Below are 288,358 nucleotides of genomic sequence, written 5' to 3'. Positions count from 1 at the left end.
TAGCAACATTTTGGTTTTGCAATATTGCAGTAACAAAATTAAATTGATTCAGAATTTCGTACCAGATACAAATCGAGACTAGAAATTTGTAGTTTTTTATTTCTTTAGCCAATGATAATGATGCAGCTTCACTTCTGAACCTTGAATCATTTCCTGTTTCTGAAACTTCAATCAGTGCATCATAGATTTCTCCAATCTGAAACCTGATAGCTTTAACACCATCTATTCGGCTCTCCCATCTGGTCTCACATAATGGTTTAACCGTTAAGTGTCTGACATGTTTCCTGAAAACTTCCCATCGTTGAATAGAATCTGAAAACAACACGTACAACTGTTGTATAATCCCAAAAAACGTGACACTGAAGTTCGCGGACTTTGCCATGTCACTCAATACCAAGTTCCAATTATGACAGCCACAAGGAACAAAAAAAGCTCTAGGGTTTATTTTCAGAATTCTGGCTTGAACGCCTTTCTTATTTCCGCGCATGTTGGCTCCATTATCATATCCTTGTCCCCTACAGTCATCTATGTTGAGTCCAAGCTCTCGAAGCTTTTCTAAAACAGTTCCACAAAGATTTTCACCGGAAGTGTCTTCAACTTTCAAGAACCCAAGAAAAGCCTCGTTGATTATGTTCGTTTCTGAATGAATGTCCACATAACGAAGAATAAGTGACATTTGCTCCTGGTGGCTGACATCAGGCGTGCAGTCCAACATAATTGAGAAATATTTTGCTTTTTTTATCTTTCCAGTGATTGCATTTATTACCTTTTTTGCTATTAAATCTATGAATTCGTTTTGAATTTTGTAACTGAAATAGTGATCACTGATTTCTTTTTTTCCCATTCGACGTAAATGCTCTTGTAAAATCGGGTCAAAGTTGGCTATGAGCTCAACAATGCCTAAAAAGTTTCCATTTTTCGGACTTTGCAAAATGTCTTCAGAGCCTCTAAATGGCAAATTTCTGTGCGCTAGAAATTTTATTATACAAATAAGTCTTTCTAAGACCAATCTCCAGTGCTTCTTTTCTTCCCGATACAAATGTTGGTTTGCACTGTCGATGGTTTTATTATTAGAGAGACGATTTTCCAACTCAATCCATTCGTTATAACATATCATGTGATCGGCAGAAACTTCGTGCTCTGACAATTTGTTTGACAAGTTTTGCCAATTGCTGACACCGCCATCACTAAATCGGGTATCTTTGGCTGAAAAAAGTTTGCAGCAAAAACAGAATACTGCGTCAGTTGATTTAGCATACACAAGCCATCTCCTATCAATGGCTTCACCATTAGGCATCAGTCGTTCGTAATAAAAAGGTGAAAAATGTCTACGATTTTTATCCAGTGGGAAATTGTAATCTTGCACTGTAATGGGACCCTTTTCAACGATTAATGCCTTCGTTTGAGTGTTTTTCATTTTTGGCCATTTACTAATGTCATCGAAGTCAACAAATTCTTCATTTTTTTCTAATTCTCCTATAGTCTGAGGGATATTTTGTAATGAAGTGGATGTTTGTGCAGGAGTGTAAAGTAGAGTTTCATTTGCTTTGGGAGTTGAGTTCGATTTAATGTTTGAAGGGTGAAAATGTTTGAAAATGGAACCTTGCATTGATAGGGTATTTGTTTGTTCTTCAGCTTTTCTCTTGCGTTTAAGAGCTCCAGAATCATTTTTTGATCCAACGCTGTTCTACCCATGGATTTACGTAAAGTGAGAGGAATCTAGAGACCCTTAATAAAAAATGTAGATTGTAGGATGCTTGTATATAACAATAAAAATAAGTTTAAAAATAAAATGAATAATTTTTTTTCTCCGACAGCTGAAACTTGAAGAAAATGATTCCCGAACGGTCTGCCATTGCACCTTAAGCAGATCAACTGGGAGGGGGGTGGGGTTTCTCACAAGATAATTTTATGTCAGCGTATATAGGAAAGGGTAAAATAAGGCAGTAGGGCTTGCCTTCGCAACCAGAAATTTCCTTCTTTCTGGGGGAGAGATGAATTATAAACTTGCTCATGCGATTCCACTCATAAATTCATTAGTCTGTATGATGTGTATGTGCATTAGTGTATGACTTGGCCTTCCTTTTAATAAAAAAGACGTCAACCGAGCCACAGGCTTGCAAAGGTTGAGAACCACTTCTTCAAGGAGTTACTAAAGCACTACATCGAGAAACGAATGCTATAGGAGTAATTAATTTAAATCGAATCTCATTTACAGAGGATTCCACGATCCCATGAGCAAAGAATTGAAATATTGCGAAAATCTTACGGGAAAACTTTAACCATTATTTATTAAACTCCATTTTATAACACTTATTTTAGTTATTTCAGGATACTTTGTATGCGAGTATGGAAATTCGGGTCCAATATTTTCACTAAATTAAAGTATTACTATACATGCATGGTATATAGGAGAGCTGGACAAATCTCAAAAACTTTACATGCCCGTTAGGCATGAAACGAAGTAATATATGCCGGAATCAGTGTTTTATATACTCTTTTTTTAGCATTTTACATGCCAGCGTCGGGCATATAGTTGGGAAAAGAAATGTCTGATCAAAATATTTACGTTCCGGGTAAGACAAGCAATAAATTTCTTCAGCTCTGGTGTATAGATTCTCCTGAAATTAGTATATGAAAATTGAAAAATAGAATGTGATGGTGCCAATAAGCATAATCGGAGGACGTTCGAACGGTGGGGATGGATCACCGTGTGTACATCAAATCGATTATCTACCTCCACGCTCTGGCCTATGCTAATATTACAATTTTTTTAGTGAACAGGGTGATCATTCTTTTTCATCTACCCAAACCAATGGATCAGCTAGGATTAGGCTGTCAAGCCATGTCATTGAAGTTTGAATTAGCTTCAACAAACATCAATGCAATTTACCATCACCGAGTAAATTAATTGCACCCAGGTGATTTGCAGAAGATAAGCAAACGCTGCTTCAAAAAAAAAAAAATACGCTTTCAACTTGCTTCCCACCTCACGTTCATTTATTAAAAACTAAAAATAACTCTGGTATTTCTTTAATGAATTTTCAAGTTTTCAAACGAAACTTTACACTTAAAAAAACAAAAAAAAAAACAATTGTTTTGGTCCTTTTTAATATTTTGAGAAACTAGTGTGCGCAATGGATTAAGGTGTTTGAAGCCCTAAACCACTTGTTTATGTCCAGGGCCGCAACTAGGGGGAAGCAGGTGAGTCTCGTGCCCCGAGCGCAGGACCCAAGGGGGCACAAATTTCATTCTCGTCAAAATGCGCGCTTGTCCCGGGTGACCAAGCATCTATAAGTTTGCGGTCCTGTTTATGTCCCCTCACTCACTCCGTCAACCTCTGATGTGGGTCGCAGATAGCAAAATTACACAGCTCGATTTGCTTTGAAAAGTTCAACACTTCATCAGTACACACACATACATATCTATTGTTTTTTTTCCCATAAATCCGAAGGGTATTTTTTTACATATGTGTGAGAGAGTTCTTATATAGTCAAAATTTAAGCATTCATATAAAAATTTGTTTAACTACTTTACCATATAGCGCTATTTTTTTGTTACAGTATGTGTAAAAATGTCAACGGTACAAGATTGGTAATAATTTTTAGTTAAGCAGAGGTGCCGCTGTCAAATACCCGTAATTTTGGAAAAAGAAGCATAAAAATTTAGTTCACGCGCCCACAAAACGCGTTCCTTCCTATAAAAAAAAATAGTTCACAGAAGAAAATGTACTAAGAAAAACCTCTCCACACCGTTTTTCTTTTTCCCCCTTTCTACCATCTATCACATTCTTGTGATCTTGAAAAGTAATTTTACTATGAAGTAGAAATGAAGCAATTCACTGTATTGTATTTATATAAGCCTTGGTTGTTGAAGAATAAGATGACGAGACATCTAGTTGCGTCGCTGAATGAAGGAGACCTTATACCGAATTTTCCAATTTCGGAGTCCGCCCCCTCAAGGGCGTAGCGAAGGGGGGGGAGGGGACTTGGGGGTCTGCCCCCCCCCGAAATGTGAGAAAATGACCGAAAAAAGGGAAAAAGATGGGCAAATCTATTGTTCTGTCACTTTGGTCCCCCCCCCCCGAAATGAAAGTGGTCCCCCCCCCGAACGAAATTTCTGGCTACGCCCCTGCGCCCCCTCCCCCGAGTGGGGTATATACCGGAAATTGTGGTACTTTAGTGGCCAGGGCCGAATAAACCATTGAGCAAAATAAGTACGTGCTTAAAAAAAGGGCACCACAAAAATAATCAAAGGGTACATTGGTTTTAAATGTACAATTTTTTCCCCGGCATCAACCATCCATTTATGAAATCTTAATATTTTAAGAGCACTTGATTGTACAGTTGAAGATTTTTATCCAAAGCTTGACTAAAGCCGCAACTAAGAGATGGCAAAGGGCGGGAGGTCTGCCGGGCGCTGCACCAGCAAAGTCGTCGAGTTTATTCTTTTTCCGTTAAGTTACGGGGGGGGGGGGTTGCCAAAATATACATAAATGTAATAAAATAATAATGTTGGTACAGACCCTCAAGCGACAGTAAATTTTTGTTTTTAGTTGCGGCCCTAATGAATTTTATTCATCAACTAATCAATTAAATTTTGTTGCCTCGAAAGTGTGTGTCCACTTTATGCATGTACTAACAACGCCGATTCAGAAAAGATGTCAACAACAACATAAATTTGGTGGCGCCTGATGATAACCCCTCTAAAATATTTTTTCTTGGTCCACAGAGTAACGCTATATCGAAGTTTCACTGTATTTATTCGCCCCAAAAATTCTATTTTTTTAAAATGATGAATAAAATTTAGTTGGTTGTTTCACCCTGTAAAGTAATTTCTCGCACAACACTTTTTTATACTACACAGAAAATAGCTTCACGGCAACATAAGATAAAATAAGATAGTTTTGTTTAATCAGTTAAAACACCGACACACAGGGGGGCCGATAGGAAGAAAACATGGGGGGATGAAAGTGGTTGTTCCAAGATAGTTTGAATTGATAGTTTTTAAATTCGCCAAGTACTTAAGGTGTCAGCTCTATTGACAACCAGGGCCGCAACTAGATAGTTTTTCAGCCGGGGCAAGAACGCATTTTAGCGCCCACATGTAATGTAGAAAAAGCAGTTAAAGGGTGCATTCGGCGCCCCTTTCCGCCGGGGGCCCGAGGCACAAGACCCGCCTGCTTCCTACCTAGTTGCGGCCCTGTTGACAACTGTGCATATAGAAACCGAGGTACAACCATACGCCATACTCAGTGCCGTCTTAAGGCATGGGCCCAACCGGGCACGGCCCGGGGGCCTCAAGGAAAAAGAGGCCTCACAAAAATGAGATTTGGTTGAAATTTCCGAGAATTTGCCTGGTAGGGCCTCAGAAAGACCACTTGGCCCGGGGGCCCATGATGCTCTTAAGACGGCCCTGGCCATACTATGGTATTTTAGGACACAGAAATCATTCAAAGTATCAGAACCAAATGGTATATAAACTTAGTTTTACCTACATTTAATTTAAATTTATTATTTTTAAACCAGAAATTTTTATTGAGCTGAGATCGTTCTGCATGATAATCCTCAAGTAAACTGAAGAGTAATAAAGAGTTAAATCGTCAACTTCATTACCGCTTCAGAATGTGATTTTGAGTGAAATATAGAAAATATTCTCAGAAATATATATATATATTTATTTGTTTATTTATTTATTATTTTTTTATTTATTTATTTTTTATTTTCTGGATGTTATGCCGCAACTAATATTTTGAAAGAAAGGTGATTTGATTCCCGGAGAAGACAAATCACTTTTTGTTCCAAACATTAGTTTCGGCATAACATCCAGAAAATTCAATTTCTCGGTATATTTCGGGCCGAAAAAATACCCCATCTCTTCATACAAAACACCAATTCGGGCGAAAATTGCTGTAGTTAAGTGAGGCTGCCGTCTCTCATTCAGCGCTTCACGCTACTAATGCGTGTTATAAGGAATTGAAAAGCGTGTCTCTGGTATATTGGTTAGCGCACTTGCCCGACCCGGAGGAGGCAAATAACTTTTCTTCCCAAATATTAGTTTAGGTATTACATCCAGAAAATTCAATTTCTCCGTATATATATTTCAGGCCGAAAAAATACTATCTCTTAATAAAAAAATATTGTCGGAGAGCTGTTTCGAAATATCCTAAAAAATATCGTTATAGAGGGGATTTATCATAGTAAAGTATACAAGGGCTATAAACTAGATGCTTGGTCAGAGCTGAGGCAAACACGCATTTCGGCGCCCCCCGTAATGTTGAATTGGAGGAGGTTTAAAAGGGTAAACTTTGCGCCCCTTAGGTACGGCGCCCGTGGCACCATACTTGCCTGGTCCCTCGATGTTTAGTACAGGGCACAAGCACTATAGACAATTCCAAACAAGATTCGAGAAAATATCGTTGTAGGGGATTTATCGTTATATCGAGTATCGCTGTAGCGAGGTTTCACTGTATTTGTTTTGAATGAGGAATGTTTATTTTTTATTTTATTGTTGCTTCGCGCAGGAAAAATTTGGTAATTAGTAACTTTGTAGTAAAGAATTTCAAACGGTAGCAGAACCTTTATTATCCGGGGTAATGATGAGGAAGAATAATGTGAATAAACGAAAGCCACGGTTAAACCACCAGGCATAAGGGGCCATTCAAGTATTACGTAACCAGATTTTCAGACATTTTTGACCCCCCCCCCTTTTTGCGTCAATGTGCTTTCCACTGGCAGACCTGTCATCAAGCGTGTCGTAAATCACTCAGGCATGACTCAAACTTGTTGAAAGGCGGCCATTTTTTAAGAGGCATTCCTTTTCCTTCTGCTCCACCAGGTTTGGATTTTCGTTCAATTTCCCTTTCCTTTTCGTGAAGATTCAGTGTTGTTTTCATAAGTTTTTCTTGATTTTTATGATGTTAACAAAAAAAAACTGATACTTTTGAAGACTTCAGGTCACGTAGTGCATTACGTGATATTATTGAAAGTAAATTTAAATTAACGGTAATTATAATTGTAAAATTATAAATTAAATGATTGTCTTGAAAATGATTTTTTTGGTAGAATTTCATATTAAAATGCTGGTCGATTTATTTTTCATGTTTTTGCAAAGAGCTCGCGTTACGGAGGTTTGCTGTGTAATTATAAAATAATTCACGAGCTCTTCGCGGGGCCACCTCAATGCATGGGGCAATCCAGACACGGCGTGAGAACTTTAACCAGATGTGTTGGAGGGCTATTTATGATAATAAGATCTAATGGTATGATTTTTCAAAGTATATGAAATTGGTACACCCTCCGAATATCACTTTCATCGGAGGTCCACCGTGCAGTTGAAACTCTTGATTCCACATTTTTCTAAACATTTCATGGAGGCACACGAATAATACTTAGTCAACTGTTGGAGGATCACCCTTACCGGATGCAAGACCCCTTTACCAGTGCCTGTTTCTTGCATGGGCAAACAGGGGCAAGTGCCCTTCGCCCTTGCAATTTTAGGAGGCCCACAAATTTGGATTTCCTTTCCTTTATTTTTTTTAACCTTCCTTTCCGTAGAATATTTCCAAACGTGGAATTTAATTTGAGAGTAATTATGTAAACTTTTTACATAATTGTAATCTGTAGCAGACATATTCAATCTGCTGCTCGCGGGCACTGCGGTGCTTTCAAAGTGCTTGATGCTCGTGTCCGATTTCATTTTTGCGAGTACTTGATTAACGTCCCAATTTGAACACTTTGTACAAATTACATTCAACGATTAAAATCATCCTGATTTCAAGCAATCGTATGCCAAACTTGATAAGGGTGCATCCTTTTTGATGATGGGAACAAGCATTGTGCTTGTGACTGGAAAAAAGTTGCCTCAAAGTTATATAAAAGGGGGGTGGGGAGGGAAAAAGTTCATGTTTGCACAGAGCCCGAATTTATGAGGAACAGGCTGTGCCCTTCAACGCAATAGTAATCTTTGCTATTTTCTCAAAAACTGTACAGTTTTATGCAGATTTTATTTTCATTAATATTATTAGAGCTGCAACCAGAAGTGTACGCAGGATCAACCTTTCGAGTAGCACGCCGAGTTTAGGGATGAGCGCACAAGAAATTCGACAGTCTGTAACAGAAAATTTCTCTAGACCAGAAAGTACGGTATTTCAAGTTTAAAAATTGATTGAAACAACATATTAAATTATTTTCTTTTGATATTCGGATTTGTGTGCGAAAATGTTTTAAATCTGATCATCTTGGGCATGTATTATCATATGTATATTATCATATTCTGCTACTTTTTATTATGAAAAATTATTTAATTTGGAAATTTCAAGTTTTTCACTTCTATTACCACGGATTTAGTGCTTTGGTGTATGAATAAACACTTGAGAAAAAGCACTCTCACTCAGCTTTTGGCCACTCACTTGTCATCTCTTACACCTTTCCCTATGTTTATATGTAATCAAGTATTGGTGTGTATAACTAAGATATTTTTTTTTTTGAAGCCGAGCACAACTCAGGTCTATCACCATGGGCAATTTACTACCTAGTGAGTTGTGCCGGAAGTGTAAGTATGTGTACCTAACAGTCTGAGTGCATATTTTGTGTTGTGTATGTTTTTTTTTAGTGCTGCCATCTATATCTCAGAAGTGAAGTGAGTGTAGTGTAATGACTGAATATTTGTACTGTTTGTAGGACTGTTGCTCTCTGTGGCGAGACTTTTTAACGAGAAGATCGGCTCACATTTGCGCCTTGAAGTTGGGAAAAAAAAAACAGAAAACCAACTTCAGCCGACCACCACTGTGGTGATGGTGGGGCTCGAACCCGGGTCCCCGCGATGCGAGTCCGTCATTATGACCACTCGACCACCACAGCAGCAACTAAGATATTGCTGTACGTGTGTGCATGTTATTGATTTCTTTCCAGTTTTTCTTTCCAGTGAATCCTCGTCAGGGCCGGGCTTAGGAATTTCGCGGCCCCTCCAAAAAAATTTTATACAGTCTTTCTTCGACTAATAAACTTTCCGAGTTACGAACATAAATCTTGAAGAGGGGAAAAAATCTGTTCAGGAAGAACTCTTTTTTTTTTTCTTTTTTTTTTTCGCGTTGATAGTTGGGATCGTAATCAAACGAGCCCGAAAGTTTAGGCACTAAGAATGGCCGAAATAGGCATGCAAATAGGCACTAAAAGAGGCATTTATAATTTAAGGGGTGTTAAGGGTCCAAAAACTAGCTGAAAAATTGGTTGCACTTAATCTGTCCACCGTTTTAATTATGGTTTATAACAAATGCATTATTATCCAGGTGAAATTGATTTCGAATCCAAAATAAAGTATTTGAGGTCCCTCAGATCACTTCCAGGCCCACCATTACCCGACACGAAGCCCGAAGAGAAAACGATCTGTAGGGCTCCTTCGAATTGTGAATAATTCTCCTTTATCTGATGTATTATTTGGAATAATCACTAATGTTTCTATAGTTGAAACATAACTACCTTGTTGTATTATAGTAAAAAAAACCCTTTTTTTTATATTCCCACATATGCGGGACTCCTCCAAGTGCGGAGTCCTGTGTCGCCGCAGCTGTCGCACACCCTAGACGGGAGGGTGACTGGTCAGTTTAATGGAATACCAAAAAATATGTATGTAAAATAAATAGCCATGGTTTTTTGCAGTGCATTTGTGGTGTAAAAACAAAATCAAAACAATTGGGTCCACGGAGCTGTTTTCTTCTACTCCGCCTTGGGTGAGTCATGACGTTAACTGTTGACCTCTGGGAGTAGTCATCGGTCAGCTATGCATATACAATATAGTCCAATGCCTGAGCGAGTCATATGATGTGAACCATGTAGAGTAGCAAAAAAAAATTCAAATTTTCCTCTGCTTTTCTAGCACGGGTTACATCCATTTGAAACACCACGACTAACAGCCATGGACCCCACACGGGTGGGGCTGACAGGACTCCAGCCGGGGGGGACCCGATAACTATTTTTTTTCTTTTTTGGGGCCCGTGAAGCATGTGACAAGGAGGCCTGCCAAAGATCCTAGCCTGGGGGCCCAGACCATTTGTTTGAGCATGCGTATGAGGAATTTGTTGTTTCCTTGGTTTCCATAAATACTTGTGTAAAATAATAATAATAATTACAGATTATTTGTCTCTAAAAATGTTAATTAAGTAAAACTTATGCAAAAAACTTCAGTGCTTAATTGATTTGAGTTGCTTTGTATTATTTTTAAAATTCAACTTACTTATTTACGTTCTACATAATAAAAAGAATGATTTTTTTTTCCCTAGACTCAAATTCTGCTACAACGATTTTTTTTTGCGCATGTTAAAAATTGGAAATTCCTTTATAACGAAATTCTGTTATAACGAAGTGATTTCTTTGGTCTCCTGGAGTTCGCTATAACAGGATTCGACTGTATAACTTATTTAATAGTAGCCAAACACATTGTCTCCTCAGAGAATGAACTATCGGGCTGCAGGAAGAAGGAAAAATATCAGGGAGGCCCCGCTGCAAGCAACGTAGCCTACATACTGAATTTTCTGACCTTCGTGCTCTTTTGTTTCTATGCACGAACTCTCTATTCATGAAACAAAATATCTCTTATGTTGGTACTGTACTAGGTAATAATAAAATTGAGAAAAAAAATCAGAGAGAGAAACGTCTTACCTTTTTTTCGGAAGTACTGTAATAAAAATTGTCAAAATTTATAATTTACACATTATATATCCGTCTTCCAGAATGTATGAGAGAATGATTCAGATGGTAGTGTTCATGACTGAAACTAGGAAGTTCTCAAGCCTCCCTAGAGAAACATCACACTTCAGAGGTTCCCAAGAAAGCACGCAATTAACACTCTGGAGGACAGTCGAAGTTGCCTCGCTCCGGGACAGTCATCATCTAGAGATGTCCATGCTACAGACCAGATAGTAACTCTAACGAGAGGGGAGGTTTCCAAGGAGAAAAAATTACTAGATTTCTTTTGTGGTGCTCCTTTTCGCTTGCTGCCCTAAGCATTTTTTTTTCTTGGTTAATTCTGTTATTCTTTAATGGCAGAAAGAAAGGCCAGACTTTTTTTTCAGGGGTAAAGAATGCAACCACCTGCGTGCACTCTTTTCCTCTTTGAAATAAGCCAAATAATAAGCCCTGCCTGATAATACTAAAAATGATGTTACTGTGTAGGGGCTTTAAACTGAAAGCCTCCTTTCACACAATCAATAATAGTTTAATGGGAAAAAAATTAAATTTTAATCAAAAATTTCCAAAACATCTGCTGAAAAAGGAAAGGGTTTTGTTTGGAAAAATTGCGGCCCCTGAAATTTTGCGGCCCGGTGCGACCGCACCTTTCGCACCCCCGTAAGTCCGGCCCTGATCCTCGTTCTTTGTCAACATTGAAGTTATATCATTGAAGATATGTGCTTGTGCATACTGCTCCTTGTTGAAGGTGAAGTGTTCATTTTTTTTTTGGTTTTCATGTGAAAAGTAATTCTAGTGTTGATGTCATATTATGAAGCTTATTTCTTTTAGGCTGGAAGTTTAGATTCTTGGCGCCAGATGCTGAAGTTTTGTTATCATGGTTTTGATTTTTTTTAAGTTGTTGTGATGTTGAATTGTGATTCATTTTTTTGTAAAAAAAAAAAGAGAAATGTCAAATGGTTTTTTTTTCTATGGAGCAGAGGATATATACAGAGATGGACATTCCTAATATTGATTATATCTTCATTGGAAACTAATAATAATAACGTGATCCTCACATATTCCCAAGGGATCAGCATGATCCGTCCAGGGAATTTGCTAGTGTTAGTGCCGCTGTGGTGGTCGAGTGGTTATAGTGCCGGACTCGTGATGCGAGGATCCGGGTTCGAACCCCACAGTGGTGGTCGGCTGAAGTTGGTTTTCTGTGGTTCCCAACTTCAAGGCGCAAATGCGAGCCGATCTCCCCGTTAAAAAGTCTCGCCACAGAGAGCAACAGTCCTACAACGGTAAATCATTCAACCATAACACTTCACTCATAGTTAGAAAAACTGGGGGCAGATGACAGCACTACACATAACAAGCATTACACAGAAACAAACTTTACGTCAGGTTGCACTACACGTACACGCACATTCCCGCATGTACCGATTCGTTGGCGGGGGGGGGGGTGCATGTGTGGTGTAGCAGTAGTAGGTAGGGCTTCCAAAAAATGGCTCGGGGATCCATGATGTTCTTAAGTCAGTCACCTCGTTGGGCAATTTGCCTGTTGTGGCGTTGTATTTGTATTAGTAAACATCCATGCCCGAACCGGGATTCGAACCCAGACCTGCACAGTGAGAAGCTAGTTCCCTAACCACTCGACTGCCAGGCGGCAACTGGGCACAAGTTTGTCTTAAATTTTTCTTTATATATTTTATTTGGTATAACACTGTTTATTATGTACAACACGTACTAACCAACCACCATTTTTGTGTAGCATTGTTATTTGATTCATATAGTATCACACTTGACTTTGCTAACATGAAATCTTTTTTACTCGACCTATGTTACTATTGCCATGTGTAACGTGCATACATATACATGCACATACCAGTTTAAGCTGGATAAAAAATTCCTTTCGCAAAAAAGCAAAAATTGGGGGGGGGGGAGCTTTAGCAAAATGTTACAATTCTAATGTAATGATTGATGGTTGGGTGTCTACTTGTTTCTTACCTCCTGTACACATTTTTGCAAAAGTGGCTATTTTTTTTGCATTCTATGATTTTCTTTCGCATTTTGTAAAAAATGTGACTGTAGCTTAAACCCTGGCACATACACCATGTTTTTTTATTGAACTGTTTGTTGCATAACATTTCATGTCTTGTTGTTGTTTGGTGGTACACCACTTTATGCTTGCCATGTTTACATTATAGTTGTCATGCAAGTGATTCACTCTCACCTTTTCTCTCGTGCCATATGTAATGGTCTCTCACCCATCTCGTATTTGAAAATGGTTCGCACATCCTTACAAACTCCTTAAAAAGTCCTAACTTTTCATTTCCTTCTGGAAAAGCTCTTATAACTCCTTACTTTTTGCAGCCACTCCTGAAAAAGTCTATTTTTTCTCTGAAGGGATGATCTTTCTTAGAATAGGCATTCCCCATGATGATGAGTAGAATTGCCTAGAAAAATAAGAGGAAGCTTCCCCAAATATAAAGATGGAGAAAAGGGAAAAAAACCTCCTTTGTGTGTAATAGGAAACGTGAATGCACAGGGGATGGGATTGAAACATCCAATTGTTGTGCATACCTGCCTATGGTATGATTTTTTTTATTGTATTTAGTATGATTTTAGCAAATTAATACGATTATATGCTTTTGATTTTAAAAATAAAATTTTTTACAGAATTGCTAATATTGACGTTTTCCTGCCAATGTCGCAAACTGGTCAGCATTAAAAATGGATGGTCCATTGAACGACATTTGTTATATAACATCACTCTGCAGAACCAGTAGCCGAAAATTCTTCCAAACCCAGTGGCGAGAAAGAGTTTAACACCGGTGGGAGTATAAATTCTTGTAACACACATATTGTTCTCTCATATTCACAATAGAGGTTCTTGGGGGGGTAGGGATAGTGGGGTGGTCTCTCTTCGCGGGGGGTGTTGGGGCGCCTCTGACCTCACCGGCGGGGCCTTGTCGCTGGTGTCGCATTCACGGCGCTGCCCTAACTTTGTCGAGCAGTGGTGTGCTCGGAGTTTGGGTGTTGGACCGAACCGGGTGTGCTTTCCCGACTGGCTTGAGTTTTCTCTGGCATGCCCACAATCTCACGATCAATGAGCTTATATCGCAAAAGCGACAGAGCCTGGATGTGCTCGGTTCTAAACTAAATTAAACCGCTGGGAGTTTTTTTACTGCGGTGGTGAAACGATGCCTCTAGTCGCCTGTATTACACAGTATACTGAGTGGCGCCTCAATCCTTTAGCATCCGTTTGATGGATCAATATTTTTCCGAAAGTTGCATGCCATCCTAACCCTTTATGCTTCCCATGAATTACATTTCATTTTTTTTAATCCAGGCCGAATTTTCTAAATGAACTTGTGCCTAAAATCGAGTTTATGATTCACGCATTTTTGATAGATTTTACAATAATAGACAATTATTTTCCGCTATTTGAGTATCGTCAATTTTTTCATGTCTGAAATTTATAAAATTACTTTTTGGATTACTTTGGATTTTCAGAAATTTTCGACAAAAAATAATATTGCTCTTGATATAGTTCTATTCATTCAGGTAACTAGAATGTCTAATTTTGAGCTATGAATATTAGTTCATTTTCAACCCTTTAGCGTTCATCTAATTTTGGAATTAGAATTTTTATGTTTTCACGTGAGTGGGGACTGTGTCCCAGTGAGCGAAATCATATTTCATATTAGATAAAACATTACGTAGAAAAAAAGAGACAAGCAAACAATTTTTTTGTTTTATTTTTTAAAATTAAACCATACCTTCTTTTCTCATGCAGCAATTACTTTTTCTAATTGTAATTATATAACTTCCTAATCCATTTTTAGTATGGTGTCCCAACTCGTCTCTTTTTTTCCGTGAATTTGAAAATGGGCTGTGTTACGCTTTTTATGAATACAGTAGGATTTTTTCCTTGAGAGTTTGGCAGGTCTGATTGTGTGTGTGGGAGGGTCGTTAACAATCCAATCATTTCCAGGAGGGCTGGATGAATCTCATTGTTTTTTTTGTTACATAACGTAAAATTTGCAACAATGGAAGCCCGAGATATATCCAGTCAGGGGGCCTTGGAATTTATTTGTTGTGAAATTAGTACAAGTGAAAAATTTTCGTGACCCTCATGGTAGGCAGAGGAAGTCGATATGGCTCCAGTTTGGGGTCCCTGATGGGTAAGTTGAGAGGTTTAATTTCGGGGGCTCTGGATGAATTCTCAATTTTTTTTTGTTGGTTAACATTGTAAAATTTGCAACACCGGAAACCCGAGATAAATCCAGTCTGGGGCCTCCACTAAAAATCTGCTAATTGTGTCCCCGGTCCTCGGTTGGGCGCCCTGGATTTTATTCCTTGGATAAATGAATACAAATGAAATTTTTTTTGGCCTCACGGGGAGAAGTCTTACAAGTGTCGTGGTGCAAGATTGTTGAGTACTATTTAAGTTGACAGTACTCCAAGAAAGAAAACTTTTGGCCTGGTGATCATATTAGTGGGGTACCATTTCTGAGTTGTTACCGTGTCCGCAACAGCCCTTTGTGTGTCGGTGAGTAATTCTCCTGAATAAATATGTACTAGAGCATTTTAACCGAAACAATTAAGTCACAAAGAAAAAAAAAATATGTCAACACACAGAGGTCTAAATTACTTTAAGTTCTTTAATTCTTAATTCATATTACCAAAAACAAAATACCAAAAAGAAAAAAAACAACGATGCTGAAATACCTTACTTTACTTATTGAAAAATTAAAATTTAAATATCGCTGCAGTTTGGTTTTTCCTGACCACTCAACAAAATTTGAAAGAGAAAATTTACTCACTATCTCCCATATTAAGGTCACTTCATTCTTGACAACCGGATTTCGATGAACAGTTCCCTTTAACTTGAACACTCAGTACGGACAGTTCGTTATCTCATAAGTCATCCTTTGACTGGCGAATCTGCTTGGCAAATTGAACGATTAATGTCCTCTGTATCTGTTGAAGCGACAGTCCGTGCACATGCTTAACGATGTCAGAGCATCAAAGTTCTCCATCTGTACTACCACTCGGGGTAGTGTGGTCGAAGTACCATCCTTGGACTGGACTGCAAGAGACAGCTGCTGGGCTTCATCTTTCCGGCATGACAGTAAACCTTCCTTTCTGGATCAGTTTGGAGCAACTGATATGACGAGACGATGCTTCATACTGTTTTTCTCAAGCTTACATCTTCAAGTAAAATGTTACGACTTTTTGGCAGTTCAGAACTACATAGGGGTTTTGAGTGACTTGACTTGGGATTTGAGTTTCAGGGGCTCTTCAAGTTACGTGGGTGGGGGGGATTCTTCTACGGCGGGACCACGCTTTCTCGTGCAACTGGTCCTGATGAACTGCACGCCTTCAAAGTTTTTCAGTGATATGTAAATTGAGTGATGGGCGGGGCTTAAGAAAGCGCACCCTCTAATTCGTCGCGCAACCTGCGTCATCCAAAATTTTATCCAATTGTATCCCGAGGCGCGAACACAAGCATGAAACCAAAAGAAAAACATCTTCTCTCAATACGGGGTCGATTTAAGAAAATGAACGGCTTTCAGCAAAGTTTATAATTACAACAATAATTTTCAGTATAAGATTTCCGGATTAAATGCAGAAATATTCATCAAAATCAAAAAACATTAACATCATTGTATGGAGAAAAAAATTAGCTTTCCAACGATATGCGACGTCATATATAAATATTCTTGTTTCGCGACATGCCGAAAAATTTAAATCCAAACAAAGGAAATTCTTAAAAAAAATTCAAATTCAACACTTTCTCGATGACAGAGAATAATTTCAAGCATATAACATTATTTCAAAAGTTTCTCTCCCTCAAAATATTTTACAACACAAGCCTTTTTTTTTTTTCCTTCAAAGCATTTGAAAACAGTGGAGAGAAAAAGAAAAAAATATATATAAATTTTAAAATTGAAAAACTCACACGGTCTCAAAATTAAACTCTTGATTAACAAAAATGTTTGTTTCCCTTATTAAAAAAAAAAACCATCGACTCAGAATATGCAAAAGGCGAAAAATCGGCTTTTCAAGTATAAAAAAAAATATACAACAGATTACGAACAAGTGAGAGAGAAAAAAGGAATCTTATCTTCCTTTTACATGTACGGGAGGCATTCGCGTTCCTGCGGGAACAAGAAAAACTGACTCATCAAGATGGCGATAATATCTTTGATTATCAGTGGATCATTAGGTGTGTCTCTCTCACAAAAGAAAGAATATATTATTCAAAAGAACACGCATTTTCTTGTTCAATTTAACTCGGAATTTCTCAAAATTTCACAGGAAGAATCAGAAAAATTCAAGGAATTTGTTGTTGAGCTCAAATGATTGAGATGTCAAAGCAAAGCATTTAATATTTAGAATTTTCCGACAAACACATACAGTGTGATGCATAAAGAGTGTGTGTCCACTCTATACAAACGATCTGTGGTTCAGATCTCGGGCATTTTATGAATATCAGACGGAATGATAACACAAGAGGGAAAGGAACTAGACAACCACGAGATTCGGTTCAGCCTTCCACATTAAAATGAAGACAGAAGCTCAAATATTTTCCACGCGACAAACACAATTATATTTACATTTAGCAAATTTCACTTATTTGACATGACAATTATGGATTAAAATTATATCAGGCTTATTTGTCAAGGGGGGGAAAGTGTCCTACTTTTCCCACCGTGACATCACCGACGGTTTCGGAAAAAAAATTTTACCGCAGGGAAAATTTTTAGAGAAAACACTCCACAAAAAACAACAGATGTCAAGATCTACTCTCAATGATGTTACACAGTACTTGATGAAAAGAAAGAAAATGATTGAGTGATTTAGTTGCCTGGCTGTTCATAGTGTTTCAAAAGAAAGAACAATCGCAAAAGTTACCATGACTCATTTGACATTTGGGGACAAGGAATGAAGACAATGTCTACACAGACGAACAAAATACAAAGTGTGTCACCTGAGTTATTCCAATGTGTTACCTCTATACTGCTTCTCATACCATCGAAACATGACTTTGATTCAACGAATTTGTCCATGCTTCGGACTCTGCATCATGAAAACGAAACCAACACACCATGAAAATGAAACTAACGTAAAAGAAAGGACATCATCAATGAAAACGAAACTACTACTTCTCAACGTACAAATACTTAAATCATCAATACACAACAGTGATCTGGTGTTTCACAGATACAACAAACAAGATCTGGTGTTTCACAGATACAACAAAAGGGATCTGGTGTTTCACAGATACAACAAAAGGGATCTGGTGTTTCACAGATACAACAAAAGGGATCTGGTGTTTCACAGATACAACAAAAGGGATCTGGTGTTTCACAGATACAACAAAAGGGATCTGGTGTTTCACAGATACAACAAAAGGGATCTGGTGTTTCACAGATACAACAAAAGGGATCTGGTGTTTCACAGATACAACAAAAGGGATCTGGTGTTTCACAGATACAACAAAAGGGATCTGGTGTTTCACAGATACAACAAAAGGGATCTGGTGTTTCACAGATACAACAACTGAAGAAACTTTAAATCTACAAGCCAACTTCTTCTGAGATTCTTTTGATTGTCCTCAATCATACTCGACATACTTGCTTATGTTTAAGTGTCATCACAAAATTCTCTTTTTTTCCTGGAATACTCAAGCAACAACACATATGATTAATATTCGATTGCTGACATTATAAACAAATGATATTTGTTATACAAACAAAATAAACATGTTTTGCAATGTTACATTGTGACAAATTATACATTTGTGAGTCAATTTCCCCTTCGATTTTGTCTCAGTGGTCAGGCAAATGCAAATTGTTACATTGACAATTTTATATGATACACACAGAATGTAAAAAAATTTTTTTTTTCCAATGTCAGTCTTTAGGGGATGCTGTGACTCGGTGAACTGGTTGGAATTGATTATGGTTACCATGGTCGCAGCATCAGCTTATGATACAACAGAGCAAATTAGAGTTGTGACAAACATTTCATTCTTATACAACACTTCAATGATTTGTATTCTCATTACGACATTTGTCATGTCTAGACATGCCGTTTCATGATATACAAACGATCAATGAATGTTCATGTTACATGAAAGTTTGTACTAGAGAGTGAGAGTTCGGATTGACCACACGTCCATTTGACAGGACAAGGGAAAAAAAATTTTACTTCGTCTATCCTTATGAAGGATTTGACTCGAATTTTTTTTTTTCATTTTATACACAGACTTTATGGTCTTTTTCCATTTTGAAAAAGGATTTTTAGGCAACTTATCAATCAATATTTCCCAAAGAGACACAGCACTTACATTGCTTTTTGTGTATGAAAGAAAAAGAATACTGAGCGAATATTCATGAGATCAACCCTGAGCATACATTGGCAAATTCTGTTTTTCGATTATACACACACACAAAAGAAAAAAAAAATTGCATGGAATTCTTACAATCACACATCATGCCTAGTGTGAACATGAAAACTACGGAGAACATAGAGGTGTTCACTCTTCTGGTAACAGATTTTTTTTTTTTTGCGAAGCCACCTTCCCTGCACACTTCTGTAGTACAATGTTTTTTCTGTGGTGCATTCCACCCTGCCAATTGCAGTTGCATGGCCAATGCAACGAAATAACTCACGAGCTGAAGGTTCAGCTGTACCTGGAAATATGGGCAAATTGTTATATGCACCCATCAAAATAGGCCACAGGGTTTGTGGATCCTGTGCTTGTGCCATAGTCACTGTGTGTGTATGTCTGTTTACCAAAGGAAAAATAACTAGCAGTAGAACCAAAACAATTATTTGTGCATCAAATGAGAGGTCACCCCTAAAGAATTCGATCAACATAACCTGTACATATGTATATATACACCACTATATACTTAAATTGCATCCTCCTTATACCAACATGAAATTTTTCAACTATAGGCACACCAAATAATCATATATACTTCATAGCTAACCTCCAAAATAAAATTTGTGTGTGTGTGACATTTAATTAGTATTTTACTTGACAAGAGAGCAGAATATTTTTTATTTTCATACAACACAAATGCATTTCTTAGAATAGCTTCAGGAGAATAGATAATTACTCAGATTCGAGTTTGTCACGGCATCAATGTGATAATTACGTCACAAAGAAAAAAGGAATATGTCAACACACAGAGGTCTAAATTACTTTAAGTTCTTTAATTCTTAATTCATATTACCAAAAACAAAATACCAAAAAGAAAAAAAACAACGATGCTGAAATACCTTACTTTACTTATTGAAAAATTAAAATTTAAATATCGCTGCAGTTTGGTTTTTCCTGACCACTCAACAAAATTTGAAAGAGAAAATTTACTCACTATCTCCCATATTAAGGTCACTTCATTCTTGACAACCGGATTTCGATGAACAGTTCCCTTTAACTTGAACACTCAGTACGGACAGTTCGTTATCTCATAAGTCATCCTTTGACTGGCGAATCTGCTTGGCAAATTGAACGATTAATGTCCTCTGTATCTGTTGAAGCGACAGTCCGTGCACATGCTTAACGATGTCAGAGCATCAAAGTTCTCCATCTGTACTACCACTCGGGGTAGTGTGGTCGAAGTACCATCCTTGGACTGGACTGCAAGAGACAGCTGCTGGGCTTCATCTTTCCGGCATGACAGTAAACCTTCCTTTCTGGATCAGTTTGGAGCAACTGATATGACGAGACGATGCTTCATACTGTTTTTCTCAAGCTTACATCTTCAAGTAAAATGTTACGACTTTTTGGCAGTTCAGAACTACATAGGGGTTTTGAGTGACTTGACTTGGGATTTGAGTTTCAGGGGCTCTTCAAGTTACGTGGGTGGGGGGGATTCTTCTACGGCGGGACCGTTCTTCCTCGTGCAACTGGTCCAGATGAACTGCACGCCTTCAAAGTTTTTCAGTGATAATATGTAAATTGAGTGATGGGCGGGGCTTGAGAAAGCGCACCCTCTAATTCGTCGCGCAAACTGCGTCATCCAAAATTTTATCCAATTGTATCCCGAGGCGCGAACACAAGCATGAAACCAAAAGAAAAACATCTTCTCTCAATACGGGGTCGATTTAAGAAAATGAACGGCTTTCAGCAAAGTTTATAATTACAACAATAATTTTCAGTATAAGATTTCCGGATTAAATGCAGAAATATTCATCAAAATCAAAAAACATTAACATCATTGTGTGGAGAAAAAAATTAGCTTTCCAACGATATGCGACATCATATATAAATATTCTTGTTTCGCGACATGCCGAAAAATTTAAATCCAAACAAAGGAAATTCTTAAAAAAAATTCAAATTCAACACTTTCTCGATGACAGAGAATAATTTCAAGCATATAACATTATTTCAAAAGTTTCTCTCCCTCAAAATATTTTACAACACAAGCCTTTTTTTTTTTTCCTTCAAAGCATTTGAAAACAGTGGAGAGAAAAAGAAAAAAATATATATAAATTTTAAAATTGAAAAACTCACACGGTCTCAAAATTAAACTCTTGATTAACAAAAATGTTTGTTTCCCTTATTAAAAAAAAAAACCATCGACTCAGAATATGCAAAAGGCGAAAAATCGGCTTTTCAAGTATAAAAAAAAATATACAACAGATTACGAACAAGTGAGAGAGAAAAAAGGAATCTTATCTTCCTTTTACATGTACGGGAGACATTCGCGTTCCTGCGGGAACAAGAAAAACTGACTCATCAAGATGGCGATAATATCTTTGATTATCAGTGGATCATTAGGTGTGTCTCTCTCACAAAAGAAAGAATATATTATTCAAAAGAACACGCATTTTCTTGTTCAATTTAACTCGGAATTTCTCAAAATTTCACAGGAAGAATCAGAAAAATTCAAGGAATTTGTTGTTGAGCTCAAATGATTGAGATGTCAAAGCAAAGCATTTAATATTTAGAATTTTCCGACAAACACATACAGTGTGATGCATAAAGAGTGTGTGTCCACTCTATACAAACGATCTGTGGTTCAGATCTCGGGCATTTTATGAATATCAGACGGAATGATAACACAAGAGGGAAAGGAACTAGACAACCACGAGATTCGGTTCAGCCTTCCACATTAAAATGAAGACAGAAGCTCAAATATTTTCCACGCGACAAACACAATTATATTTACATTTAGCAAATTTCACTTATTTGACATGACAATTATGGATTAAAATTATATCAGGCTTATTTGTCAAGGGGGGGAAAGTGTCCTACTTTTCCCACCGTGACATCACCGACGGTTTCGGAAAAAAAATTTTACCGCAGGGAAAATTTTTAGAGAAAACACTCCACAAAAAACAACAGATGTCAAGATCTACTCTCAATGATGTTACACAGTACTTGATGAAAAGAAAGAAAATGATTGAGTGATTTAGTTGCCTGGCTGTTCATAGTGTTTCAAAAGAAAGAACAATCGCAAAAGTTACCATGACTCATTTGACATTTGGGGACAAGGAATGAAGACAATGTCTACACAGACGAACAAAATACAAAGTGTGTCACCTGAGTTATTCCAATGTGTTACCTCTATACTGCTTCTCATACCATCGAAACATGACTTTGATTCAACGAATTTGTCCATGCTTCGGACTCTGCATCATGAAAACGAAACCAACACACCATGAAAATGAAACTAACGTAAAAGAAAGGACATCATCAATGAAAACGAAACTACTACTTCTCAACGTACAAATACTTAAATCATCAATACACAACAGTGATCTGGTGTTTCACAGATACAACAAAAGGGATCTGGTGTTTCACAGATACAACAAAAGGGATCTGGTGTTTCACAGATACAACAAAAGGGATCTGGTGTTTCACAGATACAACAAAAGGGATCTGGTGTTTCACAGATACAACAAAAGGGATCTGGTGTTTCACAGATACAACAAAAGGGATCTGGTGTTTCACAGATACAACAAAAGGGATCTGGTGTTTCACAGATACAACAAAAGGGATCTGGTGTTTCACAGATACAACAAAAGGGATCTGGTGTTTCACAGATACAACAAAAGGGATCTGGTGTTTCACAGATACAACAAAAGGGATCTGGTGTTTCACAGATACAACAACTGAACAAACTTTAAATCTACAAGCCAACTTCTTCTGAGATTCTTTTGATTGTCCTCAATCATACTCGACATACTTGCTTATGTTTAAGTGTCATCACAAAATTCTCTTTTTTTCCTGGAATACTCAAGCAACAACACATATGATTAATATTCGATTGCTGACATTATAAACAAATGATATTTGTTATACAAACAAAATAAACATGTTTTGCAATGTTACATTGTGACAAATTATACATTTGTGAGTCAATTTCCCCTTCGATTTTGTCTCAGTGGTCAGGCAAATGCAAATTGTTACATTGACAATTTTATATGATACACACAGAATGTAAAAAAATTTTTTTTTTCCAATGTCAGTCTTTAGGGGATGCTGTGACTCGGTGAACTGGTTGGAATTGATTATGGTTACCATGGTCGCAGCATCAGCTTATGATACAACAGAGCAAATTAGAGTTGTGACAAACATTTCATTCTTATACAACACTTCAATGATTTGTATTCTCATTACGACATTTGTCATGTCTAGACATGCCGTTTCATGATATACAAACGATCAATGAATGTTCATGTTACATGAAAGTTTGTACTAGAGAGTGAGAGTTCGGATTGACCACACGTCCATTTGACAGGACAAGGGAAAAAAAATTTTACTTCGTCTATCCTTATGAAGGATTTGACTCGAATTTTTTTTTTTCATTTTATACACAGACTTTATGGTCTTTTTCCATTTTGAAAAAGGATTTTTAGGCAACTTATCAATCAATATTTCCCAAAGAGACACAGCACTTACATTGCTTTTTGTGTATGAAAGAAAAAGAATACTGAGCGAATATTCATGAGATCAACCCTGAGCATACATTGGCAAATTCTGTTTTTCGATTATACACACACACAAAAGAGAAAAAAAATTGCATGGAATTCTTACAATCACACATCATGCCTAGTGTGAACATGAAAACTACGGAGAACATAGAGGTGTTCACTCTTCTGGTAACAGATTTTTTTTTTTTTTTGCGAAGCCACCTTCCCTGCACACTTCTGTAGTACAATGTTTTTTCTGTGGTGCATTCCACCCTGCCAATTGCAGTTGCATGGCCAATGCAACGAAATAACTCACGAGCTGAAGGTTCAGCTGTACCTGAAAATATGGGCAAATTGTTATACGCACCCATCAAAATAGGCCACAGGGTTTGTGGATCCTGTGCTTGTGCCATAGTCACTGTGTGTGTATGTCTGTTTACCAAAGGAAAAATAACTAGCAGTAGAACCAAAACAATTATTTGTGCATCAAATGAGAGGTCACCTCTAAAGAATTCGATCAACATAACCTGTACATATGTATATATACACCACTATATACTTAAATTGCATCCTCCTTATACCAACATGAAATTTTTCAACTATAGGCACACCAAATAATCATATATACTTCATAGCTAACCTCCAAAATAAAATTTGTGTGTGTGTGACATTTAATTAGTATTTTACTTGACAAGAGAGCAGAATATTTTTTATTTTCATACAACACAAATGCATTTCTTAGAATAGCTTCAGGAGAATAGATAATTACTCAGATTCGAGTTTGTCACGGCATCAATGTGATAATTACGTCACAAAGAAAAAAGGAATATGTCAACACACAGAGGTCTAAATTACTTTAAGTTCTTTAATTCTTAATTCATATTACCAAAAACAAAATACCAAAAAGAAAAAAAACAACGATGCTGAAATACCTTACTTTACTTATTGAAAAATTAAAATTTAAATATCGCTGCAGTTTGGTTTTTCCTGACCACTCAACAAAATTTGAAAGAGAAAATTTACTCACTATCTCCCATATTAAGGTCACTTCATTCTTGACAACCGGATTTCGATGAACAGTTCCCTTTAACTTGAACACTCAGTACGGACAGTTCGTTATCTCATAAGTCATCCTTTGACTGGCGAATCTGCTTGGCAAATTGAACGATTAATGTCCTCTGTATCTGTTGAAGCGACAGTCCGTGCACATGCTTAACGATGTCAGAGCATCAAAGTTCTCCATCTGTACTACCACTCGGGGTAGTGTGGTCGAAGTACCATCCTTGGACTGGACTGCAAGAGACAGCTGCTGGGCTTCATCTTTCCGGCATGACAGTAAACCTTCCTTTCTGGATCAGTTTGGAGCAACTGATATGACGAGACGATGCTTCATACTGTTTTTCTCAAGCTTACATCTTCAAGTAAAATGTTACGACTTTTTGGCAGTTCAGAACTACATAGGGGTTTTGAGTGACTTGACTTGGGATTTGAGTTTCAGGGGCTCTTCAAGTTACGTGGGTGGGGGGGATTCTTCTACGGCGGGACCGTTCTTCCTCGTGCAACTGGTCCAGATGAACTGCACGCCTTCAAAGTTTTTCAGTGATAATATGTAAATTGAGTGATGGGCGGGGCTTGAGAAAGCGCACCCTCTAATTCGTCGCGCAAACTGCGTCATCCAAAATTTTATCCAATTGTATCCCGAGGCGCGAACACAAGCATGAAACCAAAAGAAAAACATCTTCTCTCAATACGGGGTCGATTTAAGAAAATGAACGGCTTTCAGCAAAGTTTATAATTACAACAATAATTTTCAGTATAAGATTTCCGGATTAAATGCAGAAATATTCATCAAAATCAAAAAACATTAACATCATTGTGTGGAGAAAAAAATTAGCTTTCCAACGATATGCGACATCATATATAAATATTCTTGTTTCGCGACATGCCGAAAAATTTAAATCCAAACAAAGGAAATTCTTAAAAAAAATTCAAATTCAACACTTTCTCGATGACAGAGAATAATTTCAAGCATATAACATTATTTCAAAAGTTTCTCTCCCTCAAAATATTTTACAACACAAGCCTTTTTTTTTTTTCCTTCAAAGCATTTGAAAACAGTGGAGAGAAAAAGAAAAAAATATATATAAATTTTAAAATTGAAAAACTCACACGGTCTCAAAATTAAACTCTTGATTAACAAAAATGTTTGTTTCCCTTATTAAAAAAAAAAACCATCGACTCAGAATATGCAAAAGGCGAAAAATCGGCTTTTCAAGTATAAAAAAAAATATACAACAGATTACGAACAAGTGAGAGAGAAAAAAGGAATCTTATCTTCCTTTTACATGTACGGGAGGCATTCGCGTTCCTGCGGGAACAAGAAAAACTGACTCATCAAGATGGCGATAATATCTTTGATTATCAGTGGATCATTAGGTGTGTCTCTCTCACAAAAGAAAGAATATATTATTCAAAAGAACACGCATTTTCTTGTTCAATTTAACTCGGAATTTCTCAAAATTTCACAGGAAGAATCAGAAAAATTCAAGGAATTTGTTGTTGAGCTCAAATGATTGAGATGTCAAAGCAAAGCATTTAATATTTAGAATTTTCCGACAAACACATACAGTGTGATGCATAAAGAGTGTGTGTCCACTCTATACAAACGATCTGTGGTTCAGATCTCGGGCATTTTATGAATATCAGACGGAATGATAACACAAGAGGGAAAGGAACTAGACAACCACGAGATTCGGTTCAGCCTTCCACATTAAAATGAAGACAGAAGCTCAAATATTTTCCACGCGACAAACACAATTATATTTACATTTAGCAAATTTCACTTATTTGACATGACAATTATGGATTAAAATTATATCAGGCTTATTTGTCAAGGGGGGGAAAGTGTCCTACTTTTCCCACCGTGACATCACCGACGGTTTCGGAAAAAAAATTTTACCGCAGGGAAAATTTTTAGAGAAAACACTCCACAAAAAACAACAGATGTCAAGATCTACTCTCAATGATGTTACACAGTACTTGATGAAAAGAAAGAAAATGATTGAGTGATTTAGTTGCCTGGCTGTTCATAGTGTTTCAAAAGAAAGAACAATCGCAAAAGTTACCATGACTCATTTGACATTTGGGGACAAGGAATGAAGACAATGTCTACACAGACGAACAAAATACAAAGTGTGTCACCTGAGTTATTCCAATGTGTTACCTCTATACTGCTTCTCATACCATCGAAACATGACTTTGATTCAACGAATTTGTCCATGCTTCGGACTCTGCATCATGAAAACGAAACCAACACACCATGAAAATGAAACTAACGTAAAAGAAAGGACATCATCAATGAAAACGAAACTACTACTTCTCAACGTACAAATACTTAAATCATCAATACACAACAGTGATCTGGTGTTTCACAGATACAACAAACAAGATCTGGTGTTTCACAGATACAACAAAAGGGATCTGGTGTTTCACAGATACAACAAAAGGGATCTGGTGTTTCACAGATACAACAAAAGGGATCTGGTGTTTCACAGATACAACAAAAGGGATCTGGTGTTTCACAGATACAACAAAAGGGATCTGGTGTTTCACAGATACAACAAAAGGGATCTGGTGTTTCACAGATACAACAAAAGGGATCTGGTGTTTCACAGATACAACAAAAGGGATCTGGTGTTTCACAGATACAACAAAAGGGATCTGGTGTTTCACAGATACAACAACTGAACAAACTTTAAATCTACAAGCCAACTTCTTCTGAGATTCTTTTGATTGTCCTCAATCATACTCGACATACTTGCTTATGTTTAAGTGTCATCACAAAATTCTCTTTTTTTCCTGGAATACTCAAGCAACAACACATATGATTAATATTCGATTGCTGACATTATAAACAAATGATATTTGTTATACAAACAAAATAAACATGTTTTGCAATGTTACATTGTGACAAATTATACATTTGTGAGTCAATTTCCCCTTCGATTTTGTCTCAGTGGTCAGGCAAATGCAAATTGTTACATTGACAATTTTATATGATACACACAGAATGTAAAAAAATTTTTTTTTTCCAATGTCAGTCTTTAGGGGATGCTGTGACTCGGTGAACTGGTTGGAATTGATTATGGTTACCATGGTCGCAGCATCAGCTTATGATACAACAGAGCAAATTAGAGTTGTGACAAACATTTCATTCTTATACAACACTTCAATGATTTGTATTCTCATTACGACATTTGTCATGTCTAGACATGCCGTTTCATGATATACAAACGATCAATGAATGTTCATGTTACATGAAAGTTTGTACTAGAGAGTGAGAGTTCGGATTGACCACACGTCCATTTGACAGGACAAGGGAAAAAAAATTTTACTTCGTCTATCCTTATGAAGGATTTGACTCGAATTTTTTTTTTTCATTTTATACACAGACTTTATGGTCTTTTTCCATTTTGAAAAAGGATTTTTAGGCAACTTATCAATCAATATTTCCCAAAGAGACACAGCACTTACATTGCTTTTTGTGTATGAAAGAAAAAGAATACTGAGCGAATATTCATGAGATCAACCCTGAGCATACATTGGCAAATTCTGTTTTTCGATTATACACACACACAAAAGAAAAAAAAAATTGCATGGAATTCTTACAATCACACATCATGCCTAGTGTGAACATGAAAACTACGGAGAACATAGAGGTGTTCACTCTTCTGGTAACAGATTTTTTTTTTTTTGCGAAGCCACCTTCCCTGCACACTTCTGTAGTACAATGTTTTTTCTGTGGTGCATTCCACCCTGCCAATTGCAGTTGCATGGCCAATGCAACGAAATAACTCACGAGCTGAAGGTTCAGCTGTACCTGGAAATATGGGCAAATTGTTATATGCACCCATCAAAATAGGCCACAGGGTTTGTGGATCCTGTGCTTGTGCCATAGTCACTGTGTGTGTATGTCTGTTTACCAAAGGAAAAATAACTAGCAGTAGAACCAAAACAATTATTTGTGCATCAAATGAGAGGTCACCCCTAAAGAATTCGATCAACATAACCTGTACATATGTATATATACACCACTATATACTTAAATTGCATCCTCCTTATACCAACATGAAATTTTTCAACTATAGGCACACCAAATAATCATATATACTTCATAGCTAACCTCCAAAATAAAATTTGTGTGTGTGTGACATTTAATTAGTATTTTACTTGACAAGAGAGCAGAATATTTTTTATTTTCATACAACACAAATGCATTTCTTAGAATAGCTTCAGGAGAATAGATAATTACTCAGATTCGAGTTTGTCACGGCATCAATGTGATAATTACGTCACAAAGAAAAAAGGAATATGTCAACACACAGAGGTCTAAATTACTTTAAGTTCTTTAATTCTTAATTCATATTACCAAAAACAAAATACCAAAAAGAAAAAAAACAACGATGCTGAAATACCTTACTTTACTTATTGAAAAATTAAAATTTAAATATCGCTGCAGTTTGGTTTTTCCTGACCACTCAACAAAATTTGAAAGAGAAAATTTACTCACTATCTCCCATATTAAGGTCACTTCATTCTTGACAACCGGATTTCGATGAACAGTTCCCTTTAACTTGAACACTCAGTACGGACAGTTCGTTATCTCATAAGTCATCCTTTGACTGGCGAATCTGCTTGGCAAATTGAACGATTAATGTCCTCTGTATCTGTTGAAGCGACAGTCCGTGCACATGCTTAACGATGTCAGAGCATCAAAGTTCTCCATCTGTACTACCACTCGGGGTAGTGTGGTCGAAGTACCATCCTTGGACTGGACTGCAAGAGACAGCTGCTGGGCTTCATCTTTCCGGCATGACAGTAAACCTTCCTTTCTGGATCAGTTTGGAGCAACTGATATGACGAGACGATGCTTCATACTGTTTTTCTCAAGCTTACATCTTCAAGTAAAATGTTACGACTTTTTGGCAGTTCAGAACTACATAGGGGTTTTGAGTGACTTGACTTGGGATTTGAGTTTCAGGGGCTCTTCAAGTTACGTGGGTGGGGGGGGGATTCTTCTACGGCGGGACCACGCTTTCTCGTGCAACTGGTCCTGATGAACTGCACGCCTTCAAAGTTTTTCAGTGATAATATGTAAATTGAGTGATGGGCGGGGCTTAAGAAAGCGCACCCTCTAATTCGTCGCGCAAACTGCGTCATCCAAAATTTTATCCAATTGTATCCCGAGGCGCGAACACAAGCATGAAACCAAAAGAAAAACATCTTCTCTCAATACGGGGTCGATTTAAGAAAATGAACGGCTTTCAGCAAAGTTTATAATTACAACAATAATTTTCAGTATAAGATTTCCGGATTAAATGCAGAAATATTCATCAAAATCAAAAAACATTAACATCATTGTGTGGAGAAAAAAAATTAGCTTTCCAACGATATGCGACATCATATATAAATATTCTTGTTTCGCGACATGCCGAAAAATTTAAATCCAAACAAAGGAAATTCTTAAAAAAAATTCAAATTCAACACTTTCTCGATGACAGAGAATAATTTCAAGCATATAACATTATTTCAAAAGTTTCTCTCCCTCAAAATATTTTACAACACAAGCCTTTTTTTTTTTCCTTCAAAGCATTTGAAAACAGTGGAGAGAAAAAGAAAAAAATATATATAAATTTTAAAATTGAAAAACTCACACGGTCTCAAAATTAAACTCTTGATTAACAAAAATGTTTGTTTCCCTTATTAAAAAAAAAAACCATCGACTCAGAATATGCAAAAGGCGAAAAATCGGCTTTTCAAGTATAAAAAAAAATATACAACAGATTACGAACAAGTGAGAGAGAAAAAAGGAATCTTATCTTCCTTTTACATGTACGGGAGGCATTCGCGTTCCTGCGGGAACAAGAAAAACTGACTCATCAAGATGGCGATAATATCTTTGATTATCAGTGGATCATTAGGTGTGTCTCTGTCACAAAAGAAAGAATATATTATTCAAAAGAACACGCATTTTCTTGTTCAATTTAACTCGGAATTTCTCAAAATTTCACAGGAAGAATCAGAAAAATTCAAGGAATTTGTTGTTGAGCTCAAATGATTGAGATGTCAAAGCAAAGCATTTAATATTTAGAATTTTCCGACAAACACATACAGTGTGATGCATAAAGAGTGTGTGTCCACTCTATACAAACGATCTGTGGTTCAGATCTCGGGCATTTTATGAATATCAGACGGAATGATAACACAAGAGGGAAAGGAACTAGACAACCACGAGATTCGGTTCAGCCTTCCACATTAAAATGAAGACAGAAGCTCAAATATTTTCCACGCGACAAACACAATTATATTTACATTTAGCAAATTTCACTTATTTGACATGACAATTATGGATTAAAATTATATCAGGCTTATTTGTCAAGGGGGGGAAAGTGTCCTACTTTTCCCACCGTGACATCACCGACGGTTTCGGAAAAAAAATTTTACCGCAGGGAAAATTTTTAGAGAAAACACTCCACAAAAAACAACAGATGTCAAGATCTACTCTCAATGATGTTACACAGTACTTGATGAAAAGAAAGAAAATGATTGAGTGATTTAGTTGCCTGGCTGTTCATAGTGTTTCAAAAGAAAGAACAATCGCAAAAGTTACCATGACTCATTTGACATTTGGGGACAAGGAATGAAGACAATGTCTACACAGACGAACAAAATACAAAGTGTGTCACCTGAGTTATTCCAATGTGTTACCTCTATACTGCTTCTCATACCATCGAAACATGACTTTGATTCAACGAATTTGTCCATGCTTCGGACTCTGCATCATGAAAACGAAACCAACACACCATGAAAATGAAACTAACGTAAAAGAAAGGACATCATCAATGAAAACGAAACTACTACTTCTCAACGTACAAATACTTAAATCATCAATACACAACAGTGATCTGGTGTTTCACAGATACAACAAAAGGGATCTGGTGTTTCACAGATACAACAAAAGGGATCTGGTGTTTCACAGATACAACAAAAGGGATCTGGTGTTTCACAGATACAACAAAAGGGATCTGGTGTTTCACAGATACAACAAAAGGGATCTGGTGTTTCACAGATACAACAAAAGGGATCTGGTGTTTCACAGATACAACAAAAGGGATCTGGTGTTTCACAGATACAACAAAAGGGATCTGGTGTTTCACAGATACAACAAAAGGGATCTGGTGTTTCACAGATACAACAAAAGGGATCTGGTGTTTCACAGATACAACAAAAGGGATCTGGTGTTTCACAGATACAACAACTGAACAAACTTTAAATCTACAAGCCAACTTCTTCTGAGATTCTTTTGATTGTCCTCAATCATACTCGACATACTTGCTTATGTTTAAGTGTCATCACAAAATTCTCTTTTTTTCCTGGAATACTCAAGCAACAACACATATGATTAATATTCGATTGCTGACATTATAAACAAATGATATTTGTTATACAAACAAAATAAACATGTTTTGCAATGTTACATTGTGACAAATTATACATTTGTGAGTCAATTTCCCCTTCGATTTTGTCTCAGTGGTCAGGCAAATGCAAATTGTTACATTGACAATTTTATATGATACACACAGAATGTAAAAAAATTTTTTTTTTCCAATGTCAGTCTTTAGGGGATGCTGTGACTCGGTGAACTGGTTGGAATTGATTATGGTTACCATGGTCGCAGCATCAGCTTATGATACAACAGAGCAAATTAGAGTTGTGACAAACATTTCATTCTTATACAACACTTCAATGATTTGTATTCTCATTACGACATTTGTCATGTCTAGACATGCCGTTTCATGATATACAAACGATCAATGAATGTTCATGTTACATGAAAGTTTGTACTAGAGAGTGAGAGTTCGGATTGACCACACGTCCATTTGACAGGACAAGGGAAAAAAAATTTTACTTCGTCTATCCTTATGAAGGATTTGACTCGAATTTTTTTTTTTCATTTTATACACAGACTTTATGGTCTTTTTCCATTTTGAAAAAGGATTTTTAGGCAACTTATCAATCAATATTTCCCAAAGAGACACAGCACTTACATTGCTTTTTGTGTATGAAAGAAAAAGAATACTGAGCGAATATTCATGAGATCAACCCTGAGCATACATTGGCAAATTCTGTTTTTCGATTATACACACACACAAAAGAAAAAAAAAATTGCATGGAATTCTTACAATCACACATCATGCCTAGTGTGAACATGAAAACTACGGAGAACATAGAGGTGTTCACTCTTCTGGTAACAGATTTTTTTTTTTTTGCGAAGCCACCTTCCCTGCACACTTCTGTAGTACAATGTTTTTTCTGTGGTGCATTCCACCCTGCCAATTGCAGTTGCATGGCCAATGCAACGAAATAACTCACGAGCTGAAGGTTCAGCTGTACCTGGAAATATGGGCAAATTGTTATATGCACCCATCAAAATAGGCCACAGGGTTTGTGGATCCTGTGCTTGTGCCATAGTCACTGTGTGTGTATGTCTGTTTACCAAAGGAAAAATAACTAGCAGTAGAACCAAAACAATTATTTGTGCATCAAATGAGAGGTCACCCCTAAAGAATTCGATCAACATAACCTGTACATATGTATATATACACCACTATATACTTAAATTGCATCCTCCTTATACCAACATGAAATTTTTCAACTATAGGCACACCAAATAATCATATATACTTCATAGCTAACCTCCAAAATAAAATTTGTGTGTGTGTGACATTTAATTAGTATTTTACTTGACAAGAGAGCAGAATATTTTTTATTTTCATACAACACAAATGCATTTCTTAGAATAGCTTCAGGAGAATAGATAATTACTCAGATTCGAGTTTGTCACGGCATCAATGTGATAATTACGTCACAAAGAAAAAAGGAATATGTCAACACACAGAGGTCTAAATTACTTTAAGTTCTTTAATTCTTAATTCATATTACCAAAAACAAAATACCAAAAAGAAAAAAAACAACGATGCTGAAATACCTTACTTTACTTATTGAAAAATTAAAATTTAAATATCGCTGCAGTTTGGTTTTTCCTGACCACTCAACAAAATTTGAAAGAGAAAATTTACTCACTATCTCCCATATTAAGGTCACTTCATTCTTGACAACCGGATTTCGATGAACAGTTCCCTTTAACTTGAACACTCAGTACGGACAGTTCGTTATCTCATAAGTCATCCTTTGACTGGCGAATCTGCTTGGCAAATTGAACGATTAATGTCCTCTGTATCTGTTGAAGCGACAGTCCGTGCACATGCTTAACGATGTCAGAGCATCAAAGTTCTCCATCTGTACTACCACTCGGGGTAGTGTGGTCGAAGTACCATCCTTGGACTGGACTGCAAGAGACAGCTGCTGGGCTTCATCTTTCCGGCATGACAGTAAACCTTCCTTTCTGGATCAGTTTGGAGCAACTGATATGACGAGACGATGCTTCATACTGTTTTTCTCAAGCTTACATCTTCAAGTAAAATGTTACGACTTTTTGGCAGTTCAGAACTACATAGGGGTTTTGAGTGACTTGACTTGGGATTTGAGTTTCAGGGGCTCTTCAAGTTACGTGGGTGGGGGGGATTCTTCTACGGCGGGACCACGCTTTCTCGTGCAACTGGTCCTGATGAACTGCACGCCTTCAAAGTTTTTCAGTGATATGTAAATTGAGTGATGGGCGGGGCTTAAGAAAGCGCACCCTCTAATTCGTCGCGCAACCTGCGTCATCCAAAATTTTATCCAATTGTATCCCGAGGCGCGAACACAAGCATGAAACCAAAAGAAAAACATCTTCTCTCAATACGGGGTCGATTTAAGAAAATGAACGGCTTTCAGCAAAGTTTATAATTACAACAATAATTTTCAGTATAAGATTTCCGGATTAAATGCAGAAATATTCATCAAAATCAAAAAACATTAACATCATTGTATGGAGAAAAAAATTAGCTTTCCAACGATATGCGACGTCATATATAAATATTCTTGTTTCGCGACATGCCGAAAAATTTAAATCCAAACAAAGGAAATTCTTAAAAAAAATTCAAATTCAACACTTTCTCGATGACAGAGAATAATTTCAAGCATATAACATTATTTCAAAAGTTTCTCTCCCTCAAAATATTTTACAACACAAGCCTTTTTTTTTTTTCCTTCAAAGCATTTGAAAACAGTGGAGAGAAAAAGAAAAAAATATATATAAATTTTAAAATTGAAAAACTCACACGGTCTCAAAATTAAACTCTTGATTAACAAAAATGTTTGTTTCCCTTATTAAAAAAAAAAACCATCGACTCAGAATATGCAAAAGGCGAAAAATCGGATTTTCAAGTATAAAAAAAAATATACAACAGATTACGAACAAGTGAGAGAGAAAAAAGGAATCTTATCTTCCTTTTACATGTACGGGAGGCATTCGCGTTCCTGCGGGAACAAGAAAAACTGACTCATCAAGATGGCGATAATATCTTTGATTATCAGTGGATCATTAGGTGTGTCTCTCTCACAAAAGAAAGAATATATTATTCAAAAGAACACGCATTTTCTTGTTCAATTTAACTCGGAATTTCTCAAAATTTCACAGGAAGAATCAGAAAAATTCAAGGAATTTGTTGTTGAGCTCAAATGATTGAGATGTCAAAGCAAAGCATTTAATATTTAGAATTTTCCGACAAACACATACAGTGTGATGCATAAAGAGTGTGTGTCCACTCTATACAAACGATCTGTGGTTCAGATCTCGGGCATTTTATGAATATCAGACGGAATGATAACACAAGAGGGAAAGGAACTAGACAACCACGAGATTCGGTTCAGCCTTCCACATTAAAATGAAGACAGAAGCTCAAATATTTTCCACGCGACAAACACAATTATATTTACATTTAGCAAATTTCACTTATTTGACATGACAATTATGGATTAAAATTATATCAGGCTTATTTGTCAAGGGGGGGAAAGTGTCCTACTTTTCCCACCGTGACATCACCGACGGTTTCGGAAAAAAAATTTTACCGCAGGGAAAATTTTTAGAGAAAACACTCCACAAAAAACAACAGATGTCAAGATCTACTCTCAATGATGTTACACAGTACTTGATGAAAAGAAAGAAAATGATTGAGTGATTTAGTTGCCTGGCTGTTCATAGTGTTTCAAAAGAAAGAACAATCGCAAAAGTTACCATGACTCATTTGACATTTGGGGACAAGGAATGAAGACAATGTCTACACAGACGAACAAAATACAAAGTGTGTCACCTGAGTTATTCCAATGTGTTACCTCTATACTGCTTCTCATACCATCGAAACATGACTTTGATTCAACGAATTTGTCCATGCTTCGGACTCTGCATCATGAAAACGAAACCAACACACCATGAAAATGAAACTAACGTAAAAGAAAGGACATCATCAATGAAAACGAAACTACTACTTCTCAACGTACAAATACTTAAATCATCAATACACAACAGTGATCTGGTGTTTCACAGATACAACAAAAGGGATCTGGTGTTTCACAGATACAACAAAAGGGATCTGGTGTTTCACAGATACAACAAAAGGGATCTGGTGTTTCACAGATACAACAAAAGGGATCTGGTGTTTCACAGATACAACAAAAGGGATCTGGTGTTTCACAGATACAACAACTGAACAAACTTTAAATCTACAAGCCAACTTCTTCTGAGATTCTTTTGATTGTCCTCAATCATACTCGACATACTTGCTTATGTTTAAGTGTCATCACAAAATTCTCTTTTTTTCCTGGAATACTCAAGCAACAACACATATGATTAATATTCGATTGCTGACATTATAAACAAATGATATTTGTTATACAAACAAAATAAACATGTTTTGCAATGTTACATTGTGACAAATTATACATTTGTGAGTCAATTTCCCCTTCGATTTTGTCTCAGTGGTCAGGCAAATGCAAATTGTTACATTGACAATTTTATGATATGATACACACAGAATGTAAAAATTTTTTTTTTTTCCAATGTCAGTCTTTAGGGGATGCTGTGACTCGGTGAACTGGTTGGAATTGATTATGGTTACCATGGTCGCAGCATCAGCTTATGATACAACAGAGCAAATTAGAGTTGTGACAAACATTTCATTCTTATACAACACTTCAATGGTTTGTATTCTCATTACGACATTTGTCATGTCTAGACATGCCGTTTCATGATATACAAACGATCAATGAATGTTCATGTTACATGAAAGTTTGTACTAGAGAGTGAGAGTTCGGATTGACCACACGTCCATTTGACAGGACAAGGGAAAAAAAATTTTACTTCGTCTATCCTTATGAAGGATTTGACTCGAATTTTTTTTTTTCATTTTATACACAGACCTTATGGTCTTTTTCCATTTTGAAAAAGGATTTTTAGGCAACTTATCAATCAATATTTCCCAAAGAGACACAGCACTTACATTGCTTTTTGTGTATGAAAGAAAAAGAATACTGAGCGAATATTCATGAGATCAACCCTGAGCATACATTGGCAAATTCTGTTTTTCGATTATACACACACACAAAAGAGAAAAAAAATTGCATGGAATTCTTACAATCACACATCATGCCTAGTGTGAACATGAAAACTACGGAGAACATAGAGGTGTTCACTCTTCTGGTAACAGATTTTTTTTTTTTTGCGAAGCCACCTTCCCTGCACACTTCTGTAGTACAATGTTTTTTCTGTGGTGTATTCCACCCTGCCAATTGCAGTTGCATGGCCAATGCAACGAAATAACTCACGAGCTGAAGGTTCAGCTGTACCTGAAAATATGGGCAAATTGTTATATGCACCCATCAAAATAGGCCACAGGGTTTGTGGATCCTGTGCTTGTGCCATAGTCACTGTGTGTGTATGTCTGTTTACCAAAGGAAAAATAACTAGCAGTAGAACCAAAACAATTATTTGTGCATCAAATGAGAGGTCACCCCTAAAGAATTCGATCAACATAACCTGTACATATGTATATATACACCACTATATACTTAAATTGCATCCTCCTTATACCAACATGAAATTTTTCAACTATAGGCACACCAAATAATCATATATGCTTCATAGCTAACCTCCAAAATAAAATTTGTGTGTGTGTGACATTTAATTAGTATTTTACTTGACAAGAGAGCAGAATATTTTTTATTTTCATACAACACAAATGCATTTCTTAGAATAGCTTCAGGAGAATAGATAATTACTCAGATTCGAGTTTGTCACGGCATCAATGTGATAATTACGTCACAAAGAAAAAAGGAATATGTCAACACACAGAGGTCTAAATTACTTTAAGTTCTTTAATTCTTAATTCATATTACCAAAAACAAAATACCAAAAAGAAAAAAAACAACGATGCTGAAATACCTTACTTTACTTATTGAAAAATTAAAATTTAAATATCGCTGCAGTTTGGTTTTTCCTGACCACTCAACAAAATTTGAAAGAGAAAATTTACTCACTATCTCCCATATTAAGGTCACTTCATTCTTGACAACCGGATTTCGATGAACAGTTCCCTTTAACTTGAACACTCAGTACGGACAGTTCGTTATCTCATAAGTCATCCTTTGACTGGCGAATCTGCTTGGCAAATTGAACGATTAATGTCCTCTGTATCTGTTGAAGCGACAGTCCGTGCACATGCTTAACGATGTCAGAGCATCAAAGTTCTCCATCTGTACTACCACTCGGGGTAGTGTGGTCGAAGTACCATCCTTGGACTGGACTGCAAGAGACAGCTGCTGGGCTTCATCTTTCCGGCATGACAGTAAACCTTCCTTTCTGGATCAGTTTGGAGCAACTGATATGACGAGACGATGCTTCATACTGTTTTTCTCAAGCTTACATCTTCAAGTAAAATGTTACGACTTTTTGGCAGTTCAGAACTACATAGGGGTTTTGAGTGACTTGACTTGGGATTTGAGTTTCAGGGGCTCTTCAAGTTACGTGGGTGGGGGGGATTCTTCTACGGCGGGACCACGCTTTCTCGTGCAACTGGTCCTGATGAACTGCACGCCTTCAAAGTTTTTCAGTGATAATATGTAAATTGAGTGATGGGCGGGGCTTAAGAAAGCGCACCCTCTAATTCGTCGCGCAAACTGCGTCATCCAAAATTTTATCCAATTGTATCCCGAGGCGCGAACACAAGCATGAAACCAAAAGAAAAACATCTTCTCTCAATACGGGGTCGATTTAAGAAAATGAACGGCTTTCAGCAAAGTTTATAATTACAACAATAATTTTCAGTATAAGATTTCCGGATTAAATGCAGAAATATTCATCAAAATCAAAAAACATTAACATCATTGTGTGGAGAAAAAAAATTAGCTTTCCAACGATATGCGACATCATATATAAATATTCTTGTTTCGCGACATGCCGAAAAATTTAAATCCAAACAAAGGAAATTCTTAAAAAAAATTCAAATTCAACACTTTCTCGATGACAGAGAATAATTTCAAGCATATAACATTATTTCAAAAGTTTCTCTCCCTCAAAATATTTTACAACACAAGCCTTTTTTTTTTTTCCTTCAAAGCATTTGAAAACAGTGGAGAGAAAAAGAAAAAAATATATATAAATTTTAAAATTGAAAAACTCACACGGTCTCAAAATTAAACTCTTGATTAACAAAAATGTTTGTTTCCCTTATTAAAAAAAAAAACCATCGACTCAGAATATGCAAAAGGCGAAAAATCGGCTTTTCAAGTATAAAAAAAAATATACAACAGATTACGAACAAGTGAGAGAGAAAAAAGGAATCTTATCTTCCTTTTACATGTACGGGAGACATTCGCGTTCCTGCGGGAACAAGAAAAACTGACTCATCAAGATGGCGATAATATCTTTGATTATCAGTGGATCATTAGGTGTGTCTCTCTCACAAAAGAAAGAATATATTATTCAAAAGAACACGCATTTTATTGTTCAATTTAACTCGGAATTTCTCAAAATTTCACAGGAAGAATCAGAAAAATTCAAGGAATTTGTTGTTGAGCTCAAATGATTGAGATGTCAAAGCAAAGCATTTAATATTTAGAATTTTCCGACAAACACATACAGTGTGATGCATAAAGAGTGTGTGTCCACTCTATACAAACGATCTGTGGTTCAGATCTCGGGCATTTTATGAATATCAGACGGAATGATAACACAAGAGGGAAAGGAACTAGACAACCACGAGATTCGGTTCAGCCTTCCACATTAAAATGAAGACAGAAGCTCAAATATTTTCCACGCGACAAACACAATTATATTTACATTTAGCAAATTTCACTTATTTGACATGACAATTATGGATTAAAATTATATCAGGCTTATTTGTCAAGGGGGGGAAAGTGTCCTACTTTTCCCACCGTGACATCACCGACGGTTTCGGAAAAAAAATTTTACCGCAGGGAAAATTTTTAGAGAAAACACTCCACAAAAAACAACAGATGTCAAGATCTACTCTCAATGATGTTACACAGTACTTGAAGAAAAGAAAGAAAATGATTGAGTGATTTAGTTGCCTGGCTGTTCATAGTGTTTCAAAAGAAAGAACAATCGCAAAAGTTACCATGACTCATTTGACATTTGGGGACAAGGAATGAAGACAATGTCTACACAGACGAACAAAATACAAAGTGTGTCACCTGAGTTATTCCAATGTGTTACCTCTATACTGCTTCTCATACCATCGAAACATGACTTTGATTCAACGAATTTGTCCATGCTTCGGACTCTGCATCATGAAAACGAAACCAACACACCATGAAAATGAAACTAACGTAAAAGAAAGGACATCATCAATGAAAACGAAACTACTACTTCTCAACGTACAAATACTTAAATCATCAATACACAACAGTGATCTGGTGTTTCACAGATACAACAAAAGGGATCTGGTGTTTCACAGATACAACAAAAGGGATCTGGTGTTTCACAGATACAACAAAAGGGATCTGGTGTTTCACAGATACAACAAAAGGGATCTGGTGTTTCACAGATACAACAAAAGGGATCTGGTGTTTCACAGATACAACAAAAGGGATCTGGTGTTTCACAGATACAACAAAAGGGATCTGGTGTTTCACAGATACAACAAAAGGGATCTGGTGTTTCACAGATACAACAAAAGGGATCTGGTGTTTCACAGATACAACAAAAGGGATCTGGTGTTTCACAGATACAACAACTGAACAAACTTTAAATCTACAAGCCAACTTCTTCTGAGATTCTTTTGATTGTCCTCAATCATACTCGACATACTTGCTTATGTTTAAGTGTCATCACAAAATTCTCTTTTTTTCCTGGAATACTCAAGCAACAACACATATGATTAATATTCGATTGCTGACATTATAAACAAATGATATTTGTTATACAAACAAAATAAACATGTTTTGCAATGTTACATTGTGACAAATTATACATTTGTGAGTCAATTTCCCCTTCGATTTTGTCTCAGTGGTCAGGCAAATGCAAATTGTTACATTGACAATTTTATGATATGATACACACAGAATGTAAAAATTTTTTTTTTTTCCAATGTCAGTCTTTAGGGGATGCTGTGACTCGGTGAACTGGTTGGAATTGATTATGGTTACCATGGTCGCAGCATCAGCTTATGATACAACAGAGCAAATTAGAGTTGTGACAAACATTTCATTCTTATACAACACTTCAATGGTTTGTATTCTCATTACGACATTTGTCATGTCTAGACATGCCGTTTCATGATATACAAACGATCAATGAATGTTCATGTTACATGAAAGTTTGTACTAGAGAGTGAGAGTTCGGATTGACCACACGTCCATTTGACAGGACAAGGGAAAAAAAATTTTACTTCGTCTATCCTTATGAAGGATTTGACTCGAATTTTTTTTTTTCATTTTATACACAGACCTTATGGTCTTTTTCCATTTTGAAAAAGGATTTTTAGGCAACTTATCAATCAATATTTCCCAAAGAGACACAGCACTTACATTGCTTTTTGTGTATGAAAGAAAAAGAATACTGAGCGAATATTCATGAGATCAACCCTGAGCATACATTGGCAAATTCTGTTTTTCGATTATACACACACACAAAAGAGAAAAAAAATTGCATGGAATTCTTACAATCACACATCATGCCTAGTGTGAACATGAAAACTACGGAGAACATAGAGGTGTTCACTCTTCTGGTAACAGATTTTTTTTTTTTTGCGAAGCCACCTTCCCTGCACACTTCTGTAGTACAATGTTTTTTCTGTGGTGTATTCCACCCTGCCAATTGCAGTTGCATGGCCAATGCAACGAAATAACTCACGAGCTGAAGGTTCAGCTGTACCTGAAAATATGGGCAAATTGTTATATGCACCCATCAAAATAGGCCACAGGGTTTGTGGATCCTGTGCTTGTGCCATAGTCACTGTGTGTGTATGTCTGTTTACCAAAGGAAAAATAACTAGCAGTAGAACCAAAACAATTATTTGTGCATCAAATGAGAGGTCACCCCTAAAGAATTCGATCAACATAACCTGTACATATGTATATATACACCACTATATACTTAAATTGCATCCTCCTTATACCAACATGAAATTTTTCAACTATAGGCACACCAAATAATCATATATACTTCATAGCTAACCTCCAAAATAAAATTTGTGTGTGTGTGACATTTAATTAGTATTTTACTTGACAAGAGAGCAGAATATTTTTTATTTTCATACAACACAAATGCATTTCTTAGAATAGCTTCAGGAGAATAGATAATTACTCAGATTCGAGTTTGTCACGGCATCAATGTGATAATTACGTCACAAAGGAAAAAGGAATATGTCAACACACAGAGGTCTAAATTACTTTAAGTTCTTTAATTCTTAATTCATATTACCAAAAACAAAATACCAAAAAGAAAAAAAACAACGATGCTGAAATACCTTACTTTACTTATTGAAAAATTAAAATTTAAATATCGCTGCAGTTTGGTTTTTCCTGACCACTCAACAAAATTTGAAAGAGAAAATTTACTCACTATCTCCCATATTAAGGTCACTTCATTCTTGACAACCGGATTTCGATGAACAGTTCCCTTTAACTTGAACACTCAGTACGGACAGTTCGTTATCTCATAAGTCATCCTTTGACTGGCGAATCTGCTTGGCAAATTGAACGATTAATGTCCTCTGTATCTGTTGAAGCGACAGTCCGTGCACATGCTTAACGATGTCAGAGCATCAAAGTTCTCCATCTGTACTACCACTCGGGGTAGTGTGGTCGAAGTACCATCCTTGGACTGGACTGCAAGAGACAGCTGCTGGGCTTCATCTTTCCGGCATGACAGTAAACCTTCCTTTCTGGATCAGTTTGGAGCAACTGATATGACGAGACGATGCTTCATACTGTTTTTCTCAAGCTTACATCTTCAAGTAAAATGTTACGACTTTTTGGCAGTTCAGAACTACATAGGGGTTTTGAGTGACTTGACTTGGGATTTGAGTTTCAGGGGCTCTTCAAGTTACGTGGGTGGGGGGGGGATTCTTCTACGGCGGGACCACGCTTTCTCGTGCAACTGGTCCTGATGAACTGCACGCCTTCAAAGTTTTTCAGTGATAATATGTAAATTGAGTGATGGGCGGGGCTTAAGAAAGCGCACCCTCTAATTCGTCGCGCAAACTGCGTCATCCAAAATTTTATCCAATTGTATCCCGAGGCGCGAACACAAGCATGAAACCAAAAGAAAAACATCTTCTCTCAATACGGGGTCGATTTAAGAAAATGAACGGCTTTCAGCAAAGTTTATAATTACAACAATAATTTTCAGTATAAGATTTCCGGATTAAATGCAGAAATATTCATCAAAATCAAAAAACATTAACATCATTGTGTGGAGAAAAAAATTAGCTTTCCAACGATATGCGACATCATATATAAATATTCTTGTTTCGCGACATGCCGAAAAATTTAAATCCAAACAAAGGAAATTCTTAAAAAAAATTCAAATTCAACACTTTCTCGATGACAGAGAATAATTTCAAGCATATAACATTATTTCAAAAGTTTCTCTCCCTCAAAATATTTTACAACACAAGCCTTTTTTTTTTTTCCTTCAAAGCATTTGAAAACAGTGGAGAGAAAAAGAAAAAAATATATATAAATTTTAAAATTGAAAAACTCACACGGTCTCAAAATTAAACTCTTGATTAACAAAAATGTTTGTTTCCCTTATTAAAAAAAAAAACCATCGACTCAGAATATGCAAAAGGCGAAAAATCGGCTTTTCAAGTATAAAAAAAAATATACAACAGATTACGAACAAGTGAGAGAGAAAAAAGGAATCTTATCTTCCTTTTACATGTACGGGAGACATTCGCGTTCCTGCGGGAACAAGAAAAACTGACTCATCAAGATGGCGATAATATCTTTGATTATCAGTGGATCATTAGGTGTGTCTCTGTCACAAAAGAAAGAATATATTATTCAAAAGAACACGCATTTTCTTGTTCAATTTAACTCGGAATTTCTCAAAATTTCACAGGAAGAATCAGAAAAATTCAAGGAATTTGTTGTTGAGCTCAAATGATTGAGATGTCAAAGCAAAGCATTTAATATTTAGAATTTTCCGACAAACACATACAGTGTGATGCATAAAGAGTGTGTGTCCACTCTATACAAACGATCTGTGGTTCAGATCTCGGGCATTTTATGAATATCAGACGGAATGATAACACAAGAGGGAAAGGAACTAGACAACCACGAGATTCGGTTCAGCCTTCCACATTAAAATGAAGACAGAAGCTCAAATATTTTCCACGCGACAAACACAATTATATTTACATTTAGCAAATTTCACTTATTTGACATGACAATTATGGATTAAAATTATATCAGGCTTATTTGTCAAGGGGGGGAAAGTGTCCTACTTTTCCCACTAGCTTATGAGCATATTTTCATAAACAGTTTGCTGTGATTTAACTCTTATTTGGTTAACATCCGTTATCTCTCTTGCAGAAGTGGCCATGGCTGAAGCAAGATTAATAAGAACAAAATTTATTTTACACTCACTTGTACATCACTTCCGATTTCTTTAAATCATTTTAATACTACTATCGCAACTCTCACTCTCTTCTTTCTTACTACACTTCTCAATACCTAATCCTGATCATCATGCTCTGTTACTGTTCGAATTTGTGTTCTCAAACAGTCTCTCCTCCTCATCGAGAAACCACAAAACACACATTAATACATTGGAAGCAGAGTTGCCAGGTCCTTAAAAAATTTCCAGCCAAAATCCTCTTCAAAAGTAGCCAAAAAATAGCCCAAAATATTTGACCTTGTGGTGCCATCTATGAAGCAACATGCGAGCTACAGTTTGACGATATTCTAGTCTGCAAAGGTGTGGTTTATAGCTTTTCTTGTTATAGTCCCCCAATTTTCCGTAAAAATATGGGTTTTTTTTCACCGAATAAATTGATTTCTTTGAAAAGTTGCGAAAGTCAGGGCCATGGCCCCCACAAGGGGTGGGCTGACAAGGCTCCAGCCCTGGGGCACGGGACGGTTTTCACCATTTTTTTTTTGCTTTTTCACGCTATAAATTCACCATAAAGGGGCCCGTGAAAGTGGGGTCGGGGGGGGGCCACAGAAGATCTCAGCCTAGGGGCCCTGCTCTAGGATGTGGGGGCCATGGTCAGGGCTACGCATTCTCTCTCCTGGAAAAACGGCCCAGAGATGGCCTGGAGTGGAGGACGTCTTAAAAGCATCATGGGCCCCCGGGCAAATTGATTTTGCTCAGCCCTCCATCCAGACTGCAAATGCCTACTTACCAATTCCCATGCTTAATCTCGCAAATCTTAACCATATCTCATTTCCCCCCCTCCCACCGCTGTTCATTCAAGGCCTCCGTGACGTGCCCGGGTTGGCCAATGCGTCAAGACGACACTGCCTCAAATTGTGCATAGGTGGCTATGAAATTTGGTACAATGATTTTAAAAATTAGGTATGGGCTTTAAATCCCAGACCAGATTTTTCACGGTCTAGTAAACAAAAAATTTAAGAAGAGGGTTCTCTTCTTGTCTACTTTTCTGGGTTCGTTTTAAGAGCCCGAGAGCCAAGTGATTTTTCTGATTCCCTACATGGAAAATCCCCGAAAAATACAACCACCTCTCGTTTTTCTGAGGCCCATGCATTAAGACAAAACTGGTTCCTGAGCTTGAGCCCTGTCAGCTCCACGCTTGTTGAGGCTACGGTTTCTTTCACAGGCTTCTGTGGTCTAGATACCGTGTTGCCCAACCGTCGGGTCAGAGCAACACCTTCTATAGCAGAAGGCCTCCGTGCGAAGCTCGTGACGTCACTGAAGTCTCCCATTTCCCTTAAGGCGACTGCCCTATTGTAGTGGCTATAATATCTCTTATAGTCATTGGATATACAACATACTACTTCCCTTATACTACATTGGATATATGATAACCGACCGGCCGCGGTGTCATAAAGGTTGAAAACCACTATCTAGAGCCTAGGACAGTTCCCAAGTTTTTGTTTTACGGTCCCTTCAATTATTGGGTGGCAAAGGCATTGTGGTTGAAAGTTCTGGCTTTCCATAGTTGGGTGAGATGCCTCCCCCCCCATCCCTTCTGCCTTGTCAGGAAGAAAACACAATATGAGGTGGGGACTGAAGTGAAACAGAAAAACTGCTTTGCTCGCAAGCAAAGAAAAATAGGGAGAAATTCGCCATGAACACAATTCTGGAAAAACCGCCCAAAAAACCGCCACCCGCCAGAGCCAAAAATTTCCCGCCGAACCGTTTTCAAACCAGCCCAATTTGGCGGGAAAACCGCCAATCTGGCAACTCTGATTGGAAGCAACACGTGGGTTCACCTTTCCCTCGCAAGGGAATTTCATGACGCACTTGAGTACCGAATATGTACTTAGGCTATATTTCCGTAATCGGGTTTCGTGCCAACTTGGCGAATTTTTTTTCTCGCCAATGTGTGATACTTGCTTATATGTGGTAGCTGTGTTAGAACAGCTCTATGTGGCGTCATAGCATCTTGTGACGTCACGAATATGCAGAAAAGGTCGATTTTACAATTAAATGAGAACTAATGAATTGAAATTGATTTATTATGTCAGATAATTAATAATAATTTATATTTATTATAAATGTTATTATTAACAATTGTAATTAATAATTTATACTGTAATAATAAGAAATACAAATTAATATAATAAAACTAAGTAATATTATTATAATAATTATTATTTTGATGTATATAACCTATGTTATATTTATAGTCAGTAATTATAAGTTATTATTGTTATTAATTACTTCATTGGACTGTCGGTACATTCCTTTCGTCGGGTTTTATCCTTACTGGATTACAGATCTCGTGGTGCTGTTGGAACAAAGTCAATAGTTACCCAGGGCGACCGAGCGTAGCGAGGGAGCTGTGCCCCGCGACCCCCACGCCCGAAGGGCGGGTCGCCGCAGCCTGCTGCGGCGAGGGAGCGAGCGTAGCGAGCGGGAAGCGGATATATCCGCGGCGCAAGCGAAGCGCGCCGCGTTACTTGTTGGTCGATTTTCTTGCTTGATTGGTTCAAGCAAGATGGTCATTCATGGTCATTCTTGATAAAATGACCATGATACCTGTGGAAAACCCCTGTAGCAAGAAAATCGACCAACAAGTAACGCGGCGCGCTTCGCTTGCGCCGCGGATATATCCGCTTCCCGCTCGCTCGAAATTTTTAAATTTCATAGGTTTGTGAGCACCACTTTTCCGATGGCCAAATTGTTCATGAAAAAGTCGTCTGCAATTCTGCAACAGGAGAAGACCAAAAGAAGGAGGAGTGCCTTCCATTTTTGAGGGTTGCCCTTCATACATGACAAAGAAAGGGATATGTCGTCTAAGCCGGCCCGAGAACATAGAGACAATGTGTTACTGAATAGAGTCATTCAGGAAAGTCTGGAAACTAAAGCGGCATATGATGAGAGACATTCGTTCAATTCCTTGATTGAACTAAAGCAGATATTAGATGAAACAGTGATTGATTCAGCATGGACAATCAAGTATGAATCTAATAACATTTATTTTCTTAGTCTTTTTACATCCATATCCAAAAATTAATTCATCTGTTACAGTAGATATGAATTTGACTGTCACTGCATGTGTGAAAGGTGTTGAAATTAAAAATGTCCTAAAACACAAATTGCTCATGACATTGCATGATGTAAATATTTTATTTGAAATCCTGGAAAGTGTCATGCAATTTAATATGATAACAATATGTCTTGTGAATCAAAAATTATGCTGCTCACAGACTTGTTGATCAGCCTCAAAGAATATGTGTCCGAGGATAAAATATCAAATTAAAATTCAAATTTCCTTTATTTAAGATTTTTAAACACAGTTACAAAACATTTAGGGGCTAAGCAAGCTTGTGAGCCCACAAAACAATATCTGATACATATCTGTCGGCATAAATAATAACGAGAGAAAAAAAGAAAGAAAAAAACACACATATATATATAACACCAAGAAATAAGTGGCAACAGGAATGGAATTGATAAACAAAAAAATTTGGCATTTAGCAGCGTATGCAAGATAAAAGAAGATCACACATTACAATATCAAACAGATAATTTAAATCTTCTTGAGTTAACAACCAAGATTTTAAATTGACAAAAAAAGATGTACATGAAGATCGTTCTTTTATTAACTGAGGAAGTAAATTAAATATTTTGGGAGCTAAATAGAGGAAAAATTTTTGGAAACGAGTTTTATTTGGCCTTGGTACCTGTATAGTATGACGTCTAAACTGCATTCCAGACTTGTGTAATTTCAGATTGAGATGGCCACTTCTTTTATAAAACATTTTTAAACTTTTATAAACGTACAGATGTTGCAGAGGGAGTAGTTTTAATTGATTAAAAAGTGAAAATGTATGCGTGAGTCTATTTTTACTCAGAATGATACGGATGAAGGACTTCTGTGTGACAAAAAGTGAAGAAAGATTGCTGAAGTATGTCCCACCCCAACATGTAATGCCGTAACTCAATCTAGATTCTACTAACGCAAAATAAAGAAGTTTTAAAATGGATTGGGAACATTTATTCCTGATAAAATAAAATTTCCTAATGTTCCGATTTAATTCTACACTCAAATAATGAATATGTGTTTTCCAGGATAGTTTTGAATCTAAAAAAATCCCTAAATACTTAAAGGTGTCTACTCTATTTACAACTGTGCACATACAATCCGAGATACAGCCATCTGTCACACTATGATATTTTAGGACACCAAAATCATCGAAAGTACCAGAACCAAATAACATATATTTAGTTTTAGCTGTATTTAATTTTAAATTATTATTTCTAAACCAGATATTTATTGAGTTAAGATCATTTTGCATGTTATTCCTCAAGTTGATTGAAGAGCTTTCAGAGTAACAAAGAGCTAAATCATCAGCAAAAGCAGTGATTTTTCCTTTCAAATTAAAGTTACACAGGTCATTTATATATATTAGGAATAAAATAGGTCCAAGTACTGATCCTTGAGGTACACCAGATGTAATTTGTCTTTTAGAACTCAAAACGGAATTTACTTTCACACTTTGAACTCTGTTAGTAAGATATGTTTTGAAAAATTTAAGTGGCAAACCCCGAATTCCTGCATATTCTAGTTTGGTTAGAAGAATACTGTGATTCACGGTATCAAAAGCTTTGCTGATATCTAAAAATAATGACGCAACTTTACAATTATTGTTATCTGCTATATACACATTTGAGAGAAAATTAACAAGAGCGTCCTCTGTACTTTTTGCCTTTCTGAATCCAAATTGGTTCTCACTAAAAAAATTAATGCTGTCAAGAAATTTAATTATTCTGGATTTAATTACTTTTTCTATGACCTTTGAGAAGACAGATAGTAAAGAAATCGGTCTGTAATTATTAACATTCTTTTTGTCCCCTTTCTTGTGTATTGGAGAAACAATTGCAAGTTTCAGGCACTCTGGAAATTCGCCAGTGATAAAACTTAAATTAAAAATAAACGATAAGACATCACTTACATATGGTGCAATGCACTTCAATGTTATGGAATTAATTTTGTCAAATCCTGACGATTTTTTGGAGTGTAAAGAATTTATTATACTGAATACTTCATGACTATCCGTAGGGTATATAAAAAAGGATTTCTCAAAAAAATTTAAATTTGAACAATTTAATGAATTACAATTATTAGGAAGATTATTGTTACAAAAATTAGAAAAAAAGTCATTAAAACATTCAGCAATATCAATTGGATTCGTTATTTCACCAGTTGTTTCAGTGAAAAACGTGTCAATGCTGCTATATTTATCCTCACCAATTAATTTGTTAATTAAATTCCATTGAGATTTTGAACCACCGTTTGCTTGAATAAATGCTGAAGTATAATAGTCATTCTTATTTAGTTTTATCTCATTGTTTAACATATTTCTAAATGTCTTGAAATTATATCACAGCTCAATATCAAACGGTTTATTTTTAATTTCTTTCAATAATCTATGTTTAATTTTAATCTTTTCATAAATATTTTTCGTAATCCAGGGTTTTCTTATCCTTTTATTATACTTTACTCTAGTAGAAGCATCAACACAATTCTTAATTAAATCCAAGAAAGTATTCATTGCCGAGTTTGCAGATTCACAACTGTAAACAGTATCCCAAGTAACCATTTTTACAAGATCAATCAATTGATTTTTATCAAGATAGGTAAAGCACTTTGTTTCACAATTTGAGTCATTGCTCTCATGATCTGTTTCTAAATAAAATAAAGCCATTTTATGATCAGTTATGCACAAATCGAGAAGTACAGCTTTTTTTTTAATTTAAATTCCTGGATCTACAAAAAATATGATCTATGCAAGTTGACGTTTCATCGGTTTCTCTAGTTGGAGAATTAATTAACGATTCAAATCCAGATCTTGACATCAAATTCACATAAGAAAAAATATTTAAGTCTTCAGATCTTAAAATATCAATATTTAAGTCACTGATCAAATACATATCTTTATCTCGTTTATAATCAAGCAAATAATTAATTTCGTTTATGAATGTGTCAATAGAATACATGTGATACCTATAAATGCTTAATAAAATAAATTTGTATTTCCCGTAAGTGCAATCAACCAACAGCGAATCAACACGTCATCTCATTTAAATGCAACTTATTAAAAATTATACTTTCAGAAAAAAATAGTGCTATACCACCAGAGCGATTTATGTTTTCACATTTAAATAAACTTCTGTACCCATGTATCTTGTAAAACGAAGTTTCGCATTCAGAGATCCAGATTTCACTGAGTATTATTATTGAGGGTTTTATATCAAGCTGATCTAAATATGCTACAAAGATGTCAAAATTTGCACGTAAACTACGTATATTTAAATGGACCATGGTAAGATTATTTATATTGTCATAACAAAATATGTTGAAATCATCAACTGTAGAAAATGTCAAATTCTGATCCATTTAAAAAAAACAAGCAAAATCAATCACATACCTGAGTTACAAATTTTTCAATATATCTAAATTCACTACGCGAAATGATCGATCACCTGATTGCTTTCTCATTAGAATCGTACCATCTTTGACCCACACGAAAGTAAAACCCTTCTGTTTCGCAACTTCCTTGGCCTCCTTGAGAAGTAGTTTATTCTGCTGCGTGAGGTGCTCGTTGATGAACACCCGCTGTTGCTCTGAGAAGGCGCCATGGATGTCTTTCGCCGTCAAACACATTTTTCGTGATGCGGTAATGTAGGCATCTGTGATAGAGTTCTTTTGATAGAGCAAATATCAATGTTGTTGAAAAAAAATTTACTTAGATACAGTCCCCAATTATTAATCTTTTCAAGTTTACTGCATTCTGTTTCCCCCCCCCCCATGCATATAAATTTTTGAGGAATTCGAACCAACTAATCTTACCTCATCCATCTAGATAGAAAGACTGTGTTCGAGCTTAGATTTAAATCCACATTGTGAGCAATTCAAGGAAAATTTCCTATCTTGTGCTAAAAAGTGGTTTTCGACTTTGTCAGCAAATGAAACACAAATATCGCTTATGATGGATGAGATACATCTCAAAGAATATATTGATTTCAAAGGAGGTAATATTGTTGGCCAATCCTGTAATGACCTTTCTGCAGCAACAGCAGCCTATGTGTTTATGATGCAAGGTGTTTTTTCTTCTTTTAATGATGTTGCTCACATATTACCTGTGCATAAAATTAATGCAGAATATTTACATGATTACATCAAAAAAATAGTTACTGGGCTGGAAAATAGCCCATAGGATTTTGTATGGTATGCATCATGTCTGATAATAATTCTTTAAATGGAAAGGCTATGTCTTTGTTTGTCTCTCCTCCATGCTTAAGTATTGTGTATCCATACCCTGTAAATCCATGTAGGCCCTTGTTTTTTATTTTGGACTCTGTACACATTTTAAAATGTAGGAGCAATTGGTTGAACAAAAAAAATGATGGGTCAGTGTATGTATTTTTTGGACTTTAATAACCACAGTATTACAAGAACAACTTCATTTAAAACCATAAATATATATATATTCATTAGAAAATGACCAAATTATAAATTGTGCATATGGGATTAGTTTGAAAGCTCTTTCTCCTTCAAGCTTAGAGCGGCAAAATGTAAAACTTTTTTTACAAATTTTCAATGATTATGTAGTAGAGAGAGAGAGAGAGGGCTTGAAAGCTTTATCTGAACAATGTAATGAATGTTATTGTGTGGATACCACTGAATATATTTCCATTATAAGTAAATGATGGAGAATAATGAATGTGAAATCGAAGTTCAAAGGTATCCATACAAAAGATGAATTTCAGGAACCCTTGACTTCAAATGACAGATTGTAAAGTAATTTCTTTGAATGATTTTTTGGTTTGGCTTGATGCCGGGAAACTGAAGGACTATTAATCAGGATTTCTAACAAAATAAACTTTCTACGTATTGTATCATACAACACATGCTGTCCTTGAATTTCGCTCATATTGCTGCAATGATAATGAACTAAAAGCTGATTACCTGTTAACTGGTAAAGTTCAAACTGACGTCATTGAACTTCGCTTTGGAAAATTTAGACAATTACGTGGCTCCCAATATAATGTAACATTAGGACAAGTATTTGAACATGAAAGTTAACTGCGTCTACAGAGCATTGGCTCCTTCCAAGCTTAAATCTTTTCATTTTGCTGAACTTGGTGTCTCGTTTCCAGATTGTTATGAGCCAAGTACAACTATAGACAAATCTAATTTGTTAAATTATTACATTAGTGTTGAGGATGATGATTTAATTCCTCTAGTTTGTAAGTTGCCAGTATTGACATATGTTGCTGGATATTGTTGCCATACATTTGTAAAGGTAGAATGATGCAATATTTGCCAGATGTCTTTAATTTTAGATAAGGAATTTCGTGGTACTAAAAATGAAAATCGTGTTCTTATTTTGCAATAATCTGAGATCTCTTGCCATGAAATTGATAATTAATATTTTGGAACAAAATGAACTTTTGATTCCTTGCGGTGGCTGTTCGAATCATTCATCCAGCTTCATTACTCAGTTTATTGTGAAGTGTTCAATAAACACTTTCCTCAAAAATTATTGCAAAAAAAAAAACAATGAATGTATCTCAAAGAGGCAAATGAAATGTAAAAAAGTGTCTGAAAAAAAAGAGAAAGTTGGAAACATTGTCAAAATTACATAATTTTGTAAATTTTTGTTCATGCTCATATAGATGTAAATAAAATCTTGATCAAAATTCACTACATTTCTTTTTTTATAGTGTCTGAAAATTTCAAGTAAAAATTGTTTGTGTATTAATGTTTGTTCAAAATTTAAGAACATCACAATATAACTTTTAATTGAAATTTTTTACAAATATTATATTTCTGCATACTCATATTTAGTATAAACAATAATTAAAATAATAATAATAAAAATGCTTGAATAAACATAATGATTGAAATGAAAATATCGTAAAGTGTTTTTCCCCCCATTTTAAGTGAATAGTTGGTATATTGAAATTAATTTTGAACTAATTTCTTAATTAGGTTTGTCTTTCAGCAGAAGTCTGACCCCTTCCCCACCTTGTCAGCAAAATTTCGTCATCAGCTCTTCCCCTCTGAATCTTAACGCATATTTGTGCGATCAGAGACGTACAAGGGCGGGGGGCTCCTGCCCCCCTCCCACGATCAAAAAAAATTTTTTTTTTAATGCAAAAAAAATAATTTTTTATTGAAATTTTGGAAGAAAATACCCTTATATGTTGTTATAATCAATTTCTATTAATTTCAATGCTATTTAAAAAGGGCATGAAATCAAAATTTATCTTTAATTAATTCATTGCGACCCATCCTCTAAGCTATATAATGATAAATCGCATAACAGCCCTGGGACCGCGGACCAAATATGGGGGGGGGGGGTTATCTGATGCGTCCTGCCCTCCTCAAATCTAATGTTGTGGAAAAATGAACTAAGCGGCACATTTACAGATCGCTTAAGTGTCCTGTGGTACAATTCCAGAACATTTATTAGTGTTAATGGTAGAAACTGCACTTTATTCAAATATTATAAAATTGCACTGAGAACTTTCACAATGAATATGAACGAGTCAACCTTGGATTTCAAGGAATTCACAATAAAGAGCAGAATAAGAAACAGCGATTAGCTATAACTATAATGCTGGCGTCACACTTTAAAACGAAGAAACGTCGGTTCAAAACGATATTTTTTCGAAATCAATAAAAAGAATTGAAATATTCTGTATAAATGATCATAAAACTACGATTTATGGGAACTTTATTTTGCGGCGAAGGAATACACTCTCTACCTTTCTCTCCACTGCAAAGTTAACCTGAAACGAACTATAGTATTCTCATATATAGATGTAATTATCATAAAATAATTTAAGAGTTGAAAAATAATGTCAATCTTTGACTTCAGTAAAGAATAAAAATTCAACTAGGCTTCGTGTAAAATACGGGAAAAACAGGAACACTTTTGCCAAAAAGTCGGGACTGTGCGGGAAATACGGGACGTATGGTCACCCGAGAGCTATAAGTAAACTTAATTCAAACGTTTATTTAAAGCTCAGTGGCGCACGATGACGTTCAAAAAAAGTGTAAAGAGAAAGTTTTGCACCGATAGTCCAGTCAGTTATTTCTGGAACAGACTGTAATCGGTAGGCTGACCATATTTTTCCGAGAGAAATACGGGACATCGCCAATTATTGCCAAAACCAAACAAAGTTACCAAATATTGTTGAAATTACTAAAAATCACAATGGCGGGAAATGATACATTACAAATGTATTCCATGGGAAAAAAACGTTCACCATGGCGAAGGTGGGAGATTAATATTCTCATTTATAGTTGTAATTATCATAATATAATTTATGAGTTGAAAAATAATGTCAATCTTTGACTTCAATAAAGAATAAAAATTCAAGTAGGCTTCGTGTAAAATACGGGAAAAACCCGGACACTTTTTCCAAAAAGTCGGGACGGCCAAAAAAACAAACTGTCTCGGGAAATACGGGACGTATGGTCACCTTAGTAATCGGCAATATCCTATATTTCCAAGCCGTATGTTTTTTGATAAAATATGGTCAGCTTTTTCACAACTGTCCTTGGCAACAGGGGATGGCCGAAGGCATAAAGAACCCTGTATAATTGAAGAAGAAGAGCGAAGTGCCTGGGCGTAATGTTGCAAAAAAATGGGGCTCCTCGCTCATCTCTTACTAAGATTAATACTATTTATCACTCAGCTTTGCGTTCTATTTTAGGTCTACCTATATCTACTAGAATTGATAAAATGAGAATGATTTTGGCATTACCGACTCTTACTGAACTTCGTTCATCTCGATGTCGCTCTGCTTGTATTCGGTCAACAGCTTCACCCTCCTAGGGCCTTTGTAAACTGTGGGCCTCTGGATTCAAACGTTTAGCTCTTCCTCTGAAGAAGAAAATAGAAAACTCTCTTTTCTCTCTTTCTCCGTCTCTCCTTCTCTCTCCCTCCTTCTCTCTCTCCTTCTCTCTCTCTTTCTCCGTCTCTCCTTCTCTCTCCCTCCTTCTCTCTCTCCTTCTCTCTCTCTTTCTCCGTCTCTCCTTCTCTCTCTCTCTCTCTCTCTCCTTCTCTTTCTCCGTCTCTCCTTCTCTCTCTCTCTCTCTCTCTACCTCTGTGTTTACTGGGGTCGAATCTCTTGCAATCATTCTTGGCGTCCGATTTTTTATTCCTGGCTCTCAGCAACCCATTGTCATAATCTCAGACTCCAAATCCGTTGTTTCTGCAGCACGAGCTTTCTCATTCCATTCTCCTACAGTTATTTTTCTTCTTTATTACCAGCTTGTTTTCACAAGCTCTTTCTAGTCACATTTCTATTATTTGGGTCCCTGGTCACTCTGGCATTACTTTTAATGAGATTATTGATCGTCATGTTCATCATCACATTCATGATCGTACTGCGGCTTCTCAGAGTGTAACCCCTACCAGCCTCCATCCAGAAGTCCTGATTACAATTTTTAAATCCCGATATAAAAAGTATTTCTCTCAATCACTTAAAAATACACTACCTGATTTCCGTCCATTTTCTGACTGTTGCAAATTGTACTCATCGTCTTTTTCGTCCGTAAAATTTGAAAATGTTTTTTACAAACTCCTCTGGGGGGGGGGGGGGCGGCGGCTCCTCTTTATGAGTATTTTCATCGCATTAATAGGGCGGAAATCATTGTAATATAATTTGGAAACTGCTTCTCATTTTCTTTGTAGTCATTATGATTCTATTCGTAATTCTACTTTTCGCAGTCTTCATTTTCCGGTCTCTTGTTGGCGGGATTTTGCGTCGACTCCTCCTAATAATATTATTCCTCTCTTTGAACGCTTCGTCACTCGTAGTTCTGGTTTTGTTTGGCTGTCGGTCTTCAGATGCATCCTATCGATGCTAACACATCACCTTGGTACTCAAGGGCGTAGCGGGGGTGGTGGGGTGGGGTGGGACTTGGGGATCTGGTCCCCACTCGAAATGTGAGAAAATGACCGAAAAAAGGGAAAAAGATGGCCAAATCCATTGTTCTGTCACTTTGGTTCCCCCTCCCCCAAGAACGAAATTTCTGGCTACGCCCCTGTTGGGACTCCACCTCCTTTTTCATCAAAGTGGTCTAGAGTGTCTCCTAGACCTGAAGAGTCCTGTTGTTTGTAAAAACCCCCTCATATGTCATTTGCTTTTTCATTTATAGATATTATTTTTTTATTTTTTGTGCAGTACTTTGCTTACAGCTCAGAAATTTTGCGTTACTGCTTTCACTTCAGTTATTGTAATTGGCTTTGACAATTTTTTTTTCTTGTATTACAGTGTTTGACTTTGATTCATTCAATACTTTTGTCATTATTTGTATACAGGATTCATTGAAAGACTGGTTAATTGTGGAGATGAAGATTACAAAGAAGAAAATTCATCACTGCCCCCACGGGGACTCGAACCCTGGTCTCTCGCTTGCCGGACGAGTGCTCTACCATCTAAGCTGTAGAAACAGATAGAATATTTCAACCTTGGAGTGTATATATATGTAGAAAGGCTCCGTACAGGGACGGCGGCAGCAATCGGTAGCGAGAGACCGGGGTTCGAGTCCCCGTGGGGGAGTGATGAATTTTCTTCCTTGTAATCTTCATCTCTACAATTAACCAGTCTTTCAATGAATCCTGTATTGACAAGTGGAGACGGCATTTCTATATGCATTATCTGTATATATGATTCCCTTTATGCTTTTGTTGTTGCCATCATTTGTGACAATGTGTTTTCATGATTTTTGTTGTCATTTATCTTTGACATAATCTTTTTTTTGCTATGTTTATTGTTATTGATTGTTTATGTATAATTAATTGGCTTCTATTTTTTATTCTAATTTCCTTGATGTTTCTGCTTTTGTCATGACCTTGGCATCTCCCTTTTTCTGTCAATTTTTTTAATGATCAGGGGATGGTCATAGTAGCCAAAAGCCCTGTATAATTATTATTGTATTGTAAATGGGGCTCCCCGGCCATTTCAAGGAAAATATCCGTAATGATCTTTTCTTATCTATTCCTGAGTTTAGCTCCTTCTATAACTGCTGCCAGAACTTCTCCCCTTTTTTTTCGAATAGAAGGTTGGAATACTTGTTTTACAAACTCATTTGCAATAGTTAATCCCTTGAATGATTACCTCCATCGTATTAGGAAAATGGCTAACCCTCTTTGTCTACAATGCAATGTACCTGAAACTTCCTCTCACTTTTTATTTTCTTGTATTAGGTTCTCGCAGGTTCGTTTCTCAACTTTTACGCCCGTATTCACCAACACAGTTTCAACTGCAATCGCAGGTGAAAGGATTGAAGATCGAAACGGATTGGTTAAATTAAGGATTTTAACCAATCCGTGTCGATCGCTGATCGTTTAACCTGCGATTGCAGTTGAAACTGTGTTGGTGAATACGGCCGTAAGTTCTCTTTCCCCACCAGTTATTTGTTGGTCCGATTTCTGTTCAGGCAAGCCTGAGAGTATTATCTGTAGCTTTGAGAAGTTTGTTACCCTCAGTCAACGTTTCTCGTGAGTTGGTTTCTTTTTCTCCTTCTTTTTCTTTCTCCCGTTTGGTTTTTGTGTCTTTTTCTGCCTTGGTTGTTTGGCTCATTTTTGTTTCCACACACTCATCCAGGGACTCCATGTCATAATATCATTTTAAAGCGGCTTAGGATTGTCCTCTAAGCCTGAAGACTTCTTCTCCATCTCATATAACCTCTCCATCTGCGTTTGTTCGTCTGGTTAGTGGTTTTTTTTCTCCATACCCTTCTGAAGAAGAGAGAAGAATGGAAAATGATGGAATTCCTGTGTGTTATGTGTTTATGGTAACTTTTTCATTAGTATATTTTTTATGACATGTTCTATGCTCTTATGTAGGGTAACCATATTTCCTCGAGAGAAATACGGGAAATTGGGATTCCAAATACGGGACATTGCCAATTATCGCCAAAATGACGCCAAAACCGAACTAAGTTACTAAATATTGTTGAAATAACGGAAAAATCACAATGGCGGAAAATGCAGCATTGCTGCTAATTGCAGTGGATTAAAATGAGTTCCACGAAAAAAAAAACGTTCGCTAAGACAAATGTGGGAGATTAATATTCTCATTTATAGTTGTGATTATCATAATGTAATTGATAAGTTGAAAATAATTTCAATCTTTGACTTCAATAAAGAATAAAAATTCGAGTAGGCTTCGTGCAAAATACGGGAAAAACCGGGACACTTTTGTCAAAAAGTCGGGACAGCCAAAAACACAGAAAAAACCGGGACTGTCCCAGGAAATACGGGACGTATGGTCACTTTACTCTTACGGAATATTTTTCTCTAACAGGGGATGGCCCGAAGGCAAAAAACCCTGTATAATTAAAGACGAAAAAGGGGCTTCCCGCCGATCCACCTCATCTTTGACCTAACCATTAACATGTTTTTGTAATATGTTGTAAATTTATCAGAAAATTTTATGACGGATACATGTAATTTTTAAACCTTCCTCCCGTGTTCTTGCTGTTCCCCTCCCCCGTGCTCTATTTTGTTTATAAACAACAGTAACGCGTGTGTTTACGCTGAAAAAATGGGGATTTTAGAGGATTCGCGACTTTGGTTCGGAACAGATAACTTTTATGACATATTTCGCATTCAAAAGGAGTCCGAGCCGATAAGTAGTGAGTTTTTCTTTTCCCATCTTTTTTTTTAATAATATATCTGATATATTATAAATAGGGATACGTAAATTTCGTATTTACGAGATAACCGCGATAAATGCGAAATTCACGAAATAAATGCGATATTTGCCAATTTAAACGAATAAATGCAAAAAATTGAATTTTTACTACCTTTCTGCGAAATCTCGATAGTTAAATTATATCGTTAATTCTTCCGTGTGTTTCCAAGCTGTAATCGACACCTTAAAAGAATACGAAAATAAAGGATCTAGTATCAGACTGCGTGCTCCAAATTATTAAATACACATAAAGTGAATCTTGTGGGTGACGCATTCATAGAAGAATTTAATTCTGTTGTTGCCAAGACAAAGACAATTTTTTTGCGCTCAAGAAAAATGATCAGTACATATTTAAGCTACCAAAAAGGAAAAAAAAAGTATCACTGTTCAAGTAGGCTATCACTGGCAGCAAAATTCTTCCTGACGCCTGTAGTAACCAAGCAGAATTTGTGGTTCAAAGGTGTCCTATCATTTGAGCAAATATCATATTGTTTCTTTTCTCAATAAATACGAAGATCATTACTCCAGCATAAGTTTTTTAAAAATAAGTTTCGACAAATGAAATTCTAGCTCCTAAAATACGGGTTCAGTTGACTTTCTTTTCCGTTCTGTAGGAAAATTATGCTAATCGACAATTTGAAAGGATCAAACTTTCCATTCTCACATGTTTCGTGGAGTAAGTTAGTGGATTTGAGATCCTTTTGGGATCAAAAGCATTTTTACAAAAAAAAAATTGACAAATGAGTACAGTAGAGTCTCGCTTATCTGACATAAACGGGCTGGCAGAACGTCAGATAATATAGAGGTGTTAAGGAAAAGCCTATAAAACATCAAACTATGTTATAGGCTTAATTTTGTTACGAACCTAATAATCATGTTTACAGAAAAAAAAACTGGAAAAAATTAAGTGAGAATAAACTTAGTTACAGAATATTTTGGAATTAAATACAGTACTTGTTATCTTCAGTCCTGTGATGATTAAAATTTTTTTTTTTATCATAGTCTACTTTCCTGACAAGTGCTGTTACTTCGCTGTCAAATCTCGCCATCTTTGCATCATCATTATTTTGATTCCTGTAACAAATACCCTTCTTGTTGCTCAATGTATTTAATTGCAGTTTCTAGAGCCTTAGCTCCATCGTTATATGAAATTCTGAAAGCTCAACAGTTGGTGTTTGATCTTTTTTTTGCAGTGAGATGTCGGATAATATGAAAGGTCGGATAAACTAGACTGTACTGTATGTTGGAATAGATGAACGGCATAGTATTCTGCAGCAGCAGAAAAGAGTTAAAATAAATTGACTTCACACATGACATCCAGCCAGTGCCGTCTTAATGCATGGGTCCGACCGAGCACAGCTCAGAAACCTCAAGTGCAGAGGGGCCTTGTGAAACTGATATCTGGTTCAAATTATCGAGAGTAAGCATTTCTAGCAATTTAAGGGGAGGGGGGGCCTCAGAAAAATCATTTTAGCCAAGGGCCTATGATATTCAATTTTTTATTTTTTTTGTGAATAAATGCAAAATTTATGATTTAAAAATTTTTTTTGCGAAATTTCAGATTTTTTTGTTGAATTTACGTATCCCTAATTATAAAATATATCAAAACTGCTTTGATTAAAATCGAAGCAGTTATCGATTAAGTATGTTTTAAACTTTAGTATTGTGCAGACACAATACAAACCCGTAACAGGTCACACTGCTCTTCTGAAAAATGTATGTTACTGCTCAAACTTGAAATGGTCACATGGTATCGGAATAAAAATGATATTTTCCCCTGTAGCAAAACAATGTTTTGTACAAGAATTTAACATATAGAGGATAATAAAAATTGAGCATCGACTTATTGCACCAATTCGATTATCATAAATGTAATATTAATGGCCCAGTTGAAAATTCTATGCTTTGAGAATTTTACACTCTGTGTGGAACTAAATGTGAATCAAGTCAGATTTAATTACAGTAAGGAGTGTAGAAGCAGAGTTCGTTTTTCAACGTTTTTAAGGACATGCATAACTCAAAAATGTAGTTTTCTAAATTGTCTTTTTCTCTTTTCTTTGGACTGGACCAGCAATGTAAAGTACCATTTTTTTTTGTTACTTTTTTTAAATACTTGCTTTTCTGGATGTTCAGAGATTGTAGAAATATGTTGTTCCTTTTGTATAACAATATAATGCTGGGTTGGGTTTTTGACGTGACAAGTGTCAAAAACTGGTTTAAACCGTCAAAAACCTAAATGAATGCTTTGGGATGTTTCGAATAGAATAGGTATATAACTTAATGATGGGGCACTTTGATATTACAATGTTTCATTTTCAAACACTAATTTATTAAAATTGAAACAGAATATTAATTATAATTTGAGATTTTGAATTTGAGGTACAAAATGTCTAGATTAGATATATAATTAATAGTATGGTTCATTTTTACTACGTAGAATCCGATAACATGTAACTAATTTTGCGCATTTTTCTACACCTAAACGATTTCTAAGTTTTGAATGGACAAATCCAAAGTTAGAAAATACTCTTTCAATGGAGGCTGAGCTGGCGGGACTGGACAGCAAAAGCATTGCTAGTTTTATGAGTTCAGATGCAGGCTCAGCTGAAAAAGCATTACATTTAGAGAGTCCTTTCCACCAAATCACAGGGTTTGTCATTCTTCCTGCTGCACTGAAATAAGAAGGTGGGAAAGGAGTTTCTTCCGCTTCATATGAAATTAGCAATGGCAGACAACCGTTAATTTTCTCTGTTGCCCATGTGCGAGCCAAATCACTTTGCACATCAGTCAGTCCTTCACCTTTATATTTTGGGTGCAAATTATATGCCAAATAATGAAATGGTCTCAGAATCTGGTTCATCCTGTTTTGTATCTTTACAATGTGAGGCTGAAGAGCACTTTCTTTGAGAAGGCTTAGCCAAACACGGCATGAGTCAGCTATTGTAGCTGTATCTGTTTGAAGAATATCCAATGTAACACTTATTGGCTTGAGTTGGAATGAAGGATCTTTACACTGTTTGTATAAATTATAATTGTTGATTAAAATAACAATTCCTTTGTCAATGTCATTTGATGCTATATGATCACAATTTGTACGATTATTTATTCCAGATTATTTATTGTATATATGTATATCATTGTTATTTTCACATAAATTAATAAATTTCCGGATACACCTATTCCCCGGGAAAGCTTCGATATCTCTCTGAGATGGGAAGCGGGGTGTGTCCGGTCCTTCAATGTTCAATGTCAATGTCATTTTCGTGATCTTCTACTATTTTCTGAAAAAATGGCCTATTGTGTAAAAATGTTTCAAGACAAGTAAGTGTACTCTTCCATCGAGTATCACCAGGTAATTGGGGTTTTATTGACCCCATATGTTCATTAAGCCATCCCGAAGGCAAATGATGGTTTCTAATGTATTTTTGTATTTTAACCACCTGTTTGAGCACAGCTTCAGGTGTTAGATCTTGTCCGAGTAAGTTGAGCCAATGAGAAGAGCACCCATATTCTATTAAATTTTGGTCAATCTCATTAAGCAAAAGTTGCCTGGCTTTCTCCATTACTTTCGCATTATCAGTTACAACTGCCTTTACTTCACAAGAATATTTATCGTGGGCCAAACGTATGGAATTATCAATTATTTGCTTGTGGTAATCTGCATTTTTCATAATAGCACCACACTCAACAGCTTCAAGAAAATAGGATTTACCTTCAGAATGTATACATGTAGCTATGACTGGATCATTATGAATATTGCTCCATCCATCTTCAATTAAAGTTACAGCTTTTCCACTGAGATTGTCTTTTGCAGTTTTCTCAACCTCTCTTGTAACTTCATCAAGCAATGACTGAGCCAAAGGTTTTCTACTTGGGGTATTATAACCAGGTCGCAAAGCAGAAACTAGATCTTTGAAACTTGAATGTTCAACAACACTGAATGGGATATTATTGGCATAAAAAAACTTTGCCACTAATAAATCAATTTTTTTAGTTGTAGCAGAATTTGATTTCACAATGAAGCCATCAATTTTTTGCTTCTTTTTTTGAGTGAAAATTTCAGGTTCTGTTGATTCCAACAAAATTGTAGGCTGTGAAGCAGTGGACTCTGTAGATGTTGATGCAGTTGCTTTTTGTACATCAGGTATTTGTTCAACATCATTGCCCCTTCCAATACACTGAGCTATATGGCTCTTCATCCTGTCCACAGGATTACATTACATCGCATAACTCCACAATTAATGCATTTTGTATATATCTTTCCATTTTTCTCTACTTTATCAAAATTTTGCCAGGCTATATGCTGTGGCCTTCCACCACGATTCATTATATTTTAAACTAATAATAGACTAAATATTTATGATTTCTTAGAAATTGGTTTCACTAAACATAAAAAAAATATCAAATGAAATTTCTGAAATTGGTTTCCATATTAATCCTCACTACTTTACAATTCAAACAATAAATAGCAAAGTTGGACTTTTCTCTAGTACACTGGTCTTTGTCCTCTAAGGGCAGCTGGTGTCTTTATTGGATTATAAGACCATCTGCCCCTAGCATGATAATGCAGTCACTACTGTTGCTGCTTCTTGGTGAAGGAAAAAGAAAAACAAAACCCTGTGAGATAATATACCACTACATTTAGATCTGTGATGCAATCCCCATTCATGAATTTTCTAAAAATAGAACGTCAGAATGCATAGCCCAAGGTTAGAAAACGTAAGAATTAGCAATTTTGATATTGTAATATAAAAAAATATGTATATTCAGGCTACTTTTATAAGGTCTTTTTGAAGGGAAAAAAACACTTATCATTTAAAAATATACCACCAAATGTAACCCAAGAATAGAAACTGTGGTAACAATGAAAAATTTAGACTAATAATGAACTAATTAATTTTTCAGGGGAAAAATTATTTTAGGGTAATTTAGTATTTTGATTGCTGGATATATATATTCTAATGTTATGTACAATAAGAATATTGTTTTAAATATCTGGGATTGTCTAGATAATATAATAACAGAAATCAACATTATACATAGCAAGCATGAAAGAACTTTGTATTTGTTGTAAAAAAAAAAGTAGAGCAGATGTTGATATGCAAATATATATATATTCATATATAAACAGTTGAAGAAATTTTAGAAGGTTGAAACTATCTTGAATACATTACATATCCTTCCATAGTTTTATGCTATGCTCTACTCAAATTCTATATTTTACAAGTATATATACATGTATATAATTGTCCAAAATAATTATGTGGGGGGGGGGGAAGATTATTTTAAAATCACACATTATGTATTGCAGCATAGTCACTTTAAGCATTACATGCAATCAATGTGCATATTTTCAATGGGAATTTATATGTTGAAAAGCAGTATTTGAGGTTTTTGACGGAGGGTTTTTGACGTGACAGTTTAAACCGTCAAAAACTGACATGCGTCAAAAACCTGCCAACCCTGATATAATGTCCTTATTATAAGTGTCATTATTTTTTTCACTGGTTATTTCAGTTTCACGCTCATGATAAAGGAATAAAGAAATACTTCACAGTTTATTTTTCATTTAACTCATGTAATCTGCGTGAATAAAACATGCTTAGCATATGGGTTACTACCATTGAGCTTATATTACTGGAGGGAGCTGAAAGTGATCATTTCAGTTCCAAATTAATGAAAGTGATAATTTCAGTTCCAAATTAATGAAAGAGATAATTTCAGCTGCAAATAAATGAAAGTGATAATTCCAGCATTAATGAAAGATAATTCGGAATTAATGAAAGATGAGTCCAGAATAAATGAAAGAAAAATTCATTTTAATGAAACAGATAATTTCATTTCTAAAATAAATGAAAGCGATAATTTCAGCATTAATAATGAAAGAAATAATTCCAGAATTAAGAAAAAGGGATAATTCCAAAATCAATGAAAGAAGTAATTTCAGCATTAATGAAGTGATAATTCCAAAATTAATTAAAGCGGTAATACCAAAATTAAAGTAAAAGATAGTTCCAAAATTAATGAAAGAAAAATTCTAGAATTAATGAAAGAAATAATTCCAGCATTAATGAAAAAGTGATACTTCCAAAATTAATGAAAGAAATAATGCCAGAATTAATGAGATATAATTTCAGAATCAATGAAAGAAATAATATCAGCGTTAATGAAATATAGTTTCAGAAATAATGAAAGAAATTAATCCAGAATTGATTAAAGCAATTACTCCAGAAGTAATGAAAGAAATAATAATTTATAAAGAAATAATTCCATTATTTCAAAACATCCTAAACTATACGGATTGATGCAATTGGATAATATAAGACAATACGGAGACATTAATTTTCATTTTCGTGCTTGAGATATAAATAAAAAGCTGAAATTAATGTCATTGCATGGATATCAACCTCAAAAGTGGGTCTGGCTAATTAATTTATATTTAATTTTCTGGGCTTCGTATCTCTAAGTGAACTCAATATTTCGAAAATCGAGAATTCAATTTTTAAAATTATTGATGCGGCAGAAAACCTTACTAAATTTCCGCAATTCTATGTTAAAATCAGCAATTTTAACATTAATCTCTATGGGAGATCGTGTTTGTTTTCACCGGATCACGTGGTCTTCCGACGAAAGATGTTGGTTGGACACCTTTCTCAGCACTGCCAAGGCGGAGACCGCTGACGTCATGCTCCCTCCAGTAATATAAGCCTGATGGTTACTACCAAAAAAAGTGTACAAACTGTTTCCACGACTGTAATGTTTTTTACAAAATTTCAGAGCACTCTGGTGTTAAAGATTTAAAGATGCGAGGTAAGAATATTCTCCTGGATGTAAAAATTGGAGAATAATCGAGAATATTCATTTTTCTTTTAAAATAATTTAAATATTTTTATTAATTTTGTTTATATTGTGAAATACAAATCAGTTTTCATTGTCTGAAACATTTACAACAAGACAATTTTTTGTATAATCATCCCCAATGACAACTTTTAGGTCGAGGTCATGATTAGAGGTTTTAAAATTTTGGTTATGAAGATTTTAGAAACCTTTAGATTGAAACCTTAAAAAGTTATTTTAAAATTAGATAATTTTTCAGAAATAAGTTCACAACAAAAGAAATTAAACCAAAGTTGATTATATAAGAATAGCTTTCTTTATCAATCACCTTCATTCTAAGATACAAAACTTTGTTTTCTTCAATGCACATACACATAAATTCTGTATCACTCACATTTCTTTGCAAGTTAGGCATTTCAGCTTTGTTGGTTTAATTTTCTTGTTTCAAAACTTTAATGTTTGTAGTCTACAAACTTCAATATTCCCATCTTCTTGACGGGAAGAGAGATGGGGACAGAGAATATTCTTGAGAATATAGCTACTATTATAAATTACTAGGGAATATTCTTATCGAAAATAATTATTCTCAAGTTATTTATCAAGATTATTTATTATAATAGGCCTACATGTTATTACATATATTCTTGATAATACTCTCTGGAAAGATTTCGGTAACTGAAAAATATTCTCATTAAGAACTTCTAAGAATATTCTCAAGTTATTTCTAATAGTAGTCCTACCATAGAATATTCTCGAATATTCTTCAAAAGATTATTCTCGAGAATTTTTACATCTCTATCTGGTCGTAATTTTAATTTTTTTCTAGTTTTTTATTTAATTCTCTGTCATGCATTAATTTGTTTCAAATGGTATCTAATTTTTTTTAAAACCATTGTTTGTAGCAACACATCGATATTTGGCTGTCCCAGCTTCAAAAAAGTGTTAAACAAACAGACTTTGTGCAAACCTGAAGTTTTTTTTGTCAGAAAACTTGGGATCACATTTTATATATGTGCCATAGATGAATAAAACTGAAAATGAAATTTTGTGAATTTTTTTTTTCTTATGAAAAACTTTTTTTTGTTTGTGTCCCGAAATTTTTCCCACTTTAAAATGTCCACTCTGTCATTTAGGAAATATATTTTTATACCAGATTATATATAAATCTCAGAACACTTTTGAGCTCATTGAAAGTTTTACTTTTAATACTTGATCAACAATTTTGGATTTTGCAAAATGACTTAATACTCATTTTATGTCTTCAATACCAGATTTTTTTGTCAGATTTCCACTCTGTTATGTCATTATCATAAATAACTAAGATTTTTTTTTTCATCTATATCAGCATCTAGTGATAGCACATGGATATATGCTTCAAAATATAATTAAAGTTTTCACAAATCATTTAGGCTAATTTGTCCACTCTGTTACATCTTCCAAAGACTCAACCAATACAACAGAATGGAAACTGATTTAAAGTTTTCTTAGTTAAGAGATGTTGAAGTTTTAAGTTAACTTTAATAAGTTATCTATTCAATTTAAACCCTTTACCACATTCTCCCCATCATGTTATTTTTTCAGTTAAATACGAAAGTTAGATAGTACAGATCGTCAAAATCACTGCCAGGCACAGATCCAGGGAGATGTGGCATAAGGCCCCAAAGCAGAATATTTTGCATTGTTCTGCAACGAGCTCTCGGCTGACTGGAAATATTCTGCAGTTCCCATAATAGTGTTTTCTGCATTTTTCTTAAAATTCTTCCAGATTGTTCTGCATTAGCACTGATTGTTTTGCGGTGTACTTTGCAGATTTCGGCATATTCTGCTTTGGGGGCATTTTAGTATGAATAAAGGTCGTTATATGACAATACATTTTGTATTTTATGGGACAGAACAATTATTTCCCTATAAAATTATTTTTGTTTCCTGGCTCTATCCCCCCTCCCGAAGTCTCACTGGATATATTCTGGATGACTGTGAGAGACAAATTCAAGATTAATACCAACATCAAATTACCATTCAATTTCAACAAAAAATTTTGAAGTAAAAGAAAAATCGTCCTGATGATATAATATACAGTTGAGCAAGACCATTGTCCACTCTGACCAGATTTTAAACATTTTATCAGACCAAAATTCAAACTACGGGGGGGGGGGGGGGCATGGGTTTTTAGAATTTGCTAATGGGGTGAATGTTTTTCAAAGGTTATAAAGGAGTCTGGGTCACCTCTATCGCATTTCACCCCGTTACGTCGGGATCCGGAACTTTCACCCCCAACAGTTTGTTCCCGACATCTTGCCCCTGGAACGTTTCGTCCCCATTACATTTGACCCCTGGAAATTTCGCCCCTGACATTTCGCCCTTGGCACGTTTGGCCCCGAAAAATTCACACCTGACATTTCACTTGCCCTGAACGTATGAGTGACCGTATGAGTATTGACTGTGTGTGTGACCGTGTGAGTGATCGAGTGACTGTATGAGTGACCAAGTGAGTGTGAAATGGACTTTAGGAGTGTGTTAGTGACCGTACAAATGACTCACCATGTGAGTGACCGTATCAACTAGTGTGTAATTGACTTTATGAGTGAATGACCGTATGAGTGACCACGTGACTGACCGAATGGCCGTATGAGTGACCAAATGAATGACCTCATGAGCGACCAAGGGATTGACCGTGTGAGTGATCAAGTGAGTGATCGAGGGATTGACCGTGTGAGTGACCAAGGGAGTTACCGAGCGATGAAACGTTTGAGTGAATGAGTGACTGATTAAATCTTATGTAATTTTCCAAGTGAGTGACTGAGTGATTGAGCATATGAGTGACCAAAGGAGAGACTGAGTAATTAACCGTAGGACTGACCGAGTGACTGACCGAATGGACGTATGAGTGACCAAGTGAATGACTGTATGAGTGATCAAGTGAGTGATCGAGGGATTGACCGTGTCAGTGATAAAGGGAGTTACTGAGTGATGAAACGTTTGAGTGAAGGAGTGCCCAAGAGTGAGTGACCGAGTGGTTAACTTCATGAGTGACCAAGTGAGTGACTGTATATGTGACCAGGTGAGTGACGGTACGAGTGTTCAAGTGAGTGATCAAGGGACTGACCGTGTGAGTGACCAAGGGAGTTACTGAGTGATGGAACGCATAAGTGAATGTGTGACCAAGTGAGTGACTGCATGAGTGACTGAAAGATTGATAAAGTGAATGACTGCATGAGTGACCGAAAGATTGATAAAGTGAATGACCGTATGATTGACCCAGTGAGCGATTGAGTGATTGACAAAGTGAGCGATTGAGTGATTGACAGAGTGAGCGATTGAGTGATTGGCAAAGTGCGAGGGTGGAGTGTCTGCAAAGATGATCTTCCTCATCAACTCCCTTTTTATAAGTGGTTACGTAGCACTGAGTGACCAAGTGACTCACACTTTAATGGATTCTAAGAATTTGGAATTTTCAGTTTAAGCATAAAATATTTTTCCCAAATTTACGTCTCACACCGGTTTGGTCACTCACACTATCATTCATACATTCACTCATATGGTCACGCGTATGGTCAAGGTAGGCAAAATGACAGGGGGTCAATTTCCGATTCACTTGATTACTCACTGAGTAACTCATATGATCACTCACTGGGTCACTCATATGGTCAGGGCAGGTGAAATGTCCGGGGATAAATTTTCAATTCACTCGATCACTCATGTATTCATTCACTTGGTCACTCATGCGATCAGGGGAAGCAAAATGTCACGAGTAAATGTCCAACTCACTTGATCACTCATGTGGTCACTCACTTGGTGACTTGTACCATCATTCATATGTTCACTCATACAGTCACGCGTACGATAAGGGCTGGCGATATATCCGAGATAAATTTCCGATTTACTTGATTACTTACTGAGTCACTCATGTGGTCACTCACTGGGTCACTGATATGGTCAGGGCTAAATGTACCGGGGTGAGATGTCAGGGGCGAAATTTCCGGGGGCCAAATGTACTGGGGACGAAACGTGCCAGGGGCGAGATGTCGGGGACGAAATGTTGGAGGCGAAATATCGGGGGCAAAGGTTCTGTGAACCGTTACGTCTTTAGTACCAGATTTTTCAAGTATGTCTTTACACCTGTGTGCTATATGTTGTGGAATGTGAGATTTATTTATTCCCATCTCAACAGGCGAAGATTGCCTAATTACAGAGATGGACAAGAGAAGAGAAATACAAAAACACAAATACAACAAACTACAAAAAAAAAACAAAAGTGAGTGGGGAAAATATTAGAAATACATATGGAAAAGCATAATAACATGAATATACACTCATTGCCATAAAAATTTGCGCACCCAGAAGAAGTCGTCAAAATGAAATGAAATTTTACACATGTAAGTACTACGTTGATATAAGTAAGTGATTAGAAAATCTAAGAAAAAGGATCATTTATAGCAGAAAAAAGTACAGATGAACAGAAGTTTTAGTACTCTATTGGAACCCCCTCTAGCGCGAATGCACGATGCGATACGAGCGGGCATTGAGGCATACAAGTTCCGTATGATGTCCTGAGACATCTCGTTCCACAGTTGCTGTAAATGCTCCTCTAGTTCGACCAACCTCGTAGGGTGTCTAACTTGCTGTCCCAAATGATCCCAGATATGCTCGATTGGTGACAAATCTGGGGATAGAGCAGGCCAGGGAAGGGTGGTAATGTGGCGGAGGCAGTCTTGTGACATCCTTGCTGTGTGTGGCCTAGCATTGTCTTGTTGAAAAATGGCTCCTGGGAGCCCTGCCATGAGTGGCAACACATGTGGCTGAAGGATGTTATGGACGTACCGCTGGGCTGTCATTGTGCCATGGATCAATATTAGGGGTGACCGTGTATCGTAAGCAATGGCACCCCATACCATGACACCAGCTGTGGGAGCGGTGTGTCGCTGTAAAGAGAAGGCAGGATTGAAGCGTTCACCACGGGGCCTCCACACACGAACACGATTGTCATCACTGCTCAAGTTGAATCTCGATTCGTTGCTGAAGACGACCTGGGGTGAACTATCTCTGCAGTCCTTAGTAACTACTAGTCCTAATGAACTACTGGTCGGAGGACTGCAGCTAAGGACCGCTTCAACTACTAGTAGTTAAGAGGTACTATGAACTACCAGTCCTTAAGGTCACGTGATGTGAAACAGTAGTTAGAGGGAGCGAAAATTTTTGGTTTCGAGAGTAACAGATCGCTAACCAATCGGGATGCCGTTTGAAGCCTACAACTACTACTAATTATTTAACAACCGTTTTTCCGCAGTGGGTGGTGGCAGTGATTTCATGTTTACAACTGATTGTAAACAAACTTTTTTTTCCGAGGGACTCGCCACACATTTTTGTCACCCGTGTTTTGCAATTTTTTTTACTCTAACATCGCCAGCTAGTTTAATTATTTTGTAAATGTATATGAGACGTTGCATTTTTCATCTTGCGACTTTTTTAAGAATAAGATTCGGTATTTTTCTTGTCCGAGCTCATGGATCCCACTTTTGGTTACTTGAAGAAGCGAGTATCTGGGACCCCAGCTGCATATAAGCGGGTCGCATACTGATGAAATCAAAATTTGGAAAAAAGAAAATTCTTACAACAAAATGCAAAATTTTAAATTACGGTTACCGGCACTAGTTGAGCCTATGGTCGTAGTGTGCCTTTCCGGGGCAGACTTTCCCTTTTTTTTTGGGGGGGGGGGCTCTTCTTGAAAGGGTTATTATGCAAAATAATTGTAGATTTTTGGGCCCCCTATGGGTTTCTCCTCAGTATTAAAAAATATCAGAACACGATTTTCTATGAATGAGCACTTACATGTTAATGGAAGTGAATACTTCAATATTTAAAATATATATACGTCTATATTAAAAATCTTTCATCAATTTATCTGTTTCATATTTAGCTTCCAACAAATAATTTCACCTGATAACTTTCATTTTGACAATATATTTCATTTGAGTTGATTAGAAGATGAATGATTGATTGAAACATGAATTAAATAACAACTTGCACATATGATTTGTCATACAAAAACATTTTATTTCAAACATATGTTCATAGAGAGTTATCATAATCACAATTTATTGGTTGTACTTTTCTTAGAAATCGCATCTTTCAAGAATATAATTTTTTGAGATTCATAAATTTTCATCTGCATCTTCAAATGTTGATTTACCTGAAATTAAAAAGAAGAAGGAAAAAAAACACTTTTATTATGCTATGAATATTTAAATGTACTGTATATTTTATTTCAAATTATAACACAGTCTTTAGTTGTATAAGTAGAGATAATTCGTGCACAATAGCACTTAGTAGACTCGCTACCATTTTATCACAGTAGGATCCAAAATGTATAAACTGTGTTTTGCAAGGGAGGCCTGGCGTTCCACATAGATGCACATGTTCATGTCTAGATGTATTTACCTAGGGCTTGGCAAATCTTAAGAGCCAACATTGCAAAAAAAAAATTCATACTGACACCTAAAATTTTCTATGCAGATCATAAAATATTTGGAGTTTATGTCTGAATCTTCCAACATGTGAAGATCATCACTAAGTGCTGAAAAAGTTGAATATAATTTTTTTTACTTCGGATTATTTCTTCTAAAAATATGCTTGGCTGCCAAAAAATTTGGCCCACGCCTTTTTCAATTTTTCGAGCCATGTTTCTACCCTAAAATTTTGGTCAGACAGATGAAGTGCAAAAACCTATTGGCACGCATCTTACTATATATTTTCACTCTACTCTTTCAGCTTTGCTCTAAAACACATCCTTAGCAACCTCTTGTGGATCGGGGAACCCCTATTTAAATTAACATAGAAATTTTGCAGTGTTGTATGGTCTCACTAGTTAAAAAGTATGATATTATTTGTTGTCAAGTATATTGTTTTAATATTTCCATTCACAAAATTTGCTCATCAGTAAATATAACACGTTTTTCAAAGAATTAATATTGCTTTTCAGTTAGTAAAGCTTCTCAAAGTTTTTTTTTAATGTCCTCCCTCTCATTTATATAGCCAAGACAAGTTTTTCAACAGTACATGTTTTTACTTGCACTGGTCAAATTTTGAGTGGTATAGGTAGCCATTAAGAAATAGTCTATCTTAATTTCCTCAATTCAATTAAAAATTATTATAGAGATAATTAATCATAGCAAGATATTTCTCGAGAGAAACCAATATGGTATGGACTAAAAACAATGCCACCTTTCCCCGTTGCTTATTTTGTTTTTGCACATATAAAATGTGTCGCTGAAATTACAATAATTTCAGAGGGAAGTATGTTTCTGTTGAGTTTTATATTGAGAAATATTCAAGTGATTGTACAGTTTACAATTTTTATGAATTTTTTCAACTTAAAATTGAATGTGTATAAATAGGTTATTTTATTCATGGTGCAATATAAATAAGACACTGAAATACAACATTTCTTAATAAACATGTGAATTTATGTAATACAGCCTCTCCGAAACGCTATTATGATTATGATCTGATACAACGTCAAAATTCTGTGGATGGGATGGTGGTGTTAAATCGGATTCGACTGTATTTGTTCCACTAGGGTTGTTGATACAAATAAAATCAGTGAAAATGATGATTGTTAAAATTTATGTCATTAAATCATGCATGGAAATATTTCATTTTACATGGAAATAATAATGGAAACTGTTGCTCAAAGTCAAATACAAAGAATTAAAATTACCTTTGTTTGCTCTGGGAGAATTGTTTGGTAACCTTGAAAACCTTCACATTACTTCGTAGCTACCTACAGCCAAGTTCCTGGTAAACAAAATTTTTCGGAGTAAGAAAAGTCTCACAAATGTATATACACTAATATATATATAATCTCTCAGCTGTTTACTAACAACATTGTTAAAAAATAAATGCTTGTTAAAAGTTTCACTTCCATAACATCTCAAAATGTTATATTTTAAAGTTCTTAAATATTCGACATGGAAATTTGTTTTCTGTGTTTACCCATACACACAAAATCAAAAACAATTTTTGGCAAAAAATTAAATTTGAACACACACAGCAAGGCCATAACCCAAATACTGAAGTAGTAATACGTTTCGAACACTAATCTGCTTCCTCTAGTTATAATGTATATACCTCAATAAAAACTGTGCCTGAAATTCCAACTCTATTTTTTAGTCCCATTGTACAAATTTCATTTTTCATATCAACAAAACAATATAATGATTCCTTATTAAATATTCCTCATCTCAGAGCGAGTTACAGAGTGCAATTTTTCAAGAAGTGGCACATGATTTTTTTCTCAAAATTTAACTTCCACTAAGTATTACAATATTGTTCATTTGAACAGTTCAAAATATCAAATCTATATTTTAATCCTTTAGCGCACGAGTTTTACAAAAATTAATATTTAACATTACTGTCAATTTTTACCATGCTTTATTTCAATTTCACCATTACTCATCATAAAAAAATAATTAAATTTTTTGTCATTTAGGTGCTGTAATTTATTATCAATGAATTGTAGCTTATTAGTTACTTTGTGCATTGAAGGGAGGTTGATCTAAAACACAAATTTTCAATTTCCTTATTTATAGGCGATTATTCATAGCATAGTCATCCAAGCACAATTTTTATTGTGCCAACAATATTCAAATTATTTATTTACACACATGCTCAATTTATTTAGACATAATTTTTCATTGAAAAAAATTAATACGGCAAAAAACATAGAATGTAAAATTTCAATCTGATATTATCGTAATTGCAGATTTATGTTTCATTTGCCATGTAAATATTTTCAATACAATCCAAAGTATACATGGGCTATTTGATATTTTTCAGCATTACCAAGTGGGATCCACTGCCCTATTGATTGCGTGACATTGTCCATTTATATTTTTAAATAACGCATTTACCGAGCAAAAAAATATTAAGAATATTTCTAAACACTCTTCTTATATAGTTCGACAGCAATAAAATAATTCTTACCTCAGTAATGAACATGCTAGCACTTCGTCGTGGCTTCGATCGCCGATGTCAACATCTGGTTTTGCAGGATATAACGATGAATTACTTCAACTTTGATGACATCGAAGATATAATCTAAGTTATATCTGTCGTTATTATCGTAAAAAATTGTTTAATTCGAAAAAAAAAACAGCATTTCATCACTAAATATCACAGCGAGAATTCGCGGCCAGAGACGAAATTTCCTCTTTTCCAAGATGGCCACCGTGAACTACTTTTCTGGCTGCTTTAGGACTGGTGCTAGGCAGTCCTTAGCAGCGGTCCTAAGTAACTACTAAAAAAAAGTCCTTAGCTTAGATATAGTACCAAAAAGTCGAACTACTGGCCATCTAAGGACAAATCGGGGCTTAACTACTTTTTTTCGGCTAAGGACCGCAGAGATAGTTCACCCCCTGGTTCCATTCCGCTGCAGTCCAATCCTGTCGTGCTCGACACCACTCCGAACGGAGGCGTTGGTGGGTGGGTGTCATTGGCAGCACACGTAATGGGCGCCGCAATACCAGATGTCCTTCAGCCAGGTGCCTTGTGATGGTTCGGGAAGACACAGGGGCCCGTAGTGAAGCTGCTGGCTGTGTCTGGATAACGGCCAATGAGGCAGTTGGCTCTACGCGTGCGTTTCGGATGATGTGACGGTCTTCTCGACGACTGGTCTGTTGAGGGCGTCCTGAACCTGGTCGCCGTGTAAATGACGTCTCTTCTGTCCACTGGTCCCAACACCTCCTCACAGTAAAATCAGAACGGCCTAGTTGACGAGCTACTCGCCGAGCTGACCACCTAGCTTCCATCATCTCGATGATTCTTTCCCTATCGAACTCTGACAACTGCTCATATGGTCTTCGACGACGGCGTAACCGCATGTCTACCTCAGTATTTCCTTTGCAAACGATTAAATACATCCCAGCAAGCTCTACTTCCACGAAATAGTACTGGGTTCCCAGCGACCTGGAAATCAGGGAGAATTAGGGAAAGTCCGCGAATTGGAAAACGGTCAGGAAAATATGAAATATTTATCAAAAGTCAGGGAAAATTCTAAATACCGTATATACTCATGTATAAGCTGACCCCTCCCCATTTCAGGACCATGAAAATCTCAATAATTTGAAAACCAGTGTATAAGCCGACCCAAAAAAATCCATGTATTTCAGAGAAAAAGTTCTTATATTTTCATGCAAAATGAATAGCTTACGGAAATTTACAATAGAAAATGATTCAAACATTTTAATCTGTTTCTTCTGGTTCTCCCTCACCGTAATCCATCAATCATCACAGGGTGCAGCATCTTCGTTTTTATCTTAATCTGGACTGTCTCATCGCCATTGTCACTTTCAAAGAGGATATCATATTCAGTTCCGTCCATCGCATTGCTGATGCAACACTTTTTGAAGGATCTGGGATGATAATTTCGGTGGAAACAGAATTCCACGCCTCATGTAACCATTGGCACACTAGGCCAATGTCAGGTTTCTTGTAAGCACCACATTTTGTAGTTTCTTTATCATCAGAATTCATCCATTTGATCCTCAAATTCTTCAAGTAGTCTTTGAGAGGCTTGTTGATGCTCGCATCTAAAGGCTGTACAATCGACGTTAGCCCACCTGGTATCAAAGCCAATGATGTTTTCAATTTCTTTGCCTCTGCTTTGACATTATCAGTTAGTTCTGTAGGGTTTGAACATATTGCATACCAATAATCCAATAATGCCGATTTCTCGAACACTGCTACAAAAATGACTACTGATTGTGGGGGTCGATATTTTCTCATCAAAATCTGACCCGAGTATAAGCTGGCACCCCCCCCCCCCCCGCCCCCACTACTTGAGGAACAAATTTTTCCACCAAAAAACTTGGCTTATACATGAGTATATACGGTACTTGGAAAAAGTCAGGGGTAATCTGAAGGGGAAACAATCAAAGAGGAAAAGTCAACATTCAAATGGTTTACCTTCACTTTTTTTCAATGGAAGATTATTTTTCAGATCCCCAGGAAGAGGAAAAAAAAAAAAAAAAAAATCCTTATCAGCATTTTCCTCCAGATCCCCTACTGAGAGAAATGTCTTTTCTGTTGAAGGGTGGAGTTTTACATACTGGAAAACAATGTTAGCAAGGAACAATCTGCCCTCTTGAGTAAATAGATGAAGGGATCGAAAGTGGAGAGACCTTCCTTTCCATTGTTGAAAAAGAAAGCCAATACCAGCTTTTAACTTCTTTTCTATCTCTTCTGAAAAAACATTTTATCCTCTTGCTTTTTTTTCCTGCATGTGGGTAGAGAACCTTTATATGTTGAAGAATGATTTAAATTCAATTATCTCTGTGTGAGATTTCCAAGGAAACTGGTATTGTGTGTGAGATCGTATACACAATTTGATTTTGTAAGGGGTTTTGGTGGCAAAATAATAACATTCTGTCTGTAATATACTTTTCAATGTTATATTACCGCAAAATGATATGCAGTTGTCCCCCCTGTATTTGCGGTTTTTTTCCCTCATTGAAATTTTTTTTTCAGCAACACTCAGCAATCGTCATTCACGTGTTTTGTTTACAAAATTTGAGTTGTGTGTGTTTAGGATGGCTCATTTGTCTAGTGCTACCGATGATGCTCTAAAAAAACAAAAATAGTGAAAACTTTACAAGAAAATATTGGATATGTAAGTCAATTGTTGCTGTGACTCTCTGTTACGGAATCAACGAATCTACGTTGAGGTATATCAAGAAAAAGGAATCTGAAATTCGAACAGCTGTAGCTGCACCTGTGGCAGTGAAAACTTTGCATTGCTTATGGAATCCATGTGTTTCTCATACCGAAAATGCAGGGTTTTTTTTTGTGAGTACAAGACTGCTACAAAGAAGGTAGTCCAATTGATTGTAATATTATAATGGGAAAGAGCGAAAAGATTAATTTACTCTTCTATAAAAGGAAGGGCAAGTAAAACGTCTATTTCATCGAAATTTTATGCAAGTAAAAGTTGATTTCATAGGTTTAAGAAACGATTTATATTACACAATGTGAAAATCACTGGTGATCAGAAGGTGGCTACCAAATTTCCAAAGACTCTGCCGAAAATTATTGAAGAGAAGGGATATTCACCTCAGCAAGTGTTTAACACTAACGAAGCTTCACTACTTTTTAAGAAAATGCTGTATAGAACATTTATCACCCGAGAAGAAAAGTGAGCCCCCGGTTTTAAGGCAAGTTAAGGTAGACTTACTATATTGTTTGTGCAAATGCTTATAAGTACATGATAAGCCCCACTGTCATTTTCAAATCTATGAATCCGTGAGCATTGAAGGGAAAGGATAAGTCAAAGCTCCCACACAGTATTTTGGATGAACAATACAATAGAAAAGCTTGGACTATGAAAACACTTTTCCTGGATTGGTTTAAACAATGTTTCATTCAAAAAGTCAGGAAGTACCTTGAGAGTGAAGACATGCCATTCAAAGTTCTTTTGATACTGAATAAAACTCTTTGACACCCATATGTCAATGAGTTCAAAGCTTATGGTGTGGAAGTCCATTATATCAGGGTTGGGTTTTTGACATCATAAACGTTAAACACTTATCTGTGTTATAAAAAGAATACAACAGAGAGAGACGGTTTATATCAGTGATTCCTAACGTGGGCGTTAACACCCCCGGGGGGCGATGGAATGTTCCAGGGGGGCAGTAGAGGCTACAGATATAACATAGGATCCTATGGGTTAGATCGCATTGGGGGCGATAGGAGAAAAAATTTGAGAAGAAGGCGTGTTGGGATAAAAAAGGTTGGGAAACTATTTTTTATATCAATCCACTTGTAAAAGCAGTTGAAGAAATTTCAGAAGGTCAAGAATGATCTTGAATCAGAGAATGGCAAATCATCCCATAGTTTCCCCTTCAGTGTTTATGCCATGCTTTATTCAAATTGTATATTTTATGAGAAAAAACTATATATATTTTGTCCAAAATAATTCTGTAGAGAGTAGAAAATTATTTTATAATCATATCAAGTATTTATTCTTTGTATAACATTTTCACTTCAAATATTACATGCAATTAACGTGTATATTTCCAATGGAAATTTTTATATTGAAAAGCAATATGTGAGATTTTTGACGTGACGGTTTAAACCGTCAAAAACTGCCATGTGTCGAAAACCTACCAACCCTGTGTTATGTGTCTCCTAATACAACATCTATCATTCATAGATGATCATGGAGTAATGTGAGCATTCAAGGCTCACTATACATGCCACTCAATGAAGATGATTGTGCATGCAAATGCAGAAAATATCTTGAAGGTATGAAAGAATTACACTTATAAATAAAGAAGTGAAAGACAAGTTCACCATGAGTAACATAGGGAAAGGGCTTCTCAAGTTCAAATCAGCAATAGATTATTTTCATGATATAGATCCCTCTATGGTACTTCACTATGGTTCTTTATGGTATCTTCACATGTAGAACAATTGGTAGAGGAAATCTTGTCAACATACTCGATGATATGAAGAAGATACGGCACACTGAAATCACAATGTTTTTTCAGAAAACATCGCCAACAATCACTGCACCCTTTTTTACATTCCCTTATACTTTTAGTCACTGTGCTCTTCTCATGATGTTCAAGTATTTAGTAAACGAGATAAACAAAAAAAAAACTATATGGTTTCGGTTATTCGCAGATTTCCCGTATTTTCCCCCACCCCAGAATGTAACTCCCATGAATACAGGGGGGGGGGGGGGTTCTATAATTTAGAATATATTGGATGGTTTAGAATTATATATGTGCGTGACAGTGTACATGCTTTTGGTCAGGAAAATGGTCAGGCAGATTTTAATGGGAACCCTGTAACAACCCTTGAATTAGGACGATTCTCGCTAATGTAACTCAAATTAAGTTGATTCACCATCACATCCAAATTTGATGAATTCAAATCCATCGGGCTGAACCCCATTTTCTCCGTGGGCTCTTCACAGAGAAATGAACATCAATTTCCTAATCATTTATTACGCGTACAAACATATAAAAAAATAGACATGAAAAAAAGTGATTTTTCCTGCAATCTTGCCTGACAACTACTCATTACCATTCTTCTATATCTCAATCTTATTCATTTTCATGCATAACGCAATGCCCTCTACTGATCAAAAGACAAAACTAAAGCTAGAAATCCCACATATCGTAATTTGTATTTTGATTTAATATTGTAATTTTTAAAAAATTAGTTTTTGATTGTGTAATTTTATACAAACAGTGGAAATCATGTATAGTGGTACCCTCTAGTATGATAATCAGCAGTATTCCCAGTCCCTTGAGCATGATTATATGAGTTTCTCTGAAAAAATTTATTATCCATTATTTATCTGGTTGATCATTAGCATTTAAAAATCGTATTTCAAAGTGAAGTATCACAGCAGACACTTGATTTCTCTTCTATTATTCCCCCTTTTTTTTCGATGCTTTGTATTTAGTAGAGCTTTTCTTGGTAAATCTTGTCTGAATGAAACGATTTTTGAAAATATTTTTTTATTCCTATTTTAGTCACAGAAGCATATAGGCGAATATCGTCTATTCATCATCCTGTGCTATCAAGATTTTCGGACAGGGAAAATGCCACAAAGAGGTTTGAATTATTGGGGAAGATGTATACTGTACTTGTAGATAAAGAAAAAAGAGATTTATACACAAATACAGGTATGTGAACTTTCATGTCAAACATTGTTTTGTTTGTATGTTATTAATCATGTTTCTAGACCCAACAAACTATGCCTTAAATATTAAGACGACCCTGACTTATCCCTACATGCATCTTATGAACATGAATATTCCTCTGAAGAATTTGTAATGTATTGGTATATATATATATGCTGAAACATGGGTTGTAGTGTATGTGCGCAGGGTTAGGTTTTCAGCAAGACATGGTAAAAACTAGGTATTTACTGATAAATGCTGTGATTAAAAACAGCAAAAACCTGATAAATATAATTAGCCTTTATGTATTGATGATAATAAATACATTAAAAAACTTTTTAATTTACAAAAAATATTAATATTTATGTAATTAATAATTAATAGTGTATTTTACAATATATGCATTCAGTTTGATCTCAAGTTAGCGACCAGGAAATAGGATAAACAGTGAACAAATTATTCATAGTACAGATAACTTTTTTTTAAAATATTTATGTTCTATTTATAAGTAGAAGAAAATATGGATAAAATCGCTAGACTTTTTATTGTTAGTCACAAATTTTCAAATTGAATGTAAACAATGCTTCCCAAGGTTTTTTTGTGCTTACCTGTCTGTATAAAATCATATAGAAAGCATCATAGTTGGTTTTCGCAGGAAAGTTTCGACTGGTAAATATTACCAGATGAAAATACTTCACACACTACTTATAATGACCCCACATTATAGCGATCATTTCATTACAACAACCTGTATGAAAAGTCCCTAATGCTTTCATATAACAACGATCCTACATTTTTTCTTTTGATACAATGACCACACGTCGTCCAGAACGTTTGGGGTCGTTATAAAATTATATATACAAGTTTTTTGTATAAATTTTTCTCAAATATGTGCGTAATACCAGGCATAAATAAATGTGGGAAGTATCAGTTTGTTTTACATCGCAAAAATCTATTGCTGTCAGGACGTTTTTAATCTAGTTTTTTTTCCAGCTATGGCAAAAAGTTACCAACCCTAAAAATTATTGACTATCAAAACCAAAATTTGAGTTCAAAACTATGTCATTTGCATAGGCCTAATGAATATAAAAATAAATGCATAACAATGCCTCGCAGGCATAGTTGAGGAAAGAAACTATTTTTGTCAGGACAGTTTTACCCTGGTTTTTTCTACTTATGACAAAAACTTGCCAACCCTGCAGGCCTGTCATTTGGGGGGCAGATGGGGCCGTTGCCCCCCCTCGGCTTTTGAAAATACACTACAAATGGTATATACAAATATATATATGCGTACCTTTTGTACATGCTTTTTGCCCCCCCCTCCCCGGAAAAAGTTGAAATGACGGCCCCGTCACTGATACAGTGAAATTTTGATATAATGATGCTATGTTGCAGAGAGATTTATTGTTATATCGAGCATCATTGTAGTTAGGTTTCTCTGTACTTAATTGTCTATTTTAGAAAGAATTGCTTTCATTGCAAACACAATTGTGTGAACAGTAGAGTATTAGATATTTTAAACACTTTGTAAAATTGTTATGCTCATTCTCTTTGATAAAATTAATAAGCAGGTACACTGAAGAGACAAAAAAAACTGGTACACCTGCCTAATATCGTGTAGGGCCCCCCGCAAGCCCTCAGAATTGCCGCAACACGACGTGGTATGGACTCGACTAATGTCTGAAGTAGTGCTTGAGGTAACTGACACCATGAATCCTGCAGGGCTGTCCATAAATCCGTAGGAGTAAGAGGGGGTGGAGATCTCTTCTGAACAGCAAGGCATCCCAGATATGTTCAATAATGTTCATGTCTGGGGAGTTAGGTGGCCAGCGGAAGTGTCTAAAGTCAGAAGAGTGTTCCTGGAGCCACTTTGTAGCAATTCTGGATGTGTAGGGTGTCGCATTGTCCTGCTGACATTGTCCAAGTCCGGCGCAATGCACAATGGACATGAATGGGTGCAGGTGATCAGACAGGATGCTTACGTACCTGTCACCTGTCAGAATCGTATCTAGACGTATCAGGGGTCCCATATCACGCCAACTGCACACGCCCCATACCATCACAGAGCCTCCACCAGCCCTGTTGACATGTAGGGTCCATGGATTCATGAGGTTGTCTCCATACCCGTACACGTCCATCAGCTCGAAGCAATTGGAACTGAGACTCGTCAGACCAGGCAACGTGTTTCCAGTCCTCAGCAGTCCAATGTCGGTGTTGTCGAGCTCAGGCGAGGCGTAAAGCTTTGTGTCGTGCAGTTATCAAGGGTACACGAGTGGGCCTTCGGCTCCAAAAGCCCATATCGATGATGTTTCGTTGAATGGTTCGCACGCTGACACTTGTTGATGGCCCAGCATTGAAATCTGCTGCAATTTGCGGAAGGGTTGCAGAATAAATGATGTAGTAAATCCACCCATACCTCACTTTTGGTGAATGCAATGGAACCGCTAAGGTAGTGTTTATTTTCTGGTTCCTAAATTCGGCAGTTGTGAGTATTGACTGCACCATCCAAGTGAAAATGCGCTTCGTCTGTCCAGAGGATATTTCAAGGCCATTCTGAGTCTACTTTAACGCAAGCTAGAAACTGCAGTTGAGGTCATAATCATGTGGAAGCAACCGCTGGAAGTTTGTACGGATAATATCGGAGGATATTCCACATGGTCTTATGGACAGTTGAACATGGCCTATCCAACGTCTGTGCTACATGCCTGACACGAGAATTTGAAGCTCTGTCTTCTTCCACCTGAAGCAAAACCTCTTATTCTTTGTCTGTAGAAATTCTTTTTCTTCCTTTTCCAAGACGAACAGCCAATGATCCTATGGTTTCAAATTCCGTTATCATACTCCGAAGGTTTGAACATTTATTGGACTTTTTTGAATCCTCTTCCAAGTCCAATATTTCCGTAGAGCAGTTACTGAGGACTTGCTGTTTTAGTAAAACAAATTAGACCAAAAAAGTGTGATCTTGTAAACTTATCGTCACTGTGAGCAGCAAACACATTGAGAAAACAAGATCTCGATGTTCAAAAAAAGTAAACGATGTTAAATGTTTTGAGTTTGCTTAGACAAAAAAACATTTCAAAAACTTAATTATCACAGAATGTTACTTTTTTTTGTTTAGTCTTATTAGTGCTAAAAGTTCAAACAGAATGATTCGTTCTCATCGGTATAGTCCATCGTGGCACCTTTTACATCTTCAGGAGGCCCACAACTTTCTGTTCTGAATGTTTAGTCGAAGCATCTCCCAGCAATGCGACTGCAGCAGGTAACCAGAATCGATGAGTCCAGTGATGACGTTGACCAGGGCTGCAAGAGCTGTGCCAAACTGCGCCGAAACGGTTCTCTTGCTACATGGTACGCCAAGGCGCTGAATCCCTGCACATTTGCACCAATTCTTGTCCGTGGTTCGCGGAGGTACTGCTAATGCACTGTAGTGCATCAAATACCCGGAATTTAGGAAAAAGAGGCATGAAAAGTTTGTTCACTGGACGCTTTCTTTCTGAAACAAGGAAAAATATACGGGGGGGGGGGGGGGAGACTTCAATTTTTTTCACTTATCTACCAAAATTGTGTGATTGTGTGACCTCGGAAAGTAGTTCTACTACCTTGCAGTACAATGTCCTGTACTGTTATTGGTATAACATGTGAGCTGTCGAAGTCCCTGAATTAATATGCCGCATTTTCCGATTTGGGTGAGTTTTTTCTCGTGTGGGTTATATACTGAAAATAACAGTAATTTCGCGGCTACCAACCTGCGTTCAAAGACAACATATCTACGCCGCAAATTCACGTTATTTTGAAAAAGTGCACCTCCCACCGAGAAAGTCATATGCATTACTGCCCCTACTTTACAGTCACTGATGGATTAAAAAAGAAGTGAGGGTGACCCCCCCCCCCCCCGAGATCAGGAAAAGTGAAATATTCCCTGGAGGATATCCCCAATCCCCAGGCCCCCTCCTTGGCTTCCTGCATCTTCTAACAAACCTCTCCACCCACTCCCAAAATTGCATTAATCTGTCACTGCTTCCTGTGCCATGGCATACTGTTTGGGAATCTACTACAGTATAACTGTTTTAACGAACTCATTATTCAAAGCAAATTCACTATATCTGTATTGTCAGTATAACTCTTTATGTTCTTACCAATATTGATTCCACCAATATTGGACATCGCATAAGCACACTCATTGTTACATCAAACTCCACTGATATTAGGCATTGCATTAACTGTTTACCTACCAGAGGGGTGAAAATCTATGGACCCTAGAATTTCGGAGAGCTTCTTCGAGACAAATTTCTTTCCCTCCCCCCCATATTTATTTTGTCTATTCTTCTACTGCACATTGTAGAACCTTTCGCAACAATAACTGGATTACTCGTAGAAAGCAAAGTATTTCAACGCTCTCTTCTCCGACCAAACAAAGCAAACGGGTATGGAAAGAAGATTCGTCTTTCTTCACACAGTAAATTTCCTGTGATGCAAAGTTTTGGCTACTTATGCTATTTGCCATAACCAACTTCGCCAATTGTCCTCATCAATGACATTTTGTGATAGCAGAAATCATATTAAACTTATTAATCGATAAAGATTTAAGAGGCTGAGTGACAAAATATTTTACGACCTACTGTTTTAAACAGAATATGTATCAAGACAAGATGATGAAAACTAGAGAAATGTAAAGCTTAAAAATAATCCCTAAACTAATCACATTACAGAATTGTGTGGACCATTGGTGTACGCAAAAGGGGGGGGGGGGGAGTTGAGTCAAGATAATAGTGCAGGATATTTTGCAGGAAAAAAAGTAAAAACCCTTCCCCAGAAGATAAAAATCTGAAAACTCCCTCGAGAAAATTCTGCGTACGCCTATGTTGTGGACATTATTGTTTATAACTAGTAGCATGTCTGTTAGTAGAAGACATAGTTTAGACTATATAAAAGTCCCACAAATTTTTAATCCTTATTTATCACACAATGGAACCCAATACCAGACGCATTGTTGGTCAAAAAAAGGTGCCCTGGTAAATACACGAGAATGAAGGGTGATTTTCTCTAATACACCTTTGCATTTCCCAACAAAGTACTTATTGAGATCTCTAAATGACACGCCACTTGGGATCAGCTAGCTTTTCAGTCCAAGGAGCCCTAAAGCTGTCTTTCACAATAGCTCGAAACTTATTCACGAGACAAAAAGTTTTTCTTTTTTTTGCTAGTAAACTACACTGTATTATTCTTTTCTTAGTTTTACTGAAGAACCATGTGTACATACCCACAGAGCTGTAGTTCTCCACTCCCAATCTATGAATCGATAAAAAAATCTTCTTTTTTGAAAAGAATTTTAAATGTCGTGTTTCCAGATAAGTAAGGACCTCCCGAATTCCAATCGCAGTAGGAAATCATTCAAATCATTTTGAAGCCCCTAATCTTTTCACCGTAAGTCTTTCTGTTTTCAAGAAGTTTTTCTTTTGCAGTATCCTGCCCATGGGCGAATATTTTCCTTAATCCAGCCATTGTTTTGATACAAACAGAACGAGAGCTAAAAATGAAAAGAGATGTCCAAACACCAAAAAGCATCAGGGATAACAAACAGCACAACAAACTGATGGTGAGAGCCACAACCCAAATTCTGCTATTGTTACAAGCATATATGTATTGAGTATAGGCCAGGCCAATTTTTCTTGGAACTCGCCTGTATAACAGCCCTTACTTATCTTCTCATACATCTATTGTCCACTTTGCGATAGTGAATTCTTCAAGCATCTCAACCTTCTGTCAAGTGGATTAGAAGCTGAAAATGTTGGAGACAAGGAGTGGTGTTTAACAAAATCTATTCTAGTTTTGTTATCACCAATTTTAAGCTGGCAGGGCAGTGTTTCTCAAAGTGTGCATTGTGGCTCCTAGGGGTGTTCCCACTTTTTTGTGAGGGGCGTCACGACGAGCTGGAAATACTGATGCGTATGTGTGTGCCTATGCTTTGAAGTGGTTCTTTTATGGATGTACAATATCTATACTAAATTATTTTGCCACAGATGAACTATGAACAAGGCAAGGGAGGCACGAGCATGACCAACACCCACTAGAAAATATTAATTTAAAAAAAACTTCCACTTTCTGTTGATTTTTTTTCTCTGTAGGTGTGTGATATGAAACTTGATTGAGAAAAATTTCATTTCAGTTATAAATTTATTTTCCTAAAACCATTTTCAAGGAGAAAAAGGATAATTTTTTTCTGTGGCTCATATTTTCAATGGTTCTATGAACCTATACAAGTACAGGGAATTTTTTGTATTTTTGTCTGAACTGAAAAATGAGGGGGGGGGGTGAGTAAAATAAAAAAATATAAATATATATAATCTAAATTCATCTAGTAAAACGTTAAGGCAGAAATATTTCATAGCACCAATTTTACTCGCGGAATAATAAATGAGTACGGTACATATATCAAGCCGATTCCATAGTGCGTAGCGCAAGCAGTCGCCTAAGTTTAGTGACGTCATGAGCTCGTGTTGCGGCCTTGAAAATTCTCTAGTAGGTGTTGGCATGACCCCCACAAGGGTAGAGCTGACAGGGAACCAACCCCGGGGTCCGGGATGATTCTTAATTTCCTCCCTCCCGCATAAGAAGGCCCGTGATGCAGGAGATCCGAGCCAATTGGATTCAATATATGGGGGGGGGGGGGTGGTGCAGCATGGCCACGAGTGACGAAAGGTTGAGAACCACTGCAGTTGGATGTGGAGGATGGAATTCGCACTAAATCCAAAACAAATAAAAAATAAAAATTTCCCTTTCAGTTTTACCGATATTTAATTACTTTTTTGACGGAAGCATCTTATTTTCTTGGTGTACGTATGTTTTGCTAGAAAAACACAAACAGCTAGAAAAAATAGGGAAAGATCGAACTTCGGTAATCTTAGTTCTAGAAATCATTTGAAATTGTACATAAATTAATTAACAATAACGACAGTGATGTGCAAATACCATAATATTTAGTTGTCTTTTTCGACATTGATTCCTTCAAAATTTAATGGGTCCGATGTACAGTGCATCTGAACTTTTTGAGTGTTTCATAAAAAATGTCCCAAAATAAAATTTTTGTAAGTTTTTAATTACAAAAAGAAATTAAGATATTCTGATATATTAAAATTAATGGGTTTTTTTTCTATTGTATTACGGAAAAAATTCTTCGATTACTAATTAAACCTATAGCTAGCTGGCGGATCTTTTACTAGTTTCAAAGAAAACGAAATAAACTTTCAATGAAAATCAAAATGTTGGCGAAATTTCAGGGTTGGTAAAAAAAACGTTTTTTTGGTTTAAACCAGGTTTTTTTGGTTTTAAATAGTATTAACATTAAAAACATGAAATTTCTAAAAAATCATTCAAACTTCCAATAATTAACTAAAATAAAATGTTTATTAATGTAAATAACACTATTCCCATACTAATTAATCAATAAATATTTCTTACATTTTAACAAAAACCACCTTTTTAAATTTAATTATTTTTTGCTTTAACTTAATGGATTACTGTGTGTTTGAAAATTCTTTTAATGTTATTATTAATCATATAATATATAAAGGTTTTTCTCCAGTTACTTTCAGTATACTTAATTAGGAAGCTATTGTGCAAAAAGTAATAAAAATTAGGTGAATATAATGTATTTAATGAAGCATAAATAATGCAGATTAATTAGCAATGATTTACGATATATAGGGTGATTACAACTAAGGTTCTGATTTCAAAACACTGTAAAAAAAGAACGATTGTCAGAATGACTTGAAAATTGACATGAATATTCCTGAAAAAATTCAATTTTATTTGATAAAGGGGAAAAAATACTTAAAAATGTAAAATTAATGACATCATCCAACATGTGGGAAATTTGCTCGCAGAATGGAAACGATAGCCAGTCATGGCAGAATGATAGCCTAATTATAGCATTTCACGATTTCATAATTCATGGAAACATCACAAAAAACGAATTAATTGAACAAATAACTACAACTTAAGAAATTTTAAATATGTTGTCCACCGCGTGTTCTGGCTATGAGGTTGAAAGCACAAAAATTCTTGTTCAACAACAGAATCGGAGTATGCCATGGTCATAATGTGGATGTGCTTGCAATTCAGCTTTATTAAACCAAACATGCCCCCCCCCCCTAATATTCCTGAGGAAGGAGATAACTCTGTGCTGGAGATTGCAATTCACCAAAGTTTGCAATCTGACCACTATTTATAACATTTTGAGGTACCCCCACTGCCAGAAATTGCAAGGGTTGTGCATTATGTCAAAATGGGTCTTCAGCAGCTGCTTTGCTGGTATTGCAATGTGCATCTTGATAGAAGTTCCATCCACACACTGATGCTGTGGAAGTGCCGAAATGATGTGGTTGCACAAAATAGATTATACTGCTGGCCAAGTACAGCATCATCTACTTGCACATTTTGCACGTTTTTTTTGCGAAAGAAGCTTTCATTGCTTCAGGAGTATCCATGCAAATTTTCAAGTCATTCTGATCAGTACTTATTGTATAGTTTTGGAATCAAAACTTAAATTATAATCACCCTGTATATAGCTGATTATTTTTCATAAATCTGTTACTACTATACAGTAGAATCTTGATTAACTGGGCTTAACAGTGTGTGTGTGAAAGTATAAAAAAAAAAAAATTGAATATTAAGACTGGGAGATATACAGTAGGAGATGTGCTACTACTTATGGGAAAGTAGTCTACTACTCTATACAGTAGAACCTGATTAACTGGGCCTAACAGTGAAAGTATTAAAAAAAAAAAAAAACTATTGAAGATTAAGACTGAAAGATATACTACTTCTTATGGGAAAGAAAATTGAAATGTCTGTGAGGTAATGTAACTACTAGTACACTAGTCTTTGTCCTTCAAGGACAGCTGGTGTCTTTATTGGATGATAGGACCACCTGCCCCTAGCATGATGGTGCCACTACTGTAGCTGCTTCTTTGTGAAGGGAAAAAGAAACCCTGTGAGATAATACACCACTACATTTAGATGTGTGATGCAATCCTTATTCATGAATTTGCTAAAATAGAGCATCATAATGTAGCCAAAGGTTAGAAAATGTTGTAAGAATGAGAAATTTTGGCTTCACATACAACTTTATATAACTAAGATACTTCATATGAAAAATATATATATATATTCTGGCCACGTTTATGAGACTTTTTGAAAAAAACCACTCATAAAATCTTATGGCATTTAAAGATATACCATCAGAATGTACCCCAAGGATATAAAATGTGGTAAAAATGAAACATTTTGGCTAATAATGAACTGATATAATATTTTTCAAGGGAAAAAAATTATATTTAGGCACCTTTTATTTGATTTTTTGAAAAAAACCACTTGGTTAAAACCAAGGTTTAAACCAAACAACCCTACGAAATTTCAAAAAATAGTAACCACGCGTCTTTCTCAAAGCTCATCCGAGGTATTGTCATTGTCAATAGTCATTCTTTCATAGGCAACTAGCTGTAAAATAATCCTCTTTCTCCGACAAGAACCCCACTCAGCAGCCGTCAACAATTCGTCACTGCGTCCCACCCATGGAATAAAAGAATGTGAAATGCCTATCCCCCCCCCCCACCTCGGCCGGCTGGGCCAAATCTGGTAGTCTGCATGACGGGCCGGATCGGCCGGATATAGTAGGGAAAGAGTTAACTATATCGCTATCGGCATTTCAACTCTGATGTTGTTACATCAGATTCCACTGATATCAAACATTGGAATTATACATTGCAGTGTTCAAAATCGGGATACCGATGTGGACCTTACATCTGTGATTTATTATAAATCGATACATCACCTCTTACTAGTATGTATATACATGATTCTAATGTATTCATGTTGTTAGAGTTATGTTTGTTTCGTGTTCTTGCTAGTGCTGCTATACAGTAAAATGTGCGCTGACTGGTGGACAGAATTGTAGCAAAGTGATTCGAATTGATTGAATCATATTCAAGTTATGCAAGCCCTACAATGAAAAATTATATAACGAGCTTAGAAAGACTCCATATTTGGCTACTTTATTGTTTAATTGCCACACTGAATTCACCTATAAAATATGAGAGTTGATAGCCATTAAATACCTGAATGACATGTGGCAAAACCCAAACTGATGATTTGTAGATGGAGGTGTGTGATGTATGATTGTGTCACAGTTTGGAATTCAATACACATATTGTTGTTTTGTGTTTTTCCAGGGGAAGTCTTTGAGCCAGGAGATGAAACATTAAACAAAGATTGGTTAGTGTATTTTAGGACAGTTTTTCCATCGATAACAAGGAAAGACCTCAACAAATGTCTAGAGGCTTACAAAGGTCAGTGGTAAAGTTATATACATTTAATACACAATTAATTTCAGGAAAAGTTATTATTCACTGTTTGTGGCAGTGTGCCATCAGATAGAATCGTGAGAGATGTTTCTCAGCCCATTAGATGAAAGATAGACGAAATTTTTTACACTACCAAACCATACATGTACCTCGTCCATATGCCTCTACGGAACTTCGAAGGAATTGGTAAAGGTTGGAATGTGCTTGTCCATGTCATGAACCTAACATGAAGTTTGTTTCAGTGTAATGCTTGTTGTCGTGCTGCTGTCTAAGACAATTCTTACTGGATATCGTGCTGAACTTGGAAACTAAAGTCGACTTGCCTCAGCCAGGAATCGAACCCAGTTCTCTTGCAGACCAGGCTAGCGCACTATCCATATACACCACTGGAGATACAACCATTTCCTCCTTATTCACATATTTTGACATAAGGAGCTGAAGCAAAGGTATAAAAGTATTGGTGGGAGGGGAAGAGTACCATGATGCATGTATAATCATAAAGCCTGTCTTGGTCTATTCTGTAAGTATCATAGTCAAAGCAGACATTGATTTTTTTCCCCCCATGCTGCAGGTTCGAACGATGAAAAAGAAGATCTGAAGAAATGGTATCTCAAGTTTCAAGGCGATATGAACTCGGTTTCAGAATATTTGATTGGTTACGAGTTCACTGATGAAGAGAGATATTCCAAGTTGATAAACGAAATGATTGAGAAGAATGAAATACCAGAATTCAAGATTTTCACTGAGGAAAGTGCATATAAGAAGAAGGCTAGGCAAAAGAAGGTATGAATGTGTATTTATTAGTTATGGCTCGTTTTATGATTCGTATGTTGCTATTAGTGGATTTTCTGACCTATCGCTGGTCTAAATCCTGATTGTGTAGTAATGTTTGCAGGTTTTGATGCTTCATAGAAACAGTCATGAGCATCCGTAACTAATAATAATTTTATTAAATGGGGAAGATGCAGTGTATGTTACTTATTAGAATCATGGGTATTGTTTCCACTTTAGCACAGTAAAGGGCCAGATATATACAAATGCACAACTGCATAGTGCAGGAACTGTAAGAAACTGGGGGTATTTTTGAGTGCCTACCACCGATCATTTTTAACAAATTCATGACTTCAATTTTTATCAAAACAATAGGATGTCCAAAAAAAAAAAGGTCAAGACTGTCCAGTCAGAAGCAGGACGCATTGCATTTGTATATTTTTCAAATAATGTAGTTGAGTCACATTAATGTCACCACCATTTTATGTCAAGTAAAACGATGTTGTTCAGTCTGAAGCTGCAGCAAAATTAGTTTTGCTGCAGTTATGCCATACAAAGTTTTTGTAAGGCACTAGAGGGGGGTGTTACCAGGGCTGGACAAATCTCTAAAACTTTACATGGCTTGTCAAATGTGACTAAAAATAATACATGCTTAAATCAATATTTTACATGCCTGAAAAATATGACTAAATATTAATAGATTTACTTATTTAAGTGTAAAAATTATTTTATATTGTTAAAAAGAAAACACAAAATAGCCTCATAATAATTATAAATAAGCCTCTTAATAATTATCATAATAATTATTCACATAATTCTATTCTATTCAAAAATATTCATGATTTTTTAAATATAAACCATCACCTGAATCTGCATTATCACTACTGTGACTGTAGATACTGTGAAAACCAGCACAGAGTTTTCCAATCTTATTTGTCTCACCTCTCTTTGTCAGAATTTTTTCTCCCCCTCCCTTTCCTATTAAAACATGCCATTAGATTCCAATTTATCAATTTTTGGACTATCAGTACTGATCCTCATGAAATAATGCAGTTACTCATTGAAAATCTTAGATCAGTCAATTATAGTTTTCCACGTGTTGCTGTCTGAAAAGAAGTCAGTAAGTTATTGTCTCCCACGTGGTCTAGTGGTTAGGATATCTGGCTCTCACCCAGGAGGCCTGGGTTCGATTCCCGGCATGGGAAGTGTTCCAGTCAGGTAAAGGGCTTATATCCCTCAAGGGACAGAGTCCGGGTCTTGTCTGGTACATCAGAGTAAGTTATTGTTCACTTCATTCATAAAATAACAGCCAATTTAGTTCCAGGACCAGGCAGCAGCATCAGGCCACAGAATATTAAGGGTCATATAAATAAAATTGATTAAAATGCATTGACTGCATAGTCACCACAACTGCCTAACAAAGTTCTAGCTAGAAATTAAATAATACAATCAGTGCTTGTTATAATGACTCCACCTCCTGCAGCTACCATTCCATTATAACGACTGAGAGAACTCAAATGTTTTCGTTTCCAAATGTCTATCCTATAGAGTTTTTCTTTGAATGTAATGACCAACTAATATAATATCCATTTCTGCCAGAGTGAGGAGTGTGGCGTATACACACATGTTAATGAGATGGCATGTAGATGGCACTACAAGTGCAATAATTGATCGAGAGTCGCTGATAAAAGAGCTGTATTTTTGTGTTCACTTGCTTACAATTCATTTAACGTCCGATGTAAATAGTTGTTTTGTTCGTTTAAGTTTGATTAAATAATTTAATAACCTGGTTTATAGAGTTAGCGCCTCGCCATAGGGGAGAGGGAGTTGTTATAGTGAGATTCAGTTGTAACAAATAGCAGCTCCTAAATAACAATTAGTGTAGTTCTTTCTAATAAAATGAATGCCATATATAATAGGCACATAATTTGAATGCCTTTTCTAATTGAAGTATGTTTCAACAAGCAATTGTGTGTTGAGAAGGCCTGTGTAATGACTTTCTTGACATGCTGTATATATAATATATATATATGCTATAAAAAACCAATATTTGCCTTATTATGCACCCATACAGTTATTTGCAGTTTCAAATTGACTGATTTTGGTCTTATGGTAATTTCAGTAACATAAAAAAAAAAAAAATTAGTTTTTTAATTCCTTTATTTCAAACCAGTTATAATACCTGGCACTTCCCTGGTTTTCCCCATGTACTGGCAGCGTTAAAGAAAAGACAAACCATTATATAAGCATGTGCATGTTGGAAACACATTGTTAAGAAACCACAGTAACCATTTCAAAACTCAAAACTCATTGTTGAGGCTCAAGAACCATTGTTTCCTGACAGTTTTTTTACCCAGCTCTGACAGATTTTATCCATATAGTATCCGATATTGTTCAGGTGGAGCCCTGTTTGGTATATATACAAAATTTGTTGACGATCGGTCTAAAGTTATAGATTTGTATAGAGAATATATATATACACACACACACACAAACAGGAAATCAATTTTATACCATCAAATCCAGTTATAACGAACTCCAAGAGACTGGAAAAATCACTTTGTTATAATGAAATTTTGTTATGAAGGAATTTTCGATTTTTAACATGCGCAAAAAAAATCATTGTAGTAAAATTTTATTCTAAGAGGAAAAATACTTCTTTATGTTCTAGATAATAAAAAGAATGAAGTTGAATTTTAAAAATAACACAAAGCAACTCAAATCAATTAGGCATTGAAGTTTTTTGCATACGTTTTACTTAATTAACATCTTAGAGGTAAATAATCCGTAATCATTATATTTTTTTACGCCAGTATTGCAGAAGCAGAGGAAAACAAATTCCTCCAAAGTATACCCATGCTCAAACAAATGGTCCGGAAGAATCTGATGAATATCGTATTAGAGTTCAAAACTAGCTAAGGCTTCAGTTGCTGTAGGCACTAAAGGATACTCTAGTGAAAGCTGTTCGCCACTGCTGTCCGCAAGTGATTGTTCATTGTTTTCTTGCATCATACAAATGATATTGTTGACAGTTGATGGTTCTGAAGTGAAGACATCATCGTCAGAGAAAAGAAATCGTCCAGCATCCATTCGGAACAAACGTTTCTTTTGCGATGTATTAACGGCTGCAAATTGGTGGATGTAATTTCAGCAGCTTTATTAACAGTGTTTCACAGGATTCTGCTGCGATTAAATTTGCTTTCTTCTACCCATTACAAATGCCTTTTTGAGCGATATCCGTCCAGGCTCTAGCTATCATATCCATAGCTTGCTTGACGTCAGACCTCACTATGATTTCTTTATTATCAAGCTGGTGAATACATCTCAACAGTTGCATACGGTTCTTTCCTTTCGCCACCTTAATTATGCATCAGTCAAATGGTTGTAAAACAGACGTGCAGTTAGAAGGCATGTATTCGAATCAAATGCGCTCTAATTTTGAAGATTCAATGTGTGCCGTGCAATTGGCAATAAGAAGCAGGATCGCTTTCTATTTTTTCGCTTCATTTTCCCATAAAACTTTACAAGAATTTTTAATGAGGGGCTAGTGGTCATCCAAGCCTTGATTTGTAATTACAAGGCAGTGATTTCACTTTCTTCAGGCACCATGGATTCACAAATTTTCCAATCACCATAACCTTTCTTTTTTCGATTCCATTCATGTTGCAAGCAAAACAAAGCAGTTAAAGATTGCTTGGAGTTTTTGCCACCAATGCACTTATCTTTTTTAAATGTCAAGGTTTTGTTAGGTAGCAGCTGGAAAAAGATTCAGACTTTGTCTGCATTGAATACATCGGAAAGATCACCACTTCATCACTTTGCTATTTCACCAGCTTTCCATTCATTCACATTTTCCATGTTAGCTGAATTTGCTTCCCCACAAATCTGTTTTGCTACCATACCATTCTTTGAAACGATTCAGCCAGTCGACACTTGCTTGAAATTTTTCGCATCCAAAAGCATGTACTGATTCCAAAACCTTTTCTCCTATGAGTGTACTGGTAACTGGCACATTTCGGGAACGAATGTCCTGAAACCAGGTAAAGACAGCTGCATCCACATCTTGTAAATTCGAAACTTAGATCTTTTTCCTAGGAGATCATATAGTTACTGTTTGAATTTGTGATTTCAGTTTTGGCAGATTTTTTCAAAAACATTGAAAGAGTAGATGGAGATTGATTCTTTTGTTTTTTGGACACGTGTTTTCGAGTTCGTTGTAACAGATTTTGCATTTCATTATAACGAATTTTTCATTTCGTTATACCGGAATTGCACAATATATTATTACTATGTAAATTGATTGGAAGGATGGAAAGTTTTCGTTGCAACGAGATTTTCACTATAACGGTATTCGTTATAATGGTATCCGACTATATATAATAGCTATAATACCCGGCGCTGCCCAGGTGTTCTGTAATGACACTTTTTGGATAACATGATATTTCCATTTTTCTTTGAGAGACATACAAACCATGTTCAAGTTAACTAATATGGAGACTTCCTTCGTGTCTCGTGAAAGAAACATAGAATGAATAGGTTTTTTTTCTTTTTGATGGGTGGCTAGGTATTTCGATTTCCACCCCCCCCCCCCCCCCCCCGAACTTCAAGTTATCCATCTGCTTGTTTCTGCTTCAAAAAATTCTTAGTTAAAGCTGTGAAATTTGTTCTATGTACTTTACAAGCCCATAATTAATTTTAAAACATCCTAAACTATATGAATTTATGCAGTTGAATATTAAAAGATGATATGGAGACATTAAATTTCATGCTTGAGAAGATATAAATATAACAGTTGAAATCAATGTTATTGTAAATCAATTATTCCGGATGCAACTAGGATCACCGATTTGGGAATTCTCATTGATGAGCGGCTTAGGTTTTCGGAACATTCTTCAGCAGTGGTCGAAAAAAAGCAAATAGAATGCTTCGTCTCATTTTCAAAAGGTCTCTTTGCGTTCTAAAGTCATTCTTCCGCGGCTTAGTTTGTCGTGGACTGGAGTATGTTGTAAGGTTTTGGAGACCATACCTACAGAGGAATATAGACTTGTTGAATGGGTGCAGAAAAGAGCTACGAGTGTCCTTATTGGCACACGGGGCTTGAGTTATGAAGAGAGACTTCTTTTTTGAATATGTTTACATTGGATGAACGCAGGTGTCAGAGAGATATGATCGAAGTGTGACAATTGAACTTATCGAAAATTTAAAAATCAATGTGACGGTTGAAGTTTTTATGGATTTTTTTATGGCACCAGTGTGATGATGGTTGTTTTTCACGGCACCAATTATGTTGTGGTGCAAAATTGTTGAGTACTATTTAAGTTGACAATACTCCAAGAAAGAAAACTTTTGGCCTGGTGATCATATTAGTGGGGGTACCATTTTTGAGTTGTTACCGTGACCGCAACAACCCTTTGTGTGTCGGTGAGTAATTCTCCTGAATAAATATGTACTACAGCATTTTAACCGAAACAATTAAGTCACAAAGAAAAAGGAATATGTCAACACACAGAGGTCTAAATGCACATTAGGTTCTTTAATTCTTAATTCATATAGCCAAAAACAAAATATATAAATAAAAAAACAACGATGCTGAAATACCTTACTTTACTTATCGAAAAATTAAAAAATTTAAATATCGCTGCAGTTTGGTTTTTCCTGACCACTCAACAAAATTTGAAAGAGAAAATTTACTCACTATCTCCCATATTAAGGTCACTTCATTCTTGACAACCGGATTTCGATGAACAGTTCCCTTTAACTTGAACACTCAGTACGGACAGTTCATTATTTCATGTCATCCTTATACGGGCGAATCTGCTTGGCGAATTGAACGATTAATGTCTTCTGTATCTGCTGAAGCGACAGTCCGTGCACATACTTTACGATGTCGGAGCATCAAAGTTCTCCATCTGTACTACCACTCGGGGTAGTGTGGTCGAAGTACCATCCTTGGACTGGACTGCAAGAGACAGCTGCTGGGCTTCATCTTTCTGGCATGACAGTAAACCTTCCTTCCTGGATCAGTTGGGAGCAACTGATATGACGAGACGATGCTTCATACTGTTATTTTTATAGCTGTTTTTCTTGAACTTACATCTTCAAGTAAAATGTTACGACTTTTGGCAGTTCAGAACTACATAGGGGTTTGAGTGACTTGACTTTCAGGGGCTCTTCAAGTTACGTGGGGGGGGGGGGATTCTTCAACGGCGGGACCGTTCTTCCTCGTGCAACTGGTCCAGATGAACTGCACGCCTCCAAAGTTTTTCAGTGATAATATGTAAATTGAGTGATGGGCGGGGCTTGAGAAAACGCACCCTCTAATTCGTCGCGCAAACTGCGTCATCCAAAATTTTATCCAATTGTATCACGAGGCGCGAACACAAACATGAAACCAAAAGAAAAACATCTTCTCTCAATACGGGGTCGATTTAAGAAAATGAACGGCTTTCAGCAAAGTTTATAATGACAACAATAATTTTCAATATAAGATTTCCGGATTAAATGCATAAATATTCATCAAAATCAAAAAACATTAACATCATTGTGTGGGGAAAAAAATTAGCTTTCCAACGATATGCGACATCATATATAAATATTCTTATTTCGCGACATGCCGAAAAATTTAAATCCAAACAAAGGAAATTCTTAAAAAAATTCAAATTCAACACTTTCTCGATGACAGAGAATAATTTCAAGCATATATATAACATTATTTCAAAAGTTTCTCTTCCTCACAATATTTTACAACACAATTTTTTTTTCCTTCTAAAGCATCGGAAACAGTGGAGAGAAAAAGGGGGAAAAAATATAAATTTTTAAAATTGAAATACTCACACGGTCTCAAAATTATTTAACTCTGGATTAACAAAAATGTTTGTTTCCCTTATTTAAAAAAAAACATCGATTCAGAATATGCAAAAGGCGAAAAATTGGCTTTTCAAGTATAAAAAAAAATATACAATAGATTACGAACAGTGAGAGAGAAAAAAAATAACAAGGAATCTTATCTTCCTTTTACATGTACGGGAAGCATTCGCGTTCGTGCGGGAACAAGAAAACTGACTCATCAAGATGGCGATAATATCTTTGATTATCAGTGGATCATTAGGTGTGTCTCTCTCACAAAAGAAAGAATATATTATTCAAAAGAACACACATTTTCTCGTTCAATTTAACTCTGAATTTCTCAAAATTTCACAGGAAGAATCAGAAAAATTCAAGGAATTTGTTGTTGAGCTCAAATGATTGAGATGTCAAAGCAAAGCATTTAATATTTAGGATTTTCCGACAAACACATACAGTGTGATGCATAAAGAGTGTGTGTCCACTCTACACAAACGATCTGTGGTTCAGATCTTGGGCATTTTATGAATATCAGACGGAATGATAACACAAGAGGAAAGGAACTAGACAACCACGAGATTCGGTTCAGCTTTCCACAATAATATAAAGACAGAAGCTCAAATATTTTCCACGCTACAAACACAATTATATTTACATTTAGCAAATTTCACTTATTTGACATGACAATTCTGGGTTGAAAATATGTCAGGCTTCTTTGTCAAAGGGGGGGAAAGTGTCCTACTTTTCCCACCGTGACATCACCGACGGTTTCGGAAAAAAAAATTTTACTGTAGGGAAAATTTTTAGAGAAAACACTCCACAAAAACAACAGATGTCAGGAATTTATCAACATATGATGAAAAGAAAGAAAATGATTGAGTGATTTAGTTGCCTGGCAGTTCAAAGTGTTTCAAAAGAAGAACAATCGCAACAGTTACCATGACTCATTTGATAGTCGGGGACAAGGAATTGAAGACAATGTCTACACAGACGAACAAAATACAAAGTGTGTCACCTGAGTTATTCCAATGTGTTACCTCTATACTGCTTCTCATACCATCGAAATATGACTTCGATTCAACGAATTTGTCCATGCTTCGGACTCTACACACGCATCATGAAAACGAAACCAACACACCATGACAATGAAACTAACGTAAAAGAAAGGACAACATCAATGAAAACGAAACTACTACTTCTCAAGGTACAAATATTGAAATCGTCAATACACAACAGTGATCTGGTGTTTCACAGATACAACAAAGAGATCTGGTGTTTCACAGATACAACAAAAGGGATCTGGTGTTTCACAGATACAACAAAAAAGATCTGGTATTTCACAGATACAATAAAAAAGATCTGGTGTTTCACAGATACAACAAACGAACAAAATCTTTAAATCTACAAACCGACTTCTTCTGAGATTCATTTGATTGTCCTCAATCATACTCGACATACTTGCTTATGTTTACGAGTCATCACAAAATTCTCTTTTTTCCTGGAATACTCAAGCAACAACACATATGATTAATATTCGATTGTTGACATTATAAACAAATGATATTTGTTATGCAAACAAAATAAACATGTTTTTCAATGTTACATTGTGACAAATTATACATTTGTGAGTCAATTTCCCCTTCGATTTTGTCTCAGTGGTCAGGCAAATGCAAATTGTTACATTGACAATTTTATGATATGATACACACAGAATGTAGAAAAAAAAATTTTACAATGTCAGTCTTTAGGGGATGCTGTGATTCGGTGAACTGGTTGGAATCCATTATGAGTTGTAAACCGGGATTTGGGGGAGTTGCAATAGCCTGACCTCTGGTTCCCAATCCTTGCTCCACAGCCAAAGACCCTACCTTCAACTGTAGAACGAAGCGGATTATTGCCGGACAAAAACGAACATGGCGAATTTGCCCAAACAAACTGGCCCGAACCGGATTGCCAGGGGTTTACCTCGGGTGGTTTCCGGTAACTGCAAACCCTAGGGTCTAAAGAAACTTGCGAAGTTACAGTGAAAAAAACATGGTATAAGGGATTCCTGTTCACCAAACGTCACAACACCAGCTTACAACATAACAAAGCAAATCTTTAAGAGTTGTGACAAACATTTCAAGGAAGTGTATAACAATATTTCAATGATTTGTGTATTCTCATATGACATTTCATCATCTAGACATGTTGTTTCATGATATACAAATGATCAATGAATGTTAAAGTCTCAAGAAAGTTTGCACTGGTGAGAGCTTGGTTAGTTTGACCATACGTCCATTTTGACAGGACAAAAAAATTGTTGCTTCGTTTATCCTTATGAAGGATTTGACTCGATTTTTTTTTTTTTTGTTTTATACACAGACTTTATGGTCACATTCCATTTTGAAAAAGGATTTTTAGGCAACTTATCAATCAATATTTCCCAAAGAGACACAGCACTTACATTGCTTTTTGTATATGAAAGAAAAAGAATGCTGAGCAAATATTCATGAGAGCAACCCTGAGCATACGTTGACAAATTCTATGTTTCGATCATAGACACAGAAAAAAAAAAAATGGATTTCTTTCAATAACACATCTCGCTTAGTGTGAACATGACCACTACGAAGACAAAAAAAACTTTTCATGTGCGAGACAATATATTTTTGGCACAACAAAATACTCAAAGAAAATTGCAACTTTAACACTTATGTACATACATATTAACTCAAATGACAACGATATTAGTCTCTGAACCTTGCAGGTCGGACTACACTTGGACGAAGATTATGAAATCTGTTGTGTCTTTGGACAACAGAAACATTATGTCTAGGAACAATAGGCACATTAATTTTCGTAAACAAAGGCATATCTCTAAAAGTTAACAAAGAATTATCACCATTTGTATGCTGTGTCTCAGGGTTCGATTCCGAGTTTAGTGTTACAGAGGACCGATTCTCATTTTCATTAGAGTCCAGGAAAACTTGTTGGGTTTTACGAAGTGGTCTAGGTAATCTGTCCACATGGACAACCTGGGTATCCTGCTCATTTCCAACTTTCTGGATACGAAAGCTAACTGGTGAAAGTTTTTCCAACACTTTATATGGCCCTGTATTTTCCTTAAAAAACTTCGACAAATGAGGTGGGACTTTAGGAGTGAAAAGATACACGAGGTCTCCAACCTGTATGTTTTTGTCAACTGACTTTGCTGAACGATTAGACTCTTGGGTTTCTGCTGCACTTCGTAGATTCTCTTGAACTACATCACATGATTTTGAAAAACTTGATACATGAAATACTTGGACAAGTGGACGTTTTCTGTCAACTACCAAAAGATTTGAGGACACACGAGGTTTGACAACAATGGGAATAAAAATCTCAGAGTGTGGAGGAATTCTGACTTGTGTCTTCGACCTACCATATGCAATTTTGTGTTCTGTTGACCACTCTTGTTTAGAGTCTGGGAATGTCAAAATCATTCCCTTAGAAGAAAATGAAAAGTTAGCCTTGTGTTTTGTGAAGAAGTCAACTCCTAAGAGAGCTTCATACCTTTGTGACGAGCTAGCAGGAATTACAAAAAATGTCTGCTCCACAGTTTTGTCCAAAATTTGGAAAGAAAGAGTAATAGTGTTTTGAATTTTAAGTGTCTCTCCTGACACACCTTTAATGACAACAGGCGTTATTTTTGTGTACCTGTGAGTCATTCGGTTGTTTTGGCACCAAACATGTGAAATCAGAGTGAGCGAAGCACCTGAATCTACGAGACATGGAAGTTGAAGACCATCAACAGTGACATCAACTACTGGTAGTGATTTATCTGACTCAGCACAGTTAGTAGTCTCTTCATTTGTTTGCACATTGTCTGTGAATCTGACTTTCGGAGAAGTCGAGCGTGCATTGTTTTCATTGTTGGAATATGGCGAGGTAGACCTTGTTTTGTTTTGTGTACCCTCATTTTGTGTGTTTTGACCTCTGCCATTACGATTCTGGTTTGGACGTGGAAAATGTGGACGTGGAGACGACTGGTTACGAGAAGTGTTTCCACGAGAGTAAGTGTTTGTTTGTCTAGAGGACTGGTCTCTAATGCGTTTGCGGCAGTCTCTGACAACATGGCCACGATATCCACTGTAAAAGCATGTTACTGTATGCCTCCAAGATTCACCATAGGGTATGTTTTGTGTTTGGTAAGTGTGTGGTCGAGCACTTTGAGTACTCGAAAGAAAATTTGGTGAACGTGGACGAGTGTTTGGTACACTAGCCTGGTTTGAGAGTGACAACTCTTTAAGTGATTTTTCCAGTGACTGTACTTTGTCCATGAGTGACATTAACATGGTATCTGAATTTACAGCATGTGACACTGGGGAACACACCTGTGACTGTATCTGTGCAAGAGACGTTTGAGGTGCAATTTGTGAGGCTGTTCCAGCCCAAGCTGTGGAATTTGTCACGTTTGAGACCGTCTCAATTCTGTGAGCTATCTGTACAGCAGCTTCAAATGTTGTGGGACCTTGTGTAGCCATCAACTGTCTAAGTGCGGGATTTACACCATGAGTAAATCTAGAAAGGAGGAGTGAATTCCTCAAAGTCGTGACCGATTCATCCTCATCTTCTGTGATAGGAACTGCTTTACGAGACAGTGCTTCCAATCTGTCTGCAAAATCTTTCACCTTTTCAGTGTCATGTTGCACTGAACTAGTTAGCTGAGCTAACATGTATTCGGGAGTGACATGAGTATCAAAACGTTCGATCAAATAGTTTTTTAACTGGTCATAGGTCATCTGAGCTACACGGTACTCATTTTCACGCAGATGCGAAGCTACTTTTCCGGCACACTTCTGCAATACTAGCTGCTTTTTCTGTGGTGCATTCCACCCTGCCAATGCAGCAGCATTGTCAATGCAATGAAATAACTCACGCGCTGAGGGTTCAGCTGTACCTGAAAATATGGGCAAATTGTTATATGCACCCATCAAAATAGGCCACAGGGTTTGTGGATCCTGTGCTTGTGCCATAGTCACTGTGTGTGTATGTCTGTTTACCAAAGGAAAAATAACTAGCAGTAGAACCAAAACAATTATTTGTGCATCAAATGAGAGGTCACCCCTAAAGAATTCGATCAACATAACCTGTACATATGTGTATATACACCACTATATACTTAAATTGTATACACTCTATACCAACATGAAATTTCTCAATTATAGGCACACCAAATATTCACATATTTCATAGCTAACCTCCAAAATAAAATTTCTGTGTGTGTGACATTTAATTAGTATTTTACTTGACAAGAGAGCAGAATATTTTCTATTTTCATGCAACACAAATGCATTTCTTAGAATAGCTTCAGAAGAAGAGAAAATTACTCAGATTCGAGTTTGTCACGGCACCAATGTGACAATTGAACTTATCGAAAATTTAAAAATCAATGTGACGGTTGAAGTTTTTATGGATTTTTTTTATGGCACCAGTGTGATGATGGTTGTTTTTCACGGCACCAATTATGTTGTGGTGCAAAATTGTTGAGTACTATTTAAGTTGACAATACTCCAAGAAAGAAAACTTTTGGCCTGGTGATCATATTAGTGGGGGTACCATTTTTGAGTTGTTACCGTGACCGCAACAACCCTTTGTGTGTCGGTGAGTAATTCTCCTGAATAAATATGTACTACAGCATTTTAACCGAAACAATTAAGTCACAAAGAAAAAGGAATATGTCAACACACAGAGGTCTAAATGCACATTAGGTTCTTTAATTCTTAATTCATATAGCCAAAAACAAAATATATAAATAAAAAAACAACGATGCTGAAATACCTTACTTTACTTATCGAAAAATTAAAAAAATTAAATATCGCTGCAGTTTGGTTTTTCCTGACCACTCAACAAAATTTGAAAGAGAAAATTTACTCACTATCTCCCATATTAAGGTCACTTCATTCTTGACAACCGGATTTCGATGAACAGTTCCCTTTAACTTGAACACTCAGTACGGACAGTTCATTATTTCATGTCATCCTTATACGGGCGAATCTGCTTGGCGAATTGAACAATTAATGTCCTCTGTATCTGCTGAAGCGACAGTCCGTGCACATACTTTACGATGTCGGAGCATCAAAGTTCTCCATCTGTACTACCACTCGGGGTAGTGTGGTCGAAGTACCATCCTTGGACTGGACTGCAAGAGACAGCTGCTGGGCTTCATCTTTCTGGCATGACAGTAAACCTTCCTTCCTGGATCAGTTGGGAGCAACTGATATGACGAGACGATGCTTCATACTGTTATTTTTATAGCTGTTTTTCTTGAACTTACATCTTCAAGTAAAATGTTACGACTTTTGGCAGTTCAGAACTACATAGGGGTTTGAGTGACTTGACTTTCAAGGGCTCTTCAAGTTACGTGGGGGGGGGGGGATTCTTCAACGGCGGGACCGCTCTTCCTCGTGCAACTGGTCCCGATGAACTGCACGCCTCCAAAGTTTTTCAGTGATAATATGTAAATTGAGTGATGGGCGGGGCTTGAGAAAACGCACCCTCTAATTCGTCGCGCAAACTGCGTCATCCAAAATTTTCTCCAATTGTATCACGAGGCGCGAACACAAACATGAAACCAAAAGAAAAACATCTTCTCTCAATACGGGGTCGATTTAAGAAAATGAACGGCTTTCAGCAAAGTTTATAATGACAACAATAATTTTCAATATAAGATTTCCGGATTAAATGCATAAATATTCATCAAAATCAAAAAACATTAACATCATTGTGTGGGGAAAAAAATTAGCTTCCAACGATATGCGACATCATATATAAATATTCTTATTTCGCGACATGCCGAAAAATTTAAATCCAAACAAAGGAAATTCTTAAAAAAAATTCAAATTCAACACTTTCTCGATGACAGAGAATAATTTCAAGCATATATATAACATTATTTCAAAAGTTTCTCTTCCTCACAATATTTTACAACACAATGTTTTTTCCTTCTAAAGCATCGGAAACAGTGGAGAGAAAAAGGGGGAAAAAATATAAATTTTTAAAATTGAAATACTCACACGGTCTCAAAATTATTTAACTCTGGATTAACAAAAATGTTTGTTTCCCTTATTTAAAAAAAAACATCGACTCAGAATATGCAAAAGGCGAAAAATCGGCTTTTCAAGTATAAAAAAGAATATACAATAGATTACGAACAGTGAGAGAGAAAAAAAATAAAAAGGAATCTTATCTTCCTTTTACATGTACGGGAAGCATTCGCGTTCGTGCGGGAACAAGAAAACTGACTCATCAAGGTGGCGATAATATCTTTGATTATCAGTGGATCATTAGGTGTGTCTCTCTCACAAAAGAAAGAATATATTATTCAAAAGAACACACATTTTCTCGTTCAATTTAACTCTGAATTTCTCAAAATTTCACAGGAAGAATCAGAAAAATTCAAGGAATTTGTTGTTGAGCTCAAATGATTGAGATGTCAAAGCAAAGCATTTAATATTTAGGATTTTCCGACAAACACATACAGTGTGATGCATAAAGAGTGTGTGTCCACTCTACACAAACGATCTGTGGTTCAGATCTTGGGCATTTTATGAATATCAGACGGAATGATAACACAAGAGGAAAGGAACTAGACAACCACGAGATTCGGTTCAGCTTTCCACAATAATATAAAGACAGAAGCTCAAATATTTTCCACGTTACAAACACAATTATATTTACATTTAGCAAATTTCACTTATTTGACATGACAATTCTGGGTTGAAAATATGTCAGGCTTCTTTGTCAAAGGGGGGGAAAGTGTCCTACTTTTCCCACCGTGACAGAAGTATTCAAAATTTTAAGCGGAGTGGATAGGATGGACCATGAATTATTAGTACACCGTCAATCGACTGCTTTTGCAAGCGGACACCAGTATCGATTGGTAAGGGACAATACAAGGTTATGGTGTTGCAGGGAATTATTCTCTAATAGGGTTGTTAATAAATGGAATAGCTTACTCCGGAGGTAGTAAATTGTAGTGCAATTGACACGTTTAAAAAGAGATGCAATAAACATGTTAGGGTAAATCAAGAATAAGATAACCGTAAGTGTTCTTACTCATTGTATGTAGTATTTTATCACATTTATATATGTATATTGCATTTTTAATTGGGTTGCTGTATTTTTGAAATATATGACATCCATATTTATTATGGGCCTCTTTTTCTCGGTCACCTCGTTGGGCATTTTGCCTGTTGTGGCATTGTATTTGTAATATTTGTACGGATATCCAAGCAACTCAAAAATAGGTCTGGCTAATTATTTTATATTTAACTAGCTATAATACCCGGCACTGCCCAGGTTTTCTTTAATGAGGCTATTTGAATCACGTGATATCCCCCCTCTTTCTTTGAGGGACATGCAAAACCATGTCTAAGTTAACCAATATGGTGATTTCCTGCACGGCAACTTTGAGTTATCCATTTGCCTTTTTCAGCTTCCAAAAATGCTTAATTAAAGCTGTGGAATGTCTTTGATGTACGTTACTGGCCCATAATTAATTTTAAAATATCCTAACCCACATGAATTTATGCAGTTGAATATCAAAAAACAATACAGAAACATTAATTTTCATGCTTGAGAAGATATAAATAAGTTGAAATCAATGTTATTACACGAATATCCAACTCAAAAGTAGGTCCAGCTAATTACTTCATATTTAATCTCCCGGACTTCGTATATCTCTAGGCGAACTCAATTTTTCAAAAATCGAGAATTCTATGCGATTTTTAAAATTATTGATGTGACAGAAAACTTCATCAGATTTCCGCATTTCTACAGTAAAATCTGCAATTTTAACTCTGATTTCTACGAGAGAATTTTCCTGACCCTCAAAGCAATGCTGATGATGATTATGGCGTCTATTCAAAAAGCCTCATTACTGGGAGTACTGAAAATATAGCAAACCATTATAAAGCCATAGACTTATTATACATATACTAACAGGATTAGAGAAGTGACAAGCCATTGTAAAGGCATATACACTTCTGAAACGCATTGCTAGGGAACCACGGTAACCAAGGTAAACATTCGGAAAGTGATTGTTAAGGCCCAAAATCCATTGTTGCCCGACAGTTTTTTGCCCATTTGGGGCATTTGTCCTGCTCTGACAAAATTGTAAAGTAGCCTATCGTTCACGTCGGGTCCTATTTGGTACATATGTAAAATTTGGCGACGATCAATCTAAAATTATAGATTTGCATAGGGAACACACACACAGACATACAGGAAATCAATTTTATATATATAGATTTTGTGGGTCTCGTATATATATCTGTAACTCAATATTTCAAAAATGGATTCCACATCAAAAATTTTTAAATTATTGATGTGGCGGAAAGCCTTACTAAATTTCTGCATTTCTACTGTAAAATCAGCAATTTTAACACTGATTTCTATGGGGATCATCCATTGCTTGTTCCTCAGTAATGCTGATGATGATTATGATGTCTATTCCAAAGCCTCATAACTGGGAGAATAGAATAAGTGACGAAAACCATTTTAAAGGCATAAGCTGGCATACATTATACTGGTAGCATTAAACGAGTGACAAACCATTGTAAAGGCATATACATGTCTGAAACGCATTGCTAGTGAACCACATTAATTAAATAAACATTCCAAAAGTGAGTTGAGGGGAATGGCGAAATGCAATTGCCCTCCCAAGAGCGTCACAGACATGTTCTATAGGGTTAAGGTCAGGAGATCTGGCTGGCCAATTTATATGCAAAATATCCTCGCTTTCCAGATAATTGGCCAGGTGAGTCGATATGAACGAGCGTTGTTGCCCATGAACAGGAACCGAGGGCCAACTATGCCCCTGAAAAGTCACATAGGGCTCTTAGATCTCTATACATTTTAGCAGTCACGAACCCTTTGCCAAACACATGGAGGGATGTGCTGCCGTCCAACATAATTCCTGCCCAGACCATGAGACCTCCACCACAATAGTGGTCCATATCCCTGACATGGGAGGGATGGTATCGGGTACCAGGTTCTGTCCAGATGAGTGTACATCGAGAATCAGTGTCCAGGCTGAATCTTGACTCATCTGTGAAGAGCATGATGCTCCATTGAAGGTCCAAGGCTGATGTTATCTGCAACATGCTAAACACACTCTCTTGTGTGCTGCAGTTAGCAGGAGGGTCTTCTGGCATAAAGCCCTCTCATGAAGCCTTCAGGCAAGAGTAAACCGTGAAACTCAAGTTCCAGTGGCAGCATGCAGCTCACGTGAGAGCTGTGATGCTGTAGCAGCACTGTGGTGCCACGCTTGAAGTGCCAAATAACGATTACTTAACCTTAACTTTAAAATGAACTTAACCTTAACACAGAGTGCTCCCCCGGGAGAAGACCCATTTGAGTCACAGGATTTTCATTGATATACTGTTTGTGTAATGATATATATACAAATTGTATGAAATGTATTTAATATTTCTCTACCTTGTCTCAAGACGGGCGGAGATACCCGTGGGCGTCTGTTCCGTCATCACGATTCCACAATCTCAAATTGCCATAGCCTTGTCAATAATGGGAGAAGCCTGATCAACTTCTTCCATCTTGTTGAGCCTGTTGCCACCCATAGAAAAATAATAGTGTTCGATAATTACAAGCCACGTCTCAATATGCAAATCCATCGAGTGACGCCATAGTTTTCTCCATGAGCCGAAGGTCAACAGTATGCTGATTGGTCCATTGAAAAACCTGTTCTCCACCGCTATATATTCTCCTGGTTGAAGCTTCAGCATTGCATTCAGTCTTCTGTTCATCTAGCTTCGTCAGCAAGCAGTTCCTCATAAGGGTACGTCCATAGTGCACCGCTTCCCGCTTCTCACTTTATTGCTTAAACCGCGGCAGTTGTAGAAGGCGGGATGATCCCGCGCGATTCTAGCCGGTGGTGGTTATAGTGCACCGCTCGCGGGAGCGTCTGCCTGCATGGGCAGTTGGCATCATGGAGCTATCACGTGGGGATCTATTGTGTGTTTTTGTTGACAACAAAAAATATTTATTATAAACTTAAACATGAAAGAATGACGAATGTACATGAAATGAATAGGACTCGCCTTGAAGTTGCAATGGGTTTAGTGTAATCACTAATTATAGTTAATTAATTAATTGATGATAAATCAGCGATTTCGCTTTTAGTGCCACAACAAATTTTCGATTAGAAAAACGAAAATTAATCGTTACAAAATTCCGTTTGATTTAGTTTTATCGTTAATTAGTTTACATTAATAATAAAACTAAATCATGATCGATAATTAACTAATCAACTAATAACGATAAAACTGAACTGGCCGATTAACTATGGCCGATGAACTGACTAATTAACGGCAAAATCCGTTGGATTTCGTTTTATCATTAATTAGTTTATTAACGATAAAACTAAATCATGATCAATAATTAGTAACGATAAAACGAAATCCAACGGTATTTTGATTAATTAACGATATCGTTTTCATTACGTCAACTAATTAACGATTAGTATTAACAATAATTAGGCGTCATAAAAACTCCGCTGGATTTAGTATGATAATTAATGATCCTTAATTAATTAACGATTTCGCTTATTATGTCATAACTAATTAACGATTAGTATTAGCAACAATTATCCATCACAAAAACTCCGTTGGATTCAGTATAATCGTTAATTAACCTTAATTAATGACTAACCAACGATATTGCTTTTATTATGTCATCTAGTTAACGATTAGTATTAATAATTAATCGTCACAAAAACTCCAATTGGATTCACTATAATTGGTAATTTTCTTTAATTACTTAATGATTAACGATTTCGCTTTTATTATGTCATAACTAATCAACGATTAGTAATAACGATAATTGATCGTTACAAAAACTCCGTCGATTTACTATTCCATTATAAAACGAACACTTAGAGGAAAGTATCCGTTCAAAACTGCAAGCGGTGAGCCGGTCAAGCGAGAAAAAGAAATAATAATTCATTCTGGTTAAAGCGGGTAAAAGCAGTTTGAGCCGGTAAAAGCAGGTAGGCGGGCGCACTATGGCCGCCCCAATGAGTTTTCACGATCTTTTTTCAGCCGCGATAAAGCGAGTAGCGAGAAGCGGTTCACTATGGACGTACCCTAAGAGTGTAGAGCAGGAAGCTCTCACCCTAAACAATTAACATCATGTGAGCGTTCTCTAACCATGTTCAACTAATATTTTCAAGTGTCGTGTTTCGTGCTACTCGGGCTGGTCCAGGTAGTTGGTCAATAACTTGTTGGTCAATTGTGTTGTTCGGAATGCCATATATGATGAGATTTTTCGTTGTGTTGTGTCATAGGGCACTTGCCTGCCATTTTGAATTGTGTTGTTTTGTCAGCTTTCTTTAGAAGTTCTCGAGCCGGTGCTAGTCTTCCCCAGTGGGTCGGTCTATAGCTATATCACTCCTGATCGGCTTACTTTTTGAATGTTGATGTTGTGTGCTGGTAGATCAACTTTAGCTCTCAGGAATTCCTTGAGCTTGGCCTACTCGTTGTGTATGTGCTCATCGTCTATCGGGCTTTTGAATTGTATCAAGAGGGTGTATATCTGTCTGTTGAGACGGAAAAGTTGAGCATATGATTGAGGTAGAGATGGGGTCAGTGCAACAGTTAACAGTGTTGGAAGAAAAGGTTGAAGCAGTAGGCGCGTTGAGCAGGGGTTGAAAAGGTAGGGTGGTGAGCTGAAGTTGAGAGTGCTTTGATTGCAGATTGTGAAAGTTTAGCAGTTTTAGATGAAAGTTTGTTGTGAGGTTGCAACAGGGTGTGCTGGGATTTGATGGGGGAATAATGTAAAGCACAGGATATGGGATATTAGAAGGTTGTCCAAAGCGGTGGTAGGAAGGTTCAGTGAGGTGCAAGAGGAGGATTTTGAATGATAAGAGGATGCAGGGGGGGAGAGAGGTCAAGAGAAGGATGAGAGTTGGAGGTGGTACGAGAAGAGGACTTTGGAATAATAGTGGATCTAGGAGGAGGATCGAGAGAAGAATGAAAGGAAGTGAAGGAGGATGGGTTGGCAGTAGAGGTAAGAAGGAGAGAATAGTAGGAAGGAAGTGGAGTGTCTGTGGATGTGGATGTAGTAAAGAGAGACTGGGATTGAGAAACAGCTAGAGAAGATGTTTGGGTTTCAGATGAGTGTGGGAATAGGATTTGAAAAATCAAAGATTGATATGAAGGAGGGTGGGGTTTAGGTAGAGGCGAAGGCATGGAGAAAAGAGTGTCTGGATATCCTTGTCCATTGTATTCCTCGCTTGTGTTGTGGTCAGCTCAAGCTTGATAATCCTGGACTCTAGGCTGTCTAACAGTTTGTGAACCTCAATAGAAATATTGGTCAGGCGGCTTTCTTCCGAGTTATTGTTACTGGAGCAGATCTCCCTATAATTTGATCTATAAACTCTTTGGGTATTTTGTCAGATTCATTAGCTGTTATGCTGAGCGTGTCAGAGAAGGTGGTGTCGTTTCCCATTGTAGAGACATCATCAAAGGAATTGGCCGTTTGGCTGTCTTGGTCGTCAAGTGATAGTCTCAGAAAGATATGTCAGTTTTGTGTATTACTAAATATGACCTCACACTAAAAACAAACTATGGAAAATTTAATTAAATCTAAGGACAGTGTGGCTTGGCATGTGCATGTGAATATATCAAAGAATGCCATTTCGAGAAAAATTGTATAAAACTAAGTATCTAAATAAATAAGAGAATAAAAAAACAAAGGTACAATATACAGGCCCGCCATTTAGGGGGCGGGGGCGTTGCCCCCCTGGAAAAAGTTAAAATGACGGCCCTGACACTATATATATAACATGAAGTACTACAGAATGGCTATTCAACTACGAGGGCGGATGGAAAAACTTGAAAAATATTACAGCAAAGAATGAAATACTAGCTACCTATCTGGTAGAGGGATGTCTAAACAAAGAAAAATGACGCTAGAAAAAAAAAAATACACAAAAACGTGGCTATGTTAAATGGCAAGAAATGTACAAAAATATACGTGGCAAGAGGATTAAAAATAAATAAATAAAATCTGATCAAAGGATGACCCCTATTGAAATGGCATGTGCAAAACGTTAAGAAAAAGTTTTGGTTAAGCGATATACAAATATATATTTAAAAAAAACTAACCTGGATATATTCTGGGACCCGGAGTACTCCTACATTGATTAACTAAAAAGGACTAACACACAGAATAATTGTTCACTCAAATTTTCTGGAATCGTATTGTTCTGGCTCTGTAATGTTGTTGTCGAGATCTCCTGGCGTCGCACTGGTCTTTCTCACTTTTGTTGTCTGAACACTATTGCCTCAGCCTGCTTGCTTCAAGTCAGCTGGGCATGGATGGAGAATACTTGAATTGCCAATCCAACAGTTGTTATTTGACTAATTACCACATGGTTAATTGTTTATGCTATAAATTCCAATGGAAATCAAAATGATGCCAGCTATGACACTGCGCTACCATGAGAAAAGTTGATTGACATAAAAAGGAACATTTTTACCTGGGGTGAAGCAGATATGCGCCGCTAGCGCTGTGATGGTTTGTGCTTCGGCCGGAGCATAATATAGTGTGGCCTTCCTCTACGAAGGTCAGCTCTACCACTACCTCCTATATATAAAGCCTCAGGACCGTTTGTGACGTCACCCACCCGAAGGCTGAGTCTGGTTTATGGTATTGCTAGAAACACCCTTTACAGGAGCGTTAGCTCACGAGTTAATCTAGTTAGTTTTTTCTTCTTTTAGACCATAGTTTCCCAAACTTTTTTTGTGGTGTCCCATCGCCCGAACCCATGGGATCCTATGTTACAGCCGTTGCTTTCATCGCCCACTTTGGGGAACACTGTTTTAGACGTAATTTTTTTACGTAAATCTAAATTTCATATTTTCATAATTTGTGTACATTTTCTTCCAACCTTCCTAAATTTCATATAACATGCTCTTATTCATAATAGTCATTAAAAGTTAGCAATATGCCCATTTCTGCAGCACTGAAATCAAAAATACTTCAGAAAAAATTTATTACAAATACACACTCACACTACAAACATGTTTTTTTTATTGTGTACAAAATAACATGATTTAAAAAAATGTTCATGTGAATTTACAGTCAAATCCAGTTTTAACGAAAAACGTTATAACAAAAATCTCGTTTTAACAAACACTTCTCTAATCTCTCAGATAAGTTTACATTGGAACAATGAAAAAACCTGGAATTACTTTACAATAGAATTTTGTTTTAACAAAGCGCTTTCTCCAGTCTCTTCAAGTTCATTATAGCACTATTCGACTATTATAAAAGTGTCTGTTGTTTTCTTTTCTTTCCTTTTACATTACTTGGACATGAATTTCCAATACTTTCAGAATCTATAGGTTCATTTGCATTTAATTTATTTTTGTCCAACTTCGAAGTCTTGGGTGCATCATTCCTCTTTTTACAATAATTTTTCAGAAATATGTTAGTTGATGCAGATATAATTTGTTTAAGAATAAAATTTGAATAGTGACCATTTGTACATGTATCAGGAAAACATTCAATGCCAAATAATGTATTAACCGTTGCTTTGATAACAAAATCATAATGGTTCCTGATTTCAAAAAATTCCTTTTCAAACTCTTTTGAGACCAATTTAGAAACAATTACATAACAGTGCATAACAACTAGCAAAACAGATTGTTTTGGATATTTTAATCCACCCCTATCAAGATTTTTAATTAAATCATACTGTTCATTAAATTCCAGGGAAATATTGAAGGTGAGGTTGAATTTACAATTAGTACACTTCAATTTTTTTAAAGTTGCATACGCACAATTGCCTGCAATATAAGTTAGCGCAGGAAGTGAATTACCGAGATCTGTGAGCTCCTTTTTAGAAACAGTGATCTGCTTTAGAAGCAAATTCTCTGTATCTGGGAGTTTCACAGAATCTGGTTCATTGATTTGAATACATATTGATTGATTAAATTCATTGTTTGGAATAATACAATATTCGTCGAGAGGAGCTAAGGAAATTTCTCCTTGCGAGTGAGACTTGACAGTTAGAGGCATCAAAGAACAAATCCTCAATTTCATTTCAGTTTCATACACTTGAACCAAAGACACATTGTATTGACAACCTGCAAGTTTTCGGTATTGACCAAAACGTTCTTCGAGGGAATCAGTTTGGAATTTGCCTGTTAATATGTACTGTAACTTCAATTCATCACAGCAATACTTTACAATTTCTATCATTGCATATGTTGTATGTTGCAAGGCAAGTAAAGTTTCCTTGGTTAGAAAGCCAGATGAACAATTTGCACTTTTCCAATAATCTAACCAATCTAAAAAATCATATAAAAATTTCATTTTCTCATCATCTGGAGATGATGTCAAAGGTTCCTGAAACACGTTCCTTTTACATTTTCCTTTCAGGACTGTACGAACGTTCATTATGTCAAACCACTTACATATTAATATTATGTAATTGGCTGTATCTTTGTGGTTTGCAATGGCATGAATTTCACCACCGCATTTCAGGCCTTCAGAAACTGTGTAGTTAAATATTTTCAACGCCAAGCGAACATTTTGATGTTCAAAATTATTGGGGCAAAGAGCTTTTTCTGTTAAAGAAAGGGGCGAACTTCACAATATTGTTTGCTTCAGCTTCATGAAGCTTTTTCAATGCTAAAAAGGAAGCTGTTTTCAACAATGGCTCTCCATTGATTCCCATTGGTCGAGCTTCAAAATCTGGGAAATACATACATTTTCCTGTATTCTTTTGGTTAAGCCAATTATTTCGGATACATTTTAATGTATGGACAGAATCAATAAGATAAAACAAAGGACAAAGAAAATCTGAAGGGTGTTTATATACAATGCTTAGTTCTCTGGAGGGCTACAGAAATACGAAAAAGCCTTTCGGTTTATAGCATTATTATCTGAAACAACTCCTATAACTAAAAACCCAATAGTTTCAAGACCAACAATTATTTTGCTTAACATATTATATAATACAGCAGCAGATATTGTTTTCACCGGCAGAATGTGTATTACATCTTTATAATTAGACTCAATACTCTGAATCATGAAAGCAAAAGCTGAAGATGTAGCTTTTTCGTTATTATATGCCATTCCTAAAATACTCCCACCTTTATAGTCTAAATATGATTTTATGTGGATTTCATCCATCACTAAGTAAAACATGCTTATCTTTACCACCAATCAATGCAAATTTTTCTTTTGCATAAGCCAAAAAATTTTCATCATTCTGTTCAATTTTAGGATTTACATCATACATAGAACATAGCTTTGTCAGGGTAGATGAATGTTGCAAAATAATATAGTTACTGCTGCGTAAGAATTTGTACGCATGTGGAGATGTCATAGCTGCCAAGTCTCCCGAAAAATTCGGGAGATTCCCGAATTTTAGCTTCATCGCTCGACATCCCGAAAAGTTCTTAAATCTCCCGAATTTTTACGAAAATCACAAAAATCCCTAATTGTCCCTTAAAATTCCCTACTTCATTAAAAAAATCCCTTCTTATGAAAACAATCCCTAAGGAATATCTTGTGGTAAGACGCCTTCATATAAGGAGGACGCCTTCATATGTATTAAGAAGTTCTATCTTGTGGGGCATCTTTTTTTCCCTTTCGAAATGACGTCACACGTCGTAAATGGGGAAATTCCCTTTTTAAGGAAGTTTTACAAACCCTCTGATGGTAACAAGAAAGTTGTTTGTCTTATCGTGTAGGGAAATGGCTTAGCAGCCAATAGTCCTGGATAATAATTGAAGATTATAGTCACGCTCATGTGGTCAAAATTTCTTTTGTTATAACGTGCGATATAACAAAACACGAATACTGATAAGCAAAAACATATTTAATCAATTTTAAAGATACTTATTCCGATGAATTTCCTTTCATCAAACGTTCCAGAAGAGGGCCGACTTTTCCTTTTTGTACAAGTTGTGTTACGGACATAAACATCGGTCATGGAAAGACTGCCATCATCACTCGTGAAATGAAAAAAAAAAAAAAACATCAAGCAAGTGTCACAAAAAGTCAGTGTTCTTCAAAAATTGACGGTGTTTTCCTTCATCTTCCGATGATTTTGGGGTCATTGGCTCAGAATGTTTGTTCACAGCGTTTCTGAATGAACACAATATTTATTTTTACATCATTGAAGTTTTGGCCTCCAATTTCACTTTGTTTTTTGCGTAGGGATTTTATTCCCAAGGGTTTAACTTCCATGTGTGTAAAATCCTTATTTTAATTTGACTTCAGTTTTTGAGTAGGTATTTTATTCCCTACGCTCTAACTTTTATATTTGGAAAATCCCTATTTTATTTGGAAAAATCCCTATTGTATTTATTAGGGAGTGGTTTTAGCATAAAATACGGGTTTGCGCGAAAATCTCCCGAATTTTCATTTTCAAAAGTTGGCAGCTATGAGATATGGAAAATAATAGGCAACATAAATTTTAAAAATTTCCACTGTACCTGCAATGGTTTTTGTGACAAATTATCAATTTCAATTGCTCAGAAATAAATTGAATCATTTCTGTATTTACATTCTGCTCAATTAAATATTGTTCAAGTGTTCGAAGCATATCACAGATTGACTGAACAAGTGCTGAAGCATTTTGGCACATTTCATTGATGGAGTTTTTAACATCGCACAGAAACTTATGTAATATATTCACATCAGTTAGCTTTGTAGGTAATGCACACTGATCAACGCTGGTCAGTTTGCAATCTTTATGAAAAGCAGTAACCATCAAATTTTCATCCACAACAACTGAGGAAAGTATTATCGGAATTGGTTCTGCTTGGATGTGAATGAAAATTATATTTTCTTCCTTCACAAGAACATTCCAATCCTTAGGAACAGGGCAGTTTTTCAAGCAGTCTTTCAGTTCATTTAAGGAACTATAGGAAAATCTTTTATTGTAGAGCTCTTCTTCTGCTTTGCTTTTCTCAATCGCAGCAGCAATTTGCTCACTTTCAATTCGAGCTTTTTTATCCAATGGACTTTCCCTGCTGGTAGAAGGTGTGGACAAATACAAGGGACATCCATGGAAAACACGGGGAACTGCACCATCTCTGGGCCGAGGTTGAGGAAAGCTAGCAACAAGGTAATTTCCAGTCTTTTCATCATAATACGACACTTTCTTTTCAATATCCTCTTCGATAAAATGCAGCTCGCAAACCTGAAAAGAATTTGGTATTCAAATTTTGGCTTTATCCATACAAACATAATTGAGTGAGAAACAAAAAATCCTTCAGAGAACTAGTAACTGTAACAAGTGACTTTTTTTTTTTTAATGCATGTAATAAATTATCTATAGTTATATTATTTAAAAATTAATACTATCATAATGAATATTTTGTTATAGTACAACAAATTTGTATTTTATTAAAAATTTACCATATCTTTAATGTTATTCGAAGAAATCTCTGACTACCAAGAAATAATTTCTGAAGCAAATTAAGGAAAAATTTAATTTTAACTTTGGAATAAGAATTTGTGAAATATTGTGAATTGTAAAAGCTATAAATATCAGTTCTAACAATGTTTTTAAGGATGTATGAAAAGATGAAATATCATGCAACTAACTAATACAAAATTTCAAAGAGGCTCTCTGTCCTCAGGCCTATACCTTTGAATAGAACAACTTTATGATATATAAATACCACCAAAAACAGTACTTACTCTGGAACTTGGGGTTGGTTCGAAATCCTTTCGCGGTATGGCTTTGATCCATTTCCTTTTTAGATTCTCTTCTTTTGGAAACCGGAATACTGAAACCTTAGGCCCAGTTTCATAATTGCCCTTGCAGTTGGTAACACAACACTTGAAAGGCATGTTGTTATTCTGCATGAAATGGAAAGATTGAAAAAAAATTAAATTTCACATTTTAAATTAGAAATTATGAAATGTTGTGAATCTTAAAATGTATGAACAATTTATTTTCATTGCAAGTCATGGCTTACAGCAGAGGTTCTTAACCTGAACTGTGTGAAAGAATTTCCAGAGGCAGGATAGAAGTGTATAAAACTTCAATAGAAATTAAAAGCATAGTAACTATTCATAAAAGTATCATGAATAGGTAATGATGTAGCCATGAAAAATTTAGATATATGCTCGTATATAATATCCCAATTTTTATAATGTAAAAATATTCATAAAATTTTTATAGAACTTATATATATTTATTATATTATTTCATTTATTTTTTATTATATGTATCATAGATTTTATTTTATATTTTATGTATGTATATTATTTATTATAGGCCTATATACAGGCCCATCATTTGGGGGATCAGAGTGGGGCGCTTGCCTCCCCTTGGCTTTGAAAAATACACAAGTATATATACAAATATATATATTCATTCAGTACATGTTCTTTGCCGCCCCCCCCCCCCCCCGGAAAAAGTTAAAATGACAGTTTTGCCTATATAAGATTTATTTTGTTACTTCAAAAAAATTTTATGTTGTGAAAATGTTTTGTTTCAAGTCATTCAAAATAATCCAGCAATATTTTTAATTTCTACGAATTAAAGAATTAGAAATATTTGATATTCAAGAAATATGGGAATCTATTTTTAGATGAGATCCATTCATAAATACTTTGGGTTCTAAAAAAAAATTATTTTTTAATTTTAATGCATTCTTTTTTTTTTGAAAGTTTCAAAAAATATTAAGTATTAGAGATATTTGAAGCTTTGTACTGTCACAGGACAGGATAGCATATATAATCAAAAATATGTATAGTAAATTTGAAATAAATGTATGGTTAAATGATATTTTTAACGATATTTCTACCAGACTTTACTTTTTCATCACGTTAAAAGGCAGGAAACTCCTCAAGGTAGGCCTATTGCAAGTAGTACAGTACTTACAAAACAAGTAATGTTTTAAACAAGTAACCGTGTTGTCTGAAATTAATTTAAAAATATACAAGCTTAAACGATTAATTTAACGAAAAATGCAAAATATACTTACTCTGGAATTAGAGATTTCAGATTCAAATTTTCTTCATAACCACGCTGTATCCGAAATATCACACAGCATCGCCATAGCTGGTTTCTTCCTTCCCTCGGTCATCTGCCTTCTGATAGTTACATGACCATGTCAGCTGTGACATGTGCAGGGGCTTTGTATATAGGAGTTACTGGCTCTACCCCTCCCCTGTATAGTACTGTATTTTTATTTATTTTTTCAATCAAAATTTTTGTCATTTTTTTCCCTTTCTTAATATGAAAAAACTCAATTTCTCGAAACTGTCGAAATTTCTTTTGGCCCCCTCAGTTTCGAGGTAAAGAGGTTTGACTATATCACATTTGAATTGTTGGTAGTTAATTCTTCAATCCTATAGCAAATATGTAATGGTAGTTATTTATTTTAGTATATGAGAAAGCGAGGTATTATCATGTCTCGCTATGGATTGAAACTTAGAAGTGGTGGTGGTTCTGCTGTTGATGGTGCTTCTGGTGCTGCTGATGGTGCTTCTGGTGCTGCTGATGGTGCTTCTGGTGCTGCTGATGGTGCTTCTGGTGCTGCTGATGGTGCTTCTGGTGCTGCTGATGGTGATGACGACGATGACGGTCCTGGTGATAAGGTAAGGAAAACTAAATTTTGACTTTTATGTTTTTTGTGTGTATATTAAATCAGCACTGATCTGATTAGGAATGAATTTAATCTAGTGCAGCAGTTCTCAAACTTTTTTCACCTGTGGCGCCCCTTTTCCTTATCAATGGCTTCCCAAAGCAGTCTGACAGAGAAACGTCTTGAAGTAACTTTGTCAGGAGACAAATTGACAATAGTTGGCCGAGCACAGTTTGAGGACAACTGTTGTAGTGGATTCTTTATATATATATATTATATGTATATATACTGAGCACAACTCGTGTCTATTGCCATGGGCAGTTTACGACCTATTGAGTTGTGCCGGAAGTGAAAGGGTGTGTACTCAACAGTATTAGTGGGTATACACTGTTGTGTCTGATTTTTCAGTGCTGCCATCTATAGCCATTACTTCATAGGTTCAGTTGTCTCTCCACAATAGGTTCCCACATTTAATTTCTTCAGAAGGTGCCTTAATCAAGGCTCTTGGTGGCTTTTCATAACAGAATGAGCATTTGATGTTTTTTTGTTTGTTTTTCTCACTCATCATTTTCATCAATGAAGGTAGGAAAAAAATCAAATTTTTTGGAGATCAAAAGTCATTTAAGAGTATAGTTGCCTATGTGGAGGCAAAATTTCATGAGAGGAGCAATTGCTGTACCTGCTTCCTCCTGGCTGCACCACTGATTGAACTCAGGTCAAACCATACTACACACGATGTTCGTTTGCATAGATTTAAGACATAATTACTGCCATAAACCAAGTTAGGTTTTATAAAGCTATCTGTGCAGATTTTTTTTTTTTTTTTAAATTTGATACATTGTGCAATAACTGCAATTCTGATTGTGGCTTTTAGAATAAAAGGTATGTGTACGAGTGTCAAAAACTGATTTAAACCATCAAAAACCTAAATGAATGCCTTTTGATAATGTTTTGGACACAATAGGTATATAACATGATGAAAAACTTACTTTTTTGCATATTACAGTGTTTTATTTTCAAACATAAATTTATTGCAATAATTAAAACAAAGTGTTAATATCATAATTTGCAATTTTGAATTTTTCAACGTAGGAGTCCAGATCATATAAAATATAACTTTATGGTTTTTTTATCTAAGTTTATCTTAACTTGTGTTCAATTTGCTAATCGGAATAGAGCTGCTTATTCAAAATATGTATGATACAGCATCAGAGATAGGTTTTTGAGTTCATAAACTAAATCGGTATTAAACAGTCAAACTTATTTTCAATGTTGTCAAATAGTTTTTTAACCTGGTAGATATATTAAATAACAAAACACTTACTTTTACATAGATTAAAGGGTTTTATATATTCGGAATTATAATTACTGAGAAAACAATCTAATTTTGATATTTTAAATTTTCTGATCTGCCCAAAATTTTATTTGATATAAAAATTCTCACACAGTTAATACACTAATTAAACTCATTTATTTTCACCTATTTTCTTAGCTCAGGGTGTATAAATTCACAGAATTTTAAAGAGTATTTTCAACCATAGCAGAGCTGATAAGACTTGATACCCAAAGCATGTTTAAATACAGCTTCAATTGGGAAACCATTGCATTGTAAATTATAGTAAATATGTCACAGTACAAAAGAAAGAATGACTAAGTTTGACTAAGGGCAAGTTACAGGAGTTTTTTTCTTAAGCATCATATACAAGCTAGCATTGTCAAATTAGATGACATTTTAGCCCTACAATTCAGTATTTTAATCGCTAGATATATTTCAATTTTATGCACAATAAGAGTATCGTTAATCGCTACCGGAACCAATGTGAGTATTGTCAGGACATACTGCCATCGTTGGCGTTGCAGACAGTCACCGGAGAGAAAGAATGACTTTGCAAGGAAAAGCGGAAGTCTTAGTGAACCTTCGCTACGGTCACCTATCGACACACCGTCATTGTGGCCGACATAAAAGACCATCAGACTGGATTGACATGATAAATGACCAGCTGCACATGATGAGGGGAAAACATCACCCTACTTGGATGTAAACTTTCTTTCTTGGATGTAAAAACCTACTTCCCAGAAGCAGTAAAAGGGTTCATCCTCCAATGGCATGAAGAGGAAGATCCAGCTGCAGAAAGGCTGTCTCTTGTACTTGGATGACATAATAATTGTAGGGAGGACATTCTCAGAACATTTAGAGACTTTGAGCTAAGTCAACACCCCCTATAGATAAGAAAGTCTCAACACTAAAGTCGTGACGTCACGGAGTAGAAGCTGATTGCGGGGACGATCGTTTTTTTCCCTTCATAATATCTTGCCTTTCAAGCCAACTGAATCAATTTTCTTTTACAGATTTCTTAAGTTCATGATATAAACAAACCATGAAAAGTCGGTTGCTTGCATTGATTTTTTTTAAAATTAAAAAGTATTTGCTCTTAATTACAACTTACTGCTTTAATCATGAAGAAAAAAAATTTAACTTTTGCAATATATCTTCCCTTCTCTTATTCTGTTCAGAAAATATTTTAAAAATAAATACAAAATAATTATTTGCAAAGCTAGACAAATTAATATAAATCAGCATAAGATGAATTGTAAACATCACTTTTTCTACAGCTCTTATAGTTGAACTGATAACTTCAAAATAAAACAAGCAAACAACACACAACTTCAAATTACAAAAACTCTGATATTTATTCAAAAAAATTGATAAAATGTATAGAAAATTTCCACAAACATATTAGAAATAAATTTTCGCACAGATAATAGTAAAAATTATAAAAATTCCCATTTAATGTATGGAAGTTAGTGTATGGCAATATTTAATTGTGTTTCTTGATTCATCATACAATTTTCTCAACGTTGCAACTGAAACATATTTGAGATTCTTTGATGCCCCCTCCGCAAAATATGAATAATACAAAGAAATTTTACAATTTTTTTTTTTGATTCAGTTATTTCAGACACAGTTCAAAATTTCAAAATGTGTGGCACCCTTGTAGTACCCCCCCCCCTTAAAATCAAGGAATGGTTTGAGATTAATTTCATCCATTAGAAGCTTCACTTTTTGTCTGATTCATTCATTCAAGTAATAAACTTTCTATATACAGTAGTGATTGGTCATCAGATTGCTGTGCACTAGGATTGACGATATTATCAGAAATTATCGTTCGAATAATTTGTGCATGGGGTATTACTGCAGGTTAACTGTCCATAAATATCTATGCATGAGAACATATTGAGTGAAGAAGTGAACACACGCAAAATTATAAAATATGTAGAACAGCTACGTAGAGTTCAAGAGTATATTTAATCAAATGGATTTGCTCTTTTACAAAAGCTATTGTTTTTGTTTGTCTTCAACATAAACTAGCAATTCATTCAAAATATCCTCACATACATTGAATAAGTGATTAAGACCATCACTATCGGATTTTTTTACATGTAAAGCGCATTTCAAATTGCCTTCGAGATCATGTATGTGAATGAGAAATGGGAATATAAACTTGCCTAGCTTTGTTAGTTTGACATTTTCATGAAAGCATTTCATTAAGGTTATTATATGTGTATATATTTTTCGTATTAATCATGAAATGCCATCAACTTTATTTAGATAAAAACAGACTAGATATAACAGTACCAAACAGTCTATGATATTCTACAACGTATTATAGGGCTGGACAAATCCCAGGCACCAGGTCACCATGGTGACTAGAAAATTGGTATTGGCGCTTAAAATTTTTTTTGTAGTTACTAAATTGCAGGTTGAGTGCAGCCATAGGCGTAAACTTCTATAGGGCCCATGGGCCTGAGCCCCCCCCAACATTTTTGAAGACGCGGCTCAGCCCCCCCAAAAATTCGTATGAATATGGCTTATTCATTTTGCAATGATGAAAATTTTTTTTTAAACCAAAAGTTGTCCTAATTATGAATTAGTTAATGGAAACAATCTGCTCAAAATTTTAGTTCTTTTAAAAAATCTGGATGGTCTTTGGCTTTCTTGTTCCATGACAATACGTTTATCTCATTTCTTCCCTGCTGTTCAATCCCCAATTGCACCCTCCATCGGTTCCAATCCTTAAGGGGGGCTCTTTCTTCTTTGCCTGTGGCAAAAACTGAGTGTCTCTTCTTTTGTTCACTGCGACCGGAGGACGGCCATGGCGCTGACATGAAAATAAGCCCAAAGATGCATGGTGGGGGGGAGGGGGAGGTTGAAAATTGGGAAGCAATGATATTGAAACCGAAATAAATTACACTCTATAAAGAATAGGTGCCAGAACCTAGAGGCTGAGGCCATTTGAGCCCCCTCCCCGCAATAAATTTTGTAAGGGGACTGAGCCTCCCAGTAATTACTGAAAAAAACCATTGTGCAATGCATTCTCCCTCTCCTTCGTACACGCTTGAGTCCCGTATATGCGGGAGGACCAATAACTTTTAGCCCCCCCCCCCAATGTTTTTTTGAAAAATATTGGGGAAAAAAGCACATTCTAAATGCCCATTCATAACAGATCTTGAGGACCGATGCCGAAACATTTTTCAAGCCCCTTTACAACAAAATTTGACTGGGGGTGGGGGTTGAACATAGGCGTAAACTTGTATCCGGCCCATGGGCCCGAGCTCCCCCCCCCCCCCCACATTTTAGAAGAGCCGGCTCGGCCCCCCCAAAAATTCGAGTGGATATGTTTCCCACACTTGGCTCAGAAAAAACTTTTTGACAAAAAATTTCTTTAAATAGTAGAAATCCATCTGCTCGAAATTTTATTTTTTTACTTTTCTTCAGAATCTCAACGCACTTGTTCTGTGACAATAGTAGTCTTATCTCCGAATCAATCCAGCATCCATTCATCCTAAATTGCGTCCTCCCAGAGTGGTGCCTGAAGGCACCAGTGTAGATAACTTGGGGGGGGGGGGGAGGGATCCTTTCTCTTGCTTGCACTGTCGGTAAACTCAAGAGCATCTCTTCCTTCTTTTGTTGAGTGTGACCCTTGGGGATGGGGACATGATACAACACAAAAAAAGAAAAAAAGTGGGAGGAGGTAAAGTGAACAATGATTAAGCTTATTAACAAGTTCTTCACAACAGAGGCGCTGACATGAAGAAATTAACATTGGGTGGGGAGAGAGCGCTGAAAGTTGCTGGCCGTCCCCTATATATGGGGATGAAATGAAGCACATACGCAGGAAACACTGCATTGTTCTTCTAAAAACTATTGGGGGGGGGGGGGGGCTCAACCACCTTACAAAATTTTTTGGGCTCAAATACCCTCCACTCCTAGGTTCCTGTGCCTTTGAGAGGAATCAAATAAATAATAGTAAAATAAAATTAACACACAAAAAAAAAGAAAATAAGAAATGAATGGAAAATTTCAAAGCCCCCTGAGCCGGGTACCATTGCATTCTAATACTAGGAATATGAAATTTCTTCCTTATAAATCAGGAATTCTCAAACTATCTACGTTAGCAGCACTCTTATATAGAAATTTTAAATACGGTATTTCAATAAATGTTGAAGAGAGGTTAAAAGGTGAAATTTGAGTTCCCCCCCCCCCTCTGGTCCGGCACCCTAGACATTTGACTCCTCCCCCCAGCCCTGTTTCCAGTACTCCAACACTTAGGTTGCCAGGGCCGGAACTAGGGAAGAAGGCAGTTTTCACAGGCGGCATTCTTGTGGGGACTGCTAATTCTGGGGGGGGGGGGGGTGGAAGACGAAAAATATCGTTTCGATCGTTTTTTTTAGTGGGGAGAGGGTGAAAAAATTACATGCTCTTCCCTCTCTCCACGACTAAAATGATCCTGTCTCCGTTGGACCGGGCTTTTGGACAGATCTTTCGCGAGGACCCCGATTTTTCACAGGGAAGTGCTTGGACCTGTCGGAAGCGTAACTTGTATTAAGTCGTATGTTAAGTGCATTAAGTCGTAACTTGTATTACCTGTCGTAACTTGTTTTAAGCCAATGGGATCGAGACTCCCCCCCCCCTCTCATTAATTTCGGAGAGCTGGCTCAATCTTCCCCTCTCCCCCCAAAAAAAAATCGCATGGATACGTTTTCCACACCTAGACTCGAAATAATCACGTCACGTCAGTACAGCGAGTTTCGGCATTTATACGAAGCTGTGACATGTAAAAAAAAAAGTGGTGATTTTTCCACAAACACTTTTTTCCGGCCATTTTACAGGATGCGACCTCTATTTATCGGAAAATACTGTAATTTTTTCTATGTTCCATTGCAAATTAAATTGGGGAATTTTTCTAAAAAGTATGTAGTATTTCTTACTTATGTTATTCAAAAAATTGTGTTTATTTCAAAATGAAGAATTATTCTCAAGGTTTTAATAGGGTTCCTCCTTTCCCGATCAATTCTTTTTTACGGACGAATTTCTATTTGTCCAGCCGGTGACCGCAAAGAGGGGGTTTTACATACCCTGTTTACGTTCGCAGCACTGTTAGAAATTTTAAATATCTTGCGGCATCACAGTCGATCTCAAGGAGGTATTTCGATGCTTCCCCCCCCCTTTCCCGACAAGAAAATGATCTTCACTCCTAGTTACAGCCCGTCCGTGGCATCTAGTGGCGTGTTTCCCGGGGGGGGGGGGATCTTTGGCGGACTTTTTATTCCATGTATTTTTTTTTTTTTTCATGATAAAGGGGCCGCACCTTCTGCAGCTGACAAAGAGCATTTCAATAGGGTTCAGTATCGGCTGCTTCAATGCAGGTTTACTGAATACAATCACCATTTCCTAATTAGAAGAACGTTACACTCCCCACATAGCGTGTCGCTTATGTGGGGAATATGTCACCTGGAGGCATCCGTCCATATGGGGACCCCCCTTCTGATCCTGAAAACTACATTCTTCTTGACGCCGCCGGTCAAGGCTTTAAAAGCTTTTGTGCTTAATGGATGGCCATCCGTGAAGGACGCCGACATAGATGATCCTAATTGGAATATAAAGAAATTACGGTGGTGAAGAAAGATCTAGACGAGGTTTGTGATTCTGCAAAATAAGAATAGCTGTGTTTGGAGCCACTTGAAGTAAACTCCTTGTTTTTCCACTGAAACCCCCCCCCCCTCCCACAAATGTTGAGATGGACAGTTCCACAGTATTTTATGGTTTGTGTGGACCACATTCGGTTGTGCACGTACAGTATAACCTTCTGTTAGTAAAACATGTTGTGTTACAAGAAAACGGAAAAGTTCCTCGTAATTCCGCACAGTTTCCTGACAGAAAAAGTAAGCAATATTAAATATAGCTACACATTTTTGATAAATTCATGCATTTTAAACATTTTCTTTAATGATAATTTATTCAGAATCTTCAAAAACAATCTAGATTTTGCAGCCCTCTAAAACTTATAATCAATAAAGCGTAGTATAAAATACTTTTTTTTCTGTTAGGCATATCAATAAATTAATAAAACTTACCATGTTTTATTTTTTTCAATCATATTTAAAATTTATTTAAGAAAAATTTAAACTCCATTTGGCTTGCATACTTGTAAAAGTGACAATATTTGAATCGAGTTTTTAATAAGAAATTTATGCAACTAAAAAAATTATTATTTTTCTAATTTAAAACCTGATATATGACTCAATATATGAGAGTAAAATAAATCTTAAATAAGTGACATGTAATTTGATTTTGGGGGAAATATACACTGTATCATAAAATATAAATAAATACAGGGCTCGACAAAAATCATTAAAAAATTTAGGCACCAGCCAAATTTTGTAAGAGCCAAGCATGGTTTTTTCACGAGAAAAGTATCTTAAATAATCTTTTTTCAACCTTTCTGGGAATTTATGACCCCTTCCCAGGACCGCAACTAGATACTTTGTCATCTGGGGCAATTCAGAATTTTGGCGCCCCTTGCATGTAGAAGAAGCAGTGAGTGAGGGGAATTCGACTGGTTAAAGGGTGAATTCGACTCACATTCTGGTCCAGCGTCCGGAGCACCAGACCTACCTGCTTTCTCTAGTTGTGGCTCTGCTCCTTTCCATGTTGGAAGACAATTATGAAATCGGAAAATTTTGAGCCATCACTAGATTCTGATTTAGCAATCACATATACAAAATTTTAGGCGCGAATACAGATTTTCCAGTTACCATGGTGACCTGGCACTTGGGGTTTGTCCAACCCTGGAATAAATAAAGATGCATATACTGTTCTGAATATATTTTTTGTATATAGTCATTTTCATGACCCCGCCCAGGGGATTTCGGGATTCATGAGATCTGGGGGATCCTGGGAGGATATACTCAGATTTACGGCATGACTAGATCTGAATAAATTGCCTATGGCGATAGACCGGAGTTGTGCTCGTTTCAATGAGAGAGAGAGAATGAAAGTATATTTTTACTTGGACCGTGATCAAACTAGAATGGGGCTCAAGGGCAAAGGCTACGCCCCCAACAATCAAATAAATTTTTGTTAATTAAATGCTTTTGGAAAATTGGCACCAACTCAAAAATTCTCTGGAAGAAATTCCGTGTCCCCCCCCCCCCAATAGATTGGTTTTCTTGGGTACGCTAATGCTCAGGGGTAGTCCCATTCCAAGGGCGTAGCGAAGAGGAAGACTTGGGGGTCTGGTCCCCTCGTCCGAAATGTGAGAACATGACCGAAAAAAGGGAAAAAGATGAATGACCAAATCTATTGTTCTATCACTTTGGTCCCCCCTGCCGAACGAAATTTCTGGCTACGCCCTTGTCCCATTCACTTTGGTAACAATACATTAAATGATTGTTATACAGTCGAATATCCTGTTATAACGAAGTCCAAGAAACCGGAGAAAACACTTCGTTATAAAGAAATTTCAGATTGTTTGCATTGTTCCTATGTATACTTATTAGAGGGATTAGAAAACCATTCGTTAAAACGATATGTTCGCTGTAACGGTATTCGTTAAAACGGGATTCGCCTGTAATTAGAGCCCGAATTTTCCACTTAAAAAAAATGGCTAAATATGAACTAAAACTGAGAAAATATGTGCTAAAGAACAAATAACCAAGCAAAAAACGCAAATGCTTTTTTAAATGCATCTTTTCTATTTATCTCGATGCATATTCATTTGCAAAAACATTCTCATGCAAATGATTTCTACATGTATTTTATTTACGAATTTCTAGTTATTAGTACTGTAGCTGCTCACTAATAGAAAGAAAAAGTTGCTCGAAAAAGAAGCAAACTACACGTGCACACAAGTAACAAAACATGAATAATGTCAAAAATGGGCGGATTTTTCTCCTGAGATTTTACTTCTTTTCACTTGAAAAAAAAGAAATGACAAGCAAATAAAGCACCCGGGCTTCGGGTATGGTCCATTGTAGCTAGAAGGTCCTTGGAGTTGAGCAACCAAACTATTTGAAAATGTCGAATTTCCGATTCGATAGACGATGTTGCCTGATCCATAAATCCATGGAAGTGAGCATGAATGTAATAAGTTCAGACTTTTAATTGTTCAGTTGGTCATCTGAACCGCTTTGATGATACGAAATTCTATGGAAAACGTCTTATACTCTTAGAGAATCAACTGATTTGAGATCAAAAATCAATTTCCCATGACTAGAGTTCCGTTCAATCGTTAATATTAGAACGAAATGATCTCAAAGACGTCCCAATGCAGATAAAGCAGCAATTTTCAATAATTTTATGTCCTTACAGAGCGAAACGTTAAAATTCGTTTATAATGAGAACTACGTTACAGCGAAAACTTTTCTTGTGGTTGTGAGCTGTTGTTATAACGAACTTTTATTGTATTATGAGCAATATTAATTTGAAAAATTACAAAAATTTAATTAATCTTCCGCACAACTTGAAAATTTGCGAAGAAAATAAATCAGTAAATTCGATAAATGAATATAAGAGGAGAGCGTACGGGGCTCCACCATAGAAATTTTACGCCGAATAGAGGCGACCACTGATGCATATTTGTGTTTGAGTACAGGTGATCATTTGTGGAGATTTTACTGTATTTAGGAAAATGTAATGGAACCCTTTGTATATATCTCCCTATTACGTTTCTGACCTTACTTATTTGTACGAGGTTTTGCTTCAGTTGCTATACATTTTTATACATTATCCCTGTATACAGGGCCTAATTTCTTCATGGGCAAATGAAGCCTTTATAACTTTGAGCCCCCGAAATTCAAACAACATACATTCACTGACCAATTAACATCTTTGACTCTTGTCGCAAGAGCCTCCTAATTCCTGCTTTACCCAGGGCCCTGCCTGTATACACTTCAATTAATCGACGTTTTCAATTCGATTCGAACTCCCAAGTCTTTGGAAAACACCTTTTCTATCAATCGAATCACATAATTTTTCAATTGGTGAAAACGTGTCACTGAAATACAGTGTTTTACGGTTTTCAAAAACCCATCATGAAGAAACGTTGTAAGCGGAAAAACTAAGCGGGATCGACTGTAGTTTCTCATGCATATTTTTTACTGAAAAAGTAATAAAATTTAAGATGATTAACTGGTTCAATCAGGACTGCAACTAGATGCTTGGTTACCCGGGGCAAGCGCGCATTTTGACGCCCCCCCCTTGTAATGTTGAAGGAGAGGTTTTAGAATGAAATTTGCACCCCATCCGGTCTAGCGCCCGGGGCACGAGACCCGCCTGCTCCTCCCTAGTTGTGGCCCTGTGTTCAATGGCTTTTGACAGGTACTGAAATAATTATTGAATGGGCTACGGTATGCTGATAGCCAGGGCTGTAACTGGGATTTTTGTCGCCCCCACATTCGATAATTTTGTAACGGTGTTCTCTGTCAAGTAAAGGACGTTTTACATAACGTTTAAATAACACTTTTTTTTTTCGGTTAAATCTTGAAATGAATACCGTAAAATTGCTTGAGACTTATTGAATTGAAGAATTGCTTGAGCAACAGTAATGTTATGATAGTATTATAAGTATATTTCTTCTCAAGCATAAGATTTTGAATCAAAACGACAGATTTTCACAAATTTTTTTTTCGGAAACGTCTGTAAAAAAAAGGGGGGGGGGAGTAATTTTCGGAAAAAGTTCGTTTTGCAGTACTGCTTTCGCATTTATACGACGCGTCGTATAAACGAGGTTCCATTAAAGCCTGAGCGCCCCCCCCAACATTTTCAATAAGTTTACGCCTATGAGTGCAGCATAAAATTTTGGAATTTATAGCAGTATATCTGCAACATTAAAGAGGGTCACTATGCCCTGAAAAGTTTAAAAATTATTTTGGATTTTTCCCTTCGGGTAAAATTTTTTTAGCAACTAAAAAATTGTTGGGGTGCCTAGATTTTTTTGCAATTTGTCCAGCCCTGTCCTATTATTTGATAACAGTTTGCAAACAAGTGGTAGAAATTTTTCTCTGTGTAGATCAGGGTTGGTAAAAAAACCGTTTTTTTTAAAAAAACCAAAAAACCGGGTTTTTTTGGTTTAAACCAGTTTTTTTGTTTTAAATGGTATTAACATTAAAAACAATGAAATTTCTGAAAAATCATTCAAACTTCCAATAATTAACTAAAATAAAATGTTTATTAATGTAATTAACACAGTATTCCCATGCTAATTAATCAATAAATATTTATTACATTTTAACAAAAACCACCTTTTTAAATTTAATTATTTTTTGCTTAACTTAATGGATTACTGTGTGTTTGAAAATTCTTTCAATGTTATTATTAATCATATAATATATAAAGGTTTTTCTCCAATTACTTTCAGTATACTTAATTAGGAAGCTATTGTGCAAAAAGTAATAAAAATTAGGTGAATATAATGTATTTAATGAAGCATAAATAATGCAGATCAATTATCAATGATTTACGATATACAGGGTGATTACAACCAAGGTTCTGATTTCAAAACACTGTAAAAAAAGAACGATTGTCAGAATGACTTGAAAATTGACATGAATATTCCTGAAAAAATTCAATTTTATTTGATAAAGGGGAAAAAATACTTAGAAATGTAAAATTAATGACATCATCCAACATGTGGGAAATTTGTTCGCAGAATTTAAACGATAGCCAGTCATGGCAGAATGATAGCCTAATTATAGCATTTCACGATTTCATAATTCATGGAAACATCACAAAAAACGAAGTAATTGAACAAATAACTACAACTTACTTAAGAAATGTTAAATATGTTGTCCACCGCGTGTTCTGGCTATGAGGTTGAAAGCACAAAAATTCTTGTTCAACAGCAGAATCGGAGTATGCCATGGTCATAATGTGGATGTGCTTGCAATTCAGCTTTATTAAACCAAACGCGTCCCCCCCCCCACCCCGTTAATATTCCTGAGGAACTTATAACATATAGGGAATGTGCTGGACCCCAAAGCAGAATATGCCGAAATGTGAGACGTATGTCGCAGAACAACCAGTGCTGTTGCAGAAGAATCTAGAAGAATTTTAAGAAAAGTGTAGAAAAGCGCTATTATGTATGTGTGAATTTTTACCGCAGAACATTTTCAGCCAGCTGAGGGCTCGTTGCAGAACATAGCAAAACATTCTGCTTTGGGGGTGCTGGAGATTGCAATTCACCAAAGTTTGCAATCTGACCACTGTTCATAACATTTTGAGGTACCCCCACTGCCAGAAATTGCAAGGGTTGTGCATTATGTCAAAATGGGTCTTCAGCAGCTGCTTTGCTGGTATTGCAATGTGCATCTTGATAGAAGTTCCATCCACACACTGATGCTGTGGAAGTGCCGAAATGATGTGGTTGCACAAAATAGATTATACTGCTGGCCAAGTACAGCATCATCTACTTGCACATTTTGCACGTTTTTTTTTGCGAAAGAAACTTTCATTGCTTCAGGAGTATCCATGCAAATTTTCAAGTCATTCCGATCAGTACTAATTGTATAGTTTTGGAATCAAAACTTAAATTATAATCACCCTGTATATAGCCGATTATTTTTCATTAATATGTTACTACTATACAGTAGAACCTTGATTAACTGGGCTTAACTGTGTGTGTGTGTGTGTGTGTGTGCGTGTGTGCGTGCGTGCGTGCGTGCGTGCGGTGCGTGCGTGCGAGAGAGAGTATAAAAAAAAACAACTATTGAATATTAAGACTGGGAGATATACAGTAGGAGATGTGCTACTTCTTATGGGAAAGAAAATGAAAATGTAAGTGAGGTAATGTAACTACTAGTATACTAGTCTTTGCCCTTTAAGGACAGCTGGTGTCTTTATTGGATTATAGGACCACCTGCCCTAGCATGATGGTGTCACTACTGTAGCTGCTTCTTTGTGAAGAGAAAAAGAAACCCTGTGAGATAAAATACACCACTACATTTAGATGTGTGATGCACTCCTTATTCATGAATTTGCTTAAGATAGAACATCAGAATGTAGCCAAAGGTTAAAAAATGTTGTAAGAATGAGAAATTTTGGCTTTTATATATAACGTTAAATGACTAAGATACTTCATATGAAAAATCTATAGGTCTGGCCACTTTTATGAGACTTTTTGAAAAAAACCACTTATAAAATCTTATGTCATTTAAAGATATACCATCAGAATGTACCCCAAGGATATAAAATGTGGTAAAAATGAAACATTTTGGCTAATAATGAACCGATATGATATTTTTCAAGGAAAAAAATTATATTTAGGCAACTTTTATGTGATTTTTTGAAAAAAACCACTTGGTTAAAACCATGGTTTTAACCAAACAACCCTGCTGTAGATTCATCTATATTTACCATACATTTTAAAATAATTGAAACCCTAAATAATGTATTACCTGACTTGAAATGAAAATGAAAACTTACCCAGTTTTGAATCACAAATCTTGGCAAAAACATGCAACATTAAGTTAGCTTTCAAATTATCGTCAACATTTTTGTGTGTTGATAATATGAATGATTAAAAAAAGTTATTCTTGGTCATGTCTTTCAATTTTTTTACACTCTGACAGCACATCCGAAGACGAAAAATATAACTTTTCCTTGTTGGCTACTCTCGTTAGGGGTTGAAGCTTTTAACTATAGCTGTAGAAATGCACTCGCCATCAAAAATTAATAGCACACTAGTAAAGAATAGTTGAGTTGCCACAAGAATCCGCATGCGGTTGTATACTGGAGTGAGAACAAAATCCTGTAAGAAAATATAGTAAAAAATATTACTCTTAAAAAGGATTACATATTTTTTTATATCTCATTACATATTTTTCAGTTATCTGCATGACTAAACACTAATGCATCCATATGAAATAAGTTCTTGCCTTTATTAGATTAAAAGCACTTACTCTAACCCTAGTCCTTGTGGTAGGAATAAAGATAATAATTGTTTAGTATAAGTTGATAAATAAGTTGATGAAAACCAAAAAATTAAAAAAAAAATTAATGCAATATTCAATACTGTTGCTAAGTGATTATCTTTCTAGCCAACTTACCCAAATTTTATATATACAATGTACTTTATAATTGAAGTAGTTTTGAAAAATTAATTAGTGAAATCTCAGTACAACGATACTCGATATAAAGTATTTCAAGTTTTCTTTGGAAATTTTTATACTCTAGTGCTAAACTGATACCTCTCAATATAATGATAATCCCTCTACAACAACATATGTAAATTTTTTTTGTTCACAGTCGTCACAGTATCAAGGTCTCACCGTATTTTAAAACAAATAATTATTTCTATGCAGCATGAATGTAGTTTTGCCAGGATACATTTAGGCAAAATTTACACACAAATATATTGTGTAATCCTATTCTGCAAATTATATAAACTCCCACAATATTTCCACTACTTAAAACATACATATAAATTCTTTTGTTTTATTCATTGTAAATAATGTCATAATTTTCACTGGTAGGGATAAAAATAAATCCAATAAAAATACTTACTAGAAAACTTTCGGCACTGATATCCTTCCTTGATTATAAAAGCCAGCCATTGATGATAGATCTTATTCTTAAAAAAACACTTGCAAACATGGTTGCTTCGTCTTTTTTCAGCCTCCACCTGGCTACATCACTAGTTGTGACGTCAGCAGTGTGGAGGCTTTCTTATCTAAAAGGGGTGTTGGCTAAGTCCTTTAGATGCTGAGGGATGCCAACTTGAAGTTGAGCTCGACAAAGTGCCGTCTGTTTAGACACGAAGTCACCTACTTGGAACACATCTCCCGAGAAGGAATAAGAATAGATCCTGAGAAGACCAAAGCAGTGGAAGACTGGAAGCGACCAGAGAATGTGCATGAGCTTTGCATCTTCCTGGGACTTTGCACATATTACCGCAAATTCATCCAAGGCTTAGATAGCGAGACCCCTCCACCATCTGTCTGAAGCCAAGCAAAAATTCCTGTGGACTGACAAGTGCGAAAGGGCTTTTACATCTCTAAAACAAGCCTTAGCATCGGCTCCAATATTGGCGTTCCCACGAGCAGAGATAGAATTTATCCTCGACACGGACACAAGTAACAGCAGGATCAGAGCTGTTCTATTGCAAGAAGTGGACGGCAAAGAACATGTCATTGCCTACTTCAGCAAAAGCTTGTCCAAGCCCAAGAGGAATTATTGCGCCACAAGAATGGAGCTGCTTGCAATCGTCAAAGCCATAGAACATTTCCATCACTATTTCTACGATCGGAAATTTCTCCTTTGCACGGATCATGCCTCCTTGAGCTGGCTGTTGAATTTCAGGAACCCTGAGGGTCAAGTCACTTGACAACGGCTATCGGAATATGACATGGAAATCCAACATTGTGAAGGAGCCTCGCATAGAAATGCTGATGCTCTGAAAAGAGAACTGGGCCCACATAACCATCGTCATTGCGTCACGGCTGAAGAAAAGTGCGGATCGCCTAACCCTGTAGTGAGACAAATAACATCTCAAGTGACGACCCCATTTATTCAATCATTATACTTCACTCGTAGTTAGAAAAATTGGTGACAGATGACAGCACTATAGTTTGTTTCAGCTTAACTTTGCAGTGAAGAGAAAGGTAGAGAGTGTATTCCTTCGCCGCAAAATATAGTTCCCATACATCGGAGGTTTCTGAAGATCATTTATATAGAATATTTCAAATTTTTTTATGATTTCGAAAAAAATACTGAAAAAATACCGTTTTGAACCAATGTATATTTGTTTAAAATTTTTAAATTAGAAAAAATATTGGTTACCATTATCAAAAATCCATGGCGAGCTCAAGAACATTTTGACGCGATTTCCAAGAAATTTTCCCCGCCAATATCACTGTCGTGCTTTTTTTTTTGGTTGCACAATTATATGTATATATTATATCGTCATTTTGTTGAATTTTCCATTCAGTTTTGAATGTAGTTATAGGCCTACGACAAATATTCAATCAGTTTTTTTTTCTCCCGAAAATAGCCTCCAACGAATTCAGATATTCATTCATAGATTACAGGAAGTGTCCCTCTTTCACGACAGCGCCGATACCGTTGTGAGAGGCTCTCTTTATGAGTGTAGGTTACGGTTCCACTCTTTATTACGGCGCTCCCCCCTTTTGTTTTTTAATTATCTATTTCTTGCCGTGTTCGTAGGATGGGGTGGTTTCTGAATTCCAATAGCCCATAGCGGAGGGTGTTGACATAAGTAATGTCTCTTTTGCGTCCACACCAACTTCTCCCCCACAGCACACACAGAGGCTGTCTCTCAAGATAAATATAAATAAGCAAGAGAGAGAGAGAGACCCACAATGGTTTAGGCTTGCAGTGTATTTTTTCCTTCTGTGACAGTTGTATCTTTTCACCAGAGATAGACACGCTTAAACGTTCTCCTTTCTTTTTGGCAATAATGCATAAAGCACGTTATTGAAAGGAAGAGGACTTTTGGATTGCAGATGGCCTAATGGAACACATGTTGGAGCGACAACAATTAATAAGTAATAGAGAATCCGATAGTTCTACAACTTCAAGTGAGGATTCCATAGAATGGGAATCCGTAAAAATGACTGAAACTGTAGTGATAACAAGTGGCATCGACGTATATGCGTTCGGGTGGGTAAGCGACAGAAATTTCGGCAAGAAAAGTGAATAAAAGAATTCTAAATTTTTCCTTATCATTTTTATTATTATTATTTGGGGCTATTCCTAAATTCAAACGTGAAAACCGGGTTAATAGGAGTTACGAAGATACTTTTCAATTAAAAATCCGTGTAATCTTGAGCTTGAGATCAAGCGAGCAAGTGTCCTTTCAGTGAATTTTCCTTGAGTGCCTTCTAAATTAATTTTCTTTCAGTGACGTGCCTGTCGATGAATTTTCCTTCGATGAACATTGTACCACATTTCAATTAAAAATTTTTCAAAAACCGCACTTTAATTTCTGAAAGTATCGATGATGGGGTTTTTTTTCATTAGCTAATTGTTTCTAACTGACTGCAATTTTTTCTACAAGCATTACGTTATACGTAAAAAATATTTTTTTTCTGCGAGATTGGCGAGAATCAGCCATACTTTCCAGAGGCCGCGCATCGATACATACGTTAAGAGGCTTTCGTTGTCATAGCAACGAGTGATGCGGTTCCCTCGTAGCTTCCTCTTCACTGCAAAGTTAATCTGAAACAGACTATAGAAGTAACAAGCATTACACAGAAATAAACTTCATGTTGGGTTCACTACTTGTACACACACATTCAACATGTACCAATTCATTAGAAATTCCATAGAGAAAAATAGAAGAGGTGCATGTTTGGGTCTAGAACAAATTATCTTCATTAGCTACGGTTCACTGTATTTGTTTGATATTGGGATGTAATTGTCAGCTATAAATCTACATAGATAAAATTGATTTTCTCTGCATGTGTTCTCTATACAAATCTGCAATTTTGGACGGATTGTCGTAAAATTTTGCTTTTATGGATCATTCCCAAGAAATACTACATTCCACATTTTTGAAAAGAAAAATTCGAAGTTGAATTTTCAGAATAAAATTGATCTCAAATTATAGCTGATGACTTGAAGTTTAATATTTCGTAAGTATATTTTTCACTTTTATTTTGTAACAATATTTTAATTTTTGGGGTTTATGATTAAAAGTCATGGATTTTGTTCACCTTTTAATGAAAACAAATATCGCTGTAGAAAAATAATTATTATTTTGCTGTTTTTATCTCTTAAAATAAACTTCATTGACACGGGTACAACAGAAATGGTGTCATGACCGCAGAAAAAATTGCTACCGCAGGGAGCCCCCTATCGAGAGGTTATCACACCAACATCTCTGAGTATATATATATATATATAAAAAAACAAGCCTGCCGTTCTGAATCGGCAATAAATTGTAGGCCCCGGTCTAATTAGCTCTCATGTGCAGAAAATGACCAGGGTGCGACAAAAATTATCAGTGATCTCTTAAAATAATGAAATCAGCTTATTTCTTACACATGCTGAAAAAAAAGAGTTTTGAAATAATTTTGACTTTTTTTCGTTTTATGATTTTCCGAATAGTACATAGAAAAGTTTATTTTTTTGTATATATTTAACTACTTAAAATCAAAACTTTTTATTTCTGATGGGCAATGTGTTGGTAATTTATAATGTAACATATTAGTTTGAAGTGCTTTTAAATTTTTTTTGCCTATGAACTGCAAAAATGCTTCCATAACAGAGTGGACACCATTGTAATAGAGTACACAGAAATGTTTACAGAAAGAAAGGTATCTCAAATATTCTAAATAGGCTATGCAAATGGACTTTTATTTTCTCAAATTATGTACAAAATGTGATAGGTGACAGAGATTTCTCTATAACCTTTGAAAAATGTTCACCCCAAGAGAAAATTCGCAAATCCAAAGATCCCTCATCTGAGTTTGAATTTTTGCCTCGTAAGATATTTAAAATCTGGTCAAAGTGGACACAGACTTGCTCATCTGTATATTATATCAAGATGATTTTTCTTTTACTTCCAGTTTTTTTTTTCTTGATATTGAATAGTAATTTGATGTTGGTATAAATCCTGCATTTATTCCTCTCACATTAGTGATCCAAAGTGGACTAGGGGAAAGGATATAGAGCCTGGAAACAAAAATAATCTTCTGCATCCAGTCCCCCCTCCCCCACAACTCCTCCAGTGGACCTAACTACTCATCGCATCTTCTTTAATTATAAAGCAAAATATTCCTCAGGCACTGCGAATGCCTGCAAAATAGTCTTTCAATTGTCAGTTTCCCACTCTGATTTCTATAAGCAATGCACTGCCATCATAAATACAGCATAATACTCGATGCTCCACAATACATACATGATACACCACAATAGGCAATACAGCACAAGAAGTAATGCTCCACTGTATTACATCGCAATAGGCAAAGTACCAAAATATGTGATACAAATACAACGCCACAACAGGCAAAATGCCCAACGAGGTGGCTGAGGCTCTTTCAAGACTTCCAGTTGGTTCAGATGTAGAATTTGACAAGTCAGAGAAAACATGCCACAGTATTGATGTACAGGTGGATGAGTACATCTCTCATTATACAGTTGACTACAAAGCAATACAAGAAGAAAGTGGAGGGCACTAAAATACACCGCCAGCACTGCATTACTATAAGCAATACAGTACAATTTGCAATCCACCACAATATTCAATACGTCGCGTCAAGCAAAACATAATAATATGCAATGCACTGCAATAAGCACTGCATTACAATAAGCAATACAGCACATTATACACTATAGTACACAATGCATCACAGTATACACCCAGCAAAATAAGCAATGCATGGCAATCAGCAAAGCAACGCATTACAGAATGCATTATAATAAGCAATACAGCATACGATGCACTAAAACCAGTATTGTGCCACTATTTGCAGTGCACCACAATAATCAATACAGCACAATAGCAATAACCACTGCATTTGATTAAGCAATACAGCACGTAATGCACTACAATACGCAATGCACTGCAATAAGCAATATAGCACAATATGCGATGCACCCCAATATGAAATAAGCACTGCATTAGAATAAGCAATACAGCATGCAATGCACTACAATATGTAATGCATAACAAAATGCAATGCACTGCAATCAGCAATGCACCATAATAAGATATACAGCACAATAAGCAGTAGGCACTGCATTATAATAAGCAATACAGCACACGTATCGTGGGCACCTGGACCAAGTAATTTTTCTGTGGCCTTACCAAACAAATTTTCGAAAATTTTAACCATATCTCATTTTTGTGAGACTCTTTCTCCTGAGGCCCCCAGGCCGCACCCGGGTAGGCCCACGTCTTAAGACGGCACTGCCTGTGCTCCCCTCATAATATTCACATAAAACTGTGAAATTCTATTATAAACCGATAAAGTGGTGGAAAATGGGTCTAATCATCAATCAATGATGTGGTTTTGATCATTGTAACGTATCGGGATCCGATCCCTCTACGTTAATGGTGATCTTGTCGTTATGTGGGAAATTCCTTCTTATTTTAGACCCCAGGGACCTCTCAGTTACCGGAAACCACCCGAGGACCCACTGGCGAACCGGTAAGGGCCAGAGTGTTCGATTAGTTCGGCAGTCGGCGGGTGGGGTCTTTCGGCTGTCGAACGAGAACGGGCCAGAGGTCGGGCTACTGATGTCCCACATAAATTAATTTCCCTCATGACGACGATGCCGCTATTTTCGTGGAGGGGTTTGATCCAATATATGTATAGTTGGGCGAGGCTTAGCCCAGTTTAAATTATTTTTATTGAAGAACCTCCCGGGGGAGTTGTTGCAAGTCTCGTTGTGCGGATACGAAAATAGTGTTGTACTCACTTATTTTCGGCGGGGGGCTGCAGACCTCCGTCGGAACAATTCATTTCATATTGTTATGTTGGTAATGTTTACATAATCGGGAGAGTCTGATCAGCTCTCCGGATTATGTCATGTTGCCAGATTCCAATGTAATTAAATTGTAATGTTTATAATAGTGACGCATGAATATGCAAATTCGATAATTTTGTTGAGGCGAAAAGGCCATACGAGGACATGTGGTCCCAAACTTCTTGTAAAAGGGGAGTATAAATTCCTCCCTCTTTGTCTCTCACATTGCGTTCGTCTAATCTTGTTCTGTTCAACTGAAGCCCTCTAGTGGGACGGTTCAGCGTCTTACTACCGTATCTATTGGCCTTAGGCTGAATTGTTAAAATGCAATAATCTACATTATTTGATTCCGTTTTCCGGCAGGTCCGGAATCAAAATATAAAACATCTTCACAGTCAAAATTCTTCATTGCTGATCGAGGTGGTCCGGCCCTCAACCGAGAGGCCCCCGGAGCTGATCAAGGTGGTTCGGCCCTCAACCGAGAGGCCCCCGGAGCTGATCAAGGTGGTTCGGCCCTCAACCGAGAGGCCCCCTGGAGCTGGTCAAGGTGGTTCGGCCCTCACCCTAGAGGCCCCCCGGAGCTGATCAAGGTGTTCCGGTTCCCAACTGAGAAAACTCCTCTGGTATTTACGGAAAAGCTAACATCGGATGTCCGATCGCTGCACAGGTTGACTGTTGTAGATCATCAATTGGTGAGCCAGTATCTTTACTGCTAACGTCAAATAGAGGGCTCCAAGATAAACTAATCCATTGTTAAAATTAACTAACCCATATAATTAATTGAATAAATAATATTTCATGCGAAAGTTTGTTTCTAATTATTTTCCACTTGTCGTTTGCCACTTTATTGCTGGATATTTCGAACCGGGCAAGCAACTCCCATAAGGGACGTTGCATCATCAGTTCTTTAAAACCATGCTATTGCCAATTCCTTTTTTTGAAATTGATTAATTCTATCGTATGTATTTTACAGTTTTTTGGATTGGATTGTTAATGATTTAGTTGGATTCGTGTTTCAAGTTCTCCGATAATTTAAATTGACAACCATCACCACAGACTAAAGTCGCGGAACATTTGAGTATACTGTTTTAGAATATTGGGGAAGCTTGCATTGAAAGCAGAAAGTGATACAAATACATAAAGCAGGGGTTCTCGAACTTTGTGCCGCGGCACCCTGCAAAGGTTTTTCGAAGAGACTCTTTGTTAAACTGCTCTGTGGGGAGCCGTTGATTAGAACGTTGATTAGAGAAAGGGGTGCTGCGGGTGGGAAAAGTTTGAGAGAACTGCTGATGTATATATAAGTGTATAAGATGCCCCACACATCCTCCAACGCTGCCTGCACTAGGATCTTTGATGAGCCCCCAGGCCAAGTGATTTTTCTGAGGCCGTATTAGGCAAATTGTCGAAAGCTTCAACCAGATCTAATTTTTGTGAGACTCCTCTTCTTTTAGACCCTGAGCTGTGCCTGGGTGGGCCCATTCTCTTTGATGACACTCCCGCCCTTACCTAAGGGGCCCGGTGCGTCTCAACAGTTTCAGACACGAAAAATATTTGCCTGATTTTATATATTTGGTGGGGGGGGGGGGGAAGAATCAGCATCCATTATTTCAAAATATACAAGAATGCTGCTAAATATCCATACAAAAAATGCTGAATACACAATTCAATAAATTAACACAAAACCTGGCGAAAATTCAGCACTGAAAATAATTTTAAACTAATTAAAGAAAAAAAAATCCTGAAACCGATAAAAATTTTGCACTTGATGAATCAAAAATAATTGAAAGAAATAATTCCAACATCAATAAAAATTCAGAAATTACAGGGGCCAACACACAGGGGCCATTACAATTCCACATTTTGGGGGAGCGGAGATACAGGGGGCATGTCCCCCCCAAAAGCGTTAAAGGTGGAGTAGACTAATCTAATGTATATATTTATATAGGAATTGGCATCATTATTAGCGTGCCCCCCCCCCAACCTCCAAGTCTATCTCCGTCTATGGTATAGAGCAGCTTTTTCAAAGTGTGCGTCACTGTTTCTTGGGGCATCGCCAGTTTTTATGTGAGGTGTCACGGCGAGCTTGAGATATTCATTTGTGCACATATTTATGCTTTGAAGAAGTCACAGGAAAAGTTTATATGAGAAAATATCTATTAATCTATCTTGAAGAGCCCCTGGCGAATCGTGAATTAGGCAAGGGAGCAGTGCTTGACAAAAGTTTGTGAACCATTGGTATAGGGAAAAGTGTTCCACTGAGAGAGGGATTAACTTTACAAAATATTTGGGCTTGTCAACGCTAAAATAAGAAGGCGAGATATCTTGTCAGTGCCACTCAAAGGGTTTAGATTCAACTGAAATCAGCGATAAAGCGTACTACCTCAAGTCTATTGCTGTGACTGCCGTTGTGGTATTCAGATTCTATGATGCTCATTTTATTCTCATGCTTAATGGATATACAGGGTGTATTGGACGTGAAATGACTAGCAAACAAAAGGAGCTATTTACAGCTATGCAACTCACAAGGAAAGGGTGTTTTTTCAAAAATTTTAATTAAAAAAAAAAGCTCTTTCAGTGCAATATGTTCAATAGTATATTGTTAATAGTATAATAGTTCAACCATTCAAATGATTGGTATTGCTCTAGCAACACGAGCAAATATGTTCCGTCGTCCCTGGGAGCAGTCTCTGGACACCTTAAATCGTTAGTAGAAGGAGGCAGCAATATTTGATAGTTCATATAGTACTCGGAAGATGGCATTGCAGGATGTTTCTCTGAAGCATGATCTTTTCTCATTTGGTTCTGATGACATTTCCAATTTCCACGATTCATCTGAACCAAATACATCATTTTGCCAAGATGTTTAAGGACTTTGGCATTAACCCACTTAGGACCATTCGAATAGTTCTTACAGAAAACTTTGCTGTTGATACTGAACTTGTGGGTAGTACTGTCTTGTGAAAGTGCAATGTTTTTATCCTTTGGAAGGACTAAGAGAGGAAGAGCAGATTTCTAGGCTGTCTGCCATGCAATAGTTCTGCAGGAGACTTATCACAACCAGGTTTGGGTGTTATCCTGTTTGTTGTCAGAAGCTTTTGGAGTGCTTCTGACTTGTGGTCTCCTCCCCACACAGCTTTTTTCATAGCTTCTTTGAATGTTCTAACGAAATGTTCTGCTTCACCATTAGAGGCAGGATGAAATGGAGCAGTAGTGAGGTGCTCAATACCATTGAATTTGCAAAAGTCCTCAAAAACTTTACTAGTAAATTTTGTGCCATTGTCTGACACAAGCGTGATCGGCAAACCTTCAATGATGAATACTTTCATTAGAGCTTCAATAGTTGCTTCTGAAGTAGTAGATTTCATCTCAACCACGTAAGGAAATTTGGCATATGCATCAACAATGATGTGCCACATGGAATTTTGGGAGGGACCTGCAAAGCCTATATGAATTCTGTGCCAAGGATCATCTGGTTTTGGCCTGTCCTGGAACATTGCTTTCTTACAAGATTTCTCACGTTGGCATGATTGGCACTGGTTTGTGGTGTTTTCAATCTGCTGCTCAATCCATGGAAACTAGCAATATCTTCAAGCCATCTGTTTCATTCGAACCATTCCCCAGTCACTAGTGTGAAGTGTCTTGTGAACTGAACTTTGCAAAGTCTTTGGAATGACTACACGAAGATATTCAGTTTGGAGTAGCAAGATACCTTGGTTAACAGAGAGTGAATTTTTTCTTAGAAAGTATGGTTTTACATCCTCATTGTTCTCTGGCAAGTCTTTCGGCCAACCATTCTGAATATAATGGAGAACTTTTTCAAAGTTTTGTACCTAGCAGTTGCTTCTTGTATTGCTTTGTAGTCAACTGTATAATGAGAGATATATTCATCCACCTGTACATCAATACTGTGGCATGCATTCTCTGATTTGTCAAATTCTACATCTGAACCAACTGGAAGTCTTGAAAGAGCATCAGCATTTCCATGCTGCATTGTTGGTCTATATTTGATATCATACATATATATCACGAGAATAATTGCCCAATGTTGACGTCTCTGAGCAGTCATCACGGGAAGTTGCTTGTTGGTATGGAATATGGATACCAGAGGTTGGTGATCCGTTAGGAGTTCAAATTTTCTGCCATACAAATACTGATGAAATTTTTTCACACCATAAATAATGGATAAAGCCTCTTTTTCGATTTGACTAGGCTTTTTGTGTGTCAGCCAATGTCGTGGAAGCAAAAGCAATCTATTTTTCTGAACCACTAGAATATCTGAGAAATCGCAGCACCTATGCCATAAGATGATGCATCAGTTGCCAAAATCAGTGGCAATTCTGAGTTGTAATGCATTAGTCTGGTAGCTTTAACAATGTGTTCTTTCAATTTCTGGAATGCTTCCTCTTGTTCTTGCTTCCACTCTAATTTGACATTTTTTCTTCACAGTTTGTTCAAAGGACCTGCCAGCTGAGAAAAACCAAGAATGAAGTTTTTATAGTAGTTGATTTTTTTTCCCAATAAATGAATACAGTTCCTGGATATTTTTAGGTTTGGGTAAGTCTTTCACTGCTGCAATATTAGAATCTGACAGTCGAACCTCATCTGCGTTTATTATGTACCCGAGTACTCAACTTCGGACTGGAATAATTTGTATTTTGGCTTGCTACAGGGAAGACCATTGCTTTCTAGACGATGGAAGAGTTCATCGAGAACTTTGCAGTGTGCCTCGTCATTAGGAGCTGTGACAATAATGTCATCCAGGTAATTAGCACAACCAGGAATATCAGCTATGAGCTGTTCAAGAAAACACTGGAATATGGCTGGTGTACTAGCCACTCCGAAAGGAAGTCTTTGGCACTTGAACAATCCATAGGGGGTATTAACAACTAAGTCTCTTTCAATAATCATCCAACGCAAGTTGAAGATAGGCATTGGAAAGATCTATCTTGGAAAATCTTTGCCCATTTTTGAGTTTCTGGAATAATTCTTCAGGTCTTGGAATAGGGTACCGATTTACATCAATTTGAGAATTCACTGCAACTTTGTAGTCACTGCAAATGCGAATAGAGTCATTTGGTTTATTTACAACAACTATAGGAGCTGCCCATTAACTTTTAGTACATGGCTTCCAGATGCCTGCAGAAGTGAAATGATCAATTTCTGCTTTGACAGAAATCTCCTGAGAAAATGGAATAGGACGTGCTGTGCAGAACTTCGGTCGTGCATTTGGCTTCAGAAAAACACTAGCCTTGTAAGAATTACACTTCCCAAGTTCATCTCGAAATGCATTTTCATGCCTCTGGAAGACTTGTGCAGACAATTTTTGTGAAGAGTAGTTGTTGCCAATGTAATCACTCTCTGAACAGAGTCATCAATGTGAAAATCAAACGCTTTGAACCAGTCAAGTCCAAAAATATTACAGCCTTCTGCAGTATCTGTAACAAGAAGAGGAAGGTCCATGGTTTTACCCTTATATTTTACTGTGACCAGAATTTTTCCTTTTAGCGGAACATCAACACAGCCATATCCTTTCAGCTTTGTAGTAGATGGACTGCATGGTGGTGACCTAAGAGCTTTGTATCCACTGGTCCCAACTAAGAAACATGAAGCACCAGTATCTACTTGAAAAGGCATCTCTTGGTTATTAACCGTCAGTGAAATGGCGTGCACCCGACCGGGCGAAACGCCTTAGTAGGAGCAGTTCAGTGCATTGGTGACTCGGTATATTTGCACCATTTCCAGCATACCGCCGCTATTTAAAGGGCTATTCCCAGCATCCCCTGCTTCATTATCGAATCAGAATGCGCGATCTTCTACTGTGAAAAGGCAAGTGCTATTTACATAAATATTCAGAATAAAAGTACAATGACATGAAATCTGGCAATACTGATATGATCTAGGACTATTCCATGGGGGGGGGGGGGGGGCGGCGGCCCAAGGTAATGTTACACACTCACACCTCAGGTGTCTGCCACCACAGCCATAACAGGTACTATAGTCTGTTTCAGGTTAACTTTGCAGTGAAGAGAAAGGTAGAGAGTGTATTCCTTCGCCGCAAAATATAGTTCTCATACATCGGAGGTTTACGATGATCCTTTATACAGAATATTTCAATTTTTTTCTATGATTTTGGAAAAAATACTGAAAAAACATCGTTTTGAACCGATGTTTACTTGTTTAAAATTTTTAAATTATAAAAAATATTGGTTACCATTATCAAAAATCCACAGCAACGGCAACGACATTCTGGCGCGATATCCTACAAATTTTCCCTGCCAATATTACTGTCATGTTTTTTCCATTACATAATTGTATACTGTATATATATATTTTTTCCGCTATTGGTTGAATTTTCCATAACGATACAGTTTTTCATTCAGTTTTACATGCAGTTATAGGCTTACACAAAAACGAATATTCAATCAGTTTTATTTTCTCCCCAAAATAGGCTTCAGTAAGTTCATATATTCACTCATAGATTACAAAAAGTGTTTCTCTTCTATGAGAGCACCGATATTGTTATGAGAGGCCCTCTATGGGTGCAGAAGTTTTGGTTTTAGGTCCTCCTTCTTTTTAATTATTTATTTTTTGCCATCATGTTTATGGGATAGTTTTAGTTTCCGATCACGGAGAGCGTTGGCAGAGTCGCGACTTCCACTCACACGAACGGACGCCATCTTCCACCCACCTGTTTCTCCAGATGCCCCTTGCCTTTAAGTGTCTCTTCAGATAAAACAAATGAGAGAGAGGGGGGGGGGTCCACAGTGGTTTGAGCTTTCATCTTTTATGTGACAGTTGTGTCTTTATTTTCACCAGAAATAACCACGCTAAAGTTTTCGGGTCTTCCATTCCTGAATACTATATTTTTGATTTTTGAATACTCGCTGTAAACAAAACTCGATAAGAATTATCCATAATAACCATGAGCAGCACATTAACCGTAACAAAAGACTGAAACTGTCGTGAAAACAAGTGGCATCCACGTATACCGTTCGGGGAAGGGGGGAGGTCGAGCGACGGAAATTTCGGCAAGAAAAGTGAGTAGAAAAATTCTAAACTTTTCCGTATCATTATTATTATTTGGTGCTATTCCTGCATTTACACGTGAAAAGAGTTAATCTGCTTCTTCTTAATTTTTTTTGATTGGCTTCAAAAATTTTATTTAACATTAATTTTTTCTATATAAATTGAAGAAAAAATTAAAAATCCCCAAGTTTTTGAAAGCCATGGTTAATATACAGTATTTTAAAATTATACGTTGCTTTCATAATATTTCGTTTGGATTTTTTTTTTTTTTTGTGAATTAATTTGAGCTGGGGGGGAGGGAAATATTGCAGAAAAATATTACTATGTTTTTTTGAAATTTTTAGTGTTACTTACGGCACATATCAATATGAAGAGTAAGTGATACGCTGATGGAAATGGAAGATAATTATTTTTTCTAAATTTTAAAACACTTCCTAATAAAAAAACAAATGATTTCAAAAACCTCACTTTAATTTCTGAAAGTATAGGCAATGGTTTTTTTTTAAATTCTATAATTATTACTAATTTAATTGTGCAATTACGTTACACGTAGAAAAAGATTTTTCTCGGTGAGATTGGCGAGAATCAGCCATACGTTACCGAGGCCGCGCATCGATACATTGGTTAAGAGGCTTTCGTTCCCATAGCAACGAGTGATGCGGTTCCCTCGTAGCTTCCTCTTCACTGCAAAGTTAACCTGAAACGGACTATAGGTACATCACCAGGTTTTTCGAAAAAAATTTCACTTCTCTTGGAATTCTTCGACCGAGACTTTGAGTATGAATTTTTCATTTGCAGAACTTCACATGGTGGAGAATTATTGAAAGTTGATGAACAATTAGGATTCACTTTCAGAGTCTTCACTGGGCGCTGTGTAGCTTCAAAAGCTTCCGCAATTTTTTTGACATCTTCAAGACCTGGGTTGGTATGCTTGAGAGCCGCAGAGCGAACTTGCTCATGAGGAGTATGAAGAACTATGGCATCATAAATTATAGAGTCCACGAAAGATTAGGAACATCTATCACGACTACATACAAATCTACAGTCCCTGGCAGAGTTGGCAAGGTTTTGGACAGTATGGTAAAAACCATGGTAAATACTGTGGTACGGTACAGTTTTTACCGTACTGTCCTAAACTGTCCAAAACCTCCTATTTATAACTATAAGTGAAAAACTTTGCAATTCGATGTAGAGGTAATTTCTATAATCAAATATTAAACTTTATATTATATATATTATATTATTACACTGGTGTAAGAAATTAAGAGAATTTGCAGACTTGGTCGATTATCTCTAGAACTACTGTACTGATTTTAATGAAATTTGATATGTACATACATTGATACAATACAAAACAAATAACCATTCAATAATTGTAATACACACGCATGATCATGCATAACACTCGTTGGAGTTGGAAGGTATGAAACAGCGGTTGCAGAATAAATAAAAAAATGGGTTAATAGGGGGTATGGTCCCCTCTTGCAGATATACAGGTCTCGCAGCGTGATTTCATACTTGAAATAAGGCAGTTTATCATTTCCTGTGGCAATTGGTCCCACTTGTTCAGCAGCGCTGTTTTCATTCCCTGGATGGTTCCGGGAGGGGGGTTGTGAGTTGCAATTGCCCTCCCCAGAGCGTCCCAGACATGCTCTATAGGGGTTAAGGTCTGGATATCTGGCTAGCCAATCCATCCGGCGAATATCCTCACTCTCTAGAAAATCGTCAAGCAGAAGAGCTCTATGTGGCCTCACGTTATCGTCCATTAAAATGAACTCGGCCAACAGCACCCCTGAAAAAGCGAACATAGGGCTCCAAGACCTCATCCCTATACCTCACACCAGTCATAGTGCCTCTTTCAAAGACATGGAGAGGTGTGCGGCCATCCAACATGATGCCTGCCCAGAACATTAAACCTCCTCCGCCATAATGGTAGATTTCGCAGACATTGGAGGGTAAGTAGCGGGTCCCTGGTTCTCTCCATATGAATGTACGGCGAGAATAAGTGCTTAGGCTGAACCGGGACTCATCAGTGAAGAGAACGATCGCCCATTGATCCATACTTCAATCTCTATGCTCTCTGCACCATGATAAACGGATTCTCCTGTCCGTAGAAGTGAGCGGGGCGCAAACAGCAGGTCTTCTTGCAAACAACCCTCTCTCATGAAGTCTTTTGGAAACAGTCACCCTAGATACACGGGTTCCTGTGGCTGCATACAAGTCACAAGAGAGCTGAGAAGTTGTAGCACTCCTGTTACGCCTTGCTATAATCGACAAATGGCGATCTTCTCTGGCCATCGTGGCTCTTGGACGACCTTGCCCAGGCCTTCTCTTGATGGATCCGGTATCCTGGAACTGTTTCCATAAGTTACACACGACGCTGGGCGTTAAATTGAACTCTCTACAAATCTGGACTTGCTTCTAGCCTCCCCACAATTCGCCACCTCATTCCATCATCTAAACGTTGGTGGTTACTCATTTTTACTGTTACAATTTGAAATTAACCGATTGCTGCAAAATAACACCAAGAAATTCGCTGAGGTGTGCTAGCGAACGAAATGCGTCTTAACTTATGCGCGCTTGTAAAGCCTGTTTCTCCACTGGCTCCGCCTACACACACGTGTACGCTTATGTATTTGACGTACAAGATTTGCATTTTTGTCTTCTAGAAGCAGTGGTTTTACATTCAGTTCAGTTCTTTTCATGAAATTCAATAAAATATGCAAATTCTCTTAATTTATTTCACCAGTGTAATTACTTTAAATATAATAGAATTTTGAAATTCAAAACAGTATATGTAAAGAGTTGTATGACTGATATCAGGTTATCAAACAGTTGAAAACAACTGTCTTGAGGTTAGATAGTAGATTTATGAAAACATAAAAGATACAAGAGTGGGATAAAAATTTGTCACATGAAAATTAGAAAAAAGAAATAGATATGACTACAGAATGAAATTAAACTTACATAATAATCAAGCACTAATAATCAAGCGCAGCTGCGCTTTTTTAACATTCGATAACACATAACTAATTTAGCTGCCCTATCTGTGCCAAGATGATTTCTAAGATAACAAAATTTGAAAATATTTTCATTGATGCATAACTTGGGGACATGAAAATAAAAAAAACAATGTGTTAAAGAGTCTTTTGATAAGCCTTCTTTCAGTGTTTTTCGTATTACTGTCCCTCATGTGATAGAATTGTATAATTATGGCTTGAATTTATTCAGTGAAATATTAGCTTCTGACCTTGTAAGAGCAGCAATTTAAATTTAACAAAAACTTTGGGTCTTGAAATCTTTCATCATATAGGCATTATCAGTGTTTGTGAAATTGTGTTCTGTTATGAGTTGGTGCTACATAGTAGTCTCATTTTCTTCAGATATTTCCTTTATTTATAATTAGTTTTTAAAAATTGAGAATGTAAAATAGAAAGATCAATTTGAAATTTAAAAGAAAAGTTTGAAAAGTAAAAATTTAACAATTTGCATCAAATAAACACTACACCATTGATATATATTCGCATCATTATATTGCTATCTAATAAAAAATAATATTTATGTTGAGTTTCACAATAATGCAATGATTATTAACTGTGACTATGCATATTTGGTACCTTTAATATAATGTATTTTTTAAAGAAAAGTGTTTGGAGAAATTCGGCAGGGTTTTGGACAAGCACTGTCCTAAATACAGTACCTGCTTCATAATCATACATGAAAAGTAAGATGTGAAGTAGAAATAACATTTATAACAAACTAAAATTTTAAACAGTTTATTTAAACATTTATATGAATGATATTAATTTACTATGAGATTTCCAGCTTAAAACCATCAATTTGGTGAAACAATTAACTTAAAAAAAAAACCAAATGACACCTTTTTGAAATATTTTTGATTTAGTTAGTATCATGGAAACAAAACCAAACAATCCAAAGGTTTCCACATAAAATTTGGAAACTTGGAGGTTTTGGACAGTTTGCAACGTATGTCTTTATCTGCCAATGAACAAAACAGTTTCGAACAACTATTTATTTCTATTATTACAAATTAAAACATTAGTTAAGACATCAATTCAAGGGCAAACCCTTCACTAGTAGGAAAATCACAAAGTATACTTATGGTGAAACGAGTAGGGCAGAAGTGACACTCAGCTGTGGTCTTCAAGAAACGATGCTCGACCACAGATGTCAGTAGAATCACACAGACTTCGGCGACGAACCCAAGGCGTCGACGAGGCGGCGGAATCGGATCACGGACGTCGACAGAACCACACTTTTTGTCTTCACCGATCAAGCAGTAGAACTCAGATGACGGATATCGTGACGAACCCAGGGCGTAGTAGATGAGGCGATATTATATCACGAACACCAGTAGAACCACATAAGGTATTCAGCGATCAAGTGATGGAGTCCAGTTAACGGATATCTCGACGAACCCAGGGCATTGACGAAGAGGCGTCATTAGATAGCGGACATCGGCGTGCTACACGTGGATTTCGGCGTTCGAGCGGTGGAGTCCAATGGTGGACGTCGTGACGAAAGGGTAGCATCAGATTGCAGCGTCATATGAGGAAACTATCAGATCACTGCTATTGACCATGCCAGCCAACGCCAGATCGCAGTCGGCAAGATCTACAAAAGCATTAAGGTCGAGAACGGACACCAGCAGACATCCCTGAACGGCATTCTTGGAGAGCAACTGACGGGAACTTGCGTGACGGGAACATCGGACCAGCCGAGTTGTTCAGATGATTAGCGATTCTAACGCTATGAGACTGAAGGCCGATTTGAAGCACGGACGTGATTACATATAGCTCCCAAATCACTAAGCATGCAAATGAGGAGTAACGCACACGCGCCCCCATCGACATCGGCATTCCAAGCGGCAAGTTCGGAAACTAGTTTCCCTTTCTTCCTAAAACAGTTCGTGACACATCGGCGCCGAAAACGTCCGTAAGTAACACGTTTGTTTAGTCGGCAGGAAATAATTATAAACATAAGGTATATAATAGACATAACACAAACTCAATAATAAAACATAACACATGCACTACCATTACATCAGGGGCAAAGGTCAGGCGAGCATCAACAAGGCTATGTTACAAGTTTTAGACAGTTTATCCCGTGTGTCCTGTCCGAAACCCCAACCCTGGTCCCTGGCAATTCCTCGTAAGTCAGCAACCCATTCTGCGTACGTCTCGCCTGATTGCATATGATATCTGAGAAATTCACATCACATTCGAAATAAGAAGTAAGTTTCTGTGCAATATTATAGTATCCGCATACGAATGAGTTGCAACATCGGCTTTCGAGAAGAGTTTTTGAAGTAATTCAAAAGTTTTGACACCGATCCCATGACAAGAAATATGCAAGTTTCTGCTCTTCTTCGGTGACGTCGTGGGCTTCAAAAGTGTGATTCAGGCAGCACAGTTATGTGCTCCACCGATCGTAGATCCTCAGTGCCTGTAGGTTTCATTGCTGAGCGGCCAACAAATTTTTTATCCATTGCTGCTGTTGAAGTAGCACCTGATGAATATCCGTGGCACTGGGATTAGTTTTTGCCATCGTCCGGAAAAGGATGTCACCATTCAAACTTGACTCGTCGCCATATCTGTTGTATTTTTACGAAGTGGTGGAGCCTTAGACTGAATTATATTGATCAGGCATATTGTAGAAAAATAACATACTTTAATTGACAAAAACTATATAAAATGAATTAAATGCAGTCATAGTCAGAACGGCAAAACATCGTGGCCCGGGAAGTGGAAAGGTAAACAACAGATGGATGGCATTGACCATGGTTGTTAGTTCGTAGTTGTTGTAGTTTTCACAGCAATAACAATGTGCAATTGACTAATATTTACATTGCACCATAATAAGCAATGCAGCACAATACCCCATTCACCGCAATATAGCACAACATGTGATGCACCGCAATGAGCCATAAGCACTGCATTATAAGCTATACAGCACATAAAGCATCACAATCAGTAATGTGTGTAATCAGTAATATAGAGTACACCACAATAAGCAATGCACCACAATTTGCAATACAGCACATTATGCAATGCATCGCAATAAGCAAAGCACTATAGTATGCAATGCACCGCAATCAGCCATTATTTGCAGTGAACCACAATAAGCAATGCAGCACAATGGGCAATGTAAAAGCAAGAAAACCATGAGATTCATCCTTGACTTAAAATGAAACCTGCCAATTTCCCCATGAAGATATCAGTCCAATGCCCTGCCCTGGGTACCCGGACCCTGTGTGTTGGGAGCACTGGTGATGTATACATACCTCTGGGTACATGCACAAAACTTGGTCCCTACAGGTCAAGCAGTTGCCAATATGTTCAGGAGTTAAATGAAAACTTGACCCAAAATCGTAACAGACTTCCATAACATGAAATTGTCACTAATTTCCATTGCATAGAAACAGGCCTTTTTCGAGTTTGTGATTTTATATTATAGAGTAGATAATGGTTTTGTCCCATAAAATGCCATATGTACAGGGTGCGTTCCATAAGTAATGCGACCAAATTCATAAAAAATCATTTATTGGACATATTCGTACAATTAGTTAAAAATCTTCAAAATAGCACCCTTCTGCATCAATACATTTATGGAGGCGTGTTTCCAGGCCTGGAAGGCCTTCTCCAGGAGGTCTTTTGGAGCTGATGTAACATGAGCCTAGATGTTTTCAACTGTGCCCCAATGTTTCCCCTTCAGGGCTCCTTTTGAGCGAGGAAACAAAAAAAAGTCTGGGGGAGCCATGTCAGAACTGTTGGGAGGCTAGGGAACCTGTGGGGTATGAGTCCTGGCCAGGAAATTGTCGACAACAAAGGCGCTGTGGCTTGGCGTGCTATCGTGATGAAGTATCCATGCGTCCTTGATGTCACTTCGGCAGTACACGACCCTCCTTTTCAGCCTTTTGAGCACTTCCAAGTAAAAACTGCATTCACAGTGGTCTCGGTAGGTACGAATTCGTGGTGGACAATGCCTCTGACATCAAAGAAGACAATGAGCATGGGTTTTGATCCTGGGTGCATCACATTTTTGTCGATTCAGGAGGTGGATGAACGTTTACTGCAGGGTTCGTCGGCGACATCCTCTCTGCCCTCCTTGAACGACTCATGCCGTCGGTGAACTTGTGATTTGGACAAGCTATCACTCCCAAAGGCCTGTTGAATTAATAGAAATGCTTTGGTGGCGGACTTCCCAAGTTTAACGCAAAATTTGATAGCGTGACTTTGCCCCATAGAATGATCCATTGCGCTGTGTTACATTAAGCTCAAAACGGGCTTCACAAAACGCATGTCCTGACTTTCCGGCAGCTCGGAGCCGACTGAGAATGGGTGCGTTATGAAGCTAACACTCCCCTCCACCTAGCCCAGCAGATTGGAGGGCGCTGCAGTGTATAGTCGCATCTGGAAAAAATTGTTCTCATTACTTATGGAACTCAATCAATGTCAAATAATTGCCTTTACTCATATTAAAATGCCCCTTATTGCACATCTCCCTGGATCTGTGCCCCTGGCAGCGATTTCGACAATCGGTACTACTTAACTTTCGTATTTAACTGGAAAAATAACATGATGGAGAATGCAGTAAAGGGTTTAAATTGAATAGATAACTTATTAAATCTAACTTAAGACTTCAAAACCTCTTAACTAAGAAAAATTTACTTTAAATCATAGTTTCCATTCTATTGACAATGCTTGGGATTTTGGCAGATGTAACTGAGTGGATGAATTAGTCTAAATTATTATTTTTTCATTAAAAATTTAAATGATTGATGAAAACTTTCATTATATTTTGAAGCATATCTCCATGTACTATCACTTGATGATGAAACAATGATTTTTTAAAAAAATTAGATGCCATCTAAAACAAATTAAGGAATACCATATGACAGAACCAATTAGTCAATTTTTTTAAATAAAGAACTGGAAAAAAATTTAAATTATCACCAGAATACTCTGAACTTTTGTAAAAAAAATTATAAAGTCTCTGAAACAGTTTATACACTTTTTGGGAATGACCCAATTACGAAACAGAACCTTACTTGAATGATAAGCTACTTTAGAAATTTGTCAAAGCTGGTCAAATGCCCTAAATGGGTGGAAAACTGTGGGGTAACAGTGGTTTTTAAACCTTAAAAATCACTTTTGGAATGTTTACTTTGGTTTCCCTGAGTCCCAAACAATGTGTTTAAGACATGTTTATTTCTTTTAATGGTTTGTCATTTCTTCAATGCTCCTGGTACCTGTATGAAGAAAACCCAGGCAGTGCTGGGTATTATAGCTAGTACATACATAAAATGGATTTTCTGTGTATGTGTTCGTCTTTGTGTATGTCTATATATATAAAATTGATTTTCTCTGTGTGTGTGTTTTCTCTATACAAATCTACAATTTTAGATCGATCTTCGCCAAATTTTGCATATATACCAAATGGGACCCGACTTGAACGATAGGGTACTTTAAAATTTCGTCAGAGCAGGGTAAATGCTCTAAATGGGCGAAAAACTGTCAGGTAACAATGGTTTTTAGGCCTCAACAATCACTTTGCAAATGTTTACTTTGGTTACTGTGGTTCCCTAGCAATGCGTTTCAGACGTGTATATTAGGGTGGAACGAAAAAGGGTGTTTTTTCACTATATTTTGGAAATTGATGTTGCCTTAGTATTCAAAAGATGCCTTTCAGGGTTTTAAGGACTTTTACCAAAATTTAGGAAAATATTTTAATATCTTCAGGTTCCTCACAGACCCTAAAGGTCGAGCAAAAAGACTTTTCTAAGTACACATTATAAAAATATTTTTAAACATAAACAAAGTTGGTGATTTTTAAAAAGCATTCTCTGAAACAAGAAAAACACTTAATTTAAAAGTTATTCAGTAGATAAGGCAAAACGGAATATATATATATAAACCCAGAGAAAAAAATACAAGTTAAGTGTTCCATATATAAGTAATAACTGACAAGCAGATATGCAACATTACAGTGGTCATGGCAGTTGAAAGGGGAATTTTTCAAGCACTCCGAGTATAGTGATCGATAGAGGGAGATGAAAATAAATCTTTTTTTTGGGGAGGGGGGTGGGGACAATTCACTATAACCATGTTCCAAATTAAAACAACAACAACATAGTTTGACAATATAGGTGTCAGGAGAATGCCTCTATTGCTTCCTCTGTTATCACACTGTTATTACATTTCACTTTTCTGTAAAATACTCCACTTTTTTTTCAAACGATGGAGTAGTACTCCTCGATATTATTCTGGCTTGAATGAAGCCTTCACGATTCTCGGTTGTTGATACAGCAAGAGATGCTTCAGTTACGAGTTGTAGGCACTGTTCAGCTGCTTGTGTGTGACATGGAAAATTTGGTATAGATGGAAAGGCAGGTTCATATAATTTTTGTGGGTCCATTTCCTGATTATAATAGGTGGTTCAGTCACTCGCACTTGATCCCATGCAATTAGTTCTGATTAGTGCTTAGCAGAAAAGTTTATTTTCGGAACATGGAATGTACAGATTTCTGCTTCTGATAATCCTTCATTTCTAATTTTCAGAATTCTCTTGATTCCCATTTCTCTGTACACGAGATTCTCATCTGAGAGCAATAAATTCTCTGGGTGGGCATAGAAAGTGTGCCTTTGAATAACTGGGTCAATGATGCATAATATTTTGTCAGGTAAAAACCTGGATAACTCCACTAAATTGAACAAATGTCTTGCTCCATCAGCACATGATGACTTTATCTTAATGTTGAAATACATTGGTGCATAAACTTTCGTTATATACTCAGTCAAAATGCTGAGATTTTCATTGGGATTTTCTGTTGCAGAGTATAACCTTAAAATAGCGTTAGCTGTCGTTAGCCACCTAGCATGCGAAGTTTACCTGGATCACGGTGTGATCTGCACTTGAATCACTGTTGTCACTGTCCATTATCGGAAGGTTATTAGAGATTGGTTTAAATTTCACAATAGGTAATCTTTCACAATTTTCCAAACTTTGTCCGATATCACCTTGAAGCCTGCGTGGACTGATGGAACATCCATCTAGATGCTTCACAAGATGCCTTAAAGGTAACTCATTGAAGTGAAAAAGACAAATAAGCCATTGCAAGGGATAGCCTATTTCTTTCTCTATTAATCTGATAACACTATTTTTATAACCAGTATTGGTATCAGTTCCGTTGCATCCGATCCCCACCAATTCGTTCGTATCGAAATCTTGCTTCAAAAAGTGTAGGATTGATGACTTTATATCCCTTGCTCTACTGCTTCTTGAAGTTCTGTGACCAAGATAAATTGACCCGGGTTCCTGCAATATAGTTATGTGTTCTTCAGATATGATTCTTCTATGGAAAGAATCACCTTCTTTGACATTAGCTAAAGTTTTGTCTTTTCGACCATCAAAATATATTCCTCGCACATTTTGTTCTAGGAATTTTATCTTGCAAAAGAACTCTCTGTGATGCTCTTTTGTGCCTTATTTTCATCCGGTCTATTGTCATATATTTGGCTTCTCTTTCGTCAATAACCCAACATCTTCCAGCACAGCATTCACAATAATTGCAGCTGATTGATCAGACACACCAGTTCTATCACAAGCAAGAGCAACATTTGGTAATTTAGTTCTCATCTGTGAGGATGATGGTAGAACTTTTCAAAAGCAAATGTAGTACTTGCTTCGACACCGATTGATGGACCAGCTTCAGTACTGGTAGATGGAAATGCTAACTTCAAGGGTAAACTGTGTTTTGGCATATATAGATCACTTTTCTCAGATTCCTTGGATATAGATGAGTTTTCAGTGGTTGATGAACTAGTTTCCGCCGTTTCTTCTTGAGGTGACTTCAAACAAAATACCATTTTCATTTTTCATTGTTTTTCAATTTCTTCGTTGTTAGGACATCTACTTGACCAATGGTCATCTTGTGTGTACTTCTTTGATCTTGCAAGAAATCTCGCTCTAAATTTGGGACCTTTCTCATTTTGTCACACTTAGTCTCCAAAATCACATTTGCATGCTACAATATTGAACAATTTCCGTGCTTTGCACTGAAAAAATTTCAAGTTCAACTTGAAAGTTTGAGAATATTTCCTTGCTTTCATATTTTTCTGAAGATTCTTGTATTTACAGTAAAAGTCTTTGAAAATTTTGCATATCTGTTGGTGACAAACCTTAGGAATTGAAGCAGTTTTCCAAATATTTTCTATCTTAGGCATAATAATTTCAAGAATGTCTGCAATAGCTGGATCTTTTCTTGATTGTTGTGCCTTCATATTGCGTTGAGTCAGCAAATAAAAAAGCATAACATCTCCATAAGTGGGCAAGACCCGAGAATCCAACTCTTTAGGATTTCCTAAAATGTCACAACGATAAAAGCGTTGGGTCGTCATTTTGACTGCTATACACCGTCTCAGTTGAGGGGTAAGACTGCAAATGAATACTGAAAACAGGGAAAAACATCGAGGTCATTGAACAAATCACGTGTTCACGGGAATAGGAAAGCCTCCTCCGCAGTTTCATGTTACAGAATTCCACACGTGCGTAAAATTTTAGAGGCAATGAGGAACCTCAAAGTAAAGTTCCCCTCTTCTTCTTATCGGTTGTAGGTCCTCGGCTGTACCTCCACTACTATTCCAGGGCTCCCAAAAAGAAGAAAACAACCCTTTATTTAATTTATTATCCAACACCTCCACGAAACCGTCCTGTCTTTTCGGTACAAACTTTCGCACCTCCTCCTCTTTTTCGAATGTCTCTAATCGTTCTCGTTTCCCTCTCTCGCGACTCCTGTTTCTCCTCTGCCTTTTTCCAACCTCTTTTCTCCTGAACCTTACACTCAAGAAGTTTGAATTTTGGAAAAAAAAAATTAGGAATGGCATTTCTTCTCACATAAAGGCATATTTTAAATTCTATTACAATGGCAATTTCGAAAAAAAAAATTTTGTTCCACCCGTGTGTATATGCCTTTACAATGGTTTGTCACTTCTCTAATCCTGTTACCATATGTATAATAGTTTATGCCTTTATAATGGTTTGCCACTTTTTCAATCCTCCCAGTAATTAGACTTTTTGAATAGATGCCATAATCATTATCAGCATCACTTTGAGGGTCAGACAAAGAATGATCCCCATAGAAATCAGTTTTAAAATTGCCGATTTTACTGTAGAAATGCAGAAATTTTGTGGGGTTTTCCGCCTCATCAATAATTTTAAAAATGTTATTGAATTCTAGATTTTTGAAATATTGAGTTCGCTTAGAAATATACGAAACCCATGAGATTAAATAGGAAGTAATTAGCCCTGGACCTACTTTTGTGTTGGCTATCCATGCAATAACATTGATTTCAACTTTTTATTTACTTCTTCTCAAGCATGAAATTAATGTCTCCACGTATTATCTTTTAATATTCAACTGCATAAATTCATATAGTTTAGGATGCTTTAAAATTAATTATGGGCCCATAAAGTACATTGAAGAAATTACACAGGTTTAACTAAGCATTTTTGGAAGCTGGAATAGGCAGATGGATAACTTGAAGTTCAAAAGGGAGGGGGAATCGAAATATTTAGCACCCTTAAAAAAGGAGAAAAAAAAAATTCATTTCTGTGTTTCTTTCATGAATCGTGCTGGAAGTTGCCATATTGGTTAACTTAGACACTGTTTGCATGTCCCAAGATGATGTCCCACATGATCCAAGAAGCCTCATCGAGGAAAACTCGGGCAGCGCCGGGTATTATAGATAGTTCTCTATACAAATCTACAATTTTAGAACCAATCATTGCCAAATTTTGCATATATACGAAACAGAACTCGACTTGAATGATAAACTACTTTAAAAGTTTGTCAGAGCTGGACAAATGCCCTAAATGTGTGAAAAACTGACAGGCAACAAGGGTTCGTGGGCCCCCAACAATAACTTTTAGACTATTTACTTTGGTTACTATGGTTCCTTAACAAGTTCTCTTAAACATCTTTATTCCTTTACAAAGGTTTATCACTTCTTCATTTGCTGCCAGTATATCAAGAAAACCTGGGCAGCCCCACGTATTATAGATAATTATTCATAAAATTGTGTGTTATTATATTATGCTCCTTGCATGCTTTGTTAAATGCTAATTTTTGATTTATGTATCACATTCTTCTTGTCATTCATTTTCCAAACTAAATGTAAAGATTTCTTTTCTATTATGATTACTATTTTTTTCGAGCTCACTCAGACTTCGTACTTGACTTAAATTTTTTAAAATGGTACTGATTTTTCAATGTGTTACACACATAATATTTCAGTATTATTTTTTTTATAGGACATTATTTTTGTCATCACAGACACCAACATCATCATAAACGGAAAGTTTGAAGAGTTTTTTATAGAAATCACTCGACGAGCAGAAGAATGTAAGTTTTTTCTTTTAAAGCAGGACATTATTTTGGTTTTTTGTTATATTGATATTGCTTCTGTAGTAGCTTTATTCTCGGTTGTCAGATAATATTGACATAACAATGTGTTTGGTGCTCAAGCTACTGTTGCTGTGACAAATACAGTCAAACCTTGAAACAAAAAATTCTTTAGTGGCCATCATGTAAATTAGCATTAAGTTTAAGAGTTTTCAGGTTTTTTGGCCAACGTGAAGTACAGTTTTTGTCTTTCAGCATTTCGTTCGCATGAGTGGCGAACATTTTCAAGAATTACATAACGGCAAAAGGCTACTACTTATGCCTTCACCCTGCTTGAGTCGCACAGCCTCGTCAGGATTGGTCTGTTGAGCCAGTCTGTTTTCCCCATTAGCCAAAGTTGTTTCTAAGGGCTCTGGATAATGCTTGGGTTTCAATCTCATCATTTTTAAAATGGGAAACCAAGCACTGTTGATTTTTATCCCCTCTTTTATCCTTTCGGTTGAAGCATTTCTTGTGCTTTCGAATTTTGATTGCTTCTCTAAAAATACTGGGAAAATATCTCACGTCATTGGATAGCACTTGGGTGTGTACGAAGAGAATTTTGTTATCCTTGGTCAGGGCATGCTCTGCTATGGCTGACTTATCAACCTGATCCAGTCTACATTTTCGTTTTTTCCAGAAGCAAGGTATGATCAAAGCTCTGGTGAAAAGGGCAAGAAGAATCTGTGAGCCACAGAACATTTCGATGAAGAAAAATTACACCTAATTAGAACTTTCCTGGCCAATCGATACTCTACGGCAGCGGTTCTCAACTGGGGCTCCGTGTGCACTTCCCAGGGGCTCCGCGGCCACTCGAGGATAATAAAATAAATCATTAAATTTGATAAACTTACAAAAAAAAATGGTCTAAAGGGTACCGCCATATAAATAATATACTAAAAAGGGCTCCTCAAGTTAAACAGGGTTCCACCATAGAAATGATACACTGAAAAGGGCTCTGTGAGTCAGAAAAGGTCGAGAACCGCTGCTCTACAGTATAGGTGGAGATAGACTTGCAAGTCTGGGGGGCATGATGTCAATTCATATTTACACTTATACATTAGATCAGTTGACTCCACCTTTGACGCTGGGCCCCCCGTATCTCTGCCCATGCTTTGGGGGGAGGGGGTGTAATGAGGACCATACATCCAAAAAATGCCTCACGGAAAGTAAAAGAACCAGCGACTAGAAAGTGTTTCTCCTTTACATTCCTTGAGTTATAGACAGAATTAGACGACACCTGAAAAAATTTGGCATCAAGACCATCTTCAAACCAACCAAAAAGTTAAGTGAATGCCTCAGGTCGGCCAAAGATCAACGGGACAGACTAAAAACAGCTGGAGTTTACCGTATCCCATGCAGTTGTGGAGAAGTGTACATAGGCACTACACACACACACACACACACACACAAATTGATATTGACCAGATTAATCGAGAACAAGTGAAATTGTAGACTGGGTCAGGTTGACAAGTCAGCCGTAGCAGAGCATGCCCTGACCAAGGATCACAAAATTCTCTTCGCAAACACCCAAGTGCTATTCAATGACATGAGATATTTTTTCCATGTATTTTTAGAGAAGCAATCAAAATTCGAAAGTTTATCCTGCCCACACGGGGCCGTCCATTGGAAGAGAACAAGAGCACACTAAAATAAGACGCCCGTGGCCTTCAAGAAGTCCATTTTCAGTCAGTCAGCCGTCCTTGGTTCTATGAACTTAATTCCGGTCTTTTAATGTCAATCACCCACTGAAAAGAAAGACGACCGTTCTTATATACATGTGTATATATTGTTTATAATTTGTATTAATTGCATTTTTAATTGGGTTGCTGTATTTTTGAAATATATGACAACCATATTTTTATGGCCATCTTTTCATCAGCCACCTCGTTGGGCATTTTGTCTGTTGTGGCCTTGTATTTGTATTTGAAAGCACAAGAACTGTGTGTGTGCTTCAACAGAAAGTAAGAGAGAATGAAAATCAACAGTGTTTGGTTTCCCATTTTAAAAATGATGAGATTGAAACTCAAGCATTATCCGTAGCCCTTAGGAACAACTTCGACCAATGGGGAAAACAGACTGGCTCAACAGACCAATCCCGATGAGGCAGTGCGACTCAAGCAAGGAGAAGCTGTAAGTAGTAACCTTTGCCATTATGTAATTCTTGAAAATTAAGAGGTAAGAATATAAGAAACGATCTCAGAATTAATCATGTATGTATTAAAAAACTTAATAAAAATCAATTTGACCGTATGTCTAACTCCGCTTACTCACACATCAGTGAAATTGTTGACTACAGTGAAATTCTGCCGCCTAGGATCTCAAGGACAAAGATATACAGGTGTCCCAAACAAATCTTTCACCTTCCTTGGGGAAATATTTGAACATCTAAAATAGTATCACATAACATATCTTATGTACATAGTTGTACATAAATATCACCTTTTATTTTGAATTTCTCACAAATGTATATAACTTGGTTCCTACTTATCTAAAATGTTGGGATTATTCCCATTTTTACTCTTAAATTGGCACCTATTTAACCTCTTGATTAATCTTATTTTGATTACTTTTTGTGCACCTCCTTCTAACACAGTGTTTTCTATGTACTATGGCACCTATCTACTCAACGTATATTATGGCACCTATTTATCCACTATATCATTTTTCTATATTGTTTTCTTGGCACCTATATATAAAAAAAAAATGGGGGTAACCCATAAAAAATCCACCTGCACGAGAGGAACTTGCTTTGCTGAATGATAGAAATTCTTTAAAAAAAAAATTACTTTTGTTGACGCACAATATTGATCACTTATAATGCTTTTATTTTTACTTCAATTTCAAGTGGACTGAAATGGTGGACTCTCCTAATTTTTCAGGTATGGCAGTACTGCAAATTATTACCTAGGCATAAATTATTGAAGCGATGACACTCTTTTTCTCAAACACAACACAACATGCACACACTCTCTGACATTCACCAATCACAGTCTCTCCTTTCAACTCTTTCATAGGTCTACCTAGACCCGTCTGTAATCCCACAATCAGCCCTAAGGGCTAGGCATGGGGGGTAACCATCTGATGCTGGTCTGGTAATTCTTGAAAATGTTTGCCACTCGTGTGAATGAAACATCGAAAAACAAAAACTGTACTTCACGTCGACCAAAAAAACCTGAAAACTATTAAATTTAATTCTAACAGTCAAACCTTGTTAGTACATCACCCAAGTAATGCGTCACTTCTTGGAAATCCTAATTGTCCTCAATGTCAGGGGTTTTCAAACTTTTTCTACCCTCTGTGCTCCTTTCCCCTATTCAATTCTTATGTGTGAGCTTCACCAGCTCCCCAAAGCTGTTTAATAAAGAATCTCTTTGAAAAATCTTTGTCAGGGTCACCGCTCTGTGGTGCCGTAGACCTAGAAAGATAGGCAAGAGTCTGTTTGCCCCCATAGCTTTTTACGGAAATTTTCGAATATTTCAATATTTTAAAGCATGGTATCATGTTTTTATGATAGAATAGAGTATTAACAGAAAGAATTAGTAGGTGAAACCGTTGATCTATCAATATATTTTTATTGTTATTTAGTTTTTAAAGCGTTTTGTACGAATCACCTCTCTCTTGATGTGTGTCAGTGTAGAAGAAACTGGGGATTTGTATTTTCTATATTTCTGATAAGATTTCAGTGCTACATCATCTATAAATATTTTGAATAAGATCAACGAGATCTAGCTTCATTTTTATTTTTTGCAGATGGAAACAGCTGATATAAAGTCTAAAGGGTTTCAATCAAGTTTGTCGATTTTGATTACAAAAATTCATATAATTCCAGTGATGTGAGAACGGTATCTGTATATTAACGATGAGTTTCTCGTAAATTGTTTTGGAATCCTTCACATTCTATTGATGAGGAAGGTTTCACAATGTTTCGTACATTTTCATCTGCAGCAGTTTCTGCACAGCTGGTAGATGGGATATTATTGAAATCTTGGATTTTTATGGAAATCAGTTGACATTTGGGTGTAGGACAAGGTTTTCATTGATGCCTGCAATGTGATTTGCTTTTATCCTTTCTAGTATCATTTCATTCTGCATCAGCTGAGGCATTGATGGATGTATGATTTCATTCTGATTCACATATCCATCATCAATACTGTTTCTTACTTCACAAAGGTTTTTCTTGGGGTAGTTTTCATGCTCTTTTGAATGCTCATCAGCAGCACCACTGCTTCTGGATTTTTCTCATGAAATCTTTGCCAACTTAAGATTAATGTTCTTAGAAAAGTTTTATCTTCTGTGAATTTTCATTTTTTTCCCATTTCTACAACAATTATAAGCACACAAATATTTCTACTTTACAGACCAAGCAATTTATCAAACAAAATGACAAAAGTATATGACAACAAAAGCTTACTCCTGCTGACCACCATTTGCAGATAATAATGAAGGTAAAAAAAAAGATTCATGAATGAGAATTAAATCATATTATATGGACAAAGAGACTATCAGAAGAATTTTGGCTTTGCAAAATCAATTATGACACTGTTGCTAGCATTGAGCAACATTGAATGTGTTTTAAAATATATGAAGGGTCGGGAAGAATGCTTTCAGTCAGAAAAAATTAAAAATAATGTGGGGAAGGATCATTTATCTATGACATGAGCACATTTAATTGGATATTCCGATGGTTTATTCCATTTATAAATTCTTGGTTAAATGTGATACATAAAATATAAGCAGCTATAGCGCCAGCATTGGGGGCCGTGTTTGGTCTTTCCCACATATATGTCAATGTCTACTACCTCTCTGGAGCATTGGCTGTCCATCCAGAGACTCGCACCTCCAAACACCTGTACCACTCAATAGTATCTCTTTCAACCATGAAAACATCAGAGGCGAAAATGCTTTCACTCCGCTTTAATAAAAGATGAAAGATACAGCATAAAAGGGGAACAATGTTCTTAGTCGCAGCTTGTTTTTCATCCGAAAAATCTTGTTTTATGGACTGAAAGCATTTTCCCCCCAACCCTTGATATGGAAGGGTCAGTGTGACACTATTCCATCTTTCTAGGTATATCCATTTGTATCTCTGTTGCTAAAAAAGGTAATGAAAAAGTCTTTAGTGAACATGATAATTCAGGAAAAGTCAAAAAATTTCTAACTTTTTGATTCATACTTATTATAAGTAAAATCTCAGGAACTACTCTAATACTATTATTTAGAGATTATTTAACACTCTCAAAGTGGAGATACATAAAACTGGAGTGAACATGTTAAACTGCTTGCTGGCTGGAAACACAGAAGCGATGTAAACAAAGAGATCTATTGCCACAACATGATAGCAAAATTATGCATATCCATTCTAGCCTTTACAATGGCTGAGTATATTATAATACTTCCCCAAAAAATATGAAATACATAAATAATTATATGAATGCAAAACTAAAAGTTAATGTCCACTCATAAATCAAATGTGAAGATTTTCTTTGCTCACGCAATGCATATATTATGGATATATTCACTGTCTTTAACATCTAACACAAGAATACAATTGTCACAACTACATTAAGATTTTCTGTCATGACTAGGATTCGGAAGTGATGAATGAGTTTCATCAACAGGAACATGTGTAATAGATCTTTCACTTGCTGTTGATTTCCTAGGAATATCGCATTTACGACTATCAGCAATCACTAAATTATAAGCATGATCAGGGCATAACTGATCAATGTGAGTAAGACATTTCTCAATAGTGATGTTAACAGTTCATGTCTTTCTTCTCTTGTGTTCTACCAAAGTTCCCAGACTTCATTGATGATTCTTACAGTATGGAATAAAAACTTTCTGACTGGTGTGCAAATACTTTTTTGCATTATGATTGTCATAATACATTTTCTGTGAATCTTGTTGTTTTTTTACCCTTGCTTTAACACTGGAATGTATAAGAGATGATGGTGTTCTGAGTTGTCTATACAAAAACAATTCTGCAGGTAATAAACCAGTTACACAATGAGGTGTAGAATGATACGTCATCAGTAATTGAGAAATTTTCTTACTCTCAATGATCATTCAAATACAAATACGACGCCACAACAGGCAAATTGCCCAACGAGGTGGCAGACTTAAGAACATCATGGATCCCCGAGCCATTTTTTGGATGCCCTACCTACTACTGCTACACCACACATGCAGATCCATTAGATTGAGGATAATATGTTCATATTAGAGTATGAATAACTGCATAAGATTTATAAAAACATCTGAACTCTGAAACCAATTTATCATTGTCAAAAATCAACTTTGATGGTAAACCATATCTAGAAAACAACTTTTGCAAAGCATCAGTTATACTAACGGAAGTAATAGATGGCATTTGTATCACTTACAACCATTTAAAGTGACTATCAACAACGGAGGATAATTCTTTTGATCTTTTTGTGCTGAAGTCAATATGCATCCTATCCCATGGAAATTTGGACCATACCCACAGTTGCAGTTGGGTTCCTTGTAAAGCTTTGCTTACTTTCTGACATGCAGAACAATGTTGAACAAGATTTTAGAGTTGTTTGTTCAATTGTGATCACCAAATATGCTTAGGTAAGCGATAGGTTTCATCTTATAAATTCCAGAATGTGTACCATGCGGTAAATCTAATAAAAACATGTTCTAAATTTTTCTGGAATGATCACATAAAATACCTTTGTTTACGAGATACAGTCTTGTTAAAGTATTATGATTATTAGTGTATCTATGGATACATTTTTATGATTGCCATTAATGTTCAACATAAAATACTTATCAGTTCTTGAAATAACTTCAAATGGTTTGATGTATGGTTGTTGTAGAAGTTTGCGTACACAGTCTTGTTGGGCGAATACTGATGGAGAAGTTAGCAAGTCTGTAGAGACGAAGGGTGTGGACGAATTGTGATGATAGGTTGGTACTTGTCTCGCATGCAGACCTGCCAACTCTCCGGATTTGGTCTGGCAATGCCGGATTTTTTTAAACGTTTACAGGGTTTCCGGATTTGAATTACATATTGCCGGGTTTGATGAAGAGGGAAAAAATTGAAGAAAAATTAAATTATTTTTCGGGTTAAATAGTCGAAATTCTTATTAAATTAATTAAAATATTTTTCGGTGAACGAATCTTCAAACGTTTTTTCCCCCCACAGGAATCTTCATTATTCAAACTTTAATTGCAATACCAGAATAGGGACGCTTACGAAATGTCGTGCAATCCTGATTCCAGAGTCGACTGTGCTCCAGGGTACCTTCATAGTGATATTTTTCCGAATGATGACGATATTTGAAGCATGGTCAAAGCCGTTCAAACCTGTTAACATAAATAGCGTGCCTTAGAAGCATGCAGATGATAATGGCCCTGCATAACTGAATCGGAATCATGTTTTTTTAAATATGTACAGGGTTCCCAGTGACCTGGAAAGTCAGAGAATTGGAAAACGGTCAGGGAAAATGTTAAATATTTGTCAAAAGTCAGGGAAAATCTGAAGGAGAAAAAAAATCAGAGGATAAATCTACATTCAAGTGGTTTACCTTCACTTTTTTCCATGGAAGATTATTTTTCAGATCCTCAGAGGGAGGAAAAAAAATCCAGCATTTTCCACCAGATCCCCTACTGAGAGAAATGTGTTATCAGTTGAAGGGTGGGATTTTACATACTGGAAAACAATGTTGGCCAAGGAACAATCTGCCCTCTGATTAAATAGATGATGGTATCTGTCTAAAGAGGAGAGACTCCTTTCCATTGTTGGCAACAAAGTCAACACCAGCTCTAACTTCTTTTCTATCTCTTCTGAAAAAACATTTTATCCTCTTGCTTTTTTTTTTCCTGCCTGTGGGTAGAGAACCTTTAACCTTTTTATGTTGAAGAATGATTTGAATTCAATTATCTCTGTGTGAGATTTCCAAGGAAACTGGTATTGTGTGCAAGATCATATGCACAATTTCATTTGGTGGCAAAATATTAACATTCTGTCTGTGATGTGCTTTTCAATGGTATATTATCACAAAATGTTATACATTCGGCCCTCCCCATATTCGTGGTTCCTGTATTTGTGGTTTTTTTTTTCTTCATTGGAATTGTTTTTTCAGCAAATGCTCAGCAATTGTCATTCACATGTTTTGTTTACAAGATTTGAGTTGTACGTGTTTCGGATGGCTCATTTGTGTCTAGTGTGCTACTGCTAATACTCTGAAAGGAGAGAAAAAGTCCCACAAGGGACAGAGTGGGGGCCATGTTTGGTGTTTGCATGTTGGGCCTATTCGTGAAATAAAGCCTTAACTACAGTCGTCGTCCCCCCCCCCTATTCGGGGCTTCTGTATTCGCAGTGTTTTTCCTTCATTAAAAAATTTTTTGACAGCATTCAGAGCAATCGTCATTCACATGTTTTGTTTACAAAATCTGAGTTGTGCTTGTTTAGAATGGCTCATTTTTCTAGTGCTACCGATAATGCTTTGAAAAGACAAAAGTGAAAACTTTTTGACAAGAAAAATTGGATATATTGACAAAAAATATGCTTTGCGAAAGTAAGTTAATTGCTGCCGTGGCTCGCCATTACGGAATCAACGAATCTACTGTGAGATATATCAAGGAAAGGGAATCTGAAATTCGGTCAGCCGTGGGTGTAGCTGCACCTGTGGCAGTGAAAACTTTGCATCGCCTATGCAATCCTTGTGTTTCTCATACCGAAAATGCAGGTTTTTTTTGCTAAAAAGTTTAGTAGCAGACCTTCTTTGTAGCAGAAGACTGCTACAAAGAAGGAAGTCCAATTGATCATAATATTATAATGGGAAGTAGCGAAAGGATTAATTTACTCTTCTATAAAGGGAAGGGGTAGTGAAACTAAAAATTATGAAAATTGCAGCTCAGTCATATGTACTGTAGTTTTTTTTGGTCGAACTGAGCTTGCGTTAAAAAAATGACTGGCTGGGTTTTGTTTCCTATTTGCTGTTCTAGGACTGCACCCAATGAAGTGTCAGAAACATCTGCAGTCAAAAACAATTTTATGTTTGGAACAGGATAGATCAGAAGGGCGGCATTGGCAATTGATTGCTTGCATGACAAAAAAGCGGATTTGGCCTCTTCGGACCAAACGATTTCAGTTTTATCTTTTTTGATCTTGTTTTTCACTAATTCATGCAAAGGAGCTTGCACCCTGGTGGCATCTTTAAGGAATCTGTGACATGAATTTACAATTGCCAAAACACGCTCCAGTTCAGTCACTGTTCATGGCAATGGATAATCGAGAAATGTTTGTACTTGATCTGGTAAAGGTGCAATCCCATCAGGAAAAACAAGAAAACCCAGAAAATTAATTTGCCGTTGACTGAATACACATTTAGATGGATTAATCACAATACCAGTCATTTAGTCTTTGAAAAACATGTTTTAAGTCAGTTTCATGAGATTTTTCATCAATGGAAGCAATTAATAAATCATCAAGATATGCATAACAACAATCTAAGTCATGAAGTGCTTCGTCAATAAAACAGTGAAACTGTTTGAGCTGCATTTTTCCAGTCCGAAACACATATAAACATATTTGTATAGCCCAATGGGCATAATTATGGTGGTTTTGGGAATGTCTTTCATATTGTGATCGGTATTTGGTGATATGCCTTTATTAAATCAATTTTTTTTAAAATCTTTTACCACTCAAGTTGATGATCGAAAAGTCCTATGTATATATATATATATATATATATTTGGAAACGGGTATCCATCCACAATGGTTATTGCATTGAGTCCACGGAAGTCCCCACAAATTTTCCATTCATTGTTTTTCTTTTTGGGTACAAAATAGATGGGACTTGACCAAGGGCTTTTTGAGGGCCGAATTATCCCTTGTTGCAAAAGTTCATCGAATTGTTTTTAACAGCTGCAAGTTTTTCAGAAGACAATCGTCTAGGTTTTGCAAAAACTGGTGGTCCTGTAGTTTCGATGAAGTTCATGACAGAGTGTTCCTTTGGAACTGCATTTAAAACTGAGCTGGTAAGCTGAGGAAATTTGGCCAATAGGCAGTGGTATGGAGAATCGCCAGAGATTGGCGTTAACCAAAAAGAGCCGTTTTAGAATTCTAAGCCATTCACTGATGGCAAAGTTTCGTTATCAATGACAATTTTCAACATCTATAAGCAAACCAAATCAGTTTTCACTGTAACATCGGTCACAGTGAAAACGAAAGGAAAGTCCCTCCTTTGTCCGATATTCAGAACTAGATTTTTGTTGCCAAACGTTTGGATTTGGGATCCATTTGCAGCATATAGTGAGAGTTGGTGAGGTTCTGTCAAGTTAGTCAGGCATTTCAGAAAACAACTGATTGATGCGCCAGTGTCAATTAGAAATCAGAAACCCGTAATTACGTCAAAGACAAATAGGCGACTGAAGAAGTCTTTCTTCAGCTGTCATCGAAACAGACAAACCCACTAGTTTTCCTGAGACATACATGGAGGAATACATTTATGAGCTTTTTCTCCAAACTGCTCATGATACCAGCAAAGCCTTCCATTTTTCAAAGCATCACATAATTTATTACCGTTAAGAGATTGAGATTGTTTGTGATCTAGAGATGGTCTAGGAAATCGTGAAAGCCTTTCAAATGATTGCCATAGCGTAGCAGTTTCGTTTTTCAAATCATCAAACTGAAGTGTGAGACACAGCTGAAGTATTAGATGACACATGAGAAACCTCACAGATTTTATCAGCTATTTATGCTAACCCAATTAACGGTTCACTAGAGGCTTGTAATATTTGTTGGAAGTGAAAAAGTAATTTCTGCATCCAGAGATTTTTCAAAAAATATCACTTTCCCTTTTACCCTCAGCTAACATATGCATTTTTTGCAATAGTTGGGATGGGCATTTGTCACCTAGGTGAAGCTCTTGGAGTAACATCCGCAATTTTGGAAGATTCTGATTGTTGAAACTGCTCAAGCACGCAAGTTTTTAGAGTTTTGTACATGTGCTGTTGTGGAGGATTGCAAACGATATTAGAAACATGGTTCAAAACTTTATGATCAAGAGTTCCTACAATGACATGAAATTTAGTTTCATTGGCGGTTATGCGTGCCGTTTTGGATTGTGACTCAATTCGAAGAAACCAAATCTCTGGATTTTCCTCCCACAACAGAGGGGCTTGAAAGGCAACACACGAAACTTCAGCTGATGCAATAGGTTGAGACATGACAAATGCAAGTATGGAGGCCGGCAAAATAAACAAGCGGCAAATTGAGAGTGGAAAGTTTATTCCTCACCTTGAATTTCCAAGAACGTGTCTATATTGGATAAAAACGAGTAGGCTTGAAAAAAAAAATCCAAACACTAGGAGATTAAAAAATATTCATCTTTGAAGAGCTTACGAATAGAAAGCACAAGGTATGAAAACAAAATGTAAACACATCTAGAGGTCACCAGTGATCAAATGCTTGATCACAAGATCAACAAGATAAATACAAATACAACGCCACAACAGGCAAATTGCCCAACGAGATGGCTGACTTAAGAACATCATGGATCCCCGAGCCATTTTTTTGGAGGCCCTACCTACTACTACTACACCACACATGCCCCCCCCCCCCGCGGAACCCCCCAACGAATCGGTACATGCGGGAATGTGCGTATACGTGTAGTGAAACCTGACGTGAAGTTTTGTTGTTTCGCTGTAATGCTTGATATGTGTAGTGCTGCCATCTGCCACTAGTTTTTTTTTCTAACTATGAGTGAAGTGTTATGATTGAATTATTTATCGTTGTAGGACTGTTGCTCTCTGTGGCGAGACTTTTTAACGGGATATCGGCTCGCATTTGCGCCTTGAAGTTGGGAACCACAGAAAACCAACTTCAGCCGACCACCACTGTGGGGTTCGAACCCGGATCCTCGCATCGCGAGTCCGTCACTATAACCACTCGACCACCACAGCGGCAAATCAAAATCTCAAAGCACAATCAAAACTTAATTTAATATTTACAAAAGAAATATAACGAGAAGGAAGACACATGTTTATATAAATACGGGATATATTTCCAACTGACTTTTTCCTTTTTTTAGCAATCACCAGGAGCATGAGGAGGGTTTGCCATGTATACGGATAAGAAAGCACTACACGCCCAATAGCATAGCAAAATTTTTAATGAACGTTGAGTATTAATAGTTCAAGAGACCTAAGAATGACTTGAGTTAAGTAACAGTAGGAGCTTTCATCTGCTTGATGCACCTAATCCTTTCATCAGTAGGATGAATACCTTGACAGTCAATTATATGGCCAAGAAATTCTACACTTTCTTGCAAAAAACTACATTTTAACAAATTAAGTTTGTCATTATAGTCAGAAAATCGTTGAAATGCCTTTTGTAATGTTTCCAAATGTGCATTTGTTGTATTACCAGTAATTAAAATATCATCTTGAAAATAGATCACTCATTGTACACTGTGAAGGATCTTTTTAATCGACAATTGAAAAATTGCTGATGCACTATTTATGCCATACAACAATCTCGATGGACGTACTAAACCAAGATGAGTGTTGATAGTAAGACATCCTTGAGAGTATTGATCAAGTTCAATTTGTTGATAAGTATGGCTCGAGTCCAACTTTGAAAAATACTTTCCACTAGTAAGAGTAGAAAACAAATCCTGCTGTGTAGGCAGTGGATATTGATTTTGATTAAGGTCATTATTCACAGTGACTTTAAAATCACTACAGAGTCGAACATCACCATTCTTTTTGGGCACGATCACAAGAGGTGTTGCCCAACTGGAAATGCTCCACAAATGTCCAAACTCCACATTGTACGGATTTGTGAATTTCTTTGCCCAATTTCGTCTTCGGTGAATAAAGCACAGAACGTTATTTAAAGAAAAAAAACTGGCTGAACATCCTCTTTCATTTTAAATGCTGCCTTGATATGTCTAATTGGTTCACAACTTTCCTCTAAAAGCTTGTAATATTTATCAGTCAACCTCTTGGCAGGATCACCCAAGCCATCCCCTTTGTGTATAGAAAAGATTTTGTGCCAATTTAACTTGAAACATCTTATCGTTTCTTCCAAACAATGCTGGTAGATCGCCTTCGACACTTATAGCCCAAGACTTGGAAGTCTGTTTCTCATAGGTGACATCTACAATCACCTCCTGGGGAAACATTGATAAGATTTCGATTGTAGTCCTTAAGAAATGCATTTGTAAATCTGAGAACAACACGAGATAAATTTTTCTTCAGCCAACACTCGGAGATAATAGCTACATAGCTGCAGTGTCTAACTCCATTTCTAATTGTTTACCACAGATCTGTACGTTAACCAAGAAATGAGATTCCTCATTCAATTTATTAATTGAATTTACTGAAAATAAATTATACTCTTCAGTGTCCAGTTTATCTGCAGTAGATATCATTTTAGCAGAGAAACTTTTCTGCTTTGACTGGAGAAATATGTCCAATTTTATTGCAGGTATGACACCTAGCATTTTTGTGCTTACACTTTTTGGCACTGTGTGACGCACCACACCAATAGCATTTCTGAGAACTTGCCTTGTCACCTGGAACACTTTTACTCCATCTTGGTTTATTTTGATGAAAAGTCGATTTTCCCACTTGTTTACATTTAATGAGAGTCCAGCTGCTGTAACCTTGATGTTACTGGAACCTTCTTCAGTGAGTTCCATTGCTACAGCCTATGTCAATGGCATCTGCAATTTTCAAATCTTTACTTGCCAGTAGACATGTTTGAGTTGCCTCACAGCAGGGTTGTTTGATTTAAATTTAAACTTTTTTTGTCAAAAAATCAGATAAAAGTGGCCTAAATATAATTTTTTTTTCCTTGAAAAGTATCATATTGGTTCATTATTAGCCAAAATTTTTCATTTTTACCACATTTTATATTCTTGGGGTATATTTTGATGGTATATCTAAATGGCATAAGATAGTATAAGTGGTTTTTTTTCAAAAAGTCTCATAAAAGTGTGGCCTGAATGTATATATTTTTTTCATATGAAGTATCTTAGTTATTTAAAGTTATATACAGAAGCCAAAATTTCTCATTCTTACCACATTTTCTAATCTTTGTCTACATTCTGATGCTCTATCTTTAGCAAATTCATGAATAAGGATTGCATCACACATCTAAATGTAGTGGTGTATTATCTCTTCAGGGTTTCTTTTTCCCTTCACAAAGAAGCAGCAACAGTAGTAACACCATCATGCCAGGGGCAGGTGGTCTCATAATCCAAAAAAGACACCAGCTGTCCCTAAAGAACAAAGACTAGTGTATTAGTAGTTACATTATCTCACAGACATTTTAATTTTCTTTCCCATAAGAAGTAGTATATCTTTCAGTCTTAATCTTCAATAGTTTTTTTTTTTTTTTAATACTTTCACTGTTAGGCCCAGTTAATCAGGTTCTACTGTATAGAGTAGTAGTTACAGATTTATGAAAAATAATCAGCTATATACAAGGTGATTATAATTAAAGTTTTGATTCCAAAACTATACAATAAGTACTGATCAGAATGACTTGAAAATTTGCATGGATACTTCTGAAGCAATGGAAATTTCTTTTGCAAAAGAAAAAAAAGTGCAAGTAGATGATGCTGTACTTGGCAAGCAGTAGTATAAACTATTTTGTGCAACCACATCATTTCGGCATTTCCACAGTATCAATGTGTGGATAGGTTGGTTTTTGTTAAAATGTGTAAGAAATATTTATTGATTAATTAATTTGGGAATAGTGTTAATTACATAAATAAACATTTTATTTCAATTAATTATTAGAAGTTTGAATGATGTTTCAGAAATTTTATTGTTTTTAATGTTAATACTATTTAAAACAAAAACCAGTTTAAACCAAAAAACCTGGTTTAAACCAAAAAAACCTGGTTTTTTGGTTTTTTACCAATCCTGCCTCACAGCAAATACTACAAACAAATCTATCCCATGAAGCCTCGTCCAAAAAAACGCATGTTGATGCAAGCTGTTTCAATTCCACCAAATACTTTGCGATACTTTCACCTGCATTCTGATTTAGTCTGAAGTTTGAATCTTACGGCGATGGTACAGGACGAAAATGTTCTTGAAGCAATTTGACAAGCTCTTCACACTCAGTCTTTGGTTAGATGCAGTGTTAGCAAGTTTCGAAGCAGTTTATAGGTTTTTGCGCAGAGCATGGAGATCAACATTGGCACATGTTTTCCATCTTCCACTTCATTAGCCAGCAAATACTGCTCGAACCTTTTGATGCACTGGTTAAAATCTTCATTGGCATCATTGTAAATCGGCAACTGACCAACTAACCTAATTTCGACATTGCAACTATCTGTTTCTTTTTCAGTGAGTACAAGGTTCGATTTATTTACCTTTACTGGAACACTTCCTTTTTGCCATTAATATAAATAAGATCTCAGGAACTGTAGTCTAATACTATTAGTAACAGATTATTTAATACTCTCAAAGTGGAGATCTATAAAACTGGAGTGAACATGCTGAACAGCTTGCTGGCTGGAAACACACAAGCGTTGTAAACAAAGAGACCTGTTGCCACAACATGATAGCAAAATTATGCATATCCATTAGCCTTTGCAATGGCTAAGTATATCACAATTCTTATATATATGTACTTGAGCAGAAAGAGTGTGGGATCACACAGACCCGTCTGTCTAGTGTTAAGAAAATTTGTATCGGAACCGTGAAGTCAACAGACCGAGACTCAATTTCTATCTTCTTTGGGGAAAAGGATCGCTTCTTCAACTACCAATTCTATGCAAACAAAACTCATCAGTGGTTTTTTTTTTCTGTAAAAAATTTTTTTTTTTCTAACTCAAATAATATTTTAATCTCATTTACAATGTTCCAACCAAATTAAACTGCCATACAAGACAATAATACTTTTGTTTCCATAAATATGTGGAAAAATTTGCAAATTTTTAAAAACTGAAAAATTTAATTGTAATGTTGCATTTTTCAAATTCATGATTACTGAGGCAGACACTGTTTACCGCAAAACGAAGAACATCTTTGGTTTTGGTTTGACTTTGAGACTGGAACTAAAACTAAACTCTCCTCTCTCCCCCCCCCCCCCAACTCCTGACGAAGATCTTTCATGTATACTGTATCACTCGCTGACTCACACAGAGAAGCATGTTCACGTTCAGTTTGTCTGATTCTTAGTTGTCTTATATTTGCGTCTTGGTAATTTGTGTTAAAATGTTTAATAAATTTGTGTTATGTGTACGCCTCGGCTTCAGTGGTGACTTTGAAATGAACGGAACCTTCTGAATAAACTTTTTGGTCGTATCTCCAAGCTCTGGATTATTTTCCCTCTTTTTCCATTGGCATGATGGAATCTTCTCACGGTGAGCTACTGTTTTCGCTAATCTTCCGGCCTTTATATATTTTTTTTTCTTATAAAATTCTAATATTGTTCGCATAAAATAATTTTATAGTTGGAATTTTATCCTCGTTTTCCCCCATCTATTTCGTTATTGTTATTACGAGATGGATGACGGTACAGATCCCACGGTGGTCACAAGGGTATCTTGTAAATTACCTCCAATGTGGATAAATAATATTGCTTTATGGTTCGTGCAAGTGGAAGCTAATTTCGCAGTAGCACAAATAACTTCCGATATAACGAAATATAACACTGTTTTAGCAGCTGTAGATGCCGACTCGCTTCATTCGGTTTCAGACTTGGTGCTTAATCCACCAGCCGAAAACAAATACGAAGCACTTAAACAAAGGCTTATTGCTGAATTTACAGATTCTAAATCGATACAAATCCGCAAACTGTTGTCTGAATTGACTCTTGGGGATAAGAAGCCATCCTCTCTACTGAAACAAAGAGCTGGCAGGAAATTCAGTAACTGAAGATTTTCTAAAAACTATTTGGATGGAAAGGTTACCTTTGAACTCTCAGGCCATTTTATCAGTGTCAACTGCGGATTTAACTGAGTTGGCCACACTAGCCGATAAAATTTCCGAAATACGACCAATACAAGTATTTCTGCGATTTCTTCACAGTCAGGCCCTTCATCAGATTCTGTGAAATCTGATATTGCACAATTGTGTAGTGAAATATCACAATTAAAAATTCAAATTGCAGATTTGTCAACGAAAATTAAAAATGAAAATTATTCAAGAGGGCGTACTCATTCTCGCTACCGAAGCAACAGCCGTAATTTTAGAAATCGTAATTTCAATACTACACCAGCCGTGCACATACAAATCAAAAAACTAAAGCACGCTGTTGCATCGCTACAGCATACTTTTTCCGGTGCAGCAGCAGGTCCTACTAAATGTAGACTTTACGTATATGATAAAGCGACAAATTGTAATTTTTTAATTGATTCGGGTAGTGACATGTCTTGCATTCCAGTGTCACCCAATGTGAAGGACAATTCTTCACATTTTCTCTATGCAGCCAACAACACGAAAATTCCAACATACGGAAAAAAACATTAGAGCTAAATTTAGGGCTTCGTCGAAATTTTCATTGGACTTTCCTCATTGCAAAAGTCAATACTGCTATTATTGGTGTTGATTTTTTATCACATTTCGGACTCGTGTTGGATTTAAAAAATAGAGCATTAATTGACTCTATCACTAACATGCAAAGAAAAGGTGTACTGTCCAATGCTGCAGTACCCATAGTGAAATTGATTGTTGGTGAATCACCATATCATAAAATTTTTGAACAATTTCCAAGTTTGGCAAATCCAATACCGCAGTTTTCCCGTCCTCCAAAACATAACACTCAGCATTTTATTGAAACAAACGGAAGTCCAATTTTCTGTAAACCTAGAAGGCTGCATCCAAAAATATTACAAGCAGTTAAACAAGAATTTGAATATTTGATTGATAATGGAATTTGTCACCCATCAAAATCACCTTGGGCTTCCCCAATTCATGTAGTTCCGAAATCAAATGGAACGTACCGAATTTGTGGTGATTATCGTCGCTTGACTCTATAACTGTCCCAGATAGGTACCCATTACCTCATATACATGACATAACTAATGTTCTGCACGGAAAGAAAATATTTTCCAAAATTGATATAGTAAGGGCATACTATCATATTCCGATAAATGAATCCGATGTACCAAAAACTGCCGTTACTACTCCCATTGGTAGTTTTGAATTTTTATATCTTCCATTTGGTCTGAAATGTGCACCAATGACATTTCAAAGATTTATGAATGAGGTACTGAAAAGTCTCGATTTTACTGTCAGTTATTTAGACGATGTCTTGAAATATCAGCAGGTGGTGTTCGACAAGGTAAAAGCTATAATGAACTATCCACGTCCAGAAAATCTGGTGCAACTCAGAAAATACTTGGGGTTACTAAATTTCTATAGGAAATTCATTTCACATGCTGCTGAAGTACTAGCACCATTAACTGACCTATTAAAAGGGTCTAAAAAGAAAAATGATCAATCTCACATTACATGGTCTAAAAATTTGTTAGATTCATTCGAAAAATCAAAAGAAGCTTTGCTAAACACTACTTCGCTAGTGTTTCCAGAAAATGAAGATAAGTTAATACTTCATTGTGATGCTAGCGAAATTTCAATTGGAGCTACCTTAAGTGTAATGCAGAATTTAGAATATAAACCCCTGGGATTCTTTTCAAGACGTCTTACACCTACACAAATGAAATATTCAAGTTTTGACCGTGAACTTATATATATATTAGACTCATATATATTAGCTATATATGAGTCTGTTAAATTTTTTAAACACATGCTTGAGGCTAGAAACTGTAAAATTGTTACAGATCATCGTCTATTAACATACGTTTTTCGTAAGGTAACGGAAACTTACTCGAATAAGCAAACACGGTGGATTTCTTACATATCAGAATTCACTACTGATATCGAGTATCTAAAAGGTGAGCGAAATGAAGCTGCCAATGCACTATCGCGCATAAGTGAGGTTATTGCCCCCCAGTCTCTTAATTATGATGAACTCAGTAATGATCAAAAATCAAATGAACAACTGAAACAACTCATTTCAGACACTAATACTGGGTTGCAATTGAAATTAATTCAATTGCCCAATTCAAATTCTCAAATATATTGCGATCTTTCAACTGAAAAAGTAAGACCTTATGTCACTGCTAAATTTCACAAACAAGTTTTCCTAAGCTTACATTGCCTTTCTCATCCAGGTATTAGAAGTACTGTTGACCTTATACGCAACCGTTTCGTGTGGCAGTCTATGAATAAAGATGTTCGTGAGTGGGCACGCCAATGCATTGATTGCCAACGTTCTAAAATTCACAACCACACGAAATCAGAATTAGGAAAATTTTCACTGCCAACTGCACGATTCTAACATATTCATTGCAATCTTGTGGGACCCTTGCCGGAATCAAACGGGAAAACTTATTGTTTAACTTTAATTGACCGTGTAACACGTTGGCCGGAAGCATATGCGATTTCAGATATTACCGCTGAAACAGTAGCAAAGACAATCTACTCGGAGTGGATTTCCCGATTCGGCACACCAGACCGCATAACAACTGATCAAGGCAGACAGTTCGAGTCAAGACTAATGTCTTAGCTCGCTGCTCTTCTAGGTGTGGAAAAATGGCGAACATCACTGTACAACCCAAAAGCAAAATGGGCTAATCGAAAATTTTCACCATCCATTAAAAGCTGCAATTATGGCTCACCACACCACCAAGTGGACAGAAGTCCTTCCAACCATTCTTCTCGGTTTTCGTTCAGCACTGAAAGAAGATATAGGTGCAACACCAGCTGAGCTTGTCTACGGTGCTTCCTTGCGTCTTCCTGGCGATTTTTACGATTCGAGTGACAAAATTCAAGATCCGTCCATGTTCATCGAAAACCTCAGGGAATACATGAGAGCATTAAGACCGAAGCCAACAAGCTCTCATAACAAAAATAATGTGTTCGTACATAAAGCATTAAACACCTGTTCTCATGTATTTATCAGACATGACAGGTTGAGAACATCGCTTCAAGCACCCTACTCTGGACCATTTCCGCTGATCAGCAGAAAAGAAAAGAACTTAACTGATAGATGGAAAACTGTTGAAGTTTTATATTCTGCTGGTTTAAAGAATGGCAACTCTTCTGTTTTGTGTTTACCTTGTACAATTTACTTTTGATATGAGTGGCAACTATCAGTCTTGTTTACGCGGCCATACTGTACGGTTGTATCTGTCTATCTCTCTATACAATTAAACTTATATTACGGGATTCCCTGCGCCCAGTCAATGTGTTTGACTATGAATTAGTTTCATAATTTTCACAGGTTATGTCCCCAGCCCCTGTTGACAAGTTAATTGTAAGTTTTGAGGGATTTATGTTCTTTGTGAACAAGTTCTAGTTTCCGAATCCGTTAGTTTACGTTTCGATTACCACGATGGCTGCAGTTGAGATTTCGTCAATCAACAAATTCGACGGCTTGAATTATTCCCAATGGAAGTTCTTGGTGAACTGTGCTTTGAAAGCTAAAGGAGTCTACGACGTGGTTGTAGGCGAGAATGCTAAACCGGATGTAGGTCCTGCCCTCGCACGATGGGAGAAAGCTGACGCAACAGCGATGTTTGTTATCACCTCGGCGATGGAGATGACCCAGATATCCTTGGTGCAGAACTGTCGTTCCTCGAAAGAAATGATTGACAAACTAGACTCGATTTATCAGCAAAAGTCCTCCTTCAACAAAATGTTATTGCTGGACAGATTTCATCAGCTGAAAATGGAAAGCAGCGAGTCAGCTGTGGAGTATATAGCGAAAGTTGAAAACCTCGCTCGTCAAATCACGGATGCCGGTGAAGAGGTGAGTGATGTTACAATCACAACGAAAATTCTAAGTACTTTGCCGACAAAATACAGAAACTTTCGTCAAGCCTGGTTGTCTATGGATTCAAGTAAGCAAACGGTCACCAATCTAACGGCACGTCTCATCGATGAAGAGCTTTCGATTTCGCGCAACGAACAAAGTGAAACTGCGTGTGTCTCAGTTTCTAAGCCGAAAAAGTACTATTCGTCGAAAAACAAGAACTATCAGAGTCATGAAAAATCCGAAAAGCGGCTCGACAAGTCGAAAGTGATCTGTTATTCTTGCCGAAGGAAAGGGCACTATGCCTCCGAATGTAAACAACGAAAGCACGACTTCAATCGTCGTTCGTCCGAAAATGATGGTGCGTCCAATTTTACCGATGTGAATCATGATTTGCTCAGTGCTGAAAGTGTCTCCAGTGCTCTTCAATTGGGTGAAAATGAGTGGATTCTTGACAGTGGCGCATCTGCTCACATGACGTGTATTAAAAAGTGTCTTAGTGATTATCAAGAGGCAGATGGTCAAATTAAGCTCGGCAACAACACTGAATTACCCGTTCTTGGTAAAGGTAAGGTTTTGATTAAGAAATTCGTGAATGGTACATGGAATAATGGGGAGATCCATGAAGTATTATATGTCCCTGGTCTAAAAAGAAATTTATTGTCGGAAGGTGTACTGGCTACCAGGAACATGAAGATAATTAAAAAAAATCACTATGTAAAACTTTATAATGACAATAGAGTTCATTGAGAAGAAAAATTCCATCTTCATCCATTCGAAAAGTTATATTCATAGAATGCTGAAACGATTCTCTCTTGAGAATGCAAATCCGGTGAGTGTTCCTGCGGATCCCAATGCTATAATATCTGCAGACTCAACACCACTTGAAAAAGGTTCAGTACCTTACCGTGAAGCAGTTGGGACATTAATGTTTCTAGCTATCACTACTCGTCCCGACATAATGTTTGCTGTTAATATCGTGAGCAGGTACCAAGAAAATCCTGGACTTTGTCATTGGAATGCCGTCAAAAGAATCTTCAGATATCTGAAAGGTACATCATCGTACGGAATAGAGTATACACAACAGAGCTGTGATGAATCAACCTTGGTTGGTTATTCCGACGCTGACTTTGCGAATGATGTGGACACTCGAAAATCGACATCAGGATATGTGTTCAAGATTAGCGATGGAGCTGTGACATGGGCTACCCAAAAACAATCAGTTGTGTCTACATCAACCACAGAAGCGGAATACATCTCTGCTTCGACAGCTGTGAAAGAAACTCTGTGGTTAACTCAACTTCTCAAGGATTTTGGTGAAATTATTAATGCCGATGGAGTACCCTTGTGCATTGATAACCAAAGTGCCATAAAACTCATCAAAAACCCGGTATTTCATAAGCGAACTAAACACATAGACGTTAGGTACCATTTCATAAAAGAAAAATATGAGGATAAATCCATCTGTGTGAAATATGTTAAATCAGTTGATCAAATAGCCGATATTTTCACCAAACGCCTTCCAAAAGAGAGGTTTGAAAAATTGCGAAATATGCTCAATGTGAAAATTTCATGATTATATATATACTGTATTTTTGACAATGTTTGTTTTATATATATGTTACCTGTAAACCATAGAATTGGTGGGAGTGTTGAAGTTTTATATTCTGCTGGTTTAAAGAATGGCAACTCTTCTGTTTTGTGTTTACCTTGTACAATTTACTTTTGATATGAGTGGCAACTATCAGTCTTGTTTACGCGGCCATACTGTACGGTTGTATCTGTCTATCTCTCTATACAATTAAACTTATATTACGGGATTCCCTGCGCCCAGTCAATGTGTTTGACTATGAATTAGTTTCATAATTTTCACAAAAACCAACAAATGTATGTATCGATCAAATAAAACCTGCATTCACAGTAAATGAGGATGCTACAACTACGATTTCGAATACAGTGTGTCCCAAAATTAATGTGCTTCCGAAACCACCAGACCGCTTCACACGTTCCGGAAGACAGGTGCGCTATCCTGTCAGATTGAATAATGTTGTCAGACTGTGTCGTTAGTCACTGGAAGGAGGGTACTGAGGCGGACACTGTTTACAGCAAAACGAAGAACATCTTTGGTTTTGGTTTGACTTTGAGACTGGAACTAAACTCTCCTTCCCCCCAACTCGTGACGAAGATCTTTCATATATACTGTATCACTCGCTGACTTACACAGAGAAGCATGTTCACGTTCAGTTTGTCTGATTCTTAGTTGAATTATATTTGCGTCTTGGTAATGTGTACGCCTCGGCTTCAATTACCTATGTAGCAAATAAACATTAATTGATTAAGTAAAAGTTCAGTAATCAATTTTCATAACAACTTGTTTGAATAACTGCATGAATGCATCAATATGGAGACAGGAATCTGGCCATGGCTTACTCTGTTGAATGAGTCACTATGCGTACAAGGTCATACTTTTTGCTCTCCCAAGAGCAGGGGCAGTTGAAGGAAGGGTGCAAGGGGTACGGTGCATCCAGGTGGCATCTTAGGCAGGTATCAAAATTTAAAAAAAAATTCCAATAGTAAAAACTCGAATGACATCACACTTTTGAGCTATAACGGGAACGCTACAATAGGTTTGAACTGTACTTAAAAATTTTTCATCACACAAAGATCAATTGTGACAATGCAATTGTAATATGCGATGAATACGTTCTAAAATATGTGCAGGGGATCAATGTGACTTACCAGGGGCGTAGCCAGAAGTTTCGTTCGAAGGGGGGGGGACCAAAGTGACAGAACAATAAATTTGGCCATCTTTTTCCCTTTTTTCTGTCATTTTCTCACATTTCGGGGGGGGGGAGTGACCAGACCCCCAAGTCCCCCCCCCCCCTTGCTACGCCCTTGTGACTTACCTACCGTCTTTCTAGATATGTCGAGTCATATCTCAGATGCCAAGAAAGATAATGAAAAAATCTTTGGTACACAATAACATGATAATTCAGTAAGTCAAGAAGTTTTAAAACTTTCAGTCTAATGCTACTTGAAATGTGAGAGCAGAAAATATAGAGTGCAGTTAAATATAGTCTATTTAATAAATATATAGTGTCTATTTAATATATATAGTCTACCAATATTTGATGTGCAAATTTAAAAAAATTTAACATTGTGTATGAGAGTTTCCTGCAGTTTTTGTAATTTCATAAGTAATGCTGGGGAAAAAACTAATCCTAGTTTTAAAATGCTTCTTTTTTCAGGTAATAAAACTGTAATGGTACTATTTCCTTTCGTGCTGGTTCAAGAACTGCAGGTGAAAAAAGATGCTAAAGCTATGAAAGAAAACACGGAGAAAAGCATTTTGAAAGTATACAACATATTTTATTACATTGAAGTTAAAATAATAATTGATAAATTTTTATTTACAATAAACAAATATGCAGTGGTACCTGGGCTAGCGAATGCTTATTAATTTTTTGAATTTTTTCTATCTTGGTTAACAAATATGGATTCATGTAATGAACATTTTAGTTTATATGGACCCATGCATAACATATAACACCTGTGTTGTGAACAAAATTTTTGTGCCAACTAAAATAAATCCAATGAGTAGCTGTATAACTTGAGCAAGATTAATTTATTTCCACCTCGGAATCGCTTTCCAGATACACTTTTCTTTTTCAGAAAGGTGAACCATTTCATGTAAAATGAATAATTAAGCTAATAGGAAATGAATTTTTAAAAAATAAAATTAAAAACCTCAGACTTAAATTATTTCAGTGCATACAGCAAGAATCTTTATACCAAACCGCATAGTCTGGATATTCAGGAACTTATTTTTCCATCTGTACATAGTGTAAAATAAAAGATATGTTGAGATTCTAATCTTTCTTTAAATTTTCTTTCATCCAATTGTGAAGTTCATTTCAACCTCCAGTGAGTATTTTCATTTTTTCTGGTGCTTCATGTTTTATAAAACTTCAAATTTTGTTTGGCTAATGAATGTGATTCTTGAACTAATTATCTTCATTAGCCGAGGTGGCACTGTACAATCATCTGTGTAAACATCAGATCCCAGAAGGAGGCGAAAATATGTAAAACAGGGTAAATGTATGAAAAGACAAAAGAGCATTAATGACAATGTTAGGAAATAATAATATACTAGGTGATTTAGAAAAGATGGGTAGGGAGGAAACTTGAAAGTTTTGAAAAAAACTTGAAAAAACCAATACAAACAATTGTCATCAAAGGATGCATGGTCTAACATGAAATGTAAATGCGCTAGCGTGTTTCGAAATGGCCGCTCCATAAACATTAAAACAACATTCCTGTTGAAATTTATCGGGAGAAAAAGAACACCATGCATGCAAATATAACCTGGGTAAGAAGAAACCATGTGCAAATCTGCATCATAGTGAATAAAAGCCAGCCCTTGTGGTGATATTCCAGCATGCAACCGTTCTAACAGTTGTAACGTACGGGATGACATCTGCACCTTTCATTCACTGTGACACAGATTTGCATACAATTTATTCTTATTCCCCAGGTTGCATTTACATCCATGGTGTTATTTTTCTCCTAGTAAATTTCAACAGGAATGCCCTTTTAACGTTTGCAGAGCAACCGTTGCGGAATGTGCGTTTGCATTTCATGTTAGACTATGCTTTCTTTGATGAAAATTGTTTGTATTGATGTATATTATCATCTCTTAAAGTTTTCCCCATCTTTCCTGAATCGCCCTGTAGAAAGTTTTTCTATTGTCTTTGCAGAGAAAAAAAATTAGGTATCCGGTACAAATGGTGATGAAGTTGTTAAGGGGAAAAAACTGTTACTTACAGACAAAGTCCATGGTCAGTATTTCATCAGTTCATGTCTTTGAAAGTCTTTGTGTCTCTGAAAATCTTTCCTATGTTTGGAAACTTGATAAGTTATTTGCTTTCTCAGAAAAGAAAACTACTTTTTACTTGTTATTACAAAAAATTGTGTAGTAATTTTTAATTCATTTATGGTCTTTTAGATGGAGGATGAAGAAACGAACCATGTTGAGAGATCCACAACAAAAGATGAGAAAATAATTCGGTCAGCTATACAGCAGGCGCGATATGGTATACTTATCGTACATTAACTTTAAAAAAAAGTATTGTTAAAGGTATTCCACCATTCCCTAGTGTGATCCTCTTTTGCTGTTATGACAAAATTAACCTTGTTATCAACGATTTTAGCGACTTGAAAAAATCACAATCCCTTCCTTCGAAAAGTGCAACTTGGAATTTCTTGTACTCAATCTCGATTCTAAATAGGGTGTGTCCTAAATGGTTCAACACTCTCCTACAACGTAACCAGTTAAATCATGATCAAAACTGATTTTGCATGATTGTCAATCTGTTTAAATGTCAACAATGTGCTTTTGTTAACAGACACATTCTGCTGTTGTCTACAATTTAAAAACAGCGTTAGGGTTTTTGTGTGCGTTGCTGTATATGACCAGGCAAAGACACATTGACAATTGAACAAAACAATTTGTAAAAAAAAAAAATTTTTAATTCTGAACAGAAAATTTTTTCGTCTTTCCACCTAAGTCAGGAAATATAAAGGAGGCCACCTAAGTTAATGAAGCAACTATTTTTTTTAAGACAAGGTTTTGCAAATCAGTCTAGTATGTCTGTAGGGTCCAGTTGATAAAGGTAACAAGTCTGTAATGTCTACTAAATGACAACAAGTTTGTAGTGTCTGCTAGGTTGCAATGAATCCGTGGGGTCCACAGGTCAATGAAAAGTTAGTAGGTTCCACTTAGAATGACAGTTCCATATGACAAGGATGAATGGCAGGAGTAGGGTGTGTCAGATAACAAGAATGGCAGGTTAGTCAGATGTGACAAGATGGTACAATTAATCTATCTGACAGTAATTCAACATAGGTAATTTCTGGTGGAGACGCTCCTCAGGGAATAGAAGTTCAATTCACCTGTTTTCACAGATCTCAGCAATGGCTTAGCAGGTCACTTCCTGAGATGAAAACTCCAAGCACACCATCAGCAAGCAGTCAGATCACAAAGGCAGCCTAGCAGGAAAGAACTACGCCTTTGTATACAAATTGAAGCTTATAGTGGTGTAGCTGAGAAACATGTACGTAAGGAAAATGGTGTCGTCTTGATACCTCTCATGAGATGTACTACCTGCTGAGATTGTCTCGATGCATAGTAGGGAAACCCAAAAATATAAAAAGGAGGTTACAAAAATTTACTTTTCAGTGTCCACTCTTTGTTTTAAGTACCTCAGAGTAATTTTAACAAGGAGCATATACCATGATAGGAGTCTATGTCTAATTCAACACATAGAAGGAAGGTAAAACTGGTATTTTTAAAGAAAAATTTTTTTTTTGTTATAGTGAATGATTTTTCTAATTTTTAACTTGCTATGGGGTCTTTCAACTCACTAGTGTCACTCTATTTCCTCAACTGCAGTAGCTGCTATTTGATTTTCCAAAAAAGAAAAAATGAGTTGTGATCCAGTTTGAAATATTAATTTTTTTAATTTATAGGAGTAGTACAAAGAAGTAATATATCACTTCTAACAGATGATCAAGCCTGTTCCCTCCTCAGCCTAGGGTATGAAATATATCCAATTGACTGGAAGAGTGTTCAGAAATTGTTGGAAAATCCATTAAATTCGGTCGAAGAAATACTTCTGAGTAAGTATGCACACACGTGAGTGATAGCAAATTAGATTCTATTGCTCTTCTCTCTCAGACACTTATCTTCGGATTCCCTATTCATATTTTGGTTTTCCTGGTAAAATGATTTTATTTTCCTTCTCTGATGGTACACCACTCTGATCTGTCACCATTTAACTGCCACATATTTTAACACTTGAATATGGAAGCTATGTCAGATTTGTGATGGAGAAACTTAACAGTGTGCGTATGTGTGTGTGCCCAGCATTTGGCATGTTTTGTGTTCAGTAGGTGGTGTCATCTATCTAGTGCCGCAACTAGATACTTTCTCAAACGGGACAAGTACACATTTTGGCACACCCATATAATGTAGAAGAAGCAGTTATAAAGGGGGAATTTGGTGCCCCCTCTAGTCCAGGGCCCAGGACACTAGACCTGCCTGTCCCTTCCCTCTTCCAGTTACAGCCCTGCATCTATCCTCCAAACTGGTAATGCGTGCATTTGAAGTTTAATGTATTCAAGGTCGAGTTTTTACAGATTCGGTTTTTTCCACGATCTCAGGAAAGTTTTACAATTTGATCAAGCGCTCCAATCCATTATGATTTTTTTTTTTAAACGCATTTGCAATATTGTAGGAACAAAAGGTGGGGAGGTTTCCCTTCTCTATTTTTTTTCTTCTTATTATAAATAGGAAAAAACGCATCCTCCAGGATGCATGAACAAAATTTTTATGCATCCTTTTCCAAAATTCCAGGTATTTGACATCTCTGTGTATATATATGTTTTTATTTTATTTTTTATTACCTTCCATAGTCTAAAGCCTTGTTTGACTTCAGGTCCCATGCCCCATTTATCAAGGTTGGGTTGGAACCTTGGTTGAACAATCCTGTTGTCCTCCTTAGAACCAATTTTTTCCTTACGTGCACTGTTTGTCATTATTCAACAAAAAAGGGAAAATTTCTGCACACTGCTCTCGCCTTTCCCTAAATAAGCACATTTTTTCCCCTCGTATAACGATAATGACAAAGAAGCCCCTTTTGTTAGCTTGTAACGAGAGGGCTTTCGATAATTTTTTCTCTGTAATGGCAGCGTGATGTGTGCTCAGATGGGAGATATTTTTTATTTTAAAAAATTCTCCTTTTTTCTGTGCTATTAATGCCTGATACACGCATTTAATTTAAAAAGAGAAAATATATTTAGGTTAACGAAAAATGCATCCAGCTATGCGAGGAGTTTTAGCCAAAGATGAAGACAAGAGTTGCTGTTAAGTGGAAGGTAAGTGTTAACTTATGATATAAAATCAATTTTTTTTATTTTTCTTAGCATGACATTTCACTCATTTTAAATGAATGTTGATGTTTTATAAATACTCGAGGCTTTGGGGGAAAAAATCCTACTGACTGACCTCTTTGTAACATATGTACTCGCAGGGCCATAACTAGAATTTTTGCCGCCCCTACAACTTCAAAATTCAATAATTTTATAACAGTGTTTTTTGTTCCCCCCTAAAATTGCTGCCTTTTAAATTTTGCTACCCGGGGCAATTGCCCCTAGTTCCGGCCCTGTGTACAGATAGCGAGATGATCGTGTAGGCAAGCTATATTTGTAAATATTAAATTCGTTCATATAAACATGGAAAACATGTATTACAATAAAAATGTATTATGTTTGGACTATATCAATAAGGTCACATTTTATATTTCTGTGTTGATACATATTTTTGCACTGTCTCAAGAGTGTCATAAATTATGTTACAACAAATATATATACACACAAAAACAAAGGCTACAACAGACAAAATGCCCAACAAGGTGGCTGAAATATATGTATCTATCCACAGAGAACAGATTGACCTTTAATATAATAGTCAAAGAACACAAAAATTCAAGCACCTAATCATCACTTTCAGTATCGAAAATAGATGGTAGTATGTTGAACATGAAACATGCAAACCTCATATATTGCAATAAATTTGCTAGGGATACAAAAACTTTCAGTAACTTTCCAAGACATATCAATTAGAAATTCCTCAGAAATATATTTATCACTTGTATATGTAGCTTAGTACTAGCAGTTTGTTGACAAATTGTTTAAGTTGACAACTAACATGTTATATTATTCCATCACACCTCTGATACATTGAAATATGTTTGGTACTATTATTTATATATATTGGTACTTCATTTTATACTATTTGAAATGCTTATTAGGTTCTTGACCATTTACTGAAAGGAGAGTCACAAAATGAAGACATTACATCCCTCCTGAATATAGAAGTCTGTGCTCATGGAGTGTACTGATGGATTTAACCATAGATTTTAGCAGGTAAGTTGGATCTTCTTCATTTTTGTCTTTGGAATTATTATTTCTTATGACGCGCACAAAGTTCAATACTCAAAACTATCATACAATTTACCCTTTCTCCCCGTATCATTTCAGGTAAAAATGTTGAATACAATGACACAAGTTATGGCCTACCAGTATAAAACTAGAACTTGTTTTTTGAGCAACAACTCTATTAACCAGCACCTATATGTATATTCATGTGCAGCCGCAATCATATATGTGTATGAAATACTGTACACACATTTATCTAATAAATTTATTCATGATCATAATCATTAAATGAGTTTTTGTTTTCTTTGTGATTGTAATTAGAAATTTTTTTTATGAATGTTACATTTTTGTACTACAATAAATCTAGAATTAGTTGCATAGAAAACTTCATTTCACTGAACATGTAAACAGTTCAGTGGAATGAAGTGTTGATTTTGATTTATCTGAACCAGAGTTATAATTTATTTATTTTTTGATTAAAAAATCCTAAAATGAATAGCGTTCCCATTAGAATTACTTATTTTTGTCGACTCGTCAAAATTTCCTGTTCAATGTGTTTTCTTGCTTACAAAGTTTCTCATGGCCGTTTTTTGAAAAACATAAGCAGGATCTACCGCAGTTGATAACTTGTGTTGTCAAAAAATTTAATGAAATGATTGGAGTATTGGAAAGAAACTAAAATTTTATTACAAGATATGGTGAAGAATGACATGGCTCTAGTAATATCAAAATATATAGCATCAAATAATATTTGCCAAAAATTTATATAAGGGGATGGGGGGATAGCTACAGTTCCAACATGACAAGACTTGATGGATGGATAAGAAATCTTTACATTTTCCTAAGTGAGAAAATTGTTAACATTAAAACATGAGCATTAAATTCATAGACTTGGAAAAAATCAATATTCCCCCCCCCCCCCATGATTGAGCATGACACTTGCTGTATTAACCTCTAACTCGTAATATGTCATGAGAAGTTGAAATTATAATCTTTCAGAAAAAATTGTAATTTAAAATTTGTAATAAAAAAACCTTGAAAATTGTCTCTAAAACATATCTATATATCCAGTAAGAAAATTATAAAAATATCTTATTATAAGAAAGTTATTAAAAATGAGAGGAAACTTGCGCATGCCAATGTAAAAAAAGAAAAAAAATATGTGAAAATAAAGTAATTGTTGCCACCAATGTTGAAGAAATATCAATTTTTAATACGTAGTAGTAGTTGTAAACTTTTTGCTTTGCGTTGATTGGTTGAATGGTGAGCTGAACCGTAGAAACAAACGAATGAACTGAAAGACCATTTTTTTCCTCCACAACCTGTCACATGATCCTAAAGACAATGCTCAACGTAAAGGAGAGAGTGCTACTTATATACAGTCAAACCTCGTTAGTACGCCACCCGGTTAACACATCACTCTGCTTACCGGATCACTTTTTGGAAGTCCCAATTGTCCTCAGGCAGGAATTGGCAAGCTATGGCTTATTCCGTTTAACGAGTCACTCCACTTACTAAGTCATATTTTTGCTCTCCCAAGAGTGACTCATTAACTAGGTTTGACTTATGGTGATGCTAGTGCTGGTGAATGTGTCTGGTTGTTATTTCGGAAACATACAGTCATGACTCCTTTCTTTTTTTAGTTATTTAATAGAAGAGAGAGAGACTTTTAAGACATGTTCGGTCGACAGTTGGAGCCAGACTGAACTCCAATACAAGAACACACTAGATAATGCCTAGCTAGTAAGTGGCATAAAAAATATAATAAAAATATAAAAATTGTACAAGACAAGTAGCGCCACAGTACTCCCCCACGAGTCTGAAGGACGGCATATGGCACAATGTACAAAATATGATAATATAGTTACGACGATATGACAATATAGTTACGGCAACTAATATGGCATTGACATGTGCAAAAAAAAGATTTTGTTCGAAAAATTCAAAAAATACGCAATACCAAAATGTTTTCAAAAGTAATGAAATATTCATATGCACAAATTAATAGTCGAACAAAAATAAATAAATTACAAATGATCAAAAATTAGTAAATGTATGTATATGCAAAAACGATTACTAAAATAGATAATAGACATATATAATATACATATAAGAACATTGAAAAATGAAAAATTTTTTGCAAAACATAATACTAATTTTCAAAAAATGTTGCAAAAAACAAAAATAATAATATTATTAATTTCAAAAAATATGCAAATAAGAATAATGTTAAGGAATTCTTATACGAACCGTACGCCCTGATCGAGTTACATAAGGCTGTTTCGGTTCAGTGAACGGTGATTGCTCATTAAAAGTGCAATCAAGCAAAAATGCTGGTTTCAATCGGTCTATTGAGATTTTCGCTAGTTTGCCTTTCATGTTCACTGTATATACTTTTGGAGATCGTTCAATCACTTCATATGGCCCCAAATATGGTTGTTGAAGGGGCTTTCGTACGGTGTCCAGCCGCACGAACACATGGGAAGAAACAGCAAGTTCTTTATGAACGAAAACGTTGTGAGTCCCATGCCTGGAAGTTTGGATCGGATGTAAAGTGTTTATGTGATCTCGTAAAGCACGTAGAAATTCCGGCTGTGTTGGCTGAGGGTCGGAACTACAGAAGAATTCACCAGGTAGGCGCAATGGTGATCCGTAAACCATCTCGGCAGCAGAAGTGTTGATGTCCGGTTTGATGCTGGCTCGGATGGACAGAAGTATGGTAGGTAACACTTCAGTCCAACGTTCCGTGGCATGGCAGCGTATGGCACCTTTGAGCTGCCGGTGGAATCTTTCAACGATGGCATTGGAGGACGGATGGCTGTCGTGCGTGTTTTCTGAGTTCCAAGAAAACGAACGAATGCGCGAAACAAATCACTTTCGAATTGTCTCCCTTGATCGGCGGTAACCGATTCCGGAACTCCGAATCTGCTAATCCAGCCAGAGTAGAATGTCTCTGCGACAGTTTCTGCTTTTTGGTTTTCCATCGGGAAAGCCTCTACCCACCTGGTGTATTGATCCACACAGGTAAGGCAGTAGGTGAAACCCCGAGAAGGAGGAAGAGGACCAACAATGTCGATGTTAATGTGTGAGAATCTGCATTGGGGCAAAGGGTATGCACCGATGGAAGATCGAGTGTGGCGATGCACTTTTGAGCGTTGGCACTCGATGCACGCCCTGGTCCATCGTGTGACATCCTTGCGTATTGAACTCCACACAAATCGTTGACGAATAAGGTCTACAGTTGATTTAACGCCTGGATGGGCGAGGTTATGAAGGACCGTAAACACGTGATATCGGTGTTTTTCTGGTACGTAGGGACGGATAATTCCAGTGGATAAATCACAAAAAAGTTCTGTACCCTGAGGACTGAATTTGATAGGTTTTATATCGAGCACCCCACCTGGTTGTCGGAGGGCTGTTAATTCAGCGTCTGTACTCTGTGAAGTAGCAATAGCTGCGTAATCAATCGAGTCAGTTAAATTAATTTCGGATAATCTGGAAAAAGCATCCACTACAACATTTCGCTCACCCTGAATGTAACGAATGTCCGTAGAAAATTGTGATATATACTCTAAATGACGTCGTTGTCTGGGAGAGCTGTTATCATTAACTTTGTGAAAAACATAAGTTAGGAACAATGTGTATCGGGCTTGCCCATGGACTTTTTGAAGGTCTCAGTATGCCCTGATCCATTAGCGTTTGAACTTCACGCTTTGCAATAGCAAGTTTCTCTGGAGAAAGTCTGCGGGCTTTGGTAAAGACAGGAGAACCTTTAGTAGTAATGCAATGTGTAACGCAGTGTTTTTTAGAAGTAGCCCCAAGCATAGAAGGATTCGTTAGATTAGGAAATTTAGATAAAATTTTCAAGTAGGGCGAATCTCCACTAATGGTCTTTAAGCCTAATGTAGGGCAACTGGCATTGCTACATTTGATTGAAAGTGAAGTCAAACTGTCAATCAAACGAGACTTTTTTACGTCAACTAATAGACCATAATGTTCTAAGAAATCAGCACCTAATATCGGGCGATTAACATCAGCTATAACGAAGGACCATCTAAATAGTCTGCGTAACCCTAAATCCACTGATAAAGATTTGCAACCATACGTAGAAATTTTAGTATCATTAGCTGCGTATAGCAAAAAGTTTGTATCTGCTGCTTTATGTACCTGTGTATCTCGTGGGAAAACCGAAATTCTAGCGCCTGTGTCCACTAAAAAACCAGTACCAGATTTTCGATCATGAACAAAAAGGCGAACTAAATGCCGGCCATCACCTGCTGTCGCCAAAACAGATGGGCCAGTTAGTTTTCCGACCAATCAGAGGGTTTAATGCATTTTGATGCTTTTCGACCGAATTTGAAATGGTACCAACAATAAGGTTCACGTTTGGGTGTACCATCACCACTAGACCTCTCTCTAGACCGAGAATTTGAACGAACTCTTCCCTTTTTGTTAAAATTTTTCTCTCTATAGCGGGATAAGCGGTCAAAGTCAAAATTTGACTTTGAAGTGATTGCAAGCTGATGGTTTCATTACGGCTGACCTCAGAAATAGTCGGTGTGTGTCCAGTGACTTCGGTAATTTTATCTGCCATTTCTGCTAAATCCGGCAATGTATCCTTACTAACAGAAAGTATCTGCTGTGTATGGATAGGCAAACGTTGTAACCAAAGGGTTTTAAGCACTTCATCTGAAATTTTCTTGCCAGCTAATGTATGCATCTCATGCAACAACTGAGAAGGTCGCCTATCCCCAAGAGTGAGCTCTTGGAGTAGAACTCGTAAGCGGGAAGTTTCCGACAGTGAAAACTGTTGACAAATGCGTGTTTTTAACTGGTTGTAAGAATCATCTAACAGGAGCTCTGATCAAATCGCTAACATATGATAACACTTCGACATTGAGAGCTGTCACAACACAGTGAAATTGCGTTTTAGGATCAGTAATTCCGGCAATTTTAAAGTTCGATTCAATCTGAAGAAACCAAAGATCGACATCGGATTTCCAAATCGAAGGCGCGCGAAAAGAAACACGCGAAAGTTCTAATTCAGAAGACATACCTGTTTCTTCGGTAGCGTTCGGCATATCCAAAAAAAAAATTCAGCACAATCCAGGAAGAGAACTGAGGAGATGCCCCCTCAATCAGTCAGCAAACGCACCACACACAGGGAAAAAAAATGCAGCAAGTCGCATATTACGAAGCGAGAAAGAGTACTTGTTTTCGTCTGCTTTCGAGTTCGTGGCTGTCAAACATCTGCTTTACGCGGGTCACCAGTACTATGGTGATGCCAGTGCTGGTGAATGTGTCTGGTTGTTATTTCGGAAACATACAGTCATGACTCCTTTCTTTTTTTAGTTATTTAATAGAAGAGACTTTTAAGACATGTTCGGTCGACAGTTGGAGCCAGACTGAACTCCAATACAAGAACACACTAGATAATGCCTAGCTAGTAAGTGGCATAAAAAATATAATAAAAATATAAAAATTGTACAAGACAAGTAGTGCCACAGACTGAATAAGGAATTTTCCTTAGCACGTTCCTTATCTAACGACAAGCGTGGATTGGCTGTTACATAAGGGAAGTGGGATTGTTCACCCCCTGGATCCTTGTTCCCAACTCCAGCAAACAAATCACTGTTTGAAATTATCAAATTTTACAGTGAAGGAGGCAATAAAATCAATTCTCTCCCCCCCCCCCCCCCAACAATAATCATAGTTATAGCGTTACTTGATGTAAAGTTGTTCTGCATCAAAAAGCATTTCTTCTAAAGAATTTTTGCAAACAACTGCTCACAACGCACACATGCGAAACTTTGTGTGCATTTGTAATAGTATCAATTTATTCAAAGGAATTTTTTAGTTGTTCACCATGAGTCCAAGCAGCTGTTTCAGAACCTAATACTGTTCTTTGCGCTTTATATCAGAAAGAACTCAACTTTTATTTCAACATAGAACTTTTAAACAGAGTTTCTATAGTCTAATTTTCTCTCAAAGGTTATTTTTGTCACCTTAATCAATATTTGTTGAGTTGCCTGAGTGGCCAATTTTCTGGGATTTTTTTAGCCCTGGTCACAAAAGGCCCATGTGGTGCAGTGGTAGAACTTGTGGCTATACAGTCGTGTTGCGGGCATCATGATGGACTCAACATTGTTAGGACCCAGGTCTGAACCTCACTAACTGCATAGTGGTGGTAGCTGAAGTTTACTTTCTGTGGAGTTTTCCAACTTCAAGACGTGAATGGGAACCAATCTCTTATTTAAAAAAGTCTCTCCACGGAGAGCAGTCAGGCCTTTAAAAAAATTCATGTATTAGGCAACAAGCAAAACCACACACAGGGTTGTGTGCTTAAGAATACAGAAGACAGCACTAAGTGGACACCTAACATGCATTTATAAGAAACAAACCTCGCATTAGGTTCACACACATTCTCATATTTGTTCAGTTATTAGAAATGCTGGTACAAATTTTGACTTCTAATCCTGATTTTTTTTGGATTTGATTATTGAAGTTTGTTTGTGTAAAATGTTTTCTTTCTTGTTTTGCTGAAGAATTAATGTGCCACTTTGATCAATGAATAATTTGTTTTTTGTTTTGTTCACAGTTAAAGCTCACAAATGTTCAGAATGGTACATAACAGAAAAAGAGCTGCTCTCTTTTCAGTAAGAAAATTTTCACTTTGAAATTTGTTCATTGGTCACTGTTGTTGAAAAAAAGGCTGTAACTAGCATGTATTTATTGTAATAATTTCAACTCTGTTCACAAAGGACGGTTCATACTGATATTATAATGATTACTACTTGTGTGTTGATGAATTACAGTGGACCCTTGATTTAATACCAACATTTATTTTGCAGAATTCCAGTGCTATAACAAGTTTGGCATTATATTGAATCATGGTTTAACACATGTAATCCCTGGAAATAAAAGATTTGTTCACACAGAAAATTTCTGGTGCTAAGTGGGTTTGGGGGACATTATGGGCACTATAGTGGTGTTCGGCTGTACCTTTGAGCCTTTCTGATGATATTCTAGCATTTTTGGACATTTTTGAATTTTGTAATGTTATCAACATTAAGCGTTGGGCATTGTAGTTTTACTGAAAATTTAAATTAAATTTGAGTCGTAGCAAAGACAAAAATGTATGTTACAAAAATAGTTGAGACATTGATCTTCAGGCTCATCTATGTGAGTGCAAGGCTCAGCTCAGATCACTTTTTCCACTAAAAGTCACTTTTTAGAAACTGGTCATTTTTATTATATATTTTCAGGCCCAAGCCACTTTCTCCACTTCTTTGACAAACAAAAAACACTTCCTCTGTCTCACTCTTTTCTGCTGTTGGTGTTTCTCATTTCTTTAAAGAGGAACTCTACTAGTTTTAAGGTAACTTATTTTCTCCCTCTCTTCATTGAACTACTACCGTTAGCCCCCCCTTCCCGGGAGTATACCATGTGGCGTCAGCATAACTTGATTTCAAGGCACTTGGAATGAAAGCTTCTTGGTTAAAGAGTTGTCATTTTATGGAAAAGCCGGTCCGGAACGAACTAGCATGAAAGGCTAATTACAACAAAGAATTTTTTTCCTCTTTTCTTCTACCATTCTTCCTTATTTCTCCATGTGCTTACTCGTTCTTTCATTTTCATCTTATTTTAAAATTCATCCTTTGTTTTATTTGATTTTCAAAAGTTCCTTCTAAGGGCTGAATATTCCTTTCTTGGAGCATTGCTTAAGTTACATTTGTTGTTTGTACTATCCTTTCTTTTGTCGATTTTTTATCGTTACTTTTTTAAAATGTTATTTGAAATGATTTAAAAGGACCTGTGTGTAGAAACTGACTTGCGTGCAGTGGGAGAATACTTTTGTTGCTGGCCAAGGTTTAAGAGGCACACAATATTTTGAATTCATTTCCCCCAGTAAAAAAAATTATTTTGAAAAATTCACCTAATTTTTTTACAATTATGATCTACGATTTTTGTTGAAAATTATAATGTATCTAGAAATTAAATTTGTGCTATATTTTCTAACTGGATTTGAATCTCTACAAGAAACCATAGCTCCAAACATGATCGAAAGGAGAAGTATTTGTGAAAAGATAATTTAATCTGGCAAATCAACGTTTAGTTTACCACAACGGGTTTTCAAATCAGACGAAAATTGGTCATTATGTTGATAAAAACTCAGTTAACATGCATTCAAGCCATAAATAGAGATGAATTTAACAACGGGTTCACAGAGCTTGTGCCCTTGGCCCCAACTTCTGAAGGGCCCTGAAAATCCCTACTTCCTAATTTAAGAGTCCTAATTTTTTTTTTCTTGCACCCGGGATCACCAACTGACCTTTATCCACTTCTGGCTGTAAAGCTTATTTTAGAGCATCTTCATGATGCTGATTGTTGATTCGATATCGACATCTTGTGCTCCATTCTTCGCATTGTGTAAAAAAATCTTGATTTTGATTTTTTTCCCCCTTTTAGACTTTGGGAGTTAGCAAACTGTTTTTGTCTTGCAATTGTCACTGCCATGATGCACTAGGAGATGGGGGGTCTGGTTTCCCAAGCACTGAACCAGGAAGGGTGTAGAGTTTATTCTTTTTCTGTTCAAAAAAATGGATACTGGTGATAGTAAATTGTCGTTCATAGTTGCGGCCCTGGTCACTACATATCGAAGCTGCATTAAGAATTTCGAGTGGCTTTGCTACACATCTAGATTAGATCCAAAACCCGGGAAGGGGGCTGCACCCTGGATGGCATTTTTGATAGAATTATATTCCCCCTCCAAAAAAATCTTATTATGGTCTTGGTTAGTTGGGTGCTCCAGGTGGAGGGCGAGTTCAATGGGTTTTTTTTGTTTTTTTTTTATGCTGGCCTGTACATTGTGTGTAAAAAAATATATTTACAATTTTTTGGCAGTGTTTATTTTTATGTTACTCCCCACTGTAATTTTTAACAGAAAAAGAGTAAACTCACCACACATCGTATATATATATATGAATTAGTAAGCTCTGCCATTGATGCTGGGGGGGATGTCTCTCCCTCAATTTAAAATAATTAAAAATTATTAAATTAATTTATTAAATTTAATAATTTAAAACTATTGTTAACAATTTAATTTTATGGTTTATAATCATTGTATTAAATTTCTTAAAATTTCTGATAAATATTCTAAGAATGACCCAGCAAAAGAAGTAATCTCAAAGTACCAGGTGTAGGTGTGTACAAGTATGAAATGCAGATTTCAGAAAACAGATGGTGCACCAATGCAGTTTGTGATATAAAGATTTGACGCTGCGCCATTTTGTTGTGTCATCAACAAGTGTCAGATGCGCACGAGTGATAAATTGGAAAAGTGTGTGCATAGTGTTGTTTTGTTGTGTTCAATATGTCGAAAGTTATACTGAATAAAGAGCATTCGCGGACAGCATTAATTTTTTTGTTTTCATTTGAAGAAAACTGCTACTGAATCATACCGATTACTTCGAGAAGCTTATGGTGAACATGCTCCATCTCAAGATACGTGTGAATGATGGTTTCGGTATTTCAAAAGTGGCGACTTCGATGTTGCAGACAACGAACATGGAAAACCGCCAAAAAAAAAGATGTGGAATTGGAAGCATTGTTGGACGAAGATGATACTACACCATAGCTGCCAAGTCTCCCGAATTTTTCGGGAATCTCCCGAATTTTAGCTTCATCGCTCGATCTCCCGAAAAGTTCTTAAATCTCCCGAATTTTTACGAAAATCACAAAAATCCCTAATTGTCCCTAAAAAGTCCCTACTTCATTCAAAAAATCCCCGCTTATGAAAACAGTCTCTAAGGAATTTCTTGTGGGGCATGAAGCCCTTTTTTTCCCCTTTCGAAATGACGTCACACGTCATAAATGGGGAAATTCCCTTTTTAAGGAAGTTTTACAAACCCTCTGATGGTAACAAGAAAGTTGTTTGTCTTATCGTGCAGGGAAATGGCTTAGCAGCCAATAGTCCTGGATAATAATTGAAGATTATAGTGACATGCATATGGTCAAAATTTCTTTTGTTGAAGTTACGTACGTGCGATATAACAAAGCATGAATAATGATAAGCAAAAACATATATAATCAATTTTAAACATATTTATTCCCCGATGAATTTCCTTTCATCAAACGTTCCAGAAGAGGGCCGACTTTTCCTTTTTGTACAAGTTGTGTTACGGACATAAACATCGGTCATGGAAAGACTGCCATCATCAGTCGTAAAGTGAAAAAAAAACATCAAGCAAGTGTCACAAAAAGTCAGTGTTCTTCAAAAATTGACGGTGTTTTCCTTCATCTTCCGATGATTTTGGGGTCATTCGCGCAGAATGTTTGTTCACAGCGTTTCTGATTGAACGCAATATTTATTTTTACATCATTGAAGTTTTGGCCTCCAATTTCACTTGTTTTTTGCGTAGGAATTTTATTCCCAAGGGTTTAACTTCCATGTGTGTAAAATCCCTATTTTAATTTGACTTCAGTTTTTGAGTAGGGATTTTATTCCCTATGCTTTAACTTTTATGTTTGGAAAATCCCTATTTTATTTGGAAAAATCCCTATTGTATTTATTAGGGAGTGGTTTTAGCATAAAATACGGGTTTGCGCGAAAATCTCCAGAATTTTCATTTTCAAAAGTTGGCAGCTATGCTACACAGACACAAAAACAACTCACAGAGCAATTGGGCGTTAGTCAACAATGTGCAATGCTCCATCACATACAGCAAAAGCGGTTCGCGGCACGTTGAAAGCACTCACCTGGAAGTTCTACCCCATGCGGCTTACTCACCAGACTTGGCTCCTTCCGATTACCACTTGTTTGCATTGATGGGTCGTGACCCACCAATGCAAACGCTTTGGTTCGTACGAAGATGTGAAAAAATAGCTCGATGAATGGTTCGCAGCAAAAGGGGAAGATTTTTACTGGCCTGGTATTCACAAATTTCGGGAAAGATGGGGGAAATTTATAACAAGCAATAGAGCATACTTTGAATAAAGCACTTTTTATCATTCTTCCGAATTTAACGTGTTTTTTTTAAAAAAAAATCCGCATTTCATACTTGTACACCTGGTATGTTGAATCAAACTGAGGTAATGGTCTAGAGCAGTGTTTCCCAAAGTGGGCAATATCGCCCCCTGGTGGGTGATGGAATGGTCCAAGGGAGCAATATAACCTACTGATTTAACATAGGATCCTATAGGTTTACTTGAGTTGGGGGGGCGATGAGAGGAAAAAATTTCTGATGAAGGGGGCGATGGAACGAAAAGTTTGGGAGACTACTACACTAGTTTTTGGAGACTATGAGGTCTAGAGCAAACTCAAAAAGAAACACATTTTAATTATGAAGGAGTAAATTCTGGTAAAAGAAGCAAAACATTCAAAAATTCATGAAACTGAGGAGAACAAAAGCACAACTTAGACTTGCATCAGCAGTGAAAACAAGAAAAATTATTACTTTTCTAATGAGTGTTCCAAGTCTCTCCTCCGGCTATTTTTTTTTTAAATTAGTGAATACCAAATCCTTACCTTAGTCCTTACCAAGTCAATTACCTTAACACTCACTTCGTTATTATAATTATTTTTCAAATCCGAAATGCTATGTTATCCTCTCATTTGTTGATTATTATTATTTTTTAAACAAATACACACACATTAGACAAATACTGGACAATAACACACGAAAGGGAGTACAAAAGAAAAAGAAAAAACACATACACATATAACGAATATACACTATGTGTCCCCAAGGGACGCCAAGTCCTTCCAGGAAGCCAAAAAGAAATTGTATTACATTTTTTTGCTACCATTGTGAGCCGCCAATAACACAGTATAATTATAGAAAAAAAACATAATAAATTTAAGACATGATGTATAACAAACAGTTCAATATAAAATGACAATCCGCATTTAGTGAAATTTAAACAAGATAATGAGAGTATATTCTGGGTACAACATTAATACGCATAAAAATATATAATTTTAAGCAGTAATATGTAAAAAAAAAATTGTTAATTTTATATTCATCTAGCTTTTTATGAACAGTTTCAGAACATGTCATCATAATTTTGAATGCTTTTTGCATATTTGTGGTTAGTGTTATTGTGTTGGTTTTTTAACTGAAATGAATTCATAAATTTAGGAATAGTAAATGGGAAACACTTTTGAAAGAGATGTTTTTTGTTTTCGGCACTTCAAAATCATGTTTGAATCTTGCTGCTGTTCTGTTTGTTTTTCTGTGAAGCCAATTTTTATTTTTCATCGCAAAGTTTATCATTCAGATAATTGTCTGATGTCTAGTGTGTGGATCTAAAGATATAAATAGGCCTATCAAGAAGTGTGCCTAATTTTTTTTATGATATAAAAATTTAAAACCATGTAATTCTTTCTAGAAGAAAGTTTTATCTATTTGTGCCTTGGGCACCCCTTCTTGGCTAAGATAACATGGTTTTTTGCAGGGCCGTCATTTCAACTTTTTCCGGGGGGGGGGGGGCAAAGACATGTACTCAATGTATGTATGTATGTATGTATATATATATATATCATTTTTAGTGTATTTTCAAAAGCCGGGGGGGGGGCCCTTCCCCAAATGACGGGCCTGGTTTTTTGAGGTAAAAAGTAATCTTATGTATGCTATATACTGCATTGATGTGTGTAAAAACCATGCATTTTATTTACTGCCAAAATTTTAAGGTGCTACAAAACTGATAAATGCTGCTTCAAAAACAATTTTTTCTGCTACGAAAATCAAATTGTCCATTTTCCACCCTGCAGTCGTGTACTTTTTTTGTCTACGAATGCTGAGCAATTTATAACATAATCTTGACAAAATATTTTCTTGCCCACAATTGATTGCCATAAAGTATTAAGCTGTTCCCAATTTTGTGTTCAATTAGTCATTTGTTTAGTGAAGCATTTCATTCATTCTCTTTGAAATCCAACTGAAACAAAGTATTTTTGAAATTTTTAATTTCTAAATTAAAAATTTTTTTGCTTTTGTCACATATATGAATATCTGTAGCTCTTTCCACTTGCAGTTTATTTGAGGTTGAAAGAGGACTTTCCTATGTACATTTGTACGGGTTGAATCAATAAAAAAAATAATGGGATTATTGTCATTCATGCAGCTCTTATGAAACTATTCTTGATGTTCAACAGGAGATGGCTAACAATTTTTGAATATATCTGTTGTGCTGATATTATCAAGCTTTTCATTACTTTTTGAATGCTTAACATAGATACAAGGGGTGATCAAATGAAAAGGTACGAAACGACGTAAAAACGTAACAGTTAAATATTGCATATTCCGCCATGGGAGAACGTAGCGAGACATCTCGGGATGCGATTGGAGTCTCTGACTGGGATCGGAGCATGCGCAGGCGCAGGAGAGAGCAGAGGCTCTTATCAAAAGCGCCGTCCAAATGATGCGGCAGTCTGTATGAGGACAAGATGGCGTTCGTGTTGCAAAATTCGACGATTGAGGAGCAGCGAGGTGTTATCCGATTTCTGACAGCGGAAGGTGAGAAACCGGCAGCTATTCATCGCCGGATGGTGACAGTTTACGGGGAGAAATGTGTCTCTGACAAGTCTGTCAGAAAATGGAGTGCCGTTTTCGTGCAGGCCGTGAGAGTGTGAGTGATGACCCGAGACCAGGCCAGGCAAACACTGTCATCACGAGCGATCTCATCGACAAGGTGGACTACCTAGTGAGAAGTGATCGGCGTGTCACATTGCAAATGTTGGTGGTGAAGGTGGATGTCAGCTATGGAACCGTGTGGACAATTGTTCACGACAGGTTGCGATATCGGAAGGTGTGTGCCGCTTGGGTTCCGAAGCAGCTCACCTGTAACGTTCTTGATCGTTACCTCCCGGTTCTTTAATATTTTTTCCCCCAGTAAACATTGAGTGGATGACAACAATGGAATAGACAAAGTTTAGATAGAATTATAACATTTATTCAATTATATTGTTAAACCATTAATCAGTGTAATCACAATTATCACAGGCCCTTTATATGTTAAACTATTAATTAACGTTTTATCACAATTATCACAGGCTTTTCTCTCATTGTCACAATGGAACAAAAATATGAATCGATCTCACCGCCGTTGTCCAGGTTTTCACGTCTTATCACATCCTCCGGTAGATACTCCCAGGTGTCTGCCGCACAGCCAAAGACTCGTCACCACCAGCTTCAGACGATTTTGGTGTAAACACACACGTTGAGATGAAAGCTCAGCCACTGCACATGGAACTGGAGATGAAAGTCCACGGTGGCCGGTCTGGCCACTAACCGATCACTGGATCACGACGACATTGAAACCTTACGTGCGATGAGACGGGATAAGTGCCAAGGCACACTTCTACTATTGTAACTTCATCGTTATTTATGAGACGATCTAGCTCACACCATGACAGGGCGTGACGCCTTACTGATTAAGTCGGTCGTAAGTAAGGAAGTAAGTAGGTAGTAAGTCGAGAGTCAGCACATCTCTAGCTGGCTTTTATATAGCAGCATTCCCACAATGCCTTACTGAAGAACCAATCACAACATTGAAGGTGCGGTATTAGCTTGTATCTGATTTACATAACTTCATGAGAAAAGGAAATATTGTAAACATCATAATATTGAATCTGGCAACCAAACATAAATTAAAGACCGATCGGCGGACACGATCCTGCCGGTCGATCCCGGAGACAAAATATATAAACAATGACTAGAATAAGGACGATTTCCACGGGGCCCAATTTGGTAACGTTACACACCGACCAGCTAAAGGAACTGCGTATGGGGCTAGCACTGCAACATCTGTTTCGGTATCAGGAAGACCCTGCTTTCATGGAGTGGATCGTCACAGGTGATGAGACCTGGTGCCATCACTACGAGCCAGAGACAAAGAGGGACAGCATGCAGTGGAAGCATGCGTCGTCACCTCCCCCTAAAAAGTTCAAAGCCGTGTGCCATCAGCAGGCAAGGTGTTGCTCACCATCTTTTTCGACGTTCAAGGTCCGCTACTTGAGGAATTCCTCAAGCACAGAAAAACCATTAACTCTGATGTGTACTGTGAGACACTCCGACGCCTACGCAGGTCCATCAAGAACAAAAGACCAGGGCTGCTCACGAAGGGTGTGGTTCTGCTGCATGATAACGCGCGTCCACACGTCTCCAAAGTCACACACATGGAATTGGCCAAGTTCAAGTGGGAGCCGTTGGACCATCCGCCTTACAGTCCGGACATGTCGCCCTGCAATTTCCATGTATTTGGTCTACTGAAGAAACACCTGAAAGGGAAGCGCTTCAACTCGGACGACGTACTCAAGGACGCTGTGAAGGACTGGGTCTCGTCACAGCCACAGGAATTCTGGGAACAAGGAATCCTGTGGCTTGTTCATCAGTGTGATCGTTGTGCTCAGGCCTATGGTGTATATTTTGAATAAAGTCTACATTTCTACCCACCGTGTCGTTTCGTACCTTTTCATTTGATCACCCCTTATACAATAAATTTTGTTTGATGAAATCAATTTATTTCTACCGCTTTGTCTTGAACATTTACTTCAAAACTCTGCATTTTCAAAAGATGGTTTAGCAGTGATAGTCTGCATTGAAACACTTTAAATGGTGAAATATTTTTTTACAGATTATGTTTGAACAGTTCATTAAAAGATTTTAATGTCATTGTGGAATGTACAGCCAATTTGGGATACAGAATTAGAGGTGATCCAGCAGTGAATATAGGAATTATTTGCTGGCTCTTGCTTCTTTTAATTGTGCTTGTAATGCCTTAATGGCCCAAAGAGTTTAAAAAAAACATGTCTGAACATATTATACAAACCTAGGTATGTGTAAATAAAATTTGTTATAGGTAAAAAAAAAAATATGACTGTATTTTGTATACTGTCATTCATAGCATAACAATGAAAAATCCACTAGAATGTGGATGGAACAAAGTCTCTCATCAAACTCTGTGTTATTGCATTATTTTTTCCTCCTTTGAATGTGAAAGCTTTTTCCTCTTTTGAAATTTTTCCTGCTCAAATTGATTTTGAGATAAGTTGTCGAAAGCAACATGGGGGAATGGATTGCTACTATTACTTATGAATGACGCAATGTAATTACATCTCCATTGTACAGGGTGTTTCACGAAGGACCCCTAACTTTGAAAATAAGTAACTCGGAAACAGTGATAGATAGAAGCATGAAACCAGTGGTATGTTTATTAAAAAACCATAAGAATCAAATACCTAAATATCTTAGTAGCAAATTGTGCCGATAGATAGCGCCGCATGTGACATTACAGATTCTTTATGAAGGGAGCTCAGGCGGTAAAAATGATCAGTCATCAAAGATTTCACCATTGAAACGTGACCTCTATTAGCGTATAGTGAAAGAAATTCCAGAAGTGATGTATTTCATGGAGGAATGTGTGTTTATTGTGTTTGAGTACCACTGATTAAATCACAGCCCTACTGCCACAAGGAGAAGTTTTCAAACGCGATTTTTCTAGTCACAAAAAGCCCAGATGAGAAAACTATTCATGAGCTATTCAAAATTTTCAACAGACAGGCAACGTGGCTGATGAGTTAATCAGAAATTTGGGTCTCATCCACTCCCTCGTTACACCTGAAAATGTAACGGCACTTGCTGCAGTTATTGAGTGTCATCCAAATAAATCTGTCCAAAGACTTGCAGCTTAATCCGGAATCACGCCATCCAGCATGTACAGAATCCTGCAAAAGACATTAAACATGTTTCTGTACAAGATTCAATGCCCGCACGCCATACCAGTTCGAGCTGTACGACAAAGAAAGGATTTCGCTAATGAGATGCTCAACATGATTGATAGTTCTGGTTTCAATGTCGCCTGAATATGGTTTACAGGCAAGGTGCATTTTCATCTGGATGGTGGCGTTAACAGCCACAATTGGTGATTTTGGGGTACCAAAAACCCACATTTGTCTCACGCACGACCAGCTCATTGTCCAAAACTTAACGTTTGGGCTGCAATTTCTTGCAAAGGCATCATTGGGCCCTTTTTCTTGCAAGAAACGGTGACGACTGACCGGTATATTGCGATTTTGAAACAATTTGTCGCCACTCAACAAGCATTGGACCATCGATCACGCACAGCATGGTTCATGCAAGATGGGGCTCGCCCACACCATACACAAGCCGCTTTTGACTTACTGGACAAATACTTCAATGATAGTTATTGCGTTGAACTATTCTACAGTTAAGGGAAAAGGCATGGACTGGTCTCCATATTCAACCGACCTCACCCCCTGTAACTACTTTCTGTGGTGCAACGTATGTCTTTATCTGCCAATGAACAAAACAGTTTCGAACAACTATTTATTTCTATTATTACAAATTAAAACATTAGTTAAGACATCAATTCAAGGGCAAATCCTTCACTAGTAGGAAAATCGCAAAGTATTCTTATGGTGAAGCGACTAGGGCGGAAGTGACACTCAGCTATGGTCTTCAAGAAACGATGCTCGACCACAGATGTCAGTAGAATCACACAGAGAGTTTGGCGAAGAAACCCAAGGCATCGACGAGGCAGCGGAATTGGATCACAAACGTCAACAGAACCACACTTAGTCTTCACCAATCAAGCAGTAGAAGTCAGATGACGGATATCGTGACAAACCCAGGGCGTTGATGAGGCTATATTATATCACGAACACCGGTAGAACCACATAAGGTATTCAGCGATCAAGTGATGGAGTTCAGCTAACGGATATCTCAACGAACCCAGGGCGTTGACGAAGGGGCGTCATTAGATCGCGTACATCGCAGTGCTACACTTGGATTTTGGCGTTCAAGCGGTGGAGTCCGATGGTGGACGTCGTGACGAAAGGGTAGCATCAGATAGCAGTGTCATATGAGGAAACTATCGGATCACAGCTATTGACCATGCCAGCCAATGCCAGATCGCAGTCGGCAAGATCTCCGAAGGCATTAAGATCGAGAAGAGACACCAGCAGACATCCCTGAACGCCATTCTCGGAGAGCAACTGACGGGAACTTGCGTGACAGGAACATCGGACCAGCCGAGTTGTTCGGATGATTAGCGATTCTAGCGCTACATGAGACTGAAGGCCGATTTGAAGCACGGACGTGATTATATATAGCTCTCAAATCACTAAGCATGCAAATGAGGAGTAACGCACATGCGCCTCCATCGACATCAGCGTTCCAAGTGGCAAGTTCGGAAACTAGTTTCCCCTTTCTTCCTAAAACAGTTTGTGGCACGTTGGCACCGAAAACGTCCGTAAGTAACAAGTTTGTTTAGTCGACAGAAAATAATTATAAACATACAGTATATGATAGACATAACACAAACTCAATAATAAAACATAGCACATGTACTACCATTACATCAGGGGCAAAGGTCAGGCGAGCGTCAACAAGGCTGACACTTACAGTGGGGCACACTGAAGGATATTGTTTACCACAACAATCCTTTAACACTTGACAAGCTGGAGGAGGCTATTTGTCAAGCTTGTGCATTGATTTCAGGTTACACACTACAGAGAGTCACTGACAATGTCATTCTTCGTTTGTGACGTGTGTTGTGTGAAAGGTGAATATTTTGAATTGCTTTTGATGTGAATGCAACGAAGGCTGTACCCACTATGTACAGCCTACTTATGGTAATGCCGCCTGCGGCGCTATCTATCACGCAATTTGTTACTAAAATTTTTAGGTTTCTGCATCAGAATTTTACGGTTTTTAATAAACATATTACTGGTTACAAGCTTTTATCACCGTTTCCAAGTTATTTATTTTCAAAGTTTGGGGCCCGTCGTGAAACATCCTGTACTTACTTTCGCACATAGTTGTTGATAAATTTGCCAAGTTAATCAAAACTTTTCTGGTAAGCAAAATGGATTCGAATTTGATTTAATTATTTCACACTGTTTTGTAAAAAAAGAAATTTAGAAGAGTTCCTTTGAAATACAAAGTATAGTAAAAACAGTTCATTCAATTTGCTGATAATCAAAGTTCATTGCCCATTTGATCACTTTTTAAAAATATTTTGGTCACTTTTTTATACAATTTAGTCACTATTTTCACGCCATGATCTGTGCTGAGCCTTGTGAGTGATATGCATTGCTCTTGAGTTGTTTGCTAAGATTTCCCATTCATATGTATGGCTGTCATGTTATATTTCATCTCGTGCCAAGCAATGTGCACTAAATAAAAGACAAATGTGGGAGAACCTGCCAACAATGTATTTATCAGAGGAGTTTCTGTTGCATCTCTCATTTTGTATAGCCAAGGCTGCGGTCGCAACCTAGTTAAGCATAATGAGGGGAAAAAACAGAAAAAAAGAAGCAAATACATGCAGAATTAGTAAAGTAAAACCACAGCAAACTATAGTCAAAGTGAGTAAGCCTATGTGGACATGCCTGAAGATTAACTTCAACTGTACACAATCCTAATCTATTGCCACAGAAACAATATACTATATTTTTACCTTTAAAGAGGTGGTGATTTTGGAATCAGGACTGTATGATTTTTGTTGGTGGGGGGGGGGGGGTTGCGGTTCAAGCATGATTTTGCTGTTCCCACCACCGCTACTACTAGTACGATCGTACATGGATCTCATTCACATTCCGCTGTGGAATTTTTAATGAATTAGAACATGTTGAAATATGTTGCTTGCATTTATGTGTCGCCCTAATATAGTTATGTTGTCACAGTTGTACTTGTTTGTGTGCTGTGCTGGTGCTGCCATCCAGCTTCCATATTTTGAAGTGAAGATGGTAAATGTTTAAATTTTCTTGTTATGTAAATATCTCATTAAAGTTCTACCTGCCCCTTCAACTTTAAAACTTAATGGTTCTATAACTTTATTTTTGTTCCCTCTTAAAATCCCCCCCCCCCACCTTAAAGTTTGCCACCATAGCAGTTGCCTCCTTTGCCCTTCTCTAGTTCAAACGCTGATTGGAATATTAATTACTGTGAAACCTTGATATAGCAATGCTCTGCAAACCAAGCAGAAATATTGTTGTAGAGGTATTTATCGTTCTATTGAATATTGAAACAAGGTTTCATATATTTGTGGAACCTGAAGTCGGGTCCCTACCCTCAGTGCTACAGCACTCTGACCAGGGCAAAACCAATTTTGATATGTGACTATATGTCACGTTTTACAAACTGCAGCAGCCGATGCCCACATGGCCATCATGCTGGACTCTCTTCCTGAAAACGACAATGGCTTCTACAGTGTTAAGACGTCTTTTGACGGAGCTCCGGAATTACATCATATCCCGGCGTAACCATTTGTAAGCTGACGGATCCTGGTGTGCCGTGAGTTGAGGGACATCGAAAGGACTCTTTAGAACTTCGAAGCAAGCGTCTACGGCGTCGAGATGAAAAGTTATCTTCACTTACATCGCGCCGAGTGAATTGCGGATCGGTCGGCCATTGTCTACAGCGTTGGCCCTCCCATTGGACTTCAAATTCATCAAATGTCGGCTGATTGAATAATTTTTGTGTACTTTATGTGTGACATAAATGTTCGGTTCAAATTTATCATCGAAAATCGTTTTTTAAAAAAAATTTGCTCGATTTCAAAGTAAATTCTATGAAACCCGCCATCTTAATACAAGCCTATAGATTTATCATTATTGTAGAGGCTGTATTATTCTTCTATGGCTCCATAACATGTGTAACAAGGCCAATCTTATTATTTGTAATATAAAGGAGTTCTTATTCTTGAATTCTATTTTCGGCTGGCCTCGAGAGCAGATTACTTTAAGATGCACTACTGTTCCTTCAAAGGCCGAGAATAATTATTATAAGCAAAGTTGCCAAGAATAAGGTATAATAAATAAAATTAACACAAACAACAGCAAGGATAATACAAAGTCACATTACTGACCAAAATCTTTGATCAACATGAAATTTGAACAATTGCGACACCACTTGGCCATGAATAACACCACGTCATCGGACGACCGTATCGATATCACCAGTATCTGCAACTCGCAACTTTTGAATGCTTTGGACTTATCCGGTGGACCTGGGACACCTTCCTACGCAACACGAAGCTGCCAATGTTCAATGAAGACTGCTACTCCCCTCTACGGATTAGTTCCCAAGAGGAATTTCCTGAAATCAACAGTTCGTGCTTCAGATGTCGTGACTCCGGCTTTGCATCCCCAGACCCAAAAGAACATTGTGCCAACTTCTGTGGTAAAAGCGATCTTAGGTGACCACGAAACGAATGAAACTCTCGATGCTGATGGCTTCTATACGTATGATGCTGCGTGGAACGTCTGGACACTTTTAACTGATCCCCGAAGAGATTCGTTGGGCAGATCCCATCACCGCCTGCCTGTCAGTGATCATGAAAGTCTACAGTGCCTGCTAAAAGGCACCATAGAAGCAATTAAATCGACTTGGAATCTCGTTCGAGACACCCGAAAACTCTCCTCGGGAAAGGTGCGGCGCAAGGTGTCATTAAATGATCAACACAGTGTTCGTCGTCTATTAGTCGACCTGGTCATGGAGATAGTTGGGCAGTCAGAAACTCAACCCTCGCCTACGAAGAATTCTAACGTCAAAAGTAAATCAAACAAAGTGACCTTCCCTGGATTACGGCGCAAAATGACCCAAAAAGTCAGTGATCGTGTAATGGGCCAAACTAGCACACAACGTTCTACAATCGTATCATGTACGAATGAACTTCGGTCGGATGGTGTTCTAACGGTCGCTTCGTGTTACGAAAGTAAGCAGTCAGTAGTCAAGAGAGTGAATCAGCGAGAACATAACATATTTATTAGTAGAGACACTCAAACTGATCATCTGTCAGTGTGTCGGAGTGAAACTGGTCCACTTATTGACAAAGAAACTCAGACGATCTTGGATCATGCTCCGGACGTGGACTCACCAGATCGGGAAGATTGTCTCACCGACGAGCGGCAACAGAACTTTCAATTTGTAGTAGCTTCCCAAAGTGATACAGAATATAATGGTACGGGACCAGACACCCCACGAGAGAGGAATGCATGTGTTAGCCCAACGACGACAGTATCTTCTCAACTGCCAACCTCGATCTTTTACGTTGAGGATAGCTGGAACAACGAAACCACTTTACCTTGGGAACCTCCCAAACCTCAGAGACAACGTGAAGTCAAAATTGACAGGTCTAGGCAAACGAACAGTCCTTCGATAGAAATTGAAAAGGTGGACGCCTGGCCACAACTGCATTAGAATAAGCAACTGAAGAATAGCACTGCGCTTCCAGCTGAGAAAGTGTTGTCACCTTCCTCCCTCGGATTAAAGAGAACGTGGGCAGAAGTTGAAAAACTGGGGGACAGTGGCCAAAAGTGGCCCAAATATCAAATATTATCGGGCAGGCGGCTTGCACCTGAAAGGACTAAGAGCGTGGACATCTCACTACACTTGTCAAACCCAGTGGAATCAGATGTACAAGCCGACGTAATTTCATCGCATGACGCGAACGAAGAGAGACAATCCAACCCACTCTCCTGGGCTGAACGATGTGAAGACTATGACCGAACTATGAAAGGGACTGATACCGTAACAACAACACATAGCCGTAAGCAACTGAGAGAAGAACTTCAGGGCAGTAAAAATAGTCGGCATGGCAAAAACACTTACGCAACAGAAACCCCCCAGGCTCGTCACCAGCGAATGAGCTACCTAACCAAGACTAGCAGCGGTGCGGCGAAATTAGACTCTTTCAAGGTATATAGACGTAGTCAGGTACAACACGCAGAGGAGCAGTTGGCTCAGCCGTCAAGTAGGAAGGTCACAAACCCTCCCAATTTTGATGCTGAAAGAAATGTCAGGGTGATTATGATCCTCATAGGCGTGACTGTTATCCACCACACCGACAGAAACACATTACGTCTGACCATTATACTTCCGACTATAGGGACAGTACACTGGGTACAGCGAGAGATCACTTTCGACAAGACCAACGGCGAAGAAAATACCATCTCTCACAAGGAGTAGTACGCGAGGAAAGGCGGGTATATGGTGACACACGTGAACTCGGACGCCATCGCCATCAGAACTGGAAAAATATACGAGGCGTATCGACGAGACGAATGCAGATGACCGGGTATACTCAACCGATCAACACTCATATGGACAGAACGGGCAGATGTGTTGACTGTGTGCTCATGAACATGGCGCAAGACCTCCGCTTTAACACGGACCACAGGTCGAGGAGCAGAGAATGCCCCAGTTTTCTCCTCACAATAGGTCTCCTCAGATTTTGTACAGATCGGTTGTACAACGGCAGATTTCATATGCAAGCGCCATCTGGTATAAAAACCCGACACAGAGACTCCGTAAATTACTCGATGTTGCCCAACGTCCGTTCTTATTGTATGTAACTGGTGCATACAGAACTACGGCCAATGATGTTCTGTATACTGCTACGGGAAACCCTCCGCTCAGCCTATATGTTGAATATGACGCTCGTCGATCTACAATCCTGCATTTCGGTAAGGAGGTTTGGATGGACGGAATTCTTATAACACCTGATGCCTACGAAGGGAATAATAAGAGTTGGCTTCATCATCCCAGTGTGGACTTGTTCCAGAATCAAGTTCCGCTGCCTGGTACGGAACAATGCTCATCGGATGAAGCTATTAGTATATTCACGGACGGCTCAAAAACAGAGACATCCACAGCCTGTGCATACGTAGTTATGAATGCAGAAGTATCTGTTGAAGAGGCTTGGAGTTGGCGGTTGCGTCAAGGGAACAGTATCTTTGAGGTGGAGGTTCTGGCCATACTAGCTGCAGTAGAATGGGCCATTAAGCAAAATCAGCAGACGACGATATATACTGACAGCGCGTCTAGTATTAATGCGATTCGTGATCAGCGCACTCCACATGAAAATACTCGGCGAATACGCAAGCATTTATACGACCATCCGTCTATCAGTATCAATCCGTCTATCAGGCCGTGCAGGAATAGCGGGGAATGAAATTGCGGACAGATTGGCCAAAGATGCTCTTAATCTCCCAACGGAAGAACAACTCTTGCTACCACGCAGTCACATCAAACACGTGCTAAAAAGTGACCTGTTACAAAAGTGGCAACAGCTATGGGACAAGAATGCACATAAAGATGCCTATAAGATACAGAAACGCATCCGTTGGAATAGTTCCATTTGGTCTAGAGAGAAAGTGATCATGATAACTGAGCACGGCCCATTACCGACGTATCTAGAACGTTTCAAGAAGTCGGACAACGCCATGTGTGCTTGTGGTGAGATTGGATCTTTATGGCATTACCTGACATCTTGCCCATATACAAAAAAATTTCATTTTGGTGCTATTCCCGAAAACGGTCGACTGTGTTTCAAAAAAAGAGTTTTGAAGAGCCCTATGGGCCTTGCTCGGGTGCGGTGGATTATATTGTTCCTCGATAGCAACTTACATCGCATACATACTAAGAAGACTGGAAGTGCGCGTCTGAGCGGTGGGAGCGATGACGAGTTCAAACCAGCAAGAGCCCCAGCGATTGATCTAAATAGGAAATATGATCTTTGACCACGTCGGCGTCAACAAAAGTAACCGATAAATGGAAAACAGAACCAAGTTCACCTGCAAGGAGATGAATCAAGTCATCGATGGCAAGGACGAATTAAGTGTTATTTACTCGGCTATATAGTGAATTTTGCTGATCGCAGTTCACCCGGTGACGATTCCGGTAACGACTGGCGGCTTAGACGATGATGATCTGCGACTAATTCCCAGTGATTCGAAATTTTATACACCAAGATTATCGGCAATCATTCGATCAATTGACGATTACTGGATTCTTATGGGATGGACGGCTATACACCAGCATCTTATAATTCCGTTTATAATTTTGATTGCCCATTGGCGTTGATTGTTTAGATTTTATTTATTTGTTATATGACTTCAGGAGTTGACGATCGATTTTTATGTAAATTATTTTATTTTGCTGCCTTCGTCTGAGGTGGTCATGTTACGTTGTTTTTAATAAAACTTTCCGGATACACCCATCCTTCGGGAACGCTTCGATATCTCTCTGAGATGGGAAGCGAGGTGTATCCGGTCTTCAAAGGTCAAAGGACTCTCTTCCTGAGGATCCAGGTTCAAACTCTGTTGACGGCACAGTAGCAGTGCCGTCTTAAGGCATGGGCCCACCCCGGGGGCCTGAAGAGAAAAGAGGGCCTCACAAAAACGGGATCTGGTTGAGATTTTCGAAAATTTGCCTGGTAGGGCCTCAGAAAAATCATTTGGCCCGGGGGCCCACGATGCTCTTAAGACGCCCCTACACAGTAGTGGTCGACTGAAGTTGGTTTTCTGCGGTTGTCCAGCTACATAGCACGAATGTGAGCTGTTCTTTCATTTGATAAAGTCTCTCCGCTGAGAGCAGGCAGGCCTACAACATGATACTGACAAAACATGGAAATTCAAACATTCCCATTTTTACTTCAGAAATCAGAAGCCAGATGACAGCATGAACACGAAATAAGCACAGTTTGACAACATAAAACATTAGGGCCAAACTTACACTCAGAACACAAATTCTGGCATGTGCAGATTTGTTAGAAATTCCGTCGAGGAATGTGTACTAGGTGCATGTTCGGTTAAGTTGTATTAGTCCTGTGATTCAAGGATCCCATTAATTCAACAGGCAATAATAAGCGAACTAGGTAGGTTCCAAATCAAAACATTTATTGTTACAACATATTTTAACAAGTTATATGTTAAAAAGAATATAAAACATGTTAGTTTTGAATTAGATGTCAGTAAGAGCACTCTGATTCGCAAAATAACATGAAAGGTCTCACCCAATACAGCCAGGAATCATCTATTTCCAGCGAGACATCATGGAACAACTTGTAAGTCGTACGGTGAGAATAGAGTATCTAGTTTGCGAGAGAGACGAATCATTGACCACTTGAGGAAGCTCACCTCAAGAACCCATAGGAGTCTGAGCACCTTTCCGAAGTTGCACAATTATTAGAATTCGTTGAATCACGTCCATCAACGAAACATTTCAACGATCATCAACACAACATTGTAGACCTTGGTAGAACATAACTGCAAATTGATGTAGCATTTTATGGATCACCTGATCCTTTCAAGGAACCATTTTCCAACTGACTAGAATGCACGGTAAATGACTATTAGTTGACTGAAAGATTATATTTAGAACTACCCGGACCAGCCTAGCTCAAGAGATCACCTTTTTATGACATTAGTAACATCACACTAACAACAGCTAGTTGTTAGTAGAGGTTATTCATCCACCAGCTCCACTGAGTGGAGTGAGTAGACTGAACTGAACAAAGTTAGAAGGCCACGATTCTGGCTTATCCAGGCCTATTTACATACTTTTTCCCGCCGCACTGTAAGAACGAGTTTCCTTTGGCACATCAGGAAAACTATAATGCCATTTTGTTTTGCATATCGGCACATAAAAACCATTATTTTAAGTACCGGTAGGGTTATTATGAGTGAGACCAAGACAAAGGATGTTCGGAACCAGCGGAAGTCAGTGGCCCTCCGCTAATTAAACAAGGTATTAGAATATAATTATTTCATTACAAATGAATAATCACACATATAATAGCCCTAATGAATCACAAAAATCATAATGACACAACCAGGTCCTCACCCGGGGGAAGGACCTAGCATTAGCTAGTCAACAAGGGGGGTTAATGGGAGTGACGAGACATCTGTAAAAAACTTAATAAAACTTAATGTGAGGCCCAAGGGGCGATACGTTACAATAGCATAGCACACACATTTTTAATGGTTGATTTTTTTTATAGCAATACCTTGTAGCCAGTTTTTATGCAGCTTAGAATTGCTTAGGGCAGCTGGTGTGGATAGCCTACTATGTACTTTAGGCTACTGAGTATCATAAATACAAAAAGCAAGTTCAATTAGATGGCCCAGGAAATTAGAAATACAGTCATGCTCTCTGATAAAGAACATGGATATTATTAATTTTTACATATTATAAAGTTTTTCTTTTCCAGTGAATTTCATATTGCTTATCGATGTGTATCAGATGGATACAGATATAATGAATTTTTTTGCTGCTTTTCTGACTTTGTTTTAAACAGGTTAGACTGTATTATTGTCAGATGTTTCGAACTAAATTACTCTAGGTATTGAATACATATAATATTACAAAAATACTGTAAAATTATATATAAAAATGAATGTATATTGATATTCTTAAATATAATTGATATCATGCATGTGTTTTTCTTTATAGAAGATCCAGGGTTAAAGTCTCATGCATCAAATCGTTTTTAGGGTTGTTCGAGAAATTAAAGCAAATGGTCTCAGTATTATGGTAAAGTTATTTACAGTGAACCTGTATGAAATGTAACATCAAAAGACTGAAATAATTTTTAATGAAGTTTTAAACAGATTTCCATTTTATAAAGGTGCAAATAAAAGCACTAATTATTTAACAGACTATGTTTTGATACCGTCTAAGACAGTTTACTGTCCCATACAGTGTTCGTCTTAGACAGGTTTCACTGTATTATGAAGTCTGTGCAATACTGCTTATTTTTTAATGCGTAAGAAAAACTAATTAAAAAATTGTGATAACTGATACTACTATTTTATGACAAAGTAGTATACTAGCAACCAGTTTGAATAATATTTCATTTGTGTTTTGTTGTTCTTGTTCATACCACTATTGCAGAAATTTTGTTTAGGGGTCACTCTTTTGAGAGTGCAAAAATATAACCCAGTAAGCTGAGTGATCCGATGAATGGAATAAGTCATGGCCTTGCTACTCCTTCCCGATGAATTCAATGCACATAAAACAAATTATTCACTGGTCAAACAAGTTTAATCTTCAAAATTTATCTGAGTTGATTTTTTTCTTAATATAACAAACATAAACGTAAAAACATATTCTTTGTATATTGTACAAATATATACTTATACTTTGGGTCCCTTGAGGTAACTTTGGTGCTGAGGTCCCTTTTTCTACAGGATTAGAATTTAGAATGTTTCAAGCAAAAGCTTGTAAAAAGATTTTTAGAAGCGTCATATTGTATATTTGTTCATGTATTTACGATCTCAGTATATATATATATATATATATATATATAAACTGAAGAGCCAAAAAAACTGGTACAGGCATGTGTATGCAAATAAAGAGATATGGAACCAATCAGAGTACGGCGCTGCGGTCGGCAATGTCTATATAACACAAGTGTCTGGCATAGTTGTTAGATCGGTTACTGCTGCTACAATGGCAGGTTATCGAGATTTAAGTGAGTTTGAATGTGGTGTTATAGTCAACGCACGAGAGATGGGACATAGCATCTCTGAGGTCGCGATGAAATTTGGATTTTCACGTATGACCATTTCACAAGTGTACCGTGAATATCTGGAATCCGGTAAAAAATTAAATCTACGACATCGCTGCGACCGGAAAAAGATCATGCAAGAATGAGACTGAAGAGAATCATTAAACGTGACAGACGTGCAACCCTTCCGCAAATTGCTGCAGATTTCAATGCTGGGCCATCAACAAGTGTCAGCGTGCGAACCATTCAACGAAACATCATCGATATGGGCTTTCGGAGCCGAAGGCCCACTCGTGTACCCTTGATGACTGCACGACACAAAGCTTTACGCCTTGCCTGGGCTTGACAACACCGACATCGGACTGTTGAGGACTGGAAACACGTTGCCTAGTCTGACGAGGCTCGGTTCCAATTGTTTTGAGCTGATGGATGTGTACGGGTATGGAGACAACCTCATGAATCCATGGACCCTACATGTCAACAGGGGACTGTTCAACCTGGTAGAGGCTCTGTGATGATATGGGGCATGTGCAGTTGGCGTGATATGGGTCCCTAGATACGACTCTGACAGGTGACAGGTACGTAAGCATCCTGTCTGGTCACCTGCACCCATTCATGTCCATTGTGCATTCCGACGGACTTGGACAATTTCAGCAGGACAATGCGACACCTCACACGTCCAGAATTGCTACAAAGTGGCTCCAGGAACACTCTTCTGACTTTAGACACTTCCGCTGGCCACCAAAATCCCCAGACATGAACATTATTGAACATATCTGGGATGCCTTGCAACGTGCTGTTCAGAAGAGATCTCCACCCCCTCTTACTCCTACGGATTTATGGACGGCCCTGCAGGATTCATGGTGTCAATTACCTCCATCACTACTTCAGACATTAGTTGAGTCCATGCCACGTTGTGTTGCGGCACTTCTGTGTGCTCGTGGGGGCCCTACACGATATTAGGCAGGTGTAACAGTTTTTTTGGCTCTTCAGTGTATGTATAGTTAAATTATCTATTATGAACATCAGTATACAATGCAATATAAATGTTACACATATTTACAAACAAATGTATCTACTTATCCTACATAATTCACACTAATATATATATATATACATTCAGTTAATTATATTAATAGCTTAAGTTTCCCAACATCATGGAATTTTGCAATAGTCCAAGATGAGTAATGATGATAAAATCACATTACAATGACTATATGGAAGGAATAAAAATTTATTATAGCAGTATTAATTAAAATTGCAATTATCAAATTGTAATTGCCCTAATAATTACAATTATTAGACCATCAAAAGCTCCACTTACGTCAATAAATACTCTAGCCACATCATTGCTGTTCTGTTAGCTGATCAGCTCGTCCATCATTGCTTTGACGGCCACCGCCATTAGTGGAGATGGTGGAGCCCAAACTGTTTGGGATGCCACTATTTTATTCTCTGCACCAGGAGCTTCTCTAGGACCTTCCTGATGCAAGAAATCAATGAGACTGGATGATAACTCTGGGCCTAACTCCCCAGTTTCCCTTTCTTTTCAAATAATAGAGGTTTGGCCTTTTCGAAGCTCTTGGGAAGCAGGCGAGATTCAAATAACGGTTTGAATCAGGTCATCAAGAGGTCCGGTCTGGCTCATTCCAGCGTCTTAACAATCCTGTTATTTATTCTATCTATGCTTGGAGCCTTCTTGTCGTTCAAATGATTTATCACTCTGCTAATTTCACTGATGGTTTTGTAGTGACGTTCCTGCCTGTGCAGCCTCTAGCTGTAGTGCCTTTTTTTGGTTGATGTCGGGAAAGATTATTAGGATCTGTCTGTTAACCGCTTCTAAGATGAATTCATTCCCTTCATCACATAGAATAATTTGTGGGGGTGGGGGAAGCCTTGGGCTTCATGGTAGCCCTGTAAGTGGTGCTGTAAATCTTAGGTTTTTTTTTCCTTGGCACTTCCTTTCCATTCATCACACTTTGATTTTTTCTTGGTGAAGACAGCTCTTTGTTTGTAGAAAGCTAGCAAGTGTGGCAAGGTTCTTTTTAGTGTCTTGGTGGGGTTCCAGAGATGCCACTCTGTAGTTCTGTAATGTCCTCTCTTGGTGTTATGGGCCAACTTTTATAGGCTGTAACATCTACTAAAACGTTGTTGAATGACGAAAATCATGTGAAAATATGTCAACATAAAAAGCACAGGGCTCTCAAAATCATAACAGTTCGGCATATCCATATGTGACCTAGGCTTCCTCAAAGAGATGGGTGGTTATCTTGATAATGAGATTGGTACTATGATTTTTGAGAGTGTAAATATATATTTTTATCTAGGTAGAGGCCACAGGATATCAATTTGTCCAAGGGTCCCCATGAAAATGTTAAGCAGAACCTCTTTCCATTTCTAGAGCCAGGTCACTAGGCAATTAAGACTTTTGGCTGTCCAGTCTGTAGTAAATTTATGACGAACAAAAAAGAAAACGTACAAAATTCCTTCCAAGCATTTGGGCTCCGAGTCCATCATTCTCCATTATATGGGGTCCCATGCTCTGTCGAATGGCGGGGAAACCACCAATATATATATAATTCAGCATTGAGCTTATTATGTACACCGTATGAAGAGTATCTGATTTCTATGAGAATTTATGAATGGTATTTTTATAAGTGACCCCCTTTAAACAGAGTGTGGAAACACATTATCAGGAGTTAAATAACATGAGAATGCCATAGAAGGCAATCGGGATTGTGAAAAAATGACCCGTTATGCAGAGTATCCAGATGTTCTGCTAACAAGGTTTGATTGCATATGTTTTGATTTATCTCCATCAAAATTCGAAGAAAACACAGGCAGGTCAGATGTTATCAAATTACTTTATTTTCTTTCCCCCTTACTCTAAATGTATGCCACAGATGCTCTCAAGATGTATCTTATGTTTCAGGGTAGAGTCCTGTTTTTGTAAAAATTTCCTTGGTTCTTTTAAATAGTCATTAGTTTTATGGAAAGCAAAACAATCTAGTTAAATTATCACAAAAAAAATGAAATACCAAATTTATGATTTTATATGTGTATTTTATAAACATCTTCATGCTCATCATCAGTGTATTTAATGCATATTGAAGTATTTGTGTTTTTTTATAGGACCTTAAAATACAAGATCATCGAAGATTTATTGCAAAAGACAAAAAAAAAAATGCTTTTTCTTGAGTTCGAATTGACGATTGAGAAAGTTAAATTCATTCATCTGAGGTAATACAGATCCCTGGATTTAGGTTTCAGACATGAAAATTTATTATATTGTTATTTGTGATTTTATTTTTTAGTATTGTAGTATCATAATATAATTTTTATCTTTTTACAGTTTAGCGAAAACAGAAATTTTGAATAAAAAGGTAGATATCTTATGCATCTTAAGATTTAGTACATGATGTTTTTTTAATAATATGCACTGCATGTAATACAGTCAACCCTCATTATAATAATCTCTTGTTATAGTGATAGTGACCCTTCCATTACAACCACCAATAAGTTCCAAACACTTTCACATAACAATTATCCTCTGAGTTTTCATTTCAATACGACAACCATGTGATATAACATTTGTTTTTAAAGAAATGACAAGGGTTGTTATTACAAGTATCAACTGTATACATTTATCACTATGTATATATTTTTTTAAGTAACAAGTGTTTGTGTAAAAAAATGTAGTACAAACAGTCATGTCATTTAAAAAGCTATTTTTGATTTTTTTTTTTTTTTTTGCTCATGTGTTTCTTGATTATCCCCCCATTTATCTCTCCTACTATATACATACTCATATATATGTACTACAGGGTGATCCAAAAGTCACATAACCCATTTTAAAATATTTTATTTTTAAAATGCTATAAATAAGTAAACCAAAAAACTTTATTAGTTCGAATAAAGCAACATATGGGTACAAAAAAAAAGAGTTCGTTTTAAAATGTTTCAATATTTATTCAAAGTGTCAGCATTTTGCTTCAATGCAAGCACATGTTTTTTTTTTTTTTGCCAGGTTTCTGGACACTTTTCTCGGGGTAAGCGCACTCACCTTTTCAATCTCCGAGTGAATGTTTTTTCTTTTTATATCATGAATGAAATGGGAGATTATTCTTGTGCATTTGTCTTCAGGTGTCCCCACAGTAAAAAATCTGGGGATGACAGGTCTAGTGATCTTGTCACAATCCTTTTGAAATAAGGCGGTCATCAAAAAATTTGTGGAGAAATCCATTGTTAATTAGACGCAAGTCAGATTGCTCCATTCTCCTTTGCAAAAAGCAAAAAAATTCATTTTCATCCAACAGTGTGACGAATTAGAAGATAGTATCCTTATACAGTTTGCCATCCACTATGTTTTCAAAAAAAATTGAATCCACTATCCTATAGCGTGAAATTGGGCACCACACATCGATTTTGATCAAATGCAAAAGCTTTTCATGATTGCTTTGTAGATTTTTGATGCACCAAATTCTGATGTATGATCTGATATGAAGCTTTCAACTCCAAAACAACAAGAACACGATAGGCATTAAACTCCAGTTTCTTCGGCATTTCCAGTTTTGTCAAAAATGGAGCACTAATCAGAAGATTGTTGTCTTATTAGACACAGAAATGATTTGGAATTCATTTTTGAACATGTCAATAACAGCTTCAAACAAAGGAGTTGAAACATATTGTTATAACTGCTTCGCTTGGCCTCCTAGACATATCACTAATTTAGTATACACCAGAGCCAACGAGAATAACTTATAATCATCTTTATTTACACAGATGCCTAAACCAGAGCGTCCGACATCTCTCATGTCCAACAGTCAACAACCTTGTATCTCTTCGGCCCCATGGCCTTTTCACCCGATCCAATTATTATACATCACTTCATTTCACTTCCGACACAATAACTAGGGCCCGGATTATATGCAAATGCACATGTGTTTGCATATTTTGGCCTTTTTTAGCATTAATGCATATAAATGCACAAAATCAAAGAATTTTCAGAATAAGTGCATATTTTCGTAAGTTTATTTAAGTGTAGTCAGTTTATTTATAATTTTTTTTTTTTTTTTTTTTTTTAAATATAAATCAAATTTATTGTTATCATATAACAGTACAAAAAGAAAAAATTTACCAAGGAGTCAATCGAAAAATGACCCATTCTGGTAAATGCTAGTAAAGATTAGTATGGAAAACAGAATAGTCAAATAAAAAATAAAAAAATAAAAATTATTCAAATTAAAATAAAAATTAATGGCAACAGAGGAGTGCAATTTAAAAACAGTTCTACATGCTGCAACTAAAAATATAATTTTTTTAGATGTTGGAATGAAAGCAAAAACGACTAGATGCAGCATGTAGTTAAATTAACTACCGAGGGACCCGGGTTCGACTCCCGGTAGAGGCAGAGATGAGTTTTTTCCTTCCTTGAAAATCTAACATCTGAAATAATAAATATCTTCACAACATCCAGTCTTCTGTATATCTTGTATTAACAAGTGGAGAGCGACATTCATGTCATATATATATATATATAGCCCTCTGGTGGCTCGTCGTCCATGAGCTATTAGCTGATCGGTTTCACCGTCCATTGCACGGTTCCGTTCGGCATATATACGCTCTAGCGAAGGAAAATCTCTATCTCCTCTGTAGCTTAGTGCTCAGAGCACTCGTCCGGCAATCGAGGGACCCGGGTTCGACTCCCGGTAGAGGCAGAGATGAGTTTTTTCCTTCCTTGAAAATCTAACATCTGAAATAATAAATATCTTCACAACATCCAGTCTTCTGTATATCTTGTATTAACAAGTGGAGAGCGACATTCATGTCATATATATATATATAGCCCTCTGGTGGCTCGTCGTCCATGAGCTATTAGCTGATCGGTTTCACCGTCCATTGCACGGTTCCGTTCGGCATATATACGCTCTAGCGAAGGAAAATCTCTATCTCCTCTGTAGCTTAGTGGCCAGAGCACTCGTCCGGCAATCGAGGGACCCGGGTTCGACTCCCGGTAGAGGCAGAGATGAGTTTTTTCCTTCCTTGAAAATCTAACATCTGAAATAATAAATATCTTCACAACATCCAGTCTTCTGTATATCTTGTATTAACAAGTGGAGAGCGACATTCATGTCATATATATATATATAGCCCTCTGGTGGCTCGTCGTCCATGAGCTATTAGCTGATCGGTTTCACCGTCCATTGCACGGTTCCGTTCGGCATATATACGCTCTAGCGAAGGAAAATCTCTATCTCCTCTGTAGCTTAGTGGTCAGAGCACTCGTCCGGCAATCGAGGGACCCGGGTTCGACTCCCGGTAGAGGCAGAGATGAGTTTTTTCCTTCCTTGAAAATCTAACATCTGAAATAATAAATATCTTCACAACATCCAGTCTTCTGTATATCTTGTATTAACAAGTGGAGAGCGACATTCATGTCATATAAATTAAACTGTTACGTTATTTAAGGATTATATGAGCAAGTGAAAAAAACATTAAAACAAATTTTCTATACCATCTAGTGAGAATATGTATTGCTTGACACACTTTTTAAAGGATGATAAATTAGTATTGTGAGTGATTTCTGGTGGTAATGTATTGTAGAATTTTGGGATAAGGTAAGTAAAATGTTTCTTCAACAGTGTTTTATGAGGCAGCGGAAGTGAATACATATTATTTAATCTATTTGAAGATCAAGATGTATTTAAAGGCAAGGAGAATTGACCTTTAAATAGGAGGAGAATAGATTTATAGAAATATAATTGACGTAATGTAAGTATTCCAAGATGTTGATGAAGTTGTATTGATGGTGTAGTAAAGTTATTTGTGATGATTCTAATTATTCTCTTATGGAGGCTGATTATAGGGTAAAGGGTTGAAAGGTAGTCAGAACCCCAGACAGTTAGACCATATAGTAGGAGTGAGTGAAACAAGGAATAATAAAGGGTTAATAAAAACGACTGATTCAAGTAGGATTTGAGATAGTAAAATTTATAAATTGCTAGTCGTAGTCTTTTTTGCAAGTACTTGATATGACTCTTCCATTTAAGATTGTGATCAATATATACTCCAAGGTATTTAATTGTAGTAACTTGTTCGAGACATGAACAATTACAATCAGAATTAATAGTACAATTGCAATTATGGAAAATTAAATTAGGGTGAAAGTGAGTGTTAGATTGGGAAGAGAAATTTATAAACTTAGTTTTTGATGTATTTATCTGAAGGTCGTTAGCAACAAACCACTTTCGAATTTTAATTAAATCAGTATTGATTAGGTTAGTAAGAGATTGAAAATCATCAGATGAGTAAAGTAATACTGTGTCATCGGCGAAAGTTATGATATTGCCATTTATGTTTAAGTTACATAAATCATTTATGAATATTAAAAATAATAATGGTCCCAATACAGATCCCTGAGGGACGCCTTTCACTATTTCCAATGGGGTGCTAAGGCTATTGTGAATTTTAACTGATTGTGTTCTATGAGTTAAAAAAGAAGCAATTAGATTCAGAGTATTACCTCTGATTCCGATATATGACAACTTATTGAGTAATATATGATGATTCACGCTATCAAATGCTTTTCTTATATCAAGAAATATTGTAGTGGTTTTTTTAGATTTATCAATATTTTCAGCGATAAATTTAGTAAATGTTAGTAGAGCAGTTTCTGTGTTTTTATTAGGAAGGAATCCAAACTGGTTGTTAGAAAAGAAACTGAAATGTGACAAGAAAGAAAAAATTCTATTTTTGATAATTGTTTCAAATATTTTTGAGATAGAGGGTAGAACTGAGATTGGTCTGAAGTTGTTAAAATCATTGGGATCTCCAGATTTATAAATAGGTGTTACGATAGCTGATTTTAAAGACCTCGGGAATATACCATTAGCCATACATATATTTATTAAATCTGAGAGAGTATTCAAAATATTATATGGTAGAATTTTCAAGACCTTGGTATTGATTGTTTCTGCAAAGGATCCAGAAGTGGGTAATTTTTTAATAATTGTCAAGATTTCATCAGCAGTTGTTGGAAAAAGGTATATTGACTGAGAATTCGATTTCATGTATTGCTTAAAATCTTCATTTATGTTGATATTGAGTGTGGAAATATTAACAAAATGGGAATTGAAGTTTTGAGCCAGAGAAATAGGATCAGAATCGGAGGAAAACAGTTTATTATGACGATCAGTTTTTTTAATTATACCATCAATGAATCTCCAGCGTTTTGTGGGAGTGTTACATTTTGAAAATTGGTAGGAAAAATATTCAAGTTTAGCAGATTTTATTTTGGATTTGACCAGCTTTACAACATTTTTATAGGCTATATTTAATGGGATATCGAATGGAAATTTTCGTGTTTTATAATACAGTTTTTGCTTAATTTTTGTCAGGTGTCGTAATTCATGAGTGATCCAAGGATTCAGCTGCGATCTATTGTTTTTACAATTGATATATCTAGCGTGATTGTGTACTATTGTTTCAAGTTTAAGTAAAAATTCTTCAAAATTATTAGAAGGGTCAATATTATTGAATGAAAAATTGTAATTTTGAAGAAAAATATGAAGTTTCCAATAATCAAGTTTTTTAAACTGACGGTTAGTTAGTTTTGATCTGATAGTTGAAGTGGATATACTAAAACATAGCTTACAAATTATTGCATAATGATCTGTCAAATCAGAGAAAAAAATAGAAGAATATATATCAGAAATATCAGATGAATTCCGTATGAATATGTGATCAAGACATGTGTTTGATCGAGGTCTAGTTATGCCTTCGATATATGGCTGAAATCCTTTACTACACAATAAGTTTAAGTATTCAGTAGTAATATTAGAGTTAGAGTCAAGAAGGTCAATATTGATATCACCAATAATTAGAACATTTTTACATTTGATTCGATCAATAGTAGTTTTCAATTCGTTATTGAAATCGGTAGATAGAAATGAATGAGATCGATAAACAGATAAAATAGTAAACTTCAAAGATTGGTGAAACAATACAACAATCTCAGCTGTTTGCATGGTGATTGAAGTTAAATGTTTTAGGCTTAGGAAATCGTTAACATATACCAGTATACCACCCGAATTATTATATTGTCTACAACAATGAAATATTTCGAATCCGGGAATATTGAAAAAGTTTATTTCGTTGTCAAATAAATACTCTTAAAATAATACAGTAAAATTTCTCTTTTGCCGTCACCGGCGGGACAAAAAAATTTGTTCGTAAAAGAGGTGACCGTTGATCACGGGTTTGAAATGCATACATCTATTATACAAAGAGAAAATATTATTTGGCCGTAAAAGAAGGGTGACCACATCTGAGGGGTGTCGGTTAAAAAGGGGTTTACTGTATTTTTATAACATCAGTTTTTCTGCCGCAGGTGGAATTTGATGAATTAATAGAAATGTTCATATTTTCCAAACATCAAGTGTTCTATTTTTAAGGCTATTTCTAGAGATGTCAGAAGCGTTGAATTTTTTGAGAAATAGTGTAATTATTAGTAGTGTAATAATTTTAAATTCTTTTGTTACTGTTATTCCGTTACCGAGCAGCTACAAGAAACTAGAAATTTAAAATGCCTAAATGAAAAATATGTAGTTTTTTGTATATGCATATGTGGGGATAGTTTTTGTAAATGAATATGTGCTAAGAAATAGAAAATGTTCATTTTAAAAGCATATCTGCTTTTTTTGCATGGTGATTTTCTAAATGCATACTTTCCTCATTTTAGGTAATTAACTTTTTCAAGATTTTTTTTAGTGTATATTTTTTGTTGGCTCAATTAGAGGAGAATAGGGACATTTACAATCATAATTTGAGAAATTAATTATTTGGTAACAGGTTATGTGACTTCTGGATCACTCTGTGTATAATTGATTTAATAAATTGAGTATATTGTGTGAGGTGATCCAAAAAAAAGCTCCTAGCAAAACGATTAAATAATTGTGTGATGATATAGATGCAGTAGAAAGAGAACTCCAGTTATCTATGCTCCAATAATCTGGATTGCCAATCAACTGAATCACAATGATGAAAAAACAATCAGTGAAATCCGCATTTAAAAATATCATTGGTAAATGAGAAAAAAAGTGCACTAGTGTAGCGATATTGGATACATAGATGATGAGTCACCATTCTTGTTGCTTGCAGTGTGACTTCGGCCTTCAGTTGTGTTGAGTGAAAGAAGTGAAATAGCTGATTTTGACCTATGTGTTCAAATGGTGAATTTTTTAAATACTACTTTTTACCACACATGTGTATCTCGGCCATATTCATCTATGGAATTTCTAACGAATGAGTACATGTTGAAATGTGCATATACATTTATTTGTTGTCAACTTAACATGAAGTTTGTTTTTGTGTGATACTTGTTATAGTGATGCCCTCTTCCAGCTATTTTTAAAACTATGAGTATAGTGATTGAATATTTATACCATCGTAGGCCTGTTCCTCTCTGTGGCGAGACTTTTTTTTTGGGGGGGGGGGGAGATGTAAACAAAATTGTTTCCAGTCATTTGTTCTTAGGAATGCTTGTTGTGTGTTCAAATAATGTTGATAATCTGTCTTTTGAATTTGGAAACAGGCAACTTGGCTATTTATTTTTTGCATGCAGTGTCATGTGTTAGTTTTTAAATTTTGCTCAGCCTAATTGTGCTCTCTGTGGAGAGACTTCTTTAACTAGGAGATTGGCTCTATTAGCTCCTTGAAGTAGGAAAACAACAAAAAGTCCAACTTCAGCTAACCATAATCTGTGCACCAGTGGGGTTTGAACCCAGATCCTTGCTATACGAGTCTGTTATTAGGACTACACTACTGCATAGCAACTGTGAGCATCATCACAAGTCCATTGTGTACTTACACTGTGGTTTGGATAGAAACCTCCAATGTATTGCCTCACTCTTAACCTACTGAAAACTTAAAGAATGTATGAATTGCCACATTTTCTTTTTTGCTTGTGAATTTGTCATGTTTAAATATAATTTATTCATGATCGTACATTTAACTATACTTTGTTTTTCTTCTAGTTGAAAGATTTGGATACGATTCATCTTTGGTGAGAATTATATAATAATTTTCTAAAGAAAGCTTTTGTATATTTTTTTCCCATACTTATATCCTTTGAAAAATTTGAGGTGTGTGTGTATGCAATTCTGATAGTTCAATGTCATCTCTTTTACTACTTCAGGAATGTAAGCATTCGGGAAATCGGAGATGTTTATGACATGATACTGGAAAATATCTTAAGGTTAGTTTTTCTATGCATGTTTATATACGTTGCAAAGTCTTTGATAATTGTCATGCGCTAAAATTGTTATCAGATGAAATCGTTTAATTGTTCACAAAAAAAAAAAATTTCAGCACAACTGCAGCTCATACCGCTCACTTTGCCATGGAAGTTATCCTGGATGATAGAAAAAGAGCTTTATTGAAGTATGTATCAATAATATAATCTTTGTTTTGGCATTGACAATGTATGCAATGATATGTTTCATGCATTTTATTATTACAATTCATTGCAATGTATCTTTATTTTCTGGAAAATACTTTATTTACTATATACAGGGTCTTTATAATTAAAGTTCCACTTTGAAATGGCCATAAAAGGAAAACTACTAGACAAAATGTTATCAGACTTAGTAATAGTTTACAGGAGGCCATGGGATTCAATTTTACACAAAAAATGAAAAGTTTGAAAACTCACCACCAGTGGGGAATGGCGCTGTATGCAATATTGTTAAACAAAATAAGACATGGAAACATCGGTTTAAAATGTTTTTAATCATTTCTAAAACGTGTTACAAAGCATGTTCAATGTGGTGTCCATCATTTTCCGAAAGCAAGTTAAATTGCATTACTGCATTCTCAACAATAACTCGTAGCATATCAGGAGGAATGTTATGGACATGTCTGTGTATCGCATTTTCCAGTTCCGTCAAATCGTTTGTTATATACCACCATAAAGAGTGTGTAACGTTACCAATTGGGCGCCCGTGGAAATCGTCTTTATTCTAGTCATTGTTTAACCTTTGTCTCCGGGATCGACTGGTGGGATCGTGTGTCTGACGATCGGCCGCCAATTTGTTATGTTTGGTTGCCAGATTCAATATTATAATGGTTACAATATTTCCTTTTCTCATGAAATTATGTAAATTAGATACAAGCTAATACTACACCTTCGATGTTGTGATTGGTTCTTCCGTGAGGCATTATGGGAATGCTGCGATATAAAAACCAGCTAGAGATGTGCTTACTACCGATTTCCTTACTTACGACCGACTCAACGATTTAATCAGTAAGGTGTCGCGCCCTGTCATGGTGTGAGCTAGATCGTCTCATAAATACAATGAAGTTACAATAGTAGAAGTGTGCCTTGGCACTTATTCCGTCTCATCGCACGTAAGGTTTCAACGTCGTCGTGATCCAGTGATCGGCTAGTGGCCAGACCGGCCACCCGTGGACCTTCATCTCCAGTTCCATGTGCAACAGCTGAGCTTTCATCTCAACGTGTGTGTTTATACCAGAACCGTCTGAAGCTGGTGCCGACGAGTCTTTGGCTGTGGGGCAGACACCTGGGAGTATCTACCGGACGATGTGATAACACGTGAAACCTGGACACGGAGGTGAGATCGATTCATATTTCTGTTTCATTGTGACAATGGGAGGAAAGCCTAACTGTGATAATACGTTAATTAATAGTTTAACATATAAAAAGCCTGTGATAATTGTGATGACGTTGATTAATGGTTTAACAATATAATTGAATAAATGTTATAGTTCTATCTAAACTTTGTCTATTTCATTGTTGTCATCCACTCAATGGTTACTGGGGGGGAAAATATTAAAGAACCGGGAGGTAACGAATACAACACGTTACAAGTGGCTTTGAAATAATCCCTTAGCCAGAAATCACAGGGGTTGCGGTTGGGTGACCAGGGTGGCCTAGAAAAAGGGAAGTACATACAGTGCCATTACGTGATGATGATGATTTTCGAACTTTTTTCTTTGCAGAAAATTGAATCCCATGACCTCCTGTAAACGATTACCAAGTTTTATAACATTTTGTCCAGCAGTTTTTCTTTTATGGCCATTTCAAAGTGGAACTTCAATTATTAAGACCCTATATATCTTCGCTTCAGCAACAAATTGTGCAAGTACCTTGTTTAAGTATATAAACACATGTTTGCACTTGTAAAAGTTTTTTTCTATATAGTTATTTCTTTTCTTTTTTTTAGAATAATCAAAGCTCTCGACAAGAACAAACCCGTAAGTTTATTACTTATATTAGATAATATAGCAATTACAAGACATTTTAAATTAGTTGCAAATTAAAATGAAGGTTGCTAAGAAAAAAATTAATACAAATGCGTATTTTTTCAATAATATTCTTCAAGACTTAGTTGCAATTTTATAGCATAAGATAAAAATCTAAAGTTTTTAGAACTTTTACACAATTTTCCTAAAAAATGTATGAAACAAATTAATTTTTTAATAAATTAATTTAAATTTCTAGAAAGCATTTGATCAGGTCCAACATGGTAAACTCTTGAAGCATTTACACGAGATTGGGCTTGGAGGCAACTTACAGAATTGCATATAATCGTGGTTACGAGATATGTCACAACGAGTTATGGTGAATGGGGAATTCTCTGATTGGACAGGTATCACAAGGGACTTAATCAACAGTGTCCTTGGCCCCCATACTTTTTCATTTTTTATCATTGTAACAATGGGATTGTCAGCTAATTCGTCAGTGACGTGAAGCTAATGGGGGTAGTCAGGAATCCAAGCGATAGGGAGATGCTTCAGATGAACTTGAATGTTATTGAATATATTTAAGCATAGGCTAATGAAAGAACATGTCTTTTATCATTGACAAGTGTATGATCGCTCATTTTGTTTTGAACGATCTACGTTTCACTTACGAGTGAATGGTGTTATTATCCGTAATGCAACTAGGATCAACGATCTGGGTATCTCATAGATGAGCACCTTAGGTTTCCTGGACACTGTTCAGCAGTGGTCAAAAAATCAAATAGAATGCTCTGTGTGTTGTTATCAAAAAGGTCTCTTCAAGTTCTCCTAAAGTGATCCTTCCACTTTTCGGTGCTTGGTTCATCCTGGATTGGAACATGATGTCAGGTTTTGGAGATGAATACTTACAGAGGGACATTGACTTGGTAAAGGGCTGCAGAGGTGAACCACACGCGCTCTTAATGGCACATGAGGCTCAAACTATGGAGTAGGAATTGATTTTTTTGAAAATTGGAAGAGCGCAGATGTCGGGTATTATGATGGAAGCAGGACCGTAACTAGGCTGGGGCAATTGGGGCGCCGAGCTGAATAAGGGAGGTCCCAAAAAAATTACTTATTTTGTATAATAACCCTTTCCAGAAGGTATCCAAGAAAAAAATCTACCCCAGGGCTCCAAAAAAGGCACACTATGGTCCTGGACTAAAATGTTTAAAATTTTCAATGAGATGGTTAAAATGGGCCACGAGTTAATACATCACCAATCACCTGCTTCAACAAGGGGACACCAGTATCGATTGGTAAGGGACAATTGTAGGTTCTGGTGTCGCAGAGAGTTATTCTTTAATAGGGCTGTCCATAAATGCTTACATCCGGAGGTCATGAATTCTAACACAATTGACACGTTTAAAAAGAAATATGAGAAGCTATCCATAATTACATGAGACAATCATAATTTTTTATGGGCGGAATATTCATATTTTATCATTATTATATTGTTTTTTTTAATTGCTCTTATTGGGTTGCTGTATTTTTTATATAGTTTGGATATGTATTCAACATCCATATTTTTTATGGGCAACTTTTTTTTCAGCCACCTTGTTGGATATTTTGTCAGTTGTGACCTTTTTATTTGTATAACAAATTATGGTTTTCTTAGAGGTAAAATAAGTACGGTCAACAGTCAGCCCTCTGTGTTCTCTGATTTCATATTCACTGTTTTCACATTCACTGTCTCTTTCCCAGTTTTCTGGAAAACGCTGTTGATGTACCAGGTGTATGAAATGCAGATTTTTTTTTAAAAAAAAACACGTTAAATTCGGAAGAATGATAAAAAGTGCTTTATTCAAAGCATGCTCCATTGCTTGTTATTCATTTCCCCCATCTTTCCTGAAATTTGTGAATACCACGCCAGTAAAAATCTTCCCCTTTTGCTGCGAACTATTCATCGAGCTATTTTTTCACATCTTCGTACGAACCAAAGCACTGCTCAGAAAGTGTGTGACCCATCAATGCAAGCAAGTGGTAATCGGAAGAAGCCAAGTCTGGTGAGTAAGCCGCATAGGGTAGAACTTCCAGCTGAGTGCTTCCAACGAACCGCTTTTGCCGTATGTGATGGAGCATTGCACATTGACCATTTCACATTGTCATGGGGCATTGCAATTGGAAACAGCTTGTTGACTAACGCCCAATTGCTCTGCAAGTTGTTTTTGTGTCTGTGTAGCATCATCTTCGTCCAACAATGTTTCCAATTCCACATCATCTTTTTTTTTTGGCGGTTTTCCATGTTCCTCGTCTGCGACATCGAAGTCACCACTTTTGAAACACTGAAACCATCATTCACACGTATCTTGCGATGGAGCATGTTCACCATAAGCTTCTCGAAGTAATCGGTATGATTCAGCAGCAGTTTTCTTCAAATGAAAACAAAAAAATTAATGCTGTCCGCGAATGCTTTTTGTTCAGTATAACTTTCGACATATTGAACACAACAATACAACACTATGCACACACTTTTCCAATTTATCACTCGTGCACATCTGACACTTTTTGATGACACAACAAAATGGCGCAGTGTCAAATCTTTATAGCACAAACTGCATTGGTCCACCATCTGTTTTCTGAAATCCGCATTTCATACTTGTACACCTGGTAATAATTCTTGTATCAGAACAAAATATATGTTGTACCTGTTAATTTAACATTTAAAAAATCCCTCCTAAAAGTTTTTCTGGTGTTTCTGAAAATTTTGCTGCAAAACTGTTGTTAAATGTTTCTAAAACTTGCAAGGAAAATTTTAAATATTGATAAAGGCCAGGTTTATTGCTGCAGTTTCTTTTTATTATGGGATCAATAAATACAATAGTTAGATATATCAAGAAATAAAATTTGATGTGTCGTTGCTATACTTCTAAATCACACATGCATCTCATCCATATTCCTCTGTGGAACTTCTAGCAAATTGATATAGGAATGTTGTAGGGTAGGAATGTTTGTGTACGTGTTGTGAATCTAATGTGAAGTTTTTTCTTTTGTTATGTGTAGTGCTGCCGTCAACCATCAGTTTTTCTAACTATCAGTGAAGTGTGATGATTGAATAATTGTACCATTGTAGGTCTGTTGCTCTCTATAACAATACCTTTTTTAATGGGGAGATAATAAGTTACAATTCCAGTACTATGTATAAGCAGTAGAGGAGCTCAGACTACGAAAGCACTTTTTTCTGGATTATTTATGAGGAAGGGTTCACTGATGTAGACATAAAATGAATTGAATTAATTAAAAGCAATCGAGCTGGCTGCTTCTAAAATCGATGCAATATGAAGATATTTAAGATTGAGAATTAGAGGACAAGTTCACTATGAGCAACATAGCAAGGGCTTTGTAAGGTTAAATCGGTAATAGATTGTTTCCATGAAATAGACTCGTGTATGGTACTTTTTTCACGTGCAAAAAAATTGGTAGAGGAATCCTTGCTACCATACTCTTGTAAATTAACTGAATTAGAAGAAAAAACTAAAAGACATCATGTACTTTCAGAAAACATCGCTTAGAATTATTCAACTCTCCTTTCACAATCTACTTCTTCCAAACAAAGCAAATACTGTATAAACGAGATCCCTTAAAGAACATAAGTTTTTGTTATTCACTGATTTTCTGTATTTGCTGCTATCCCCAGAATGTAACCCTTGCGAATACCGAGGGACGACTGTATGTATCATTGTTATGTAATATTAACCTATTTGAATTGGTTTTTTTTTTTTATTGTACAGTACTGACAAGTGCTAAAACTACTGGATAATTTTTGAAATTTTTTTATTAGGCTTTAATTAAAACTAAACGTACCTACCAAAAAATGTACATGATACTTTTTTCATTTTTTCATAATGTGGGAGTGAAAGGGTTAAATAACGATTAAGTATATTTGTAGTTTGTTTGGTGTATTTTATTTTATTGCTGCCTTTGTCTTATGCTTTTAGTCATGGTTTTTTCTTATATGCAATAATTTTTTTATTAGGATGAGGATGAGGATGACATAGAGGAAAGCGCTTACGAGAACATCCTTGAAGAATGTATGTTTGTTCTTTTAGTTGAAAAAAAAAAATTATTCATAATAGTTAAATTGTTATGCTGTGCAGATTTTTTTTTCTGCAATGTTGTCACAAGAATATATGAAATACATACAGGGTGGGTGTATAGGTAGCGGCACACATAGCATTTTACTGGTGAACCATTGATTCTAGAGCCGTACTTCAAAATTAGAAAAAGTATCCAAATAATGTGTTTGTAAAGTATCCTGAGATGCATCATTCATGTTGCAAGAGGTTGTCTAGTTTTTAAAATTGCCGCTGTGGTGGTCGAGTGGTCATAGTGACGGACTCGCATCGCGAGGACCCGGGTTCGAGCCCCACCATCACCACAGTGGTGGTCGGCTGAAGTTGGTTTTCTGTGGTTCCCAACTTCAAGGCGCAAATGCGAGGCTGATCTCCCCGTTAAAAAGTCGCGCCACAGAGAGCAACAGTCCTATAAACAGTACAAATATTCAGTCATTACACTTCATTTCTGAGATATAGATGGCATCACTAAAAATCATGCACAACACTAGATCCGCACTCAGACTGTTAGGTACACATACTCACACTTCCGGCACAACTCACTAGGTAGTAAATTGCCCATGGCGATAGACCTGAGTTGTGCTCGGATTGAAAAAAAAAAGTTTTTAAAATTAAAAAAATTTACTTTTTTATGCTGATACCCTGTGCCCAAAAAACTAATAAAAAGGTGTAGTCAGGTCACTCCTGATGCGAAATTTTTTTTTGTTTCTAAGTGAAATACTCACTGAGATAATTGAATGGGAAAAAAAGAAATTGGGAGAGAAAACAGCATAAACTAATGGATAGTGCTTCTTTCCCTCATATATAGCTGTTTTCCAACTTTTCTCTGATTTTGAATTCAACTATCTCAGCGAATGTTGTACTTAAAAATGTTGGGGTTTTTTGCCTCAGGAGAAACAAAGCTTCCTTCTCATTGGGTTTTTGAGCATGCTGTGTTGGTGTAAAAGTTAAATTTTATTTTAATAACTATGCAACCCCTTGCAACATGAATGATGCATCTGAGTTCTGCATGTTATTTGGTTACTTTTTCTAATGTGGAGTATGTCTCTGGCATCGATGATTTGCCAGTAAAATGCTGTACAGGCTGTTACCTATGCACCTTGAATGCATGCAAAAATACAGTCGGACCTGCTTATAACAAAGTAAAAAAACTGAATTTTTTTTGTTACAAGGGAATTTAATTATATCCATATCAACTTCTGTGTGTGTGTGAAAAATGTTGCATTTATGCAAAATTAAACATAATTTACAAGCATATACATTTTCCAATAGTGTATAAGCATTTTGAAAACAAATTGATTATTATATTGAACTAACACTGTCAATTGAAAAGAAAATATTGAAATTTGTCTGAAATCTTAAATAATTGAACATGTGAACAAAAATGTGCTAACCGTTGTTTGTTTCTTTCCCCTTTGATATTATTATGGACATTAAATATTTTCTGTTAAAATTATTTTCACCTAATATAAGCCTATCAAAAATGAAGTTCATTTTTTTCCAAGGTCAGTGAAACATACTTATTTTCTTAAACCGTTGGAAACGAACTGCTTCTACATCAGTGAACTCCTTCTCTGAATCTCTTCTTACAGACGTTCAGATGACCATCTAATTGTTCTTTTCTCTTAATTGGAATATTTTTTCAATTCCGCTTAGCTCTTCAAAATTGTGTATTACAAACTTTCACTATTCCAGAATTTCTTTGATACCTCACTTTTTGTCAGTTTTTTTTGGCTGTAAACCAACTGTATAGCTTCGATTTTGAAAGCAATAGGAAGTGTTATATGGTTGGATATTCTCAAAAGTCACTTGCACATGATGACATCACCACAACCAACATCAGAATCTAGGTAAAGAACAGTGGCAAATGTAACAAAGGTGTTTTAGAGGTTGAAGCTTTAGGAATATATAACTTTTCTTTCTTCTAGGACTTTCTTCAATCAAAATAAAACTCAATGGGGAGCAGTAAAAAATTAAGCAAAGAGAAACATTAAATTCTTAAATATACCCTAAAAGAATGTCTTCCAGGGGAAAAAAAAGAGAGGGAGATCATCAGCTGTGGCTAAGGATTGTTGAAAGGTAAATTTTCAGATTTAGGAAGAGATTTAGATAAGATTACACAGAAATATGTTTGACATTCCGGTGTTTCTACATTCCTGTTTGAAAACCATTGGAAAGTTGTTATAGGTACACTGACTGAAATTGGTGTTAGTTATAAGCAATTAAAATAACATAGAAAAGCAATGCAAAATTTATGGGACATGGAAAAACTTTGTTGTATGTGAAAATTCGTAATATCAGTGTTCATTATAAGCGAGCCCGACTGTATATAATACACATGATATGTACAATACATATGAAAGGTTTTTATCAAAGATATAAGAAACAACCCATGCATGTCAAATTTAAATTTTTCTTATTTTCTTTCAGGTGAAGAAGAATCAGACGATTCTGACATTGAATTGTTTGATATCGATAATGATGGTTAGCTTTTTCTTTCTCACCTTTCATTAAAATACAAAGTAAAATTTCATTGCAGTTTGCTAAGGTAAAATCCCTCTTAACAGACACCCCCAGATGTGGCCACCCATCTTTTATGGTCAGATAATAATTGCCCTTGGTACATGTTAAAGTATACATTTCATACCCACTGATTGACAGACCCCCCCCCCTTCACCACCAAATTTTTTGTCCCGTCGGTGCCACAAGAGAGGTTTTACTGTACTTACATCATTAACTTGATAGCATTGTATAAGTTACTAGCTTACCCGTCGTGTGTTGCTGCAATCTCAGAAGGAAGGAAATCAAGGAAAGGGAAAAAAATGATGCCAGAAACCTTAACGGGAGTGTACTCAACAACTTCCCAAAGTTTCATGGCGATCGAATTACCCGTCGCACTTTGCTACAATCGCAGAAGATAGGAAATTCAAGGAAAGGAGAAAAAAAAACTATGCCAGAAACCTTCGCGGGAGTGTACTCAACAACTTCTCAAAGTTTCATGGCTATCGGATGAATGGTGTAGTAATGCATAAAGGACAAACAGGCATACATTCGTATTTATATATATAGACTACAGCTATAATTCCTGGCACCGCCCAGATATTCTCTATATACTAGGAACATCAAAGAATTTACAAACCATTGTAAATAGATAAACATGTCTGAAACACATTGTTTGGGAACCACTGTTACGAAAGTAAACATTCCAAAAGTGTTGTTGAAGCCCACAAACCATTGATGCCCAACAGGTTTTTTTTTTTTTATTGCCCATTTCACGTGTTTGTCAGTTCAGTTGTGACAAACTTTTAAAAGAGCCTATTGTTCATGTCAGGTCCTAATTGGGATGCAAAATTTGACAAAGATTGGTCTAAAATTGTAGATTTGTTGTGAGAACATATATACAGACACACACACACACACACAGAGAGAATCAATTTCATTCATATATACACATAAAGGGTGTCCTGTAAGTGCTAGCGCAGCATTTATTGCATCAGCCATCCATAGTAAAAGTATAATTCTAGTCTAAAAAATGCTCAACAGGCATTCAAAAATTGCCCTGTACGAGTTTTGAGAGAAAATACAGTGTGTAGCAAAATAAAAAAATCTATATTACCCTGTTTCTCCTGATGCCAATAGCAAAAAAAACATATTTCTATGTGCAATATTCTCAGATATTTGAATTCGCAAAAATGGAGGAAATTTCAGAAAGAACAGCTTTAAATGCAGAAAAACCATTATACCTGCATCTTTAATTCGTAAATTTTATTTGGCTATACATCCATAGAAGTGAGATTGGTAGGATAAATATCACTTTCTTAATATGAAAGTCTATACTAAAACCTCAGAGAATCTGCTGCTGAGAGACCAAAAATCAATTTCATGACTGAATTTCTATTCATTTCCCTAATATAATTAAAGGGTAATATTAAGTGCACATGAATTTGAATACTTTGCTCTTGTTACATGGAACTATAGTAAAAATACCTTTCACTTTAAAATGGATACTTCGCAATTATATTTTGATGATTTAAGTGTATGAGTTGCACTTATGTTTCAAGTAAGTGTATGAGATGTAGGCCATAGTTCCAGATATTGTAATGCCCAAATGTGGTAAGTAATAAGTAGACAAGAGAGCTGAATTTCAACATTCACTGATATGCTATGTGAGTGTATTTTTATGCAACACTCTCTAAACTTTTTTCGAAACATTTTCTTTGAGGTCCATGAGAGGCATTTTCAGAGAAGTTTCAGTTGTATGATTTCTGCCCTTATACAACATTTTGACGTGGTTTCTTGAACATCGTATAAATAACTAAACACTAACTAATCACATAAATAAGTGATGTTTTTCCCTTTTCTCTGTATTACAATTTCTATTTAGGATTTGCTATTCAGAAAGGCGATAAGAATCAGACATCAGCAAGCTCAATTGGCGATCCTAAAAGAAAGAGAGATGGGGGGGGGGCACAGAATGCAAGGAAACAATTAAAAAGTTTGTCATCCTTGGAGGAAATCGCTCATAAAGAAATGCATGTAGATCTTGAGTTTCTGGAATTTCAATTCCCATGAAGTCTTCTTGACTTTGATGTATGAAGGACTTGTGTGTGAGAATAAGAAGAAAGAAAAGAGCCAACATGAATATGGTTGGTCTCCTGGTCGATTATCCCAAATTTTTTTAGAAGTACATGTTCTCAATAAAAATAAAATTGCTTCATGTGAAACAATAACAAGAACATTTTTGAAGCTATAATATCTTCCGGAATTTTTCGGGTTCCATCACTCCTGATTCCGCTGAACCCCAAAAATGCTCTTACGGAACCCTAGGGTTCCGCAGAACACCAGTTGGAAAACCCTGCACTAAGCTATTGATTTAAAGTGCAAAGCATCATTTTTATAGCGGATATCATCCAAACTGAAGTGTGATTCATTCTATCTCTTCAAAATTCATATATTTTACTAAAACCTAAGTACGAGTCACTAGTTATAATGTTATATACAGTCCCCCCCCCCCCCCCCCGTATTCACAGTTTCCGTATTCGCAGTTTTTTTTTCCTTTATTGGAATTTTTTTTTCAACACTCAGAAATCGTCATTCATGTTTTGTTTACAAAATTTTAGTTGTGCATATTTAGAATGGCTCGCTAATGACATTACTGTCATCACCAGAGCTGTGGCAGCCCCCAAGAGAGAAACAGTCCTCTTGGGTTGGATTAACCTTTTGCCACTATGTGCACTAAAGGATACATCCACTTCTACAGAGCCAACTGAAGAGACTATAAAAGACATTGTCACGTTAGCGAAAGAGGTGGGTGGAGAAGGGTTCAATGATATGGATATAGAGGAAGTTGAACTGCTAAATTAATAGCAATTCAGAGGTGTTGACAGAGGAGAATTTAATGCAGGTTGACTGCTCCTGAAACTGAAGCGGTACCAGATGAAGATCAAGATAAAGAAGTAGAAGACAGGTTTACCATGAGTAACATAGTGGAAAGGCTTTGCACGTTCAAATCAGCAATGGATTGTTTTCATGGCATAGATCCCCATATGGTACGCTCTTCACATTTAGAAAAATTGGTAGAGGAAGCCTTGTCATCATATTACAACATACTTGATGATATGAAGAAGGCACGACAAACAGAAATCACAATGTTCTTTCAGAAAACATCGCCAACAATCGCTGCACCCTCTTTTATATTTCGTTCCATCCTTTGTGTCACCCTCCTCTTTCTCATGATGTTCAATAAACGAGATATACAAGAAGAAAACTATGGTTTCGGTTATTCGTGGATTTCCCGTATTCGCGGTCACCCCCTGAACGTAACCCCCGCGAATACTGGGGGGCCGACTGTATAGTAACATAATAGCAACAATTTGCAATGTAACAGAGCAAATAATTGAAATTTGCATATAATGAGAAGTCTGTTATAATAATTTTTCTTGTGTTTGCGAGCTGTTGTTATAATGAACTTGACTGTAGTTTGCTTTGCATGATTATAATTTCTCGTTATTATCATTAAATGCTGAGCAACCGATGATTCCGTAAAGTTAAATCTAATAGTAATATTTTTTTCAATTTCTCTAGATGCAAGCGGCTTGTATAATTTATCCCATATGGACTATAAGCCAGACCTGGTAAATAGAACAATATTTATGCACTTTCTATATTTTGAATTAACTACTTTTTTTTTTCCTAATTGAAGTTTTTTATATTTCTGGTCCTTCTATCTACAGTAAAACAGGTCTATAATGATACTGTAGAGACCTGAAAAAAATATTGTTATAGGTATTATAGGTAGGTTATCATTATAGACAGTTTGAGTATTTGTGCCTCCAATGTTCATGTACATATAATGTATGCATGTAATATAGAGCACATGTAGTACTAACTAATTTTATTCAGCTTACTGATTCATCCTACTTGCTTACATAAAATCATATTTTATAAACTTTAAATTATTTAAACTTTTTTTAAGAACTTCAAAGTGAAAATTTTTACCAACAATATACAGAAAATGGAGAGACAAGTTTCTTGTATTCCATGGATATATTTATACAATTTAACAAGAGCTTTTACAATTTTAGTTAATATTGGATTTTTGAATATTAATTTCAATAACATGCAACATTGACTTGCAAACGGTTTCCGGGTTATTAGGCCATGGTCTAGGAGATTTTCTTCCTGACGTTTCGCCCACATCTGTGGCAGGCATCATCTGAGGTTAATTCGACGTAAATCTCCGCGGCAAGCGAGAAAGGCTTCGTACATCTACTGTCATCGACTTGTTCTCTATATGCATTTCTGAGACTTGATCGGCCGCAGAAGAACCGCATTGGTTGGCTTGTGTGGATGTGTTGTGCGCCGATTGGCTACAAGTGGTGTCTGGCGACGATTGGCTGTCGAGGTCATTTTCTCTCTGGCATTCATCGGGGGCACATCTCAATTCTCTGCGGCGCTGAAGTACCGGGACCCAAGTGGGATGCACCTTCATCGTCTCCTCCTTTCGATTCATGTTGTGGTGCTTGAATATTTCAATGGCTTCTATATGAAGACGAGCATGGTAGTGCACCTCCGACGATATTACCTCGGTCTTTTCAAATTTAATTTTGTGGCCGGTTTCCCACATATGTTCTGCAACGGCTGAACTTTCCGTTTTACCCAGGCGGCAGCTCCTCTGGTGTTCCTTTATTCTTGTAGCAGTACTTCTTTTTGTTGTTCCTATGTATACTTTTTCACACGAGCATGGAATCCTGTAGACACCTGCCATGCACAGCGGGTGTCTCGGATCTTAGACCATGGCCTAATAACCCGGAAACCGTTTGCAAGTCATTTAACGCCGGCCATGAAAGCCTCAGACAATATTTCAAACACCTCTACGGGGAGGAAGTTGCCACTTGGATACGACGACTGGAGAATCTGCGCAAGAAGAAAGCTGACCACCTGAGCTCGCTCGCCTTCGTACTTCGATGCAGAGACACCAAGAGCATGCCCAAGTTCATCGAATTGAAGAAAATATTCAGATCAGCCCAAGCTCACAGAATCTATTGCCGCGCTGAAGACGCACTCCTGCGTGAAAGGATTCACGCGCCGCGCCCTCGCTAAAGTTGACGCTGAACTGTTCACGATGCACCTGAAACTGAGCAATTTACTAGAACCCATGGACTGGATAAAAATTGACTCCTTAACATACACCGCAATGGAAATGAGGAAGGAAAGAAACAAAGTGCGCCAGATACGGAAGTTTGACAAAGTGAAAAAGAAAATCGAACAGCCATCAATCGCTACGGACCGCATTGTTATAAACATGTCCGACAGGAAACTCTCAAGGGAGGAAACGTCTATCCTGAGCAAGGGGGGAAATTTCGCCATCACACCACTGGTCGTCCCAGTGGAGAACATCATTGCGAATGTGGAGGCTGCAATAAGAACGCTGCCTAAAGAAGAAGCTGAAGACATCAGAATCGAAACATCTAGAATTCTCAAAAAGACACCCAAGCCTTCCAGCAACATCAGTGCAAAAGAACGACGCGCAATCAGGAAACTTAATGCAGATCCTTCGATTATCATACTACCAGCAGACAAGGGGAACGCCACAGTGGTGATGAAAACAACAGACTACAATGGAAAGATCGAGCAACTGCTTGAGCCCAACACCTACAAGAAGCTACTTAAAGACCCGACTGCAGGACTAGTACGCCGTACTAACGACTTGATTAAAAAATCGGCCTTAGACAATGAGATCAAAATGCGCTTGAGACAGTCTGAAGCCTTGCCACCTCGACTTTATGGGCTCCCCAAGATACACAAAGTAGATGTACTGCTGCGTCCCATCGTCAGTGCAATAGGATCGGCTACTCACACTCTGGCCAAACATCTAGCCACTCTACTTCAACCCCTTGTGGGCAACACTTCTTCACACATCAGAGATTCATCACATTTCATCCAGAAAATAAAGGATCTCCAATTTTCTCCATCAACCCATATGGTCAGCTTCGATGTGGTGTCACTCTTCACAAAAGTCCCTCTCAAGGACGTCATCTCACATATCAACGACATGTTCCCACATGATATAGCGAACCTGTTTCGCCACTGCCTCACGTCATCCTACTTCATCTGGAATGGCAGTATATATGAACAACTTGATGGTGTAGCAATGGGCAGCCCCCTCAGTCCGGTGGTGGCCAATTTATTCATGGAGAGATTTGAAGCTGAAGCCTTACGGTCTGCCCCACTAAGCCCTTTGGTATGGCTTCGTTACGTAGACGATACATTTGTGTTATGGCAGCATGGGGACCTCGAACTACAAAGATTCATGGAACATCTCAACAGCATTCACCCAGCTATAAAGTTCACAATGGAAACTGAGAAAAATTCACAACTATCGTTTCTGGATGTTCTGGTGAACAGAACTGATGACAACCGCTTAGGGCATAGCGTTTTTAGGAAACCGACGCATACCGACCGGTACCTCCACAAAAACTCCAACCACCATCCGAGACAGAAGAGAGACGTGATAAAGACACTGGTAAACCGTGCTAACCGTATCTGTGAGCCGCAACATCTCGACACAGAACTGATCCATCTACGGAAGGCCTTCAAAGCTAACGGTTATTCGGTAAAAGAGTTTCAAAGAGCCATACGACCGCGCCTGGAAAGTAACAACAATAGTAACAAAGGAAATCGGGAACCCCGAGCCAAAGCCTACTTACCTTACATCTGGAAGGTCACCGATCGAATCGGTAAAGTTTTGGAAAAGTTCAACATCAAGCCCATTTTCAAACCCACCAGAAATTTAGCACAATCGCTACGATCGGCAAAAGATCAGAGAGACCCGCTGTGCATGGCAGGTGTCTACAGGATTCCATGCTCGTGTGAAAAAGTATACATAGGAACAACAAAAAGAAGTACTGCTACAAGAATAAAGGAACACCAGAGGAGCTGCCGCCTGGGTAAAACGGAAAGTTCAGCCGTTGCAGAACATACGTGGGAAACCGGCCACAAAATTAAATTTGAAAAGACCGAGGTAATATCGTCGGAGGTACACTACCATGCTCGTCTTCATAGAGAAGCCATTGAAATATTCAAGCACCACAACATGAATCGAAAGGAGGAGACGATGAAGGTGCATCCCACTTGGGTCCCGGTACTTCAGCGCCGCAGAGAATTGAGATGTGCCCCGATGAATGCCAGAGAGAAAATGACCTCGACAGCCAATCGTCGCCAGACACCACTTGTAGCCAATCGGCACACAACACATCCACACAAGCCAACCAATGCGGTTCTTCTGCGGCCGATCAAGTCTCAGAAATGCATATAGAGAACAAGTCGATGACAGTAGATGTACGAAGCCTTTCTCGCTTGCCGCGGAGACTTACGTCGAATTAACCTCAGATGATGCCTGCCACAGATGTGGGCGAAACGTCAGGAAGAAAATCTCCTAGACCATGGCCTAATAACCCGGAAACCGTTTGCAAGTCATTTAACGCCGGCCATGAAAGCCTCAGACAATATTTCACATGCAACATTTTCAAAAATCATCAAAATGTACCCATATCTTGGGCCTCAAAATTTCTATACGTTTTAATTTAAAAAAATCCTCCCATTTAAGCATGTAACAACACCTCAGTGCTAAGAGACACACAATGTTTTAAGACATTTGAACTAGTGGTGTTTGAAAAAAATTCTGACAAAGAAAAAGTTTTCAGAAATAGCATTTTAATGGAAAACATTAGCAAATATAATGCCTTTTTCAGCCATTTACATTAAAATATTGCAAAAGTACTTCTAGTGCATGTGGAAGAAAAACTTGAATGCAGACGATTTGAAATTTAAAAAGTAAACAATCCGAAAATTTATTTATTATTCTTTTTGGTCAAATTTGCCTAACCTACCCCTTTAAAAGCAAAGCAATAGGTATAAAATGTAGAGAAAAAAACAGCTCGAGTGATTTTTTTCCTAAGTATTATAGCTGAGAGAGATGGTCTCTCGTGGCTCGTAAAAAATGTTTTTTTAAATATTTCTTTCCCCAATACTATACTCCATAGCGAAAGGTTCAGATGGACGGCATATATTTCAGTAATACATGTTCAAGAATGTCAGACTTTAACAGAAAGAGGGTGACAAAATTTGTATAGTCGACAGGCAGCAAAACCATAAATACACAGTGGCAGAGGATGCTCAAGCACTTGCATTATTTTGTAGCTCACGAATGAGCGCCCTTAGAATTGATTCTGAAATCAAAATATCTCTTACATAAGAGACAACGAACTTGTTTCAGACTTATGGGTGCTCTGTTGAACTGTGTATGAAATTTTCATTTCTGACTTTATTCTGGGTGTTTGACATGCCTCCCCTTCCCCCCCCCCCCCCAGTCTGGAGCAGGATCTTTGGCGGGGGCCCCACGTCAAACTTTTCCTATAAGGAATTTATGGCATGAAAAACTAAAATTTTTAACGGCCCCAGGCTCCAGGGTTGGAGGCCCTGTCATCTCCATGGCTCCTTCTCAAGGGTGGGGGCTGACATGGCTCAGTGCCTTGGACAATTATTATTTGGGCGCCATTTTTTTTTTTCACACTATTAATTAACTAAAGAAGGATGTGGGGCCATGGTGCTTGATACCCAACAGCTCTAATGCTACACCCTCCCCTTCAAGCCGAGCACTCCCATGCTTGAAATACTGCCAAGTAATATTATGTAGTCTATCAGAGCTGAAAGTGCATGAGCACAAAATTGATTTAGAAATCAAAATACCCCGCATAAAGCTTGAGGTGAGCACCAACAGGTCTGAAAAACTTCTGAAATGCCCCGATCTATCGTAATGATGAAGAAACAAAAAGGCAAAATAAACAGTAAAAGAAAAAAATTATATGAAAATTGCACTTTTTATTGGGGAGCTTCATATTATTTAAATTAATCATGAAAATTGTTTTTTCGGGTTTGGAGACCGTCGTCCGTTTGAGTTAGTTCTCAACGTTCATGGGCCAAACAGAAAAGTCTGCGGTGGCAGAGCATGCGCTTAACGACAACCACAGTGTACAGTTCAGCAAAACACAGGTAATAGCTAATGTTGACTACTTCTTTCCACGAATCTACAGAGAGGCTATTGAAATATACAAGCACAAAAACAGCTATAATAGAAGAGAAGAAACTTTGAAATTGAGCAGATCCTGGACACCAGCTCTCAGAAGAACAAGAACCTTCCCCTTCAAGATCCAGCAACAGAATGACTACAACAGCCAATCAGATAACTCCACATCTCTCGGCAATCAGGTTCTACCAGCATAACAGCTGTTTTCAATAGAATCAACTGACCAATCGCAAAACAATAGTGTGGGTCAAGCCACTTATGTACGTAAATACAACATGAGACTCCGCAAAACTTGACTTTGATCCAGTTTATCTATTCTCCTGATGATGACAACCACTAGTGTTGGGGAAACGTTGAGAACTAACTCAAACGAACAACAGTCTTCAAACCCGAAAAAACAATTTTCATCAAATGATGGCCACAAAAACCTTATCAACCATTTAAATAATTCATATTTCCATAGACATTAATGGGATACATTGAGTTTTCAAAATAAATTGAAAGCACTGGACTAAAAACTTAAAATGAGTTGGAGAGTGAAAAATTATCTTCCCCTTTCAAAAATAAATTTAAAATATAACTCCTTATATGTAAGGATAAACTTTTATCTTTCCCCATTATTGAATTATGTAGATTACCCAAAGATGTATTAGTCATGGTGCTTGAATTTATTTAGTTATTTATATTTTAAAAGCATTCTCAGTCTAGCAAAATACATAGGGAAAAGCATTGTTTGTTTGGGCTCACTTAGTCTGCCCATAGGGTTGCCACAACGGCTTCAGTTTTTCCCTGCCATGTCATCTCCAGTAGTTTTTTAACCTTGCATTTTACGGTAGCTTTGTGAACATCATCATTTACGACACCTTTAAATCTTTTTTGTTTTCTGTTCACTATACTTTTTTCCGCATCATTCTTCAATATATTTTTTTCAAAACAATAGCTATCGTTGCCCGAGAAATTCCATACTCTTAGCACCACCAACTTGCTTTAGTCCTTAATCATTTCTGAAATTATTTTCAGCTTTTCTTCTAATGTAAATGTTTTATGCTGCGCCATTGTAGATCCATAACTTTAACACATTAAAATGGAAAATAAATTCAGAAGAAATGGTGTACAGATACAAAAACAAATTAATTTAACTGTTAAAATATCTTTTTTGATAAATTAATTAAGAATTTGATAAAATTGAAGATGAAATGAGACAACATAAAAAGCACTAACACCACCACCATCCACATGACTGGAAAGAGTAAAAAATAAGTAATGGCAGAAGCCACAGAAAAAAATTTCACCAATTGTAGTTCCAACCCCTACCGCTTTGGCATGCAAGTTTACAACCAGTTTCTCCATAGAAGTGACAGCTTTTTACCTTTCAACCGGCTTTGGGTTTGACAGCGCTTGCCCAGAAACAGAGGCAACCCTGCCCTGATCCCCCTGCTGCAACAGGTTTGACAACAAACACCAGCACACATTCCAATTGATAGCTCCATTCTAGCCCCTCTGCAAACATGTCTATTACTTGTTGTTGTAGGTAAATTCAAAATACATAGTGAATAGGAATCACACTGAGAGCTAAGAAAATGTCTTTATAAGCAGGTTTATCATTATGGACAGGTTTCACTGTGTCCTAAAAATCTGGGTTTTTTTTGTGGCTGTTGAAGGAATAAGGTTCTCTCACAGGCTAAATATAAATCTTCACTGTTTTTTTTTCAGTTGCAAGCACAAGATTGTGAATAAGTAGAAAGGGCCATTCCGCGTCCACTACATGAAACGCATTCAAAATCCATCGACAAGATTGAAACTCAGGAAAGTGTGACAAAGCTCAGTTTAAGAGCAGTGAAATTCATGGCTGAAGTTTCTAGACTTTTTGGACATTTTCATGTGCAAGCCGTGACTATACAGTACACGAATGTATAAATTACTGTTCCTAGGCTATAATTACAGGCAAACAGCTTCAGAAACCAAAGCAGCCTAATATGAACCTGAATGTCATGAGAATCTCAGATTGGCTCTAATTTTATGAGATGAAATGAAAAATTTCACTGGTGGTAGTATACACAACCCATGTAAGCTGTTCTATCAATAAAAGTAATCATATTCACTAAGTATTTTGAGTGCATAAATGAATTTATTGTGAATTTATATGAAATACAAAGCCAGACACATGAAATTAATAGCATTTTTTCAAACTTCTCATGTTATGTGAAGAGTTATACATAAAACAATTTTTGCAATCTGATCATGGATTCGAGGAAAGGTCAAAATATAGGTTTGAGCAGCTTTATTTATTTTTTTCAGTTTCTTGGGAGTTCAATATAATTCCCAGCGATTCACTATCTTCATCTATAATGCGCAGTTCCAATGTGATTGGTATGCTACTTTTACCCTTGGCATTTGATTTCTAATTTATCTAAGAACTAGAGGCATTCTGGCAAAACCAACCGCAGATTCAGAAGCTCCCATCTATCCAACAGGCATTTTAATTGAAATTTTTTGTAGAGCAGTATAATACTTACATACCTACTTTTTCTCACCAATGTGTACACATTTTGGAAAACAAAAACAAGCCTTTTTTTTTTTGTCATTCATATTCAGCACCTCAAATTAATTAGGAAATGGCTATATTGTCATCTTGGAGTAGTAAATTTTTTAAACCTTTTACACCAGTGTTATTTTAGTTTGACTACGGAAACATTCTCTTTTAAGTTTTTAGACTGAATTTTTTCACTAACAGAAATTACAAAGAAATTTTTCTTCAACTGTTGTCGCAAATTACGCCTCAATGGTGTGGAAAGCTGTTGAAATCTCTAGCATGGACTTGCAAGAAGTACACGACAGTTAAATAACTCCTCATGTAAACAGAATTAGAGTGGAAATTTTTCATTTATTTTTCTCCGTATAAATGTGTGAAAATTGAGGCATTGAACATTGAAGGACCGGACGCACCCCGCTTCTTTTTCTTTTTTGTGCAAGGTCATTCCATGTAGCTTCTTCATCCAACAGTCTGCTGCCTGCATCTGCGACTTTCTCCACCACCTTGGCTGCACTTTCTACAGCAGCCGCTGTTGCTTTCTGTGCCCCCAGAAGTGCCAACATAGCTTTTTTTTTTTGTAGGAGGCCGGCTTTTCTTTCCTCTCGCTGGTTGCGGGGCGGAGGGGTGCTGTCACACTTCATGGGGGACCCTCAGGCTTTGTGGGAAGAATTTGTACCTCTTCCTGTATGTCTGATTCATCTGAAGAGGAACCAATGTCATCTGAAAGAAAAGAAAAAACAATGGGTATTGGTTCCAAGACAATTTCGCTATCTTAATTCCCCCTGCAATATCTGAAGTTCTATCATGTAGCATGTTCAGAGCATTTGAAACACAGAAGACAAAGTTCTCTTACCAAAATCATTTGCTGTCAGTGTGGTTGACAAATCCAGGATGGTCTCAACCACATTCAGGCTACTCAGTACATCTGCTGCTGAGGCGGAGCTAAGACCAAATGCTCCCGTCACTGCAGATGACGAAGGTCGACAGCTTCGCTGTGGTGGTGGTGCGCCTTTAGCCTGAGGTCCGCAACAAATGTAGCTCCTGCTGTACTCGTCTGACTGCATTGCCAGCTTGGTTGCGGAGTAGCTGGTAAAGAAGTTCCCGCCGTCAATGTGGAAGGCAGACAGCTTGGACCTGGTGGCAGGCCTGCAGCGGTGGTTGGTGCTGGTGGCGGAGGAAACTGGAAATAAGCAACTCAGATTACCAGAAAAGTTCTAACAAAGGACACTGGGTTTTTTTACTGCAGTCATAAGCTTGCACTAATATTGGGTCTATTAGTGCTCGCCGCCTGGCAGTCGAGTGGTTGGGGAACTAGCTTCTCACTGTGCAGGTCTGGGTTCGAATCCCGGTTCGAGCATGGATGCTTACTAACTCTAACCAATTCTCTGGACGGATCATGCTGATCCCTTGGGAATGCGTGAGGAACACGTTTAAAAAAAATTAGCCTTGCAGCAATTTCTATTATTCTTGTAATATAATGCATCATTATGTATTGAAACCACAGGCCTGCAAACCAACAGAACGTTATTTAAAGTAATTTAACACTGTTTATCTTGTATCCATTAACCCTCAGCAGTTTTAAGGTTATTTTAACAGCAATCCCTCTTTCAAGTCCAAGGTATTTCCGACAAATTTGTTAATGCAATACAGCATCGATTATCGAAACAATTGGTGACTGTATATACTCGGATCACTGACTTGCCAGTTAAAATAATTAAAGGGAAAAAATTCTAACAACATCATAGGCGCAATATGAAACAGTGGGGGTAACAGTGGTACTGAACACAAAACTGTATAGCCTAGTTTGCCAAGTTCAAAATGACCATTTAAGTATGCCTGGGATATAGGAAAAAGAATTCTAAAATTATCTTTTTTGCTGCACTAAAAGCACCAGTGCCCAACAAAATCTCTCTCCAGCATGGTCCAACCCCTCGGGGTAAAAGACTTATGTCCCACTAGGGACAGCCTGTGCCTCGACTGGTCTTACAGTGCCCAACTAATGGAACTTCTACATAGCACATGAATTTGAATGTGCTGGCTGGATAGCTTTCGGTTAACAAGCATTTCTGACGATCTCTAGTCAGATATATAATCTGTATATTTAGATAGTCTCTACAGTCACTGTACAGTGAAACATCGAGACAGATAAATCTCAAAACTATGGTTTTACATCTTGTTTGAAATTGCAAATTGCAGATAGTGTTACATTAACCTCTCGAGACAAGCCATGCCCTTTATTGCAATAATGTATCCTCATTCTATTCCAAAATTGCCACCACTTCTCTCATTTTCCGGAAGTAGGGTTGGGTTTTTGGCATGACAAGCATCAAAAACAGGTATAAACTGTGGAAAACCTAGATCATAGTTTCGCAACCTCTCTTGTCCCATCGCCCCCTTCAGAAATTTTTTCTCCCATCGCCCCCACCACCATCACCAATGCAATCTAACCTGTCGGATCCTCTGTTATACCCGTAGCTTCTACCACTCCCCTGGAACTTCCCACCGCCCCCAAGGAGGCGTTAATGCCCATGTTGGGAATCACTGACCTAGATGAATGCTTTTTGATCACGAGGTACGAAACATTATGATAAACTTACTTTTTAGTACATTATATTTTATTTTTAAACATTAATCCATTACAGTAATTAAAACAAAATATTATAATTTGGAATTTCTCAACATAAGAGTCAAGAACGTATAAAATATAATTTTACGGTTCATTTTATCTAAGCCACTGATAACCTGTGTTCAATTTCCTAAGGGATTGGAGCTGCTTATTCAAAATGTGTATGACAGAGACATCACAGAGTTAGGTTTTAGACTTCAGAAACTATCAATCAGTATTAGATCAGTAAAACACTTATTGTTAATGCTGTCATAGTTTTTTTTAACCTGATAGATAGGCTAAATAAAAAACTCACTTTTATGTACATTAAAGGGTTTTATGTTCGGAATTACACAATTACTGAGGGGCCACCACTTTGTCAGCTTCCTTAACGTGTTGATTACTGTTGAGATATGCGTGCAATATTAACAGTCTTAATTAGAAGAAAAGGTGTTAGTTTCTGGCACCCACTTGCAGTGTAAGAAAACGACAGTTGTAGAGTCATGATGAAAATAAATCTAATGAAAATGAATTTCTTATATGCTGGGAATAATTGCATAGGTTGGAGAGAAAAAAAAATCTCTTCAAATTTAGAGAGTTTGTATAAAATAATGGACAAAGGTTTGCATAGTAAATTATTTCATAGCAAACATATAAGTGCTCTTGTGAATTGCGATTTTAATATTTCAAATTATGCTCTTTGAACCTGTTTGTAAATTGTTTATTTAAAAACCTGTATGTGTACATTGTTGTATGTATAATGTTTGGAAAAAAAATATTAAAAACTTTTTTTCCTCTCCAATTTTCATCTCATTTCTTGAGTTGAAAGTTGTTTTTTCAGCAGTTAATTTGCGGAAATATTCACTGCTACGAATTTTCGAAGTGGAAGCTTTCGATAAAACGCTAAACATAATGTTAGAAATTTATTTATTTACAATAACCTCAGAAGGCATGAAATGCACTTATACTGGAAGAAAAAAAAATAAAAAATAATAATAATAGTTTGTATGTATGTATGTTGTTTTTTATAAAAAAAAATAGTTCCTCTTAAGTTTTTAAAAACAAGGTATTTTTCTTGTAAGAAAGTCAGTGTTAATTTTTATGAAAAAAAATTTTAAGATAAAGAATACATAATTATTGGCCGAAAAGTGAAAAAAAACGTAATTTACAGGTCTCGCATTTGGAATTGTCCCATTGCATTAACATGGTCAGGAAATGTTTTGCTTATCACGCTCTAAAATTTAAAATTTCCCGTTATCACATCATTTCTAGTAAAAGTATGCATTTTGTGGGTTTTTGTCTCTGAGAGAGAAGTTTTTATCGAATCGTGAATTTTTAAGTCTAGTGAAAATTTCACACCGTTTTGGGTGCATTCAATACCATTGTGCTGTTGTTACATTACGCATGCAAAACCCATGGCCCACGGGCCAAATGTGGCACTCAGATGTGACCAGCAACCTCAAATTTGATTTTGTAAAAATTTACAGATCACTTGAGTGACCCGCCGCACAGATCCAGAGCACACTTAAATGGTCGGTGGCACAGCACTCAGTGACTCATGGGACATTTACAGAGCACTTGAATGACTCTTGGCACAGTTTAACATCACTCAAGTGACCAGCGACATATACACAGTTCACTTGAGCGACCTGCGGCATAGTTCTAGATCACTTGAGTGGACCCGACATATTTCCAGATCATTTAATTAATCCGCGGCACATTTTATATCACTTAACTGGCCCGTAAAACAGTTCACACCACTCAAGTGGCCAGTGGTGCAATTCCACAACACACAAGTGGCCGGTGACATATTTATAAATCACTCAAGTAACTCACACTGTATTTACAGATCAATTAAGTGATGTGCGGCACAGTTCCAGAGTAATTAAGTTACGTGTGGCATAGTTTCAGAGCACTCGAACGGCCTGTGATGCAGTTTCACATCACTCAAGTTACCCTTGGCCTAGCTCTAGATCACTCAAGTGGCCTCCGAGGCACATTTCGACATGAACTAAGTGGCTAGCGACACATTTTCAAATAAATAAAGTGGCCTACTCTCCCCCAAAGGTTGAGCACCATTGCATGGAGAAATTCCAGTTGGTTCATATAAGCTTGGAAGTGAAAACATTTTCGTTATTATTCTTATCAGTGGTGTTTTAACAAGAGAGCCAGATCAATGGACCCAGTGCCGTCTTAACGCATGGCCCGGGGACCTCACAAAAATGATATCTGGTTGAAATTTTCTACAATTTACAAGATAGGGCTTCAGAAAAACGCTTGACCCTGAATGGACCCCAGGGCAAAGCTGCCAAGTCTCCCGATTTTTCCGGGAATCTCCCGAATTTTAGCTTCATCCCTTGACCTCCCGAAAAGTTCTTAAATCTCCCGAATTTTAATGCAAATGACAAAAAAATCCTGTCTCCCTAAAAATTCTCTTCATTTAAAAAAAAAATCCCAGCTTATGAAAGCAATCCCTAAGGAATTTCTTGTGAGGCATGAAGCCTCTCTTTTTTTTTCTCATTTCGAAATGATGCCAAACGTCGTAAATGGGGAAATTCCCCATTTTACAAACCCTCTGATGGTAACAAGAAAGTTGTTTGTCTTATCGTGCAGGTAAATAGCTCAGCAGCCAATAGTCCTGGATAACACTTGAAGATTATAGTGACACGCATATGGTCAAAATTTCTTTTGTTGAAGTTACGTACGTGCGATATAACAAAACATGAATACTAATGAGCAAAAACATATTTAATCAATTTTAAAGATACTTATTCCCCCAATGAATTTCCTTTCATCAAATGTTCCAGAAATGGGCGACTTTTCCTTTTTGTACAAGTTGTGTTGCGGACTTAAACATCGGTCATGGAAAGACTGCCATCATCACTCATGTGAAATGAAAAAAAAACAAAAAAAAACATCAAGCAAATGTCACAAAAAGTCAGTGTTCTTCAAAAATTGACGCTTTTTTCCCCTTCATCTTCCGATGATTTTGGGGTCATTCGCGCAGAATGTTTGTTTGCAGCGTTTCTGATTGAACACAATATTTATTTATTTTTTTAGATCACCATTTTGAAGTTTTGGCCTCCAATTTCACTTGTTTTTTGCGTAGGGATTTTATTCCCAAGGGTTTAACTTCCATATGTGTAAAATCCCTATTTTAATTCGACTTCAGTTTTCAGTAAGGATTTTATTCCCTAAGCTTTAACTTTTATGTGTGGAAAATCTCTATTTTATTTGGAAAAATCCCTTTCGTATTTATTAAGGAGTGGTTTGTTCACGTTATCAGATTTCACCTAATTTTTGTGCCTAGTCACTAATTACTAGAGGAATGATGGCTGGGAGATGGGAAAACAATCACCTCATTGTTTTTACATTTCTATGTACTAATTATTATTTGGGAGAGTTCGTGGCATTTCATCAAGTACAGAACTACTAACTTGATACATCAGATAACTTGGATATCCCAAGATGTCTAACATAGAAAGCACAAAATGTAAATTTTTTCTGCTGTAGATATTTTTAATCTAGTGAGTTTAGCCAGCACCAGGTTTAGCCCTGACTTCAAGAACTGTAGGTGTGTTATTGTTGAAGTCAGGTCTGAAAAGGTAATAGCATTTTTTTTATAGGCTACCATTCCTGTCAGAAAAGTGATGCCCAAATTCCTTTGTATTTCTAAAATTCAATGTTATTTGAAATATCTTTAAACTTCTTGAATATCATCAAAATTCATGAACCAAGATCTGGTGAATGTAAACAAATTAAAACAGTAATGAAAAATAGGCATCAGATGTATGTGTAGAAAAATTTTAAAGAGATCTAACACTCTTATAGAAGCACCCCCTCCCCCACTCTCTAAATCCTAGCAAGTCAATTTCACATTGGAAATTTCACATTTTTGTAAATAAATCACAAAATAAATTGAAACTGAAGTATTTATTGATAAAAAAAATATCAGCTAACGTCCATTTACAATGTGTACGATTGCTGCCACTATGCACATACAAAGGACTTTCTAAACTTTTGTGCGCTTCCTCAGCATAAAAGTGTCTAACACCTATACAAATACAAATACAACGCCACAACAGGCAAATTGCCCAACGAGGTGGCTGACTTAAGAACATCATGGATCCCCGAGCCATTTTTTGGAGGCCCCACCTACTACTGCTACACCACACATGCACCCCCCCCCCACCCCGCGGAACCCCCCCCCCCAACGAACCCATACCTGCGGGAATGTGCGTGTACGTGTAGTGCAACCTGACGTAAAGTTTGTTTCTGTGTAATGCTTGTTAGTGTGTGCTGCCATCTGCCCCCAGTTTTTCTAACTATGAGTGAAGTGTTATGGTTGAATGATTTACTGTTGTAGGACTGTTGCTCTCTGTGGCGAGACTTTTTAACGGGGAGATCGGCTCGCATTTGCGCCTTGAAGTTGGGAACCACAGAAAACCAACTTCAGCCGACCACCACTGTGGGGTTCGAACCCGGATCCTCGCATCACGAGTCCGGCACTATAACCACTCGACCACCACAGGCCACCTGTTGATGTCTTTTTTTGTGATTGTTTCCTCTCCAGAACTGAAACTAATGAAGCTCCGATATCATCTAGTGTTTTGTGGAGAAAGACTCCCGCTTTCATTTTATCTGGAAAGAGAATGAAAACAATTGTAACAATTAATAACACAAATACAAACTCTATGGCCACAACAGGCAAAATGCCCAATGAGGTGGATGGAAAAAAAAAACCCTATAAAAATATGGTTGTAGAATACCATATTAATTAATATCTCTTTGGGACTGAGCACCAAGCTTGCTTTTGTGACGAAAGTGTTTCACACTATATCTTGAGAGGTTTGCACAGTGCTGTCTTAACGCATGGGCCTACCTGGGAGCCTCAGAAAAATTCAGTTGGCCCAGGGACCTACGATGCTCTTAAGACGGCCCTGGTTTTGTAATGCAAATATATATATATAAAGCCAACAGTGTTGCCTGATATTCATATTCAGACAAATTCAATGATGATGCTATACTTAGGTTTTAATATCTTTTCTGGTCTTGGCACCACAACTGTGGCCCGCATTAGTAGCAAAAATGTTTTGCGCTATATCTCAGGACGCTTGTAACACAAATAAAAGATAATGGATAGTCTGTTAGATATTCAAAAGACGAAACTGATATGATACCCTACAGATTTATGTTTTCTAGTCTGGGCATTAGGCATGTGGTCCGCATTTGCCCCAAAGCAGAATATGCCAAAACAGCAACGTGCACCCAGAATAATCAGTACTTCTACAGAAAAATTTCAGGAAGAATGTTAAGAAAGACGTGGAAAACACTATCCCCAAAGCAGAATGTTTTGCATTATTCTGGAACGAGCCCTCAGCTGTGACTGGAAATGCACTATAGTAAAAATCATCTTAGAATTGATGGCAGATGGCAACACTACACATAACAAGCATTACACAGTAACAAACTTCACATTAGGTTCACAACACGTAGACGCACATTCCAACATCTACCAATTCGTTAGAAATTCCGAGAGGAATGTGGACAAGGTGCTTGTGTGGTTTAGTAGTAGTAAAATCCCCATAAGTGTTTTCTATACTTTTTTAAAATTCTTCCAAATTGTTCTGCAGTAGCACTGATTGTTCTGTGACGTATGTCACAGATTTTGGCATATTCTGCTTTGAGGGAACACTATTTTAAGAATTGTTACCGTAGATCATTTTCAATCACCTGAAGGCTCGTTGCAGAACAGGGCAAAACATTCAGCTTTAAGGCCCATTCGTAACAAAATTGTTTTATAAAATATTTTGAGAAGTTCACAATACAAATAGACAACATTGGTATCGCCTGCTAACTATTTCAGGTAAACACAAAGAATGCAGTCACGTAAAAATTTGCAGATGTTTCTATGACACAGCCTACCCCATTTTTTTTAAGCTTGTACCTCTCAACTTGCAACCCAGTAATGTAACTCATGGGAAATTTCTTGGCAATTGTAAAAAATTCAATGGCTTTCATTATTAAACAAAAGAATAATTTGAAATTGTCTTTATAAATTTAGTGCAGTACTTTTTTTAATGCTAAATACTTGATTATGTAATTTTAATAATAGATGGCAGCTCATTCGTTTTGGATGTGTGGGGGAAAAATTTTGAACCTTTTTATTTTTTTACATAAATGTCTTCCACACCTGCGCCCAATTTATTTGAATCTTAATTTTTTCAACGCCTGGGAGTACATCAACCAAATGCTTCTTATTTTAGACTCTACTTCTTTTACCTGAAACCCCCATAGCTTCTACTCATACCAACTGGAAGGGTGGAACTGACAGGGGGTATGGGACAATTTCTATAATTTTTGTTTTTTCACACTGTAAATTCACGATGGAGGAGCCCACCACCACCATTACTACTAAACCATACATGTACCTCGTCCATATTCCTCTGTGGAACCTCTAACAAATTGGTACATGTTGGAATGTGTGTGTACGTGTAGCGAAACCAGACGTGAAGTTTGTTTCTGTGTAATGCTTGTTATGTGTAGTGCTGCTATCTACCAACAGTTAGTGTCGAAAAGAAGATCCCGGTCAGGAGCACTGCTGCTAAGTGTGGGGGGGGGCATGTGTAGCTTAAGCGAGGTTGTAAGGGACAGCATCTTAGGCTTTAGTTCGACATCAAAAAATTTTAAAATCGCCAATATTAAAAATTCACATGACCAGAGGCAAATTTACAGTTTAGCTGACTAGGCTACAAAAATTTTGCCACTTTCCACTCATCCTTGTCTAATTTTCTTGATCATTTATTTCTCAATTTGCAGGGATATATATATGCCAGTATCCCCCCCCCCCCAGTATGTCTCAACCTGTAAACATACCCGTTTCTTTTCTTTTTTTTTCATCCCTCTTTTCCTCTTGACCTTGTCTCTAGATTTCTCTAGTTCACTTTTTTGCCTGATCAGTCACATGGATCAGTCACAATAAATTACATTTATTTATGATTGCAAACTCAAGGCCACTCTTTTTGGTCACTCCCTGACTCAGTCCCTCTCTCTCTGGGCAGAGGCGGATGCATATTTTTGTAAATTTTGGAGTCCTTCTCCCTACTAATTTTCTTGTGACCATTTATTTCTTGAATTTACTGTCCTGGACCTGCTAAGCCTCTCTATGAATGCGGCTCTTCAAATGATATCATGCTTTTAAGACATACCTTTCTGACATATTTGTTGAGAAAACCTGAAGATAGAGCTTTGGGACAGTGATACCAGAACAATGTACTCTATCGCCATTTGTGATAGAGTACATTCTTATTTGATGCCATCAAGCAGTGGCGTCGGAGCCGGGGGTGCTGTGGGTGCTCGAGCACCCACGGAAGTTTGCAGAACGGGTTCGAGCACCCACAGAATTGATTCAAAAATCGAAATTTCCTACATGAATCTCAAGACGGGCACCCACAGGTTCGAAACACTTCCGACGCCCCTGCCATCAAGTAATTTTCCTGAACGGTCAAATGAATTCAAATTCTGATTCTTAGTTGTCCGATCTCTGTACAAAAAACGGGCTTAAAAATAATTTTTAAAATAAAATTTACCTCGTTATATTTTCTATTTATAGGGTGTGCCATCAATGATGACTCATCAAAAAAGAGCTGAAATGTGAATTGAGTTATCTGGCACAATTCTATACCTCGGAGCCATACTATCGTATGTCACATACAATAGTATGGTTCCGAGCAGGCGCGGATCCAGGGTGATGTGTTGGGGGGGGGGGGGCGATTTTTTACAATGAAGATGTCGATCGGTGAGACCCAACCTAGTGTCCGCAGGTGCCAAACGTACTTAAAATAAAAAAACTAATAAAAAATTAATTAAGAATTAAAATTATTTAAAACTTTCAATTAATTTTAATTTAAAAAATTAATTGAACATTAAAATTAATTACGTTTACATTTTAATTGAAAATAAAAATTAATTAAAAATTGAAGGCAGTTAAAAATTAAATCTAAATTAAAATTTATATTTATAAAAATTATATTTTTTCAATATGCAACATACTTATTTAAAAACTTGCTTGCAGCAACTGGTGTTACAATTAATGAATAAGCTGTTTTTGATAATAAATTTGAACGTTTGTGCCGGCTACCCTCGCAAAAAATACCGTACGAAAAAAAAGTTTGAGGTGCAGACTGAATAATGTGTGTTATATTTATAAACATTGTAAGAAATTCTGATGCACATTACCAGCTAAAAATGTTTTTTATTAACAGCATCATGAGCAATTGTACAAATAAATAAAAACTTTGCAGATGAAAACAGAACAAAATATGACAAGCGTATGAATTGGTATTTTAAAATGTTCCTAGAATACTACTTCTTCCTCCTTCGCTAGATAAAAATTAAAGCTCACAGTTAACCGGACAAAACAATGTGCACAAATAAAAATTCATCCGAATGTATTCGATAAATGCTTTTTTCCAGCTTTTCAAGTCAAAGTATAGAGATACTTTCCGTTTAAATTTAATTTTTTTGATCCCTGTGAAAGTATTAAACGTTTCTCTTTGTGACGTTATGATAACAATTAGGCAAAATAATATGAATAAAATAAGGATCTCGGTCAACCAGAGGAAATGAATTCTAAGCTAACTCGGATACAAGAAACCTCGTTTAAGAGAGACGATCCTTGAACATTTGAAGGAAAAAAAAATTATCTAAAGCCCTGACCATGGCCTCCATATCCTAGAGCGGGTCCCCTAGGCTAAAGCCTCTAGTGGGCCCCCAGACCAGACTTTTCACGGGCCCCTTTATAGTTAATTTATAGCTTAAAAAAACAAAAAAAAAATGATGAGAATCGTCCCCGGGCCTGTCAGCTCCAACCCTTGAAGCATGAACTTTACGCACAACAACAAAGTAGTTATCAAATAAATAGGTAGGCTACTACGCGCACACTGACAGCCCCCTTACCCGTAACGGGTCGCACTGAGCTTGCGAAAAATTCTTGTGACCGCTCAAACTTTAAATCACTTCATGGCTTCAGATAAAAAGCTGAACCTATGCGGCGCAGCTTTTGTCCTCTCATATGTAGGGTCCGTGATAAGGCAGTTTCGGTTTCAGTACAGCACAGGGTAGATGTTTTCCCTGTTCAGATTTTGAATGCCGGTGATGGGATCGGCCAAATGAGCTTTGATACATCAGTGATTCCAGGTGAGCCCTCTGTGGTCTGTCTCGTTCGATAGAGAATTCTATCTATTTGCCGGCAGATCCATGTGGGGCCCTCAACTGGCTCTGCTTGTCTCGTACTAATTCATATCAGCTCAGTACTCCCCACTCGGCACTGGACCCGACCAAAGGGACTTTGTTTCCATCCCTAAGGTGGTCCCTCTTGTTTCGCTCAATACCTTGTTTAGTATTTACTCATGATCTGCTTGGCGTATGCACTGAAAAGGTTCGGAACCGCTGCTGGAAACTCAAGAATTCAAAGGCGAGCTACACTCACTCCAGCAACTTTTCGTGTTCACGTATACGCTTCGAGGACTTGGCGATTGGTGTAGAGAACATTAAGCAGTCTTTTGTCAGTTACTCACGTTCTAGACAGTTAATTTTTCTTTCTGTGAACAATTTTATAGCACACCAAACTTGTATCCTATCTTGAAATGAAAATAAGTACTACACACAATAAAACACCCATTTATGACATGTCTGTATTTACAAATGATACCTTTAACTTCCTCATTTATCACTTATAATTTTCAAACGAGACGATAGAATTAAAAAAATTACAAATTTCCAGCTTTGTATACCCGATTTATGAAAATATTTTGCGTCTGAAACCCATTTTTGTCTTCAAATAAAGTTTCCGATCCTACTACGTATAGAGTCAGACTTTCAATAATCCCTCCAGTAATCCGGTGTTTTAAGGCCGGTTTTCTCCGAGCATAGAAGAGGAAAACATAGTGCGCACATGTTTATGAGCAGAAGTTTGTTATTTAAATGGACTTTTTCAATCAATCTGCAGTAATTCGGCGATTTCGTTAACCCAGTACACCCTGGTGTGATATGTGCCAGATTAGCGAGAGTCTACTGTACTAATAATTCATATCTCTATTAGTTCTAGAAAAATTGAATTCCATCAGCCTTTTTTTTTTTGCTGGTAATTTTTCAGTTTTTCCCCTCAATTTTTTTTTTGCAACACTGTCTTCAGTAACGGGGCATGAGGATGGTTAAAATCAATGTCCTATTTACAGAACTAAATGCGCTATAGCCCAGGGCGGCAAGTTCAGAAGGTCGGCAAATTTGAGGATTGAGTGACCAAGAAAATTAGCAAAATGGGAAAAGGGCCACCTCTTCCCAGACAGCAAGTGACCGTGTCAGTGAGTGACCTAGAGAGTTTGCAAGCACGTGAATGAGCAAAAGCGTGACTTAGAGCGGGAGTAATGAATGATCAAATGAGTGACAAAGAGTGAGGGACCAGTTCAGTGAGTGGCCTAGAGTCAGCCGTCAGAAGCGTATACTGGGCCCTCGGAAAAAGTAATTTTTCTGAACCCCCTACCTGGCGAGACACGTTTACTTTTAAAATTTTAAACCAGAGGCCCCTCTGTATTTGAGGCCCCCCGCCCGCGGGGAATGCGTTAAGACGGTATTGTCTAGAGCGCGTGTAAGTAACGAAACAATTACCAAAACCAGCGTCAAACACGTGTGTGACCAAAACAGGGTGCAAACATGTAAATGACTAAAAGGTCCGTCCCACGAGAGTTTGCTAGGGGACGCTGGGTAAGATAATTAAAGTTAATAAAAGTCTTTGTCGGACATAAACCGCAAAAATAACAGCCGGCGTAAAGTAAACCGTGCTTGTTCGGTCATTCACAAAGGAAGACGCTTGTTCCTCTGCCTTTGTATTGAAAGCCTTAAAAATTATTGCTTCCCCGAGGCTTGAGACGACCGCGGATCCTGACAAAGACTTTTATTATCTTTAACTTTAATTATCTTATCCAGCGTCACCTAGCAAACTCTCGTGGGACGGACCTTTAAAAGAGTGACTTTAATACAGGTTTACTTGCAGGAGTGGGGGGGGGGGGGCTATAACATGGGATGGAAAATTCGTGGATAGAGTAGTCGAGAAAATTAGACTAGAGTGGAAGGGCGGTGAAATTTGAATAGCCTTCAAATCGGCAAAACCGTAAATGCGCTTCTGACTGAACATCAAAATTACTCTCAATCTCCTAACCTGAATCTCTGGTTCGGTTTCAAATAAACAACTCATAAAGGATGAAAACTTTAATTTGGAACCACCTTAGCACGAGTTTCAGAGAATTACTAATCAGGAAATATAAAATCTTGGAAACACAAATACACGAAATACTAAATGGCAAATCTTGCTTATTCGAATAGGACGTCAAGATAAAATATGAAAATGTTTTTAAATATGAAAATATAGCATTGAAAAGTTATTGAAACAGGTATAGACTGTTTTCGATAACAAGAAATAACTGACGCATATTTCAATAAAATATGTGGGTACTAATTTTTCTGCATAATTAAGAAAAATTTAAGAGTAAAAAACTTCCTAATGAAATTCTAATATTGCGCGATTTAAAATAATAAATTTCTTATTCAATTTTGTGCAGACTATATGGTTGCCAAAAACCTATTCAAAAACAGTTTTTCGCCACAGATACGTTAAATAGCAAAAGCTTACTTTCATGCAAATTGGAATGATTTTCATTAATATTTAATTATGATTATCAAGTGCACAATATTAATTTTCAGATTTTTTTGTCTGAAAAGATGGTGGTTAAATTTAATTCCCGCAGAACATCCGACACCACAGAATCAATTTTATATAGTGGATTCTACTTATAACGTTCCGGAGGGGGGGGGGGGCGTGAATTTCAACCTTTTACCTGCCCTTTAACATTACAAGAGACACCAAGATGCTGACCAAGCATCTGGTTGCGGCACTGCTCTTAGAACCTTTTCCCCCTTAGTGCGATTCATTTTCGTGGTTCCACTTTCAACTAATGCTCAGACTATAGAGACGTTGCAAGCGGAAATATTAATATTTCCCGTTTAAAGTGTTTTTACGCTTTAAACGATTTTATGGCGGTTTTTGGAAAAGCATTATACGCGCGATCCACTTATGTTTAATCCAGGTACTTATTTCAAATTACAAAGGCTTTAATTATTAGATGGGGCCGAGGCCTATATTTTCATAGATATTATAGAGAAGCTATGTGTGTTCAAATGCTCACCTGTTGGCGCAGGGCTTTTGAGCTACGTTTTCGAGGAGGGGGGGGGGGGTCTTTGCTGAGATTTTTCATACCTTTAGGCCCCCACTATAGTAAATTTGTAGAGTGAAAATCAAAAAATGATAAGAATCTCCTGAGCCCTGTTAGCCTCACCCTGTGGGGGAACCCCCCGTTAATGTCATTATCAGTGAATCCGTAAGCGAATGCAGCTTCATTCTCTGGGAAAACCCCAGATGTGCTACAAAAAGTAATAGAATTAATTTTCTTAACATCCATTTATTTTAAAATTTTTGATTACTGAAAACAGTCTTTTCGAAGACATGGCCATTTTTTGATCCACGTCAAGCTTGCGGGTTTCAGGACTGAATTTAAAAAAAAAAAGAGATAACAAAGGCTAGAAAACGATGATTCATCTTATTGGATGGCTTGTGCTTTATTGCGCGTTACCAAGAAAACTGAAGGGTGTACATTTTTTTGCCTCTCTACACGAGCCCTTAGGCGCTAGGGGGTAAGCGAAAAGGCAGCGTGACAGCCGAATCGCATGGAATCCCTGTAGAACCTTGGTGGGAATACAATTGACCCTCCTCCGGCTATGACTTCTTTATTTTTTCCACCTTACCAGCAGAAGAAATCTCAAGGTGGAACTTAGGGAACAAATTTTAGGGAAAGGAACTTTGAGAAAAAAAAGAAATTAATTAAAAAAAATTAAGGATTAATAAAGAAAAAAAGTGAGGTAACTGGAGTTATGTTTGCTTGAAGGCTCTTGGGAGGGGCGATCGCCCCTTCACCTATTGTTTAAAGGCTCTTGGGGGGGGCGTGGATCCGCCACTGGTTCCGAGGTAAGGAATTAAGAGCATTAAAATGATTTGACTCTTGTCTCCTGCAGCAAGAGGCTTCTTTAGGTGTGGCACATGGGGCTTTGCACCCAGATGGCAGTTAAGCTTGAGCCAAAGCCGCTTGAAAGATAAGCGTATCCACTCAATGTTAAAGAATGGCCGCGGAATTGATAGCAGCGCCATCTGAACTGCGGAAGGAGAAACTTTCGGACTGATGGGCGTGGCACCCACGCCCCCTTGCTTTCGCTATCCGATTTCATCCTTGACATTTTATTATTGAAGTCTACTGTTACGAAATCGAGAAATTTCTCAGAGCAGCCGGAAATTTTTTCTTAGGAGACTATGTTAAAAAATACAGATCAGTCAATTTGCAATCCATACTCTATTATCTTCCCAGCTCGATAAACTCTAATATTTCGCTATTGTGTAGTAATGAGCTAATTTTTTTAAAGTAGCGAAAAAAATTGACGTTTTTAATGCATGTAAATTGTAACACTCCAAATTCATTCACACAAAATGCTTCAAGTACAAAAACAATTTTCAAACAAAACTTTTATTTTTGCAGCATTTAGAAAGTAACACAAATGTGTAATTGTTCAAAATCAGATAAATCGCTTGGCAAATACATACAATATAGGTGGTTATCAAACATTTCAGTATAAAACCTGATAAAAGTCAGGCACATGACTGCAAGTTTAGTATGTTTTCGCATATCTACCAACTTCTTTACTAATGCATAAAAGTATACAATTACATAAAGATGATAAAAGCTTCAATATAAGTTGAAAATTATGCTAACGGAAATACAATAATTCTTTTAGATCATATTTCGTGATTCTCTCTAGGGAAATGTTTAGTTTTATTCATTTTCAGATAAAGACAAAAATTATCTGCCCTTTTTACAAGAACAGTATATCAAACCATTCTGTACTAAAAATATCAGGCCATTCTATGGTAATTACAGCCAACTATTGACTGATAAATATCAGTCCATTCTTCAATGAAAATATCAAGTCATGCTCTGATTAAAGCCAATGCTCAACTGAAAAATATCAGTCCATTCTGTGCTGACAAACATCAGCCCTCTTCACCAGAAAAGTATACCAAACCATTCTGTACTAAAAATATCAGGCCATTCTATGGTAATTACAGCCCACTATTGACTAATAAATATCAGTCCATTCTCCAATGAATATATCAAGCCATGCTCTGATTAAAGCCAATGCTCGACTGAAAAATATCAGTCCATTCTGTGCTGACAAACATCAGCCCTCTTTACCAGAATGCAGCAATTTACTCTTAATGCAGCTTTGGCTTGAGCCGGCCCTAGTGGAAGCCATGCTTCTACTATCTTTAACATAACATTGATTTTTAGATTATTTGTCTCGGTAGTTTTCATGTCTGTAAAAGACAATTGAATATAGAGAAATTTAGGTGTGTTAATTAGGTGTTTAATGGCTTCATTGCAACCAACATAAAATATTAAACAGAGGTATAAGCTTAACAACTACAAAAGATGCATTAAAGGGGGGGGGGGAGAACTACAAATCAACTCATTTGCAATTTCTTACCTCTCCGCTTTGATAAGATAATTAGGTGCCGATTAGAAGAATATTGAAATTGTTAATCTAGTAGTCCCCCAATAGTATTTCACTTAATCTTGTTTACCCCTCAGAGTGTGTATTATGTTACATATGTGTGGCAACGTTCTTTTTGTTTACCTTTTGTAGTTTTGTATTCTCTTTGTCTTCCCTTATGAAGGTACTACCATTTTTCCTGTCTAAATAAAATATTTGAAGTTACTTTAGGTTATGGGGACCAGTGCTCGCTTAATGCAAGTTAGTGAGTCTGAATAAATATATTAAAATGGAAACCACCAGAGTTTCAAGTTGTATACAGCCACTATCCAAAAAAAACTATGACACCTGGAAGGTTCAGGCACAAGCTTTACTTATTAAAAGTAAACTGTGGGATTATGTGAATGGGAAAAACACAGAACCAGCTGAAGATAAGGAGAGACAAAAATGGCTTGACAAAGATCTAGAGGCAAGATCTGATTTGTTGCTTATCATCAGCCCTACAGAACTGAAACAAGTAAAAAATTGTGTTACATCCAAAGATGTATGGGATACACTAAAAGGTATCTATCAAAGTTCTGGTCCTGCAAGAAAAGCAACTTTGTTAAAAAAATTGATATTATTAAAGATGCAAGAGAAAGCTGGTGCAAGAGAGCATCTGTAGTGTCTTCCCAGTACTTACAAAAAATTATTTTCGTCTTGTGGCAACACCACAAAAATCCAATGTCAAGGCCGGCTGGCCAGAGAGCTTTTGTTGTTTATATTCACTGGTCGCATCTTTGTACATGTCCCTGCTCTCGTCCGAATCGCGTATTATTTTACCTTCGTTTATATTTGTAAATAAATAATTGTTTTATTGTTTAATCTACTGCTTCGAATAATATAGTTATGTCTCAAAACCAGCTCCCATAGCTATATATTGGTGACCCTTGTTTACTCGAACCCGCCCGACATGGCAACCGATTCTACTGATGGATCCACCACGCAAGGCCTGCAAACAGACAGCGTGGCAATCAAGCCACCACCCTTCTGGTGTGAGACGCCAGCGTTGTGGTTCGTGCACTTGGAGGCCCAGTTCAAAACGGCAAGAGTGACCAGTGAAGAAACTAAGTACAACATCGTGGTCGGCGCCATGGACCAACGACTCCTCAACGTGGTCAGTGACATCGTCATGTCTCCGCCTAATGATCGTCCATATGCTGCACTGAAAGAGGCTCTCACATCAAGAATCAGAGAGCACCCAAATCAAGAAATTACTCTCCGGTTTAGATTTGGGCGATCGTCGACCATCACAGTTGCTCAGGGAGATGAGAAACCTCGCGGCAAACAAGTTAAGCGACGACATTCTCAAATCTCTATGGCTGAAGCTCTTGCCACAGCATGCGCAAGCAATCTTGTCGGTGAGCTCGGAATCGTTGTCAAAATTAGCCGACATGGCCGATAAAATTCTCGAAACTTGTGATTACGCGAATCCGAATATCATGGCGATCGCGAAACCAGAAAATGACGCGTCTCAGTCATCACATGAAATATGCCTCGCCTCGCCTCTCTTTCGTCTCAAATTGAAAAATTAACTAATGAGGTGCAAGAACTAAAACGAGCTAAAAGTCGACAACGCTCGACCAGTCGATCGCGATTTCAACGGAGCAGTAGCAGAGATGTGACCCATTGTGGAAAGGACATTTGCTGGTACCATAGGCGCTATGGAGATGTACAAAGCCCTGTGCATATGTCAGCTCATCTAATCAGGGAAACGACCCGGGGCATCATTGATGACGACGTGTGATGCCAGCCAAGTCTCCAGTCGTCTTTTTCTATCCGATCGTTCTTGTAATAGACATTTCTTGGTCGACACAGGAGCGGACGTTTCCGTGATACCGGTAACTGCAAATCGACGACCCTTTCCAGACAAAAATTTTTCCTTGTATGCTGCAAACTCTACCAAAGTTCAAACTTTCGGCACTGAACGTCTATACCTCAATCGTGGTTTAACGGCCGTATGCATTGTCACCAGTTAACTGAGGAGGGACTGTTAAAATGTCGGTTATTTGAAAAACGGTATTCTCCGTACCTAAACGCCCGGTTAAATGCCGTTCTAACCGTCAAATTTTAACCCAAGCAACTTGGCCGGTTAAAATAACCAGCTTCGGTTAACGCATGCGTATTTGCGCTTGGAAAATTCATTTTTTCTCTGAAAACATGGCGGACAGTGATCACAGCGATTACAGTGATCTTGAATGTTTGGAAGACTTGGAGAGAATTGAAAGAAGATCGAAGATCATTTATGAAAATAGGGGTTGTGATCTAGATGAATTATCTGCCGAAGATTTTCATGCCAGATACAGGATAACTCCTGTCACCGCAGAGCGGATTCTCCCCCTAGTCGGAGAAAATTTACAGTCCGGCAACAACTTCCTCTCGCCAGCGGAAAAACTGTGTATTGCTTTGCGGTTTTATGCCACAGGGTCATTTCAGCTAACACTTGGGGATCTGGCCCTAGTGAGCCAATCTTCCTGCTGCAGAGCAATCAACGAAGTTTCCAGATGTTTGGGTAACTTGATAGAGGAATACATCAAGTTGCCTTCTACAGAAGAAGAGCGACGAGAGGTAAGAACATATTTTACAGTTTGAAATGTAATAAATGTGGTTCGGTAGAATTCTCTATTGGACTTGAAAGAAGTAATAAATAACCAAGGATAACGGTCTGTTTCCATTCATGAGATTTTCCCCAGGTGCATAGTTTCATGCATAGCCCTCATGTAATGAGAACAAAATTTGAGGGGGGAAGAAATTGTTCAGTTTCAACATCATACAAGATTGTAAATTAGGAAAGCCATTAATGGTTAAAGCTCATGATATGAGAACCGTGAAAATCGGCATAACAATTGATTTCTATCCTGTAGAAAGGCTTGTGTGAATATAATCAGGGCCGTCTTAAGATCATCATTGGCACCAGGCCAAGTGATTTCATTGAAGCTCTTATCTGGCAAATTCTCAAAAAATTCAACTACTAATTTTTTTGAGGCCCATGTGTTAAGACGGCACTGAATAGAACATACCATGCTTTAGCCCATAGTGTCTTAAACTTTTCGTTCCGTCGCCCCCCTTCAGAAATTTTTGCCTCTCATCTCCCCTCCCCAAACTCAAGTGAACCCATAGAATCCTATGTTAAATCCGTAGCTTCTATCGCCCCCCCCCCCTGCACCATTCCATCGCCCACTTTGGGAAACATTGCTTTAGCCTTTACTTGAGGAATACAATTTTTTGTTAATATTGAAATTTTGTCCTGACATTTGTTTCAATCTGCAAAAAAATTGTCACACATTCGATATGTTATTCTTTTTCATTGATGATGATGCAAATACAGCCGAACCCAGTTGTAGCGGCACAAATTTTCAGTGAACAAATCTTCCGTATAGGGGTTATAATGTAAAAAATCTATTTTATCACCAACTCGTTATAATGCCAACTACATCACACATGTACCTCATCCATATTCCTCTGCGGAACTTCTAACAAATTGGTACATGTGGGAATACCCATGTTGCGAACCTAACGTGAAGCTTGTTTCTGTGTAACGCTTGTTATAGTGCTGCCATCCACCATGTATTTTTCAAACTATGATTGAAGCATAATGTGTAAAGATTTTACTATTGCAGGCTTGCTGCTCTCTGCGGCAAGACTTTTTAATGGGGAGATCGGCTCGCATTTGCACCTCGAAGTAGGGAACCACAGAAAATCAACTTCAGCCGACAGTGGGATCTGAAGATGAGATGGGAAGCGGGATGTGTCCAGTCGTCAAAGGTGGGATCTGAACCCGGGACCTCGCAATGCGAGTCTGTCACTACCACCAAAGTGGCTATAATGCCAAAAATTGTTTGGATGTATGCAAAGTCTGTGTCATTTTACAATAATTTCCACAACATTTCTTTACCCATAGTTTTCCATATTTGATCCAAAGGAGTTGATGATTTATCCCTTTCATTCTACTGTCGTTATCGGTCAGTTTATAGCAAAAGACTTGACAACATAGGCATCTAGTTCTTAAAAAATTCTTGCTGCTCAGGCTCAATGTTTCAAGATTTCATGAATATAGTGATGAATACAGGGACTGGGGATGTTTAATAAAGTTTATGCCTGTGCTAGCATCTCATTATTGTGGCTTTTGAATCCTATAGTTTTATGTTTAAAGAAAACGTATTTGTTTGTTTCAGGTAGCTGCAAAGTTTTATGCCATCAGCCATTTTCCGGGAGTGTATGGAGCCATCGATTGTACTCATATTAGGATTTCTAGTCCTGGCGGCGATGAACCTGAACTTTTCAGAAATAGGAAAGGTTATTTTTCTATAAATGTTCAGACAGTCAGCGATGCTGATCTTTTCATTCGAAACATCGTTGCCCGTTGGCCTGGAAGTACTCATGATAGTACAATTTTTGGCCATTCATACCTGAAGTATCAGTGTGATAATAATTTCATACCTCATCGCTACCATCTCATCGGGGACAGTGCCTATGCTTGCCGCTCGTACTTATTGACACCGTTCTTGGATGTGACCACAACTGCACAGGAAGAGTGAGTTTTAAGAGAAAGCAACTTATGCACATTACTTTTATGTTGACCATTCAATATTAAAACCCATGCTCAGTAGTCTATGTTCAGTATAAGAATTATTGTTTTTTTCATAGGTACAACAAGGCCCACATAAAAGCAAGGAATACTGTGGAAAGATCGTATGGGGTGTGGAAAAGAAGATTCCCGTGTTTGTCCCTAGGCCTGCGCTGTACTTTGGAGAATGCAATGGCCATCATCTGTGCCACTAGTGTTCTTCACAACATAGCAAGGTCAATGGGGGACACAATTTTTGATGATGCTGATACCCACTTTGTGCAAAGGGAATCTGAGCACGAAACTATAGCGAACAATCACCAAAGTATCTCTGGCAATGCAAAGAGAAATACTATTTTGCGCTATTTTTAATTACTTTTTTATTTATATATATTTTCACTGCGTGTTTTTTTTACATTATGTGTATTTCTTTGTTATTGCCATGTTTTTTTTACATTATGTGTATTTCTTTATGTTATTGTAATATCTTTTTTAGTCTCCTTGATGGTTTTTCACTGCATGGTTTTTTTTATTATGTGTGTTTCTTTGTTATTGCAATGTTTTTTCTTTTCATAGTCCCATTTTTCTAGCATTTATATGTGTAATTTTTCAATCTCAAGTATAATTTCAAATCAGAATTTAGATTGCTGGTAAACATCGGGTACTGGTCAATTACAGTCAAACCTCATTAATAAGTCACTTATGGGAGACCAAAAATGTGACCTCTTAAACAGTATGACTCGTTAAACAAAGTAAGCCATGGCTGTGATGATTCCTGTCAAATTATTCTTGCAGAAAAAAAAAACAAAATTTAGTTACTCAAACGATTTCAGTCATAAAAACTGATAATAGAGTTTTCCTTAATCATGTAGTGTGCGTATTGGCTACATTATTATGCATTTAGTAAAAAAATAGTACTTTTTTCAGTTTTTAGAAAATTTGCAGGTTTCTCCACATGTTTATGGAAGCCAATGTAATGTCCCCTTATATGGCAGTTTAATTCTTCACATCGTAAATGAAAATAAAATATTTATGAGTTTTAAAAATGTGGAATTGTTAGTTTAACCAGTCAACTATCCAATTAATTTCTCCAAGCGTTACCCGCAGTGCCCACTTTTTTTGAAGATGTGCGTGCCTTTTCCCTTTTCTTGGAAGTTTGAAATATTAAAATATTTTTTATAGCTCGAATGTGTTGAGACATAATATGACACCCCAACAGTGGGGAGGTCTTCTGACTAAAAGAAATGCTATTGATGGATTTATGTGGAACCATAGTAGTTGAACCTTTGCTAAAAGATATATGAGTAATAAAACAGATGCATCTTCGTAAGGGAATCAGAAAAAAGAAAAAGCGATGGGAATGCAGCTTTGTAAAACATGACAAAGATGATAGTAATAATAATCTCAGACCTTGAAATATAATTGTCAACTTCATCTAGTGATGAGATAATAAAGTAGAACTTGGTTTATTCTTACTTTTGCACTATGATCTGGTACATTTACTAGCATTTATAATGCAATGGTTTTCCAATTGAAGCTGTATTCAAACGTGCAAAACAAATGCTTTGGGTATCAAGTCTTGTCAGCTCTGCTTTGGTTGAAAATACTCTTTAAAGCTCTGTGAATTTACATACCCTGATCTAAGAAATTTTTAGGTGAAAATAAATGAGTTTAATTAGTGCATTAACAGATGCTGCATGAGAATTTTTACATGAAATAAAATTTTGGGCAGATCACAAAATATCAAAATTGGTATTTTTCTTCAGTAATTAAAATTCTGAATATAAGACCCTTTAATCTAAATAAAAGTAAGTGTTTTGTTATTTAACATATCTATCAAGTTAACAAAAACTATTTGACATCATTGACAGTAAGATTTTAATGATTTTAATACCGAATTAGTTTCTGGGGGTCAAAAACCTAACTCTGATGCCTTATCATACATATTTTGAATAAGCAGCTCTATTCCACTTAGCAAATTGAACACAGGTAATGAGTAGCTTAGATAAATAAACCATAAAATTATATTTTATATGTTATAAACTCTTATGTTGAAAAATTCAAAATTGCAAATTATAATTAATATTTTGTTTTAATTATTGTAATAAATTAATGTTTTAAAAAAAAACATTGTAATATGCCAAAAAGTAAGTTTTTCATCATGTTGTTCACCTGTTGTGTTCAAAACATTATCAAAAGGATTTCATTTAGGGTTTTGGCAGTTTAAACCAGTTTTTGACGCTTGTCATGTCAAAAACCCAACCCTGGTGAGAACCAACATTTTTTTTAAATTTGGAGAACATTTTGGGGCAGTAGTGTGAACACAGATGTTCAGCTATATTACAGTCACCTGATCATAAACATGACTAATGAGAAAAAATGAAATCATTCACAGTTCGATTTGACTGATGCCAGCAGTCGAGAAACACTGCCATAGAGGATAATTGAGATACACTTAGAGTGTGACTCACTAGCGAGGTTTGACTCTATTTTCTAAACACCACTTCCATGGTGACTCAATCTGTTATATATCAAGAGTGTTATAACCTGATTACTGATTTAGGAAAAATAAATTTATTTTTTATGTGAATCTCTTGTGTGTATTCATCCAAGCTTTCTTGTGTTAGTATATGTAATAATACATCTTCACTAAATATAAATCAACCCTTTCACCATTATTTTCAATAACTGGAAGCAAACGCACATAGAATAGTAAAAAATTGACCAAAAAATTAATGGCCTCGGACTACATTGAAGCAGAATATGCAGTATTTCAAGAACTAATCCAGCAGGACTCTCATTTCAACCTTTTCCCGGAAGGGCGGGGAGGAAAGAACATATGCATGTGTATATCATGGGCGGAGGTACGGGGGGGGGGGCGCTATTGCCCACCCCAGCGTGAAAGGTGGGGGTCGACTGATCTAATGTATATATGAGCTGACATCGTGCCCCCCCCCCAGACTTCCAAGTCAATCTCCGCCTATGGTGTATACATACCATTTCCAGTGTATGTTCTGGGGGACAGGCTTGTCATCCAGGAAAAGTAAAGAATTGATCAATAGAAAAGCTGTAGTGTTCCACCAAGATAATACGCGACCTCATGTGCTCATACAAGTTTGTTAACTCTCCAAAAGCTTTTACAGAGCTGGGTTGGATATGCTGCCACACCCACCATATTCTCCAGATCTGGCACCTTCTGATTATTTGTTCTGGTCTCTACAAAATTTTTTAGACGGTGAAACCTTCACTTCAAATGAGGTGGTCAAAAATCACCTGGATCTGTTTTTTGCCAGCAAAGAACAAAACTTTTATGAGCATGGAATCATGCTACTGCCAGAAAGATGGCAAAAGGTAATGGACAATATATGATTCAATGAAATATTTATTCACTAAGAAAAGTGTCTTTCATTTTCATAAAAAGAAACGAAATTACTTTCCGAACAACCTATTGCATCTATTGATGCACTTAAATTCACTATAAGTTGGATGCATAATGTTTCCTTTCCCTTGACAAATTATAATTAGTAATTGATTTTAATTATTGTAATAAATTCATGTTTAAAAAAACATTGTGATATGCCCTTTGCAAACAAACTTGGTGAATATACCTTGGAAAATACATTATGTGACTATCACTGACACTTCAGTAAAATTTGCAAAGTTTGAACTTTTTTTGACGTCTTTAATAAAAGAATTTGCAATACCTTTAAAAGGAAAAAAGATTAGCATGAACTACCAATAACTCATTGACAAACAATTATAGACTATAAGCAATATATTTATTCGGACTGAACTTGTTAATCTTTTTTTTCAATTGTTTCGCAACTGTATGATTGCATCCTCTTAATTTGAAGAGATATCTCGTTGCGCTTGATCATCATATTCAGCTTGTGTTCCGCCTCTCTGTGAGCCATAAGCTGCTCATGCTCTTTCTGCTTTCGCTGATCATCCTCCCTTCTAAGCTGCAACAACTGTTCATGTTCAATTTTATGGCGTTCATTTTTTGCCCTGGTGGCATTCAGCAACACTCGCTGAAGCTGTTGGACGCCTCTGTTTCCTGGTTCTGTGGTTTAATGGTGCCATCTGGAATTTTCGTGAGGTTGATGGCTCCCCTGGATGCCTCGAGGTTGATGGCTCCCCTGGATGCCTCGAGGTTGATGGCTCCCCTGGATGCCTTGGGGTTGATAGTTCCCCTGGATGCCTTGGGGTTGATAGCTCCTCAGTATTCAAATTATTCTGCAATGAAAAATACTATGCTTTTGATTTATGTAAGAAATTTTTTCATCACATTAAAATACAATTTAGTCTAAGGCACACACAGCTCTCTTGAAATAGAGGCAGGGGAAAATAATTGAGTTCGTTTTTCAAAGAAGTGCTTTTCAGCCAAACAGAGCTTGACAAATCGAAAGAAATGTTGGCGCCAAGAAATTTTTCTTTTACACCAACAAAATTGGCCCAAAATAGTGTATTTTTTTAGCTTGTCCAGGGATTACAGGCTGCTTCGCATGCTACCAGACACACATGCCACTGTAGTAGTCGAGTGGTCATAGTGATAAGACTTGCATCGCAAGGATCCGGGTTCGAACCCCACTGTCACTACAGTGGTGGTTGTCTGAAGTTAGTTTCCTTTGGTTCCCAACTTCGAGGCACAAATCCGAGCCAATCTCCCCATTAAAAAGGCTCGCCACAGAGAGTAACAGGCCTACAATTATTCAATCATTACACTTCACTCATAGTTAGAAAAAACTGGTGGTAGATGGCAGCACTACACAAAACAAGCATTACACAGAAACTTCACACCAGGTTTCACTACACGTACATTCCAACACATACCAATTCATTGGAGGTTCCTCAGGGAAATATGGGCGAGGTACATGTGTGGTTTAATAGCAGACACAGGCATAATTTCCAACGCTTTTACATTGCCCTTCGACTTCAATAAACTTATCATACATAAAAAATATTTGGGACCAATTCCAACTTTTTAGTCGACCTGGTGCCTGTAATAGGAAACAGGCATTGTGAAAAATTCTGTGCATAACTGACATCGACACCAGTTTGATCCCATCCCGAAAGCAGAATGTTTTGTATTATTCTGCAATGACCCCCCTCGGCTGACTGCAAATGTTCTGCGGTAAAAATCCCCATAAAAGTGTTTTCTAGCACTTTTTCTTAAAATACTTTCAAATTGTTCTGCAATGTAAGTCACAGATTTCGGCATATTCTGCTTTGAGGGACCCCAGCAAATATTAATGAATTTTAAAAATCGGTAAAAAGAGTCATCTTCATAAAAGCAATGGGTTTATTTACATGCCTTCATTCATCTGTCAATTATTTCCCTTTTAAATAATTTTTCGAATTTCTTTAATTATTTTCCCAAAAATTTTCTTTCATTTAAGACACACATTTGAAAGAAATGGAGGGATACGTGACTTGTTGGAATGGCAGTACTTTCAAGCAACACCATGAAATATTGATCACACAGATTTTACGTACAATTCACTAGCAACACTATCCTATTCTCGGATATCCGATGTTTCACCAGTAATTTGAAACTGTTATCGAGAGAACTGGCGCTCTTCCAAGACAGCCTTTCAATCGCAACACTATGGCCATCAGACAAAAAATGTGTAACGCAAATCGTGAAACGGAAGCTCTGCCAAATAAAATAATGGAAAGAAAAAAATAGAACCTCATAAACTTGTCAAGAACGTATAAACAACCTGCTTGAAAGGTACTGATAACAGGATGTATTTCTTTCTCAAGGGAGTGACATGTTGAGCAATGCGCGAGGTCAAAATGACCCCACCATGCCAGTTAAGGGTTAAAGGGAGGGATCTAACTCAATACACAATGGCTAAAAACTCTGCTCCCTGCCTTAGAAGTCTTAGAATTTGTGCTGTCTTTCACAGCTAATTTTTAAAAAAAATGTATGCGTGTTATTCCAAATTCTATGATGGAACATACACGGTGACTGAAATTTTTAACAGTGGTTGGGAAATTTTGACAATTTTACGACTCAATCACAAGTACAACTTCACTGGAGGAAAGTCCCAATATTTGCTTTGCCCGAGGCCCCATTGAGTCAAAGTCAAGCCCTGGAACTCTAGCTTAACTTTTCAGTCAACATGTTTTTCAATCTCTGGTTGGGTGTCTGGCTATCAATGTTTCAGCAGGGAGTAATCAGGGCTGGACTAATCTGTTGAGGCACACGTGTTTTTTTTCAAATTCTCACCAGATACTGGCACATAGAATGCTGATTCGGTCATGTATTATTTTCAATTACATACCTGCCGGGCATGTAAATTGCGTGGAGATTTGTCCAGCCATGATTGACATTTGGCAATAGCAGTAAAAAAAATTTTAAAACCACATACCACTTCATTTCGCAAGGTTTCATTTGTTTCATTCACTCCCACTTCATCCACAGTCGTTAAAGGCACTGCAAAGGAGCATAAATGTTAGTTTTGAAAGAAATTTCAGCTACGTTTCAGTTGTAAACAAAAGCCAAATTTGTATGAAAAAGTTCTTACCTTCTAAAATTTGATGATCACTGTCTCTAGTGTTGACCATAGCACTTTTACAAGCGCCTATGGTCAGCACCCTCTCCTGCAATGGCGTAACGATGTCTGCTCTCGCTACACCACCTCCAGTTCGGAATTTTTCAGCCCTGTCAGCTGCCACAGCTTTCACAGCATTTTTTTTCATATTTTGATAGAGGTCTTTCAGTTGTTTGCTCGTCCTAACTTCGACCCCAGTGATGCTATTGAACTGCTCGGTGAGCAGCTCCCAAGTTTCCTGCTTCTGCTGGTTGAAAACCGCATTTGTCTTCTTGTTTTCTACTACGTGAGCGTACTCACCGACCAAGCTCAGCAGCAATTCCTTTTCAAAAGAGGTGAAATTTTTTCTCGATTTCAACCATAGGCGTAAACTTATTGAAAATGTTGGGGGGGCTCCGGCTCTAATGGAACCTCGTTTATACGACGCGTCGTATAAATGCGAAAGCAGTACTGAAAAACGAACTTTTTCCGAAAATTACCCCCCCCCCACCTTTTTTTTACAGACGTTTCCGAAAAAAAATTTTGTGGAAAATCTGTCGTTTTGATTCAAAATCTTATGCTTGAGAAGAAATATACTTATAATACTATGATAACATTACTGTTGCTAAAGTCTCACGCAATTTTACGGTGTTCATTTCAAGATTTAACAAAAAAAAGTGTTATTTAAACGTTATGTAAAACGTCCTTTACTTGACAGAGAACACCGTTACAAAATTATCGAATGTGGGGGCGACAAAAATCCCAGTTACAGCCCTGGCTATAAGCATACCGTTGCCCGTTCAATAATTATTTCAGTACCTGTCAAAAGCCATTGAACACAGGGCCACAACTAGGGAGGAGCAGGCGGGTCTTGTGCCCCGGGCGCTAGACCGGATGGGGTGCAAATTTCATTCTAAAACCTCTCCTTCAACATTACAAGGGGGGCGTCAAAATGCGCGCTTGCCCCGGGTAACCAAGCATCTAGTTGCAGCCCTGATTGAACCAGTCAATCATCTTAAATTTTATTACTTTTTCAGTAAAAAATATGCATGAGAAACTACAGTCGATCCCGCTTAGTTTTTCCGCTTACAACGTTTCTTCATGATGGGTTTTTGAAAACCGTAAAACACTGTATTTCAGTGACACGTTTTCACCAATTGAAAAATTATGTGATTCGATTGATAGAAAAGGTGTTTTCCAAAGACTTGGGAGTTCGAATCGAATTGAAAACGTCGATTAATTGAAGTGTATACAGGCAGGGCCCTGGGTAAAGCAGGAATTAGGAGGCTCTTGCGACAAGAGTCAAAGATGTTAATTGGTCAGTGAATGTATGTTGTTTGAATTTCGGGGGCTTCATTTGCCCATGAAGAAATTAGGCCCTGTATACAGGGATAATGTATAGAAATGTATAGCAACTGAAGCAAAACCTCGTACAAATAAGTAAGGTCAGAAACGTAATAGGGAGATATATACAAAGGGTTCCATTACATTTTCCTAAATACAGTAAAATCTCCACAAATGATCACCTGTACTCAAACACAAATATGCATCAGTGGTCGCCTCTATTCGGCGTAAAATTTCTATGGTGGAGCCCCGTACGCTCTCCTTATATTCATTTATCGAATTTACTGATTTATTTTCTTCGAGTGGGTGCGGAGCCCCCGGGAAGTGTACACGGAGCACCGGTTGAGAACCGCTGCTTCAGTGAAAAGTTTCCCAAACTTTTTGTGTTCCATAGCTCTTCTTTAAAAAAAATTTCTTTCTCATTTCTCCCAACTCAAGCCCACCCATAGGATCCTATACTAAACCCATAGCTTCTATCGACCCCTTCCCCCAGGGGTCGATATTTCACACTTTGGAAAGCACAGCTTCAGTGGCCATTCTTGGTTATTATACAACTTAATTTAATGAAAGGTCACGGGAAATTGACCTTTTTATTTTTGATTTATTCATTTTTTTTTTGCACTATTTATAAATTTGTTATGATTAGTCCTGTTTGTTGCATTTATATAAATTAACCTCTTTTTAGCATTAATGTGTGTATAAATGTATGTAATTGAAGAATTTTCAGAATAAGTGCAAATTTTCAAGTTGTGCGGAAGATTAATTAAATTTTTGTAATTTTTCAAATTAATATTGCTCATAATACAATAAAAGTTCGTTATAACAACAGCTCACAACCACAAGAAAAGTTTTCGCTGTAACGTAGTTCTCATTATAAACGAATTTTCACGTTTCGCTCTGTAAGGACATAAAATTATTGAAAATTGCTGCTTTATCTGCATTGGGACGTCTTTGAGATCATTTCGTTCTAATATTAACGATTGAACGGAACTCTAGTCATGGGAAATTGATTTTTGATCTCAAATCAGTTGATTCTCTAAGAGTATAAGACGTTTTCCATAGAATTTCGTATCATCAAAGCGGTTTAGATGACCAACTGAACAATTAAAAGTCTGAACTTATTACATTCATGCTCACTTCCATGGATTTATGGATCAGGAAAATCGTCTATCGAATCGGAAATTCGACATTTTCAAATAGTTTGGTTGCTCAACTCCAAGGACCTTCTAGCTACAATGGACCATACCCGAAGTCCGGGTGCTTTATTTGCTTGTCATTTCTTTTTTTTCAAGTAAAAAGAAGTAAAATCTCAGGAGAAAAATCCGCCCATTTTTGACATTATTCATGTTTTGTTACTTGTGTGCACGTGTAGTTTGCTTCTTTTTCGAGCAACTTTTTCTTTCTATTAGTGAGCAGCTACAGTACTAATAACTAGAAATTCCTAAATAAAATACATGTAGAAATCATTTGCATGAGAATGTTTTTGCAAATGAATATGCATCGAGATAAATAGAAAAGATGCATTTAAAAACGCATTTGCGTTTTTTGCTTGGTTATTTGTTCTTTAGCTCATATTTTCTCAGTTTTAGTTCATATTTCGCCATTTTTTTTAAGTGGAAAATTCGTGCTCTAATTACAGGCGAATCCCGTTTTAAAGAATACCGTTACAGCGAAAATATCGTTTTAACGAATGGTTTTCTAATCCCTCTAATAAGTATACATAGGAACAATGCAAACAATCTGAAATTTCTTTATAACGAAGTGTTTTCTCCGGTTTCTTGGAGTTCGTTATAACAGGATATTCGACTGTATAACAGTCATTTAATGTATTGTTACCAAAGTGAATGGGACAAGGGCGTAGCCAGAAATTTCGTTCGGCAGGGGGGACCAAAGTGACAGAACAATAGATTTGGTCATCTTTTTCCCTTTTTTCGGTCATTTTCTCACATTTCGGACGAGGGGACCAGACCGCCAAGTCTTCCTCTTCGCTACGCCCTTGGAATGGGACTACCCCTGAGCATGAGCGTACCCAAGAAAACCAATCTATTGTGGGGGGGGGGGGGGTTTCTCATATATCAGGTTTTAAATTAGAAAAATAATAATTTTTTTAGTTGCATAAATTTCTTATTAAAAACTGGATTCAAATATTGTCCCTTTTACAAGTACGCAAGCCAAATGGAGTTTAAATTTTTCTTAAATAAATTTTAAATATGATTGAAAAAAATAAAACATGGTAAGTTTTATTAATTTATTGATATGTCTAACAGAAAAAAAAGTATTTTATACTACGCTTTATTGATTATAAGTATTAGAGGGCTGCAAAATCTAGATTGTTTTTGAAGATTTTGAATAAATTATCATTAAAGAAAATGTTTAAAATGCATGAATTTATCAAAAATGTGTAGCTATATTTAATATTGCTTACTTTTTCTGTCAGGAAACTGTGCGGAATCACGAGGAACTTTTCCGTTTTCTTGTAATACAACATGTTTTACTAACAGAAGGTTATACTGTACGTGCACAACCGAATGTGGTCCACACAAACCATAAAATACTGTGGAACTGTCTATCTCAACATTTGTGGGGGTTTTTTTTCAGGGGAAAAACAAGGAGTTTACTTCAAGTGGCTCCAAACACAGCTATTCTTATTTTGCAGAATCACAAACCTCGTCTAGATTTTTCTTCACCACCGTAATTTCTTTATATTCCAATTAGGATCATCTATGTCGGCGTCCTTCACGGATGGCCATCCATTAAGCACAAAAGCTTTTAAAGCCTTGACCGGCGGCGTCAAGAAGAATGTAGTTTTCAGGATCAGAAGGGGGGTCCCCATATGGACGGATGCCTCCAGGTGACATATTCCCCACATAAGCGACACGCTATACACTCCCCGTCCTTCTAATTAGGAAATGGTGATTGTATTCAGTAAACCTGCATTGAAGCAGCCGAAACTGAACGCTATTGAAATGCTCTTTGTCAGCTGCAGAAGGGGCGGCCCCTTTATCATGAAGAAAAAAAAAATACATGGAATAAAAAGTCCGCCAAAGATCCCAGGCTAGAAGCCCTTCTCCAGTATGTGGGAGTCCATGGCCGTGCTTATAGCTCGCTGAGTGCCCCCCCCCCCCGGGAAACACGCCACTAGATGCCACAGACGGGCTGTAACTAGGAGTGAAGATCATTTTATTGTCGGGAAAGGGGGGGGGGGAAAGCATCGAAATACCTCCTTGAGATCGACTGTGATGCCGCAAGATATTTAAAATTTCTAACAGTGCTGCGAACGTAAACAGGGTATGTAAAACCCCCTCTTTGCGGTCACCGGCTGGACAAATAGAAATTCGTCCGTAAAAAAGAATTGATCGGGAAAGGAGGAACCCTATTAAAACCTTGAGAATAATTCTTCATTTTGAAATAAACACAATTTTTTGAATAACATAAGTAAGAAATACTACATCCTTTTTAGAAAAATTCCCCAATTTAATTTGCAATGGAACATAGAAAAAATTACAGTATTTTCCGATAAATAGAGGTCGCATCCTGTAAAATGGCCGGAAAAAAGTGTTTGTGGAAAAATCGCCACTTTTTTTTTTACATGTCACAGCTTCGTATAAACGCCGAAACTCACTGTACTGACGTGACGTGATTATTTCGAGTCTAGGTGTGGAAAACGTATCCATGCGATTTTTTTTTGGGGGAGAGGGGAAGATTGAGCCAGCTCTCCGAAATTAATAAGGGGGGGGGGGGAGGCTCGATCCCATTGGCTTAAAACAAGTTACGACAGGTAATACAAGTTACGACTTAATGCACTTAACATACGACTTAATACAAGTTACGCTTACGACAGGTCCAAGCACTTCCCTGTGAAAAATCGGGGTCCTCGCGAAAGATCTGTCCAAAAGCCCGGTCCAACGGAGACAGGATCATTTTAGTCGTGGAGGGAGGGAAGAGTATGTAATTTTTTCACCCTCTCCCCGAATCCTCCTCCGATCGAAATGATATTTTTCGTCTTCCACCCCCCCCCCACCCAGAATTAGCAGTACCCACAAGAATTCCGCCTGTGAAAACTGCCTTCTTCCCTAGTTCCGGCCCTGGCTACCTAAGTGTTGGAGTACTGGAAACAGGGCTGGGGGGAGCGGTCAAATGTCTAGGGTGCCGGACCAGGGGGGGGGGGGACGCAAATTTCACCTTTTAACCTCTCTTCAACATTTATTGAAATACCGTATTTAAAATTTCTATATAAGAGTGCTGCTAACGTAGATAGTTTGAGAATCCCTGATTTATAAGGAGGAAATTTCATATTCCTAGTATTAGAATGCAATAGTACCCGGCTCAGGGGGCTTTGAAATTTTCCATTCATTTCTTATTTTCTTTTTTTTTGTGTGTTAATTTTATTTTACTATTATTTATTTGATTCCCCTCAAAGGCACCGGAACCTAGGAGTGGAGGATATTTGAGCCCAAAAAATTTTGTAAGGTGGTTGAGCCCCCCCCCCCCCCAATAGTTTTTAGAAGAACAATGCAGTGCGTCTCTCCCCACCCAATGTTAATTTCTTCATGTCAGCGCCTCTGTTGTGAAGAACTTGTTAATAAGCTTAATCATTGTTCACTTTACCTCCTCCCACTTTTTTTCTTTTTTGTGTTGCATCATGTCCCCATCCCCAAGGGTCACACTCAACAAAAGAAGGAAGAGATGCTCTTGAGTTTACCGACAGTGCAAGCAAGAGAAAGGTTCCCCCGCCCCCAAGTTATCTACACTGGTGCCTTCAGGCACCACTCTGGGAGGACGCAATTTAGGATGAATGGATGCTGGATTGATTCGGAGATAAGACTACTATTGTCACAGAACAAGTGCGTTGAGATTCTGAAGAAAAGTAAAAAAATAAAATTTCGAGCAGATGGATTTCTACTATTTAAAGAAATTTTTTGTCAAAAAGTTTTTTCTGAGCCAAGTGTGGGAAACATATCCACTCGAATTTTTTGGGGGGGCCGAGCCGGCTCTTCTAAAATGTTGGGGGGGGGGGGAAGCTCGGGCCCATGGGCCGGATACAAGTTTACGCCTATGTTCTACCCCCACCCCCAGTCAAATTTTGTTGTAAAGGGGCTTGAAAAATGTTTCGGCATCGGTCCTCAAGATCTGTTATGAATGGGCATTTAGAATGTGCTTTTTTCCCCAATATTTTTCAAAAAAACATTGAGGGGGGGGGGGCCTAAAAGTTATTGGTCCTCCGCATATACGAGACTCAAGCGTGTACGAAGGAGAGGGAGAATGCATTGCACAATGGTTTTTTTCAGTAATTACTGGGAGGCTCAGTCCCCTTACAAAATTTATTGCGAGGGGGGAGGGCTCAAATGGCCTCAGCCTCTAGGTTCTGGCACCTATTCTTTATAGAGTGTAATTTATTTCGGTTTCAATATCATTGCTTCCCAATTTTCAACCTCCCCCCTCCCCCCCACCATGCATCTTTGGGCTTATTTTCATGTCGGCGCCATGGCCGTCCTCCGGTCGCAGTGAACAAAAGAAGAGACACTCCATCGAGAGACACTCGCCACAGGCAAAGAAGAAAGAGCCCCCTCAACACCTCAAAGAATCTTCTTCTCAGCCGTGCCTTCCGGCAGTAAGGATTGGAACCGATGGAGGGTGCAATTGGGGATTGAACGGCAGGGAAGAAATGAGATAAACGTATTGTCATGGAACAAGAAAGCCAAAGGCCATCCAGATTTTTTAAAAGAACTAAAATTTTGTGCAGATTGTTTCCATTAACTAATTCATAATTAGGACAACTTTTGGTTAAAAAAAAATTTTTCATCATTGCAAAATGAATAAGCCATATTCATACGAATTTTTGGGGGGGCTGAGCCGCGTCTTCAAAAATGTTGGGGGGGGCTCAGGCCCATGGGCCCTATAGAAGTTTACGCCTATGATTTCAACATTATTCCAGCGTTGAAAGCACTTGCGTTAAAAAAAAGAAAAATAAAGCACGTGTAGCCAAAAAAGCACGTGAATGTGTGATGAGCGGAAAAGAAAAAAAAAAGGATTTCTTTTTATCACGTGATTTTCCCTGGCGAATCACCATCGAGTAATCATCATCATCGTCAGTTACCCATAAGTTCATTAACTTGAGCCTCCTGCATACGGTCTTGCTCTAACCGTGACTTTAACTTCAACCTATCCGTAACTCAACTGGTCGGTTAACTGATGAACCGTGCATACGGCCGTAAGACGAAGATTTCTCTGGACTTTCATCGTGGCAGACGTGTCCAAGCCAATACTCGGCGCGGACTTTCTCAAAGAATTCAGCTTACTCGTAGACATCAAACGCCGACGCCTCGTAGATCCTGTCACTTCACTTAGCTCATCCGGCAGGGTTGTTGCTGGTCCTTCTTGTGCATTGACGACTGTTTCTCATGACATCAGGGACGACCGCATCAGAATTCTACTGGCTGAATTTTCCTGTTTAACTCATGAATCACCCGTTCTGAGAACTGTACCTCATCGTGTCGAGCATCACATTGTTACAAAAGGCCCGCCCGTTGTTGCCAAAACACGTCGCTTGGCTCCAGACAAGTTGCAAATTGCCAAAAAGGAATTCGACTATATGCTGCAACAAGGCATATGCAGACCCTCCTAGAGCTCATGGGCCAGTCCTTTACACCTGGTGCCAAAGAAGACTGGTGGTTGGAGACCATGTGGTGATTACAGAGGTCTCAACGCCATCACTCAACCGGATCGATACCCGATTCCAAATCTGCAAGACTTTTCATCAAACTTGCACGGTTGCACGATCTTCTTCACTATCGACTTGGTTCGTGCATATCATCACATACCAGTTGCGCCAGAGGACATTGAAAAAACTGCCATCACTACACCATTCGGCTTATTCGAATTCACCAGAATGACATTCGGCCTACGAAATGCGGCCCAGACCTTCCAACGTTTTCTCCATTGTGTGCTCAGAGGCTTAGACTTCTGTTTCGTATACATTGATGACCTCTTAATTGCTTCAAAAAGTGTAGACGAGCATCACATCCATTTACGACAAGTTTTCGAGAGACTCAAAGATGCTGGTCTTGTAATCAATCTCGAAAAATGCTCGTTCGCTCAACCTGAAATCACCTATCTTGGTCATCACATCA

General features: G+C 37.0%; 3 protein-coding genes, 1 long non-coding RNA gene and 1 other non-coding gene across 7 annotated transcripts; 3 read left to right on the top strand and 2 right to left on the bottom strand.

The window, feature by feature from the left end:
• The first annotated feature begins 59,111 nt into the window (after nt 1-59,111).
• On the top strand, nt 59,112-251,050 carry LOC149081426 (uncharacterized). 2 transcript variants are annotated; one of them, XM_089238358.1, is made up of 23 exons: nt 59,164-59,434; nt 66,271-66,303; nt 80,868-81,020; nt 91,250-91,366; nt 91,953-92,164; nt 120,398-120,610; nt 161,726-161,816; nt 185,925-186,031; nt 187,434-187,514; nt 187,682-187,769; nt 189,205-189,354; nt 198,272-198,329; nt 218,934-219,014; nt 223,123-223,230; nt 223,343-223,373; nt 231,024-231,052; nt 231,185-231,244; nt 231,358-231,429; nt 233,232-233,262; nt 237,266-237,320; nt 239,793-239,846; nt 243,447-243,496; nt 250,663-251,050. In XM_089238358.1, exons 1-23 carry the CDS (start codon nt 59,344-59,346, stop codon nt 250,684-250,686), a joined length of 1,989 nt encoding a protein of 662 aa, XP_089094484.1. In that variant the 5' UTR covers nt 59,164-59,343; the 3' UTR covers nt 250,687-251,050. The 2 variants fall into 2 exon arrangements, with proteins under 2 accessions (XP_089094486.1, XP_089094484.1); XM_089238360.1 differs by lacking the exon at nt 66,271-66,303 and having other exon boundaries at nt 59,112-59,434.
• On the top strand, nt 93,286-93,357 carry TRNAE-CUC (transfer RNA glutamic acid (anticodon CUC)). The gene has a single exon. It is a non-coding gene; the product is annotated as a tRNA-Glu (tRNA).
• Nucleotides 114,124-119,124, bottom strand: LOC149081428 (uncharacterized). 2 transcript variants are annotated; one of them, XM_089238356.1, is made up of 2 exons: nt 118,700-119,124; nt 114,124-118,196 (listed from the first exon to the last, which is right to left on the bottom strand). In XM_089238356.1, the coding sequence occupies exon 2, from the start codon at nt 115,436-115,438 to the stop codon at nt 114,302-114,304; it is 1,137 nt and encodes a 378-aa protein (XP_089094482.1). In that variant the 5' UTR covers nt 115,439-118,196; nt 118,700-119,124; the 3' UTR covers nt 114,124-114,301. Both variants share the same exon structure in this region, with proteins under 2 accessions (XP_089094482.1, XP_089094483.1).
• LOC149081427 (uncharacterized) lies at nt 189,999-191,870 on the top strand. The gene is made up of 3 exons (XR_016193364.1): nt 189,999-190,611; nt 191,547-191,661; nt 191,776-191,870. It is a non-coding gene; the product is annotated as an uncharacterized LOC149081427 (long non-coding RNA).
• A 7-nt stretch (nt 251,051-251,057) lies between the features above and the next one.
• LOC149081425 (uncharacterized) lies at nt 251,058-261,563 on the bottom strand. Its single transcript, XM_089238361.1, has 3 exons — nt 261,296-261,563; nt 252,336-252,662; nt 251,058-252,202 (listed from the first exon to the last, which is right to left on the bottom strand). Exons 1-3 carry the CDS (start codon nt 261,372-261,374, stop codon nt 252,120-252,122), a joined length of 489 nt encoding a protein of 162 aa, XP_089094487.1. The 5' UTR covers nt 261,375-261,563; the 3' UTR covers nt 251,058-252,119.
• Nucleotides 261,564-288,358: the final 26,795 nt, after the last annotated feature.

Source organism: Pholcus phalangioides, unplaced genomic scaffold, assembly GCF_987345545.1.
Source record: "Pholcus phalangioides strain wild (caught in Gottingen) unplaced genomic scaffold, Ppha-v1.0 ptg000010l_1, whole genome shotgun sequence".
Taxonomy (NCBI): domain Eukaryota; kingdom Metazoa; phylum Arthropoda; class Arachnida; order Araneae; family Pholcidae; genus Pholcus; species Pholcus phalangioides.
The sequence above is the reverse complement of the archived record's forward strand: the minus strand, read 5'-3'. Positions and strand labels throughout refer to the sequence as shown.

Coding starts and splice junctions, on each gene's coding strand:
- LOC149081425 (XM_089238361.1), bottom strand. CDS start 261,374: ATGGCGATAGAGTACATTGTTCTGGTATCACTGTCCCAAAGCTCTATC. Junction 252,663..261,295: donor TCAACAAATATGTCAGAAAG/GTATGTCTTAAA, acceptor GCTTATTTCCAG/TTTCCTCCGCCACCAGCACC. Junction 252,203..252,335: donor ACTGACAGCAAATGATTTTG/GTAAGAGAACTT, acceptor CTTTTCTTTCAG/ATGACATTGGTTCCTCTTCA.
- LOC149081428 (XM_089238356.1), bottom strand. CDS start 115,438: ATGAACGTTCGTACAGTCCTGAAAGGAAAATGTAAAAGGAACGTGTTT.
- LOC149081426 (XM_089238358.1), top strand. CDS start 59,344: ATGGGGATTTTAGAGGATTCGCGACTTTGGTTCGGAACAGATAACTTT. Junction 92,165..120,397: donor AGAAGGCTAGGCAAAAGAAG/GTATGAATGTGT, acceptor TATTTATTTTAG/TATATGAGAAAGCGAGGTAT. Junction 237,321..239,792: donor CGAGAACATCCTTGAAGAAT/GTATGTTTGTTC, acceptor ATTTTCTTTCAG/GTGAAGAAGAATCAGACGAT.